The following is a 288,358-nucleotide window of genomic DNA, read 5'->3' as shown; positions in this document are numbered from 1 at the left end:
CAATGCCTTGGTGTGTACCTTTTTAGTAGATAAAAAAGGGTTTTTTGATGATAGAAATAGTCTTTTTCTTTTCGTAAGAGAGGTGTCACTTTATTCCACTCTTCAAGTGGAAGGAACTGGCACTCGGATTTGACAAGATCCAGAAAAGATTGAGTAACCCCTATGATCTACTGGACTCAATGATGTGTGGAGAGGAGGTATTGGCGATGTCAGGGTATCGACGGGATAATGCATCTGCTAAGAGATTCTGGGACACAGGTATATAAGTTATCACAAAATCATATTGGCTAAAAAAGAAAGCCCATCTTGCTTGCCGACTACTACGACACTGGAAGCTTCGAAGACATTGTAAATTGCGGTGGTCAGTCCTGGCTTCAAAAGGCTCTCTAGTGCCCATAAAGAAAAGTCTCTATTCTTTACATGCTACTTTGAGAGCAAGTAATTCCTGTTCCAGGACTGAGTAATTGCGTTCTGCTTCTGACAAAATGTGAGACAGACAGAAGATAGGGTGTTCTAATACATCATCATCTTGTTTTTAAAGTAGAACCGCTCCTATGGTTCTTTCAGATGCATCAGTCACTACTATACATTTTTTAGTAGTATCAAGATGTCACAAAATGGGTGCTTGGGTGAAGGGTCTTTAGCTCCTGAAAATCCCGCTCAGCACCTCTGGCCCAGACAAACCCCCTTCTTCAGATTTTCTGTTTTAATAGTCTGGGTGATGAAACTTTGTTGGTGGGCAAAATCCTGAATGAATTGTTGGTAGAAGTTCAAAAGCCCAAGAAAACATTGAGTTTCCTTTATAGAAGAGGGAGAAGGCCAGTCAAGGATGGCTCTTACTTTGTCTGGGTCCATGGATATTCCTGTCTGATTAATACTGAATCCCAAATACTTTACTTCGGTCTTGTGGAATTCACATTTCTCTGGTTTGCAATATAATTGGTTCTTTTTGAGTCTTTCCAAAACCTGTAGTACATGTTCAGTATGTTGCTCAGGATTACAGCAGTATATCAATATGTCATCCAGATAGATTACTACATTGTGGTTTAACAAGTCAGAAAACACAGAATCCATGAATCGTTGGAAAACAGAAGGTGCATTCATTAATCCAAAAGGCATAACATGATACTCATAATGTCCGAATGGAGTACGGAAGGCTGTTTTCTACTCATCTCCTTCCTTGATACTCAAAAGATGACAGGCACCTCTTAAATCTATTTAAGTGAACATCTTGGCTCCTTGTATGGCATCCAGTATATCCCGAATTAAAGGTAAGGGATAACGATCTTTAATTGTTAACGATCTTTAATTGTTATTTTATTGAGTCCATGAAAGTCAACACATGGACGCAGATCTTTTGTCTTAGAAACAAAGAAAAGAGGAGCCCCAGCAGGAGAAGAAGAAGGAGTAATTAACCCATTCTTTAAGTTGTCATCCAGGTATTCTTTGAGTACCTTTTTTTCTTGATCTGTAAAGGAATACATTCGACCAAATGGAACTCGTTCGGAACCAAAGGAACAGCACAATCATAGATTCACTGAGGAGGTAAGATGGGATGACTAGGTTTCTGAAATATGTCAAAATATTCCTGGTAACAATCTGGCACTCCTGGAATCATATGTATAGTGTTATCGGAATTCTGAGAGGACTGATAGAATCTTTTGGGAGACCAATATGAGTTGGTAGAATGGCAATTTTTCTGACAAAACTGAGAGTTTAACGATATTGTTCTTGTTTCCCAATTGATATAGGGGTTGTGCCGGATTAACCAAGGTATTCCTAAAATCATTGTGTGATTAGGCAAGGATATAAGATCAAAAGCAACATGTTCTTGGTGCCTTCCAAATTCAAACAGAGTGTAGGAGTAGAAGCAACCACAGGCCCAAAGGTTAAAGGGGAGCCATCTACCATGTGTACTTGCTCTGGGGTTTCTTTAGGAATACATGGAACCCCCTTATTCTTAGCCCAGGTCTCATCTAAATAGATATTACTAGCTCCACAGTGTACAAGAGCAAAGAATTGTTCTTCCTGACCTTGTGAACATTGTAATGTGACCGAAAGAATAAACAAGGTGGACATACTTTCTCTGGAGGAACATATTATTGGTACCTCAGCTCCTCCCGTCTCCTTCCTCCTTACAGGGGACAGGAGTTGGCGTTTCCTGAAGGTCTGGAAGGGCGAACAGGGCAATAATGAATCAGATGACCAGCCTTGCCACAGTAAAGGCAAAGATCCTTTAGTCTTCTATCCTCCTTTTCAGACTCAGATACCAGACCATGGATGAGATCAATCTGCATGGGTTCTTCTGTAGAGGGTGGAGAAGCTTCAGAATGGACTTCATCAGTTTGCCGACTAATGGTACGGTTAACTCCAGGCTGATATGGTACTCGCATTCTTCTTCTTTCCATCTTACGCTCTTGTAATCTGTATTCAATGTTCATGGCTTGGTCAATTAATTCCTTTAAGGAATGGGTTGGAGTAGAATGTACTAATTCATCCTTGATTTCTTCACACAGTCCTCTGTGGAACAAAGTTACAAAGGTGCGTTCCACCCAGGTGGTTTCGGTTGCCGTCTGTTTAAAGCGGGTTATATACTGCAAAACATCCTGATTGCCCTGTTGTATATCACATAAGGCCTCCTCTGCCGCTGCTTCTAACCCAGGCCTTTCAAACATCTGCTTGAAAAGTTTCAAGAAGGCAGGATAAATATTTAGGACGGGATCTTCCGTGGAAACCAAGGGAGTTGCCCAGGCTAGTACAGGGCCAGACAAGGCACTGATCAGATAACCCACCTTACCCTTATCAGAAGAAAATTGTAGTGGACGGAAAGCAAAGAAGGCTGTTGGGGCATCCAGAAACTCCTTTATCTTCTGAGGAACCCCAGTATATCGAGTTGTAGTAGCAGATACAGGTGGTACATCCATTGACCGGAAGGACAGAACTTGTCTTAGTGTGGTATTTTCAGCCCGCAATTGCTGTAACTCTTGAGCTTGTTGTTGGACAGTCTGCAGCATGGCTTGTGCATTTTCTACTACATCTCCCTATGGTCCTTTCATGGTCTTGCAACAGGTATTCTTTGGGCATTCAATCTGTCACGAAAAAAAACCCCAAAAATTGGAAAAACTCAAAAACAGGAACTCCTGAAAAAGAGGAAAAAACAGGAATGGAAACTGGAAAAAAGAGGAAAAATTCACAATCAGAGGAACAGGAACTGGAAAATAAATGACAAACAGGGGCAAAGATTACCATGAAGAGGAAGTGTTTGCAGCGCAAGGGAGATCAGGATTGAGTGACTTATATACTGAAAGACTGGAACTGACAACACAGGAAAAAGAAACAACACAATCTTGGAATGGGAAAAGGCCCATAGAAGAGAATGAGAAAAAAGTAGCAGTATAAGAGAAAAAGGGCATGCTGGGAAAAAGGAACAGAAGAAGACAACATGGAAACATACAAGAAGATAGCATGGAGACCAGAAAGAAGAAAAAGTCAAGAGCACAGAAAAACAGAAGAAATGAAGAAAAAGAAAAAGGAAAGGAGTCCACCACCAACAGAAAATAAAAAAATATTACAAAGACAGTTTGTAGGAGGCTGGCCTGGTTTATAGTGGATACCTTGTGGTACTTACACCTTGTGCCAGGTCCAGTTATCCCTTATTAGTAGATTATAGGGGTTCTAGCAGCTTAGGCTGACAGAGGTAGCCATAGCAGAACAGCTTAGGCTGAACTAGGAGACATGCAAAGCTCATAATATACCACTTATATCACTTAGTACTATATCATAAGAAAACACAATGCTCAGAGTTACTAAACATAAAGATACTTTATTTTAGTGACAATATGCCAAAAGTATCTCAGAGGATATACTCCCTTAGGAGGTAAGTAAAATACACAAAATATACACACACAAACCAAAATCAGGTAAGTAACAGTTAGAAAAGTAGTGCAAACAGTGTAGAACACAATAGAATACAATAGGGAAAAATAGGCCTAGGGGCAGCACAAACTATATACTCTAAAAGTGGAATGCGAACCACGAATGGACCCCAGGCCTAGTGTAGTGTGTAGAGGGTAACTGGGAGTGTAAGAAAACACTAAGGGTGTCCAAGATACCCCAGCCCAAGACCCTGAAAAGTAGGAGTAAAGTTACCCTACAATCCCAGAAAGACAGTAAAGTCGAGATAGGGGATTCTGCAAGGACAACAACTGAATGCACAGCACTGAAGACGGATTCCTGGACCTGAGGACCTGTAAAGGAAGGGGACCAAGTCCAAGAGTCACGCAAGTGTCCGGTGGGGGGCAGGAGCCCACTAAACCCCAGATGAAGGTGCAAAAGGGCTACCTTCGGGTGGAAGAAGCCGAAGATTCTGCAACAACGGAAGGTGCCAGGAACTTCTCCTTTGGCCAGAAAATGTCCCATGGCGTGCTGGAGGATGCAGAGTTGTTTCCACGCAGAAAGACCACAAACAAGCCTTGCTAGCTGCAAGAGTTGCGTTGAGGTTTTTGGGTGCTGCCATGGCCTGGGAAGGACCAGGAGGTCGCCCCTTGGAGGAGGAGACAGAGGGGGCGCTCAGCAACACAGAGAGCCCACGCAGAAGCAGGCAGCACCCGCAGAAGCACCTGAACAGGCGTTCAGAAGATCTGAGGACGATGGTCGACTCAGAACAACAAAAGAGGATCCCGCGACGTCGGAGTCCAACTCAGCGAGTTGGGCAATGCAGGACGGAGTGCTGGGGATGTCGTCAGGATGAGAGGGGACCCATAGGACCGGTGATGCAGAAGTTTGGTGCCTGCATTGGCAGGGGGAAGATTCAGTCGACCCACGGGAGGTTTCTTCTTGGCTTCCAGTGCAGGCTGAAGGCAGCCAGCCTTCAGAGCATGCACCACCTGGAACAGTTGAGAAAGCCGGCAGGATGAGGCTCTACAATGTTGCTGGTAGTCTTCTTGCTACTTTGTTGTGGTTTTGCAGGCGTCCTGAAGCAGTCAGCAGTTGATCCTTGGCAGAAGTCGAAGAGGGAATTGCAGAGGAACTCTTGCTCTCTCTACTTTTAAAATTGTCACTGCAGGCTAGTGACTAATTTTACCAATTCTGATTGGCACACTGGAACACCCTTATAATTACCTAGTATATGGTACCTAGGTACCCAGGATATTGGGGTTCCAGGAGATCCCTATGGGCTGCAGCATTTCTTTTGCCACCCATAGGGAGCTCAGACAATTCTTACACAGGACTGCCACTGCAGCCTGAGTGAAATAACATCCACGTTATTTCACAGCCATTGTAAACTGCACTTAAGTAAGTTATAGGTCACCTATATGTCTAACCCTCACTTGGTGAAGGTTAGGTGCAAAGTTACTTAGTGTGTGGGCACCTGGGCACTAGCCAAGGTGGCCCCACATTGTTCAGGGCAAATTCCCCAGACTTTGTGAGTGGGGGGACACCATTACACGTGTGCACTACATATAGGTCAATACCTATATGTAGCGTCACCATGGTAACTCCGAACATGGCCATGTAACATTTCTAGGATCATGGAATTGTCACCCCAATACCATTCTGGTATTGGGGGGACAATTCCATGCATCCCGTGCCTCCAGCATAGAGCCTGGGTACTGCCAAACTAACTTTCCGGGCTACCGCTGCTGTCAACCCTCAGACAGGTTTCTGCCCCCCTGGGGCCTGGGCAGCTCAGTCCCAGGAAGGCAGAACAAAGGATTTCCTCTTAGAGAGGGTGTTACACCCTCTCCCTTTGGAAATAGGTGTGAAGGGCCTGAGAGGAGTAGCCTCTCCTGGCCTCTGGAAATGCTTTGAAGGGCACAGATGGTGCCCTCCTTGCATAAGCCAGTCTCCACTGGTTCAGGGATCCCCCCAGCCCTGCTATGGTGCAAGACTAGACCAGGGGAGGTGCCCAGAGCGCCTCCAGTGTGTCCCAGACCTCTGCCAGTTTGAATGCAGAGGTGTGAGGGCACAATGGACACCTCTGAGTGGCCAGTGCCAGCAGGGGATGTCAGAGACCCCTCCTGATAGGTGCTTACATTTCTCTGTAGCCTATCCTCCTCTCAAGAGCACATAAACACTGAGGTTTTAATTAGCAGAGCCTCAGTGATACAGTTAGGCACCGCACAGGGAACACATACGGGGCACAAACTTATGAGCACTGGGGTCCTGGCTAGCAGGATCCCAGTGACACATATCAAACACACTGACAACATAGGGTTTTCACTATGAGCACTGGGCCCTGGCTAGCAGGATCCCATTGAGACAGTAAAAACAGCCTGACATATACTCACAAACAGGCCAAAAGTGGGGGTAACAAGGCTAGAAAGAGGCTACCTTCCTACACAGATAAGGCCAACGCAACCAGGAGCATGAAAAAAGCTTCCTGGCACACGTCGCAAGAACTGGGCAAGAACGGTGAGAAGGGCGCTCCGATAATTGGAGTCGCGGTCCGACTGTGGTTGTACACAAAGACGTCGCGGTTAAGCACGGCGTCACATAACCTAAGTTAGGAGCTTTACTTAAAATGTAAAAAAAAAACTAGCTTTGTCTGAGCCCATGCAGCGTTTGATTAAACTTATTTGCTCTGGTCCAATTAATTGAGGTACAAAAGATTTGACACGCGAAACAAGAAGTTTGGCAAAAATGTTATAGTCAACATTGAACAATTAAATCAGTCTATAGTTTTTGCATAATGTGGGATCTTTGTCAGACTTAGGGATGACATATTATAGCCAGGTGTTTTATCCTTTCTTAAAGAACATAAAGATGTATTGATTTCAGAAGTGAAATATTCTGATCTAGACTGATAAAGTCCAAATTGGTGTCATGGTGTTTGGTAAGTGAAGAAAGGATGGGATCAATTGCATGTATATCTAGGTCATTCTCAGGAGCATAAGGTGAGTGCTAACATTGTACTAACTCATCAAAGATATTTGAGTCTTGACACAGTGAGATACCTGTGGAGGACTGTAAAGAATGAATTCTACTATGGGCCTTCCTAACTTTAAGATAGTTAGCGAGACTGAGCTTAGGCAGAACCTTGCTCATTTTATCACAATCTACGTAAGATCTAGAACTGCTTTTTAACAAATAATTAGAGGTACTGTCAGAAGACATTTTGTTAAAATGCATTTTGACAGCTATTACATTTGTTAAAACATCTTCAGAATTTTAAGAATAACATTTGTGTTCTAATTTCTTAATATCAGATAACACTGTGTAGTGATGGGCAAGGAAGTTTTTTTTAGCAATATAATCAATAAAAAAGCATTGAACCGATGACATGTTTTATGAAGCTCAGTCCAGAACAAAAAATAATTTTGGGTTGGAGCATAAATATTGAAGACAGTAATAGATATCTTATTAAGGGTTAATTTAGTGACATGCCATCTACCAGAAGTCCATTTCCTGTGAAAGAACATCAATATAAAGATGCTTTTTACAAGGGATGACAACATATTTTTTCATTTTGCGTGGGAGAGGCAAGAGCCTTACCAACCCGGGAAGGTTTCAGTTTCTGCCCCTCCAAGTCTTAAAAAGGGGTTTCCTGGAGGAGTAATAAATCCAGTATATATTTTGCCAAGTGAGAAAGAACAGTCTGTATCTTGATGGGGTGGTTTAAAGCTCTAACATTCCAAGTCAATAACTCTGAAAGGAAAAAACAATATAATATAAAACAATCAACTGACCAACAATGTAACATTTTTAAAAACTGTATATACCAAAGGACATTAAAGGCAAAGATAGTTGGAAAGAAGTGGAAGAGGAGGAGAAATAACACTCCACACCCACACCTAAGAGAAATATCCATGGACGTCATTTAGGGGTCAACAGAGGGCTCAGCTGTGACCCTCAGCTTACCCCTTGTGACCCCTGACACTTCCACTGCGACCCCTAGCCTCAAAATTGGCAAAATGAGTACCAAGAACACAACAGCAGCTTGCCCTTATGGATGTTGCTTGGGGCTCCACTTCCTTGCTTTCAGTTACTTTTTTTATTACACTATTAGTAAATAAAATATTTTTCACTATTAGTGAGAGTGTGTTTATGTAAAAGTCAGTGTGTGCATGAGTGAATGTGTGTTGTGTAAGCATATCTGTGTGAGTAAAAGTAAAGATGAAATGGCATGTGATGTCACTTCTGCTACTCCTGGCATTTTGGTGAATTGCATCCATGGAAATATCTGCAGGAATTTGACCCTGAAGGTAGGGGTGGGTACAGCACATCATGAGTATGACAGAGACAAAGCACTACGCAGCACATCAGTCCAGAAAGCAGCAGAAGACAGTGATGAAAAAGGATGAGAAAAGGCAAACATCACCTGAAATGAGAGGAAAATAAAAAACATAATACTTCAGAAGAGAAAAGGGGCAATTTAAATGATGTAAAATTAGAACATTTCAAGTGGAAGAACTAGCAATTTCCATGGCAAAGGAAGAATTTGCCCTTAAACTTTCCTTAGTTCGGAATGAGTGTTATTTATAAGTACGTGTTAAAGTGCATGAATGGAGTAAACCAAAGCGTGTACCCAAGGCATGCACCACCAGTCGAAGAGAGAGAGAAATTACTTCTGTCTGCTGTGGGTTTAGCAACATCCTACACGATGAAGAGCTTGGAACCAGACCAGATTAGTTGTTTCATTAATTTGGCTGAATGTAGAACCTTGAAGTCAGTGTATTCCAGAAAAAGGATAATAATGCCTCTTGGTTTAATAGAAGGAGTAGATATAGGTGATATACGACCTAACCTATGAGGCCTTTAAATATTAAGGGGTATACATAGGAGCCCCTTCCGACGTCAGAGTGTCACTTTTCATGAAGCTCCAGTGGTGCAATTCCCTGCACCATATTTACAAGGTGGCGTTAAGCCACTTTTAGTGACTTAACGCCACCTTGTATATACGGCCCCTTTATATGCAGACCTTTGTGTGGAAAGGGCGTGCAATTGGTGTTGCTGTAGGTGTGCAACAGCAACACCCATTGCATGTTTTCATAAACCTGAGGCAGTGCCAACATCTAACGCCACCCCAGTGGTGGTGTTAGCAAGGCACAACGAGGAGGAATACTTTTATTCCCCCTCTTTTTTTCTCTTTCTATGTGTGCTGCATTCTGAAGCACACGTTAAAAGAGAAAAATGCCCAACATGATTGTTTATTTGTAGGAAGGTGGCCCTTCATGCAATTTTTCTGAAAGTTTGCATTATTACATAAAAGCAAATTTCGCACAACCCCAGGCCTGACCTGGGGCAGCTACTTGCTTTGCCAAAAGGTATGAATTACAAACCACTGAGAAGGCCTAACAAAGCAGAAAAACACAGGGATGTGTTCTCCATTTCCCGCTGGACTTTTCCTTTTTGGGAACATGGATTGATGACTTGTACTGGTGGATCCTCTTCTGAAAAAGAAAACAACAAGCTAAAGGCAATCATTGACAAAGCCAGTAAGTCTCGCTTTTGGGACTTATTGTTTTTTCTACTGGTTGTTTGCCTTCCTGTACAGCATCCTCTATGCAGCCCAGCATGGCTAACAAGAAGCAAAAAAATGCTATGGTGCAATGGTCGGATCATTTTGTACCCGGGTGCAGCACACATGCATGCACCTACAAAATTATATGAACAATGTTATTTTTCATTTTTCAATTTGGATCAGTAATAATTAAAAACAAAAGTGCTCCTTTTTTTTAAGCTCAGGTGGGGAGCAACATGGAGGGCCGGGGTAGGCGGAAGCTACATAGGAGATCAGGCTCTGAGAAAGCAATGTGGAAGGCCAAAATGGGGGCAATAAGGATAAAATGTAAGATTGGGTAAGAGATGCTATGGGTCAAAAAGAAGAGGACATGGAGGGGTGCGATGGGGAGGAGAAGAAATTGGTAAGAGAGGAAGGTGATGGGAAGCACATGGAGGCCGGTAGTGTGGAAAAGAAACAACATGTGAGAGAGAAGGAGGGCATTGGTGCAGAAGCAAAACTGATGTGGGGTGCAGAAGCAACACTGATGTGGGGAGCAGAAGCAACTGATGGGAGAGCAACGTGGAGCAAACGAAAGAGAAGCACATGGGTGAGAAAACCATGGTGGAAGTATACAAGGGTGAGTGCAACATGGAGAGAGTAGAGAGAAGCACACAGGTGATAGACGGCAACATGGAATAAAGTGGGAGAAAGGTACACAACGGAGACAGATTGAAAACACATGAAGTTCCATGGACTGCATAACCTTAAAGAAAAAAGAGGTGCTTGAAAACAAGCAACAAAAGCATAGAAGCCAACCCCGCAAATGAGAAGTGAAAAGGCTATGCTCCATTAAAGGGATAAACACATAATTGACAATCTGGAGCATGAATAAAAAGTAGAGAAATGAGAGCGGCAGGAAGGCCAACCAATGGTAAGCAATAGGTAGGCTTCAAGTCCCTATATGATTGTGGTAAACCCTCAGTATCTCTTGTGACAGACAGCTAGCGAGCTGTCTAGTTGGCAATACCAATATGTCCGGCATCTGATAAGTGTATGTGCCCTTTGTCGTAATGGCTTTATCTTGTTATGTGATATTTTTGGCTGTAGTAAAAGAAAACACATCCAAGATACCTGAATACGTGTCATGTGAGATTTTTGTATCAAGCTCAAGATTCTAGGTCACATGTTTTAAGCTACACTGATAATTAAATGGCCAAATATCTTTTAAAGGGTTTATAGTCAGGGTTCTTTCAACACTCCAGTTTCATCCCACCTAAAGCACTGAGGCCCAGATTAATAGTTTTTTGTGCAACACTGCACTAGCGCAGTTTTGAGTCAAAAACATTACAGCTGGCTTGCGTCATTCTCAGACGCATGCTGGGCGTCATATTTATAGAATGGTGCAAGCCAGCGGTAAGGCCCTGCTAGCATCCTGAAAAACAATGCTAGCCGGGTGGGGGTGGCAGTAGGAAAGGAGGAGGCTGTGCTTCAAAAAATGACGCTGGCCTGGTCAGAGGCTAAAAAATACCCCTAAACAGACCAGCGGCATTTCCTGGTGCACAACCACCAAAAACATGACTACTGTCTTACAAAAGACAGAAGTCATGACCACCACCCCAAAGGCCAGCACAGGGGACAAGTGTCCCCTGGGCATGGCACCCTGTGCCATGCAGGGGGCCCCAAGTTAGGGCCTGATTGCACTTTAAAAAATAATGAAAGCATACTTACCTATACTTACCCTACTTACCTGGGATAGGGTCCCCCATTTTGTGGTGTCCCTCTGATGTGGGTGGGGGGTTCCTGGGGCTTGGGGTGGGCACCTGTGGACTCATTCAATGGTGGCTGACCATGGAAGTGGCTCTACCGTTCCCCTAACACCTGGTCTGACCGAGGCGTTAAATAATGGTGCTCAGCACACTTAGCACCATTATTTAGCCCCGCCTCCCACCTGTGCATCAATTTATCATGGGGAATTAATACAGAGCTATGGGGATGACACCTTTTTTTGTATGGGAACGCATAGGTGGCATCTCATTGAGGCAAGGTAGGTTCACACATCCAAAAAATGGTGCAAACTCCTATTTTTTTACATTAGACGTGTTTAACGTCAAAATATAAATGTGGAGTTCAGTTTGTTCCGAATTTGTGTAAATTAAATGACGCAAATTCGGCTCAATCAGAGTATAAATAAGCCCCTGAGTTTGGCTGTAACATCCCAACCTATGTCCTGTGTCTAGTAATGTGGCAGGATTAGACCCCACATCTGCATAGGGTCTCCTCAATTACGCTGCGCTTTGCATTGTCTGTCACTCATGCTCACATTCTTAGATTGCTGCTCAAACAGGATCGAAGTAGCTTTCATGCATGCTCTCTAGAAGGACAGCACGTACATAGAAAGAATAATTACAGTATCCTATGACAAAAGATTTGGTTTTATTTTTGATTATAAAAAGGCTTCTGCTAATATCTGTTGAAAGACAGTTTGATTTGGTCTAGCTTGGACAGATTCGTTTGTAACAAAGACTAGTACTCTGACATTGATAGCACTGTTGTACACCTGAAACTGATGTACTGATGCAGTTACCAATCACAGAAGTGAGCTATTTCTACAGGCTTCTAGGTTGTTCCTTTACACATCGTGAGAATGTGGAATGTACGCTTAGTTATTTTACCATCAAAAAAGCTTTGAACTCTTGCTTGTCTTTCTACAAATAATGCACATTTTGGTACATTTTAACATTAAAGTGGCAATTTCCTTATGAATGTCGTTGATTAACAGTCTAAGAACGCAAAGCATATATGTGAATGCATGGAAATAAGTTAAATTTAGCTTCCTTTTGAGCCATTCAGAAGTCGAACCTGGAATTTTGTGATTCGTAGTCGGACCAGATAACCATTCAGCTCCTTCTCCTCTTCTGGCCATTGTTTATGAGGAAGGGTTGCGGACCTTTAAGAGTTGAATAAGGGCATCGTGGGAGATAAAAACTCAGTTGGTCGGAGGTACCACGAGACTCAGACCTTAGACTCTCTTAATGAGCGATAGAAGACAAATCCCCAGGAGTCAAATTGTAACTTAATGAGCACCAAGGGAATTCTGCAGCAACAAAGACCTTTAAAGTTGTGCTTCCTCTGTGCAGCTCAGCCGTGACAGAGCACATTGGGGTAGGGTCGAGGGGGCTAGGGGGAGTGTGCCTCTGTTGCTGCAATTAATATGGTAGGACACGGAGGTCCTGTGCTTTCTTCTATGACGGGATCAAAATAATGGAAGTGCATATCAGGGTGCTTTGTAGCTGTCAGTTAACTTTGTTACAACACGCTGTGATGAAATTAATTTTTACAGAAGTGAGTTTTGTAGTATTCTTCCCCTCTCTTTTTTTTTTTTTTTGAAAGAGCAGTTTCAAATATACATATTTGCGGATCCTTTCAAACATTACGAATAAGAAAAAGGTTGCTGCTGTGAAAAATCTAAGGTGAAAATGGATTGTTTTCTTGTAAAATGCATATAAAACAAATAATTAAGGAGCGTATTTACAAGCCCCTTGCGCCACCGGTGCGTCACTTTTTCCCATAGAAAAAGTGACGCACCGTCGGTGCAAGGAGAGAGCAGAATACTCCTCTTGGAGGAGCTTAGGCAACTCTGTGTATACTATGTAATGTGGGCATGGCCTAACAAGATGGCCTATAGACGTGCCCAGCTACTGCTCCCAAAGTGAAGCGAAAAAGCTTGTCTCATCCCGAGTCCTGCACAGTTTTTGGGATCTAAAAATGAAGGATATGCACACTATAATATGCTGCGAGGTGCTGGAAGGTGATAAATCACTTCTGTGATGGCCCCGAGCCTGGGCCAGGCTGGGTTGGAGATGCGGACAGTGCTGTGGCCTTTAAACCAGACGGAGCATGACGGAGGGCCTGGAGCAGCCACCTGACACAGTGAGAATGCCCAAATGGACTGTGAGAAAGCCCCCCCTCCCTGATGGCAACTCCCCCACTTTCCCTGGCAGTAAGAAAGTATAGGGAGCGCTGATAGAAACAGATCGGTGACCGCTGACTCCACTCAACATGGCGGCCAGCAGCGGGGAAACACAAACTGGCGTGAAGGCATTTGCAACACAGAGACTTACCTGGCCCTGGACCCTCGATGGGACTGACAGCTAATGCTCATGGCAAGGGAGACACAATGTGCCGCAGCACCTAGGACTCATATTGGTGGCTGACTCGGCCAAACCCTTAGGAGCCCTTGATGACAATTCCAATTAAATCAGGTGACAGGACCTTGGGTGGGTTCCAACTTACTGTAAATGACTATAGAGAGCATAAAGGCATAGACCTGCCAGATGCTGGATGCCAGATGCCAAAACCATGTGAGAGTGCTGAGGGCCTTGGGGTACTTCAGTTTCTTCTACAAGTTAATTTGATCCCTATGGGAGTGTTCTGTCAAAATGGCCAAAACTAAACAAGCCAACAATATCGATCAGTACACTGTCCAGGGCCTGGGGCAGCAGGAGCCATCATAGGCGAGGAAGTCCTCTGCCAGACTGATAACCAATTCAGGGCCACATCAGAAATGCTGCTGGCCATTCAGGGCACCTGAGCAGTGCTAAAGTCAAACATAGATGCAATTGCAATAGATATCAACCACCTCCACCTGGATCTGAGAAAAGTGTCTGAAAGGGTAACAACCACAGAAGGTGATATTACAGCCTTCAAAACTGAAGTTAAGTCACTACAGGCTAACATGGTGGGATTCAGGTGTAGTGTGTCACAGATGGAGAAGCACATGGAAGACACACAAGGGTGATCACACTGAAATAATATACGCCTGGTGGGCCTCATGGAAGGGGTGGAAGGGCTCTCAGCAGAACTGTTTTTGGAAGACTGGACTGTCAATACACTACAGCCAAAAGGTCTCTCCATATGTGTGATAGAACATGTCCACCTGGCTTTGCTTAGTGGCTCCCTGTGACTGGGTGCCCCCATGCCTTAATAGCACACCTGTTCAACTTCAGAGATAGAGGTGCCATACTCAAACATGTAGGTGTACACAGGCCACTGTAGTTTGAGGATCAACAAGTCCTTATATTTCCTGATGACACGTGTTGGGTGCAGGAACTTCGAAAAAATGCTATGCCAATAAAAAGCTGCTGCAAGAACACCAAATGCACTATAGTTTTATATTCCAGGCTAAACTCAGAATCCAGTGTGATGGTAAAGTTATCTTTCACAACACCCCCACAAGCAGTGATGGAATAGTATGGGCATCTGGGTATAACTAGCAGTGGTCGGACCCAGGAGTGGCAAGAAACATCAAGACGAGCAGGGCATCGGTCCAACAGAAGAGAAGAGAACCTTTCCAAAAGAGATGAACTCTCCACAGAGACTGATCAGGGTGCATCCTGGTACACCCAGATGGCACGTTACAGGCAAAACATTGACTGTGCCCCTACAGAATTCATTCACACACTTACGAAAGATGCCACACACTTTAAGTGGTAGCACTGATGTGGCCTGACTGCCTAGCTGAAAGATGTGGTTGGTGAGAATTCTCAATAATGGAAATCAGGAGAAATCGCTATAATGTAATAATATTGAATAGATCTGAGGATACGATGGAGTGGGGTGCTGGATCCATAATTACCCCTGGATTGTAGTCCTCAGCATACCTGAATTGATATAAAGTATAGGAAACTGGGCTACAGCATTTTAAGGCTTCATAGACAGGAGGTGCCACAGAGCAAACCTCTTGAGGATTGCTGAGGTCCCTTCTGGGGCTTTGCAATTCATGGAGGACTTGGTATCCAAGGCTGTAACCACAACTGTTTTGGCTTCTTTGTACTAATTGTTAATTCATTTTTCATTTTTCTTGTCTTTGTTCAGTTAAATTAAAAGTATCAGGAGAGCAGGGGTGGGTGATTGGGGCAGGATTTGCTACCCAGTGACTGTGGGTTGAGTCTCAGTGTCTTCCTAATACTGCCTGGGGGAGGGCTAGGGGAGGGTGTCATGGGGAAATATTTGCACCTAACAGGGTTGTTTTCTGAAATAGCCTCTGGCACTTATTGGTGGTGTCAAGGATTGCAACAGTTGAAAGGTGGTTTTACTTTAGGCAAATTACTGGACCCGTGTTTACCAGGAATGTTTCAGGGACACACTATAAATTCCTCACATGAAACGTGAGCGGACTTAGTCAACCTGCGTACCTTAAAAGATGCAGGGGTGTTTATAGCATTGCTTTAGGATACATATGCCTGGTGGGCCTTTATAAAACATTTAAAGTGGAGATGGAGAGACAGTTACATGTCACACCTTACTCAGGATACGCCCAAGTCACTCTAATATGGATAGCCTAAGGAGTTCTATTCTTAAAGACACATGTCCAAGTAGACTCAGAAGGGATATATATCATATTGGCAGGCACGCTAGATGGTCATGGGCTCTACATGATAATTGTGTATGTGCCGAATCACAACAATGGTGCATTCTTTGGTAAGGAAATGCTGGCGGCCTGTGACTATTTGGATGCAGAGGTGACAGTGGCAGGTGATTTCAATTGTGTAATAGATGGCGAGATAGATAGATCTCCCCACATCAGGAAATCAAGCCAAATCTGAAGTCAGCCCTTAAGCAGCTACAGCCATACACAGATCTGGTAGACACAGTGCTTGTATTACCCACATGGATGGACATACTCATGTTACACGTCGGCGGTTGGCACTCATAGCCAATTGGATTATTTTCTTGTCCAGTCAATAGTGCTGCACAGTGCACTAGACACATCCTATCTGGGGCGTTATATCTCAGATCACTCACCCCTCCTGCTCACCTATTCACTAGCACGCATACATACTGCAGTGCCCCTATAATGACTTAGAATGGAAGCTTTGACAGATCGAGTTTTCCATGACACACTATCCGATGTAGTGACCCATTACGTGGATAATAACTTGGAGGCTGTGAGCGATCGGGCAAAAAAATTGGATACTTTCACGGTAGTGGTTCAGTTTAGTGACTGGCTGTGACAATAGGCATTCAAGAAATGTTGAAGAAATAATTAACTCAGGGTGAGAATACACTAGCAATACTTGAACAGGCACAGAATGATACCTCAGAGGTGTTAGCCGCATGGAACAGACAGGGTCATTGTGTTTGTGGGATGTGGGACCAACTGATCAAAGATGTCCGGTACACTGGTCATAGATGACTACATGTGGAGGGGGGACAAGGTGGGTTGATTATTGGCGCAATTAATTCAATTGGATTCTAGGCTGCACTCAGTCTTCACACTGCATGATGAAAGAAGATGGATCGTTACTGCACAAAAGATCATTAATGAAGTCTTCACAGCCCACCTTCATCATATATATGAGACACCACACAGAACAGACCTTCACACTCTTTTGGACTTCTTAGCTATGTTACAGCGTCCCTATCTGGAATCCGAAGAGAGGAAAACAGTGGGAGCCCCTTTGACTAAGCGGGAACTAATGAGCACCATCAAAGCACTGAGGATGGCTAGGTTGCTGGGGGAGATGGGATACTGGCAGAATTTTATTAGACTTTATCGGGCCACTGACAGATAAATTGGTACTAGTGTATAATGAGGCATTAGAGAGAAAGGTGCTTCCTGATTCTATGTGAGCAGCACTCATAATGCTGATCCCAAACCCAGGGAAAGATCCACTAGAGGCGAGACCTTATCACCCGCTGTTTATGCTGAATGTGGATCCAAAAATTCTTAGCTATGGGCTGGCATCAAGATTATTGCCATACCTGTCCCGACTGGTTCACACAGATCAGTCAGGATTTATCCCCGTAGAAAAACTCTATGTAACATTTGAAGCTTAACGCATGTTCTTCATGACCCAGAGTTGGCGGGCAATATTTATGCGCTGGCCGTTTTGGATATTGAGCAAGCGTTCAATTCAGCTGGGATGAAAATACATTTGGCAGGTCCTAGAAAACATGGGGTTGGGTGCAGATTTCATACAGTGGGTGCAATTGCTGTGCACATGCCGAGTTGCGAGAGTCAGGGCGGGGCGCTACATGTCAGCAACCATACTCCTACAGCGTAGAACGCTACAAGGATGCCCTTTGGCACTATGACAGCCATTCACAGCATCCCGTCCAGGGGCACTGAAGACTCCGCTTGGCTTCACCTAGAAGCCCTTGCGGAGCAGACCAAAGAGGAACACCTTCCGGAGCACTCTGGTCTCCATAGTACGCACGGGGACGCATTCTGGCGTCCGGGCGTAGCAGAGGAGGACAAGGAAGACCGATGGGACCCCTTTTCGGCAGCGGACGACTCCTGTGGATGCAGCCACCAGCAGCGGCCCAAAGGAGACGATACCTGGGGGATCTCCGCGACCCCAGGATCAGAGGACCAGGAGGTGGAGACAGCACCAGCCCGACCATGCTCTGGGAAGAGCGTGGCCTTCGCAGGTACGGTCCCACAGAGGACAGTGCTACCGAGTAAAAGGGATTAGGCAGGAGGCAGGAGGTGAAGAAGGGAGAAAAAGAAAAGGGCAGAAAGTAACCGACAGGAGATTGCAGCATGCGCAAGACAGTACTGAGTATTTGTTTCTTTTTCTTTTCCTTTTCCCTTCTAAAAACAACAAGCAAAGGCATTGCTAAGGCGATAGAAGGCCTTGGGTTTTGTTTATTTGTATTTATTTTTTTCTTTTTCCCCGTTAGTTCTGGATTGGCTGAAGATTATTTTTCAAGTATGTGACCATTTTGAGAAAATTTTCAAGTATTGAAAGAAAAGATCGGCAATCAAGGAAGGGGTAGGGACAGAGAAAAGGGGACAATTTAGCCGAAAAGAAAAGAGAGCCAGAACAACAACCACAGATAATAGAGAAGGAAGAACAAGGAGAGAAAAGTCATGGAATAGCAGAAGCTAGCTGCAAACAAAAACATCAAGTATAATAAGATCTAGAGCAGAGGAACAAGGGCCAGGGGATTAAAAAACAGAGAGAGGCAAAGGAAAAGAGAAACCAATAGAGAGAATAAAACAAAAGAAAAAAAAAACGCTTACCTGTACTCCAAAAACTGTGTTTTTTTCTTCATATTCCCACATGTGCCTCCTGAGACTCCACCTGGAAAGAAGAAAAGGAGAGACAAGAAAAACCCTCTAAATATCAAATATCAAACCAAGGAAACCCATAAAGACTGCTTCCTATGCTTCATTGATACCATACAATAAAGAGACATTTGTATAGTACTGCTGCTTACATGTCCTCCTTACGGTAGCCCTACCACAGGCACCTTTTATATTTGCTCTTGCAATGGAGCCTCTGACCTGTAACATCAGACGGGTGATGAGGGGGCGGAGCATTCAAGTGGGTCATACCGAACACATCGTTTTGTTATATGCATACAACGCTATGGTGTACCTTCGCCAGCCAGTATACTCAGCTTCTATCCTCCTAAATGTCATGGTGGAATTCGGTGAGCTTTCTGGATTGCATGTACACAACACGAAGTCAGCCCTATTTCCCATAGGGCGGTTTCAAACTGTGCGCCCTAAACTGACTACCAGAGGTGGGATTACCTTGGAAAACAGACAGTGTTAAATATTTAGTTATCCTTGTCACTTGTCATAAATAACAGTCCCCCGAGATGAATATTGGCCATGTCATTCGTAACTGAGAGAGCGTAACTTATATAATCTATATTAACATGAAATGTTTATGAATTAATGTGTGATAATGATGCATAGAAACTGTAATAGTATTTTGCTTAAACGTGCACTTGAAATGTGACCACTGGGAGTGGCCCCCAATGTATACGTAGACTAATAATAATGACCAAAATGTTTACATTATGTTTAAATAAGTTTGTATTAATGACTGCGTTATTGAATCTGTGCTGAAATCTTCATAGGCCTTAAGTTAGCATGAGCCGAAGCTTAGCAGCTTGGCTCTCATATTAAATGTAATTTTCTATCTTGCAGTGTGTTGACTCATAAAAGGACATGACCCTCCATGTTCTTTTTCTTCAAACTAGAAGATGAATGTAACCATGTTAGATCCGTTCTCACTGATTTTGCCGAACAGTCTTCTGTCACAATTTGCAAGGCTTTACCATTGACAGGCACATCTTGGGAGAGATGCAATGATCAGGTCATTCAAGATTGACTGGTTTAACCCAAAATTCAGACATGCCGCAGAGGTTACTTGTCACAGGTGCATCATCTGTCAACAGATGAATGCCGGAAAAGGGACTGTGGTAACTTTGAGCCACATAGGGGGAGCTGGTGGTCCATTTAGCAAGATGCAAATGGATTTCATTGAGATGCCTGTTTGTGGAGGATTGAAGTACGTGCTGGTGATTGTGTGTGTTTTCAGCCACTGGATTGAAGCCTACCCCACACGTAGAAACGACAGTCTCACAGTTGCAAAGCTGCTGCTTAGGGAACTAATACTCAGGTTCGGGTTTCCGGTCTCTATAGAATCAGATAGGGGCAGACACTTTGACAATCAGGTGATTAAGCTCTTGTGTGCCGCATTAGACATTGAACAGAAGCTGCATTGTAGCTACCGTCCTGAAGCATCAGGACTAGTAGAACAAATGAATGGTACCTTGAAATCAAGAATGGCGAAGATGTGCGTAGCTACCAATATGAAATGGCCAGATGCATTGCCCTTAGTGCTGATGTCGATGAGGAACACCCCTGATCAGAAGACAGGATTATCACCCCATGTGATCCTTATGGGTAGAGCTATGACTCTGCCTGCAGTACCTGCAAATGCTCTTGTGAATATCACAGATGATATGGTGTTGGACTACTGTAAAGGTTTGGCTGATGTGGTTCGCTCTTTTTCTCACCAGGTGGAAGCTAACACATTGCCACCGATCAGTGATCCAGGTCACACCCTGCAAGCTGTGACTGGGTGGTTGTCAAGAAGCACGTGAGAAAGTTGTGTTTGGAGCCGCGCTGGAAGGGGCCATATCAAGTAATATTGACAACAACCTCTGCTGTGAAATGTTCAGGCGTTCCAAACTGGATACATGCCAGTCACACAAAGAAGGTAACTTGTCCAACTGATGAGGAACTTGAAGTTTATGACTCAACAGTTCCAGAGAGGGAAGTCTCAGGGCCCGAAAATAGCCAAGAGGGAACTGAGACTCCAGGAGAGCCCACTGAGAAGATCCTAGTCCCACAAACAGTAAACGAGTTCGACAGAGGTGACAATGTGCCTATCTCAGTAAAGGCAGCCGGAGAAGTAAATCAAGGAGAGGTTCTCCCAGAAGCAGATGGATACGGGTTAGAGTTTGAGCCCGTTACAGATCCAGAAGAAGAAGAAGAAAGGGAAATAGTAGGAAGAGATCAGAGTACACCGACATCCCCTGAGCCAGTTGCAGGTCCATCAAGAGAAAACACCATAGCACAATAAGAGGGTGCTGTTCAGCATCCTGAAAGGACAAGCAGGAAAAAGACGCATAAGGGAGATAACTGGCCAGAGAAGCAGGCTGCGAAAGAAAGGATCATACCAGGTGAAACAAGAATAGAAGAAACCGACACCACAAGAACAGAAGATCTGAGTGAAGGAGAATTGCAAGGCGAACGCAGACTGAAAAGGAAAAGAACCGCAAATAGAAGGTATGCAGGTCCTGAATGGACGTATGCAACAACATCTGAATGGCAACAAGAATTCTTAGCGTTCTGTTTTGATCGAGAAGTACCAGGTCAATACTACGGTACCTGAAAATCAATTAAAAGAAAGAGACTTTGTTAAAATAAAAATTTCGAAATTGAAAACTGAGAAGCTAAGAAAGAGACTTATAAATTACTGGATGTGACACTAATAACCTGAATTGACTTTGAAAACCTGATTATGACAAGCTGCTCACCTGATTTAACAAAAGGGTTCTGGAGTGAGTGAAACGCTGTAAATACATGCAGAGAGAAAGAGACTTTTGCATCAAGGAAAAAAAAAAAAGAATTTTTATATCATCCTCAAGTTGATTATTGTTCTACTATCTGATTCTTTACAGACATGGCTTATAATAGAGGTAGTAACAAAATGGGTAAAGTGTGTGGTTGGTTGAGTCTTATATTAGGTATTGTGTGTGCAATAATAATGGTAGGTGTGATTGTGGGAATGCCGTGGTTAGATAAGAGAGCGACTAACAATGCTTCAAAACCTGAGACTGCAACATTAACATCGTGGGAAAAGTTTGAGCAGGATGCAAAACACTTGCATGAGGGAACTAACTCAAAGGGGGAACTTTCCATTAATGTCTTCTATCGCTTGCTGAATGAATACGTTGAGACCATGGATGCGAAAAACTGTTATGTGTGCACAAAGATTCCTTCATCAGTGCAAGAAGGGGTTACCTATCATAGCCTTCCATTAACGTATGGGATAAGTTGTAGCTTGCTATTAACAAGATTCTATAATCAGGAGCATTTGCAATACTTCTATTCAAATTTGAATGTAGTGTTTGCTTTTGTGCCTGTATTTGTGTTTTTGAACAAGTTAGCTAAGGAGCATAGTATAAAATTAGTCAGAGGTTTCTTTGAACCGACACTTACATTTGGGACAGCTTATGCACATCGCAATAATCTGACTTGCTTATTGACACCTGTAGAGAAAATCTTTTTAGATCACACTGATGATAAACGCAAAGCATTAAAAGAAAGATTAGAGAAAGGGTTAGAGAAACGCACATATGCAAATGATTATACTTACACTGCAATAAAGACGCAAGGCAAACTAGCTGTAGATGCATTACATGTAGGAAGGCTTTGTATATATAGGCCGAAATCTGAGCATGACACTTTATTTGTGGGGACAAGTGAATGCAGGCATGTGTTCTTGTTTCAGAGTAAATGGACATTCATGTTAAATTGACAGGACCCAGCGATCCCTGGGATCTATTATATCTGTGGACTTAATGCTTATTACCGTCTTCCTAAGGGATGGTATGGGACGTGTTATTTGGGAATAGTTTTCCCAAAGATTTACCAGATTGATGACTTAAAGCAAATATCTAAAACGTCTGAATTACAACATTCTAGATAAAAACGAGAGACAGCGGCTGCTGTCCTTGCTGACATATTTGGAGCCATAATTCCTTCAATAGAGGTTATTTTAAACTCTATAAAGATTCGAAAGTTGTCTACTATTGTGGATAACATGCTGACAAATTTTACAAGGGCTATACTCCTGATGGATACTGAACTTGCTGCAGAAAGAGCTATGCCTCTTCAAAATAGGCTTGCTTTAGACATTCTTTTAGCAAAAAGCGGCGGAGTCTGCAAGATGCTCAACGAGCGTCATTGTTGCTCATATATACCTGACAATAGTAAAAAGATTAGAGGTATGCTTACTAACCTAACTAAAGATAGTGCAGATTTGAAGGATTTGAAGGAACCCGTAGTGTGGGAAAAATTAGGAAAGGGAATTGACAGAGTAGGGAGCTGGTTTAGCAACATTTGGAAGGGGTACTTGCAAAAATATTAGGGGGTCTGTTAATCGTTCTGGCCTGTCTATTAGGATTATGGGGAGCTTGCAAAATTAATGACAAAATTAAAAGAAATTGGACAAAGAGGAGTAAAAAGCATAAAGAAAATGAAAGGGAGAAAATGTTTAATGAAATTTGGGAGAGTTCACACAAGGGACAAGATGTTGAAATGCGCATTATGCGTAAAGTGAAAAATTAGAGCGAAAGATCAAAAGGGAAAGGTTTGTGTGATGACGAACGTCATCAGAGGAGGGACTGAGAGAGCGTAGCTTATATAATCTATATTAACATGAAATGTTTATGAATTAATGTGTGATAATAATGCATAGAAACTATAATAGTAATTTTGATTAAACGTGCACTTGAAATGTGACCACAGGGAGTGGCCACCAATGTATACATAGACTAAATAATAATGACCAAAATTTTACGTTATGTTTAAATAAGTTTGTATTAAGGACTGCGCTATTGAATCTGTGCTGAAATCTTCATAGGCCTTAAGTTTGCATGAGCCGAAGCTTAGCTGTTTGGCTCTCATATTAAATGTATTTTTCTATCTTGCAGTGTGTTGACTCATAAAAGGACATGACCCTGCATGTTCTTTTTCTTCAAACTAGAAGACGAATGTAACCATGTTAGATCCGTTATCATGCATATTTTTTCTGCTTGTGGAATAAATGTTGAAAACAAATTGAAACAGTGTAGATTACTATAATCTACAAGGTCATTCAAACCGGTGAGGACAATGGAACTGCTGACCAAAAGATGTGCAAATAATTACAGAAAGATGAAATCATACCGGACGTGCCACCTCGGAAGACGTCAATTATGAAGACCAATCAAAGACTTGTAAAATAATATGGGGTGAAGAGTTAAGTTACCTAATGTATTTTCTGATAGGTTAAAGATAGTGGGGTATAACAAATGTCCAATAGAATTTTGGGGGAATGTACATTGGAAAAGGGATAAAAACCCATGTCACAGGGAGTCATTAGGTGGGTTAGGGAATGCTATTGATTTTATCCAGAAACCTTGTCACTCTGCTTGGTGACTTATTGCTTTACTTAAAACCATCCTCGCCCTTAGATTTGTCCATGTTACACTTTACCTCCTTATGAGGGAAATGCCCTTTGCCCCAGAGCTGAGTTCTGACTGATGGCGAATTAACTGATGTCCTGAAAACGAAGACTGAACCTGTGCGCTGACCTAAACTTTGGAGGGTAATTATGACAATGCATTTGTGATTTGTCTGTTTGCTTTTCCTTTCTAGGTACCAACTGCTTACTTTTGACAGCGACCATAGTTAGATGTTTTCCAAATTGGTGTTCTAAATTGTTTTGCATGAAGCCCAACATGCGAATGCTAATCAGTGGTTAGGACAGGTGTTCACCAAAACTGATGCAAATAGACAAACGACCAAGACTATGCTTTGTTGAACTGACGCATTATTGACTCTCTGTTGAATTTGATCTATGTTTACGCCGTGTTATGTTCTGATGTTTGTGATTCTCGCTTTAATGAAATCTTATCAAAGTTGCCATATCGTGACTATGCTATTATGTTTCTTGGTGTTGAGACAAACGCATCTGCTTTTAGATTGTAATTAATAGGGAATAAAACTTATGAAATTCTATTAAACTGGTGTGGTTATTCATGGCTGCAAGGTCATGGTAGAGTTTTGAATTGATTAATGACTTTGACTAAAGTGAAATGTATTGTTGTGCTAAATATTGATGGCATTATTGATGTATTGATTGACATATTGATTAGCTATATCATCCTAAGGTGTCTCTCAACTGGGTCAAAAGAATCATTGGCCTAAAACGAGTCCTGATGTGTAATAAAATATCATAAAGGGACGCGTTAACATAACCTTTGCCCATGAATAGAATTTTGGAACTCATAATAATTGTCTTTTATGGATAAGATAGCCTTGATAACAATGGTTATCTTGCCCAGGTGTCTGTATGCTCTCCAGTGCTCCATGTATGAAATACCCTACTGGGTATTTAAGATCTTAGATAAGCTTCTGGTAAACTTGCCGTGGGCACATAAGTGATGTAAAATTGGGCTGGCAGCAGTACGGAGAGCACGGGACAAGGTCGGTATGGAGGTCCCGGATGTTGAGTTGTATTATCTGATTGCTCAGAACCAACACGTGGCTGGACACTGACAATAGCTGGGAGATGTCGCTGCTTGCTGATATACATGAAGGGCACCAATTAGGGGAATTGCTGATGTGAGGTTTGCGTGTTCCTGATACACTCCCCCATATAATCTGACTATTATGTAGATTGTGGAAACGAGTTGTGAGATGGATATTACAGCGGAAACCATTTGCCCTAGAATTAGACCTATGGATCATATCCCCTTTCACGCAAATTGCCTAAGCAATGACCATTGGCAAATGGAAAGAGTGAGGATGTTTAATGCTCTTTGTCCTACACCCGGGATGGGGGGGTGCTTTATAAAAATTTAAGATGCTATTGACAACTTCATACTGGGCAGACAACAGTATTTCCAATAGGAAAAGATTGCCGCCACCGCAAGAGAATTGTGGCCTTCATTTCAAGAGGCTCCCAAACTCTCACCAATGATACAAACGCTGATGGCCATGGCGGGTGGTCGCAAACTAATCATGCCTATATATTGCATCCTGCGTGCAGATAGGCAACTACCGCCACTCCGCCCGGAAGAGGTCTGGCAGCAAGCCAGTGGGGAGCCCATTACCACTAAGGAGAGGAATAAAATATACCAGGCAGTGCAAAAAGTAGCACTCAATACAAGGTTGAAATTGGTTCAATACAATTATGTCCACATGACATAACTTTCTCTGAAACGGTTGCACAATATTTATCCAACCAGGTCTTCTGACTGCGCTAGGTGCAGACAGCTGAATGCGGACTTTCTTCATGTGACATGGAACTGTTCAGCAACTAAAATATTTTAAACAGAAGTACTGGCTCACATCAAAACAATTGTTGGCTGGGAGATCACACACACACACTAGAACAATGTCTTTTGGCATTGCTGCCAGATAAAACCAAAAAGAAGTTAAGCAGGAATTTTGCACAATTAGACCTTACAGCAGCAAAAGGGCGCATTGTAATCCATTGGTACAGTACTCGACCACCTGAGATAAAAACCTGGAGAACAGATTTACTAGAATGGGAAGTGGTAGAAGAGGCACAAATGAGAAGAGCAGGGAGAGACAAGAAGGTAACAGAAGACTTTCTCTCTTGGGGCTTAATGACGCAGGGGCTGGCAGTCCTCGGGGAGGATGACCCACAATAGAAATACAAAAACTATAGAATATGGGGAAAGACAGGTTTGTTGTAAGGCTGAAAACACTCCACCTAGATTGGATGATCAATGGTTATGGGCATGCTGGAGCAATGTAGATGAGCCTCTTGTTACACCTTCAAAGATTGTGCTGAAGAGAAACAATTAAAATATTTTTTTAATAAACTAAAAAGCACCACGCTAACTAAACAGGACAGGCGTATGGGAGGGGTTCTCTTTTCTGTTTATTTAAAAATGGTTCGAAGTGTTCTATGGATGTGTTTGAAACTAACTATACTATACTGACTTTTATGCGTATGGAGATGTTCTACTTACAATGTGCAATTACCTGATTATTCCTGCTGCCATGCACTCAGTTACATCCCGCTGTTCTGAAGGCTCAGATGAAAAGCATTATAAATGTAAATGAGATATCTAGTCATACAGTCTTAATATATATATTTTTTTTGTGAAAGTCATCAGCAGGCAACCTGACAGGAAATACTCAGGCCCATATTTATACTTTTTGACGCAAAACTGCGCTAACGCAGTTTTGCGTCAAAAAAATTAGCGCCGGCTAACGCCATTCTGAAGCGCCATGCGGGCGCCGTATTTATTGAATGACGTTAGCCGGCCTTAGCCGCCGGCGCCATCTGGTGTGCGTTAAAAAAAATGACGTACACCAGGTAGCGCCGGCGTAGGGGGATATGGGGCTTGGGCGTCAAGAAATGGGGCAAGTCAGGTTGAGGCAATTTTTTCGCCTCAACCCGATTTGCGCCATTTTTTTTTCACTCCCAACCCCCATAGAAATGACTCCTGTCTTAGCAAAGACAGGAGTCATGCCCCCTTGCCCAATGGCCATGCCCAGGGGACTTCTGTCCCCTGGGCATGGTCATTGGGCATAGTGGCATGTAGGGGGGCACAAATCAGGCCCCCCTATGCCACAATTTTTTTTTTTTTTTTAACTTACCTGAACTTACCTTAATGTCCCTGGGATGGGCCCCTCCAGCCTTGGGTGTCCTCCTGGGGTGGGCAAGGGTGACAGGGGGGTCCCTGGGGGCATGGGAGGGCACCTCTGGGCTCCTTCAGAGCCCACAGGTCCCTTAACGCCTGCCTTTTGCAGGTGCTAAAAAACGGCGCAAAAGCGGCCGTACGTCATTTTTTTTGACCCGCCCACTCCCGGGCGTGAATTTTGCCCAGGAGTATAAATCCGACGCACATGCCTCGGAGTCAATTTTTTAGACGGGAACGCCTACCTTGCATATAATTAACGCAAAGTAGGTGTCCACGCTAAAAAATGACGCTAACTCCATGGACTTTGGCGCTAGACGCGTCTAACGCCAAAGTATAAATATGGAGTTAGTTTTGCGTCGGAATTGCGTCCAAAAAAATGACGCAATTCCGGCGCAAACGGAGTATAAATATGCCCCTCACTTGTTATCCAGGTGCCAGTGTTTAAGTTACTCCACCGTAGCTACATTTACATCTCACAGATGGGTCGTGCAATTTGGCATAGAGACACATTCTAGTAGGAGGAATTCCTCCTTTACATACTGAGTTCCCTGTACAAATTAGGGTATCCTCATCACTGCAGCAAAGAGTCCAATCCGAAACTGGTGTGGACCAACTGACTTCCTTAGAGAAGCTCAGATTCCATTGCACATTTGTTTTATTTGTATGTATAGGTCCCTCTCCACACTCTGGGGAAGCGGCTATAAATTGCAGCTCCCCTGAAGGGTAGGAAGAGGTCCAGGGCCTATTTGCAAACATTAGATAGGGGCTGTGGAGGAAGGTGGTGAGCTTGGTCTGTGCACCCTGGCAATACACTATGATGTACATGCCTTGTGATCCTAATTTGAGTTGACCTTAGGTGGTCCACAGATTAATTCTTAACTTCTGTGATCCTGTGACAGTTTCAGAGAGTGGTGGTTAATATATCTCACTCTGCAGGAAAGGCACAAAGTACAGTGTTTTCAAGGCCAGACTGTGAAACAAAACCAGTCCTGTAACAAACAACAAAGTGATGAAAGGGAAGACCACAGTCATCGTTTAGGGGTCACCAGGGGTCACAGCTGCTACCCCTGGCTTGCCCCTTGCCACCCCTGGTACTTTTCTTGTGACTCCTAGCCTCAGACGTCCCAGGAGCAGTGCAGGGAGTAGAGGAAAAACAGGGCTGCAAGAGCTGTTTACTGCTGTTCCACTCAGCCCCTTACTTGTGGATCACAGAAAGGCACTCTCCTGCTCATGTTAAGCAAGAGCAGAATTGTTTTGACTTGGAGAGCTAGGAGGAACCTATGGAACAGAAACAAACTAAAAAGGGTAGGCCCCAGCCGTGGCCTTGTCATGCTTTTCATGTGAAAGGAAGTAAACAAGTTTTCCAGGGTCCAGGTGGGATGAGGTTTAGATATGTTTCTTACATCGTTTAGCATTTCTGATTTAAAAGACACAAGCACCCCCAAGCCTTCCTACACTTAACACCTGAAACTTTGTAATTAATTCCAGGGATTTTTTGTTTGTAAAAATTTGAATGGGATCTACATCGAAATACAATTTTTGTAAGACCCCTGGCCACTGCTATCCAAAGCTATAACCCACTGAGTTAACAGCAAATAAAACACACCCACTGTAATCAATAACAGAAATACAATTACAGTACTAGTGATACCATTCCTGGATAGGAGAAGACTCCAGTCTTTGGTAGAATCTCCAAAGTCCAAACCATGGCTGGATGGCACCAGACCCAGCTGGTGTGGCATTACCCTGCTGTCAAGCATAGATTTTGTATGGGAAGTGTTAGACCTGACAGCTCTTGGTGCGGTTTCCGCTGTATTTTTGCTTCTGACCTCCTGTTTTTGACCCTGTGCTGAATTTAGTTTTTGCTGCCTTTAGGACTCTGGGCACTCTACCTCTGCTAGTCAGAGATTGAGTGGAAGTGCTCTCCGACTAAATTTTATTGGTGATTGGTTTATCCATGATTGGCATACTTGATTTCCTTGTAACTCCCTAGTATAATGCATCATGTGTACCCAGGGCCTGTAAATAAAACGCTACTAGTGGGCCAGCAGCACTGATTGTGCCACCCACATGAATGGCCCTGTAAACATGTCTCAGACCTGCCACTGCAGTGTTTGTATGGGCAGTATTAAACTGCCATTTCGACCTGGCAAGTGCACCCACTTGCTAGGACCAAACTATACCTTTTTCTACATGTAAGTCACCCCTAAAGCAGGCCACAGTGTTTTGAAAATGTAAGGCATGTACTAGTGTTTTTTACTTGTCCTGATAGTGAAATACCGCTTACTTTGGTTTTCACTATTGCAAGACCTGTCTCTCCCGTGGGGTTACATGGGGATTGCCTTAAAATAACTTTCAAGTGTACTTTCCCGATAGGAACAGATAGAAATTTGGAGTTTGGGGTCTCAGAGCTCACAATTTGAAAATGCATCTTTTGGTGAAGTTCTTTTTTGAACAGTAGGTTTGAAAATGCCCCTTTTAGAAAGAGGGTGTTTTCTTGCTTAACCATTCTGTGCCTCTGCCTGTCTATGAAATATATGTCTGGGTCAGGATGACAAATGCAAAAACAACAGATGATGGACGGAATGCAGAGCAAATCAAACATTCACTCCTAGTCACAGATCTGAGTGTAATCCATCAGTTTTTTTGCTTGCCATGCCATTTCAGTTTGGACCCAGCCAAACACAAATCAGTTTTGACCCTGTTCCCTCTGGGAACAGTCTAGCCTGAACTGCCAGGCCAGGTCTTCCCTGAACCAGAATCAAGCATCCTGGGACAGGTTTCACAGTATCACCCTTCATCAGCCAGGCTAGCTTGAATCTCGTAGCATAGCAAGCACAGGACCCACGTCTGGGTATACCCTTCCCATTTGGGGCAACAAATGCAAAAACAACAGATGATGGACGGAATGCAGAGCAAATCAAACATTCACCCCAGTCACAGATCTGGGTTTAATCCATCAGTTTTTTTGCTTGCCATTCCGTTTCAGTTTGGACCCAGCCATATGCAAATCAGTCTTGACCCTGTTCCCTCTGGGAACAATCCAGCCCGAACTGTCAGGCCAGGTCTTCCCTGAATCAGCAACAAGCATCCTGGGACCAGTTTCAGGGTATCCCCCTTCATCAGCCAGGCTAGCTTGACTCTGGTGGCATAGCAAGCATGGGATCTACGTCTGGGTATACCCTTCCCACATGGGGCGACAAATGCAAAAACAACAGATGATGGACGGAATGCAGAGCAAATCAAACATTCACCACCAGTCACAGATCTGGGTTTAATTCATCAGTTTCTTTGCTTGCCATGCCATTTCAGTTTGGACCCAGCCATATGCAAATCAGTCTTGACCCTGTTTCCTCTGGGAACAGTGCAGCCCGAACTGCCAGGCCAGGATTTAATATTTGAAAATGCATATCTGTACGTGTGCATGTTGGATCTGGGACATGAAAATACTATTCATGATATTAAAAAACCAGCCAAATGGCAACCCTCCCAGGAGAAGATGTATTTTGAAATCTAATTCAGCAAAACACAAAGAAACAGCACTCATTAAAAGGTACTATCCAGTGAGGGGTACACAGTACAGGTCTTTTTACATTAACTTGTAGAAAAGCTAAATTAAATATGGACCTATTGACTGATGGTGTGGGAATACAAATCCAAACAATTTAATAGTGCTTAGGCAGCAAGGAGCTACAGTTCCAAATAGCTTGGACAGTTGTTGGTGTTATTTTATGTAGGAAAGATTTTGAAGTACATTATTAAAGCTATTTGGACATGTGAGTCAGACTTTGTGGGGTCAATAACATGAGTACCATTTACTTAGCTAGTAAAGTATGAGGTGTTTATATTTTCTAAACTGTTATTTTGCTGCTTTGGCAATCCATTTTCTATTTGCTTATGAATGTATTTGCTTCCCCCAGGCAATGGCTACTCCAAAACATATAATGGTAGCTCCCTAGTTAATATACGGGTGGTAATTAAATTAAGTAGATTAACTAAATTACTAAACTAGATTGCATCTGTATTAGTAACTTTCTTGCTATTTTGTTAATCTTCAACTTATTGTCTTGTATATTTTTTAAATAACATTAGTGTTGTCACTTCCTGTGATGTCATCCTTGTCAAAGGTCATGTGGCATTACCTCCACTTATGTCATCGAAGTCAAAGAGTATGTGATGTCACTCTTTGCTATTCCTGGCATTTTGGTGAATTGACATCTATGGAAAAGGTTAGACTGATATTACTAGTGCAAGATCAAGGCTGATTTGCATGATGCTTGACTTTGTCCACAATGGCCTAGTGAGAAAAAGTCAAATGGACTGAAATGTGGACTAAGAATTTACAGAGGCTGAGTGCCACATTTATACTTTCTTTGCACTGACTTAGTGTCATTTTGTGTGCAAATTCAGCTCAAACCGTAACTCCATATTTACATTTTGACAGCAGACCCTTCTAGCATCACAATATTGGAGATAAAGTCATTTTTTGGATGTGTGAAACCACTATGCGTCAATGAGATGCAAGGTAGGCGTTCCCGTCCAAAAAATGACTCAAAGCCCCTGGCAACTCATTTATTCTCCCGTTCAAAAGAGGTGCACGGGGGAGGTGGGCCTAAATATTGGCATTAAGCCTGCGTAGTGCAATTATTTAAACCCTTGGTCAGGGCAGGCATTAGGGGACCCACCAGGGGTCCCCTAACACCATGGAAAGAGCCCACAGGTGCCCACTCCAAGCCACCAGAACACCCACACCAAAGGGACACCAGGGGATGGGTGAACCCCCTCCAAGGTAAGTAGAGTAAGTAGAGGTCAGTAATTTTTTTAAAAAAATAATGCCATTGGGGGCCCTGAAGTAGGCCCCCTTCATGGCACTGGGTGCAATGGCCAAGCCCAGGGGACCCTTGTCCCTTGTGCTGTCCATTCAGGTGGTGGGCATGAGTCCTGTCTTTTATAAGACAGGAGTCATTGGGTATGGATGGTTTTGTGTCAGGAAATGATGCTAGGCTGGTTAAAGGTATTATTTTTTTACTCTAACCAGCCTAGCATCATGTCTAGCAGAGGCCCATATTCCTTTGTCACTTGGACATAATATTGCACTATACTCATTTAATAATTCCAATCCGGTTAATCCAGGTGGGTAAACGTGAATCTAAGTATTGAGTTGCAGGGCATTTGAGCACCCTTTCAATACTTCTTTCTGCTACAACACAAAGAGGCACTAAGAAAAAAGCTTCAGATTTCAATTTTTCATAATAAAACTAAAGCAAGACAGCTCGCTAAGCAGGAGAAGAAAAAAAGGCTTCATAAACAGAACTGAGTTTTCATATGGTTAACATTTGGGAGAGTTGTGTGTTTTTTAACTTTTTGGAGCAACCACTAACAGGAAAATTATGACAACGTTTCCCATGTAAAAAAGCAGAAAGATCTCTGGCTGAGGGGATGGCCTAACATCTGCAGAATGTGTTTACAGCATTCAACTGCATGTCAAATTTAACAAGAAACATACTTCCTGTGTGTGTGCTGCGTCCAACAAGGCATATGAAACTAACAAAGGAAAGTAAAGGCTCTCAGTTTAATTGAATCGAAGAACAGCTATCAACATGTATATTTCAAGTGTTGCAGGAGGATAGATTTTGAAAACATGTCATTAGCCGTGTTAATCTTCTTTGAGAAAATGATGTGTAGGGGAAAACTATCAAGCATTGAGATTGCCAGCGTTTTTTTCTGCTCCCGAATGTCAATAAACACCTACAGTACAGTAAGTAGAACAGTAATTGATGCATGATCTTACAACCTCAGCTTCGAGTATTTCTGAAAATATCTTTGGTAGCATTTTGTGACTAGTGAGAAGTACTGATCAGTTAAAACATTGTTTCAGTTGGTTATTTCCAAACTTTCTTACCCGAGTTCTAAATTTGGCAGGAAAGGCTGGTTGCTATTGAATGTGTTAACACAACCTGTCTATCAATGCCATACTATCTCTGATGAGCATGTGAACACATGGCATGCACGGACATTGGAATGCAAGCATTAAGGCAGGGGTGTATCAGAGGTCCCTGTAGCCCCAGAGGTGCGCGGGTTGCACATTCAGCCTAACGCCTGTGAATATCAGAGAGATACAGGAGTCTCTGGGGCCCCTTACCATATTCCTCAGTGGTGCCACAAGATTTGGTGATACACCTCTGTATGAAAGACCTCTTCTAGCCAACACTATAGCAAGGAAACCAGAAAATACACTTTTCCCAAATAGTCTAAGATTGATATCAGGATAGTGATTGAGTTTGTACTCTAATATTTGAGTGTGTTTCCATGCATTCTATCAGCCCAGATGGTAAGCATTAAAATAGTACTACCTCCAGGAAGCTTGGACATCATATTGGGTAGCTCAAATGGTTCAAATGTCTGCTCAACCCTATTTAATATGATCTGTGCAATGGTTTGTGGTTTTATTATAGGGCTACAGTTACCCCCTCCTGTCTTGAAATGTCACTTAAAAACTTCCTGAGAGGGAAACATTCTGGTCATTTAGTTAATAAAGATTATTTGTTTTTTCACTAGAGCTTTGGGAAAATATCCTGGGACTGATTTAAGAGCCCCTTGCGCCATCTAACAACACATTAGCATCATTTCTTTTTACACTAATGTGGCGTTAGATGGCTAAAAATGCTGCGCCAGATTTACAAAGTTATGCATTGCACCACTTTGTAACCCTTGGCGCTATATCATGCATGCGCCATGCATAATGTATGCAAAGCAGGTGTTCCCCATTAGAGTGGCCAAAAAAATGGAGCAAAGAAATCTAGAGATTTCTTTGCATAATTTTTTCAGCACTTTTAACGCCTGCTTAGAGCACGGATTAGAAGCAGGCACACCATTATTCATAATGGGCCTCAATGGGCTTTGCAGGATTTGTGTCAACATTTTTTAAGTTAATACTGCAAAGCTCTGAACTAGCATCAAAAATTGTGACGCAAGTTCTCTAACTGCGCTCACACATGATGACGTTAGAGGGGCACTAAGGGGTGCAAGAAAAGAGGCACTGCACTGGGTGCAGTGCCACTTTTCTTCAATCTGGCCCCCTGTATCTACAATGCGCCGCACTTCTCATACCGGAAGGTGTCTCCTTAGTGCTGTACATCTCTAGCTAACCATCGGAAATGTTTTGACTGTCAGATGAGGCCGACGGTAATTTGAGGCAGAAATAATGTTTTTGCTGGTTAATCTTCTATATTTACCAACTTTTTCAAAATGGCTACAATAATTATAATACAGGCTCGGACATTTTTTTCTTTGGCAATATTGCAGAATGTGCTCTGCCTTTGTCCTTTTTTTATTAGTGTTCTTTAGATTACCAAACTTGCCTCATGCCATCAGCCCACACTGCATCTATGAGAAATAACTGCTGCCTTGAAAAGGTACCTTAACACTTACGGGATGTATTTCATACGTGATCCCTTCAAGAAACCATAAGAGATTGAATTCATTTCCCCATCAGTACACCTCCAAAGGTAGCCCCTCAGGGAAAAAGCTGGAAAACCAACTGGGGCGTCACAAAGGAAGCACTTTTAAATTTTCACTAGCTTCAGATGATGCCTGCATGCAGCAGCCAGAGAAGGACAAATTCCCTCGGGGTATATGCCTTGCCTGTTCCTTTCAAATAAACATTGCCGTTAATGCATCTTTTTCTAACGCTTGATCCGTGTTCAACAGGACATTGTGCAGCAATGTCTTCCGAAGATGCTGTCCTGGGCTGTAAAGTATTTCTTGCGACGACAGATAAGCCGATAAGAGAATGCTAAATGTGTCATTACAGGAGAAGGCACTTTGAGCAGATTAGAAAGAGTAAGCAGGCTTAGCCGCGGTTTATAAGTTTGGAAGAATACATCATTTTTCCCGCTTATAGCAATGCTTTCTGACTGACAGATCCATCTACTTCGCGCGCTATCCGATCTCATCTCGAAGTTCTCTGCTCCTTCTGTCGTAAGCAGCGAAATGACCACAATTTGTTAATTATTTATGTGAATGGCATCACATAAGAGAGGGGTACATGGGGACGCATGGTCTGTCACCGAGGCAGATGCTTCTTCAGAGATTGCCTTCCTGTTTTGTACAGCCTCTTGCAGGAGAAGGGATGGCGGGAAACGCTGGGGACTCCAGCCAATCAAGGGAAGTCTAGACAACCGTCTGGAGCCAAACTTTCTAACAGCAAGGCAGCGCTTGACATTTAAGGCACATTTCCAGTGCTTTTCAGAATCTAAAATCTGTTCTGCTGGAAGGGATAATTGTCTGCCTCTAGGCCCTTTTGCGAATAGCTACCGTCCATTCTGTGATAATTCCAGCTTGCCTAGGTTGACACAGACAAAAAGCTTAGAAAAGTTTGGGCCCATCGAGGTTGAAATTTATGTGTCATTTTATTGAGGGAATGTAAATGGGGGTTTTAATTGTTAAAAGAGATTGGGGTATTTAACAAAAGCACAATTACATGGGTATTCTGCAGTCACCGAAAGCATGTACAGGCATGTTTCGGTTGAATACTGGCATCTAAATCCAAATACTCACTTATTTGAGCAGTAGAATTGGCATAACCCAATAGGACCCTGGCAGAGCTAGCAGTAATATTTCAGCAGAATGAAGGCACATTCAGCACGGTACCCTGGCATATCTGAGCACTGTTCCTCTGACATCCAACAATGCTCCCAGCACACATCAACATAATGGTGATTTTAAGTGTAACCCAACACTAAAAAACAGGCATACATGCCTGAACAGTGTCACTAGCATATCTAGGGCATATTTTCAGAGCCTGAAGCACTTGAAGTATTGAGAAGGATAGTCCACCAAATCACTCTTCTGATCATGCGTGCATACCATGGCTTGTACACAGTTCCAGAAAAGTAGGGGTGTATAGCTACTTTGGCAAGGCATGCTGGCTCAGGCTTGCAATTAATCAAACAAACAATGCTCCAGCACTGCAAGTGGCGATATAAGTCAGTTTTACAAATGACAAGTAATGAAAAAAGAATTTAATTGAAACATATAATGCCTTGCTTAGCAGATCTCTTATAAATGTGACCTACAAGGCTGACAATAAGGGTCATATTTATAATGCCCTAGAGCCACCTTGCGCCACATTAATGTCATTATTTTTTACCTTAATGTAGCCCAACGAGGCCGAAATCACTGCACCTTATTTAGAGGGTGGCGCAATGCATGCATTGCGCCACTCTGTAACCCTTTGCGCTACATTATGCCTGCACCAGCCATAATGTATGCAAAGGGGGCGTTCCTTCGTTATGGGAGCCGGAAAAATGGCATCAGAAAATCTATGAGATTTCTTTGTGCCATTTTTTATGGCACTTTTAATGCCTGCTCAAGAGCACGTGTTAAAAGGAGACTTCCATTCTTTAAAATGGAATCCTTTGTACTCTGCAGGAGTAGTGCCAATATTTTGGCACTACTCCTGCACAGTACATCTATAGCATCATGAAAAATGATGCTATTGCCCCCTACCCTGTGCCATGGTGCACTGTATTTTAAATACGGCTCACACATGGTGGCAGTAGAAGGGTGATCAAGGGCGCCGGGAAAGTGGGGTTGCACTTGGTGCAGCACCACTTTCCATAAATCTGCCCCTAAGAACATCATTCAGTGAAGAAAATCTGATTACAATTTTTCCAGTCCAGCATTTTCTAATTTAATCCACCTTTAAACAACGTTGCTTATCTGTGTCAGTTATCGCAGAGAAGAATGTAATATCTTGGAATGGGACACTGAGCACAGGGCTGTCTCTGTTCGATGTTCATGATGTGCGTTTGCATGTGTGTGTGTGTGCGTGAGAAACCCAATCAAACCCCGCGCCAAGTTTACAAGAAAGTTGCGCAGCAGTATTGATGCCCCCTTTTCTTGCTTCGCCCTTGCCTCACCTAATGACACCATGGCCCAGATGGGGGTTCTGGTCCCCCATCCTCTGGTGTCCCTCTGGTGTGGGTGAGGGTGTTCCTGGGGCTTGCAGAGGGCACCTGTGGACCCATTCCATTGTGTTTAACCATGAAAATGAGACCAGAGGTCTCCAAGCCCTGGTCTGACCCAGGCGTTAAATAATGGTGCAACGCTATTTAGCCCCTCCTCCCATCTGTGCATCATTTTAGCATGGGGGATAAATATAGGGCTATTGGGATAACACCATTTTTTAGATGGGAATGCCTACCTTGCATCTCATGGACGCAAGGTAGGGGCACGCATCCTAAAAATGGTGCAAACTCCTATATTTTGACATTAGACATGTCTAATGTCAAAATATAAATATGAAGTTAGGTTTAGGCCGAATTTACGTAAAAAAAATGACACAAATTAGGCTCAAACAGAGTATAAATGTGCCCCTAAGTTCCCCCTATGATTGCACAAAATAAAATATGGGGGCAGATTTATGGAAAGTGGAGCTGCACCGAGTGCAGCGACACTTTCCCTATGCCCCTTATCACCCCTCTGCCGCCACCATGTGTGAGACATATTTAAAATATGACACACCATGGCAGAGGGTAGTGGGCAATAGTGTTATTTTCATGACACTATTGATGAACTCTGCAGGAGTAACGCCAAAATATTGGCGCTACTCCTGCAGAGCACATAGAGACCCATTCTAAACAATGGAAGCCCCCTTTTAACGTCTGCTCTTGAGCAGGCATAAAAGTACCGTAAAAAAAGATGCAAGGAAATCTCATAGATTTCCTTATGCCATTTTCCCGGCTCCCCTAACAGTGGAACGCCCCCTTTGCATACATTATGTCTGGCACAGGCATAATGTAGCGCAAAGGGTTACAGTGTGGCCCTGTAAATAAGGCATAGGGATTTCAGCCTTGTTGGGCCACATTAAAATAAAAAATAATTACATTAATGTGGCGAAAGGTGGCACAAGGGCATTATAAATATGACCCTTTATCTTATGACTAAGAATAGAATAAATGCCCTTCCTGGTTCACTCACAACAATACTCCCAAATTAGCCCACAGCAGCTAGAGCCCCGACACCCCTTTTCACTGCCCTGGTTGGAATCATAACCCCAAGCAGCATAAGAAATAGCATTACACTTTCTTGGACTCCCTAAAGGTTAAAAATGCACTCTCTCACTTGTTTCCTGCATCTGTTCTTCTTTGTTGTTGTGGCCATGCCTCCTTGCTGGTTGTTGTTTGATCATGTGGCTGGTGGCCCTTTTGTGTAGGAAGACAGTGGCCCTCATTCCGACCCTGGTGGTCTAAGACCGCCAGGGCCGTGGGCAACGAAAGCACCGCCAACAGGCTGGCGGCGCTTCAGTGCCCTGCAAGCAGCGCCCCCATGGGGATTCCGACCCCCTTCCCGCCAGCCTGTTTCTGGCGGTTTTGACCGCCAGGAACAAGATGGCGGGAACGGGTGTCGTGGGCCCCCTGGGGGCCCCTGCACTGCCCATGCCACTGGCATGGGCAGTGCAGGGGCCCCCTAACAGGGCCCCAGCATGATTTTCACTGTCTGCATAGCAGACAGTGAAAATCGCTTCGGGTGCAACTGCACCCATCGCACCCCTGCAACACCGCCGGCTCCATTCGGAGCCGGCCTCTGTGTTGCAGGGCCTTTCCCGCTGGGCCGGCGGGCGCTCCCTTGGCGGGCGCCCGCCGGCCCAGCGGGAAAGTCAGAATGGTCTCCGCGGTCTTCTGACCGCGGAGCGGCCATTTGGCGGTTCCCGCCAGGCGGAACGACCCCCAGTGTGTCTTATGCCTGCATGTGTTCTTCTTTGTTGTGGTGGCCATGCCTCCTTGCTGGTTGTTGTTTCACCATGTGGCTGGTGGCCATTTTATGTATGCAGCCAGTGTGCTTTAGGGCTGCATGTGTTCTTCTTTGTTGAGGTGGCCATGCCTCCTTGCTGGTTCTTGTTTTACCATGTGGCTGGCGACCATTTTTTGTGTTTATTCAGGCCTAGTAGGTCAATGCTTATTACTAAATGTACTGTATGAGCAGTTTTAAAAATATTTTATTATATACTTTTTTTTGCATTTTTCACCTCCACCTCTCCTCGCCTCCCAAATTCCTGTGGCTTTTCATGCTAGTCTCCTTCCCAGGTACATCAGCAATTGCAATCTATTTTAATTTTTTTTTATCCTTATCTTCTAATTTTTTTACAACCTTGTATTTAATGTTATAATATCAATCGATTAATAATAATTTATTAAATATTTTTTAAACTTTTGTTCTTGCTTTTTGATTTTTTTAAACATTTTTTTTCCTGTTTTCCCCTTTAACTCAAAGTAGGCGTACAGTTGCACTATATTAAATAACATTACATTATTCAAGGATTATTATTGTTCAATTTGTTACCAGCACCTCCCTGAGTGGCACATGCCAACTTGATGCAGACATTCTATATGTTGTAGTTGTTGCTTTTTCTTATCTTTCATGACTTTACATGTTCATGAAAGTTAATGTTGGCGTCTTGTTTTTACAAATGGATACACTGTATTTCATAATTATTTATTTGTTTATTTAAGTAACCATTCTACGATTTTTTTTGTTTCTAGTACTAACGCAACTGCAACAACTCCACATTTCAATGATCCTTCTTGCATGTTTGCTTTTAGGGGCACAAAGAGAAAGAGACATCAGCCATAGTGCTGCAAGACAGAAGGCCTGTGCTCGACGTGACGCGTGACCACACTCACGACCACACCGACATCTCTCCAGCTGGTGAAGCTAAATGCTACTACAAGCTGCCAGTGATAAGAAGGAGCTTCCCACCACTGGTATGTCACCCAAGGCCTTTTTTGGGCAAAAATGTGTACCTGCCGCATCCGTCTCTGGGGAGCAAGCTGGGAGTACCACTCCCGCATCAGCGTCCCCATTCCAAAGTAGGCCCAAGCCCATGTCTGGCACAGAGACAGCCTCTCTAATCACAGGAATTCCGACGAGCAGTGATATTGAATTGGACTTATCTCTTTCTCAAAATAGTACCCAATCATTGTTAGGAACTCAGGCCAGTGAACAACAACAGCCACAGCCAACAGTAGCAGTTCCTCCCAAAGTAGGAGCACATCAGGATGTTGAGCTCCAAGCAGAGGAAGCAGAAGAAGCCCCTCTTTCACAAGATCCACTGTCTTCCAGATCAACGCCATCTTCTTCCCTAAGCTCCCTTTCTGATGACCAATACTCCACCTGGATGCCTCCTCAGTCTGAGACACGCCAGGAGAGTCAAAGAGTGAAACAGAAGGTTCCTGAAAGCCTCACAGTTATGGATGAGAAAGAGGAGGATGATGAGTCTGATGATGAGCCAGTCATCATGGATGTTAGCCCTGTCCCAGTGTAGACAAACAGTACAGTGACATTTTTGCTACACAAATCAGCCCTGTACCCAGCAGTGCAGTAGTATCATCGCCCACATCAGCAACATCGCAATGACCCAAGAAGACTCAGAGTCAGGTCGAAATACCAAGGCAAGAACCTCAGTGGCTGGCCCCCAGAGATGCACATTGAGCCTACCAAAACCTTTCAAGTCGCCTGCATCAGTGGCACCAAGGCTACTAATACTGCCATGTTTAGGCAGGAAGGGGCAGTACGAACTCAACCACACAACTGCACATTTGTACAACGTGAAGCTGGCAAAAATATTACTGTTGGACCTCTTCCCTTTTTATTTTGTGGAAGGAGTGGGTTTTCTAGAATTTTCAGCAGCTATCTGCCCAAAATTAAAGGTTCCCAGCCAGACCTATTTCACCAGAGTTGCTGTTCCAGCGCTATATCATAATGTGCTGGAATTGGTTGGATAAGCTTTGCAGCAGAATGCTGTCCACACAATCCACCTGATGACAGACATGCTGACCAGTTGCCAAGCCACTGATTACATGTGTATCACTGCACATTGGATCTGTTTTGTGGGGGTTAGAGAAATGATATCTGCAGGTGTTGACACAGCTGACATTTTTAATGGTGCTTGGTAGCTATGTTCGCCATAGAGAAATCTCATACAACTGCAAACATCTTGGATGACTTTAACAAGGTCTTTTAATGGCTGCACCCCAGAGGGCTTAAATTGGAATTTGTTGCCATGGATAATGGCAGTAACATAGCTAAGGCCATGACAGAAGGTGGCTATTTCAGGGTCCTGTGTTTTGTGCACTACATAAGCATCATTGTACAGAACTTCATCAAAAAAGAAGCTTGAGTCAAAAACTTATTGTCTACATGCAGAAGAACTTGCACTCATTTTAGCCCTTCTTTTAAAGCCCTAAAGATGTTGGGGATTATCTGGCATGATAAAAGAATGCCAGTTAAATCCTCATACAGGAGGTGCCAACACGTTGGAATTCTACTTATTACATGTTACAATGGTCCTCATTATGACATTGGTGGTAAGTCCCGCTTACCGCCATGCTGACTGCCGCCAACATACCACTGCCGCAGCGGATTACCGCTACCAATATTATGACACACACATAGCATTCCGTCAATATACAGACACACACACAAGTCTGCCAGCCCAAAGGTCAGTGATAAACTGGCTGTGCCACAATCCACACAGTTACGCCAACAGAACTAAGCCCACAGCATTATGACCCACGAATCACCACGGTGGACATTCAATGGTGGTAAACCATTGGCGGTACATTCCGCTGTGCTCAAAATACACACACACATACAAAACAACACTACATTGGATAGTTCAAACTACACACACCTGACATCCATACACACACCACAACCACACACCCACACCACTATAAAACACACACTCACATTACCCACAACCCCTTACGACTACAAACAATTGGCACAAGACTGACACCACGACCACAGACAAGACCACAGCCACACACCAAAATCAACTATCCACTATCCACGCACCTTACAGCACACACCCCAACACATCACCCCACACACCCTCACACACACCACTCACACTACACCCATGGCACCACAAAGACACCCCAGGTTCTCAGAGGAGGAGCTAAGGGTCATGGTGGAGGAAATAATCCGGGTAGAGTCACAGCTATTCCGATCACAGGTGCAGCAGACATCAATTGCTAGGAAGATGGAGCTATGGCGAAGAATAGTGACAGGGTCAACGCCATGGGACAGCACCCAGGAACAAGGGATGACATCAGGAAGAGATGGAATGACCTACGGGGGAAGGTGCGTTCTGTGGTAGCAAGACACCAAATAGCTGTACAGAGGACTGGCGTTAGGCCCCCACCTCCTCCCCTACAACTAACAACATGGGAGGAGCAAGTCTTGGCAATCATGCATCCTGAGGGCCTGGTAGGAGTAGCAGGAGGACTGGACTCTGGTAAGACAAATCTCTATTGCTAACACCCCCCTACCTGCATGCCATCACAAACCCCCACCCATAACCTCACTCCCATCACTCCACCACCTCACACACACCCCACCATCACAACCTACCCATACCAATACCAAGCCCTGCATGTAACACCAATGTGCCGACCCCCATCACAGACCTGCATGGACACCCATCACTAAAGCATGCACACTAGAGACAATCACCAAGCACACCAAATAACTACTCACACAAGGCAAAGCTGCCAGGGCAATAACAACCATAGAGGGCAACACACCCATGCACAAAATGTCACATGCAGAAACAATAACACTGCATTTAAATCACCAAAGGTCCCCCACCCAACATGACTGGAGAGGAGGTGCCAGCAACATCCAGTTTCCCCCCACCAGAAGAGGCCCACAGTAATGACAGCAGCTCTGGACGCCTGAATCTGGATGACCAACCTGGTCCATCAGAGACCTCCAGACAGCCGGTTACCCAGGCACAGTCCCATACTACCACAGAGCCTACCACCTCAGGAAACACCAGAACAGTACCCCCCCAGCGGTCCCATCCCTCTGTCCCCAGGACATGTCAATCAGCAGTGTGTCCACCACTACAGGGACCTCAGGGCACACCACAAACACAGGACAATCAGGGACCTGGGGTCAGTGGCAGTGGGTACACGGTTCAGGGGACAGAGGCACAGGACAACAGGGAAGCTGTGAGGACTGTTGTGCGACAGGGGGAGGACAGAACCAGGGAACCGACTCTCCAGGAGGCACTTTCAGGGATCCTGGGAGCATACTACCATTCCCAGGAGACGATGGGCCAGATACTGGACAAGTTTCAGGAAACCCAGCGGCTGCAGGAGGGACAGTACCTGGGGATTAGGGAGGTCTTGAAGGACATCAACACCACCCTGGTCACCATTGCAGGGGTGATGGCAGACATGACCAACACCATGAAGGAGGCAGTGGCACACTACCGGGCCCCTACCACTAGCCAAACTGATGAACAGCCCTCCACCTCTGCTGCCGCTAGTGGACAGGAGGCCCTGCCACAGGAAAAACAGGCCACCAGCACCCCTCCCCCTGCAGAAGGAGAAGGACCCTATAAACGGTCCCTGCGATCCAGGCAGATGCCAGAGACTATTGCCAAGACTCCAGCCAGGAAATAAGACTCTCCTGATTGTTACCCTTGTGTCCCACTCTGTCAACCTATCCACCTTGAACTGCCATTGCTCCACTTCCTATGTCCCCTTGGAAAATGCACCTGTCATCCATATAGACTGGACTCTATCATGGACATTCCTCCATCATCACCCCAGCCCATTGCACATCCCCCTCTATTTTTTGGCACCTAATTAAACACCATTTGAAAAAATAGAAGTATTGAGTATGTCACATGATTGAACTGTGTATTAGTTTAACACACTTTAAACACTGTAATTCAACTGTACATTAATGTATACATAGGAATGACCTGTAATTAGCTGCATTCAACACACCAGGAGTGATAGTGGGGAACAAATATCTGAAAATAGAGATGCCAAAGGGTACAGTGAGTGGCCATAAAAGTGGGAAAATCAGCCTACCAGTGACAATGTCAAACACAAAACTGTCTCTGTAAAGTGAAGTTACAGTCTCTTACTTGTGTGTCATTGGAAATATTGTCGTATTATTGTACTTCTGTTGTCCTCATCCTCTGCCTCTTCATCTTCACTGTCCACAGGGCCCAATGCTGCCACACGGCCATCTCTAGCCGCCTCCTCCTGCAGAAAAGGCTCCTGGTGATGCAAGGCAAGGTTGTGCAACATACAGCATGCCACGATGATCTGGCAGACCTTCTTGGGTGAGTAGTACAGGGATCCACCTGTTAGATGGAGACAATGAAACCTGGCCTTCAGGAGGCCAAAGGTCCTCTCTATAATTCTTCATGTTCGCCCATGTGCCTCATTGTAACGTTCCTCCGCCCTTGTCCTGAGATTCCTCACAGGGGTCAATAGCCATGAGAGGTTGGGGTAACCAGAGTCACCTGCAAATATTGAGGGACAACTGTTAGACACACATTAACCATTAGGGCCCACACCATACCCATACACAGACACCTATTGGGTGTGAACCAGGGCTCATCTATTAGCCATACCCTGTGCCTCTGAAGTTAAGCCATCACATATGGCAATCTGCTATTCTTCAGGATAAAGGCATCTTGCATTGACAAGGGAGATGTTCTGGTGCGCCAGACACACTATCTGCACATCCATTGAGTGAAAGCTGTTTCGATTCCTGAACACCTGTTCATTTCACTGGGGGGGACAAATGCAATATGTGTACCATCAATAGTCCCAATAATGTTGGGGATATGTCCCATTGCATAGAATCAGCTTTCACTGTGGCCAAATCCTCCACCTGGGGGAAAAAGATGTAGCTGTACATGTGTTTAATCAGAGCAGACAACACTGTGGTCAGCACTATTGAGAACATTGGCTGTGATATTCCTGCTGCCAAGCCCACTGTCACTTGGAAGGAGCCAGTTGCCAGGAAATGGAGCACAGATAGGATTTGCACAAGAGGGGGGATCCCGGTGGGCTGACAGATAGCAGATATCAGGTCAGGCTCCAATTGGGCACACAGCTCTGTGATTGTGGCCCTGTCCAGTCTATAGGTGAGGATGATGTGCCTGTCCTTTATTGTTGCAAAGTCCACCAGGGGGCTGTACACGGGGGATGTCTCCATCCCCTGTTCATCCGCAGCGGTTGCAATCTATGGGGAAAAACTGTGAGCAGCTGTTCAGTATTCCATATTTCCAAACACTACACTGCATTGCATGTTGTGACTGTAACAGTATATTGTTGTATAGGCCCAAATGGTGCCTATGTGTACTGTGACACAGTTAGGTGCCATGGTCTGCCCACTCCCTGAAATGGCGTCCGCCTATCCTGTATGGAGAGGCATGCGTAAATGAGGTAATTCCGCAGACGTTGTGCTCCGTTGCGGGAGGCGGTCGAGTACCGCATGCAACTCCTCATTGGTTAACATTGGGACCTATGGGTTACAGTGGCCAATAGTGATACGCCGGCGGTGACGGTACAAACTGCTGCGGATATGACTGCCATTTTCTATCTGTTCACTCACTTGCTACGTGACCTTCAACAGGAGAGGACCTACACTGCAAGTGCTGCTGTGACCTGTGTCTGGAACGGACCATGGCTTGTGTCACTGGGGAAAGGGCCCCTACCTTCAGCGCTGCAGTGTTGGAGAGACTGGTGGATGGGGTCCTACCCGTATGCTGTATGAGCCTCCAGACCAACAGGTGAGTACACTATGAGGACGATGCATGGGGCATGAATGTATGGAGTGCTGTGTGTGAGGGCCTCTTGTGGGGGGGGTTGGTAGAAGGGCCCTGGGCAGTGTGATGTTTGTATGGTGGGCAATGTCTGTGCATGAGGGGATGTGAGGGCTATGGTGGGACATGAGTGTAACAAGCAGGACGGTCTGACTGATACCTTTTCCTATGTGTATTTCTCTGCAGGTCAGCGCCCATCAGAAAAAGGGTATATGGCATGCCATCGCCAAGGACGTGTGGACCCTGGGGGTCTACGGCAGGTGGAGCACCCACTGTCGCAAACGGTGGGAGGACCTGAGACGCTGGGCATGGAAGACGGTGGAGGCCCAGCTGGGGATGGCTTCCCAATGAGGAAGGGGTGCGCGTCGAATCGTGACCCCCCCTGAGGGCCCACATACTGGCGGTAGCCTATCCAGAGCTGATTGGCACTTGGGGGCATCACAGCAGCCACAGGGGGTGAGTACAGTTCCCCAATATAGTACTTCTGCGTGGTGGGGTGGCATCCGGGTGGGGGATATGGGCCTGTGGGTGCCCCTCTAGGCCAGGCCGGACTTTACAGGAGAGGTCCCATGTTGGGAAGGGTGTGATGTAAACCTCCTCTAACCAAGCTAGTAGGCATCCACTACTGGCAGGGGTCTGTGGGTCTCAGGTAGGCTGCAATTGGTGTTAGGTATTCCTGTCCATGGCCTGGTGACTAGCATTGTGACTGTTAGTGCATTGCCTAGTGAGTAGGGCTGTTCTCTGTGTGTGTGTGTGTGTCGTCTACGGCAATGGTGGTGTTGTTGACGCCATTGACCAAGTGTATCCTTTGTCTCTCCCCCCTTTTTGTTTTGTCACCCTGTCCTTCTGTGCATTAGCATCATCTGGTGGAGGAGCAGAGGCACCGGCGATGGAGGGAGATGCATCTCACAGGTCCCAGGAGGCCGAATCCCCCGATGTTGAAGGCACTAGTGGGACGGAGGGCGAGAGGAGCACCACGTTGGAGACTGGAGGGGACAGTTCTGACAGGAATGCCTCTTCTGATGGAAGTCTGATGGAAGCTCCCTGGTGGTGGCAGACACCTCTGTGCCCACCCCAACTACAGGTACCGCCACCATCCCTGTGCCAGCACCGCCCTCCCAGCAGCCCCTCAGCGTGTTTCCCATGCCCTCTCACCCAGGAGGGTGGGCATCTCCTTTGCCCCAGGCACCTCAGGCCTGCCCAGTTATTCCTGCTGCCCTGAGTGAGAAGGCTATTGACCTCCTGCGATCCATCTCTGTTTGGCAGTCAACCATTGTGAATGCCATCCAGGGGATGGCAGCCCATTTGCAACAAACAAATGCATTCCTGGAGGTCATTCACTCTGGCATGGCCGCCCAACAGAGATCAATCCAGGCTCTGGCCTCCTCTCTGATGGTAGCCATTGTCCCTGTTTCTAGCCTCCCCCCTCCAACTTCCTCTACTCACTCCCATTCCCCTCAACCCCAAACTATCCCAAGCACACAGGCAGACCAGCATGCACCCAGGACAACACATAGGAGTGGTTTAAGCAAACACAAGCACCACACATCATCCAACAGGCACTAACACAAACACCATCCAGATGCAGACATACCAACATACACTGCCTCCACTGTGTCCCCCTCTTCCTTGTCATTTACCTCCCTCCCAGTACTGTCTAGACTCACACCTGCATGCACTACATCCTCATCCACTACCACCATCACGCCTATCACTACATGCCCCACACTGGCAGACACCACTCCCACATCCATGCACACGTCCCCTGTGTCCTCTACCTCTGTGTCTGTGCCCCCTCCTCCTAAAGTACACAAACGCAAGCACTCAGACACCCAACAGCCATCCACCTCACAACAGCATGCAGCCCATGCACCTGCACTCAAACACAGCAGACATACACCTCCTACAACCACTTCCTCTTCCTCCACTCCCAAACCTTCACCCTCTTCCCGCCCCAATTTCCCTAAGAAGCTTTTCCTCTCCACCGTTGACCTCTTCCCTATCAGCCCCCCGTCCTTCACGTCAGGCCAGGGAGGTCAGTACCCAGGAGAGCACTTCATCCCCCCAGTTCACGGCCACAGTAGTGTCGACAGCTACTGCAGGTGGGAGAGGATCCTGAGCACCAGCAGCTGCGACAGGGAAGGGGAAGGAGGCACCACCACCAGCATCTAGAAAGGGTAAGGAGGCACCACCAGCTGCAACAGTGAAGGGCAAGGAGGCACCACCATCTGTGACAGGGAAGGGCAAGAGGCAATCCCTGTCTGCTGACAGGAAGGGCAAGGGGCCTGCACCAGCAGGCAAGAAGGACAGGAGGCCTGGTGCTGGGAATCATTCAGAGCCCCCACCACCAACCATGGCAGTTCAGCCATCAGAGGCTGCAAGGGAAGGGCTGGAGCCTCCCCTCACCACTGCCAGCACTGCCACCAGCACCACTGCCAGCAGCAGCAGCAGCCCCAGTGGGCAGCCGTCCAAGGCTGCAGGTGATGGGCTGGAGCCTCCCCCCACCACTGCCAGGACCACTACCAGCACCACTGCCAGTAGCAGCAGCCCCAGTGGACAGCTGTCCGATGCTGCAGGGGATGGGCTAAAGCCTCCCCCCACCACTACCAGCACTGACACCAGCATGACCACTGCCACCACTGAGCAGCCGTCACCGCCGGTGGACAGTGTGTAGTCCTGCCTCCATGGACTGTTGTGCGTCCTGTCCCCTGTAAATCCTGTGCATCTAACACCCAGGTGAGAGACTGTGACCTTACACTCCCCAAGATCTGCATCACAGGGCACAAAGCCCCCTCCAGAACCAGTAGAATAAGCCATCCACTCACCCTTCCGTCCCAGAATGAAGAACACTGGGCACAAAGCTCCTTCCAGAACCAGTGGAAAAAGCCATCCACTCACCCCATCCTTCCCAGGATGAAAAACACTGGGCACAAAGCCCCCTCCAGAACCAGTGGAAGAAGCCATCCACTCACCCCATCCTTCCCAGGATGAAGAACACTGGGCACAAAGCCCCCTCCAGAACCAGTGGAAGAAGCCATCCCCTAGAGAGACTGTGGCCTTGCACTCCCCAGTACCAAGCAGTGGCAAACCACCCACTTGAGAGACTGTGGCCTTGCTCTCCCCAGGACCAAGTGGCAAACCACCCACTTGTGAGACTGTGGCTTTGCACTCCCCAGGCCCAAGCAGTGGGCAAACCACCCACTTGTGAGACTGTGGCCTTGCATTCCCCAGGACCAGGCAGTGGGCAAACCACCCACTTGTGAGATTGTGGCTTTCCACTCCCCAGGACCAAGCAGTGGGCAAACCACCCACTTGGGTAACTGTGGCTTTGCACTCACCAGGACCAAGCAGTGGGAAAACCACCCACTTGAGAGACTGTGGCTTTGCACTCCCCAGGACCAAGCAGTGTGCAAACCACCCACTTGAGAGACTGTGGCCTTGCACTCCTCAGAACCAACCAGTAGGCAAACCACCCACTTGTGAGACTGTGGCTTTGCACTCCCCAGGACCAGACAGTGGGCAAACCACCCACTTGTGAGACTGTGGCCTTGCATTCCCCAGGACAGCGCACAGGACATGTAGCCCCCTCCAGAACTAGTGGTGTTGCACCATCTTCCGACTGAGGTGCCCCCCATTCCCTGCCCCCCTGAGGTACATGTGTATTTTTGACCTGATGACCCTACAGTGTTCTCACTTTGTTGCTGCAGGAGTGAGGTGGGGCCTTGGGCTATGTGTTTTGGCCCTGTGGCCCACGGACATTAAGGACTGGGCAGTGTCCCAACATTTGTAAATATGTAGATATGTTTGGATTGTGATGCACTTATTCATGTTATGTTATCGTATTACACTCACTTTCTTGAATTCCTTTTGTCCTTGCATTATATCTGAGGGGTACGGGGAGTGTATTTAATGTTACTGCATCTGGTTGGGTGTATGGTGTTGGGGTGGGGGTGTTGCGTGTTGCGTGTGTGTGTCACTCTCTTTTTCCACCCCCCTCCCTTGTGTGCTACGCGGCAGTACTCACCGTGGTCGTCTTTGCCGGCGTTGATGTTCATAATGCAGCAGAAGGTAGACGATCATGGGAAATGTGTGCAACTTGGGCTACTTGGCGTTGTGGTTGTTCCCTGGGTCTCCACAGGTAGCGCTTTTGCCTTCTGTGCAGTGTTTCCACCAGACTTTTGATATGGTTGGTACCGCCCCGGAAAAGGGTGCAGATAGGCCGGTCATCATAGTGTGGGCAGTACATTGTCTTCCGCCTGGCAGTTGGCGATTACCTCCTTGGTGCTTGTTGATTCCGCCATTGCGGTCGGTGTGTTAAAGTGGCTGTCTGTCTGAGCAGATTCCGCCGTGGTCATAATTTCATTTTTTTTTACTGCCAGCCTGTTGGAGGTATTACCACCGCTTTATCACCGACTGCCAGGGTTGTAATAAGGGCCACTATCTGTTTGAGCAGTACAGACCGATCAATGAATATGTTATGTAAAGAGGGGATGAAATTGTGAAATGCATAGTCATTGAGATGGATGAAGGGGGCCTGGTCAAATGCCTGACAGAGATGCTGCTTCCCTTTGAAATTTTCACATGGGAAGTCAGCAAGGAGGACTGTACCAGGGGTTAAGCTATCCCATTGGTGCATGTGCTGAAGAAGCAGCTAAAGGAGGTGTCTGAAACGTACGCAGGAGTGGATGAAAAAACAGATGCGCAGGAGTTGGTGGAAAGTTTAATCCTTCACTTATCCGATAACACAAGGCTTCAGAGAGACATTGGGGGTGATTCTAACTTCGGCGGGCGGCGGAGGCCGCCCGCCAAAGTTCCCCCACCAAAATACCGCTCCGCGGTCGAAAGACCGCTGAGGGTATTTTGGGATTTGCCCTGGGCTGGCGGGCGGCCGCCAAAAGGCCGCCCGCCAGCCCAGGGCAAATCAACCTTCCCACGAGGACGCCGGCTCAGAATTGAGCCGGCGTAGTGGGAAGGTGCGACGGGTGCAGTGGCACCCGTCGCGTATTTCAGTGTCTGCACTGAAATACTTTGTGGGGCCCTCTTACGGGGGCCCCTGCAGTGCCCATGCCATTGGCATGGGCACTGCAGGGGCCCCCAGGGGCCCCGCGGCACCCCCTACCGCCATCCTGTTCCTGGCGGGAGACCCGCCAGGAACAGGATGGCGGTAGGGGGTGTCAGAATCCCCATGGCTGCGGAGCACGCTCCGCCGCCATGGAGGATTCTGCAGGGCAGCGGGAAACCGGCGGGAGACCGCCGGTTTCCCGCATCTGACCGCGGCCGAACCGCTGCGGTCAGAATGCCCTGCGGGGCACCGCCGGTCTGTCGGCGGTGCTCCCGCCGACCCTGGCCCCGGCGGTCTCTGACAGCCGGGGTCAGAATGACCCCCATTGTGTCATCCAAACATTACATCTGTGCCACAATTCTTGACCTACGGTACAAACAATTGCTGGCCACTTTCATTCCTTTTTGAGATAGGGACGTTTCAATCTACAAAACATGGATTGCTGAGCAAGTGAGAGACCTAGGAAAAGAACGGCTGAAAATTAGAGACCCATTCACGGGCAGAAGTTCTGGTATGCAGCCTACAACTTCCATAGAGCCTGCAGGCAGTGCTGTTGGCTCACAACAGCCAAAATCAAAACCAGAAACAACAACAGGAACAGGAGCAGCAGCCCCAAAATCTTCATTTGATTGGTTTCTAAAGGCTGGGCTTAAGTCCACTGCAGAAGCGAAGGCAAAAGAGCACGAGCAAGGTGGAGCACCACTGACTATTGAGCGGATGGTCACAGCCTACTTGGATGACCCAACAGAGGTCTATCTGGATCAAAACCCATGGGTGTATTTGTATGGCAAGAGGCACCAATGGACAGTGCTCAGGAGGCTGGTAATGAAATATCTGGCTTGCCCTGTAGCCAGTGTGTCTGCTGAGCATGTGTTCAGTGCAGCTGGTGCAGTTGTGACAGTGAGTAGGACCAGTCTCTCACCCCAAAATGTTGAGAGATTGACCACAATCAAAATTAATCAGCAATTTATCCCACCAAATTACAGCATACCTGAAGTACAACAAGAGGTGGATGAGGGTGATGATTGGTCAGAGTCTGGTCATGGTAGTGTGTTAGCTGAACAACTTCTGGGTGAATCACCTGAGTTTGAGGACAAACTCTACTTCCCTGAATAGACCTGGGGCACCATAGAGCTTTCTACTTTATACTATGAACAACTTTGAGAAAAAGAATAGTTAGTTGTGGGTACCTTATTATTGTATATTGTTTGTTTAGTTAGTTGTGGGTACCTTATTATTGTATATTGTTTGTTTCTGTCTAAATGACTAATAAACCACAATTGTTTTAGGCACATGTATGGGCAAATTGTAGATGGACCAGTGTGCATTGAAGAAGCCCCCAAACCCACCAAAATCATTTCAAGGAGATTTGAGAGACAATGCCTGCCTTCCTTCTGTGCCTGTCCTTTCTTTTGTCCCCTAGCAGGACTTACCCAGATATGTGATTTATAACTTAGTGGATGTTAGAAATGGGGTCCTTGGTTAGCAGTCAGGTTACCCCCTGTCCAAGCAAGGACCCTCACTCTAGTAGGGGTAAAGGAGAATTACCCTCAGCTAACCCCCGTTCTCCCCTTCGGTAGCTTGGCACGTGCAGGCAGGCTTTACTTCAGAGTCTAGGTCTAAAGTATTTGTGCCAGCACACACAGTAACTCAGTGAAAACACTACAAAATGACACAACACAGGTTTAGAAAAATAGGAAATATTTATCTAAACAAAACAAGACCAAAACGACAAAAATCCGGCATACACAAGTCAATTTATTGACTTTAAAAGCAAAAGAGTCTTAAATCATTTTGGAAACAGTAAAAACACTGTTAGTATTGAAAAATACCTGTGTAGTGTCTAAATAACATGCACAGGTGAGTGTGCGTCGAAAAAGGTTAGCAATGCGTCGATTTCTCACCAGCAAGCGAGACTGTGCGTCCCAGAGGTTACGTTGGAAATTTCCCCGCACGCCGATCTGTGCATGGATTTTCAGTCTTGGTCTGCCAGCTTCACCTGTCAAGGCCCCAGGAACTGGATAGGGCACCACTTGGCAGGGCAGGAGTCACAGCAGAGAGGCCAGGTGCTGTCAGGGGAAGCCTTTGATGGCCCTGAGATCTCAACAACAGGAGGCAAGCTCAGGACAAGCCCTCAGAGATTTCTTAACAAGCAGGAATGCACAACAAAGTCCAGTCTTTGTCTCCTTGCACAGGCAGAAGCAGCAACTGCAGGATATCTCCACAAAGCACAGTCACAGGCAGGGCAGCACTTCGCCTGAGATCTTCAGCTCTTCTCCAGGCAGAGGTTCCTCTCGATGTCCAGAAGTGATCTAATGTCTGTGGTTTTTGGTGCCCTTCTTATTCCCATTTTGGCCTTTGAAGTAGGCTTACTTCAAAGGAAAGTCTTTCTTGTTTGTGAAATCCTGCCTCACCCAGGCCAGGCCCCAGGCACATACCAGGAGGTTGGAGACTACATTGTGTGAGGGCAGTTACAGCCCTTTCAGGTATAAGTGACCACTTCTCCCCTCCCACCTAGCAGAGATGGTTCATCAGGATATGCAGGCTACACCCCAGCTCCCTTTGTGTCACTGCCTAGAGAGGGGTGCAAACAGCCCAACTGTCAAACTGACCTATACAGAGAATCCACAAACAGGCAGAGTCACAGAATGGTTTAAGCAAGAAAATGCCCACTTTCTAAAAGTGGCATTTTCAAACATACAATCTTAAAAAAACTTTACTAAAATATGTATTTTTAAATTGTGAGCTCAGAGACCCCAAACTCCACATGTCTACCTGCTCCCAAAGGGAATCTACGCTTGAATCAATTTTAAAGGTAGCCCCCATGTTAACCTATGGAAGAGATAGACCGTGCAACAGTGAAAAATGAATTTGGCAGTATTTTACAGTCAAGACATATAAAACACTTTAGTATATGTCCTATCTTAAACATACAATACACCTTGCCCATGTGGCTACCTAGGGCCTACCTTAAGGGTGTCTCTCATGTAAGAAAAGGGAAGGTTTAGGCCTGGCAAGTGGATACACTTGCCAAGTCGAATTGGCAGTTAAAATCTGCAGACACTGCAGTGGCAGGTCTGAGTCATGTTTAGAGGGCTACTAATGTGGGTGTCACAATCAGTGCTGCAGGCCCAGTAGTAGCATTTGATTTACAGGCTCTGGGCACCTCTAGTGCACTGTACTAGGGACTTACCAGTAAATCAAATATGCCAATCGTGGAAAGCCAATTACATACACATTTTATACAGGAGCACTTGCACCTTAGCACTGGATAGCAGTGGTAAAGTTCCCAGAGTAACAAAAACAGCAAAACAGAGTCTAACACACATCAACAACCTGGGAAACACAGGCAAAACGTTAGGGGAGACCACACCAAGGATGAAAGGTCTAACACGTGTCTCCCCAGCTGAAATTGGGTAGCAACTACCCAACCTCATGGGAGTTCTCATCACTAAGGCGGAAGAATCTGGACAGATCATCAGTATTGGCGTGTTCTGTGCCAGGACGGTGCTCCACCGTAAAGTTTATCCCCTGTAGGGAAATTAACCACCTCAACAGTTCTGGATTCTCACCCCTCATCTACATTAGCCATCTGAGGGGCCTGGTCTGTGGTCGGTCTGAACCCGGAAGTGAGTCCCAAACAAGTAGGGTCTTAGCTTCTTCAGCGCCCAGACCACAGCAAAAGATTCACGCTCTATGGCATTTCACCTACGTTCCCTGGGAAGTAACCTCCTGCTAATGAAAGCTACCAGTTGATCTAGGCCCTCTTCATTAAGCTTTGAGGGTACTGCTCTAATACCAAGCTCTGAGGTGTCTGTTTGCACAACAAACTCTTTGGAGTAGTCAGGTGCCTTCAGCACAGCTGCTGTACACATGGCAGCCTTCAAGACATCACAAGCCTTCTGGCAAGACTCAATCCACATCACCTTTCTGGGCTGCCTTTTCGAGGTCAACTCAGTCAAGGGAGCAACAATCATGCAATACCCCTTGACAAACCTCCTATAGTATCCTGTAAGAGATAAAACTGCTCTCACTTCAGTTTATGTCTTGAGAGGCTCCCAAGCCAGAATGGTATCAATCTTTGGCTGTAGGGGTGCCACCTGGCCACTCCCCACCTGGTGTCCCAAGGACACCACAGAACCCTGCCCTATTTGGCATGTGCTTGCCTTAATAGTGAGGCCTGCCTTTTGCAGGGCCTCGAACACTTTGCAAAGGTGTTGCAAATGTTCCTCCCATGTGGAACTGAAGACAGCAATGTCATCCACGTAGGCGGAACTGAACTCATCCAGCCCAGCCAAAACCTGGTTGACCAACCTCTGAAAGGTGGCAGGGGAATTTTTCAACCCATATGGCATCACCTTAAACTGAAAGTGCCGATCTAGGGTAGAAAATGCAGATCTCTCCTTGGCCCCCTCAGTCAAGGCAATCTGGCAGTACCCACACGTTAAATCAAACGTGCTGAGGTATTTGGCAGCTCCAAATCGATCTATGAGCTCATCAGCTTTGGGGATGGGGTGAGCGTCAGTTTTAGTGACCGCATTGAGACCCCGGTAGTCCACGCAGAACCGGAGTTCTGGGATGGCACCAGGAGCAGCAGCCTTTGGGACCAAAACCACAGGGCTGGCCCAAGAACTGCTGGAATGCTCAATAACCCCTAGGGTTAACATCTTGGATAACTCATCCTTGATGCTAGCCCTGACCTTGTCAGTCACCCTGTATACCTTAATGTTTAATGGGTGTACTGTCCCCAGTGTCATCATGTATTCACAAGTGTGTGACCCCTTGATCAAGGAAAACAGGGAGGCAAACTGTCCCAACACCTGGTGACAGTACCTCTGCTGCTCTGCAGTCAGGGAGGGGGAGAGGTTCACTCCCTACACAGACCCATCTTTCTCTCCTGTAGACAGGAGATCAGGAAGACACTCACTCTCCTCCTCTACCCTGTCATCTGTCGCTAGGAGCATCAACAACTCTGTCCGCTCAAAGTGTGGCTTGAGCCGGTTAACATGCAGGACCCTTAAAGGGTTCTTGGGAGTCTGCAAGTCCACCAGGTAGGTGACTTCACCCTTGCACTCCACCGCCTCAAATGGCCCAGTCCACTTGTCCTGGAGTGCCCTAGGCTCCACTGGTGCCATCACCCACACTTTTTGACCAGGTTGAAGCTCAACCAGAGTGGCATTCTGGTCATACCAGCGTTTCATATCCTCCTGGCTTGCTTCTAGGTTCTCCTGTGCGAGACTCCTGAAGGGGGTAGTCTGGTTTCTCAAGGAGGCCATAGATCATCTCAAAGGGACTAAAGGCAAGTCCCTTTTGAGGCACCTCCCTGTAAGCGACCAGAAGGCATGGCAAGAGGACTTCCCACTTCCACCTCAAGGGCTCTGACAGGCCCATGTTCATGCCCTTCAAGGTGCTGTTGAGTCTCTCAACCAGACCATTGCTTTAGGGGTAGTAAGTTGTGGTGAACTTGTTGGTTACCCCACACACCTTCCACAGAGACTTCATATATGTTGATTTGAAGTTGGTACCCCTATCGGACACCACTTCTTTGGGGAACCCCATGCAGGTAAAACCTCCCATCAAGGCATGGCCCACCACAGGGGCAGTGATTGATCTTAAAGGAATGGCTTCTGTGTACCGGGTGGCATGTTCCACCAAGCCCAGGATAAACCTGTTAACCATGGCTGTTTTGGGATCCAGAGGCCCCACAATGTTAATGCCAACCCTTTAAAAGGGAGTACTGACAACAGGAAAAGGTTGGACTGGAGCCTTACATTTCCCCCCACTCTTGCCACTTGCCTCACAAGTTGGGCAAGACCTACAATGAGCATCAGAGTGTCTCCGCACTTGGGGCCAATAGAAGTGGGTGACCAGCCACTCAAAGGTCTTGTCCTGCCTCAAATGACCAGCTAAAGCCACTTCATGAGCCATACCCAGTAGGAAGGCTCTGAAGCACTGGGGTACCAGCAGCACATGGGCTGACCCAAGCTCAGGAACATTAGGCTTGCAATATAGAAGGCCATCCTTCCAGTAAATCAAATGTGATCCAGGCTCCTTGCCAGACGCATGGTCTGCATCCTGCTGCGGCAAACCCTCCAGAGTAGGGCATGACTTCTGTGCCTCACAGAATGCTTCCCTGGTGGGTCCCCCTTCCTGCTGCCACTTTGACAACTCAGGGACCTCACCCAGTTCAGCCACCTGTTGCTCTGTAGGCTCCAGGGCCTCACCCTCAGGTTCTGCCTCCTCCTGGACCGCAGAATCTTCCGGGACCGGTTTCCTGTGCCCCTTGCCCTTCCTCCTTCTGGCAGACACCTGTGCCACTCTTTTAGGCTCCAGGGTCTCCTGATCACCAGGATGGGCTGCCATAGACCTGGTGGATACACATACCCACCCAGGCAGACCTAACATCTCCAAGTGTGACCTGTGTTCCACTTCCTTCCAAGGGGAATCCTCCAGGTCATTGCCAAGCAAACAAAATACAGGCATGGTTGGACTCAGCTACCTTCAAGGAACCTGAGACTCCCCCCATTCAAAGAGAACCTACGCCACTCTACACAGGTGTTCTGAGTTGTCTACCGCAACTACTTGGTGAACTACCCAGGGATCTATCGGCTCTTCAGACACCTGGTGACTCCTCACTGTAGTCACACTGGTTCATGTGTCTCTCAGAGCCTCCACCCTCTGTCTATTGATGGTCACCCACTGCCTGTACTACTTAGTGTTCTCAGGCACTAGGGTTCTCTGAACCATCTCACTGTCCCCTAGTGAGATAAGGGTCATCTCAGCTGGCTCCCACCCACCTGGAACAAACCCCTCCCTAGGCGCTACACTTGCCCAAACTCTGTGACTGAGCACCAGTGGGTGCCAGTGTCCACTTGGAACATTTGGTGTTTCCCCTCTTGTGAGCCTCCTGATCACATGCAAAGCAATTGCGGGACCCTTTCTCTGCAGGTTTCCCTGTAGAGGCCCATGTTTTTTTTCTACTGGGAGCTGGGATTATTTACCCTGGGAACTAGGTTTTGGGGCCTTTAGAGAACTCCCCCTGTTTACCCTTAATACCCACTTCTTCTGATGGGGACCTTGCCCACCCTTGACATGGTCTCCCCATCCCTCTTCTGGACCCTGGTGCTCTCCCAACAATATGTTTCCTGTGCAAGCATGCTGGGGTCAGTCACCTTGCTGTTAATTAGGTACTGGCACAGCTCTGGAAACTATAAACTGTACAAGTTATCCCAAGCAATCAAACTGTAAAGCCCCTCATATGTTGTCACCTTACTGCCCTTCTCCCAACCATCCGGTGACCTGCAAAAAGAATCAACACATTCCAACCATGTTTGGAATTCCTTCTTCTTATAGGACCTAAGCGTGTCCTTATACTGATCCGGGGTGAGACCATACTTTGTGATCAGGGCGTCCTTCATGATAGGGTAGGTGAGCCCCTGGGCATCCCCTAAGTTTGTCTCAGTATCCCTTCCCTCTACCTCGAAGTGCTTCCACAGACCCACATTCCCTATGAGCTTCAGGGAACAGATTCATATAGAGAGCAGACTCATACCCCTTTAATCACAGCAGTATGTCATCCTCCCTCTTGGAATCCTTAGGAATGTGCACACTCCTCTCAGGATTCACTGTGTTATTGCGGCCACCATCTAGACTGGCTCCTCTGATCCAGCTCCCTCAGGCTGAGCTCTTGAGCCAACAATAACTTTTTCTCTTCTATGGCCATCCTCATTTTCTCCAACTCCAACTGGTGAGCCCTTTCTGCTAGTCTGTCCTGCAACTCTTCAGGAGTCAGACACTGCTACCTGTCCCGGAGACCCTCTCCTGGACATAACAGGCCAACCCACTACACCATTGTGGATGGATTGCTCTTTCTCCTCCTCTGTGTGCCCCTCAGCTTCCTTGGCTGTTACCCAGGCCCTCAGTGCCTTGTGAAGCTCCTCCTTCCTGGTGGAGCCCTTAATGGGACAAGCAAGGTGTAACGGTACGAATAGTATAAAGGAAACTGAGAGGCACTGAAAGTACTCAGGTAATTGTTTATTTTTAATTGTAAGGGTTTAAATGCTGGTTTTCTGTGGTTGGGTGATCTTTCTTTAAGAGTCGGTAAGTATCTCCTTCTATGGCTGATGGTTTCTTCTGTTTCTTTTTATTTCTTTTTTTTCAGGTTAACGTTCCAGTGGTCTCCCGGGTGTTTTCCAGACTCGAGTACCGGAAACAGAAAAGGACAGAAAATACCACGGTAAGTGGGGTGGACAACCTCCTGTCCTTCACTATAAACTGGGACGGACTGGGAATTGTATAGGGAAAAACAAAAGGTTTGGATTGTGCCCGTGAGGAGTGGATGGGGACCAAGTGCTTACGATATGGGATTTACTCTGTGTCGTCAAGTGATTCACACGTGCAATCCCCTTGTCACAAGCCTTCTTTTCCCTTCCCTCCCCTCAGCCCTTGTTACCATCCCTCCCCAGTCCTTTTCCCAGTGGTGTCCCACTTGTGTGCCCACAGGGACCGTACCTTGCTAAGCCACGACCCTCCAGGGTCGTGGCTGGCTTCCTCGTGTTCCTTAGCTGATCTCCTTCGTTGAGGTGACTCGGCTCCGACACTTCTGTGGTCACAGGTTCTCTTCTAGTGGAAGTCTCTGGCCAGCCACCTCGGGGAAACACTTCCTTGTTCGTCGGTTTTCTTTGTTCTTGTGCCGCTCCTCCCGAATCCTCCGTCTTCTCCAAAGTCGCCGCCCTCTCCTCTGAACTCCTGTCCCTCTTCAAGCGCTCTGGGCGGAAGTCGACCGAGGTTGCCTCGGCAACCTCCGGACGCCTGCCTCCGTCTGGTCGCGTTTCCTTGGAGATGCCGGGACGCGGAAATGACGTGTCGGAAGATCCCGACACGTCATTTTCATGCCGTTCTGCCGTCGTGACCGGGAACGCCCGGTCACACACCTCTTCCCATGAACGGTCCTGTTCGAGGACCGTGGTCGAGCCCGGAAAACGAGACAGATAATCAGTAGGGGCCTGCTGGGATCCTGGTAGGTGGCGTACCTGAAAGGAAAATGGCTGCAGTTCAAGGAACCATCTCAGAATCCGGGAATTCGTGTCTTTATGTGCAGCCAACCATGTGAGGGGAGCATGATCCGTAAAAAGAACAAACGGTCGACCCAACAGATAATACTGTAAAGCGTCCACGGCCCACTTGATGGCTAAGCACTCCCTTTCAATTATGGGAAAATGGCGTTCTTGTGGAAACAGTTTCCTACTGATGTATATTATCGGGTGATCATGTCCTTCCCCGTCAGGTTGTGCTAGAACCCCGCCCAGTCCTACGTCGGAAGCATCCGTGTATAGATGGAAGGGTTTCGAGAAGTCGGGACATCGCAATATGGGTTCCTTGGTCAGATAGGATTGTAATTGTTCAAACCTAGCCTTCTGGGAATCAGTAAAAGGTGCCAACTGGTTGGGGGGTGCTTTAGACAATAGGTCCGTGAGGGGAGCTGCAAGGGTGGAATAATCTGGTATGAACCTTCGATAGTATCCAACTAACCCTAAAAACGATCGTAAGTCTTTTTTAGTTCTGGGGCTAGAGGAGTGGAGAATGGCTTCTACCTTCTTGTATTGAGGTTGTAGTGTTCCCTGGCTGATTTTATATCCTAGATATGAGATGTCTGGTTTTCCGATAACACATTTTTTTGGGTTAGCAGTTAGCCCTGCTTTCGAGAGAGTGTGGAATATGTGATGTAAGTGAGTTAGATGATCAGGTTTCACTAAATATAACTACATCGTCTAGGTAAGCCGCTGTAAAGGTCTGAAAGGGTTTTAATAGTTTATCCATTAACCTTTGAAACGTGGCAGGTGCTCCATGTAGTCCAAACGGTAGAACTGTGAAGTGATACAGTCCGGACTGTGTCGCAAAAGCCGTTTTTTCTTTGTCATCTGGGTCTAAAGGGATCTGCCAATATCCTTTTGTTAGATCTAGTGTGGACATATATTTGGCTTTTCCCAGTTTTTCTAAGACATCGTCTACTCTCGGGATGGGATATGTGTCAAACAAGGAATTTTCGTTAAGCTTCCAGAAATCGATACAGAATCTGATAGTACCGTCCGGCTTTGGTACCAGAACGACTGGTGAACACCAGGGACTATTCGAGGGTTCCACTACTCCTAGTTCTAACATTTTCTGTATTTCCTCTTCCATCACCTGTTTCCGTGCCTCTGGGATACGATATGGACGTATCCTAACTATTTTACCTGGGGTGGTTTTTATCTTGTGGTGTATTAAGGTGGTTTTACCCAGTGTTTCCGAAAAGAAGGGTTGGAACTGTTTCAGTAAGCTATATATCTGTCCCTTCTCTCGCCTTGTTAAATCTTCATTTATCAAGGGTAGACCCTTTTCCTTAGGGGAGTCGGTGGGACAAAACTCAATAGTTAGCTCTTTACTGGGACATAGGAACCTATTCACTCTTGTGGGACTGGTAGGGTTATTGGGTTCTTCCCATTTTTTAAAGAGATTTATGTGATAAATCTGGGTTTTCTTAGGATTGGACGAGATTTCAATTAAGTACGTAACAGGAGAAACTGATTGGACTACCCTATGAGGGCCCTGCCACCGTGCTAGGAGTTTGTGTTCTGATGTGGGACGCATTATTAATACCTGATCTTCAGGTTGTAAAACCCTCAGCTTACTTCCTCTGTCGTAATACTGCTTTTGGGTTCTTTGGGCCTGTTCCATATTCACTCGGACCTCTTCCCATATGGTTTGTAGATGGGACCGTAGGTTGTGGGCATATTCTAATAGGGGTCTTCCCTCTCCTTCTGCCTCCTCTTCCCATGTTTCTACTGCCATATCTATAAGGGAACGGGGTTGTCGACCGAACACTAATTCAAAGGGGCTATAGCCGGTTGAGGCCTGCTCATGGGTTCGGATAGCGTACAAGACCAGGGGTAATTTCTGATCCCAGTCTCTCCCTGAGTCCTGTACTACTTTTCTCAGTAAGGTTTTTATGGTTCGGTTGTATCGTTCTACCAATCCATCTGTCTGAGGATGATAAACCGAGGTTCTGATTTGTGCAACCCCTAACGTTTTACAGACCTGTCTCATTAAATTAGACATAAAAGGGGTCCCCTGGTCGGTAAGTATTTCATGGGGAAATCCAATTCGAGAGAAGACAGCTATCATCGCTTCGGCTACTGATTTGGTAGTTATACTTGTCAGTGGGATAGCCTCGGAGTATCGGGTGGCGTAATCAACCATAACTAGAATATATGTATGGCCCTTGGATGAAGGTACTAGGGGTCCAATCAGATCCATTCCTATTCTGCTAAAGGGAATGTCAATGATGGGAAGGGGCATCAGTGGGGCTTTTTTCGGTTTCCCAGGTTCCGTAAGCTGACACCTGGGACACTGCGAACAATATTTTCTTATGTGTGCAAACACCCCCGGCCAGAAAAACCGCCTGAGGAGATATTCCTCGGTTTTCTCTCTCCCATAATGACCCCCACCTGGTTGATTATGGGCCAGGGTCAGGACATAATCCCTAAACTGTGCTGGTACCAATAGTTGTTGTTTACGTTCCCCCATACGACTAGTGGTTATTCTGTATAAGAGGTTTTTCTTAATCAGGAAGTAAGGACCCACCTCATCGGTTTCTTCTGACTTTGCGGACCCCCAGGCCTGAGTGAGGGAGGGATCTTCCCTTTGGGTTTGTTGGAAACTGATAGGTGCTTCATGTATTTCTGCTACAGTTCTGTGGGCTTTTTCGGGGCCCTTCTGACCCCGAAACTGTCCTTTGCCTTCCCTTTTCTCTCGACGTGAAAGTTTCCTACGTATGTCAGGGCCCTCAATATCATCGTTCGAGAATGGTGCTTCCCTCCACCAGCCCTCTGTCACCTCGGGTTTTCTAACCTGATCCAGGAGTTCTTGGAAATGTTCATAGTCAGTTCCGATGATACATTCCTCAATCAATTGTGTCATGATTCCCATAGGCAGGAAGTCCCGGTAGTTACCCCACACTATTGTCAGTATTTGCAACGGATACTGCTCCCTGTCTCCGTGAATACAGCAAATATTCACCCACTGTTTTGGTTCCTTGTCAACGGGTCCTATCAGATCTCTCCTCACCACTGACTGGCTGCAGCCCGAGTCCACTAGAGCACATACTGATCGTCCGTTAATGCACATTACTTGCTTAAACTTCATGTTACCTCTTCCGGTACACAGTACCCGTCGTCGGGTTACTCCGATCTCCATTGGCTCACTACTGTCCTGTTTCCTTGGACACATACGGGCTATGTGTCTCCATTCCCACAGTTATAGCACTGGGGTCCCGGTACCGACGGGATTTCTACTGGTCTACGGGGAACGGTCTCGTCAGGAAGGGCTCTTGGAGTACTTTTTGGACTGGACACACCCATTCTTATACCAGGCTTGGGTGGTACACACCTCACATCCACGGAACGATGATATGCACAAGCTAAATCGATTGCCATTTCTGTATTGACTTTTGGATGCTGGCGAATCCAATGTTTGGTGGATGTAGGTAAGGCATCTAGGTACTGTTCAAGGACAATGGTTTGTATCACCTCCTCGCGGCTATTCCCGATAGGGCCTAACCATTTCAGAGCCAAATCCTTTACTCGATAATAGAAGGTGCGGGGATCCTCACTTGGTCCCCATTTGATTTTCTGGAATTTGACTCTGTAATATTCTGCATCATGTCCCACCCGTTCCAGGATGCTAGTTTTTATCTCTTGGTATGGTGTGGTGCCCCCGGGGTTGGCAGCTTGATAGGCAGCTTGTAACAGACCGGTGAGCAAGGGGGCGACGTACTGGCCCCATCTATCTTCAGGCCACTGGGCGGAGGAGGCCACTCTCTCGAAGTTAGTAAAAAATGCCTCTGGGTCTTCTCCTTCCTGGTATTTCTGTAACACAGAGCTGGGTACATTGGGGTGGACCTTACTGATGGCAATGGTCTCGGTTAATTTCTTCATAGCGGTCTCATGTACCAGCTGGTTATTTGCAAGGATGGTTGCCTGGCTCTTCAAGGCCGACTGTAAGGCTTCCCAGTCTTCTTTTGCTTCACGTTGGTGGGCCTCCCATACCAGCTGTAAATGTCGCTGGCCTTCTGCCAGTTGTTTGATCATATCTTCCAAACATGGGTTCTCACTCATGGCTCTATACTGTTCGTACCTGGAGTGGGTACTTCCTAAAATCCCACTTCTGACACCACTGTAACGGTACGAATAGTATAAAGGCAACTGAGAGGCACTGAAAGTACTCAGGTAATTGTTTATTTTTAATTGTAAGGGTTTAAATGCTGGTTTTCTGTGGTTGGGTGATCTTTCTTTAAGAGTCGGTAAGTATCTCCTTCTATGGCTGATGGTTTCTTCTGTTTCTTTTTATTTCTTTTTTTTCAGGTTAACGTTCCAGTGGTCTCCCTGGTGTTTTCCAGACTCGAGTACCGGAAACAGAAAAGGACAGACAATACCACGGTAAGTGGGGTGGACAACCTCCTCTCCTTCACTATAAACTGGGACGGACTGGGAATTGTATAGGGAAAAACAAAAGGTTGGGATTGTGGCCGTGAGGAGTGGATGGGGACCAAGTGCTTACGATATGGGATTTACTCTGTGTCGTCAAGTGATTCACACGTGCAATCCCCTTGTCACAAGCCTTCTTTTCCCTTCCCTCCCCTCAGCCCTTGTTACCATCCCTCCCCAGTCCTTTTCCCAGTGGTGTCCCACTTGTGTGCCCACAGGGACCGTACCTTGCTAAGCCACGACCCTCCAGGGTCGTGGCTGGCTTCCTCGTGCAAAAATCACAAAGACAAGTAGTATGTGGTCACGTAATGGTTGCTACTGAAAAAGTTAGTGTACACTTAATCACTGTATGTCAAGTACAAAAGCAAGTCCAATCCCAACTGCTTATCACCAATGTTAGGAATCGGTCTTTGGTCGGCAGTTACGTTACCCCTTATCCAAGCAAGAACCCTCACTCCAGTCGGGGTAAAGGAGAATCACCTTCAGTTAACCCCCGCTCACCCCCTTGGTAGCTTGGCATGTGCAGGCAGGCTTAACTTCAGAAACAATGTGTAAAGTATTTGTACCAACACTCACAGTAACTCAGTGAAAACACAACAAAATGACAGAACATGGGATTAGAAAAATAGGTAATATTTATCTATAGAAAACAAGACCAAAATGAAAAAATCCAACATACACAAGACAAGATATGAATTTTAAAAAGAATACGGCCCTCATTACAACCCTGGCGGTTATTCTCGCTTACCGCCGTGCTGAAGGCCACCAACATACCGTGGCTGCGGCGGAAATCCACTACAGGTATTACGACCCACATCTCGTAATCTGCCACAATACAGACAGCCACACAAGTCTGCCACACCAAAAGTCAGTGATAAACAGGCGATACCAAAACCTACACCGTCACGCCAACAGTAATCACGGCCACACCATCACGACCCACGAATCAACGCGGCGGTCATTCAACCGTGGTAATCCATTGGCGGTACACCGCTGCGCTCAAAATACACACACATTTACAAAACACAACCACATTGGACAATTCCAAATACACACACCTGATACACATACACACACCACACACTCACATTACCCACAACCCCTTACAACTAAATTGTTTTGAAGACGCACAGAGAGAGAGAATAGCAAAGACAACACCAGCATCCACAGGCACACAACACCATCATTCATACAACATCCACGCACCTCAAACAACACACACCAACACAACATATGACACAGCACAACAAACAGCACCTTACACATCACCCACACCACATTATGGCACCTCAAAGACACCCCAGGTTTCCTGATGAGGAGCTCAGGGTCATGGTGGAGGAAATCATCCGGGTAGAGCCACAGCTTTTCGGATCACAGGTGCAGCAGACCTCCATTGCTATGAAGATGGAGCTATGACGGAGAATCGTCGACAGGGTCAACGCAGTACGACAGCACCCCAGAACACTGGATGACATCAGGAAGAGGTGGAACGACCTACGGGGTAATGTGCGTTCCGTGGTATCCAGGCACCAGGTAGGAGTACAGAGGGCTGGCGGTGGACCCCCACCTCCTCCCCCACAACTAACAACATGGGAGAAGCAAGTCTTGGCAATCATGCATCCTGAGGGCCTGGCAGGAGTAGCAGGAGGACTGGACTCTGGTAAGTCAAACTTTACTACTACATCCCCCACCCCACCTGCATGCCATCACATACCCCCACCCTCACCCTCACCCCCATCGCTCCAACACTTCACATATGCCCCACCATCACAACCCACCCATCCCAATACCAAGCCATGTATGCAACACCTGTGCATGGACCCCCATCACCAAAGCATGTCCAGTACAGACACCCACCCAGACCCCGAAACCACTAATCACACAAGGGCAAACACATTAATGCAAGCACAGGAGTAGAGGGTAACTCACCCATTGCACAAGATGGCACACACAAACACAATGACTATGCATTTACACCCCAAAAGGACCCATATCCAACGTCAACCAGACTTGCGGTGCCAGACATATCCAGTCCCCCCACAGAAGAGGCCACAATGATGACAGCAGCTCTGCACGCCTGGATCAAGATGAACAGCCCGGTCCATCAGGGACATCTGGACAGTTGGTTCCCCTGCCACAGTCACAAACCAACACTGAACCTCCCCACTCAGGAAACACCACCACAGCACCCACCCAGCGGGCCCATCCCTCTGTTCCCAGGACATGTCAATTAGCAGTGTGTCCACCACTACAGGAACCCCAGGCAAACCCACCAACCTAAGACAATCAGGGACCTGGGGTCAGTGGCAGTGGGCACACGGTTCAGGGGACAGAGGCACAGGATAACAGGGAAACTGGGAGGACTGCTGTGTGACAGGGGGAGGACAGGCCCAGGGAACCCACTCTCCACGAGGCACTCTCAAACATCATTGGAGCATACCATCATTCCCAGGAGACCAGGGGCACAGTACTGGCCAGGTTTCAGGAGACCCAGCGGCTGTAGGAGGAACAGCAACTGGGGATCAGGGAGGACTTGAAACTATCAACACCACCGTGGTCACCATTGCAGGGGTGCGGGCAGACATGGCCAACACCATGAGGGACACAGTGGCACACAAACGGGCCCCTGACACTAGCCTGAATGATGAACAGCCCTCCACCTCTGCCGGCGCTAGTGGACAGGATGTCCCGCCACTGGACCAACAGGCCACCAGCACCCCACCCCCTGCAGAAGAAGAACCAGGCCGCAAACAGTCCCTGAGATCCAGGAACAAGACAGAGAACATTGCCAAGACCCCCACCAGGAAATAACACTCTCCTGTTTGTCACCCTTTTGTCCCACTTTGTCACCCTGACAACTTTGATCTGCCATTATTCCACTTCCTATGCCCCTTTGGACAATACACCTGTGATACCAAGAGACTGGACTCTACCATGGACATTCCTCCACCATCACCCCAGCCCATTGCACAGCCCCTCCACTTATTAGCACAGAAATAAACACCCATGAATCACAAATCAATCTGGAGTCAGTCTGTTCTTTCACAAATGTCTAATTGCAACCTCTCAGAAATATAGCAATGTCAATGTTCATGTTCACATACCAATGTTCGACAGTTGTTTGGCATCAGTAAACATAGCAGAAGGCAGAAAGTGTGACCCAGATCTGTGAAATGGAATGCCAAAGTGACATGTCAGGGTCCATACACAGAGGTAAAAAGGCAGATTCAGGCAATGTCCAACAGTAGCCTGATATGAGAGGAGCAGTGCCAGTCTCTTACCTGTGTCTCACTGGAAGTATTGCATGATGATGTTGTTTCGGTTGTCTATATCTACTACTTCTGCTCCTTCTTCTTCACTGTCCACAGGCTCCACAGCTGCCACAAGACCAACATCAGGCAGATGCCTCCTGCAGAAAAGGCACCTGGCATCGCAAAGCCAGGTTGTGCAACATACAGCATGCCACGATGATCTGGCACACCTTCTTCGGTGAGTAGTATAGGGAGCCACCTGTCAGATGGAGGCACCGGAATCTGGCCTTCAGGAGGTCGAAGGTGCGCTCTGTTATCCTCCTAGTTCGCCAATGTGCCTCATTGTAGTGTTCCTCTACCCTTGTCCTGGGATTCCTCACTAGGGTCAGTAACCATGTCAGGTTGGGGTGACCAGAGTCACCTGCAAATATCGATTGACAACTGTTAGATAGCACATTTATAGAATGGTAGCTTTTCTGGTTTCTGTACACCTGTTCATTCCTTTGGGTGAGGGGGTGGGGACAAAAGCCACATGTGTAGCATCAATGGCACCAATGATGTTGGGGATATATACCAGAGCATAGAAGTCACCTTTCACTGTGGGCAAATCCTCCACCTGAGGGAAAATGATGTAGCTGCGCATGTGTTTCAGCAGGGCAGACAACACTCTGGACAACACATTAGAGAACATTGGCTGTGACATCCCTGATGCCACAGCCACTGTTGTTTGAAAGGACCCACTGGCCAGGAAATGGAGTACTGACAGGACCTGCACTAGAGGAGGGATTCCTGTGGGATGGCGGATAGCTGACATCAGGTCTGGCTCCAACTGGGCACACAGTTCATGGATTGTGGCACGATCAAGTCTGTAGGTGATAATGATGTGTCTTTCTTCCATTGTTGACAGGTCCTCCAGGGGTCTGTATACCGGAGGATGACACCATCTCATCACCTGCCCCAGCAGAAGTGCCCTATGGAGGAGAAGGGTGAGCAGAGGGTCATACACCACATAGGTTTCACAAGGCTGTTTAGAACAATCGTGATGTAATTGGTGTGTGGCGCTGTCTGTCCGTATTCCTAGCTAAAAGTGCTGTGACGCAGTTAGTTCTCCTACCATGTGCCCCCCTGAAATGGTGGCTGCCTGACCTGTAAGGAGGGACAAGGGGAAATGATGTAACTGGGCTGGCGTTGCACAGCATCACGGTAGGCGGTCGAAGACAGCAGCGCTAATCAGCATTGGTTATGTACTATTTTGCAAACATAGCTGACCGAACATTTTTAGATATATACAAATTGGGTCTCACTAGGTCTGACAGAATGTAAAGTTATCTGTGTCATACATATTCATGTTTTTCTATCCCTCCCACCACAGGTTGCTGATCATTTCTCAGATGAATATTGTGTTTGTGTTGTGTTTGTCTTTTTGTCATACCTTTCCCAAAATCCCTTTCCCATCCATTCCTCCAATCCCTAACCCTCTTCACCTGGGCTGTGTAATTGTTTGAGGTGTTACTTAATAATTTACACCATTGATTAATCTCACACTTGGTGAGGCAGATGTGGTGGAGTGGGACCTTGCTTCCAATGTCTTCACTGATAGTGCGCTAGCATGCTACTACACCACCATGGTACCTTGAGAAACCATGCAGCCCTCACGTCATCCATTCAGGTAAAAGAATTATGGAGCATTGTTCTACCTTTAGTTTAGGCAATATAATTGGCAATGGCAAATCTCTCTGCCCCACTCCTATCGATCACATTTTTCAGAATGCACTGCAGAAACTAGAAGAGTATTGGTACAAGGTTACCTAACTGCACAAATATTTGTTATACACTATCAGCATATTTGTAAAACATGTTGCGCTAAAAAGGAATACACTATCAGCAGATTTTGAAAATACGCTGCATGAAGGCAGCAGTGCGAAGTAAAACACCCCACAAAATGTTAAAGAACTATAAATAACTATTTATTTCTGCCTTAGCAATTGCCAGACAATGCAAGACTTCTTGAGCGTTATCACCTGATACAGTAGCCAATTCTCAATTGGTCTCAGCAGTAGAAAGGGCCTCATATAATTCAAGTAGTTTGAGTTTTTCCTTCCTGTGTTGATTCAAGCTAAATCGGAGGGTCTCACCCCAGAAAAACAGCCTTAAAAGAATCCTGGACTACCCAGAGGGGAGCACTCCCAATATTATCCTCTATAAAAATCGGTAACCAATTGTTAATATGTTTTATATAATCTTCATCCCATAATAAGGCAGGTTCAAAGCTCCACTCCGGGGTTTGCCTAACCCATCCTTCGACCTCCACTTCTATCACTAATGAACTAAGATCCAACATTACCCTGGGAAATTTCTCAATTCCAGAGTGTTAAAAGAGAGAATGTGAAACAAAAAAAAATCCAAATGGGCATGTGTCTGATGTGGAACAGAGAAATGGGCAAACCCAGGATCAGCTGTCCTTTTTTCCTAACCACACTTCCACTAATCCATGACCCCGGACCATGCTACACACTGCCAAATACCCTTGTTTCTTACCAGAATACTTTCTAAGAGACTCACCGGACCAATCACCAGCAGCGTTTATATTAAAGTCACCACCGGCAATTACAGGGGAGGGCTTAAAGCCAATTCATTGTTAAGCCAGGCAAGCAGCCTGGGATCATTCACCACTGTGCAATACACAGAACAGAGTATAAATACCCCATTTAACGAATGGCATTCTGAGATCATCCGCTGCCCCTGATTAGCCACCTGTGTGCATTTGAAATTCGAGGCCTGATGCCTGATAAGAATTCTAACTCCTTGGGTCTTAACCCCTTGCTAAGTCCCCCCAACTAATTTTAAACCAAAAGGATGTCCCACTTATCACCTTTGATGTATGTCTCTTGAAAGCATAGAATATCCACTTTGAACATCTGAAGCTCAAAGGCAATCCTTTGCCTTTTTTCTGATCACTAAACCCACATTTACCCAAAAACCACTCAAGCATTCTTTCAGCTATTCACCCAAACAAGAGATGTAACCCACCCGAGGAGTCTGTTCACCCAGCCAGGCATGAAAACTTTTCACCCATACCCTTTCAAACACCTGGGTGGCATCCTTAACCTGCATACTGTTTCATCCATCCTTCACCCACACATGCATACTATCATGCTCCTCATCACCCACCTACATATATTATTATGCATCCTTTAATCCACACACACATCCTTTCACTCATATATTTCACCAATCCATTCTATTTCCATCCTTCTTTCAATTTTCCAAAACACATCTTAGTTCAAGTTCATTTTATAACCCTTAGTCTGCTGAGTTGCAGATAAAAGAGCCCAATACTTACTTAACTCCCATTGCATCTGCAAAAGCAGGGTGTTGACAAGTGAGTCAACAACACTAGTGCACCCTTGTAGTGACTATATTACTAATTGTCACGACTCACGTGCTGCTGGCGCCTGGAAACCGCAGATCTAGTGGCGTAGGTCTTGAGGGTTCGGCTTTGGCCCAGAAAGGGGCGACTCTTTCTAGTAGCCACGGTGCTGCAGGCAGTGGAAACGCCAAGAACAGACCGTGCCCTTTAGAATTAGTGCCAGAGGGAAAAAACCCCAATAAAGAGGAAAAAACCTCCAAAAATGGATTCCTGAAACGAAAACAAAACCAGGAATCAAACAGGAACAAAATGCAGGTAAATGCAAAATTGAAAAGATTCAGAACCGAAGGCTAAGAATCAGGAGCGAAGACACAATCTGAGCAGAAAGTGATGCAGCGCAAGGAAAGGGAGAAAACAGAGCCCTTATATACCAAGAAACAGGAAGTGACCAACAGGAAGTAAAAAGACACCATTTTAGATAGGGAAAAAGTACATAGGATAGAATAGAACAGGAACCATAGAAAATAGGGACCAAGGAATGCTGGGAAGAAAAAGGTAACATGGGAAGGGGGAAAGACATAAAGAAAGGACAGAAAATGCCTCGAAAAAGTAAAGAAGAAAAAGAAGAAGAAGAAAGAAAAAGAAACAGGTAGGGAGGGGTCAGGGGAGAACAGGGACACCACAGAAGGCAGAGCGAGGCCCAAAATAATAACTGGGGCCTCGCGCTGTACAAAGAAGACTCTGGGCGCGCCGCGTCCTGAGAACGCGCTGCGCGGCGCGAGCCGAATGCTCGGCTCGCGCCGCACCACGCGGCGCAACAGTAGGTCCCCCCCCCCGAAGGTCCAGGTTTGAAGGGAAACAAACGATGAAAACGAGAAATCAAAAGAGGGGCGTGAACAGAAGAAGCATCTTCCCAAGAGCATTCACTAAGAGGATAACCCTTCCAGTGAATCAAATACTGAAGACGCCGGTGAAAAAGGCGAGAGTCACAAATTTCTTGAACCTCATATTCAGGGACATCATTCACCAACACAGGAGGAGGACAAGGAAACTGACGAGAGAAAGGATCAGGGACATAAGGTTTGAGTTGGGATACATGAAAGACCGGATGAATTTTCCAAGTATGAGGCAAGCGAAGACGAACAGTGACAGGATTGAGCAACTGAAGAATACGAAAAGGCCCATAATAGCGAGGCGTGAACTTATTCAGAGAAAGACGAGAGGGCAAGAATTTGGAAGAAAGCCAGACTTTATCCTGAGGGTGATAATCAGGAGTGGGTCCATGTTTCTTATCAGCGATCTTCTTCATATACCTCTTAGTGTGCAATAAATTAGATCTAATGAGCTTATGGAGTTGCAGGAGACGTTTGGAAAAAGATGTAATGGCAGGCAGAGGAGAGGTAGATTGAGGAGCAGTAGGAAAAGAGGTCGGATGATAGCCATAGGAACAGAAAAAGGGAGTGACCTTGGAGGCACTATGGACAGAATTGTTGTAGGAATATTCAGCAATAGGAAGATAAGTGTTCCAGTTGCTTTGGATTGGAATTACAAAAACAACGAAGGTATTGTTCTAGTCCTTGATTCAAACGCTCAGTTTGTCCATTGGTCTTAGGATGGAAACCGGATGATAGTGCTATATTGATATTCAGTGTCTTGCAAAAATGTTTCCAAAACCGGGAAATATACTGGGGACCCCTGTCAGACACAATGGTATGTGGAAGTCCATGGAGACGGAAAATATGGTCGATAAATATCTGGCTCAATTCTTGGGATGTTGGTAATTTCTTTAGAGCAGTAAAGTGGGCCATCTTAGTGAAAGAATCAACAGTGACCATGATAACCTGGTTTCCAGCTGATGGCGGAAGTGAACACATAAAGTCAGTGGAAATAGTATGCCATGGCGTTGGTGGAACTGGCAAAGGCTGTAGTAATCCTGCAGGTCTGCTACGGGGAATCTTGACTTGGGCACATATGGGACAAGCCTGAACATATCTTTCGACATCTGATTTCCAGGTAGGCCACCAGAAAGATCGCGAAAGAAGTTCTTGTGTGGCCTTAATACCTCTATGTCCAGCAACCGGTGAATCATGGCACATCTGTAATGCTTTGTCTCGCACTCTGTTAGTAGGGAGGAATAACAGCTTCTGATGAAAAAATAATCCTTCTTTCTTGCATAAAAAGGTTCTTAATTTCTCTATTTCGCTATTAGACAGGCTGGAATACTCCAGTTGTACCTTATCCAGAAAAGATTGAGCAACTCCAATGATCTTACTAGGCTCCAGTAGAAACTGAGATGGGGAAGGAGTACAATCTGGATAGCGTCGAGACAGAGCATCAGCCAGAATATTTTGAGATCCAGGAATATAGGTGATGTAAAAGTCATACTGACTAAAGAAAAAGGCCCAACGCGCCTGGCGACTATTTTGGCATACAAAATTACGTAGACATTGCAGATTACGGTGATCTGTTCTCGCCTCGAAAGGCTCCTTGGATCCCATCAGAAACTGTCTCCATTCGATGCAGGCTGTCTTCAGAGCTAACAACTCTCTTTCTAGTACAGAGTAATGTTGTTCAGCTGAAGAGAGAATATGGGACAAATAGAAAACAGGATGTTCAAGACCATCATCTTCTTGAAGTTGAAGCAAGACTGCTCCAATAGCTTTTTCGGAAGCATCAGTAACTACGATAAACTGTTTATTGGTATCTGGATGTCTCAAGATGGGAGCTTGAGTGAACGCCTTCTTTAATTCTTGAAAAGCTGTTTCAGCCGCCTTGGTCCAGACAAACCCCTGTTTTAGATTTTCCTTCTTTAAGGTATGGGTTATATGGCTGGTCTGTTTAGCAAAGTCTTGAATGAACTGTCGGTAAAAATTTGCTAATCCTAGGAAACATTGTGTTTCTTTGATAGAAGAGGGAGAAGGCCACTCTAGAATTGCTTGTACCTTTTCTAGGTCCATAGCTATGCCGGTGGAACTTAAATGATAACCCAGATATTTGACTTCCGTCTTATCGAACTCACACTTTTCGGGTTTACAGAATAGTTGATGTGCTCGGAGTCTGTGAAGGACTTGTTTCACATGAGAAGAATGGAGTTCGGGGTGTCTGGAAAAAATAAGGATGTCGTCCAAGTAGATTACGAGTGTCTGGTTCAAGAGATCGGAAAATGTTGAGTCCATAAACCTTTGAAATATAGCAGGAGCGTTCGTAAGACCAAAGGGCATGACTTTATATTCAAAATGACCGAACGGTGTCCTGAATGCTGTTTTCCACTCGTCTCCTTCTTTTATACGTAAAAGGTGGTAAGCTCCCCGAAGATCCAACTTGGTAAAACGTTGAGCCCCTCTGACTGCCTCTAAAATATCCTTAATGAGGGGCAAAGGATAACGATCCTTTATAGTTATTTTGTTTAGGCCTCGAAAGTCTATGCAAGGACGAAGATCTTTGGTCTTCTTAGGTACAAAAAAGAGAGGAGCCCCTGCTGGAGAAGATGATGGAACAATGAGACCACCCTGTACATTTTCCTCCAGATACTCCTTAAGAACTTCCTTTTCAGGTTCCGTGAGAGAATACATCCTCCCAAAGGGAACGACTGTTCCAGGTTCCAAAGGAATAGCACAATCGTACTCTCGATGTGGAGGTAATACAGGTCTGGATGGTTTTTGAAACACGTCTTGGAACTCTAAATAATGTTCAGGAACCCCTTGGACAGTGTTGATGGAATACTCCGTAGTACTCTTCATTGGTGTTAATCTGTTTGGTGACCAATATTTATCGGAAGCAAAGCAATTTTCTTGACAAAACTGTGAGGATAAAGAAATTGTCCGGGTTACCCAGTTCACATATGGGTTATGTCTAGTAAACCATGGAATTCCGAGAATAATGGTATGGTTGGGAGATGAAATGAGATCAAAAGAGAGGTGTTCTTGATGATTACCAAACTGTAAATTTAACATCAAGGTCGTAGTATCGACTGGACCTGAGGATATTAAAGATCCATCCACGGTGTGTACTTGTTCAGGAATGTCTTTGGGTTGAGTGGGAATTTGCAGATTAGTGGCCCATGTCTTATCCATGTACAGTATATACCACTAGCACCACAATCCAATAATGCCATAGTTCTTTCTTGGCGGCCATCAGGTAGTTGTAATATGACTGGTAACACGAAGTAAGTTGTATTGTCGTTGAATGAGCTGATAGAAGGTATAGCCGATGATCCCGTCCCCTCCCTTCTTACAGAGGTCGGGAGGTGGCGTTTCCCAAGGGTCTAGGTGGACGTACAGGACATGTACGAAGCAGGTGACCAGCAGAACCACAGTAGAGGCACAATCCCTTCTTCCGTCTGTCTTCCTTCTCACTAGCAGAGAGTGGCCCTCGAGCAGTATCCACTTGCATGGGTTCCCCTTCTATATCTTTAGCAGGAGGACGAGATTCCTCAGGATGAGGTGGATACATCCGTGAAGAGCTTGGCTGAGACGCTCCTCTACTCCTTCTCTTCTCCATTCGTCGTTCTTGAAGACGATACTCGATGGAAAGTGCTTGATCCATGAGGCCACGAAGATCTTCAACTCTGGTGGAATGTACTAATTCATCCTTAATTTCTTCCTTAAGTCCTCTGCGAAACAAAGTTACCAGGGTACGCTCCACCCAAGTGGTCTCTGCCGCTAATTGACGGAAACGTGTAATATATCGGAGGACATCCTGGGAACCTTGCTGGATATCACATAATGCTTCCTCTGCCGAGGCTTCCAATCCTGGGCGACTAAACATTTGTTTGAAGCGGGTCACGAAGGCAGAATAGTCCGACAATACTGGATCGTTGGATGACACCATCGGGGTTGCCCAGGCCAAGGCAGGACCGGATAATGCACTAATAAGATATCCCACCTTTGTCCTGTCATGAGAGAATTGGCTAGGTCTGAAGGCGAAGTAAACCGTTAATGCATCCAGGAATTCACGCAGTTTAGTTGGTTCACCAGAGAAGCGAGGCGTTGAGGCGGAGATAGTCAGAACATCGCCACTGCGGAGGGCCAAAGCCTGTCGTAAGACCGCATTCTCGTTGCGCAATTGTTGCAATTCCTGAGCTTGTTGTTGAATAGTAGTCAAAAAAGATGAATCAGGATCTGCAGCCGCCGCCACTGTGTCATCCATAGTATCAGAGGATGTCGGAATGGTTTGGCGCTGCATTCTGTCACGACTCACGTGCTGCTGGCGCCTGGAAACCGCAGATCTAGTGGCGTAGGTCTTGAGGGTTCGGCTTTGGCCCAGAAAGGGGCGACTCTTTCTAGTAGCCACGGTGCTGCAGGCAGTGGAAACGCCAAGAACAGACCGTGCCCTTTAGAATTAGTGCCATAGGGAAAAAACCCCAATAAAGGGGAAAAAACCTCCAAAAATGGATTCCTGAAACGAAAACAAAACCAGGAATCAAACAGGAACAAAATGCAGGTAAATGCAAAATTGAAAAGATTCAGAACCGAAGGCTAAGAATCAGGAGCGAAGACACAATCTGAGCAGAAAGTGATGCAGCGCAAGGAAAGGGAGAAAACAGAGCCCTTATATACCAAGAAACAGGAAGTGACCAACAGGAAGTAAAAAGACACCATTTTAGATAGGGAAAAAGTACATAGGATAGAATAGAACAGGAACCATAGAAAATAGGGACCAAGGAATGCTGGGAAGAAAAAGGTAACATGGGAAGGGGGAAAGACATAAAGAAAGGACAGAAAATGCCTCGAAAAAGTAAAGAAGAAAAAGAAGAAGAAGAAAGAAAAAGAAACAGGTAGGGAGGGGTCAGGGGAGAACAGGGACACCACAGAAGGCAGAGCGAGGCCCAAAATAATAACTGGGGCCTCGCGCTGTACAAAGAAGACTCGGGGCGCGCCGCGTCCTGAGAACGCGCTGCGCGGCGCAAGCCGAATGCTCGGCTCGCGCCGCACCATGCGGCGCAACACTAATTGTCAATGAGCAGGCAATAGGAATTACTACCCCCCGCCACTGCAGAGACACCCCTGTCATCCGCTCCTAACGTCACATAACAACGTCACTTCCCTTTGTTTTGCACCATTTATGCGGTTCTGGAGCTCGCTCTCTTTAAGGAATTTTCCTCTCACAAAAATTTTAACCACTGCAGTACCATCTCCCTTCCTAAAAAAATTGGAATTCAAAACCCTGTTGTGATTGTGAGGAACAGATGGCAATAACGGACCCCCATATGATTTGTCTTTGCTGCCTGGGGTCAGACTCCCAGACCTGTGCTTCTGGTTAAAGTATGCCCCCAAGGCCATAAAAGAGCCAGAAGTGCCGAAAGTAAACCTTTTTATGGCCAAGGCAAGGGATAGGCATTGATGCCACAAGTGCTAGAGGCATTACTCAAGGTCCCTATGTTCTGGTGGCAAAAAATAACAAGCAGAAAAAGGTTAAGAAACGCTCCAAAGGTAGATCACCTCGTCACTCTCCATCTCCCACATGACCCTTGTCCTTGGTCTCCCACCAAAGCGGCCCCTACGGTGACTCCAGTGGACTCTGCCCATGATCAGCCTCAGGCTTTCCCACTTACCTCTACTCTGGGGCCTTCACTCCCCGAGTTTTGTGCACCAGACGTTTCCCAATTTCTGGCACCAGGTTTGGATTTCATAGTGTTCTTCCTTCATGCTATCTATTTTGAAGTTTTCTGAACCAGTCTGATGCCTAGGATTGTTCTACTGGTGAGGAATCTTCTGGTAGAAGTATCCATCAAAATATCATTGTAGAAGGAAGGGGTATTTGGGTTGTACATATTTAAGAAGATATAGTGCTCATAGCCTATTTGTTCCTTGAAGTGACAGTCTTCTGGGCCTGTGATAGCTGATTCATGACTAAAATGTATCAAAACACGCATTAGTAAAGAAACACCTCTGGATGGAAAGTAACAAAATATTTGTGGGAACTACATGATTTGGCAATGGTTTTTAAGAACTTGAAGGTGGAATATATCTTACTAACAATCAGAACAAAACTGCATTGTTAGAGTATACTTGTGAATAATGCAAATCAGGACAGTGGTGCGTTGTAAAAGCTCTGAGAATATTTCTGTACTGAAATATAAGCTCTTGTTATTGATAAGCATGAACAAGTTACTACCTTCTGTAATGCCACTTCTGATGAGAGACTCTACCTAACTGCAGATTTCTCATCTTATGAATACCCCTAGATGACAGACTGGATCAGGAGAATTTATAACCGCAATTCCCCTATGCGTCGGTAAGTGGTGTTGTGCTGCTCTGCTAGGCCCTAGCACCAGTGTTCCTTCCCTAAAACTGTACCATTGTTTCCACAATTGGCACAGCCCTGGCACACAGTTAACCCCCTTGTAAAAGGTACCCATGGTACCAAGTGGCCTGTGTCTAGGGAAGGTCTCTAAAGGGCTGCAGCATGTATTATGCCACTCTAGGGGACCCCTGACTCCGCACATACACATTGCCTTGTCCACAAACATGCCCATAAACCGCTGCCTCTGGCATAGGTAAGTCACCCTCTAGCAGGTCTATTATATAGATGACATACATTATAAGAGTGTAGTGGCTCCTGGAAAAACAAAGGCCCATATTTATACTTTTTTTGCGCCGCATTTTCGTCATTTTTTGTAAGTTTGAACCACTTTTGTGTCAAAAAATGACGCAAATGCGGCACAAAAAAAGTATCAGTATGGGCCTACGTGACATATTTATGAGAGGCTTGTACCAGCATTGTGCCAAAACGTTTGATACAACAGTGGTGCAAGCACTTTTCCAAGACTATGAGAAGACTCATTTGTCCAAACACATAGTTTTTTTAAGGCTTGCATCGAGCAAAAGCTGAGCCTAAACTAGCCGACCCACGCACAAATTAAACATTGCAATGTGGACATTACCCTGTAAAGTATCACACAAACCTAATGCAGTGATATTTATGGGTTTAATAATGTGCAACGCATCGTATGGATGCGGCACACAAAGTTTGAAATGTGGCAAAAAATCTGAGCATCAATAACCCAAGCATAGGAGATAATGCAGAGGATGTGGAATAAAAACCTGAACATCCAAAAGCTGTTTGGCAAGCTCAACTACACCATGGAGGTTGTAGTCCTTGCAAGAAGACTACCACCACTACGCAGGCAGTTAAGGAGGAGGGAGTGTGTATTCCTGCAGTGCACCTCCCTCCTCAACCTGAGAGAGGATGAGGTGATAGAATTCAATTGGCTCAGGAGGGAGTCCATAATAGAATTGCTTCCGAAGATGTTGCCACATTTGCTGCCACCGACTGCCAAGTCGAAAAACATTCCTCCTCAGGTAAAACTAATGGCTGTGCTACACATACTGGCCTCTGGGTCATCCCAGGTCATAACAGCAAGAGTGGCAGTAATATTCAAGGCATCCTTTTCTGCCTTCTTACCCACTGTCCTTGATGCCATAATTTGCCACACACCCTAGTACCTCCTCTTCCCCAAGACCCACCAACAGCAGCTAGTGATTAAGCAACATTTCTCTGCCATTGCAAGGATTCCACATGTCTTGCATGCTATGGATTGCACACATGTGCAATTGGTTCCCCCAGCAGAAACAGCACACCTGTTCCGTAATAGAAAACATGTGTACTCAATCAACATCCAGGCCATCGTGGACCATCTCGGGATGTACTCCAATGTGCTGGCCAAGTACCCTGAAAGTGCTCATGATGCTTATATCTTCCAGCAGAGTATTATCAATGAGTACTTCCAGAATGGCTGATATGGGAATGGACTACTTGTTGGTAAGTAAGTTCGAAGTATGCAAAATACTAACAAACATGTTCAAACCTATGTCATAAAAGCCATCTCTGTGTCTGTTGGTGGAGCTTAGGGCATGAATATGAGTGGTGTGCCTCATACTTGCATCTTGCATTGTGTTACAAGTGGGATCAAACTCATAACTCAGATATTTTAGGTCCTGCCAAGCCACTTTGTGTTTTGGAATTTCATACTAAATCTGGAATCATGCAACATAGAGACAGATGCTGTTTTGCATTACTGTGTATAAGGTGGGTGTTGCATGTGGGTTTTGTGGGTGTATCTCACGTATTTAATGACACGTCATGTATACCAAACATGGAAAACCTGAGAATGCATAAAATAAATATGCCATCTCAGGTGATGCGTAACAAGGATAAATTACGTAAGTTGTCCAAGTCACTTCGGATTCCTATGTGTGCTGCATCCTGTGGCCCACATAGATAGATGAACATGCCTCTAAAGATTATGGGGGTTATTCCAACTTTGGAGGAGGTTGTAATCCGTCCCAAATGTGACGGATTTACCACCAGCCGTATTACGAGTTCCATAGGATATAATGGACTTGTAATACGGCTGGTGGTATATCCGTCACTTTACCGTCACTTTTGGGACGGATTACCACTTCCTCCAAAGTTGGAATAACCCCCTATGCGTTGGAAGGTGCCACTAAACAATCATGCATGCAACACAGGCACAATTAGACCGTGGTGCAAGGGTGCCTGTGTTTTTGCTACATAGACCATTGTGTGTCACTGCACAGTGAAAGGGCAGGAATGTATTGTGTGGCTTGCATACTGTGCATTCCTGCCCTTTCCCAGTGATGCAGTGCAACACAGCAGTCGCTTGCTGTGCTGCACTGTGCAACTTTGTCGAATATCTGGCCCCTAGTGTCATGTACACATAGTGGGAACAATTTACAGCAATGCATAGACAATTATTTCTAATTCTGTCATGCCCTCACTAATCCCGTAATGGCAGTAGCAAACAGAACATCTGTGTGTAGTAATGCCCCATCTCACACTGTCTGACTGGACTAAACCACATCATCTGCACTGGTTAGTAAAAACAATGTAATAACACATGTGATACACAAGACAACTTAATATCAGTACAAATTGCACATAATTTCAGATTCTAGGATGAGAGTTTGTTCAGTGGTGTACCTTGTCTCAGTATCAGTTAAACATCCAAAAAATTAAATGATGTGTGAACCATTCCTGTGTTCATAAGTAAGTGTGTCAACCATAGCTGAAGACTTGTATGTTGGCCATAGGTCCGGGAGGAACTCTGGAAGAACTAGTTTTAAATTACAATTGTGGAATGCAATGAAAGAGTAAGCCACAGTCATATGTAAAAGTGAATTTAGGGTACCAATGTGAGAGTCAACTTGAAAAAACACACATGTGTCTCTGCATACTGACAGTCTAGGTATACACACACACATATATATATCAAGCCACATTGACATAAGTAACCAATGTGACACATCATCAATAACCAGTGTTTTTTATAACTAGACCAAATTACCAGCACATGAATCCTTCTATGTTCAACTCACAAATTCAAACACAATGCTGTCAAACATGTCCTACACCAAATGATGATGATGATGATGATGAAGCTACCTGTCTCACACACACCCACTCCACAGAGTGTCCTGTCGCATAGTCACCAGTAACTGAAATAGAAAAGAATCCAACCAGGGCAAGGTATCCCAATGTACCCAGCATCCCAATCTCAGCATACTCAAGCCACATCAATGATGACAGAATCAAGGCATAGAAGTACAGATTCCCCTAGAGGTAGAACCATATACATACATGGTAAAAAATAAATAAAGTAGTGTGTCCTGGTCTGTAGTAGAAAGCTATTTGTATCTACATCATTGTGTCCTACATACTAATGGGCCACCTTGCCAGACCTTTGTGTCCATCTAAGTTCAGCATTACTTGTCTGACAACAAGCATTAGTTGAAGGTTGACAACAAACGGTATAACTAACCATGCCATGTTGCAAAATAAAAACATGATGGCTGCAATTTGCAACATTAAAGTAAGTGAGTAAATCAAAGTCTGGGTCAAAGTCATGTAGCCAAGCAACAGCATTCAGAAATTTCAAAAGGACATATGTATGTGTGAGTGTCAAACAGGTTGCCACTGTCCAAACCCACCTACCACTGAATATATTAGACACACTTGGATCACTTCTTTGTCTCTGTGCACATGTAGTGAGTGTACAGAACATAGAGTTGTCCACAACGTTAAAAAAAAACAATCACAGTAATCTACTGCCTCAACATGAAAGTTAGCATGTGGAAAATTCCAAAGTATCAAGACATGGACAACATTAGCACTGACACGGATAACTGGAAGAGGCTTGTGACAAAACATGGTCAAGTGTGTTTATATCCCTCACATTTCTATACTGCAAGAAATATCTATAAATTTGTCAGTATACATAATCCACATGTACAGGTATGTCTCTGTAACAATGTGCATAACAACTAACATATATTTATTTCCACTTTTAGCTGACCAGGGATATGGTCTTCAGTCGTGGGTCATAACGCAATTCCCCTATCCTGAGACGAAGGCCAAAAAAAGGTACAGCCAGGCACTGACCAGGACTCAGAAGCTGTGGAATGCATGTTTTGCATTTTGAAGACAAGGTTTCAGTGCCTGGATATGTCTGAGGGAAGATTGCTTGACTCAACCCCTATGATGTGCAAGATCATCTTGGTATGTACTATATTATACAACATTTGTGTCTGGACAAATATACCATAGGACTTTGATCCAGAGGAGAGTGAGCCAGTGTAGGAGGACAATGTTGGTGATCTCTAACCTAAAGATGGCAGGACGTCAGTGATGCAAAACTATTGAGTTAAATGTCTTCTAATAATTTCCCACCATGAACAAAATGTCTGAAGAAATCTTCAATATTCAACATGAAAATAAATATTTGAACTTCATTGTGTTGTCTGTATGTCACAGTCAAAGTAAACATCAAGTCCATCACATCTTCTCAACTATATGTAGGCCTAAACATGTATCAATCATGTTGTGAGACCTGTTATGCAAAATGGGGCTATGGCTCCAAATATTCAGTCAGCAACCCAGCAATACAATGTGATGCAGTGCGCTGCAGGTAAGGGACAGGCCAGGCCTGCCACGTAGCCACATCTAAAAAATACATTTCTGTCTTAACGCTCTTCAGTAGAGTAGTGCTGCACAGCCAGTAGTCTTGCTGTGTCCTGCAGCAGCAAAGTGTGTCTCTTCTGATACTCAATGAATGTTTCAACACTTATCACCCAATATGTCCATACCTGAGACAAATCATTCAGAATAGTATGTCTCACCTATGTGGTAACTTGCAGAATGGCGCCACTTGCAGGAAGAAATGTTGTAGCACATACCTTAACAGATCATGATTGTAATTTATCATGGACAAAGGCGAAGTATGATGTGTACAAGTTCATATTTTGTTTGTACAGAATGCATACGCAGCAATATGATGAGACCCGTAATCCTCTAACACAACAACATGAGTAGATGACATTTCAATTTGAATAATGTCCCTGAGAATATTGGCAATGGAGATGGTTTTTGCAAATATCACAAAACCTGAAGAATACAGAGATGTGAAGAGTGCATACACACACAAACTCTTTGAACATGGTGTGATGTAGGAAGTTGGATATGAAATTAACCCTGCAAGGCAAAAGTAGTTTACCTCTGACTTGAGTGTACAAGTGCATAGTTGAGGGGATCACAAATCTTGTATCTTCCCAAAGGGGAAGTGTGGGCTGAGTGTGTGCCATTACATATGCCTGTGTCAGGGAATGCAGTCTTCTTGGACTAGGGGGCCACACAAAGACCTGTCCTCTGAGTAGATGCACTGCTACTAACTTTGACAGGAATGAGACAGGGATCATGTGTGTTTGGCAGCATTATGTTAATTAACTATTAGTAGTGAAAATTACTATGTGAACCTGGTTCACTGCAGTGAGGACTAGTGGCTCACTCACCTATTCTAAAGGTCTGTTCCTTATGTCACTCTAATCCCTGCTCAACATCATGTTGTTAGAAATATGTGAGCATGATAACACCATATGCAAAACACATGTGCCTGTGCAAAACATACACAACAGAATTATTGTAATATGGAACAGTCTGCACATGCAGAGAGTGTGAATGATGCAAGAGTGGTTTCACCTTTAGTCACTCTAGCACAGTCCAAAGGGAGTATAGTTCCAAACAGTGTGCGATGATTCAGCATGTGTGCTGCACATCATGATGTTCGTTTTTGTACTGCATATATGAATTACAATACAGTTCCTATAATGTCCTGTGACCGTAAACAAAGGGTCATATAATGAGCATGGCCACACAATGCAGCACTGATAGTCTCCCTACTGCATAGCTATGTGTGAAAGCAAATTGCAAATAATGTTCTGTATCTAACTTAAAACAAAACAAACATACCTTTTCGGCTGTGTCAGAGCTGTTTTGGCTGCCTAGGCCCAATGCAGGCACACTTGCGGCAATGATGCAACTATCACATGCAGGAATGTATGTGTGCATGAATGTGAGCCTTCCTGCTAACCAATATATTTGCTGAGCCATATTCCACCAACTATGTGTGGTGCATAATGCAGCACACATAGAAAAATGAAGCAAGCCGGATAATTTAATGTCTACTGTATTTCCATGTAATGCCACTTCTGGGAAGGTGGTACTTACTTGCGTGTTTCCAGGTTTACCTGATGTTGTAGGTTTGATAATGCATATATAACCATCAGATGTGAATGGCTACCCACAAGCAATGGTCAAGGAGACTCTGTCTGGTTCAGAGTAAGGCAATGCATTGATTTGCAATATATTGTGTCACCCATAATTAATGACACCTGTCTGGCCTTCTGAAGTTGGCTTTGTTAGGCTCAAATAAATTTGCGTAGCACATTTACCATGGTGCATTGTGCATGCCTCACACATATTAGTTCAGACATATAGTTGTGAGTGCAGATGTGTCTTTACCAGCACATTTCATGTTGGAACTTGCCTAACTTTGTGTGCAATACATGGCTGCCTGAAAAACACATGTGCCATATTGGAATTACACTATATATTTTTGAAAAATCCAGTAAATCTGTATGCTGGCTGCCACATACACTGTAGAATGGGTGATCCAGCTTGTCTCTGTGCATCCCTAAGTGTGTGATGCATCACTAATACATCTCATGGTAGGAATCCTGACAGTTTGACTGATTAAAGATATTGGGCACAATACAGGATACAATAGCGTTGCACATAGGCATATTAACGCACATATATGACATACTTTCCCCATCACTGCAGCCACCTACTTCCACCCAAACCTATTACAATCCACAAAAGGTAGATAAACTTGAAAATGTCTCAATACATTACATTATTTACTTGGTTTACCTCACTGTAAATTTTCATTCAATGTGTCACACCTAAGAAGGTAAAATGTCACACATAAGCACACCATGACCAGTGAAAAGTCACATCCCGGGGAATTTTTTGCTTGTCTGGTAAAAATCCAGGACCGATAAAAAGTGTGCCCAAGGTGTGTTTTTCTGCATTGTACAATCCTTTACTGTGGATTCCAAATATTAGGCCTGTTGCATTAGTCAGAACTCATGCATCAAACCTCTTGTGCTGCACATTGCTCTAGTTGCACCTGTCATAACCCTTGCATCGAAGCCAATGCATGGAAGTGACTGCAGAAGTGCTCTAATGAGCTGGGCGTTTATCACACATTGGACATTTCAGTAGCGATGCTTCCAAAAAACTGACACAAATACCAGAAATGGGTGGGATACACTCTCGAAATGACACAATGGGTGTAGCAGAGTGCATACTAGGAAGTATGAATTTACTTGTACTTTCTCTTACTCTCTGTTGGTCTGTGATAAGTGTAGGATGTGTTTCTGGAGAGAGCCTGTTTTTTTGTGCAAACATTGTCATTGTTGGTGTGTGATCTGTCCCTGTATAGTGCAATGATTGTGTCTTTAGTGTCTTTTTTTTAAATGTATTTGTTTTTTCATCGTTTTCTCAGGTGTCTGTCTATTTAGGGGTTAAATATTTTAGTGGCAATGTTTAGGTTCATAGGTGTTTATTTGGGTTATAGGTAATTTTGCTTCTTTGCCCATGTCAGGAAAGGGTAGAATCAGAAGATTGTCTGAGGATACGTTAGGGGGCCTGCTATGGCTCCTGAGGCATTACCTTCTGAATATGCTGGCATCAGGGGGCAGGCTCAGCCTGGGCCACCCTTCCAAGGAGCAGAAGGAGCGCTGGGAGAAGGTGCGTTGGCACATGTCAAGAGTGCTTGGGACAGAGCGCACCATCCACAAGGTAAAATATTGCAGGGCCGTTGTGGTGTCCAGAGAGGGTGATCTGGTCGACCACATTGGATTGGAGATTGGTGAACCCATAGGTATGTATGTATGTACCATCTCCATGAAGATATGTTAGTATCACATTTACAACAATGAAAGATGTAAGGGGCAGATCATTTATTGCACTGGTTAAAAGATTCCATTGTAATGCTATGCCCCAGGTGCCTGTTCAATAGGTTGTGTATGTATTTCTTGGATTTAACATGCATGTCCTTGGCAACATTACCTGAATTCACAGATGTGCTTGTGCAGGGTATAAACCAAATTTTCTGCAACCCAAATTAGCTGATCTGAAATGAGAAATGTCATGTTTATTCTCCTCTAATGTGAACCTTTTCATGTGTGCTGCATTATTCAGCACACATAGATGAAAATGCTTCTGGCAATTGTATTTGTTAATGTAGGTGGAACTTTCATGAGAAAACATTTACACATTCTTCCAAGGCACACACCTCTGAACCATGTTGCAAGGTAGCATCATTTTCTACTAGTTAGCACTCTGTTAACCAGGGCCATGAATAGCCTGATATGGTCCCTAAAATGCTACATATGGTATAAACCTGTCCTTTTCCAATGCTTCACGATTTTGGCCTGCCTAGAGCAGATACTTTTCCCGTGTCATGGTGCAAGTGGGCCTGAGGTGATGCTGCCCACAAGTATCCATAACATCACATGTCTGAGACATTCTTCAGGCATGTGAAGTTAGCTATATCTGAGCCTCAACATCCAGCTACCTCTGCCAATCAAGGTGACTAGCTGTATCCTCTATTAATACATATACATATGTGTGTTCAACGTTTTGAATTTCCCAATTCACTGGAATGCCATTGTACTGTTGATGCAATTCACACTTTGGGGGTCATTACAACATTGGCAGTAAAAGCCATTTACCGCCGAGGAGAAGACCGCAACACACTGCCACGGCCGAGGAATTCCACCACGGTCATTATGACCCACAGCCCGGAATCCGCCAAAATCCAGACACCCACACAAGTCCGCCACACCAAAGGTCCCACACTATCACTACCCACGAATCCACACAGCGGTCTTTCAACCGCGGTATTCCATTGGCGATACACACCACCGCGCTCAAAATACACACACATTTACAAAACACAGCCACATTGGACAATTCCAAATACACACACCTGATACACATACACACAGCACTCCCACACATCCAATACAATATAAAACACACACCCACATCCCCCACAAACTCCTACGACCAAAAATTGAGAACGAAGCACAGAGAGAGACACTACAATCTACAAACAAGCATCCACAGGCACACAACACCATCACCCACATAACATCCACGCACCCCACACAACACACCACTAAATATCACCCCACATATCACAACACACACTACCCCACACATCACCCACACCACCCCATGGCACGGCAGAGACACCTCTGGTTCTCTGAGGAGGAGCTCAGGGTCATGGTGGAGGAAATCATCTGGATAGAGCCACAGCTATTCGGATCACAGGTGCAGCACACCTCCATAGCTAGGAAGATGGAGCTATGGCGAAGAATAGTGGACAGGGTCAACGCAGTGGGACAGCACCCAAGAAATAGGGATGACATCGGGAAGAGGTGGAACGACCTACGGGGAAGGTGCGTTCCGTGGTATCCAGATACCACCTTGCGGTACAGAGGACTGGCGGTGGACCCCCACCTCCTTCCCCACAACTAACAACATGGGAGGAGCAAGTCTTGGCGATTCTGCACCCTGAGGTCCTCGAAGGGGTAGCTGGAGGAATGGACTCTGGTAAGTAAAACTGTAACTACTATATCCCCCACCCTACCTGCATGCCATCACATACCCCCACCCTCTCCCTCACCCCATCACTCCTACTCCTCACAAATGTCCCAATATCACAAACCACACATCCCAACACCAAGCCCTGCATGCGACACCAAAGCATGGACACACATCACCAATGCATGGCCACTGCACATACCCATACACCTCCCTAACCCATCATCACACAAGGTCCCACACAGGAATGCAAGCACTGGGGTACACTTCACCCACCCATTGCACACCATGGCACATACAGATGCAATAATCGTGCTTTTACACCCCTGCAGGACCCCTACCCAACGTCACCGCACAGGAGGGTCCAGACATGTCCACACCACCAACAGAAGAGGCCCACAGTGATGACAGCATCTCTGTCCAACTGGATCTAGATGACCAGCCCAGCCCATCTGGGACCTCAGGACATTCAGTTCCCCTCACACAGTCACAGGCCACCACAGAGCTTTCCTCCTCTGGAAACACCAGCACAGCACCCACCCAGTGGGCCCATACCTCTGTCCCCAGGACACATCAATCAACAGGCCCAGGGAACCCACTCTCCACGAGGCCCTCTCCAACATCATTGGAGCATACCACCAGTCCCAGGAGACGATGGCAACGGTACTGGGCAAGTTTCAGGAGACCCAGCGGCTGCAGGAGGAACAGTATTTGGGTTTCAGGGTGGAACTCAGATCCATCAATACCACCCTGGGCACCATCGTAGGGGTGCTGGAGGAAGTCCTCAACACCAGGAGGGACATTGTGGTACAAAAAGGGGTTCCCTGACACTAGCCTGGACGATGAACTGCCCACCACCTCCGCCGGCGCTAGCGGGCAGGAGGCACTGCCACAGGACCACCACACAAGCACCCCACCCCCTGCAGAGGGAGAACCACCTCGCAATCGGTCCCTGAGATCCAGGACAAAGACAGAGAACGATGCCAAGACCCACCAAGAAATGAGACCACCCTGAATGTCATCCTTTTGTCCCACCTTGTCACCCTGTCCATCCATCAACTGCCCCAGCTCCACTTCCTATGCCCCTTTGGACAATGCACCTGTGAAACAAATAGACTGGACTCTGCCATGGACATTCCTCCACCATCACCCCTCACCATTTTACAGCATTCTCCAATATTGAGAACTAAAATAAAAACCCTTAAAGTACAAAACAATCTGAAGTCTGTCTGTGATTTCCAAAAGTGTATTAGCAATTACAGTGACAAAATGCTCTTTCAATTGTAATATAAACATACCTATGTCACACAGCTCTATTCCATGAGGAAACAAAGCAGATGTCACACAGTGGCACCCACATCTGTGAAATCGTAAGGGAAAGTGAAAACTCAGTGACCATACACTGGGTGAAAAGGACAGACAGAGGAAGTAGTGTTAAATTACATGTAGTAGGCAGGTTTGTCTTCTTACCTGTGTCTCACTGGAAGTATTGCAGGATAACCGAGTTCCTGTTGTCAATGTCCTCTTCTTCTGCTTCCTCGTCTTCACTGTCCACAGGCTCCACAGCTGCCACAACACCTCCATCTGGACCATCCTCCTGCAGAAAAGGCGCCTGTCGTCGCAAAGCTAAGTTGTGAAGCATACAGCAGGCCACGATGATCTGGCACACCTTCTTTGGTGAGTAGAATAGGGAACCACCTGTCATATGGAGGCACCAGAATCTGGCCTTCAGGAGGCCTAAGGTCCGCTCTATAATCCTCCTAGTTCGCCCATGGGCCTCATTGTAGCGTTCCTCTGCCCTTGTCCTGGGATTCCTCACTGAGGTCAGTAGCCATGACAGGTTAGGGTAACCAGAGTCACCAGAAAAAGGTGAGGGACAACTGTTAGACACACACTAACCTGTAGGGATATCCCCAGACCCAGACAACTATTCCCACTGATTTGGTTCCAGGTGGTCACCTAATAGCCACACGGTGCCTCTGGAGTTGCCCTATCACATAAGGGATGCTGCTATTCCGCAGGATGTAAGCGTCATGCACTGAGCCAGGGAATTTGGCAATGACATGGGAGATGTACTGGTCTGCCAAACACACCATCTGCACATTCATTGAATGATAACTCTTCCGGTTTCTGTACACCTGTTCACTCCTGCGGGGGGGACCAAGGCCACATGTGTCCCATCAATGGCACCTATGATGTTGGGGATATGTCCCAGGGCATAGAAGTCAGCTTTCACTGTAGGTAAATCCTCCACCTGAGGGAAAATGATATAGGTCCGCATGTGTTTCAGCAGGGCAGACAACACTCTGGACAACACGTTGGAAAACATAGGCTGGGACATCCCTGATGCTATGGCCACTGTTGTATGAAAAGTCCCGCTTGCAAGGAAATGGAGTACTGACAGCACCTGCACTTGAGGGGGGATTCCTGTGGGATGGCAGATAGCTGACATCAGGTCTGGATTCAACTGGGCACACAGTTCCAGGATTGTGGTACGATCAAGCCTGTAGGTGATGATTACATGTCTTTCCTCCATTGTCAACAGGTCCACCAGCGGTCTGTACACCGGAGGATGCCGCCATCTCCTCACATGTCCCAGCGTACGGTGCCTATGAAGGACAACAGCGAGCACAGAGTCAACCAACTCAGAGGTATGTACACACAGTTTACACAGAACACAATTCATAATACGAAATTAGCATGTATGAGTGTTGAGGCAAGGCCTAAGTATGTGTGATGCAGTTAAAAATAGAGCCATGTGGGCCCCTGAAATAGCGGCTGCCTGACCTGTATAGTGGGACAGGGGGATATAAGGGAACTGCGCTGGCGTTGTACACTGTCGCGGTAGGCAGTCAAAGACCACGGCGCAATACTGCATTGGTTAACCCTATGGGTCCCAGGAGCCAATGACGATGTATGCTGGCCGTGACGGTACGCACCGCCACGGACGTGACCACCATTTTCTATCTGTTCAATCACTTGATACCTGATCTTCAACAGGAGAGGACCTACACTGCAAGTGCTGCTGTGACCTCAGTCTGGAAGAGACAATGGCTCGTGCGTCTGGGGAAAGGGCCCCTGCCTTCACATCGGAGGAGTTGGATAAACTCGTGGATGGGGTCCTCCCCAGTACACGCTACTCTACGGTCCTCCAGACAAACAGGTAAGTACACTGGGAGCATGCTGTATGGGCTATGCCTGCGTGGAGTGGGGTGGCTGAAAGATAGGGGGGGGGGAGAATGAGGCGTGCATGAAACGTTGGTGAGTGCACGTGCCACATGGCAAGGGTAGGGATACGGGCCAATGGCTGTGACAGTGCAGTTGGTAATAACTCCTCTTTTGCCCCTGTACAATTCCTGTAGGTCAGCGGCCACCAGAAGAAGGATATTTGGCGTGCCATCGCCAAGGACGTCCGGACCCTGGGGGTCTATCACAGATGGAGCACCCACTGCCGTAAGAGATGGGAGGACATTCGCCGCTGGAGCAAGAAGTCGGCGGAGGCCCAGCTGAGGATGGCCTCCCAATGTGGGAGGGGTGCCCGTCGCACCATGACCCCCCTGATGTTCAGGATCCTGGCGGTGGTGTACCCGGAGTTGGATGGGTGCTTGAGGGCATCACAGCAGCAACAAGGGGGTGAGTACACTCTCATTCTGCTGATTCAGCACGCAGTAGAGGTGTCTGGGTGGGGGAGGTGGGCTGTGGGTTCCAATAGGCCAGGGCGAGTGTGCTAGTTAGGTCCCCTTTTTCAGACAGGCCCTGTGGCACCCCACCTGGGTACAGTGCCAACTACACCTTGCCAGGCTCCTGTGACATCCATGTGTGCAGATGTCGGCCATAGCCTTGTAGGCCATGTCAAGGGATTGCATAGTGGACCCCAAGTGCGCGGCGTAGTGCTGGGGGCTCCTGTGTCTGTTGTGTCCGCCAATGGTAGCAGTAATGCATGCACTCAACATGTCTTTCTTCTGTCATCCCCCCCTTTTTGTGGTCTCCCTGTTTTTGTGTGCATTAGCATCATCAGGTGGAGGAGCAGTGGCACCGAAGCAGGAGGGAGCTGCATCCCACATGGCCCTGGAGGGGGACACTACGGAGCCTGATTTCACCAGTGGGACGGAGGGCGAGGGGAGCTCCACAGCGGGGACAGGAGCTGACACCAGTGACACAGACTCGTCCTCTGATGGGAGCTCCCTTGTGGTGGTGGGCCCATTTCTCCCCCTCCATCTACAGGTACAGCTGCCACCACCCCTTCCAGCACCGCCCTTCCAGCAGCCCCTCAGCCTTTGCCCCTTGCCCACTCACCCAGGATGTTGGGCATCTCCTTCGCCCCAGGCACCTCAGGCCCTGCCCCAGTCACCCCTGCTGCCCTCAGTGGGGAGGCCATTGACCTCCTCAGGTCCCTCACTGTTGGGCAGTCTACCATTTTGAATGCCATCCAGGGTGTAGAGAGGCAGTTGCAACAAACCAATGCATTCCTGGAGGGCATTCATTCTGGTCAGGCAGCCCTTCAGTGAGCTTTTCTGCCTCAGCACTGATGGCAGCCATTGTCCCTGTCTCTAGCCTCCCCCCTCCAACTTCCTCCACCCAGACCCATACCCCTGTACCTCAGCCTACCCCAAGCACACCATCAGACCAGCATGCACACACCCCAACACACAAAGGAAGCTCAGGCAAACATAAGCACCACACATCCCACAGGCACTCACGCAAACATGCAGACATACCAACATCCACTGCCTCCACTGTGTCCCCCTCCTCCTCGTCTCCCTCCTCCCTCCCAGTCTCGTCTACACTCACACCTGCATGCACTACATCTACAGCCACTACTTCCATCACCAGCACACACACCACCACACCCCGCTCACGTGCAGTCACCACCCCTACTACCATTCACACATCCCCTGTGCCACCTCCCAAGGTACACAAACGCAGGCACACACCCACCCAACAGCCATCCACCTCACAACAGCCTCCAGCGCATGCACCTTCACCCAAAGTCACCAAACGTACACCTCCTACAACCACAACCTCTTCCTCCACTCCCAAACCCTCTCCAGCTACCCGTCCCAGTGTTCACAAGAAACTTTTCAGGTCCACCCTTGACCTCTTTCACTAACCTCCTCCACCCGGTCACTCTCTTGGGGCCGACTATCCAGGTCCCAACCTAGCACCTCAGCCACGACATCGGCGGGATGAGTGGTGCCAGTAGTCACAGGATTCTGGAGTGCACCAGGCAACAGGGCAGCCAGTGTGGCAAGGAGCCACAGCTCGGACAGTCCCCCACCTGTCAAGCATCAAAAGTTGGCCAGTGCCCAGCGGGAGAGGGGGAAGACACCAGCCACCAAGGCCGCTCCCAGGGGTACAGGTGAGAGTGTGGAGTCAGCTGCGACACCTTCGAAGGTGGGGAAGGGGCACAAGAAACCCGGCAAGTCTGTGAAGATCGGCACGGCGGAGAAGACCACCATCAGCCCCACTGGCCAGGAGGCGACTGCCATCAGCCCCGCTGGCCAGGAGGCGACCGCCATCAGCCCCGCTGCACAGGAGGCGACCGCCATCAGCCCCGCTGGCCAGGAGGTGACCACCTCAGCTCCGCTGCCCAGGAGGCGACCGCCAGCACCAGCCCCACAGGCTCAGACAGGACTGCAACTGCCAGCACCAGCCCGGCAGGCCCGACAGGACAGCCATCAGCCCCGCTGGCCCAGACAGGACCACCAGCACCACAGGTCCAGACAGGACCGCCAGCACAAGCCCCTCAGGCCCAGTCAGGACCACCAGCAGCTGAGTCGCTGCCAGGGACACCGCCGCCACAAGCACCGCTACAAAGGACACCGCCGCCACAAGCACCGCTGGCCCATGAGCGCCAAGAGCACTGACGCTATTGACTCCGCCACGAGCAGGATGAAGCACTCTGGGCACCACGCCCCCTCCGGAACAAGTGGAGTATCACATCCACTACCTCTGTCCTTGGCAGGATGAAGCACTCTGGGCACAAAGCCTCCTCCAGAACCAGTGGAGTATCACATCCACTACCTCTGTCCTTGGCAGGATGAAGCACTCTGGGCACAAAGCCCCCTCCAGAACCAGTGGAGTATCACATCCACTATCTCTGTCCTTGGCAGGATGAAGCACTCTGGGCACAAAGCCCCCTCCAGAACCAGTGGAGACTGTTATCCACTTAAAAGACTGTGGCTTTGCACTCCCCAGGATTGAACAGTGGGCAAACCACCCACTGTAGAGACTTGAGAGACTGTGGCTTTGCACTCCCCAGGATTGAACAGTGGGCAACCCACCCACTGTAGAGACTTGAGAGACTGTGGCTTTGCACTCCCTAGGATTGAACAGTGGGTATGGGGCCCCCTCGTGGATTTGGCATGGTGCCCTCAACCAGCTGAGGTGCCCCCCTTTCCCTTCCCCCTGAAGGGCCTGTTTTATTTCTATCTGATGCCCCTGCAGTGTTCTCTCTATCATGTTCGGGTACCTTGTGTGGGCCTCGACCATGCAGTGTGGGCCCAGTGTTCCACGGACTTAAATGGAGCAATACCTGGACTTCTATTCTTGGTGTACATATTTGTTAATAGTGTATATATATTTTTGCGTACTGCATTTTAATAGATTACAATGGTTACACTCATTTCCTTTTGTCTTTGCATTCTTCTGGGGGGTTTGGGGGGTGTAACTGTAATGTATCAACATGTACTTGTGTGTGTGTTGTAGTGGGTGAGGGTGGGGGTGGGGGTGTTGTGTGTTGCGTGTCCCTGTTTTTTCCCTCCCCCCTCCCATGTGTCGTAGGTGCAGTACTCATCGTGGTCTTCGCCGCCGGCGTTCGTGCTCCTGGTAGAGGAGCAAGAATATAATGGCTGGGAAAATGTGAAGCTCTGGCTCCATGGCATCCTGGTTCCTCGTGGGGTGTGTAGAGGTGAGCGTTTCCCTATGAAGTCCTGTTTCCACCGTGTTTTTGTTCGCGGTGAATCCACCCCGGAAAAGGTGGTGGATTGGTAGGTTGTGATACTGTGGCGGTACATTGTCCTCCGCCTGTCTGTTGGCGGTGACCGCCAAGCTGTTTGTTTGTACCGCCGTGGCGGTCAGAGCGTTAAAGTGGCTGTCTTTGTTGGCGGTTTCCGCCACGGTCGTAATTCCAATTGTTTTACCGCTGGCCTGTTGGCGGTCTTATCGCCGCTTTAACACCGACCGCGAGGGTTGTAATGACCACCTACGTTTAATTGCACTATTTATAATGCAATATTCCAATTTTTGTCTTGTAGGTGGACCTGTCCCATACACCAGGGACGAGGTAGACACCTCCTGGCATCCCAAAGCTACCAGTAACTGTGAGCAGTGAATGGTTGTAGCTCCGTAAAGTTTATGTGTGATCCATGATAGTAGTAAGATTGTGATGTGGATGTGGATGTATCAATCACCTGCCAACAAATTACACTCAGTGTACCAATACAACTGATCTTGTACCCAGAATAATGTTAAAAGGCCAAGGTCATATGTCTATGTGCATGAAGGGCCAATATATAAGGCATACAGGTAGCATGCATCTTTCACAGCTGTGGCGATACTTGCTCAACTACTGTTTTGATGCTTACGGCACATGTCCCATCATCTGACGCTTAATCAGAAAATGGTCAACACAATCTAAATTTAACATCAAACATGTGGCATTGTCATTACATACAATGTTTCAACAGTTGTTGCATAAAAGTGGAATGAGCCAGGCTAAGCTTGCCTGAGCACAGTTTGGCAGCCTACATCCATATTTTAGTATGACACTGGTACTGATGAGGTATAACACATTACCCAGACGGTGTTACCAAGTGTAAACAAAATATTGCCTCATTATATAGGATTTAGAGTAAGTGTGTGCCCAAATGCCCATATATTGCAGCATTTTCCATCATACTATGCACATACATGCTGCATACATTAATCTATCCTGCATTGTTGATTAATTTAAAGACATTCATGCAGACAAAAATTGAAAATGTCTAGTGATACAGACATGTTTGTTTAATTTGTTTGATCTTGTATGACCATGTCAGCAGGTTTGCCATTGCAAACAAATCATTATTCCTATAATAGATGCTGCAACTATTGTTGTGATAGGCCAAACTTGTTCATAATCATGGATTTGAATTGAGACAGAAGACATAGGATATCTCAAAACATGTCCGTACAAGATTGAGTACATTATCAGTAGTATATTGGTCACATCATTTACTTAACTCCACCTGAGGTATGGCTGCTGAAATCCAGCTTTAAGGTAACTTGAGCATCCCTTATAGTCGTACATTTCATTGTTATGTAAATAGGAGTGACAGAGGAACATTAACACAGACATCCTGGAGGCTGTAAGGACATGGGTCTGCGGATGTTATTAACCATGGTATTGGACAAAACATTACCATACTGCGTGACTCATGCACATTGTAAGGGTAGATGACCAGATGGCAGGACTATAGACATGGCGTGGCAGTTCAAATGACGATGTCAGAAATCCTAGTTCAGTGCAACCAGAATGATGTGGAACAAATTGGGCAAAGATCACTGGCTTGCGCATGGATTTCCATTGAAATGGCAAACTCATTGCCTTATATACCCTATGACCCATTTCTCTTAGGCATTTGTCCAATGCAAGGTATGTAGTAGTGTTGCTGCTCTATGTAAAATTCACATTCAGGGATGCACTGTGTCAGCAGCACACAGCCCATTACACTGCTTACCTACTAGTGGGGCAATTTGTACAGGCTAGCAACAATGTAGTCACCTTTGCCTTATTGTGCACCATTCTGTGCTTCATACCCCACATAGTTCCTGTACAGATGGGCACTCCATCATACATACATTCACTCCTGAGATGCACTGGCAAATTAAATATGTTTTGGATGGAAGCCAGGAGAATGTGTGTTCAGACATTTGGAAATGTTTAGCTCACTATGGTATTGCTACAACTGCATATCAAACGCTATTTGTCGGATTCCCTGGAATTTGTCTGAGGCTCAGTTATTGTGATGTACTACAGTCATGTCTTGCAGGAGGTAGTCAACCTCCCCCATCTATGTATTCGCTATCTGTCACTGAGTAAATCAAGACAGCACTGTATGTTGCCTTATGTCACTCCAGATGAGTAATGCAATGCAAAAGAACACCACCTTGCCATTGGAAGACAACTTGGGGGTCCTTGGAGTCCACAGCTAGACTTGGACTAGAAGATGGGGACTTTTCTGTGGGTGTCAGTTCTTCTAAAAGACCTGTAACACTGTCTTCCCTTGCCATGTCAGGAGAAGGATTTTGTATGGCGTTCAGGAAATTCTGGAAGGTGTCATCATCCTTTGGGGGGCAGGATGTTTTCACTAACATGTTGATTATCCAGATTAGGCTGCTAGACACAAGGTCTTGTTTGTCCATCTGCAATGGAATGTTGATATTTTAATGGTGATCTACGAAAGATGTTGCCAATAGTAATGTTGCTGACAGACTTTATTATCATTCACATAGATGTGCTGAACATGTGTTATTATCAGTAACTGAAGCAAAGTTGCACTATTTTTGCTTTCCCAGTGGCCATATCTGTACATTGTTCACACACACACTGTGAGACAATGGGTCATTTTTATGTCATAGCACAAATTGCAAGGCAGTTATGCTGCTTGCTGCTCTGTCCTGGCTGAAAGGGTGAGTGCATATAAGGGCCCCATTTTGCATGTTGCTGGACTTATTTTCATATCATGGCTACATTGATGTATGGTTCCCTTATTCCCACTAATACGGAGAACATTACACCATGTCATCAGGGTGCCTGCATTCCCTTTAGCCATTACTTAGCCCACAGCTCTGACAAAGTGCCTGATTTTCCAGATGGGTTACTCATCACAATGGTGACAGATATCCTGTCTGTCGAAATCTAAATCTCATCAGATATAATTGGATTTAGAATTCGGCTGACAGGATTCCTTCACCATTGTGACAGAGTAACCCCTCCATCAAACTCCAAATCAGGCCAACTGTGATGTTAGTTTGGTCATCTCTTAGTTTTGGTCTATCACTCTGCCTTTCACACAGTGCACCATGGCAATCTGCCTTGCAGTACTGTAGTGGCCAAGAGCTCATACGTGACACACATCTACACAACTCTGCACAGTGAGCAGCCTTGCTACACTGCAGGGATGGGTAAGGGCATATACTTACTTTGATTTACTTATTTGTGTGTACTCCTATGATTTCCTAGCACAGTCATGGCCAGAGTTCAGACCAATGGGCAATGTAAAGCATAACTGAAGGGGATAAGCACCATCACACTTGCAAATATGCAACCACTGAAGCTCACCCCTTTTTGTCGTTACCCAAGTGGCACCTGTACATGACTCTTCTGTCAATCATCATTTTGGCCCGGGGCCAGGACTTACTCTAACACTGATGACACCCGGATCATACATTGATTTTCAGGAGACACGTACACAACCTACAATAATTACAATATGCAATTGCCCAACATGTCTGCCTGTATGTCAGAGTTATAGCTCATGCTGAACCTCACAAGAGAGTAGTGATGATGAGCTGTAATTTTTACCTCCCCAGGTTGCCAGCACGACTAGGCCCAGACACCTCACCCTCCAAACATCCCCAAAACCTGACCATCATCCTGTACACCTGGCTCATCCTGTCACTTCACAATTCCCTGTTTAACATCCTCCTCTTGGTCATATGTAGCATAAACAGACTTTATGCTTACGCCTCCCTCCTGACACCTAATACACCTTCTGCCAGGCCTACATCACATGTCAAGTGTAGTGCAATTATTCTTATACGCCATCTCTTCACAGCTACTACACAAATACAAAACTATAAAAAAGCATCAGTGCATGAACGTCACTCAAGCTACCATGTGGAATAAACATCACCCCTCTCCTCCTTGAGATCCACTGGCTCCCCATTCAGAAACACTGCTAGTTAAATGCTCTGAGACACACCTACATGACACTACATTACTGGGGAAGCACTAAGTTCACACCTCATCCATGCTTCTCATGGACCTCTGGTGTGCATCATGTGCATTCACCTCCACCCCCGATATTCATTTGTACAAGACAGGAGGTAGTGTGGTCTCTAACATGGCAGACAACACCTGTGAGATCTGACCTAGCACGTCTAAACTTAGACTTTTGATCTAAACTTAGACCAAAAAGTCTAAATTTACTACGACTAAAGTTAGACTTTTGGTCTAAATTTAGACTTTCAGTCTAAGTTTACCTTTGTGAATCAGTCCCCAGGTCTTTTGCTTTGTATTGTGGGACTTGTAGTCCTGGTCACTCACGTTAAATATGAGACCACAGGTTGCAGTATTCAAAGGACAACCTGGACTGGGGCAGCACAACACACATGAACATGAGAAACCTCGCAGAGTTGAGCAAAAACTAGAAATTTATGTGATGTATGGGTTAGACATTCCTCCCCATTCCCTTGCAAACAGTGCAGTGCAGCACAGCATAATGTGTTACAGGACTGCACTGCATGACATGTTTAACCGCATTGTTCCTTGATGACACTTACCCTGTAGATCAACCTGGTCCTTAACTGCAGCACTGTCCTTTCAAGCAACTTCTGACACCAACACAGGGCCTGATTTAGAACTTGGAGGCAGAGTTATAATGGTGATGGATATCCCACCACTGAAATTGAAATCACATAAGATATAATGGGATTAATATTTCAGCAGATGGGAAATCTGTCATCATTGTGAAAGAATAACTCAGCCACCAAGTTCTAAATCAGGCCTTAAGTTGGGATGAATGATGCCACTTGTTTCTCCCGTGGGTTCAACACCTCCTGGTCCTCTGGTCTTCCTCGGTCCGCATGGCTGCCCTCAGGTTCTTAGAAAGTTTCTCCTTAGTCCACTGCCTATGGTCATGTCTCATTTGTGTCATCTTCAACAGTGTCCTTTTTGCTTTGGCCTACACATTTTATCTCATCCACTATGCGCTGCCAAATTGCGAACTTCTTCTCTAATGACAATTTAGAGGTGACAAAGAGAAGGTGTTCATTTTTATCACCTCAACTATAAATATTCGGTTCTCCTCACTGACATTGCTCTTCTTCTTCCTCCTTCCTGGCCTGCTGTCTGGTCATCATGGCTGGGGTTGTGGTTGTTGGCTTCCTGACTTTTAGATGTTGTTGCCTCCATTTTCGGTATTTGTGTGGTTTGCTGTTCAGATTCTTGAAATGTGTCATTCTTTTTACACATCCCACAACGCAACACATTCTTACATTTTGCAATGATGATTTGCAGCACTTCCAAGTGCATTATAATATGCAATTCGGCTTTGGGTCATTTAAGGGCCTGTTGCCTTATGGCAAGTTGTTTAATTTTTTTTTTTTTGTATCAAAATGTTTTACGAAGCGTCAGATCTTATGATGTGGTGCCCAGTTCCATCGATATGGCTCATCCATGTCGCAAAGAAATGGTGCACCAAAATAGAAGTTTTTTTGATGCAATGCAGCGTTGCATCACTTTTCATAAAGTTGCCGCTAAGTGTAGTTCTTCATAACTAGTAGGAGATATATTTGGAGCCATGACATCTTCTGTAGGTGTAGTTTTAAACGATTTGAAGATTAATACACTGTTTACTTTGGTAGATCATTTAGCTACTAACAAGGCTCATGCTTTAATTGCAGTAAACAGAGAGCTTATGATCACAAGAGCTATGGTTTTGCATAATAGGCTTGATTCAGACATGTTATTATCAAAAGAAGGAAGAGTTTGTTGCATGCCTCGTGTCCAGCAGTGCTGCACTTATATGCCTGATGCTACTAATTTGATTAATAAATTCCTGACTAACATGACAGATACTTCTTGTGTGGTGAAGGATTTAGAGAGCCAGGTGCTTGGGAAGCAAAAGGGAAAGGACTTTCAAAATTGACAAGTGGGTTAGAGGCATTGGAGGAGGAATTATTGGGACTGTATTAACCCTGTTGCTAATTATTTTGGTTTGGGTGGTGCACATCTTTCTTTTTATAAGACGGATCAAAATGATTTCAGCAAAGTGTGGGTCAATTTTTAAGGGAGAAAAGAAGCTGTCAGCCGCAAGCGGAAGAAAGAGGAAAAGGGAAGAATTCGAGATAAACGGCATCCAGGGGAAGAGGTTCTGCAAGCTCAAGGGTTTGGAGCTGTTCAGATGCAAGCCACGAAAATCAACAACTTATTTTAATGGGAGAATTTAGTTAGTGAAAGTGTGGTTTGCAGTGATTCCCAGCATCACCAGCGGCAGAAGTTTTTTTTATACTAAATATTTTGCATTACCATGACGTTAACACATAGACACACAATTGCTATATGGAGAGAGAAATTAAGGCACATATTTAAGAGCCCCTTGCGCGGCCTTAGCACCACCTTAGCGTCATTGTTTTTACTCTAAGGTAGCCTTTTCCCCATGCCATACCTACAAATTGGCACATTGCATGCATTGCGCCACTTTGCAACCCCATGCACCAGATTATGGGCCTGATTACAACTTTGGAGGAGGTGTTAATTCGTCCCAAAAGTGACGGTAAAGTGAAGGATATACCACCAGCCGTATTACGAGTCCATTATATCCTATGGAACTCGTAATACGGCTGGTGGTATATCCATCACATTTGGGACGGATTAACACCTCCTCCAAAGTTGTAATCAGGCCCTATGTCTGCTCTAGTTATGATGTCTGCAAAGGGGGGCGTTCCAGCATCAGGAGGTCAGAAAAAACGGTGCAGTGAAATTTAAAAGATTTCACTGGAGCATTTTGTATGTCATTTTTAATGCCTGCTCAGAGCAGGCGTTAAAATGATGCACCCATTGAAACCTATGGGCCACCTAGCACTTTGCTACACTAGCTTCAACATTTTTGACGCTAGTGTAGCAAAGCCCCACAATGGAGCAAAAAATTTTGACGCTATAGTGCTGACGACCGCCATTGTGCACCGTATCATAAATATGGTGCAACCATGGTGTTGTTAGGTGCTGGTAGCGGGGTTCAGAAAAAGTGGTGCATCAGCTCTGATGCACCACTTTTTCATAAATATGGGCCTAAGTTAATTCGTGTTCAGATTGACCATAGCTAATGTAGGCCTGAAATAAAAAATGGCTAATGTTGTTTGCCATCTTGTTTTGCGACAAGTAAACATGTTTTTCCATGCTCACTGCAGTTCTAATTGTTCCTAATTGTTGTAGTTCCTTCTTTCGCATGTGAAGAAATGTGTTATTTTCTTTGTGATTATCATGTAATGTTTTAATGTAGGACACATTCAACAAGACACATGCAGTGTGCAAACTAATCAATGTAACCTATCTTAGTGCATATAGTGTAAGTTCGGAGAACACAGAAGAAAGCTTGTTTTGAGAGAAATCTTGAGGACCTAACAAGCACATAACTGTATAATTTAACTTCAATTTGATTGACAGTCTAATGAGAACTGTGTGTAAGTGTGTAAAATTTTAGAGTAATGTGTCTTCAGTTCATAATAGGGTTCAGATGATGATGAATATAGATCATTGTGATTTTGGGGACTCTTTTAGAGAGAGAACTGACCAAATGTATCAGTCGATTGAAGCGACCCCATGCTGGTTCATCCACTGATTTAGAAGATTTTGATTTGATTTGAATTGCATATTAAAGCGTACACAAGTTGATTGTTAATTGAAACTGACCTGATTTTTGCCTTCTGTAAACAGCTAACTTTTAATAATCCTTCATAGTGTGAAACTAAATTATACTCTTTCCTTTTTGTGAAACCGAATGTGCTTCATATATTATTGAATGCATTGATTTGTTGACCAGGTTCACGAGTTGGAACACCAAAGGGGATTAACACCAATCTTGGTCCATCGAGACTAGCGCTCTATTGTTCCTGAATTTATCACACAGAAAAGTGCCAACAAATCCAAAGGTGACAGTGTGCGATGAATGTCTGTGGGGCCAAGGCACTGTGGGAGAAGTCATTATATGGCAGGGAGAGTGCACAGTATAGGAGCTGAATGGGACTCCCCCTGAAAGCCCTCTTACTAGAGGTGTGGCATATAACCTCAACAAAATACTATTTCTACCACGTACTGTGTGCAGATTTTTGTCATTTCTCGTCTTTTAGCTAATGCCTGCATGCTGAACCTGCAGCCGCAGGCAGATGTGATAGGTGCTTGTGGTGTGAACCAATAGTGAACCCCCATCTCCCCATTAAAAGTGGCTTTATTGTGATCATGTCTTATGACATAGTTAGAAATAATGTGCAGGTTACCTAGAAAGTTTTTTTTAGGCAGTTCCAGGAATTCATCCTTGGAAAAGTCTATGTGCATGCCTTGTGTTTTAGCTTGCTGTGCAGCATGTCCAAAGCGGGCCCAATACAGCTATGCTGATGGCATGACACCACCACTAACTTAAAAAAAACAAAAAACAATGCCGAACAATGTCTTGGTAGTTGCAGCAACCACCAGACGGCTCATTCGAACGGGGCCAGCAAGTTTACCAAACATCTGGAAAATTTAAGTCTGACTTTACTACAGAGAAATATATATCCTGAACAGACTCCTTTGCATGTCTAAGCTCCTCTCTTCCCAATGCATACTCAACCAAAGCTTGTTGTGAGAGGCTGCTCCTAGCCAGTGCTTGGAATAAAAGTGCAGGTATCCTGTATCAGAGTACCTGATTGTTTCTGAGAAGTGCCGGTACTCTCCAATAAAATGTATTACGTTTTTCTTGAGAAGTGCAGGTACTCTCCATCTCAAAATAAATAAGTTCCAGTACTCAGTGCCGGACAGTACCAGCCAATTTAATGCACTGCGCCTAGAGCTGGCGACCTTGGAATTGGGAGCCATGTTCAAATCCGGCTTCAGCTCAACATTCTGTGACTCCGGACAAATCACTTAGGCCCTCATTACAACCCTGGTGGTAAATCCCGCTTTCTGCCGTGCTGAAGGCTGCCAACATACCGTTGGCAGTGGTGTCAGAATTCCACTACAGGTATTACGACACACAACTCGGAATCCGCCACAATGCAGACACCCACACAAGTCTGCCACACCAAAGGTCAGTGAAAAACTGCTGATACCAAAACCTACACCGTCACGCCAACAAGAATACACCCACACTATCACGACCCATGAATCAATGCGGCGGTCTTTCAACCGCAATAATCCATTGATGGTACACACCGCTGCGCTCAAAATACACACACATTTACAAAACACAACCACATTGGACAATTCTAAATACACACACCTGATACATATACACACACCATACCCACATACCCACAACACTATAAAACACACACCCACATTACCCACAAACCCTTACAACAATTTTTATGGAAGATGCCCAGAAAGAGAGATTAGCAAACACAACACCATCAGACACACAACATCATCACCCATACAACATCCACGCACCTCAAACAACACCCACCAACACATCCCCCCACACATCACAACAGACAGCACCTCACACATTACCCACACCACATCATGTCACCTCAAAGACACCCCACGTTTTCAGAGGAGGAGCACAGGGTCATGGTGGAGGAAATCATCTGGGTAGAGTCACAGCTTTTCGGATCACAGGTGCAGCACACCTCCATTGCAAGGAAGATGGAGCTATGGCGGAGAATCATCGACAGGGTCAACACAGTGGGACAGCATCCAAGAACTAGGGATGACATCAGGAAGAGGTGGAACGACCTACGGGGGAATGTGCGTTCCGTGGTATCAAGACACCAGATTGCTGTTCAGAGGATTGGCGGTGGACCCCCAACTCCTCCCCCACAACTAACAACATGAAAGAAGCAAGTCTTGGCAATACTGCATCCTGAGGGCCTCGCAGGAGTAGCAGGAGGACTGGACTCTGGTAAGTCATATCTTTATTACCATATCCCCCCACCTCACCTGCATGTCATCACAAACCCCCACCCTTACCCTCACTCTCATCACTCCATCATCTCACATGTGTCCCACTATCACAACCCACACATCTCAATACCAAGCCCTGCATGCAACACCTATGCATGTACCACCATCACCAAAGCATGTCCAGTACAGATACCCACACAAACCCCAAACCAACTACCACAAAAGGGCAAACACAATGATGCAAGCAGAGGAGTAGAGGGTACCTCACCCAATGCAGAAGATGGCACACAAATATACTAAAACTATGCATGTACACCCCAACAGGACCCATACCCAACGTCACTGGACAGGAGGTGCCAGACATATCCAGTCCCCCCACAGAAGAGGCCCACAGTGATGATAGCAGCTCTGCATGCCTGGATCAAGATGACCAGCCAGGCCCATCAGGGACCTCTGGACAGTAGGTTCCCCTGCCACTGTCACAAGCCACCACAGACCCTCCCTCCTCAGGAAACACCAGCACAGCACCAACCCAGTGGGCCCATCCCTCTGTCCCCAGGACACGTCAATCAGCAGTGTGTGCACCACTACATGGAACCCAGGCAAACCCACAAACCCAAGAAACTCAGGGACCTGTGGTCAGTGGCAGTGGGCACACTGTTCAGGGGGACAGAGGCACAGTATAACAGGGAAGCTGGGAGCAGTGCTGTGCGACAGAGGGAGGACAGGCCCAGGGAACCGACACTCCGCGAGGCACTCACCAACATCATGGGAGCATACCACCATTCCCAGGAGACCATGGGCACAGTTCTGGCCAAGTTTCAGGAGACCCAGCGGCTGCAGGAGGAACACTACCTAGGGATCAGGGAGGACTTAAAGTCCATTAACAACACCCTAGTCACCATTGCAGGGGTTCTGGCAGACCTTGTCAACATGATGAGGGACACAGTGGGACACAAACAGACCCCTGACAGTAGCCTGGATGATGAACAGCCCTCCACCTTTGCCAGCGCTAGTGGACAGGAGGCACCGCCACAGGACCAACAGGCCAGCAGCACCCCACCCCCTGCAGAAGGAGAACCACCCCGCAAACGGTCCCTGAGATACAGAAACAAGACAGAGAACATTGGCAAGACCCCCGCCAGGAAATAAGACCCTCCTGAATGTCACCCTTCTGTCCCACTTTGTCACCCTGTCCACCTTAAACTGCCATTGCTCCCCTTCCTATGCCCCATTGGACAATGCACCTGTGAGACCAAGAGACTGGACTCTACCATGGACATTCCTCCACCATCACCCCAGCCCACTGCACACCCCCTCCACTTATTAGCACAGAAATAAACACCCTTGAATCATAAAACAATCTAGAGTCAGTCTGTGCTTTCACAGATGTGTAATTGCAACATCTCTGAAATATAGCAATCTCAATGTACTTATTCACATACCAATGTTACACAGTTGTTGGCCAGCAGTAAACATAGCAGAGGACACAAATTGGGACCCAGATCTGTGAAATGGAAAGCCAAAGTGAAGTCAGGGTCCATTCACAAAGGTAAAAAGGCAGATTTATGCTAGGTCTTACAACAGTATGAGATGTGGGAAGCAGTTCCATCCTCCTACCTGTGTCTCACTGGAAGTATTGCATGATGATGTTGTTCCGGTTGCTTGCATCTTCTTCTTCTGCCTCCTCTTCTTCACTGTCAACAGGCTCCACAGCTGCCACAAGACCAGCATCAAACCCATCCTCATGCAGAAAAGGCACCTGGCGTCGCAATGCCAGGTTGTGCAACATACAGCAGGCCACAATGATCTGGTACACCTTCTTCGGTGAGCAGTATAGGGATCCACCTGTCAGATGGAGGCACTGGAATCTGGCCTTCAGGAGGCCGAAGGCGCACTCTAATATCCTCCTAGTTCACCCATGTGCCTCATTGTAGCGTTCCTCTGCCCTTGTCCTGGGATTCCTCACTGGGGTGAGTGGCCATGACAGGTTGGGGTAACCACAGTCACCTGTAAATATTGAGGGACAACTGTTAAACATCCTACAAACATTAGGGAATCTCCCATACCCAGACAGCAAATGAAACTGTGCGGGTACTTTAGGCTCACCTATTAGCCACACTCTGTGCCCCTGGAATTGCCCCATTACATAAGGGATGCTGCTGTTCCTCAGAATGTAGCCATCATGCACTGAGCCAGGATACTTGGCATTCACATGGGAGATGTACTGGTCTGCCAAACACACCATCTGCACATTCATAGAATGGCAGCTTTTCCGGTTTCTGTACACCTGTTCATTCCTGCGGGGGACAAATGCCACATGTGTACCATCAATGGAACCAATGATGTTGAGGATATGTCCCAGGGCATAAAGGTCACCTTTCACTGTGGTTTATTTAATGAATTTATACAATGTTAAAACACGTAAAAACCAATTACAAAGAAAACAATCAACAATATACCTAAGTCAGACATACCGCAATCATACTGGGTTAGAGATAGCCTAAGGAATAAAACAAACGAAGTTACAAAAAAAAGGGACTCAAATGGTCCTGATATAACAAGGGTAGTACAGTAACAATGATAAACAAATACGACAATCAATTACCTATCAATGAAAAAGAAGGAAGAAATGCAAATCTGACAGGGTTAAGATAACAGTCTGTGCTCTGATACTAACTGGATCTATGGTAGAAAAATAGGAAGACAAATAATAGTGATGGAGTTATTCGATCGATGGAATACAGTAGGAACAGAGGGCCTACGCACGTTTCTGTGTTCCTCTATTATTGAGGTCACCTTCATCAGGGCCATTCCAAATATTACAGTTTAATGTTAGTATAGTCCTTACTTAATGTCTGCTGACAGTGAAATCAAGCCTTACTGTCCAAGAGCTTTTTTAACCCTGGGTCTTCCTGTCTCTGCTTGTCAGAGTGGGAGTGGGATTTACACTCCTCCTTCTTAGGGTTGTGGGGTACAGAGGGAGTCTCTGTCGTGGGCTTACCACCTCCCTCCTTAGGGTTTTGGGGACCTGACGCCCCCTTCTTGGAGTCTCCCCCCTCGGACGTGACAACCACCCTGGTTCTCAACCACTCATCAGCTGTCTCCCATAGCTTTCTAGGGTTGGTCAGCTTAGAGTCCACTAGATGCTGGCGTAACCTTTCTTGGCTACAATTGGTCAAGATGTACTCTCTCATGATCAGATTGTATAACCCCTCATAAGTATTTACTTTTTTTCCATTAATCCAGCCCTCTAGGGCCTTAAGTGAGGTGCTTACAAAGTCAACCCAAGACTGGGTAATGACCTTCTGGGTGTCCCTGAACTTCATCCTATACTGCTCTGGGGTCAGACCAAACTTCTTGGTTAAGCACCTCTTCATACTAGGGTATGAATCTGCCTCCTCCCCACTTAGGGTCAGAAGCCTATACCTCCCTGAGTTGGGGACCAACTCCCACAAAAGTGAACCCTAGTGTTGAGGCCTAACCCTTCTCATTTGGAGTGCCCTCTCAAAGGCCTCCAACCACTTGTCTATGTCCCCCACTACATTGGGAAACACCCCCTTGGGTAAACTGGGGCAAAACCCCCCACCCATAGACACCTCCGCTTCTCTTTCCCTGAGGGACAGGTTCTCTCCTCCTGAAGGGACCCCTTTCCCACAACTAGCTTTGGGTATGACCCTAGTGACTGTTTGCAGAGAGGACCGGTCTTCCTCATCCTCACTTAGGCTCAGTTGCCCTCCCACCCCTGAGTGGTTGGAGCTAGCATTCTCCCCTGCTTCTTCCTCCACTAGAGCTTCCTCTGGGCCTACTTCTTGGGCCTCAGCCCATGCTATCAGGAATTTAATCAGGAGATGCTTCCTGAGGTCAGTGGTTGCAGGCAACCCCCCTGCAGTACACAACCCTCTAAGCTTGACTACTGTCAGTGTGGGTAGGCTAGCCAGATCAAGCTCCATGGTTCCCTAGTTTTGTGTCAACAAAAACGTTTTGCAAAAATTGGAAACAAGAATTTAGAAAATTCACAAAAATTCAATAATTGAAATTAATCCAAATTAAAAATTAAAAACAATTTTTGCACTAGGACAATTTAAATGATTTGTAATTTGCTTTACTTAAACTGTAATGTGATACTGAGCACAAGTACAGCATCCCACCACTGTGCACCAAAAAATTTCCAAAAATTATTTATTGGTTAGGGCAGGTAAGTACCTACACTTACAATAGGCCACTAACCTCCACTTAGGTCCAGTTAGGTCTCAGTAAATTAAACCCAGCTCAACCCTTGGTAGCTTGGCAACGAGCGACAAGGCTTAACTTAGGAGACAGAGCGTAAAGCATTCAAATATCACAAAACAGTAATTCAAATAAAACACAGGAAACAGTTGAAAAATCCAAAACCAATTTATACAAATAGAGTATATTTTTATCTTTGAAATGACACAAAAATAAATAAAATCGGATAAGGGGAACAGGAGTTATGATCTTTTAAAGAATTATTGTTTTCTAGCGCCTAGAAACAAAAAGCGCCAATCTGGTCATCTGGTCGCACCTCGACCGGGGCAAAGTCAAAGATTCAGGCCAACCGCGATGGAGCCCGGCTCGGCTACAGGCCGCAGGAAGCCTTGGTTAAAAGTTTACCTTTGCACTTAGTCGTTTTTCTGAAGATTTTCTTCAGCGGGACGAACCTGCCAGTCCAATCTGACCTCCTGGAACTCTTCTCCGGATACGCTTCGCGGGAACCCTCGGTGGAGATTTTTACCTTCCGACGTAGTAATTTTTTTGAGGTGAAAATCCTTTGACTGGGGTAAACCTGGATCTTGATCCGACGTCCTTGGAGCCCTCCTCGGATACGCTGGCTTGGAGGTCCCGGTCAACTTTGTACATTCGGACTTAGTCTCTTTTTTGGAGATTATCTACACCGGGACGAACCCGCAAATCAGGCCGGGTCACGGTCGAGGCAAGCTGGCTAGAGTTGCCGTGGCAGGTCAGTACCTCTATGCAGCTTTTTTTCAAAAGTTCTCCAAAGTTCTCCAAACTTCTGGGTCTTCTCCCAGATGTTCTTCTAAAGTTATTTTGGGGTCCACAGCTCACCCCAAGGGTCCAGAAGCTCTGAGATGATCCTTAGGGGTGTGGACTACAACTCCCAGAATGCACCTGGTGCAAACTCCTTTTTGGCCACTGGGCAGTGGTCAGCTGGTTGATTACTTCAGGAGCTGGTGCAGGGGACTCTGGTTAGCATAGCAATTTTTCACCTGTAGCAAACAGGGAGTCCCACCTTGAACCAGTTGAAGCCAGGCAAAGTCCTTCTTTTGGTGAAGCCCAAGTGTGCAGCTGGTGCCGTCCTTCAGAGTGCAGGGTCCAGGTGCAGGCCAGGGGTCCAGCAGGGCAGTCCTTCTTCTTCTGTAGTTCTTCCTGGTAGGGATGTGGTAGGGAACTAAGGTGTGGATGCAGGTCTGCCAGTTTTATCCTTGCTCCTGGGTGAAAAACATTGGGTTCTGGTTCTCCAATCAGGGGCAGGGTCCTTCCCCCTGTGATGACCACTTTCTGGGAAGAGTGGCAAAAATCAATCCCAGGAGGCAACATTCCTCAAAAATCCATCATGGCTGAAAGTGATTTTTGGAGGTTACATCTGGTTGAGCCCACCCACTGGTGTGGCTAAAAATCATAAACACACAACTCTCCTGCCCTCTCCTAATCTAACCAAGGGGGCTCCAAGTTGTCTGGGGTTGCAGAATGTGGGGGTGTTGCTGGGTTGCTCCAAATGTCCTTCTCTGCCTTTGAATACCAGTTTGGCAGCCCTCCCCCTTCCTGCCTCACCATCTGCTGAGGGGAGATTCCCTCCCACAGGCACATCTCTTTGTGTGAAGCCAGGCCACTTCACACTTCATCAAGCAGCCTGGCCAGGCTGCCAGAGTCTGGCCAATCAGGGCACAGCAGCAAAAACAATGCAGGGCTGAAATTGGCAACTTTTCAGGTAAAGTTTAAAACTCTATACCTGAACAAGTTATATTAAATCCAACAACTGGAAGTTGTGGGATTTATTATAACAATTAATTTGATACCAAACTCTTGTATTTGTCATTTCAGGGGACTTTAAAAATTTAAATAAAGTCTCCCCATTCTAGCCTATGAAGGCCATTCTCTACAATAAGGGAAAAACAAATTTGGCTGTTTTTACCTCACCAGGGCATATAAAGCTACTTTTATAAGGTCCCTGCTTATAGTTACATGGCACCCAGCCCTAGCGGCACATAGGGCACATCTTAGGGGTGACTTATATGTAAAAATAAGGCAGTTTAAGACTTTGGAACTACTTTTAATTCAAAAGTCAAATTTGCATATAACTTTAATTTAAAAGCAGCAAGCAAGGCAGGCCTGCCTTTAAAATGACACTGGGCACCTCAGCTGTGCACTACCTATGCTGTGGTCCCTAAACCTACATGCCCTACCATATACTAGGGACTTATAGGTAGGTTGACTTAGCCAATTATAATTAGCCTAATTTGCATATTGATTTTACACAGAGCACAGGCCCTGGGACTGGTTAGCAGTACCCAGGGCACCATCAGAGTCAGGAAAACACCAGCCAAAAGTGGAAAATGGGGGCAAAAAGTTAGGGGGCCTCTGCAATCAGCCCTGTTTTCACACACGCGGTGCTTGTTTCTACCACCGTGGTGGTCGGATTGTTGAAGTGGCTTTCTATGTTGGCGGTTTCTGCCACGGTCGAGATTCTATTTTTTTCCCGCCGGCCTGTTGGCTGTATTACTGCTGCTTTAACACCGGCCGCAGGGTTGTAATGAGGGCCTTAATCTCCCCGTGGCGTTCATAAAAATGTGTAACATATTGTGATGTTCTTGTGAAGTGCTCTTAAAAGAAAAAAAAAACTACACGGACTCTCCCAGCAGAGTAGTGGCTCAATAGGGACGGGCTCATTGCCCCACTCTGTGTGCTGTCCAGCCTGGAAATAGCTCTTCAAGCAGGTATGGCTGATGGTTACTAGCCACCTTTTTAGGGTTGAGCCTGCGTTGCATGCGCTCGCGCATGTGTATCGCAGTGAGACGCTTTTGTATTTAGAAAAGGGCTCGGAGCCCTGTCAACTTCACGTCAGTGTTTTTTATTGGTTTGTGGGCTTGCCTAATAAAATCTGCTTGCTTTCATTAGTCGAAGGCATGGATACGTCATGCCTTTTCCGGTGGCTGGCCCTCCTCGAGCGCAGCAACCAAGTACAGAAAACATGGGAGGCTCGCTGTTTCCATCGGGCTCGTGGACTTCTTTTTCTCTAATTTACGAGCACGATCTCGCTTGGCAGAAGTCGAGCGTTTTACATAGTTAATTTCACTTTTTCGGGTTATGTACATAAATGCACTTTTGCCCGATAGGTGAAAAGTCGGGTTAGGAGTTTACAACGCGATCAGCTCTAACATGAGCAAACGCGAGACCCGTTGCATTGTAAATGCCTGTTCTGTATGTTGTTGTGCTCTCTATGTATGTATTAATATTTTTTAGTTTTTTTACACGGAACTGAAGAGAGAGCTAAAGTTGTCCCTGTCTGAAACCTAAAAGTATCGGAGTATTGATCAGGAGTGGCTAAACAGCAGGGATTGCTTGAAGGCAGCCTAGGATTGGGTGATTCCTAACTTGGCTAGAGGAGTCTCACGGGAAATGAAAACACAGTTAGGAGTAAAGAACCGAAATGAAAAACACTCTTCATAAAATGTTCATGGGCAAGCACCAGAATAGAGGGCAATATTTTTTTTTAAACTGCATTCCACTGGCACTATCTTGTTTACTGTAGGCATTTCTGCTCAGCCCCTCCCTTCAGCTGCGGCTGATTTCAGCGTGTCTTTTAAGAATGACTCTGTCCCTGAACATACACTGGCCTGTGGAAAATCAGTTCAAAGCTGCAAGTGAAAGCTGCTTTGCGAGTAGGCAAGTGGGGAGAACGAAATTCCATTTCTAAAGGCACAAAAACTTTTTTTTTATTTATTTTCACGGTGGTGTACAAAATCCACAGGGCGCGAACTGGCCTGATTTTAGTGTATAGTATTTCAGCAAAAACTACATTTATACACATCTCTGACATGTAACCAATCCCTTCAAGTTAAAAAGATCCCTGTGGACATTTTTTCTTGCCAACAAAAGACCACATTTGCTTTTTTTAATGTATATAATATACACGTCCCTTTAACAGTAAGTAACATAAATTAGCGTTTGAAATAAGAAAAATAATTTGATATGATCACAGACAAGTCGGAAGATCAGGACAGTTTTTACAATTGCCCAAAGGCACGCACTCTGTATGTACAAATGAAACAGTTCCTGTGGTGTGCTGTACGGTTGTTAGCTACATAATTAAATGGTAAGTGCTGTGACATTTTGGAAACTATATATATTGCAGAGAGTGGGAAAATGACATGTTAGATCAGGAGCAGCTATTGTATCATAACTTTCTGTGACATTTCACTTTCTCATGAGGATTATTCACTTGAACGATGTCAATTTGTGACATATGGACCATCATAACAGACTTATCATCTTGACACCAGGATTCCACAGAGCACTGACTGATCTTTTCTTTCTAAAGTGCATCATTATAACACACCTCCTGCTATAATATTTAGAATATTAAATCCAAAGAATCTATTCTCGAAAAGGTCACCGAGTGCAGTAGTTACTGAGACTGCATCCCACACATGGGGCCAGGATCGCAAAACTACCAGGGAAAAAGAGCAGCTATTTGTTCTTGTAGTATTATGCTTGGGGTAAATTAACTTTCCACTTTTTAGGAATCAGCAAATAAATCATAGAATATTTCAGGGAATCTGCAACTTTCCTAGATGCTCAGGAGTACCCACATACAAGGCCATGTGCCAGTTGCGGCTGGCGACTGGGCAAAGTGGTGAGGCGGGGGGACTAACACAAAAATGAATAAATACTAAAAATAACTTAACTGAAGCTCACCGCCGCTCTTTGCTGCACTGCAGGCTCCCAGCTTGCCCTGCGGCCAATAATGGTAGTACTCAGAGCAGCATTATGATTGGCTGGAGTGCCGTGGCTGGGTGCTCCAATGCAGACTGGAAGCCTGGGCTTGCTCTCTCCAACACAGCCTAGTGTACAAGTGTGTTTGGCAGGCCCGAGATGGCTGGTCAAGCATACATACGCACTGAGGGGAGTGCTCTGTGCACTTCCCCCACTGCTCGTCACCCCCATGGCCCTGCCTCTTTGATCCCTCCTATGCCAGGGACGAGCTGGTCTCGTCCAGGCACACGGTTGCTGTGTGCTCTGGACGAGACCAACTCGTCCTGCACCCGGCCCACACCCTCCAGTCGAAGATGGAAGGGAAATCTCTTCCCCTTCCACCCTGACCCCCCCCCCGGCAATCTGATGACGTCAGCGTGCTCACAACGCGCCAACATCATGAGAAGCTGCCGATGACACACTGGAATCCATTTGCTTCCAGCGTGAGTGGAGAGAGGATGCAGCAGAGGTGAGTCCTTCTCCTGGGGGGTGGTTGGGGGTGGAAAACAGACACAGGGAGCAAAGGAAGAGTTTTTCCTTTCCCCCTGTGCCTGTTTTCAGTTTATTCCTGCTCCACCGCCCGCGATCGGGAAGCAGGAATCCCCAATAGGCACCTCGATTTTCATTTCATTTTATTTTGGGGAGCAACCCCTTGGGCAAGGGTCGCTCTGCTGGGGGGGCAATTTCAAATCATGTTTGGCCCCCGGGGGAGGTCAAAAACCACTAGACCACCAGGGATTGTATTTTCCTTTTGTTTTTGGGCATACACGTTTTTTAGATGTTTCGCCCCCCCCTCCCGGGCTAGATCAGCCATGTTTTTGGCCGATCTTGCCCCCGGGAGGGTCAAAACCCAATAGGTGTCAGGGATTGTGTGGTGTGTGTTTTGTATGTTTGGGAGCACCCTTTGGGCAAGGGTCGCCCCCGAAGAGGGCACAGAGCTGCAGGCCATTTCGGACCCCCTTGGGGGAAGACTGTCTTATTTTGTTTAGGCCCACCTTCCCCCAAGGGGGACAGAATCCACTTAGGCACCAGGGATCTTGTGTGTGTGTATGTTTTGTGTTTGTGTGTGGGGGGGCAGCCCCTTTGGCAAGTGTCGCTCCCCAAAGGTGGGCACATTACTGATGGCCATTTCTACTCCCCTTGGGGGCATATTCGGCTATTTTTTTTAGGCCTATCTGCCCCCAAGGGGGCAGAAGCCACCAAGACCTTTTTTTTTTTTTTTTTTTGTTCCCCTTAGTTTTTTTGTGCTGGGTGCACCCCCTTTGGCAAAGGTCGACCTGCCCAAACAGGGTACAGAGCTGTTGGCCATTTCTGCCCCTCTTGGGGGCAGATTGGCCTTTTTTATTTTAGGCCCATCTGCCCCCACGGGGGCAGAAGCCACTTAGGCACCAGGGACAATTTCTAAGTTCATGGTGGCGGGGTGTTTGTCAACTGGCGAAGTATTTGTATTTGTGATTAGAACAGTTTATTTCTTCTTTTTGGTCTAGTTCAAAGCTTTTGCTTCCTTTGCTGTGGATCCTTGTCGTTTTGGCAGTAGTTGTCCTGCGGTTTGCATAGTTGCATGTTTTAGGTAAGTAAAAGCAATTTACCCCAAAGGAGTATTGTTGACATGCATGAATGACATGTTTGTAGGTGAAAGTTTCATTAGATTTGAGCACAATGATATTTGTGTTGCCATATTTTCTTTTTTCTTTTTAGTAGAATATCATTGGTGATTGCTGTGTCTGTGCAGAGTAGTTGCTGGAGAATAGCTTTTTAAGGCAAGTGAGTGGTACAATTTTGTTAGCACTTAACTCTTTGTGATAAAGCTACACTTTGTTTATTACTTATTTTAGTGCTTGTTGTTGTTGGCAATCCATTTGTTGTTAGAAAGGATCATGGCTAGCCACAGAGTGACTGCTCAGCAGGTTGTTGGCATGCTTTTTGAGTCGCCTTCAGACCATGATTATGAGACTGACTCTGCATCTGAGGCAGAGGTGGAAGTGAGAGACTCTGGCAGTGAGTTTTCTGTCCGAGAGGATTCTTCTGATGAGGAAGCCACTCTCAGTGCAGATGAAGGGCCTGTTTTAGAGGAGGACGTTGATGTGCCAAGAGTGCAGCAGCCTGGGCCTGAAGGGTTTCCCATTAGGATTCCTGACACCTGGATTGCCCCAAAAATGGAGCAGCCACAGTTACCTGCATTTACTGGTCTCCCAGGGTGTAGAGTCAATACGGAAAACATTTTGACTGTCAATTACTTTCACTTGTTTATGGACGATGTATTTTTGGAAGAGATTGTGGAGCAGACTAATTTGTATGTGGAACAATATTTGAGGGACAAAGCTGCCAGACTTAGGCCTCAGTCTAGAGCTACTTAGTGGGTTCCCACATATCTGGAAGAGATGAAAAAGTTTTTAGGTTTGACTTTTTTGATGGGGTTGATAAGGAAGCCATCACTGGCTTCTTATTGGTCTGGTAGCCCCATGATGGCAACGGCCATATTTCCTGCAACTATGACACGTAATTACTATTTGCTCCTTCTTCGTATGCTGCATTTTGTAGACAATGCTTTAGCCTTGCCACGGGATCACCCTGATTGTGACTGTCATTTTAAGATTAGGCCTGTCCTTGATCATTTTGTAGATCGGTTTTCAGAGGTCTATTGTCCAGGCAAAGAGATAAGTGTGGACGAGTCTTTGGTCCTTTTCAAGGGGCGTTTAGTTTTTAAGCAGTACATTCCTAGTAAGAGTCCACGGTATGAAATTAAATTGTATATGCTGCCAGAAAGTAGTACAGGATGCACGTATAATTTCCGGGTCTACGCTGGTAGGGATTCCAGTATTGACCCTTCTGGTTGTCCGCCCACTTTTGGAGTTAGCGAAAACATTAAATTGTGTGGGAACTTGGTAGATGACTGTTTAACAAAGGTCACCTTTTGTACATAGATCATTTCTACACTGGAGTGCAGTTGTTCAAGGAGTTGTTTAGAGTGGACACTGTTGCTTGAGGCACAATCCGTTCTAACCTGAAAGGCTATCCAAGGGAGCTTGTCTGTAAAAAACTTGAGAGGGGACAGTGCAGGGCCTTGCGGAATAATGAGCTGCTAGCTCTGAAATTTTCAGACAGGAGGGATGTGTACATGCTATCTAACATCCATGATGAGAGTACTTCCCCTGTGACTGTTTGGGGTCAGGTTGCAGAAGTGCTCAAACCTGCGTGCATTTTGGACTACAATAGGCACATGGGTGGTGTTGATAGAGTAGATAAGAGGTTGGAACCTTACACTGCTCTTCGTAAGTCTTACTTGTGGTATAAAAAGTTGGTCCTCCATTTATTTCATTTGGCAACTTTTAATGCTTTTATTGTGTTCAAGGATTGTTCACCTGAGTCAAGGATGAAATGTGTTAAATTTCAGGAGTGAGTGATAGAGAGCCTTATTGTGGTGGAACATGCAAGAGTTCCTAGAGCAGCAGTAGTGGAGGATGTGGCTAGATTCAAAGATCGCCACTTCCAGATCACATTCCTCCCACTCCCAAAAAAGACTTGCCCACTAAGAAATGTAGAGTATGTGGTCGAAGAGGTATCCGGAGGGAGAGCCGGATGTACTGTTCCGATTGCCCTTCAAAGCCTGGGCTGTGTGTGGCCGGCTGTTTCAGAAGTTACCACACGTAGAACATTTTTTGGGAAATACCATGAGTGTAAACTGCCTATTTTATATTTTCATATGTTCAGTTTCACGGTTGGCATTACTGTCATGTATTTAGTTAGAGCTTTTGTGTTTGTAGTTTTGTACTTATTTGATACTTAGTTAGTGGTTTCTTTGTTGTTTAGAAACAACGAAAAAAGTGATGGCAGTGTGCGTGGGGTAGTGCTTGGCTGGCGGTGTGCGTCGGGTGGGGCTTGGCTTGCATCTTGCGTGGGGTGGCGCTTGGCTGGTGGTGAGCATGGGGTGGCGCTTGGCTGTTGGTGTGCGTGGGGTGGCGCTTGGCTGGTGGTGTGCTTGGGGTGGCACTTGGCTGGAGATGTGCGTGGGGTGGCGCTTGGCTGGCGGTGTGCTTGGGGTGGAGCTTGGCTGGCGGTGTGCGTGGTGTGGCACTTAGCTGGCGGTGTGCGTGTGGTGGCACTTGGCTGGCGGTGTGCTTGGGGTAGAGCTTGGCTGGCAGTGTGCGTGGGGTGGCGCTTGGCTGGTGGTGCCAGCCAAACGTCAGTCCACACACTCCCATCAGCTAGTGTGACTGCTGTATCAGGCATGTGGACGTATGTAAGTGATGGGCCCTTGAGTGGTGCTGTCTGTCGATTCGAGTGTCGATTCGAGTGTTGCAATGTGCTAGACCCGTAGCTGGCGGCGTGAATGGTCTTATGCATGTCATGTATGAAAGGTGTGTGAATGGACTGTAAAACTGTTGGTGCATTGACGCAGCTTTACAGCTCATGAGCTGTGAATCATTGGTTCATTTTTTTGGCCTTTCGGTTATTAACCGTGCATTTCACTTTTGTGAAATCTCTTGTTAATAAAATTTGATCTACTGATCCATCACTCACCCTCGTGCCAAATCCAACCAGTATGTGTGGTAAAAATGACAAAACCTGCTCTGCTGTAATCAGGTGTAGCAGCACACTTGTGATATGCTAGGTGTCTCAGGTGGGACCCCGATGATGAAGCATGCCACCAACTTGGTTGGTGGGTGAGGGGTCTTTTTCACATAACCTAAGTGCGTTTCATTTCACAATTTTAGTGTTTGGCACATCACAGACGTACGTGGACACATCAACATGATATATTACAAAAATACCTGTGTTTGGGGGGGAGGGGGCATCTATGTCTTTGGTCCTGGGTGCGGCTCTCTTCTAGGGAAACCTACCAAACAAAGACATTTGTTAAAACTACACACCCCAAGGAGTCCAGGGAGGTGTGGCTTGCATGGATTCCCCCAACATTTTCTTACCTAGACTCCTCTGCAAACCTCAAAATTTGGTTAAAAAAAACATATTTTCCTGACTTTTGTAAGATCACTGCTTCAGCACAAAATTCTTACTCCCCAGCATTCCCCTCAGCCTCCCAAGTAAAATGACACCTCACTTGTGTGGGTCCCCAAAGCAGAGCCAGCCTAAAGATGTATAAAAGAAGAATATGTGCCCCTCAATCTTTTTGGCATTTTTCTGTTGCAGCACCTGGCCCACCTATACAAGTGAGGTATCATTTTTATCGGGAAACTTGGGGGAACGCTGGGTGGAAGGAAATTTGTGGCTCCTCTCAGATTCCAGAACTTTCTGTCACCGAAATGTGATGAAAAAGTGTTTCTTTAGCCAAATTTTGAGGTTTACAAAGGATTCTGGGTAATAGAACCTGGTGAGAGCCCTACAAGTCACCCCATCTTGGATTCCCCTAGGTCTCTAGTTTTTAAAAATGCACAGGTTTGGTAGGTTTCCCTAGGTGCTGGCTGAGCTAGAGGCCAAAATCCACATAAAGGCACTTTGCAAAAAACACCTCTGTTTTCTGTGGAAAAATGTGATGTATCCACGTTGTGTTTTAGGGCATTTCCTGTTGCGGGCACTAGGCCTACCCACACAAGTGAGGTATAATTTTTATCGGGAGACTTGGGGGAGCGCTGGGTGGAAGGAAATTTGTGGCTCCCCTCAGATTCCAAAACGTTCTGTCGCCGAAATGTGAGAAAAAAGTGTTTTTTACACAAATTTAGAGGTTTGCAAAGGATTCCGGGTAACAGAACCTGGTGAGAGCCCCACACATCACCCCATCTTGGATTCCCCTAGGTCTCTAGGTTTAAAAAATGCACAGTTTTAGAAGGTTTCCCTAGGTGCCGACTGAGCTGGAGGCCAAAATCCACAGGTAGGCACTTTGCAAAAAACACCTCTGTTTTCTGTGGAAAAATGTGATGTGTCCACGTTGTGTTTTGGGGCATTTCCTGTCACAGGCACTAGGCCTACCCACACAAGTGCGGTATCATTTTTATAGAGAGCCTTGGGGAATGCTGGGTGGAAGGCAATGTGCGGATCCTCTCAGATTCCAGAACTTTCTGACACCGAAATTTGAGGAAAAATAGTTTTTTAGCCAAATTTTGAGGTTTGCAAAGGATTTGAGGTAACAGACCATGGTGAGAGCCCCACAAGTCACCCCATCTTGGATTCCCCTAGGTATCTAGTTTACAAAAATGCACAGGTTTGGTAGGTTTCCCTAGGTGCCGGCTGAGCTAGAGGCCAAAATCCACAGGTAGGCACTTTGCAAAAAACACCTCTGTTTTCTTTGGGAAAATGTGATGTGTCCACGTTGTGTTTTCGGGCATTTCCTGTCGCAGGCGCTAGGCCTATCCACACAAGGGAGGTACCATTTTTATCGGGAGACTTGGGGGACCATAGAATATCAAAACAAATGTTATTGCCCCCTCCCTTTCTCTACATTTTTCCTTCCAAATATAAGAGTGTGTGTGAAAAAGACGTCTATTTCAGAAATGCCCTGTAATTCACATGCTAGTATGGGCACCCCGGAAATCAGAGATGTGAAAATAACCACTGCTCCTCAACACCTTATCTGGTGCCCATTTTGGAAATACAAAGGTTTTCTTGATACTTATTTTCCACTCTTTATATTTCAGCAAATGAATTGCTGTATACCCGGTATGGAATGAAAACCCACTGCAGGGTGCAGCTCATTTATTGACTCTGGGTACCTAGGGTTCTTGATGAACTTACAAGCCCCATATATCCCCACAACCAGAAGAGTCCAGCAGATATAGTGGTATATTGCTTTCAAAAATCTGTCATCGCAGGAAAAAGTTACAGAGTAAAACGCAAAGAAAAAAGGCTGTTTTTTTTCACCTCAATTTCAATATTTTCTTATTTCAGTTGTTATTTTCTGTAGGAAACCCTTGTAGGATCTACACAAATTACCCATTGCTGAATTCAGAATTTTATCTACTTTTTAGAAATGTTTAGTTTTCTGGGATCCAGCTTTGGTTAAACACCCATTTCTGTCACTGACTAGTATCTCCCAGTAAAATGCCAAAATTGTGTTGAAAAATTGGGTTTTCTGATTCAGGTCTGCCTGTTCCTGAAATCTGGGAAGCTGGTGATGTTAGCACCGCAAACCCTTTGTTGATGCCATTTTCAGGGAAAAAACACAAGCCTTCTTCTGAAACCCTATTTTCCCATTTTTTTGGCTAATTTCTTGGCCTCCTTCAGGGGAACCCACAAAGTCTGGGTACCTCTAGAATCCCTAGGATGTTGTAAAAAAAGGACGCAAATTTGCCTCGGGTAGCTTATGTGGACAAAAAGATATGAGGGCCTAAGCGCGCCCTGCCCCAAAAAGCCAAAAAAAGGCCTGGGACCTGAGGGGGAAAGGCCAGGCAGTGAAGGGGTTAAAAATAAAACAATAACAAACATTGTTTATTATTGTTTTATTTTTAAAGGTTTGCAGCTCCTGCTGCTGGCTGGGGGGTCAACTGGTGAAGAGTGGAGTGGACTAGAACAGAGTAGCATAGAGTAGAATGGAGTGGCATACAATAGATTGGAGTGGTGTTGAGTAGAGTGACGTAAAGAGCATGGATAGGATGGAGTGGCGTAGAGTGCCATGGAGTCAAATAGAGTGGCATGATATAGAGTGGAATGGCATAAAGTGGAGAGGCATGGAGTAGAGTGGTGTAGAGAAAAATGGCATAGAGTAGAGTAGCCTAGTGTATAGTGTGTAGAGTATAGAGTGACATTGAGTGAAGTGGCATAGAGCATATTGGCATGCAGTAGATTAGAGTGGATTGTCATAGAGTGGCATGCAGTGAAGTAGAGTTGTGTTACAGAATGGCGTGGAGTGGCATAGAGTGTAGAATGGAGTGACAGAGTGAAAGTTGTGTATAGTGCAGTGCTATAAAGTGGACTGACATGGAGTAGAGAGACATACAGTAGAGTGCATGTAATGGAGTAGAGTGGAGTGGAGTGGCATCGTGTAGAGTAGTGTAGAGTGGAGTTGTGAAGAGCTGTGAAGAGTGTTATAGCATGGATCGGCGTAGCATGGAATGGCAAGGAGTAGATAGCATGGAGTGAAATAGAATGGAATGCCATACAGTAGAGTGTCATAGAGCATGGTGGTGTAAAGTGGTGCAGAGTAGAGTAAACTAGAGTGGAGTGGTGGGGAGTAGAGCACATAACATGATGTAGTGTTGAGTAGAGTGACGTAAAGAGCATGGATAGGATGGAGTGGCGTAGAGTGCCATGGAGTCAAATAGAGTGGCATGATATAGAGTGGAATGGCATAAAGTGGAGTGGCATGGAGTAGAGTGGTGTAGAGAAAAATGGCATAGAGTAGAGTAGCCTAGTGTATAGTGTGTAGAGTATAGAGTGACATTGAGTGAAGTGGCATAGAGCATATTGGCATGCAGTAGATTAGAGTGGATTGTCATAGAGTGGCATGCAGTGAAGTAGAGTTGTGTTACAGAATGGCGTGGAGTGGCATAGAGTGTAGAATGGAGTGACAGAGTGAAAGTTGTGTATAGTGCAGTGCTATAAAGTGGACTTTGTAGATTAGAGTTGCATAAAGTGTAGTTGCGGGGCACAGAGTGGAATGAAATGGTGTACAGTGTTGTGCCATGGTGTGGAGGGTAGTGGATTAGAGTGATGTGGAATAGAATGGTGTGGAGTGGCATAGAGTGTAGCAATGTAGAACGGAGAGACATAGAATAGAGTAATGTAGGGTGAAGTACCTTGGAGTGGAGTGAAGTGAGGCACAGTGGCCTAGAACAGATAGGAGTGGAGTGGCATATAGTGGAGTGAAGTGGTGTCGAGTAGAGTGGTTAGAGTTGAATGGAGTAACATGGAATGCATAGAGTATAGTGGTGTGGAGTGGTGTAAAGTGGTGTAGAGTAGCATAGAGTAGAGTGACTTGGAGTGGAATTAGAGTATAGTGTGTAGAGTGGTGTGGAGTGGATTAAAGTGACCTAAAGTGAGGTGGAGCAGCATAGAGGGTGTACAGTGGTGTAGAGTTGCATAGAGTGGAGAGGCATATGGTAGTGTAGATTAACATGGGATGGTGTAAAGTATAGTGTGTGAAGTGGTGTATAGTGAGCAGAATGGTGTAGAGAAGAGTGGAGTAAAGTGGCAAAGAGTGGATTGGCATAGGGTGAAGTGGCATTCAGTGAAGTAACGTATAGTAGTGTGAAGTGAAGAAGAGTATTATAGAGTTGCAAAAAGTTGCAAAGGGTGCTGCAGAGTGGCATAGAGTGGTGTGGAGAACCAAGAGTAGTGTTGCAGAATGGAGTGGAGTGGTGTAGAGCAGAGTGGAGTGGCATAGAGTGGAGTGGCATTGAGTGAAGCAGAGTATAGAGGCACTGAGTGGCATAGAGTGGAGTAGAATGACGTAGACTGGAGTGGAGTGGCATTAGACTGGAGTAGAATAGAATGGCCTAGTGTGGTGAAGAGTAGAGTGGCAAATAATATAGTGGAGTGGCATAGAGAAGAGTGGCATAGAGTAAGTGCCAGAGAGTAGAGTGTTATAGAGTGGAGTGGCATGGAGTGGCTTTGAGTAGTGTAGAGTTTCATGGAGTAGAGTGATGTAGGGTGGCGTGAAGTGGTGCAGAAAAGTGTGGAGTGGCATGGAGTGGAGTAGAATAGAGTGGCATAGAGATGAGTGGCATTGAGTGGTATGGAGGGACATAGAGAGAAAGCAGTTGTTAGAAATGGGGTTTCTGGTTGGCTAGGGTGTTACCTCAGCCAGGCATAACCTACCCACTCTAGTCAGGGTTAGGGAGTTACACGTCCAAGATAACCCTTGCTCACCCCCTTGGTAGCTTGGCATGAGCAGTCAGGCTTAACCTGGAGGCAATGTGTAAAGCGTTTGCACAACACACAACACACGTGACGCAAAATGTACACCACAAAGTAAACACAACACTGAACTATGTAAAAATAATCTGTATTACAGAAAACATAAATAGACCAACATTACACATGAATATAACCCTGCTACTTTAGCAGTTGTCAGAAGGTTACACAACTTACTAATACTCTGCAGGAATATGCAGTTGTCACATTAAAACACCTAAGTACTCAGGTTTCTGCAACATAAGCAGTAGTCAGGAATTATAGTAAAAGGTATATGCACTTGTCATGTACAATTCCTAAACACCCATAAAAGGAACATTAGAGAATATACCATAAGTCTTATAAATACATATTAGCTAGACATTCCCATAAAAGGAACATTAGCACACATATGTATCAACAGTAAACAAGGAGGAAAGCTAAAACATTTATAAGACTGTATTAGGCTCCTAGAGCCTAGATTTCCTACAGAGTACCTGTTTCCAGTTGATTTGGGCACTTCCAGCGCCTAAAGGTGGGTGTAGAGGGCCCCCGGCGCTCCAGCGCGCAAAACGGGGGCCGCTCGATGTTTTGGAGGGAAGAGGGGCAGTTGGCACCCTCTCCTCATGAACGGGCCACTCCGCGGGCCTCCGTTGTGGGTGGGGGCCTGCCTCGGCCTCCGCACACCCTGCCCGTGGGGTGGCGGGCCGGGCGCGGCCCACTAATCAATTCTGGGGGCCAAAGTGGGAAGGGACCTCCGTCGAGGTCTCCCTTCTTGATTTTGACCAAAATAAATGCCCCGGAAAAAGGAAAGGAGCGTCCCGCTCCTGGCGCAGCGACCAGGGAAGGGGGGCGCTCCCTGCGCCTTCCCCGAGTCCTACTTGTGGAATGAGACTCGGACCCCTCCGGGGGCCCGAGGAAACACTCGCCCGCACTCGATGTGGTGCGCGAGTGAGGGAAGCGTCTCCCGAGCCGCCGGGAGGCTTCCTGTAGAATTGAAGGTGGCTGGTGCCCCAGGGGTGCTCCCGGAAGCGGGAGGTGCCTTGGGGGTGCCAAGAGGAGCACGCTTGCTCCGATTCCTTTGTTGATGTGCCCCGGGGGCACTAGAAACAGCGCAGACCCGGCGCTGAAGAAGAATCAAAAGCCTGGGTTGCGGCGGTGATCTCGGGGAGCAGAGCACAGCGTTTTTTACAGCGCTAAAGCCAAACTTGCAGCCATGCACTTTAGCACTGGTTAGCAGTGAAAAAGAGCTCAGAGTCAAAACGTCAGCCAACAAAGGTCAGAAAAATAAGGAGGCAAAAAGCAAAAAGTCTGAGGAATGACCCTGTAAAAGAGCCAGGTCCAACAGGAGTCAAATGGATTGGAGTGGAGTACAGTGGTGTGGTGCAGACCACAGTTGCGTAGAGTTGTATTAATTAGAGTGGTGCAACATAGAATGGCATATAGGAGAATGGGGCAGGGTATCATAAAATATTATGGCAAAGAAACGAGATGTAGAATAGAGTGGCATAGAGTTGCATGGAGTGGTATGGAGCAGAGTGAAGTGGTGTAGTGTGGTGTGACATGGAATGGAGTTGAGTGGTGCAGAGTGGCGTAGAGTAGAGTGGTATGGAGTACATTATGTAGAGCAGAGTGGAGTGGCTAAGCAGAGTGGTAAGGAGTGGAGTATAATAAAGTGGTATAGAGTGGTGTGGATTGACATAGAACCAAGAGTAGTGTTGTAGAATGGAGTGGAGTGGTGTAGAGAAGAGTGGAGTGGCGTAGAGTGGAGAGGCATTGAGTTGAGTAAAGTGGCATAGAATGGCATAGAGTAAAGTAGAGTGGCATAAAGTGGAGGAGAATACAGTGGAGTGGTGTAGAGTGGAGTGACATGGAGTGAAGCAGAGTATAGAGGCACTGAGAGGCATAGAGTGGAGTAGAATGACGTTGACTGGAGTGGAGTGGCATTAGACTGGAGTAGAATAGAATAGCCTAGTGTGGTGAAGAGTAGAGTGGCAAATAATATAGTGGAGTGGCATAGAGTGGAGTGGCATAGAGAAAAGAGTGGCATAGAGTAAGTGCCAGAGAGTAGAGTGTTATAGAGTGGAGTGGGATAGAGTGGCTTTGAGTAGTTAGAGTTTTATGGAGTAGAGTGACGTAGGGTGGGGTGAAGTGGTTCAGAAAAGTGTGGAGTGGCATGGACTGGAGTAGAATAGAGTGGCATAGAGATGAGTGGCATTGAGTGGTATGGAGGGGCATAGAGAGAATGGAGTCAAATGGAATGGAGTGGAGTACAGTGGTGTGGTGCAGACCACAGTTGCGTAGAGTTGTACTAATTAGAGTGGTGCAATGTAGAATGGCATATAGGAAAATGGGGCAGGGTATCATAAAATAGAATGGCAAAGAAAAGTGATGTAGAGTAGAGTGGCATAGAGTTGCATGGAGTGGTATAGAGCAGAGTGAAGTGGTGTAGAGTGGTATGACATGGAATGGAGTTGAGTGGTGCAGAGTGGCGTAGAGTAGAGTGGTATGGAGTAAATTATGTAGAGCAGAGTGGAGTGGCTAAGCAGGGTGGTATGGAGTGGAGTATAATAAAGTGGCATAGAGTGAAGTGTCATAGAGAGAGTGGAGTGCCATGGAGTGGTACAAAGTCTCATAGAGTAGAGTGGCATATAAAAGAGTTGCATAGAGTACAGTGGCGTAGAGTAGAGTGGTACAGAGCAGAATGGCAAAGGAGTGGCATAGCGTAGAGTGTAGTGGAATGGAGTTTAATGGTGTAGGGTGGTGTGGGAGTGGTACAGATTTGAGTCGCATAAAATAGAGTGAAGTGGCATAGAGTAGATTGGAGTACATTACAGTGGCGTAGAGTAGCTCAGAGTAGAGTAAAGTGATGTAGCATAGAGTACAGTGGTATAAAGTAGATTGGAGTGGTGTGGAGTGTCATAGAGTAGGCTGGAGTTGCGTGGAGTGGAGTGAGGGCAAACAGTAGAGGGGAATAGTGTAGATTGGTGCAGGTTAGAGTGGTATAAAACGAAGACCTAGAATGGTATGGAGTGGCACAGAGTGGAGTGCTGTAGAGTTGTGTGGAGTAGTGCAGAGTGGCGTGGAGCATCATAGAGTGGCTTAGCATACGGTGGCATAGAGTAGAGTGGTGTAAAGTAAAGTGGTATAGAGTAAATTAGCACAGAATGGATTATTAGAGTGGTGTAGAGTGGAGTGGTGCAGAGTGACATAGAGTAGAATGGCATGGAGTGCCATAGAGTGCCATAGAGTGATATAGAGTTAAGTGGTGTAGAATGGAGTGGTATAGAGCACAGTGGCATAGTGTAAGTGGCATGGAGTGCTGTAGAGTAGGATGGCATAAAGTAGATTGGCATAGACTAGAATGGCATACAGGAGAATGGTGCAGGATATCATAAAGTAGAGTGGTATAGAGTAGAGTGATGAAGAGTAGAGTGGCATAGAGTGGCGTGAAGTACAAAGAGCAGAGTGGAGTGACATAGAATGGTGTGGTATGGAATGGAGTTGAGTGGCGAAGAGTTGTGTAGAATAGAGTGGAATGGTGCAGAGAAGAGTGGCATGGAGTAGAGTATAGTGGAGTGTCATAGAGAGAGTGAGTGGCATGGAGTGGTGTAGAGTGGAATAGAAAGGAGTTGCATAGATTAAAGTGGCATAAAGTAGAATTGAGTGGAGTGGTGTAGAGTAGAGTGGAGTGGAATCAAGTAGAGTGCCATAGAGTGGTGTGGGAGAGGTACAGAATGGAGTTGTATGGAGTAGATTGGAGAGGGGTAGAGTAGATTGGAGTGGAATAGAGTGGCATAGAGTAGAATAGAATAAAGTAGAGTGGAGTGGAGTTGAGGAGCATAGATTGGAGTGTTGTAGTGTAGATTGGTGCAGAGTGTAGTGGTGTAGAGTTGAGAGACAGTGAGTAGAGGAGCACAGAGTAGAATGGCATGGAGTGTAAGCATAGAGTGTAATGCATGACAGAGTGGCATAGAGTAGAGTGAAGTTGTGTAGAGTAGAGTGGAGTGGCATAGTTGAGAATGGGTAGAGTAGAGTGGCATAGAGTAGGTGGTGTAGAGTGGAGTGGAGTGGAATGGCATAGAGTAGAGTGGTGTACAGTAGAGTAGCATGGACCAGACTGTGTGGAATGACATAGAGTGATGTGGAGTGAAGATGTACAGCGAAGAGGAGTGGCACAGTTTAGAGAGCTGTAAAGTACAGTGGTACGGAGTGGTATAGAATACAGTGGCACAGAGTGGCGTAGAATAGAGTGAAGTGGCGTAGACTAGATTGGAGTGGTGTAGAGTGGAGCAGAGTGGCTTAAAGTGAAGTAGAGTGGGGTAACGTAGAGTAGCACAGAGTAGAGTGGCATGGAGTGCAGTAACATCGTTTAGGGTGGAGTGGCATAGTGTGGAGTGGCAAGGAGTGGCATAAAGTGTAGTGGCACAGAGTGGCATAGAGTGAAGTAGAGTAGCATAAACTGGATTGGAGTGGTGTAGAGTGAAATAGAGTGGTGTAGAGTGGAATGGCATAGAGTGGAGAGGAGTGATATACTGTAGGATGGAGTGGTGTAGTGTGGAGTGGCACAGAGTGGCATGAAGTGTCCTATAGTGATGAATGACATATAGGATAACTACTCAGGTTACTGTAAAGTAGAGTGTCATACAATGGAGTCACATAGAGTAGAGTGGTATATGGTGGTGTGGAGCAGCATAGAGTAGAGTGAGGGGCATAGAGTGGAATGACATGTAGTGGATTTCAGTGGCACAGAGTGGAGTTGAGTAACACAGATTGAAGTAGAGTGGCATAGAGTAGTGAAGAAGAGAGTGGAGTGGTGTAGAGTAGAGTGGCTTGGAGTGGAGTACAGTGGAGAGAGAAAGAGTGGAGTAGCATAGAGTCAGTGGAGTGGCGTAAAGTGGCTTAATGTGGAGTAGCATAGAAAAGAGTGACACAGAGAAAAGTGGTGATGACTAGATTAGAATGGCATAGAGTGCTATAGAGTGGAGCAGCATGGAGTGAAGTGGCATAGGAGTGGTATAGATTAGAGTAGTGTAGAGTAGATTGGAGTGGCCTGGAGCATAATGTAGTGGAGTAGAGGGGCATAGAGTGGCATAGAGTAGTGCAGAGTAGAGTGAAGTGGTGTAGAGTGGAGTGGCATACTGTAGAGTGGCATAGAGTGGAGTGGTGTAGAGTAGAGGGGAGTGGTGTCGAGTGGCAGACAGTAGCTTGGAGTGACATGAAAAGGAGGGGCAAAGGATGGAGTGGTGTAGTATAGAGTGATGTCAAGTGGAATGGTGCGGAGTGGTGTACAGTAGTGTGGAGTAGATTAGTATAAAGTGGAATGGCATGATGTATAGTGGTGTAGAGCAGAGTGCAGTGAACTAGAGTAGAGTAGGGTACCAAAGAGTAGAATGGTGTAGAGTAGAGTGACATACAATGGAGTGGTTTGCTTTAGAGTGGTGTAGAATGATGTGTAGTGTCAAGGAGTGGTATAGAGAGGGGCAGAGTAAAGTGGAGGTGTGTAGAGTAGAGTGGAGTGGAGTGGCATAGAGAAAAGTGACATGTAGTAGAGGGGAGTGGCATTGAGTGGAGTGGGGTAGAGTGGTGTGGGATAGAGTGGAGTGCAGTGGCATAAAGTGGTGTAACATTGTGTAGATTGGTGTAGAGTAGAGTGCGATAGAGAAGAGTGGCATAGAGTAGAGAGGCATAGAGTAGAGTGGTGTGGGGTGGAGGAAAATAGAGTGGAATGGAGTTGAGAATACCGTTCGTATGGTGGCATAGAGTGGAGTTGCATGGAGTGGCATTGAGTCGCTTGAAGTGGTGTGGAGAGGAGGGGCATAGAGTGGAGTGGCCTAGTGTAGAGTGGTGTAGAATGGAGTAGAGTGGAGTGGAATGGAGTGGCATTCAGCAGATTTACATAGGTTGGTGTAGAGTTGAGTAGTGTGCAGTGGAGAACCATAGAGTAAAGGGGCATAGAGTGGAGTGGCTTAGAGTGGAGTGACAGTGTAGGGTGATGTTGGGTGATGTGGTGTAGAGTGGAGTGGGGCAGAGTGGTGTGGAGTGGAGTAGAGTGGATCAGCATAGAGTAGAGTGGCATAAAGACAGTGGAATGGTGTGGAATGGCATAGAGTGGTGTAGAGTGTTGTGGCATAGAAAATAGTGACAGAGTGGAGTGGTGATGAGTGGAGTAGAGTAGAATAGTGTGGGATGACGTGGGGTAGAGTGGAGCAGAATGGAGTAGAGGGACATAGAGGAACATGGGAGTGGTATAGAATGGAGTAGTGTAGAGTAGATTGGAGTGGCATGGAGTAGATTGAGTAGAGTACAGTGGCATAAAGTGGCATAGAGTAATAAAGAGCAGAGTAGAGTGAGGAGGTGCAGAGTGAAGTGGCATAGGGTAAAGTGGCATAGATCAGAGTGGCATAGAGTGGAGTGGTGTGGAGTAGAGGGGAGTGGTGTGGAGTGGCGTAGAGTAGCTTGGGGTGGCCTGGAGAGGAGTAGCATGGAGTGGAGTGGCATACAGCAGTCACATAGATTGCCTTAGAGTGAAACGACATACAGTGGAGAGGCATAGATTAGAAGGACATAGAGTTGAGTGGTGTGCAGTAGAGTGGCATGGAGTGGGATGGCATGACGTATAGTGGTGTAGAGTACAGTGAGGTGGGGTAGATTAGAATAGAGTTGCATAGAGTAGAATGGTGTAGAGTGGAGTGGCATAGATTGGGGTGGTTTGTTGTAGAGTGACATAGCATAATGTGGAGGGGAGTGTTGAGGAGTGGTATAGAGTGGGGCAGAGTAGAGTGGAATGGTGTAGAGTGGAGTGGGTAAAGTGGGGTGGCGTGGAGTAGAGAGGACTGACATAGAGTGGAATGGGGTAGAGTGGGGTGTAGTGGCATAAGGTGATGTGGAGTGATATAGAGTGGTGTAGTGTACAGTGCAATAGAGAAGAGTGGCATATAGTAGAGTGGTGTGGAGTGACATAAAGTAGAGTGGAATAAAGTTACGTTGAGTGGCATACAGAGGCATAGAGTAAAGTGGTGTAAAGTGGCATGGAGTGGTGCAGTGTACGGCAGAGTGGTGTACAGTAGAGTAGAGTAGATTGACATGGAGTGGAGTAGCATGACGGAGAGCGGTGAAGAGTGAAGTGGAGAAGTGCAGAGCACAGTGGAGCAGCACAGAATAGAATGGAAAGGAGTAGAATGGCATAAAATGGAGTGGCGTGCTGTGTAGTGGCATACAGTGGCAGAGAGTGGTGCAGAGTAGAGTGTAATGATGTAGAGTAGAGTGGCATGGTGTGGCATGATGTGGAATTAAGTGGCACCCAAAATATTATAACAATTATCTCGACCTTAGCTTTACGTAAATTCTGACTCCTTTGATCTCATTCAGGTGCTTGTTAGCATGTACAAAACCTTTGCAAGAACAGGTTTGTTTACAAATACATGTGTTTTAGTCTGGGAGGAGCTAGTGGATGAGGGAACATCATATATCGTGCTGGTTAGGGATAAAGGAGATAGAGCCAGGTGACAGGAGTAAAGAAATAGTACCTCAATCATGTCACAAGCAGTGAATGGAACTTAATTAAGTTGAATCAATCTGTGCTTGATCCATGCTCCACAAAAAGAAAAGGAAGTGATGCCCAGCAGATATTGAGACATTAGGAGGCAGCATGGAGGGGTGACAATGAAACCAACAAATGATAAGCAATGGACGGGATCCAAGCTCTTTATTGTAAACAATACCCTTTGCAAGCACAATGCATGTGCTGTGCAGGCTAGGCCTATACATTAGCCATTTCTAAGATATGGTGCATTTTTCCTCTCCCACAGGGCTGGCACACTTTTGGCAGCCAAGCACCAATGCACACACTCTTGTGTCATAGTGCGTTCTCTGAAGCAAAGGTTTTGCACTGGAGAGTACGCCTTCCAGTGTCAAAAAATATGCTTGGAGGCTTTTCCCACTTTGTGTGCTGTACAATGTAGCACACATGTGAAGTTGAAAAATGAGAAAAAATGAAAACTTTCTCCCTATTACGCCTGCCTCAAGGAGCTGTAACATTTTGAGGCAAAACCCTATCTATCATTGTTTGTAGATAGTAATTTGCATCACAACACATGGGAGGTTGCATGGTAATGGCGATGTTTCACCCAAGGAACGCACCCTTGATGCAAAGTAAGCCAAAAAAGCACAAAGATCAGCTTTGTGTTACTTTGGGACCAGACATGTTTGGTGACATATTTAAATGTAGGGGCACAAAACAAACATTAAATATATAAAAAAAAGTTCAACTTACCTTCGACTGCCGGCAGCATGTCCTTGAGTTCAGCAACACGTCCTCCCTGTTGTTGGCTCCGGACTCCAGTCTGAGGACAAGGTCCCACAGCACCTCCTTTAGCCAATCAAGATGCTGCATTCATGCTGGTAAGCAGCATGAGTGAACCATCTTGATTGGCTGGAGCGTGCTGCCTCAGCTCTCTGAAAAGCAATGGAAGTCTGTGCCGACTCTCCAACCCAACTGTCTAAGACAGATGGGTTGGACTAGTTCGAATTGCACATTTTGGTTTGGGCATAGCAATGTAGCTAGCCAAACCAACATGCGCCCCGCAAACTGAAGTGGCCACTCCTCACTGCTGCCAATCATCAGTAGCAGTGACACACTGGCCCCGTCTTGTCCTCGCAGTCCAAATAAAATGGCAATAAAATAATTTTATTGTAACTTTATTTTTCACACATTCTGCTCAGGTGTGTGTGTGTGTGTGCGCGTGCATGCGTGTGTCTATTTTGGAGAGGGAACATCCAACGTAAATTCTGATTTGTGTTGGATAGTAAATATCACCTTAACACTTTGCACCGGAGCAAAGCATTAGTTAATCTGGGCCTCAATTGTAATATTTTCATAAATGTTACTCTTGGTAACCCCTAAGAAGTCGTACAAATTTTGAATACTGCAATGGTCAATTAATAAAAAAGGTGTAGCTTGTCATGAAATGAACAATGTAATACCTATGTACAACTCCTTAATAGATTGCACACATAAGTTATAACTGGAAAAAGCAAAAAACACCACTTAAATATCTTAGCCATGCAAAATATTCCAGCTCTAATTACCAGAGGCAAAGTTTGTGATACGCCAGATCCAGTAGACAAAACTGCACTAGTGCAAATCCGTACACTGCTCACCTCTCATCGAATTGGCGGTAAAACCGGATATTGCTCAGTTTTCAGGCAGTGTTTTACAAAAACATTTCTATGGCCTTCATCGGAATTTCGCCTTGTCAAAAGCGGAGCATTTAGGGCGAATTAGAAACCCCGGCGCTTTCCGTTGTTATGACTTGATTGATTGCAGATCCTGAATGTGTTTATATTCAATAAATACAAGTGACAACTGCTGGAGTTCACTATCCTGCAAGTCTTTCATACTTAATTCCACAATCCGGGGAAAGGGAAACTGAGTCAGCCCAAAGTTCAACATGTTGGAATGGTCTGGATCAAGTCATCTTTTTGGATGAAGACAATCTTGGATGTAATGGAAAATATCTGTGTGGACAAGATAAATTGTAATATTTAGAAACATAGGATATGTGACGCATTTCAGCAGTTTTCTACGTTCAAGGTGTCAATGTCGAAAGCAACTTTGCAATCTTCTCTTGGTATGTATTATTTCAGCAGTGTTGTATGTCCGACACTTGCTCTGCGGATGCTTTAAAGCGCTACAGAAGCGTTAATAGGTTTAATCATCCTGCACCTGAACTCTAACACGCTGTCAGATGATATTCCGCAGACTGTGCCCTTGCCTTTGTTGTAGGACCTCAAGGGAAGAAGTGCCTACATGTTTTCCTTTCACTACTTCCCAAAGTTCTGAGATTTTTCCCTCAAGGCACCTTGCCTTAATATCTTAATATGTTGTTGGTCGCCTGTAAATCTACCTGAATTGTCCAGTGAAACTCTAGAGAGTGAGAGCCTACAAAGAGAATGCTGGAAAATCTATACCAGAACACATACTCCTAAACATAGGTGTTGATATGCACGTTTTGGAAATTGCCATTTGGCCAGAAATTGACAAGTTCGTGTGTGTTCACAAACTCTTAAGACAAATAGCAGTTTGATCTGTCCAGTCCGCCACCCAAACGAGGAAATTATTGTTCCATAATGGTTAACAGTCATTACGTGCAATTTATTCAATAGTAAAATCATTTGTGTCCGTATTATTTTTGTGGATAGCCTGGAGGTGTAAACAGAGCTGTTTTTAGCCATAAACCAACGTCTACAACCGAAAATGGGTTTGTGAATCAGGCCTTCGTTTGATGAATGGTCAGAAAATGTGGTGCACTTCACAGCACAATTCTACTGGTCGAAGCATCTATAGATGGCGAAGAGAGCTGGGCCAGCATCTAGGACAAACCCATAGATGGGTTAAAAGCGATTGTGAACAGATTTACTAGGTATATAAAAAGAGGCAGATTTAAGAAAAGTGGCACTGCATCTATTGCAGTGCCACTTTTCATGCGTCCCTTAGTGCCCCCCTAATGCCACCATGTGTGTGTCGTATTTAAGATATGGCGCACCAAGGTGGTAGTTAGGGAACTAGCGTCAAAATGTTTGACTCTAGTTTGGTGCTTTGCAGGATTGGCATCAAAAGTGATGCTAATTTTGCAAAGCACATTGAGACCCATAATGAATAATGGTGTGCTTCCTTTTAACCCCATGCACACCCTCCCTGGTGCGTGTCATGACCAGTTGCCAACAGCAGGGAGGGGTTTGCAAAATCCTCTGGTGCGTCGCACTGGAGGATTTGTTTAATTTAGCCCCATCATCAGGAGACACAGAAGAGCTTCGGTGTCTCCCCACGCACCCCCACCCTCCCCTTTGTAATGTTGCCACACTGACATCATACTTGTTTTCCCCATCAGAGCAGGAAGCAGAAGGTAAGGCCTCTTCCTACTCTGGTGGGGAAAACGGGCCCAAATGGGCCTCCCACACAGATTGGGAAGGCCTTGTTGCTATCCAGGGCCAGGAAACCCCACTAGACACTAGTCCCCTCTGAAAACAGGCCCACCGCCCCAGTGGCATATTGTTATTTTTTTTTTTAAATGTTCGTTTACAACCGGGGGTTAAAATAAAAAATGAAAAATTAAACAGTAATAATAATTTAAAAAAAACAATAAAATTGGCAGGGGGTTGCCCCTGAGCAGGGCTGATCCGCTCTGGGGACAATTACTTCAATAGCTGTATGGTTTCCCTGGGGGGCACTATGGCCCCCCCAGGGAAACCATACAGCTATTAAAATATATATATAGATCTATATATAGATATATCTATGTAGAGATATAGATATCTAACTAGGTAGATATTTGTATATATTTATATATATATATCTTAACCACAAAATTGTTGTAAAACAGCAGCACTCTCAGGAGGTCAAAAGAGAAGTAAGTTTATTCAGCACAACGCGTGCACGTGACCTAGGCTGCTAGTCAGCCGAAACGCTTTGTGCTGAATAAACTTACTTCTCTTTTGACCTCCTGAGAGTGCTGCTGTTTTACAACAATTTTGTGGTTAAGAAGAAATTAACCGGAGTGATCTGCCGGTCTTTTTGCTGCACCACCCCTCTTGGGCCACTTGGAGCTCTTGTGTGAGCATTTGTATGGAAGAAATATATATATATATAGATATATATAGATATATATATATAAATAGATAGATATGTATATCTGTATATATATATATATATATATATATATATAGATAGATATAGCTATATGTACATGTATATATATCTATAGAGGAAAATATAACTATATATATGCATGTGTGGTTTCCCTGGTGGCTGCGATCGGCCCCAGGGAAACCACACCCATACCCACATATAAAAGTGATCTCTTTACATATATATATATATTCACCACCAGTTCTCTTGCAGCTTGCGTCTTCAAAGCAATGTAGATACTTCAACTGATGCGTTTCAACTGTAGCTTTTAGGCAGCAATAAAAAATTCAAGTAACTCTTGTGATTATGTTTCTGCTAGAAAAGGATCTGACTCTTGTCTAGTGGCAGTCGTGATACAATAAAGTAGCGCATAAGGTTTATATGAATAGATCAAAACTGTATTAAATGTGAATAGCTGAGTGGATTATTAATGCCAGCCATCACCTGCGCAAAAATACAAATAAAATGTATGTGCAAGGGGGGCTCTGGAGGGATGAAGGGCACTTTTGCTGGGTGGTAGTGAGGAACACTGAAAAGGAGGTCATGGGCGTGGGAGCACCAATAATGATTGTTGGAATAGGCACTAGAGGCACTAAGGACTGTGAGGATTGGTATGTGACAAGGTGGAGCAATAGTGCGCCTTTTTTGTGCTTTGAGTGTCTTGAGAGAACATGCTGATTGGGGGAAGAAGAGAAGGTAAGATGACTTTACTGTTGCAGGCATCACACACCCACCAGCAATTTTGTGACTGTCTACGTAGGCTAGTGTTTTAGAGCGACAGTTTAGCCAGTAGCAGAGATGGCATCTCATTGGATGACTGAGACAGCAGATACTGAGACAGCAGCTGAGGGATAGGACAATGGTGCAGACTCTGGGAGTGATTTTTCAGTCAGAGAAGTCACATCCGATAACTCCTCTTCCAGTGATTCTGAGGGAGTTGATGCAGCGGGACAATAGTGGGTTAGCCCAACCCAGACAGCAGGTGCATGTGGAAGCACGCACAGAGAAAGTGCTCTCTTGGGAGCTCCCCAATTTAGTCCAGCCCCAAATTTCACCACCCAAATCATATTGTGGAGACATCAAAATTATCTATCACAAAACGGGCAGGCACCTGAGTTTTTGGTCCTGCGCTCGTCGGCCATTTAGGGAAACCTACTAAACTCAGACATTTCTGGAAACTAGACTCCCGGGGGAGTCCACAGAGGTGTGGCTTGTGTGGATTCAACACAGTTTTCTTGCCCAGAATACCCTTCAAAGCTGAACTGTTGAATAAAAACTCTATATTTTCTTGCATTTCTGTCACTCAAACTACAGGAATATGCTGGGATATACAAAATTCCTACCACCCGTTGTTTCACCACCTGTCCTGATAAAAACGCTACCCCACTTGAGTGCCTGTACCTAGTGCATGCATCAGGAATGGATCACCCCAGGGCCAAAAGTTGCCCTCATATAAGGACTAACATTGACCGTTGTGTGATCTATTCCTGACACGGGCACTAGGCCTACCGACACAAGTGAGGTACCATTTTTGTCAGGAGACTTGGGGGAATCCTGGGTGGAAAAACATTTGTGGCTCTTTTCAGATTCCAGAACTTCCTATCACCAAAATGTGAGGAAAAAGTGATTTTGTTTTGCCACATTTTGAGGTTTGCAAACGATTCCAGGTAACACAACCTGGTGAGAGCCCCACAAGTCACCCCATTCTGAATTCCCCTAGGTGTCTAGTTTTAAGAAATGTATAGGTTTGCTAGGTTTCCTGAGGTGCTGGCTGAGCTAGAGGCCAAAATCCACAGCTAGGCACTTTACAAAAAACAGGTCAGTTTTCTTTGGGAAAATGTGATTTGTCCATGTTGTGTTTTAGGGCATTTCCTGTCGCGGGCACTAGGCAGACCCACATTTTTATCAGGAGACTTGGGGAAATGCTGTGTGGAAGGAAGTATGTGGTTCCTCTCAGATTCCAGAACTTTGCAGCACCGACATGTAAGGGAAAAGTTTTTGTTGTTGTCATATTTTGAGGTTTGCAAAGGATTCTGAGTAACAGAACCTGGTGAGAGCCCCACAAGTCACCCCATCCTGGATTCCCCTAGGTGTCTAATTTAAAAAAAAGGACAGGTTTGGTGGGTTTTTCTAGGTGCCGGCTGAGCTAGAAGCCAAAATCCACAGCTAGGCACTTTCCAAAAAACATGTCAGATTTCAATGTAAAAATGTGATGTGTCCATGTTGCATTTGCTATCGTGGTCATTAGCCCTACCCACATAAGTGAGGTACCATTTTTATGGGGAGATTTGGGGGGACACAGAATAGAAGAACAAGTGTTTTTGCCCCTTGTCTTTATCTACATTTTTACCTTCCAAATGTAAGACTGTGTGTAAAAAAGAAGGCTCTTTGTGAAATGCCCTGTAATTCACATGCTAGTATTGGGACTCCGGAATTCAGAGATGTGCAAATAGCCACTGCTTCTCAACACCTATTTTGTGCCCATTTTGGAAATACAAAGGTTTCCTTGATACCACTTTTACACTTTTTATATTTCACCAAATGAATTGCTAAATACCCGGTATACAATCAAAATCCATTGCAAGGTGCAGCTCATTTATTGTCTCTGGGTACCTAGGGTTCTTACAAGCCCTATATATGCCCACAACCAGAAGAGTCCAGCAGATGTAATGGTATAGTCTTTAAAAAATCTGCCATAGCTAAAAAAAGTTATAGAAGAAAACGTGTCCGGAAATGGCTTTTTTTTCACCTCAATTTCAATATATTTTTATTTTAGCTGTTACTTTCTGTAGGAAACCCTGAAGGATCTACACAAATAAACTCTTGCTGAATTTAGAATTTTATTTACTTTTCAGAAATGTTTAGCTGTCTTGGATGCAGCATTGGTTTCACAACCATTTCTGTCACTAACTGGAAGGAGGCTGAAAGTACAAGAAATAGTAACAGTAGGGTATGTCCCAGTTAAATGCCAAAATTGTGTTAAAAATGTGGTTTTCTGATTCAAGTCTACGTGTTCCTGAAAGCTGGGATAATGGTGATTTTAGCACCGTGAATCATTTGCTGATGCCATTTTCAGGAAAAAACACATGTGTTCTTCTGCAGCCCTCTTTTCCAATTTTTCTGAAACAGAACCAAAATGTTATCTGTATTTTGGTTATTTTCTTGGTCTCCTCAAGGGGAACCCACAAACTCTGGGTAGCTTTAGAATCCCTAGGATGTTGGAAAAAATGATGCAAATTTGGCATGGATAGCTTTTGTGGACAAAAAGTTATGAGGGCCTAAACGCAAACTACCCCAGATAGCCAAAGGAGGGCTCAGCACTGGGGGGAAAGCCCGGCAGCTAAGGGGTTAAAGCCTGCTCCGTGCAGGCAATACAAATGGTGCAAAAAATTGATTATTTTGTCGCCCCCACCAATGGGGAAATGCCCCCCATGCATACTTTTTGCCTGGCAAAGGCATAATGTGGTGCAAGAGGTTACAAAGTGCGCAATGCATGAGCCACATTAGAATAAAAAAAATGACAATGTGGCGCAAGGAGGCGCTAGGCCCTCTTAAATCTGGGCCTTGATTTTGTAGAGACAATAGTTTGTGAACACTATTACAAGTTATCAAGCAGAGTGTCTCTTCTCTGATTCACATAGAGAAAGCATGTCCCTGAGACCGATATCTGCACATATCTGACTCCGAAAGTTGTCAAACACGTAACCTAGTTGTTGGAAGTAGTATCAAAGTCCAGTAGCTCAACCTAGCTCACTAGTCTGTGTCGAGTGAGAACCTTTGATTACAGGACAGTTCTCTTTGGATAAATGGAACAAGTATGATGCACTTTGTCATTCATCCATCAAGGCTAACAGACTAAGGGGTAGATTTAAGAAAAGTGATGCTACATCCAATGCAGCACCACTTTTCTAGCAGCCCTTAGCACCCCCTACCACCACCATGTGTGCTCTGTCTTTAATATACAGCACACCATGTGGCGGGGTAGGGGCAATAACTTAAATATTGTTGACGCTACTGATGTACTGTTCAGGGTTAGCGCCAAAGTGTTGGTTGGCACAAGTAGAATGTGGCGCAAGGGTTTACAAACTGGTGCAGTGGTCTCATTGCACCAGTTTGTAAATTGGCTGCCGGTTGGAGGACTATTCTGCCCCTCCGAAGCATCAAAAAAAATGGTGCTGTGTTGGTGCAAGGGGCTTGCAAATGAGCCTCTACCTTTTAAACAGAGCCTAAGAGCAGCAGTCATCAAACATAAGGATTCTTAAATTAATCTTAAGCCGGGTACTGCCTGGTAAAGGTACAAATATTCACCATCTGCATGGTACGTACCTGCGTCGTAAAGGTATGCATCGTAAAGGATCCATGATAAATGCCTTTTCCCCACACAGGAGGAAAACTTTAAAAGTGCACTATAATTTAGATGGGCATAAAATAGTAGCTGGAGTGATGCAAAGGGTCAAAGGGACAGAGCAAAAAACTGTGTTTTGAACTTAATTCAGATGAATACTGACAGAATATCAAAACCACCAATATCGTGTACCACAAATATCAAGTCAAAAATACCATATACAAAAATATTGTGTCCTTATCCTTATAACAGTAAGTACAAATATATTGAAAGACAAATATAATTTCCCACTAATATTGGTAAATTGTTTCTTAACACATACATAGTTAAAGGAAATAAATCTTAACTATTCTAATATATACTTGTTGGAAATGGCCTTTCTTCAGGGTCACCCCCAAACTTTTTGCCTTCCTTCGTCTCTTTTTCTGACCTTATTTTTGCTGGCTTTATGACTCTGCTCACTTTACCACTGCTAATCAGTGCTAGAGTGCATATGCTCTCTCACTAAAACATAGTGACATTGGCTCATACCCAATTGGCATATTTAATTTACCTGTAAGTCCCTAGTAAAATGCACTATATGTGCCCAGGGCCTGTAAATTAAATACTACTAGTGGGCCTGCAGCACTGGTTGTACCACCCACATAAGTAGCTTCTAACGATGTCTCAGGCCTGCCATTGCAGGGCCTGTGTGCGCAGTTTCACTGCCACTTCGACTTGGCATTTCAAAGTAATTGGCAAGCCTTTTTCTACATATAAGTCACTCCTAAGGTAGGTCTTAGGTAGCTCATAGGGCAGGGTGCTATGTAGGTAAAAGGTAGGACATGAGCATGTGTGTTCTATATGTCCTGGTAGTGTAAAACTCCTAAATTCGTTTTACACTGCTGTGAGGCCTGCTCCTCTCATTGGATAGCAATAGGGCTACCCTCACATACTGTTTGAGTGGTAGATTCTGATCTGAAAGGAGTAGCCAGGTCATATTTAGTATGGCCAGAATGGTAATAGAAAATCCTGCTTATTGGTGACGTTGGATTTAATATTACTATTCTAGAAATGCCACTTTTCGAAAGTGAGCATTTCTCTACACTTAAATCCTTCTGTGCATTCCAATCCACGTCTGGCTAGGTTAGTTGACAGCTCCCTTGTGCATTTCTCTCAGACAACCCCAAACACAGGATGCTCAGTCCCACCTGCACACATCTGCATACTGAATGGGTCTTCCTGGGCTGCGAGGGTGGAGGGCCCGACACTTACATGTCAAAGGAGAGAGGCCTGCCTTCACACAATGGACTGCCAAACCCCTTACTGGGACCCTGGCAGAAAGGATGGAACTAAAAGGGAACCTTGTGTACTTCTATGCCACTCTTTGAAGTCTCCCACACTTCAAAGGCACATTTGGGTATTTAAACAGGCCTTCTGACCCTACCAAATCAGACACTTTTACAGACACTTCTATAGACACTTCTGAAGTCAAACACTTCTGGACAAGATACCACTGGGGAAGAAACTCTGAACCAGAACCTGCAACCTGCTAAGAGAAGCTGCCTGGCTGCCCAAAGGACTCACCTGACTGCTTTGCTGAAAAGGACTGCTGCCTTGCTGTTGCCCTGCTGCCTTGCAGCCCTCTGCTGAGAAAAGCCCTCCAAGGGCTTGGATTGAGCTTGCCGCCTGTTTTCTGAAGTCACAGGGCCAAAAAGACTTCATCTCTGCAAAGAACATCGACGCACAGCCTACCGGAATCGACACACAGCCTGCATCGCAGTGAGAAAATCACTACACGCCGAACTGTAACAATGCAGCTTGGCTCCCCGAGTGGAGATTGACGCAGCACCAGCGTTGTGACTGGAACTTTGATGCACGGAACACTGGACCGACGTATAGCCGAGCTGGAACGACGCAGCCTGATTTCCTGAGAGAAGAATCGATGTAGCGTCTGCCATGCAACAGAAATTTCCCCGCATCGTCCACCGGATCGATGCAGCCCCCTGTGACTTTGTCCTGCATGCCCAGGATTTCTCTACATCGTCCCCAGGTGTCCAAACACCACGCAACCCAAAATGGATCCAAGTCCGTGCACCGGAAAATGACGCAGGGCCCTTATTGCTGCATGGAAAATATCAACGCATCGTCTGTGTGAACCTGAAGAAACCAAAGCACACCTCTCAGTTTTCTATGCATCTCCAGCTCTGCGGTCCCTTGCAGATAATTTAGACACAAACCAGGTACTTTGTGCTTGCAAGATACGCTTATTGCTTTTAAGAACTTAAGACTCTTTTCCTAATTTCCTAAAGTGATATTTCAATGTGTACTAATAAAATCTTAATTGTTTTGACCTTAATTTATCCAGATAAATATTCTATATTTTTCTAAACCTGTGTGGTGTATTTTTGTGGTGTTTATACTGTGTCATTGCATGATTTATTGCACAAATACTTTACACTTTGCCTTCTAAATTAAGCCTGACTGCTCAGTGCCAAGCTACCAGAGGGTGGGCACAGAATAATTGGATTGTGTGTGACTTTCCCTCAACTAGAGAGAGGGTCCTTGCTTGTACAGGGGGTAACCTGCCTGCCAACAAAAGACCTCATTTCTAATAATACCATTAATATCATGTTATTTAAATATATCTCACTAATAGTTATTATTATGTATAAATAAATATTTATATGAACACACATACATATTTGTATGTTTGGCTATAGATATATATTTACATATCTATACATATAAAATGTAACACAATTATTAAAAATAAAATTTTACATTATAATATTTTATGAATACTTTAAATTGACTATATGTATATACATATATTACATGAAATATAATAAATCAACAATTAAATTCCAAAACATTAAATAAATCACTAACCAAAAAAAAATACATAAAATAAAAAAGGAATTTACAAAAAAAGAAAATAATGTAAAAAAAATATGAACTACAACTACTATCACATTAAAATTATAAACAAATTATATTTAATAAATATATTTAACCAATATTAGTAAATGTATTGGATTCTGGGAATAATATATATGCTGTTCCCACTCCAGTTTATGCAACAGTAGAGTCAATGTAGGACTTTGCAGTGGTTAAATATATTATTCTCACTCAAAACAGTGCAACAGTTGGAAAAGCGTTGGCCTTTGGAGGGGTACGATTGTCTATACCCACTCCAGTATGTGCAACAGTAGGGAAAGTGTTGGACTTCAGAGAGGTAAATTTACTATTCCCACTCCAGTCTAAGAGCCTGATTATGAGTTTGGCGGTCAGACCTCCAGTCTGCCACAGCAGCGGTCCCTAAAAAGACGCTGGGCCGGCGGTCTCCCGTCTGCCATATTATAATGTATGCAGGATGAACCTCTGACCGCATCGAAGGAGAGCTACCTGCCAGTGGCGCAGTGGGCTGCAATGTTGGTGGTGAGCGCTCTGTGGACATCACGGCCGTGGCTATCCACCAAGCTGGTTACAAAGACAGAGTTATACTGGCAGTCCCCTTGTGGCGGTTAGCAGACAGTGGGAGGCTTTTGCGGGATGCACTCAGCAAAGCACCAGAACATTGCCCATCAGATGGATTAAAAAACAACACAGTTGACATCCATTGGCCAAGTGGACCACCCTGCTAATCACACCATAAGACATACGCCATCCCAGACCATAATCCTTTGACTCTCCAGCAAGACAGAGATCCCACATCCTTGTTTCATTTTTGTGATATAAAGCAGCCCTGTTTTCCAATCCCATTTAACACTTTCCGCATACTTCTAATTTTTTCCCAATATCACTTTTCTTGATTTTTTCGTCCTTGTCACTCACTTTATTTTGCAGTGATGTCTTATTCTGAAAATCCACATTTTGCTGAGGATGAGTCAAGGGTCAAGGTGGATGAAATCATAAAAGTAGAGACACAATTGTTTGGAGCCTAAAAGTCTAACATACCCCTCTCAGTAGGAAAATGGAAATGTGGCAATGGATAGTTGACAGTGAATGTTGTAGGTGCCACCTTGTGCACAAATGAGGTGGAACGACCTGAGGGGGAAAGTGTGTTCCCTGTCCTCCAAGCAACACATGAAGTCCCAGGAGACTTGTGGTGGTTCCCCAGTGTCCCATTACACCTCTTTCCCTGGGAGGAGAAGGACTTGGCCATCTGCCATCCCAAGGGATTGAAAGGAATAGCTGGGGGAGCAGAATCTGGTAAGTTACACCACAGTAACTGTCACAAAACTTCAATGTCCTATGTGTTTCACGTCTCTACTTTTGCCATTATGTTGTTCATCTACTTTCCTAACACGCAACACCCAAAGTATCGGAGACGTGAGATTGTCAGTGTGTATTGTCATACATAGTACCACATGTATCAATCTCCATTACATGCCCTATGTTGGAATGGGGTTTGTAAGTGTTTTAACAACAAACTATTATCCCAGGACCCAAGGTATGTGTCAATATGCAAATGTATGGTCCACCCTAACTGCAGTGTGGCAACAGGTAGTTAAGACCAACCATTTGTCAAGTGTTATGCAGTAGAGAGGGTGCCATGACTACAACTACCACAAAGCACTGTTTCAATAACTCAAAACTAGAGGCCATTGTTCTTTTGCCCATGTTCACTTTTTTGCCATGTCACAACTGATGTTCACTCATCATGGAGTTTACCATTTGTTTAGTGTTGGGAGTTAGAAAGTGACATGGGTACAACTACCATGAGGTCCTGTATCTGGAACTCAAAACAAGAGGCCTTGTGCTCTTGCCTATATTCACTTGTTTGCCCTGTCAGAACTGATGTTCATGGACTAAATAGTCTACCTATAATGCTCAACTCAGAGACGTTTCTGCCAACCTAGCTAGGTTATGTCCTGGTATCCACAAATTAAACTATTGATGGCAGCATGAATGACACCTTACCAAGTTTGTACATCAATTATTTGTAAGGCATGAAGCTGCTTCAGCTGATTGGAAGTGGCAGGTAACCCATTGACTCTGCACTGGTCACATGATGACCACTGCTACATATACATTCAAGTTATGTGTTTGCCTGTATCGTACACAACTATGGGGGTCATTCTGACCCTGGCGGTCATGGACCGTCAGGGCCAACGACCGCGGGAGCACCGCCAACAGGCTGGCGGTGCTCCCATGGGCATTCTGACCGCGGCGGTACAGCCGTGGTCAGAAACGGAAAACCGGCGGTGTCCCGCCGGTTTCCCGCTGCCCTGGGGAATCCTCCATGGCGGCGCTGCAGGCAGCGCCGCCATGGGGATTCCGACCCCCTTACCGCCAGCCTGGCTCTGGCGGTTTTGACCGCCAGAACTTGTTAGGGTTTGTACACAGCAAAGAGCATGTCCCCTCTCACTGCACTAGTGGGTTCTGTAATAGCTCCCTTTTAAACTTACTATTGAAAGCCTTTCTTGTTATCTCACCTTCCCCCCCCCCCTAGGCTTCTGCGTATGTTGTTTAATGTGCTGTTTTGTTTACACATTGGGCCTTGCTTTTACCAAGGCTTCTTTAAAACACTCCTCCCTAGGCCATGTGTTAATCCAACTCATTTGCATAATAACTGAAACTCTGCACACCTTTCAAGAACATGTGCAGCATGTGAGGACCACACCCAGCTCTTCAAACCACACCCAGCTCTGCACACCTTCCAAGAACATGTGCAGCATGTGAGGACCACACCCAGCCCTTCAAACCACACCCAGCCCTGTCTATAAAAGGCATCCCCCGAGCCTCACCCAGTGCTTGTGCTCGTCTACCTCCCGCTTACCTGAGAACAGATCCCTCGGCGCTGGAACTCCTGCTCTTTACAGACTTTCATTGACTTCAATGGGCGCAGCTTCTGGCTCTTCCTTCTTCCGGTTTCCGGTTCCTCCTTGCTTCAGCCTCTCTCCTCTGAGTAACCTGCAAAAGAGAAAGAAGACAAGGTTAGACTGATCAGTATCTCTTGCCAGCAACAAGTAAGTGCAAAACCTTTTATTACCTGAAAGAACTTTGACAACAATTTCTGGATTCGTGTATAGACAATTTGAAACGAAATACCTTCCACGAACATTGTGATTCAAACTCTTTGTTACAAGAATATTTTGCAGAACTTTGTGAAGCAAACATTGTTTTTTCTCATGGAACTTTTAAGAATCGAACAGTGGAAACCATTAACAGCAAGGCAAACAGTAAATCAAGGACTTGCACAAATTACATGCTGTATTTTGATGTAAAAGTACAGTATTTGTTTTATAAAAGATTCTGGAAATATGGGAAAAAAGTTTTACAGTAATAGAAAACACATCCCAGAGCAGTAACACATTCCAAACCTGGAAACTAGAGACCAGGATCCAAGAGGTACTTTTAGAAAATAATTTCTAATAAATAAAGGGATAGTCAGGAATCCATTTAGGAATAGGTTGCACTTATCTGTTCTTTGTTTATGTTTCATTAGGCACCAGTTTCTACAGAAGTCAGAAAGGGCCGCAGATTTGTGCAGCACTTCAACAGTGGAAACGCAAGAACGGTGTTGTCTCTCTTTTTTTTATTTTATCCACTTCCCCCCTTCCCTTGAGCTTCTGTTCTTAGTGCACTGTTTTAAAAACTAGTTTGCTGGAACAAGCAGTTTCAGGGTGGGGTCGGATTGTCTTCAACCTCCATCAGAACTGAACAAGAACTCAGGTGAGCTGGGCTTTGACAGAAGCACAAGCCTTTAAAAAATTTCAGTTCTGGTGGACGATGAATACCGGGGAAGAAATAGAGGGCATTGTCGTCACGGATATGGCGCAGGCCCTAAATGAGGACTTGGCTCATAATGAATCAGTGTCTGGCATCTTGCAACATATGCAAGAGGAAATAGAGAGATTAAAGATGGAGAATACCTCTTTAAAACAGGATTTAAGCAGGTATAAATTTAGGGGATCTCAGTGGAACACAGCTTCTACGCCTTTGTTTAAAACCTCCTCAGAGACAGGGGCGCCATCAAAACATACAACTTTGCCTTCCCCAGTTGAGGTTACTGTTAATGTTCCTAATGTTGTGCCCTTAGCAGCACCTGAACGTTTTCATGGAGATAGTAACAAATTCCATGTTGTTATCAATCAATGTCAATTACACTTCATTTGTAAGCCACAACAGTTCCCTACTGATGATACGAAAGTGGCATTCGTCTTGTCTTATTTGGGTGGCACAGCAGCCAATTGGTCAATTCCTTTCGTGGATAGAGATGATCCCATCCTCCATAATTGGAATCAATTTAAACGTACCATGACCAGCCTTTTTGCAAAACACACTTTCATGCAGGCAAGTGATAATGAGCTTTTAAATCTTAAACAAGGTAACAAGGATTTATTGACCTATCTCACTAGTTTTAATCGTTTACTCACCGAGACACAGTGGCCAGAAGAAAAGCGTGTCTCCCTTTTTTATAAAGGTTTGAGAGACGAGTTAAAAGACGCGCTGGCTCATATCGTTGATTTGCCAAAAGACTATTCAGACTTTGTAGATTTAGTTGTGAAATTAGAACATAGACTAGGAGAAAGAAAGGGAGATAAATACAAACTGGAATCACGGTTAACTTTTATTAGACACGAGAAGAAAGACACAGATAATAAACTCCCTGAACCAGAGCCTATGCAAATAGGGACACTCAGAGGTCCACTCACATCAGAGGAAAAAGAAAGAAGGAGAAAATTTCAATTATGTTTATATTGTGGCAGGGCAGGTCACTTTGCCAGAGAATGTCCAGTAAAGCCTAAAACTCCACGAAAGGGTGCTGTTTCCTCCACCTCCTCAACTGAATCGGGAAACGATTAAGCTCGACAAGGGGAGAGGTTACTTGTTCGAGAAAACATCTTAATCAAACCTCTAATGCTGCAGCCTTCAGGGTACCGCACATACCTAGACATTTCATAATTCAGGTTGTTTTAATTGTTACTACCCAAGTGAGGCATTCTCTCCCTGTCCTACTGGACTCAGGCACGACAGGAAATTTTGTGGATAATAAGTTAGCTGAAATCTTAGGACTTCCTATGTGCCTAAAGCCTTGTCCAGAAGCAGTATGTGCAGTGGATGGGTCAGAATTGACCTCTGGATTAATCACAAAACAAACAAGTCCACTTGTTATGGTCTGTCAGAACGGGCACACAGAGGTGATTAGCTTTGATCTGATAGATACTCCTAATTTTGGTTTGATTCTCGGGGTACCCTGGTTAACAACTCATAACCCAAAAATTGATTGGGTGAATAGAACTGTTACTTTGGATTCCTCTTTCTGTAGAACCAATTGCTATCAAGAAGCAGGTACAGAACAGAGCACAGTATTACACTGTGCTAGTGTTACACAAGATGAACCAAGTCTCCCTCCTGAATATTCTGACTTTAAAGACGTCTTTGATCCAGTAAAGGCTAGTGTGCTGCCCCCACATCGGTCTTATGACTGCCGTATAGATCTTATCCCAGGGGCCCCTTTACCTAATAACAGAGTATATGCTTTGACTGACGAAGAAACCAAATACTTAAGAACCTACCTAGATGACCTACTACAGTCTGGGTTCATCCGTCATTCCACATCTCCGGTGTCATCTCCACTCTTTTTTATCCCGAAGCCGGATAAATCCCTGCGCGCGTGTATCGATTATAGAGGACTAAATAAGGCTACAATAAAGAATAAATATCCTCTTCCTCTAATACCTGTGTTGTTGGATCAATTAAGACATTCTACTGTATACACTAAACTAGATCTGCGGGGAGCTTACCACCTGGTCCGAGTTAAAGAGGGGGATGAGTGTAAGACAGCTTTCAAGACAAAGTTTGGTTTATTTGAGTACACAGTAATGCCCTTTGGGTTATGTAATGCCCCTGCGGCCTTTCAGTTCTTTATAAATGAGGTCCTACACGAATTCCTGGACGTTTGTGTCATAGTATACATAGACGACATCCTCATTTACTCTAAGAACTCAGAAGAACATACCCAACATGTTCGTGCAGTATTATCAAAGTTAAAAGAAAATCATCTTTTTGCTAAGTTAGAAAAGTGTACTTTTAATGTCAACAAGGTGGACTTTTTAGGATACTGCCTGTCACCTCAAGGAATAACTATGGATGTAAAGAAAATCAGTGCTATTGCTGATTGGCCAGAACCATCCTCTGTAAAAGATATTCAGAAATTTCTGGGTTTCGCCAATTTTTATAGGAGGTTTATTGCACATTTTGCAGACATTGCGGCCCCAATAACTACCTTGTTGCGAAAAGGGCAACGATTTCTTTGGACTGATGAGGCGGCACACGCCTTTCAACTCCTAAAACAAAAGTTCACTTCAGCCCCAATTCTGAAACATCCTGATCCTGACTTGCCCTTTTTTGTTGAAGCGGATGCTTCACAAGTAGCTTTAGGAGGAGTTCTCTCTCAACGAGATGCAGTAGATGGCCAGTTACATCCTATAGCCTTCTATTCCAAAAAGTTATTGCCAGCTGAACAAAATTACACTGTGGCTGAAAGGGAACTACTAGCTATCAAAGTAGCCTTTTCAGAATGGAGGCACCATTTAATGGGAGCCAAGTACCCAGTTACAATCTTTTCTGACCATAAGAACCTACAGTTTTTTGGATCACTTAAAGCACTAACACCACGTCAGATGCGCTGGTTAAATTGTTTTAGCACATTTGACTTTGTTATAACCTATAGACCAGGTGCACAACAAATTCAATCTGATGTGTTATCTAGATACGGACATACCTCAGACATGAAACAAGATAAAATAGGAGAACCCATTATTCCTCCCCAAACGTTGTTGGCACCAGTACAACAGAAGGATTTCATCACAGATCTATATAATGCACACATGCAAATAGCACCTCAGGATTGGTTAAAGGATTCCCATAACACAATACAACGAGGTTTATTGTATCACGACAACATGCTGTTAGTGCCCACCTCTGAATTACAAACACAGGTGATAATTTGGCATCACGCCTCACCCTTGGCAGGTCATCCTGGTTGGGTAAAAACCCTGGAAAATGTGCAAAAACACTTTTGGTGGGACACTATAAGAAAGGACATTAAGCAATTTGTCACTACCTGTCCAATTTGTGCAAGACATAAATCTTCTCATAAGGCTCCTGACGGCTTGTTAATACCAATGCCAACACCCAAACAACCTTGGCACACTGTGAGCGTAGACTTTATTGTAGGTTTACCACCTGTAAAATCCTTCACAACAGTGTTGGTTATAGTGGATTTTTTATCTAAAATGGCACATTTTGTACCATTACGGAAATTACCCACGGCGGCAGAATTTGCCGATATTTTTATAAGGGAAATTGTGCGTTTACATGGTTTGCCAAGCAAAGTGGTTTCAGACCGAGGGAGCCAGTTCAACTCCAGATTTTGGAAAAAATTATGTGAAAAACTGAAAATAGATGTGGCCTTATCCACTGCTTTCCACCCAGAGACAGATGGACAGACTGAACGACTGAACCAAACCTTACTTCAAACGCTACGTTGTTTATTGGCTGATTATTCTAGTGAATGGTTGGAAGCTCTCCCTGTAGCAGAGTTTGTTTATAATAATACTGAGCATTCAGCTCTACTTTGCTCACCATTCTATTTCTTGCAGGGGTATCATCCAAGAGCTATACCCATTTTGTTAGAAGATTCCCTGTTGCCTACAGTAATGGATAGACTAACGAGGTTAGGTGACATACAAGACAAAGCCAGGAAACATTTATTAAAGTACAAGGAAAGCATGAAAAGACAAGCAGACAAACACAGGTCTGAGGCCCCAATGTATAAAATTGGTGACAAGGTATGGCTCTCCACAAAGAACCTAAACATAGAGGGATCCCGAAAGCTGCAACCACGTTTCATTGGACCCTTTAGTATAACTGCCATAGTAAACCCGGTAACAGTAAAATTAGATTTACCAAAAGAATATCCAGTACATACTACATTCCATGTGTCCTTGCTTAAGCCGTACAACTCAAAAACCCGACCTGAACCACCACCTCCACCCATACCAATTAAGGGAAATCTGGAATATGAAGTGAAAAGCATAAAAGACTCAAAAAGAATTAGTGGACGTCTGTTTTATTTAGTAGAATGGAAAGGATATGATGAATCTGAGAATTCATGGGAACCAGCATCATATGTACATGCCCCACAGCTGATTAGACGGTTTTATTTAAAAAATCCAGGAAAACCCCGTCCTGTAGGAGGGCCTTTGAGGGGGGCAACTGTTAGGGTTTGTACACAGCAAAGAGCATGTCCCCTCTCACTGCACTAGTGGGTTCTGTAATAGCTCCCTTTTAAACTTACTATTGAAAGCCTTTCTTGTTATCTCACCTTCCCCCCCCCCTAGGCTTCTGTGTATGTTGTTTAATGTGCTGTTTTGTTTACACATTGGGCCTTGCATTTACCAAGGCTTCTTTAAAACACTCCTCCCTAGGCCATGTGTTAATCCAACTCATTTGCATAATAACTGAAACTCTGCACACCTTTCAAGAACATGTGCAGCATGTGAGGACCACACCCAGCTCTTCAAACCACACCCAGCTCTGCACACCTTCCAAGAACATGTGCAGCATGTGAGGACCACACCCAGCCCTTCAAACCACACCCAGCCCTGTCTATAAAAGGCATCCCCCGAGCCTCACCCAGTGCTTGTGCTCGTCTACCTCCCGCTTACCTGAGAACAGATCCCTCGGCGCTGGAACTCCTGCTCTTTACAGACTTTCATTGACTTCAATGGGCGCAGCTTCTGGCTCTTCCTTCTTCCGGTTTCCGGTTCCTCCTTGCTTCAGCCTCTCTCCTATGAGTAACCTGCAAAAGAGAAAGAAGACAAGGTTAGACTGATCAGTATCTCTTGCCAGCAACAAGTAAGTGCAAAACCTTTTATTACCTGAAAGAACTTTGACAACAATTTCTGGATTCGTGTATAGACAATTTGAAACGAAATACCTTCCACGAACATTGTGATTCAAACTCTTTGTTACAAGAATATTTTGCAGAACTTTATGAAGCAAACATTGTTTTTTCTCATGGAACTTTTAAGAATCGAACAGTGGAAACCATTAACAGCAAGGCAAACAGTAAATCAAGGACTTGCACAAATTACATGCTGTATTTTGATGTAAAAGTACAGTATTTGTTTTATAAAAGATTCTGGAAATATGGGAAAAAAGTTTTACAGTAATAGAAAACACATCCCAGAGCAGTAACACATTCCAAACCTGGAAACTAGAGACCAGGATCCAAGAGGTACTTTTAGAAGAGAATTTCTAATAAATAAAGGGATAGTCAGGAACCCATTTAGGAATAGGTTGCACTTATCTGTTCTTTGTTTATGTTTCATTAGGCACCAGTTTCTACAGAAGTCAGAAAGGGCCGCAGATTTGTGCAGCACTTCAACAGTGGAAACGCAAGAACGGTGTTGTCTCTCTTTTTTTTATTTTATCCACTTCCCCCCTTCCCTTGAGCTTCTGTTCTTAGTGCACTGTTTTAAAAACTAGTGTGCTGGAACAAGCAGTTTCAGGGTGGGGTCGGATTGTCTTCAACCTCCATCAGAACTGAACAAGAATTCAGGTGAGCTGGGCTTTGACAGAACTTGGCTGGCGGTAACGGGTGTCGCGGGGCCCCTGGGGGCCACTGCAGTGCCCATGCCACTGGCCACTGGCATGGGCACTGCAGGGCCCCCCTAACAGGGCCCCACCAAGATTTTCAGTGTCTGCCAAGCAGACACTGAAAATCGCGACGGGTGCAACTGCACCCGTCGCACCCCTTCCACTCCGCCGGCTCCATTCAGAGCCGGCATCCTCATGGAACGGGGTTTCCCACTGGGCTGGCGGGCGGCCTTCTGGCGGTCGCCCGCCAGCCCAGCGGGAAACTCAGAATTACCGCGGCGGTCTTCTGACCGCGCAGCGGTATTCTGACGGCGGGACTTTGGCGGGCGGCCTCCGCCGCCCGCCAAAGTCAGAATGACCTTCATCTAAAATGCAACTTATCAGCACATCTAATGAGCTGCTCAGTTCTAATACAGTTTTTGAAACGTCTACAAATGTCTTGTCTACAAGTTCAATACCATGGAGATATATCACAATAGAAAACACTATCTATTAACATTTTCCTAGGTCTCCACTTACTGGGACGCAAAACATTTGGATGTAGATTCCACATTCTCACCAATAACAATGTACTTTATTTTAGGTTGATCAGGCACATCACTTAGACAGAGATTGTCCAGCAAACAGACTCCCAAAACACCCCCGGATGAAGCCCTCAGTGATGACAACACTCCTGGATATATGGACGTGGATGATGGTCAGTCCTGGTCAGATGGGAACAGTGAGTCTCACTGTGCCTACACCAACGCCTCTCACCCCAGCCGCAACAACATCTCAGCCAACAATATTCCTCCTAACCTGTGTACCTAGCACAGTTAGTAGAATCTTGTGCACCTAGTCCTGGATCCAGAAGTGTAAACCACCAGCCCTGACACACAGGGACCAGGACCCAGTTGGAGAGAGAACCCTTGGCCAAGGGCACAGGCTTGTTGGGGTAGGGTCAGTGGGAGGGATGCTATGGAACACCAGAGAAAGGTCACTGAGGCCACTCACTTCCAGGACACCATCAGCCAAGTCTTGGGGGTCTATCAGGAGTCCCAAGGCGTGATTGGCTAGGTAGTTACAGAACGCTGGGAAATTAAGCAGCTGCAGTGGGACATGTACCAACAGATGGAGGCCCACAACTCCAACATGGGCTCTCTAACAGGCGTGCTGAGGGACATCCATATAACTCTGAGCAGGGCTTTTCCTCCACCATCTACCCATTCCTGTAATGCAACTACATCAAGCCTATCTACACCTGCATCAGCCACAGGAAGAGAGGCCCTACCAGAGGAAGAAACACCTTCAGACACCTATGTCTCTGTAGCAGCTGAAACTCCTCTCCCTCGCAAGCAGGGACGTGCATGTAAATATTCAGGAGGTACAAATGGCAAGACACCCACCACTGCCAGCAAGAAACCTCAACCTTAATTTCCTCCATTGTGTGTCACACATTCACTCTGTGGACTAATTCTGGACCCTGTTCCATTTCTGATGGGAGGAGTAATCTGGACTTTGGTTTTCAGATGATTTGGCATCTACATCTATGGTTTCATTTACCCTGACTGGCTACTTCACTTCATTTTTCTTTAATGTTTGTTTTTGCACTAAGTATGTCTTCACCTTTACCGCTTTAATAAATACACAAGCCACAAGCTCATTGTCTGCTGTAGTAAATTTCACAGTTAGCAATGTAGATATGTAATACCATGTGACCTATACAATGACAAAACAAGCTACTTGTGTAAGCATGGATATGTTGCATGTACACAATGTTTAGCTCAGAATCACAACCAGGCCACACAAACACATACATAAAAGTGTCTTGTCTAATAACATTTGTATTACATTGTTCAGATCATAGACTGGCAAGATGTCAGAAACATAGCAAATCATATATGATTGAATCATACTGTGTAAGTGATCACATTTACAGGTACAGACCTCCAGAACATGGAAGTAATGGATATATTAGATACTGTCCTGTAGAATAGTCAGATATGAAATTGGTTGATGTGATCAGCTGGAGCCACATCGACTAAACCACAAAAGGAATCCAACATCATGTAAAGCAAGACTCAGACAGATGGCAGTACAACAGTTTTTATCACAGGGTCATTACAATCCAGTGCTTCTGCATCTGGTGGTATGACACAAACAAATGTCAGTGATGTGCCACAGGCACTGTGGCCTACAATGACGAAACACATCAACAGTTACATACAGTTCATATAAAAAGAGTATTTACCCAATGTGAAGGGAAACTAACTTAAATTTGGCCTGTAGCTACATAGGCCCTCATTCTGACCCTGGCGGTCGGCGGAGAGACGGCGGTCGGACCGCGAACAGACCGGCGGTATTAAAAATGGCATTCTGACCGCGGCGGTCCCCGCCGCGACCGCCCGCTACTTCTCCACTCCGACCGCCGCGGCGGTCATGACCGCGGGGCTGGAGTTTGCGCACTCCGGCCCGGCGGTCGTCCCAAGACCGCCAAGGGTATTATGACCCTGCCTACCGCCGCGGTTTCTTGCGGGCGGGAACCGCCGTGCGAACCATGGCGGTAAGCACTATCGGGGCCAGGGAATTCCTTCCCTGGCACTGATAGGGGTCTCCCCCACCCCCCACTACCCACCCGAGTCCTCCCCCCACACCCTCCACCCCCCTGCCACCCCCCAGAGGTGGTACGAACCCCCTCCCCACCCCCACCCCGACATGCACATACATGTACCCCGACATGCACACACCCCCAACATGCACATATACACGCCCCCTACACACACATACACAACGGGGACACATACCCGCACACATACATGCCGACATGCGCACCTGCCGAACAGCACACATTACCCATAGACACAGCAGCACCCCCCGCCCGCATACACGCACTCACACACCCCCTCTACACACCCCCATGCACACCCCCATGCACGCCCACATCACACAACACCCCCCCACCCCCTCCCCTCACGGACGATCAACTTACCTTGTGCGTTGGTCCTCCGGGAGGCGACGGGAGCCATAGGGACGTGACCGCCAACAGAAGACCGCCAACAGAAGACCACCACACAGAAATGTGGGTCGTAATTCTGTGGGCGGTGTTCTGCTGGCGTGGCGGTGGAGGTTGACCAGTCTCCACTTTCCCGCCGACCGCCAGTGTGGCTGCTGGCGGTTTTCCGGCGGAACGCTCCCAGCGGTCAGAATGCGCACAGCGGCACACCGCCGCGGTCGGCGGTCTTCACCGCGGCGGTAACTCAGCGGTCTTGCGAAAAGACCGCCAAGGTCAGAATGAGGGCCATAGTGTCTGAGCACATGATGACACACATTATGCATTATGGCCACCACACCACAAAGAACAAGTCCAATGGAGTCTCCTTAACTTCCATCCTATCACTGTGCAAGCTGTCTTGGAACAATCCATGTCCACTTCGTATGTCCCAACAGCTTCATATACCTGATAATGTCACATATCTGAAATGTCCAAATGAAGATGCCATGGTAAAGATCCCTTAACAAACCCAAAAGCAAAGAGCTTAGCTATGAAACCATAAATATGACACAATTCATATAGCAAACGTCTGGAGAACGCAGTCAGTGACAAATATCTAATCGAACCAAAGCAACATTAACCACATGAGAATGTCTCTAAACCTTCCTTATCAAACACCCTTTGCCAGATTTTGTCAGAGCTTCAGCTTCTTGTCATTTTCAGCAAACATACTCCTTACATCATCACAACAAGAGTTAATTATACAGTCAAAGTCATTACATCTCATGATATACTTACACTCATGAGAAGAAGCTATTGATGAGACCTTGTCGCAAGTCATCTTCTTCCTCTTCACCACTATCATCATCATTTGGCATTTCAGGATTCTCACCCGGTGGCACCTTAGGCTCTCCCTCCTCTACGATGTAAGGAATATTCCATGTTATTGAGCATGTAGCAGGCCACAGTGATTTGACACACCTTCCCTGGTGATTAGAGGAGGGCTCCCCCAGTGTTGTCCAGACACTTCGAAATCTGGCCTTCAGGAGCCCAAAAGCCCACTCTATGGGCAGCCGTGTTCTTCCATAGGCCTCATTGAAGCAGACTTACCCTGGCGTAGTTGATTCCTCAGCGGTATTAAATCTGTTTTGTAATAAGAAATAAGTGCTACAATGAGTCACATGCTCCCTGGTTATAGCACCTGACATTGCACTCACAAAGGTAGGGCATATATTACTTACCAACAAACCAGGCCCTCTCCTGTTGTGACATTAGCTGGGGTATGATACTGTTCCACATTACAAAAGGAATCATGGGCTGAACCTGGGAGCTGGGCACAGAAGCCTGAAATATACAAATCTGGCAAACAGGCAACTTGTGCATTGATAGAATGGAAGTGCTTCATGAATCAATAGACTTGTTCACTGGCCTGTAGTGGCACTAATGCAATATGGGTGCTATAAATGGCTCCCACCACATGTGGGAGGTGACCAAATCCATAGAAGCCAACCTTCATATTGGCTAAGTCTGGGGAGCCTAATATAGCAATGTGTTTAATCATTGCTGACAGGAGATCTTTTAAAATACCACTGAACATAGGTTGTAACATACCACCAGATATATCTACTGTATATTGAAAGGTTCCTGTGGCCAGAAAGAGTAATTCTTCCATGAGTCTCACAATAGGTGGTACACTTGTTGAATTATTGTTTTGAGGCATGAGAGCAGGCTACAACTGATGACATAAATCTTTCAATGTATGCCTATTAAGACAAATCTTCTTAATAAGATCCCTTTCTTCCATGATCTGAAGGTCTCGAAATGGATGGTACACTGGAGGTTGTCATCTCCTCCTTCTCCCAGCACACCTATATGTGGAATCAATTAAATTGTAGCATTAGCCAAAGTGTCCAGAGTAACATATATAATGAGTAAGCCAAAAGTTTTGTGACAAAACATTAGTGACTGAAAGACCATCACACTTGTTTCACATTACATTTGTCTACTACCCAAAATCCAACTATAATCCCCATTATGGTCTAGACATGTGTCTACAACATATATGTGCATATTATATACCTAAATGTTTCTCATGTGCACCTTGATATTGAAAAGTATGTTTAGTTCTCCCAAAATACCGTCACAGGCGGTGTACAGCTCACTGCGGTTATATTGCATTTATGACCAGTAACGCACTACACTGATGATTGTGTAGAAGACATAACAGATCAATGGAGTACTACATATGTAAATGTGTTACAATACATTTGTAGTGGTGGTGACACATTTACCAGTCACCAATACTGTAGTTTCAACCACTACAATAGCGGATGGCTGACCTCTTATATTGGACTTTTGGAAGCTGCCGCCTCCGGCAGACACAGCCACAGGCTAATGTTACTGACTGTGATGGTTGTGGACCAATGGCTGTGCCTGTGTATGCTGATGACTACGTATGTGGCGTACATGTATGCTGTGGTTTAAAAAATAACTAACTTGCTTCCTGACACTGCTGCCATCAATACCTCTTCCATTTTAGCCGCTGTCTAACGCCTCTGGGAGCAATCATGCCAGGCCTAGTAGGTGAGAGGGAGCCTGCTTTCTCTTCAGAGTAGCTGGAGAAACTTGTTGTTCCCCTGTATGGTCACCTTTATGGCTCACCAGAGGAACACATACCTACCTCATTTACATATTTGACTGCTCAACACCATCCTTTCCTCTTACACAGCTACAATGTGCCTCTGACTCCCGGAGAGTTTTTTTTTTTTATGACTATAGTTACATTTTGTAGTTCATACATAGGATAAAAATGTTACGGACTGTGGAACCCTGTACTTTGTGTATTTCACATCACCATTGTGTTGTGTGATGTGTGATAAGCTCTGGATCCTCCTTCTGTTGCATTCACATATCTATGCAAGTAAATGTTTCACGGTACAAATAATATATTTGATGATCAGATGATGATAAAGTAAATGTGTTGGCTTTACAACATGAGCTTTGTATGTATATTGTTAGAAGCAGTTGAGGAGGATGTTAGCAATGTGTACAGTCCAACATAACACTCCGCCCACATCAGGCCTTGGCAAACTGTTGTCTGAGAGCTAGCCAAACCTCACTGACACCTTCAGAGCACCAAACAACCTTGAGCTCATATACATGATGGCCACAAGATGTACTGTTATGTATTGAAGTGATCAGTTGCCGTTGCAGTGGGCACACCGTTTAGGTGACAGGGGCACAGGGCAACAGGGACACTGGGTGGACCGCCATGCGCCTGGGGGAGCACAGGCCCAGGGAACCGACTCGCCAGGAGGCACTCACTGATATCCTGGGGCCAACCAACAGTTTCCAGGACATGATGGGCCTGATCCTGAACAACATCCAGCAGAACAAGCGGCTGCAGGAGGAACACCATCAGGAGATGAGGGAGGACTTGCAGGCCCTCAACACCACATGATTTCGGATGATCTCCATGGCACGGGTGCTGACAGATATGGCAAACATCATGAGGGATGGACTGCACAGCAGCGGGCACCTACAAAAAGCCAGTTTATTGACCAGCCCTCCACATCCCCTGCAGCTAGTGGACAGGAGGTCCCACCAAAGGACCCACAGGCTTCCAGCACCCCTCCCCCTGCATAAGGTGAACCACCCTGCAAACGTTCCCTGCGACCCAGACAGAAACCAGAGACACTTGCCTAGACCAAGACCACCGCCAGGTAATGAGACTCTCCTGATTGTCCCCCTTGTGTCCCACCCTGTCATCTTGTCCACTTTGAACTGCCTTTGCTCTCCTTCCAATGGCCCCTTGGACACTGGACCTGTGGTACACATAGACTGGAACAATACCCTGGACTTTCCTCTACCATCAACCCATTCCATTGCACTTTTCAGTCACTTATTTGCACTACAATAAACACCCTTGAACACAATTTGAGTGACACTGTTTTATGTGTTGAAAATGTGCATTTATGGGAACAGTCACATCTAGTGCAAATGATCTGAACACCGTGATAGCATACAAATAATGACCTGTAACTGTCTGTAGTGATCACATCAGGACATTGTTGTCATATCACCAACATCTGGAAAATGAGAAGCCTTAGGTGACAGTAATTTGAGATGCAAAGGAAGTGAATGCCATCATGCTACAACCACACAGAAAACATCAATAGTCAGAGTAATGATCAGTTCTACTGTGTCACTTGTGTGTCATTGGAAGTATTGACGTATAAGTGATGTTCTGTTGTCCTCATCTTCTACCTCCTCATCCTCACTGTCCTCAGGGTCCACTGCTGCAGGGTCATCTCCAGTCCCCTCCTCCTGCAGAAAAGGCACATGTCGTCTGAGGGCAGGGTTATGCAACATGCAGCATGCCACAACTATCTGGCAGACCTTTCGGGGTGAGTAGCACAGGGATCCACCTGTCATATGGAGGCACCTGTACCTGGCCTTCAGGAGGCCGAAGATCTGCTTGATTATTGTTCTGGTTCACTCATGTGCCTCATTATAACAGTCCTCAGCCCCTGTCCTGGCATTCCTCACAGGGGTCAGGAGCCACAATAGGTTTGGGTAGCCACAGTCACCTGCAAGTATTGAGGTATTGAGGGACAACACTTAGCCTTACACAATCCTATGGGGATAACACCTGAATGCATACACTGACATGCAATAGGTAGGGACTCTGGCTTACCTATTAGCCACACACTGTGCCTCTGTAGTTGGGCCATCACATTTGGGATACTGTTATTTCTCAGGACAATGGTGTCATGCACTGACCCAGGGTCTTTGTCAGTGACGTGGGAGATGTACTGGTCCACCAGGCACACCATTTTCACATTCAGTGAGTGGAAACTTTTACGATTCCTGAATACCTATTCATTCTGGCGGGGGGACAAATGCAATATGTGTTCCGTCAATCGCTCCATTAATATTGGGGATATTCCCCACTGCACAGAATCCTGTCTTCACAGTGGCCAAATCTTCCACCTGGGGGAAAGCAATGTAGCTGCACATGTGTTTCATCAGGGCAGACAAAACCCTTGCCAGCACAATTGAAAATATTGGCTGTGACATTCCAGCTGCCAAGCCCACTGTCACTTGGAAAGAACCAGTTGCCAGGAAATGGAGCACTGATTGCACTGACACAAGAGGGGGGATCCCAGTGGGATGATGGATAGCTGATAACAGGTCAGGCTCCAATTGGGCACACAGCTCTGTGATTGCGGCCCTGTCCAGTCTATAAGTCAGTATAATTTGCCTGTCCTCCAGTGTAGCCAAGTCCACAAGGGATCTGTACACATGGGGTCGTCTTTTCCTCCCATTCATCCACAGCGGTGTGAGTAGGCTGTCAAAATTTGAACAATGGAACCACAACCTCAGTGTACATAGTGCATTTATGTGAATGACAAGGTATGTGTAAATCTAGGCAGTGATGCAGTCAAGGGTAATCTGATTGTTGTCCACCACCATGAAATGGCAACCGCCTGTCCTGTATGTAGGGACAGGTAGAAGCGAGGTAACTCGGCCAACGTTAAAAGTTGTGGCAGAAGGCAGTCCGGGGAGAGGGCCCCTTCCTTCACAGGGGAGGAGTTGGAGCAATTGGTGGATGGGTCCTACCCCAGTACGGACTGCTATATGGGCCTCCAGACAAACAGGTGAGTACACCTTGGGCACGATGCATGTGGGAAGGATGCATGTAGATGTGTCTGCAAGCATTGTGTCATCGGGTGGGGGAATGTCATGTGGTGGTGTACATGGTGTGTGCCTGGCGATGTGTGTGCCAACGGTAATGGAAACGGGATTGGTGGGCCATATGTGTGACAGGCTGGATTGTATGTGTAATGGTGTCCTCCCGTGTGTATCACCTCTGCAGGTCAGCACCCATCAAAAGAAGGGATTATGGCGTACCATCGCTAAGGATGTGCATACCCTAGGGGTCTATGGCAGGCGGAGCACCCACTGTCAGAAATGGTGGGAGGACCTCACATGCTGGGCACAGAAGATCGCAGAGGCCCAGCTGGGGATGGCCTCCCAACAAGGAAGGGGTGCCCATCGGAACCTGACCCCCCTGATGGCCCGCATACTAGAGGTGGCCTACCTAGAGCTGGATGGGCGCTTGAAGGCATCACAGCAGCCACAAGGGGGTGAGTACAGAGGCCGTTACAACAATAATTTGTAGATGGCCTGGGATTTGGGTGGTGGGTGTCAGTTAGTGGGTTCCCCTTTAAGCCAGGCCAGACATTGCAGCGTGATCCAGCTCCAGGGTAATGGTTGAAAGGGAAAACATAGTAACCTAGATAGGTTGCATTCCATGTCAGACAGGTCTTAGTGGGTCCCAGGAGGGGTGCAGTTGGAGGTGGTTGGCCCACATCTTGCTGTGGCATATAGGGGGTCATTCTAAGTTTGGCGGGCGGCGGTGGCCGCCCGCCAAACGGGAACCGCCAATTGGCCGCTCCGCGGTCAGAAGACCGCTGGGGCCATTCAGACTTTCCCGCTGGGCCGGCGGGCGCCCGCCAAGGGAGCGCCCGCCGGCCCAGCGGGAAAGGGCCTGCAACACTGAAGCTGGCTCCGAATGGAGCCGGCGGTGTTGCAGGTGTGCGACGGGTGCAGTAGCACCCGTCGCGCTTTTCACTGTCTGGTATGCAGACAGTGAAAAGCTTAATTGGGCCCTGTTAGGGGGCCCCTGCACTGCCCATGCCAGTGGCATGGGCAGTGCAGGGGCCCCCAGGGGCCCCAGAACACCCGTTCCCGCCATCCTGTTCCTGGCGGTGAAAACCGCCAGAAACAGGCTGGCGGGAAGGGGGTCGTAATCCCCATGGCGGCGCTGCTTGCAGCGCCGCCATGGAGGATTGGGCCAACCGGGGTTAATCCGGCGGGAAACCGCCGGACCCGGTTTTCTGACCGCGGCTTTACCGCCGCGGTCAGAATGGCCCAGGAAGCACCGCCAGCCTGTTGGCGGTGCTTTCCGTGGTCCGCGGCCCTGGCGGTTTTTACCGCCAGGGTCGGAATGAGGCCCATAGTCAATTGTTTGGCAGTGCAATGCATAGTGCTAAATCCTGATCCCGGTGTGTGACAATACCATGTATGCCTTCTGTGGTGTTAGTGCAGTAATTGACCATGTGCTCCCTTTCTCTGTCCCTCCTTTTTTAATCTGTCATCCAGTCCATGTGTGCATTACCATCATCTGGCAGAGGAGCAGGGGCACCAACGACAGAGGGAGCTGCATACCACAGGACCCAGGAGGCAGAGTCCACCGACGCCAAGGGAACCAGTGGGATGGAGGGCGAGGGAAGCACCACGGCGGGGACAGGAGGTGACAACACTGACTCAGATACCTCCTCTGATGGAAGCTCCCTGGTATACCAGCACTGCCCTCCCAGTAGCCCCTCAGCGAGTTGCCAGTGCCTGCTCACCCAGGAGGGTGGGCATTTCCTTCGTCCCAGGCACCTCAGGCCCTGTCCCAGTGAGCCCTGCTGCACTGAGTGAGGAGGCTATTGACCTCGTGAGATCCATCTCTGTACAGCAGTCATCCATTGTGAATGCCATCCAGGGGCTGGCATCCCAGATGCAGCAATGCAATGCATTCCTGGAGGGCACCCATGGTGAATTGGCAGCCCAACAGAGATCGATTCAGGCTTTGGCCTCCTCTCTGATGGCAGCCATTGTCTCTGATCCTACCGTCCCCCCTCCAACTACCACTTCCCAGTCCCAGTTTCCTCAACCCGACCCATCCCGTGCACACATACAGACAAGCATGCACACAAGACATCACACAAGAGTAGCACAGTCAAACACAAGCACCACACTTCAGCCCACAAGCACTCACGCAAACACCATACAGTAGCACACACAACCACATCCACTGCCTCCACTGTCTCCTCCTCCTCCTCCTTCTCCTCTACCTCCCTCACAGTCACTTCCACACTCAAATTTGCATGCACTGCATCAACCTCCACCACCAGCATCACCACACCAAGCTGCACACACACCTAACTATCAGACACCTCCACAACATCCATGCACACATCCCCTGTGTCTTCTCCCACCCTCTCTGTGCCCCTTTAAAGGACACAATCACAAGCACTCAGACACCCAACAGCCATCCACCTCAAACATGCACACTGACACCACCACCAGCAGTGGTCACAGAACCCTCACCTCCAGCATAGGTAGTGCAGCCCACTCCTCCTCCAGAGGCTGCACCTTCACCTGCTGACACAGTGCAGCCCTCACCTCCAGCAGAGGCTGGCAGGGTGACACAACGACCACCACCACCACCACCACCAGTGGTCACGGAGTCCTCACCTCCAGCTGAGGCAGTGGAGCCCACTCCTCCTGCAGAGGCTGCACCTTCACCTGTTGACACAGTGCAGTGTTGTTTCCCCCCCAGAAATCATGGCGGTGTACTGTGTCGTGATTTGGTGGGCAGTATTTTGTCTCCCGTCTGGCTGTTAATGGCGACCACCGGCGTGCATGGTGTTAATGCCCTGACGGATGGAGTGGTACATTGGCTCTCTATGGGAGTTCTCACTGCCATGGTAATAATTCGGCAGTAATTGCTGCTGGCCTGTTGGTGGTATTTCCATCACTTTATCACTCACCGCTAATGTCAGGTTTAGGGCCATACTCTCTTGAGCAAACACTTGGCTGAGTACAGTGATCAATCAGCTTATTTTGTTTGATGTTATGGGTGACATTTGTACCCAACAGGCCACTTGTCTTCAATGTGTCACCCACAACATCAAACAACATTAACTTCCATGCCTTCCAGGGCTCCCTCTGATAGAGGCATATCTATTCTGCAGGGATTCTTGACATTGTGACTTTGAATCTTTCTTACACTGATTATTTTGCATCCCATTTACCTAACATTACTTTGAAATGCGGGTTATATGTCGAAGTCTATTACAGAGATGTAGCAGAGATGGTGTATTTCAGTTCAATGACACATCCATACAGATGGATCTTTTACATCACAACGTGCCATGGCATGTGAGCAATATGAGTGTATCACTTAGATTAATAGGTGTGATATAGAAGAGGAGCTGCTGTTGCGTGACACAATTTAATAGACACATCACTATCCCTATTATGGGATGGGCACACATATCCTCTTTTGTAGAGTGTGGCTGTACAGTGTCAATTACCTAGCCAAAGAGAGCATCATAGAGCTGTGATTGGGTTATACATTGTGACCAACTCCAAACAGAGACCCACAACATATGTTTGGCCCAGGGACCACAAGCCTCTTGCCAGGTCCAAGAAGGGGCATCCATTTGCTGTGGAGTTAATGGAAATAGGTAAGTGTTTTGCATCCACGAAGGTGTCGGTTTGGGGCGTCATCGAGCAGCACAAACAGCGGAAGTACGTGTACGATCAGCTCCATAGCAGCACAGGATGTGTGAAGCTGAGTACATGTGAGTTTCAGCCTTATATCCCTCCATCTCTGCCAGCTCAGATGTGGTGGTTGCCCCAAACACATCTGCAGGAAGTCATTTTCTAATTGGTCCAGTGTTAACAGTGCCAGTCCACCCTCCAACAGATGCATTGGCCTATCATGCCATTGCTGGGGTCTAGATTTTCTGGTGGTGTGAGTAGGACCGCGGCAGTCTTTTGTCTATGTAACTGCATGCATTGTAATAGGGCAGTCAAACTGCCAACGCTGCAGTGGGGTAAGTGTTGCCACCACCACGGAGGTACCAAGACCACCAAACCTGTAATCAGGCCCTAAGGAACAATAGGGAAACCACTTCACTTCAATCAGATTACATAGTTGAAAAACCCTATTAATTTAGAAAACATAGAAAACTCCTAATATAAACAATATTACTTAATATAAAATATATATAATTTCCCAATTTAAAAAAATCATAAACAATGTAATACTTATGGTTATTTACTTATTAACCTTAGATACCTAGCAACCCACACCAAAAGTATAAGTAAAATAAATAAGTATAACACAATTTACATAATTGATAATCAATTACATTATTAATAATCAATTAATAATTAATTGTAAATTAATTATTACATAATTACCTTCCCAGCCTATAGCTCTACAAACCTTGCAATCCACAACTAAATTATAACTAAAATTAATCAGTATTACATGATGCACATGCTCAATAATCAATTTAATTTTATTAAGAAACTAATAATTTATTGTTAATTAATTATTACTTAATTACCTTCCCACACTATACACTATAGACCCAGCAGCCTGCACCTAAACTATAACTAAAATAATCAGAAAATTAATAATAAATTAAAAAATAATTGTTAATTAGTTATTAACTAATTAACTTTCCAACGTGTACCCCTACAAACCTAGCAACCCAAACCTAAATTAAATCAGCATTACATAATATACATAATTATTATCAATCACATTTGTACTTAAAAATTATTAATTCATTAATAATTATTTATGGCTTAATTAACTTCCAACCCTATCCCCCTATTTACCCAACAACATATTCTGGCACTATAAATTACTATTAGCTATTAAATTAAACATTGCGAGTCACTTAAAATTACAAAATATTTTTTTTTAAATGAATAACAATTATACAAACAATAGCAACATAAAATTAATTTAAAAACTAAAATACATTAAAACAATTTAAAAAATGATATTATATACACCTATACAATTGAAAACAATATTAAAAACAACATTATTACAGCAATATCACTTAACTGATAATGATATTTCTGCATCATAATGGCCCTCATTACAACATTGGCGGTAAATGCCGCTTACAGCCGTGCAGAAGACCGCCAACACACCGTCGCGGCTGCAGAATTCGGCCACAGCTATTACGACCCACAGCTCAGAAACCGCCAAAATCTAGACACCCACACAAGTCCGCCACACCAAAGGTCAGTGATCAACTGCCGATGACAAAAACCTCCACAGTCACACCAACAGGAATACTCCCACACTATCACGACCCACGAATCCACGCAGCGGTCTTTCAACCGCAGTATTCCATTGGCGATACACACTGCTGCACTCAAAATACACACACATTTACAAAACACTACCACATTGGACAAATCGAAATACACAAACCTGATACACATACACACACCACTCCCACACACTCAATACAATATAAAACACACACCCACATTACCCACAAACCCTTACTACCCAAACATTTGAAGAAGGCCAGAGAGACAGCAAAGCAAAGACAACACCAGCATACTGAGGCACACAACACCATCATACATACACATCCACGCACAAAACACCACACACCCCTAAACATCACCCCACACATCACAACACACACCACCACACACATCACCCACACCACCCCATGGCACCGCAAAGACACCCCAGGTTTTCTGAGGAGGAGCTCAGGGTCATGGTGGAGGAAATTATCTGGGTAGAGCCACAGCTATTCAGATCACAGGTGCAGCACACCACCATAGCTAGGAAGATGGAGCTATGGGGCAGAATCGTGGACAGGGTCTACGCAGTGCTATGTGCATAGTAGACAGTGAAAAGCGCGACGGGTGCAACTGCACCCGTCGCACGGCCGCAACACCGCCGGCTCCATTAGGAGCCGGCTCCTATGTTGCGGCCTCATCCCTGCTGGGCCGGCGGGAATGTCATAATGGGGGCCGCGTGAGTGCGGCCACATTGGCGGCCGCATGGCGGTTACCGCCTGGCGGGCGGCGGTAGCCGCCCGCCAAGTTTGTAATGACCCCCAAAGTGTTTATTGTAGAGCATAAAGAGCCAAAGTAGGTATCTCTGTGAAGTGTCTCTCTTACCCCTAAAAGAGCCTATCTATGGCAGCCATGCTGTGTTGTGACATGCTCTAGCGCTCCTCTCGTCTATTCTTTTTCATTGTCTTCCTGCTTTACCTAATTAATTAATTAATTAAACCTCCAAAAATAAAACATACATGTATCAATCCCTTAGGATGATGATTGCTTAGCATTACGATTTCATCACCTGCATCATGGAAACCTACAATAACATTTTTTTTGTATTTAATTTAAACTTTAGTAATGAATGGCAAGAAATAGGGTGACAAATCCAAGCTAAGAGGAGACTAGCATGGCATGAGCTCTAGGGTAAAAGGAAAAATATGCCTGGTTCCTCTCAATTTGTCAAACAGGTAATATAGTATGGAGGACACTGAGGCAGTGGAGGCTCAACATAGAAACACTCACATGGGTTTTCAGATGGCATTATGGTCAATCCAGTCAGACAAGGTACAAGGTCTTGGTGGATCTTGGACATCTCATTTCCTTGAAGCACCCTCCAAGCAAATCTTTGCCAGTTACAGATTGTTCTTAAGATTTGATTTGCATCTTTCCTAAATGGACAGCACAGCTGTACTTCTTTGACCAACAAGGTGATCTCTTTGTCCTGGGATTTGTCCCACACTTGATGGGGAAGCAAAAAGTTTTTTGTTTGCACACCTACTTAGGATCCATGCTAACATGTTCCTTTTGAATCCTAAACACATTTAAGAATTGTCTCTCTTAAGCCAGTTCTTCTCAAATTCTGGGGAGCTGTGAGAGAAAGTCAGCATCTTTGAAAATGTTTATCACTTACAAAAAATGATAATTCTGGCCATTATGCACTAAATGGTTATATGTATTTTAGGTAAACAAGAAACATTAAGAAAATCATTCTGACAAATATATTTCCTCGGCTATCAAACAAAAATGTTCTCTTCTCCATTTTCCTTTCCTCAAGCGTTCTCCAGTCATCATCTATGCCATGGAAACCATCTGTGCCATTGTCATTCACCCACAAGGACAAATTTTAGCATTACATCTCCTATTCCTAAACAGCTCAAATGGAGTGGCCCCTGAGAAAGAATGCAGAGTTACTTTTTAGATTTTCACCTTGTCCAACAATTCCTTCTGACAACGCACAATATTGCCACTCTAGGAATTATTTCCTTAACACTTTGTTTAACTTCTGTACCATTTCACTTGCCTCTGGATGATTTATTACAGTGGTTTGTGTTTAATCTCTCTTTCCGACAAAAATGTTTCCATCTCCCTAGACACCAGCTGAACACCATTGTCATTGAAAATAGTTTTTGAGAATCTTTCTTTTAAAACACAATCCTCTAACAACTTGATGACATCTCTAGACTCAATACAAACTTGGACATGTAACTTGAGTACTTAAGAGGTTGAGCACTTGAAAGGTTGAGCACTACCAGTAAAACCATATCCTTGCCAAATCATTGCCAAACTCAAGTCCATTATCACAAGTTTTCACAATAATGATGCATCAACAACAATCAGCAAGACATTTTTTTGTATTCCGTACATAGGGGGTCATTACGACCCTGGCGGTCATGGACTGCCAGGGCCGGGGACCGCGAATGCACCGCCAACAGGCTGGCGGTGCATCCAGGCCAATTCTGACCGCGGCGGTAAAGCCGCGGTCAGAAAAGGGAAAACAGCGGTTTCCCGCCGGTTTTCCCCTGGCCTGAGGAATCCTCCATGGCGGCGCTGCAGGCAGCGCCGCCATGGGGATTCCGACCCCCTTACCGCCAGCCTGGTTCTGGCGGCTTTGACCGCCAGAACCTGGTTGGCGGTAACGGGTGTCGTGGGGCCCTGCAGGGGCCCCCTAACAGGGCCCCACCAAGATTTTCAGTGTCTCCGCCGCCCGCCAAAGGTCAGAATGAAGCCCATAGTCTACAACAAATTAAAAACTCTAGCAAGGTGGTGACTGGAAAACCTATAACTCTCTCTCTGTACCTGGCTTGATAATCTAAGACCACCATCAAAGATATCCAAGGATGTAAGAAACCTTAGAAATGCAGTGAATGCACCACTGGACAAGGTAGCCAAACTAAGCTTTCTCACACTGAAAACACTGCAACGCATCTTCCTGCACCTATTACTCTTTGACAAGGTTCAACCTACCATCTTGCTTGTACTATCTAAACTGTATTAAACTACCGCTCTGTATCACAAATCACCTCTGTTAGCTAAGAGAATTTAGAACGCTGCCACTAGACTACTCAAACAAGCAAAGCTGCAAGCATTCATCTCCCCAGCCTTGAGAACCCTACACTGGCCACCAGTTGCCAGAAGATCCACCTTCAAACTGCATTGTATCACACACAGAGCAATACATAGCAAAGAACTACTCTTTAATAGGAAGAATCAACAAATACTTACAGCAAAGGAACCTCAACCTCACCGCCTTAACATTCCAACATACAGGAAAATCTTTCTCCACTGTGGAATTCACTACCCACACGCATACGATCCACTGAGAGCCATCTTAGCTTCAGAGATTACTCAAGAGCTGGCTCTTCCCCACATGACCATTATAATCACAACACTAGAGTGTACCACTACTAAACTTAGACATGACCAACTATGTCTCTCGCAGTACATAGATAAAGTTGTTATACATGTGTCATTGCACATTGAACTGTACTTCATGTTAGCACATGCATTCATATAAGTAGAAAACAGGTATATTATGCCACAAGAGACAAGTGCACATCAGAAGATGTCATAATTGCTGCTTTTAAGTATATATAGATATCTATATAGAAGAGTTTATGCCTGCCACTAAAATCTTAAGAAACAACATGAAACATTCATACCCACAAACTAACTGTAGACTTCAGACCATGTAAAATATTACACATTCTTTTAAAATATGGGTATTTATATAGAGCATTTGTCTCTAGCTAATTCAACCTAAGCATGTGTCATGTTCTTATGTGTATGTCTAAGTCAATTTCAGTTTTTGAATACAAACAAATCCTCCTTTCAACCTTTGTCCCCTCCTTCTTAATCCCATATCTGTATATCCACTATGAAGCTCATGAACACCCAAATATCCCTATCAAACTCTCCAATCCTTTTCTACCTATGTCACCCAACTAACAGGCCCACACCACCTCTCCTTACAAAAAACACCTGTATACTTCCCCTTTCAAATCTACTTCCATTATTTTATCTGTACTCTAAACTCTACAAAAAACAAGAAAGACAACTAATATATATAGAAATAAATATGAACCTGCTAACTATTAGTAGCTTATCTTGGGCCCGGAGTAGCATGTTACTCGCCACAAAGTGCTTCAAAGCCTCAACAGGGGTAATAAAGGATACATTAATGCATCTTACAATTACAAGGATAACACCCATTTTCATATTCTCCCTGAGATAACTTTAATGCTTTTCTTCTTGAAAATGTATTTGAGAGGCTTGTGATCAGTCTTAATGTAAAATTTACTCCCCTATCATGGCCCAACGTAGTCAACACGTCTTTTTCAATTACTGAGTAATTTAACCCTACATCTCCCAGGCTTCTTGAAATGAACAGTATGTTACGTTCAACCCAACTGAAGTTTTGTTTCAGAACTGCACCAATAACTTTGGATCATGCATCAGTCTTTATCACAATATCATTCACTGGACTTGAAACTTTGAAGGCTAGGTGCTTTACTCAAAATTTGCATAAGGGCATTAAACAGACTTTCACACTCTGTACTGCATTTAGACAATAACAGCTTTTTCAATGGACTCCTTATGTGATTTCACTTCATCTTTGTCACTCAGAATACGCATGTCATTTATATCCCTGATCAAATCACCTTTAGATTCAACACCTATTGTAGTGATTTTATGTCCAAAATACACAATTTCAGGCAGATGGAATTTACTGTTTTTAGCTTATGACGAAAGCCTCTATATCTCAGACATGTTAATGTGTCACACACTCTGTGATCATATGCATTTAGATTCCATTCTGATGAGAATTATTGCTCATATCCTTTCTCATTTCCTCCAAACAGGTTCGACTGTGTCACATGACTCAGCTATGGCAACGATCTAAGTAAATGAGTTTTTTTTTTTTGCCAAATAATTTCCTTCTTTCTCAAAACTACAACCAAATGTAAACTGGTCTCTCAGATGTTCCTCAATGCAATTACCAAATCATAAGTTGAGGCAAGTTTCTTTAACTACATTGTTAGACCTGACAGCCTTAGTGTGGTCATCCCCCAACGTTTTGCCTGCTTCCCTCCATTGCTCTGAACCTGTTTTTGCTGGTTAAAGTGCATGTGCTCTCTCCCCTAAACATGGTAACATTGTCTCCTACCCATTGGACATATTTTATTTACCTGTAAGTCCCTAGTAAAGTGCACTAGACGTGCCTCGGGCCTATAAATTAAATGCTACTAGTGGACCTGCAGCACTGATTCTGCCACCCACATAAGTAACCCCTTAGCCATGTCTCAAGCCTGCCATTTCATGGTCTGTGTGTGTGGTTCACTGCCAATTCGACTTAGCATTTAAAACTAATTGCCAAGCCTTAAACTCCCCTTTTTCTACATATGTCACCCCTAAGGTAGGTCATAGGTAACCCATAGGGCAGGGTGCTGTGTAAGTAAAAGGCAGCACATGTACTTATGTGTTTTACATGTCCTGGTAGTGGAAAACTCACAAATTGGTTTTCAACTGTGAGGCCTGCTCCCCTCATAGGCCAGCATTACAATTGTCTGTGTCTACTTTTAAGTGGTAGATTCTGACTTGAAAGGAATAAGCCTGTCATGTTTAGAATGGCCAGAATGGCAATAGAACATTCTGCTCACTTGTGAAGTTGGATTTAATATTACTATTTTAAAAATGCCACTTTTAGAAAGTGGCCATTTCTCTTCTCTTACTACCATCTGTGCCTTACCTCCTGTCTCTAATCCACATCTGGGCTGGGCTGTTTGACAGCTCCCCTTGTGCATTCCACCCAGACAGCTGTAAACAAAGGACACTCACTCACATCTACAGTCATCTGCAAACTGAATGGGTCTCCCTTAGCAGGAAGGGTGGATGGGCTCTCCCTTATACTTCAAAGGCCAGTGGCCTGCCCTCACACAAAGGACTGATAACCCCACAGGGATCCTAGCAGGCAGGACTGGGCTGAAAGTGGAAACTGTGCACTTCAAAACCACTCTTTGAAGTTTCTCCCACTTCAAAGGTATTTTTGGGTAAATGTACTGGGTCTCTGACCCCACCAAATCAGATTCTTCTGGATATGAGGGACTGACTGACTGCTCAAAGGACAAATCTGGACTTCTCAGCTGAGAAGGACTGCAGCGCTGCTTGTTGCCCTGCTGCCTTCTGGCCCCGACTCTGCTGGAAGGACTCTGCCTTTTCTACAAGTGCTCTCAAAGGGCTTGGATTGAGCTTGCCTCCTGTTCTGAAGTCTCAGGGCCACAAAGACGTCACCAAACAGAAGAAGTTCCCTGTTCAATGGAAAATCGGTGCAAAGCATGCAGAAATTGACGCGGTGCCTTTTTCGTGGCTGAAAAACCACTGCGTTGCCTACCAGATCGGTGCAGCAACTGCTCCTTCTCACCAGCTTATCAAGAATTTTCAATGCATCATCCCTGGACATCAAAATATCCCGACATTGCAGTGAGAAATCAAGGCTGCCTTCCTGGAAATCAATACATTCCCTTGCAGCATGAAAAGATATGATGCATCATCTGTGCAGCGCCGCAAAATCCATCACAGTGCCTTATTTTTCAATGCATCTCCTTAGAACCAAGGCTGCGCTCCCATAAATCGATGCGTCACTTTGTAGCGTGGAAAAAAACAACGCATAGTCTGTGCCTCGTCGGTCAATCTGATGCAACACCTTATTTTTCAATGCATCTCCTCCTCTGAGACCCTGTACATCATTATTTTTTACAGATCCCAGATACTGTGAGTTACAAGGATACATCCACAGATTCTCATGGAATAAGACTCATTAAAACCCTTAAAAACTGATATCTTGACTTGTGCATATTAATTTTTTCTCATTTTGGTCTTATTTTATTCAGATAAATATTATTTATTTTCCTAAACTAGTGTGAAGTGCTTTTTGTGGTGTTTTCACTGTGTTACTGTGTGAGCTATTGTACAAATACTTCACAAATTGCCTTCTAAGTTAAGCCTTCCTGCTCTGTGCCAAGCTACCAGACGGTTAGCACAGGATAATTTGGACTGTGTTGTGACTTACCATGACTAGGATTGTGGTCATTACCTGGACAAGGGTTTATACCTCTGCAAACTAGAGACCCAATTTCTAACATCCGTTATGTACTCTTCCAAAGATTCACTTTTCTCAGTTTTTTCAAAAATGGTATTTCTCTAGAGCAATCATAACTCTAAGAAGAAAATGTAAATCTCTTTTTTTCAGACCACTTTGACACTCATTCAACCCAACCGCTTCTTCTGGTGACAATTCAAGTAAGTGTTCAAATATTTCTTGTCCTTCCGATTTTAGACAATTCAAAAATGTTTTTTTTTTTCTGGCACTCAAAGACATCCCTCAAACCATGGTGTAATGTGAGAAAACCTTTTTCCATTTTCCCCATTGCAACACCAGTTCACCAGGGGTTGCCAAAAGAAAGGTGGAGGTTTGACATTCTGTTTTCCGATAGCAAGTAATATGTAAGAGGTACAGAGTTTTAATAAATAAGGCTCATGCTCCGTTATCCGATTAGATACCTGAAATACTCTATCTGTCTTGACATCAGAGATAGCCAAACCAAAAGAGAAAATATCACACATGCAAACCATGCATACAAATTTCAGTTCAACTTTGGAATGACAGCATTGTTGCGAGACAATCAGCAATGTTTTGTGTATCATATATAAATGCACTGTAATGTCTCTAAAATGCTAAGTATTAGTCATATTCTACCAACTGTGAATATGTCCTCCTGATGACCTCAAGTAAACAAGCTTGTTTACCACAATCCTGCCCAATCCAAAATGGTGGATATGACATTTTCCTCAGTATAGCCATATAGCAGGTCTCTTCATTTACCTAATTAACCCCTTCTGTGCCGCGGACGTAGTGGTTACGTCCTGCGGCACAGTGCTGCTGTGCCGAGGACGTAACCACTACGTCCTCGGCACACAGCCCAGAGGGAGCGCTCTCGCTCCCTCTGTGTGCTTCCCCCCACCCCCCAAAGTCAGGGATGGAAGGGGAAGCCCTTCCCCTTCCACCTCCGACCCCCCCCAACCCCCCATAATGACATCAGCGCGCTGACTTCATTATGGGGATTTCGCCGCACAGGAAGCCATTTGCTTCCTGTGCGGCGTGGAGAGAAGAGGTGAGTTCCTCTTCCCGGTGGGTGGGGGGTTTGGGCTAAAGAGGCACCGGGGGAAAGGAAAGGCTTTTCCTTTCCCCCGGTGTCTCTTTGAGCATTCCTGCTGCCCGATCGCATTGCGATCGGGCAGCAGGAATGCCCACTAGACACCAGGGATTTTTTTTTTTTGTTGTTCTTCACCCTTTCTTGTTTGCGGGGAGCGGCCCCTTGGGCAAGGGTCGCTCCCCTTGTGGGGGCAATTAGTTACGGCCATTTCTGCCCCCCTTGGGGGCAGATTGGCCTACTTTTTAGGCGGATCTGCCCCCAAGGGGGGCAGAAACCACTGGATCACCAGGGATTTATATTTTCTGTGCATTTATGTTGGGGGGGGTGCCCCCTTGGGCAAGGGGCGCCCCCCCCAAGGGGGCAGAGAACTGTTGGCCTTTTCTGCCCCCCTTGGGGGCAGATCGGCCTATTTTTTTTAGGTCCATCTGCCCCCAAGGGGGGCAGAAGCCACTTAGGCACCAGGGATTGTGTGTGTAGTGAATGGGGGGGCGCCCCCTTGGGCAAGGGTCGCTCCCCTTTGGGGGGCATGTCTTTTAGGGCCATTTCTGCCCCCCTTGAGGGCAGATCAGCCTATTATTTTTAGGCTGATCTGCCCCCAAAGGGGGCAGAAACCACTAGAACGCCAGGGATGTTTTTTTATGTGTTTATTTTTGTGGGGGGGCGTCCCCTTGGGCACGGGGCGCCCCCCCAAGGGGGGCATTGACCTGTTGGCCATTTCTGCCCCCCCTGGGGGCAGATGGGCCTATTTTTCTAGACCCACCTGCCCCCAAGGGGGGCAGAAGCCACGTAGACACCAGGGATAGTGTGTGTGTGTGTGTGTGTTAGTGGATGGGGGGGGGCTTGGGCAAGGGTCGCCCCCCACTTTGGGGGCACATGTACCCAGGCCATTTCTGCACCCCTTGGAGACAGATCAGCCTATTATTTTTAGGCTGATCTGCCCCCAAGGGGGGCAGAAACCACTAGAACGCCAGGGATTTTTTTTTATGTGTTTATTTTTGTGGGGGGGCGTCCCCTTGGGCACGGGGCGCCCTCCCAAGGGGGGCATTGACCTGTTGGCCATTTCTGCCCCCCCTGGGGGCAGATGGGCCTATTTTTCTAGACCCACCTGCCCCCAAGGGGGGCAGAAGCCACGTAGACACCAGGGATAGTGTGTGTGTGTGTGTGTGTTAGTGGATGGGGGGGGCTTGGGCAAGGGTCGCCCCCCACTTTGGGGGCACATGTACCCAGGCCATTTCTGCACCCCTTGGAGACAGATCAGCCTATTATTTTTAGGCTGATCTGCCCCCAAGGGGGGCAGAAACCACTAGAACGCCAGGGTTTTTTTTTAATGTGTTTATTTTTATGGGGGGGCGTCCCCTTGGGCACGGGGCGCCCCCCCAAGGGGGGCATTGACCTGTTGGCCATTTCTGCCCCCCCTGGGGGCAGATGGGCCTATTTTTCTAGACGCACCTGCCCCCAAGGGGGGCAGAAGCCACGTAGACACCAGGGATAGTGTGTGTGTGTGTGTGTGTTAGTGGATGGGGGGGGCTTGGGCAAGGGTCGCCCCCCACTTTGGGGGCACATGTACCCAGGCCATTTCTGCACCCCTTGGAGACAGATCAGCCTATTATTTTTAGGCTGATCTGCCCCCAAGGGGGGCAGAAACCACTAGAACGCCAGGGATTTTTTTTTATGTGTTTATTTTTGTGGGGGGGCGTCCCCTTGGGCACGGGGCGCCCTCCCAAGGGGGGCATTGACCTGTTGGCCATTTCTGCCCCCCCTGGGGGCAGATGGGCCTATTTTTCTAGACCCACCTGCCCCCAAGGGGGGCAGAAGCCACGTAGACACCAGGGATAGTGTGTGTGTGTGTGTGTGTTAGTGGATGGGGGGGGGCTTGGGCAAGGGTCGCCCCCCACTTTGGGGGCACATGTACCCAGGCCATTTCTGCACCCCTTGGAGACAGATCAGCCTATTATTTTTAGGCTGATCTGCCCCCAAGGGGGGCAGAAACCACTAGAACGCCAGGGTTTTTTTTTTATGTGTTTATTTTTGTAGGGGGGCGTCCCCTTGGGCACGGAGCGCCCCCCCAAGGGGGGCATTGACCTGTTGGCCATTTCTGCCCCCCCCTGGGGGCAGATGGGCCTATTTTTCTAGACGCACCTGCCCCCAAGGGGGGCAGAAGCCACGTAGACACCAGGGATAGTGTGTGTGTGTGTGTGTGTTAGTGGATGGGGGGGGCTTGGGCAAGGGTCGCCCCCCACTTTGGGGGCACATGTACCCAGGCCATTTCTGCACCCCTTGGAGACAGATCAGCCTATTATTTTTAGGCTGATCTGCCCCCAAGGGGGGCAGAAACCACTAGAACGCCAGGGTTTTTTTTTTATGTGTTTATTTTTGTGGGGGGGCGTCCCCTTGGGCACGGGGCGCCCCCCCAAGGGGGGCATTGACCTGTTGGCCATTTCTGCCCCCCCTGGGGGCAGATGGGCCTATTTTTCTAGACGCACCTGCCCCCAAGGGGGGCAGAAGCCACGTAGACACCAGGGATAGTGTGTGTGTGTGTGTGTGTTAGTGGATGGGGGGGGGGCTTGGGCAAGGGTCGCCCCCCACTTTGGGGGCACATGTACCCAGGCCATTTCTGCACCCCTTGGAGACAGATCAGCCTATTATTTTTAGGCTGATCTGCCCCCAAGGGGGGCAGAAACCACTAGAACGCCAGGGATTTTTTTTTATTTGTTTATTTTTGTGGGGGGGGGCGTCCCCTTGGTCACGGGGCGCCCCCCCAAGGGGGGCATTGACCTGTTGGCCATTTCTACACCCCCTGGGGGCAGATGGGCCTATTTTCTTAGGCCCACCTGCCCCCAAGGGGGCAGAAGCCACTTAGGCACCAGGGATAGTGTTGTGTGTGTTTTTTTTGTTTTTTTTTGTTTGAGGGCTGTCCCCTTTGGCAAGGGTCGCTCTCCATGGGGACACAGTACTAAAGGTATTTTTTGGCTTCCTTGGGGCAGACAGGCCTATTTTTTTAGTAGGCCCATCTGCCCCTATGGCAGAATCCACTTAGGCACCAATTTCTAAAATGTTTGATGGTGGGGTGTTTGTCAACTGAAGAAGTCTTTGCATTTGTGATAATAAATGTTTTCCTCCTTTTTGTTCTAGTTCAAAGCTTTTGCTTTATTTGCTGTGGCTCCTTGCGGTTTTGGCGGTGGTTGACCTGCAGTTTGCACAGTTGCATGTTTTAGGTAAGTAAATACAATTTACTCCAAAGGAGTATTGTTGCCATGCATGAATGACATGTTTGTAGGGGGTGTACTAAATGCAGGATTGTGTGTGAAATTGTCCTTAGGTTTGTGCACAATGATATTTGTTTTGTCTTATTTCTAATTTGCCTTTCTTTCGTTCTTTTTAGTGGGATATCATTGGTGATTGCTGTGTAGTTGCTGGTGAATCAAGCTTTTTCAGGCAAGTGAGCGGTATAGTTTTTGAGTTTGTAACTCTTACTAACAAAGCTACACTTTGTTACTTGTCTTACACAGTGCTGGTTGTTGGTGGTGAATTTGTCCAGTTAATTTTAGCAGGAGAGATCATGGCTAGCCGTAGGATGACCGCTCAGCAGGTGGTTGGTATGCTTTTTGAGTCACAGTCTGATCATGACTATGAGACGGACTCTGCATCTGAGGCAGAGGAGGAAGTCAGAGATTCTGGCAGTGATGTTTCTGTTGGAGGGGAATCTTCTGATGATGAAGCCACACTCAGTGCAGATGAAGGTTCTGTTTTAGAGGAGGACATTGATGTGCCAATAGTGCAGCAACCTGGGGCTGAAAGGTTTCCCGTTAGAAGACCTGATGTCTGGGTTGCCCCAAACATGGAGCAGCCAGAGTTGCCTGCCTTTACTGGTCTCCCGGGGTGTAACGCCAATACAGAGAACGTTATGCCTATCAATTTCTTTGAGTTATTCATGGATGATGTGTTTTTGGAAGAGATTGTTGAGCAGACTAATTTGTATGCGGAGCAGCATTTGAGGGACAACGCTGCTAGACTTAGGCCACACTCTAGAGCTGCCCAGTGGATTCCCACAAATTTGGAGGAGATAAAACAGTTTTTGGGTTTGACTTTTTTGATGGGGTTGATAAGGAAGCCGTCACTGGCTTCTTATTGGTCTACTAGTCCCTTGATGGCAACAGCTATATTTCCAGCTACCATGAGTCGTAATCGGTATTTGCTTCTTCTTAGGATGCTGCATTTTGTTGACAATGCATTAGCCTTGCCACGAGATCACCCAGATTCTGACCGTCTTTTTAAGATTAGGCCTGTCCTTGATCATTTTGTAGATCGGTTTTCGGAGGTCTATGTTCCAGGCAAAGAGATAAGTGTGGACGAGTCTTTGGTCCTCTTCAAGGGTCGTTTGGTTTTTAGGCAGTACATTCCTAGCAAAAGGGCACGATATGGAATTAAATTGTATATGCTGTCTGAAAGTAGGACAGGATATGTGTATAGTTTCCGTGTGTACACTGGTAGGGATTCCAATATTGACCCCCCTGGTTGTCCTCCCACTTTTGGAGTTACTGAGAAAATAGTGTGGGATCTTGGTAGACGACTGTTCAACAAAGGTCACCATTTGTATGTAGATAACTTCTACACTGGTGTGCAGTTGTTCAAGGAATTGTTTAGAGTGGACACAGTTGCTTGTGGCACAATCCGTTCTAACCGGAAAGGCTATCCAAGGGAGCTTGTCTGTAAAAAACTTGAGAGGGGACAGTGCTGTGCCTTGCGGAACGAGGAGCTGCTAGCTTTGAAATTTTCAGACAAGAGGGATGTCTACATGCTAAGTACCATCCATGATGAGAGTACTTCCCCTGTGACTGTTTGGGGCCAGGTTGCTGAAGTGCGCAAACCTGTGTGCATTTTAGATTATAATAAGCACATGGGAGGTGTAGATAGAGTTGACCAGAGGTTGGAACCTTATACTGCTATTCGTAAGTCTTATGTTTGGTATAAGAAGTTAGCACTTCACCTCTTCCACTTAGCAACCTTCAATGCTTTTATTGTGTTTAGGGATAGGTCTCCAGACTCAAAGATGACATTTGTGAAATTTCAGGAGTCAGTGATAGAGAGCCTTATTGTGGTGGAACAGGCCAGAGTTCCTAGAGAAGCAGTGGTGGAGGATGTGGCTAGATTGAAAGATCGCCACTTTGCTGAGCACATTCCTCCCACACCCAAAAAAGACTTTCCAGCTAAGAAATGTAGAGTGTGTTTTCGAAGAGGTATCCGGAGGGAGTCTCGAATGTACTGCCCAGATTGTCCTTCAAAGCCTGGGCTGTGTGTCGGTGCTTGTTTTAAGAATTACCACACCCAGAAGAATTTCTGAGAACAACCATGAGTGTAAACTCATGTCTGTTTTGTATTTTCATGTGTTTAGTTTCATGGTTAGCATTTCTGTCATGTTCTTAGTTAGAGCTTTTGTGTTTGTTGTTTTGTAATTCTTTCTACTTAGTTAGGGGTTCCTCTGTTTAAAAAAAAAATATATATATGATGCCATTGTGTGTGGAGTGGGGCTTGGCTGAGACTGTACATATTGACTTGATGTTGGCTACTGCAACACACTGCCAGCCAAACACCAGTCCACACACTCCCATCAGCTGGTGTGATTGTTGTATCAGGCATGTGGGCGTATGTAAGTGATGGGCCCTTGAGTGGCGCTGTCTGTCGATGCGAGTGTTGTAATGTGCTGGGCCCGTGGCTGGCGGTGTGAATGGCCTTGTGTGTGTCATGTATGAAAGTTGTGTGAATGGACTGTAAAGCGGTTGGTGCCTTGTCGCGGCTTTACAGCTCACGAGCTGTGAGTCATTGGTTCAGTTTTTTGCCTTTCAGTTACTAACAGTGCTTTTCATTTTTGTGAAAGCTCTTGTTAGTAAAATTTGATCCACTGAACCATCACTCACCCTCGTGCCAAATCCAACCAGTATGTGTGGTAAAAATGACCAAACCTGCTCCGCTGTAATCAGGCGTCGCAGCACACCTATGACACGCTAGGTGCCTCAGGTGGGACCCCGATGATGAAGCATGCCACCAACTTGGTTGGTGGGTGAGGGGTCTTTTTCACATAACCTAAGTGTGTTTCTTTTCAAAATTTTAGTGTTTGGCACATCACGGACGTATGTGGGCACATCAAAATGATATATTACAAAACTACCTGTGTTTGGGGGGGGAGAGGGCACCTATGTTTTTGGTCCTGTGTGCGGCCTTCATCTAGGGAAACCTACCAAACCCAGACATTTTTTAAAACTAGACACCCCAAGGAGTCCAGGGAGGAGTGGCTTGCGTGGATCCCCCAACATTTTCTTACCCAGACTCCTCTGTAAACCTCAAAATGTGCTTAAAAAAAGCATATTTTCCTGACTTTTCTTCGTACGATCACCACTCCAGCACAAAATTCCTACTCCCCAGTGTTCCCCTCAGTCTCCCAAATAAAATGACACCTCACGTATGTGCGTCCCCAAAGCAGAGTCAGTCTAAAGATGTATAAAAGAATATGTCCTTATAAACTCGCAGTACTATCCACTGTATCTCTACAAGTTTTGGGCCTTATTCTGTTGGAGGCACCTGGCCCACCCACACAAGTGAGGTATCATTTTTATCGGGAGACTTGGGGGAACGCTGGGTGGAAGGAAATTTGTGGCTCCACTCAGATTCCAGAACTTTCTGTCACCGAAATGTGTGAAAAATGCGTTTTTTTAGCCAAAATTTGAGGTTTGGAAAGGATTCTGGGTAACAGAACCTGGTCAGAGCCCCTCAAGTCACCCCATCTTGGATTCCCCTAGGTCTCTAGTTTTCAGAAATGCACAGGTTTGGTAGGTTTCCCTAGGTGCTGGCTGAGCTACAGGCCAAAAACTACAGGTAGGCCCTGTTTTCAATGAAAAAATGTGATGTGTCCACGCTGCGCTTTGGGGCGTTTCCTGTCGCGGGCGCTAGGCCTACCCCCACAAGTGAGGTATCATTTTTATCGGGAGACGTGGGGGAACGCTGGGTGGAAGGAAATTTGTGGCCCCTCTCAGATTCCAGAACTTTCTGCCACAGAAATGTGAGGAACATGTGTTTTTTTAGCCAAATTTTGAGCTTTGCAAAGGATTCTGGGTAACAGAACCTGGTACGAGCCACACAAATCACCCCATCTTGGATTCCCCTAGGTCTCAAGTTTTCAGAAATGCACAGGTTTGGTAGGTTTCCCTAGGTGGCGGCTGAGCTAGAGGCCAAAATCTACAGGTAGGCACTTTGCTAAAAACAGGTCTATTTTCTGTGATGTGTCCACGTTGCGCTTTGGGGCGTTTCCTGTCGCGGGCGCTAGGCCTACCCACACAAGTGAGGTATCATTTTTATCGGGAGACGTGGGGGAACGCTGGGTGGAAGGAAATTTGTGGCCCCTCTCAGATTCCAGAACTTTCTGCCACAGAAATGTGAGGAACATGTGTTTTTTTAGCCAAATTTTGAGCTTTGCAAAGGATTCTGGGTAACAGAACCTGGTCCGAGCCACACAAATCACCCCATCTTGGATTCCCCTAGGTCTCTAGTTTTCAGAAATGCACAGGTTTGGTAGGTTTCCCTAGGTGGCGGCTGAGCTAGAGGCCAAAATCTACAGGTAGGCACTTTGCTAAAAACAGGTCTATTTTCTGTGATGTGTCCACGTTGCGCTTTGGGGCGTTTCCTGTCGCGGGCGCTAGGCCTACCCACACAAGTGAGGTATCATTTTTATCGGGAGACGTGGGGGAACCCTGGGTGGAAGGAAATTTGTGGCTCCTCTCAGATTCCAGAACTTTCTGCCACAGAAATGTGAGGAACATGTGTTTTTTTAGCCAAATTTTGAGCTTTGCAAAGGATTCTGGGTAACAGAACCTGGTCCGAGCCCCGCCAGTCACCCCTCCTTGGATTCCCCTAGGTCTCTAGTTTTCAGAAATGTACAGGTTTGGTAGGTTTCCCTAGGTGCCGGCTGAGCTAGAGGCCAAAATCTACAGGTAGTCACTTCGCAAAAAACACCTCTGTTTTCTTCCTAAATTTTGGTGGTGTCCACGTTGCGCTTTGGGGCGTTTCCTGTCGCGGGCGCTAGGCCTACCCACACAAGTGAGGTATCATTTTTATCGGGAGACGTGGGGGAACGCTGGGTGAAAGGAAATTTGTGGCCCCTCTCAGATTCCAGAACTTTCTGCCACAGAAATGTGAGGAACATGTGTTTTTCTAGCCAAATTTTGAGCTTTGCAAAGGATTCTGGGTAACAGAACCTGGTCCGAGCCACACAAATCACCCCATCTTGGATTCCCCTAGGTCTCTAGTTTTCAGAAATGCACAGGTTTGGTAGGTTTCCCTAGGTGGCGGCTGAGCTAGAGGCCAAAATCTACAGGTAGGCACTTTGCTAAAAACAGGTCTATTTTCTGTGATGTGTCCACGTTGCGCTTTGGGGCGATTCCTGTCGCGGGCGCTAGGCCTACCCACACAAGTGAGGTATCATTTTTATCGGGAGACGTGGGGGAACGCTGGGTGGAAGGAAATTTGTGGCTCCTCTCAGATTCCAGAACTTTCTGCCACAGAAATGTGAGGAACATGTGTTTTTTTAGCTAAATTTTGAGCTTTGCAAAGGATTCTGGGTAACAGAACCTGGTCCGAGCCCCGCCAGTCACCCCTCCTTGGATTCCCCTAGGTCTCTAGTTTTCAGAAATGTACAGGTTTGGTAGGTTTCCCTAGGTGCCGGCTGAGCTAGAGGCCAAAATCTACAGGTAGTCACTTCGCAAAAAACACCTCTGTTTTCTTCCAAAATTTTGGTGGTGTCCACGTTGCGCTTTGGGGCGTTTCCTGTCGCGGGCGCTAGGCCTACCCACACAAGTGAGGTATCATTTTTATCGGGAGACGTGGGGGAACGCTGGGTGGAAGGAAATTTGTGGCCCCTGTCAGATTCCAGAACTTTCTGCCACAGAAATGTGAGGAACATGTGTTTTTTTAGCCAAATTTTGAGCTTTGCAAAGGATTCTGGGTAACAGAACCTGGTCCGAGCCACACAAATCACCCCATCTTGGATTCCCCTAGGTCTCTAGTTTTCAGAAATGCACAGGTTTGGTAGGTTTCCCTAGGTGGCGGCTGAGCTAGAGGCCAAAATCTACAGGTAGGCACTTTGCTAAAAACAGGTCTATTTTCTGTGATGTGTCCACGTTGCGCTTTGGGGCGTTTCCTGTCGCGGGCGCTAGGCCTACCCACACAAGTGAGGTATCATTTTTATCGGGAGACGTGGGGGAACGCTGGGTGGAAGGAAATTTGTGGCTCCTCTCAGATTCCAGAACTTTCTGCCACAGAAATGTGAGGAACATGTGTTTTTTTAGCCAAATTTTGAGCTTTGCAAAGGATTCTGGGTAACAGAACCTGGTCCGAGCCCCGCCAGTCACCCCTCCTTGGATTCCCCTAGGTCTCTAGTTTTCAGAAATGTACAGGTTTGGTAGGTTTCCCTAGGTGCCGGCTGAGCTAGAGGCCAAAATCTACAGGTAGTCACTTCGCAAAAAACACCTCTGTTTTCTTCCAAAATTTTGGTGGTGTCCACGTTGCGCTTTGGGGCGTTTCCTGTCGCGGGCGCTAGGCCTACCCACGCAAGTGAGGTATCATTTTTATCGGGAGACTTGGGGGAACGCTGGGTGCAAGGAAATTTGTGGCTCCTCCCAGATTCCACCACTTTCTGCCACAGAAATGTGAGGAACATGTGTTTTTTTTAGCCAATTTTTGAGCTTTACAAAGGATTCTGGGTAACAGAACCTGGTCCGAGCCCCGCCAGTCACCCCTCCTTGGATTCCCCTAGGTCTCTAGTTTTCAGAAATGCACAGGTTTGGTAGGTTTCCCTAGGTGGCGGCTGAGCTAGAGGCCAAAATCTACAGGTAGGCACTTTGCTAAAAACAGGTCTGTTTTCTGTGATGTGTCCACGTTGCGCTTTGGTGCGTTTCCTGTCGCGGGCGCTAGGCCTACCCACACAAGTGAGGTATCATTTTTATCGGGAGACGTGGGGAAACGCTGGGTGGAAGGAAATTTGTGGCTCCTCTCAGATTCCAGAACTTTCTGCCACAGAAATGTGAGGAACATGTGTTTTTTTAGCCAATTTTTGAGCTTTGCAAAGGATTCTGGGTAACAGAACCTGGTCCGAGCCCCGCCAGTCACCCCTCCTTGGATTCCCCTAGGTCTCTAGTTTTCAGAAATGTACAGGTTTGGTAGGTTTCCCTAGGTGCCGGCTGAGCTAGAGGCCATAATCTACAGGTAGTCACTTCGCAAAAAACACCTCTGTTTTCTTCCAAAATTTTGGTGGTGTCCACGTTGCGCTTTGGGGCGTTTCCTGTCGCGGGCGCTAGGCCTACCCACGCAAGTGAGGTATCATTTTTATCGGGAGACTTGGGGGAACGCTGGGTGGAAGGAAATTTGTGGCTCCTCCCAGATTCCAGAACTTTCTGCCACAGAAATGAGAGGAACATGTGTTTTTTTTAGCCAATTTTTGAGCTTTGCAAAGGATTCTGGGTAACAGAACCTGGTCCGAGCCCCGCCAGTCACCCCTCCTTGGATTCCCCTAGGTCTCTAGTTTTCAGAAATGCACAGGTTTGGTAGGTTTCCCTAGGTGGCGGCTGAGCTAGAGGCCAAAATCTACAGGTAGGCACTTTGCTAAAAACAGGTCTGTTTTCTGTGATGTGTCCACGTTGCGCTTTGGGGCATTTCCTGTTGCGGGCGCTAGGCCTACCCACACAAGTGAGGTATCATTTTTATCGGGAGACGTGGGGGAACGCTGGGTGGAAGGAAATTTGTGGCTCCTCTCAGATTCCAGAACTTTCTGCCACAGAAATGTGAGGAACATGTGTTTTTTTAGCCAATTTTTGAGCTTTGCAAAGGATTCTGGGTAACAGAACCTGGTCCGAGCCCCGCCAGTCACCCCTCCTTGGATTCCCCTAGGTCTCTAGTTTTCAGAAATGTACAAGTTTGGTAGGTTTCCCTAGGTGCCGGCTGAGCTAGAGGCCAAAATCTACAGGTAGTCACTTCGCAAAAAACACCTCTGTTTTCTTCCAAAATTTTGGTGGTGTCCACGTTGCGCTTTGGGGCGTTTCCTGTTGCGGGCGCTAGGCCTACCCACGCAAGTGAGGTATCATTTTTATCGGGAGACTTGGTGGAACGCTGGGTGGAAGGAAATTTGTGGCTCCTCCCAGATTCCAGCACTTTCTGCCACAGAAATGTGAGGAACATGTGTTTTTTTTAGCCAATTTTTGAGCTTTGCAAAGGATTCTGGGTAACAGAACCTGGTCCGAGCCCCGCCAGTCACCCCTCCTTGGATTCCCCTAGGTCTCTAGTTTTCAGAAATGCACAGGTTTGGTAGGTTTCCCTAGGTGGCGGCTGAGCTAGAGGCCAAAATCTACAGGTAGGCACTTTGCTAAAAACAGGTCTGTTTTCTGTGATGTGTCCACGTTGCGCTTTGGGGCGTTTCCCGTCGCGGGCGCTAGGCCTACCCACACAAGTGAGGTATCATTTTTATCGGGAGACGTGGGGGAACGCTGGGTGGAAGGAAATTTGTGGCTCCTCTCAGATTCCAGAACTTTCTGCCACAGAAATGTGAGGAACATGTGTTTTTTTAGCCAAATTTTGAGGTTTGCAAAGGATTCTGGGTAACAGAACCTGGTCCAAGCCACACAAATCACCCCATCTTGGATTCCCCTAGGTCTCTAGTTTTCAGAAATGCACAGGTTTGGTAGGTTTCCCTAGGTGGCGGCTGAGCTAGAGGCCAAAATCTACAGGTAGGCACTTTGCTAAAAACAGGTCTGTTTTCTGTGATGTATCCACGTTGCGCTTTGGGGCGTTTCCTGTTGCGGGCGCTAGGCCTACCCACACAAGTGAGGTATCATTTGTATCGGGAGACGTGGGGGAACGCTGGGTGGAAGGAAATTTGTGGCTCCTCTCAGATTCCAGAACTTTCTGCCACAGAAATATGAGGAACATGTGTTTTTTTAGACAATTTTTGAGCTTTGCAAAGGATTCTGGGTAACAGAACCTGGTCCGAGCCCCGCCAGTCACCCCTCCTTGGATTCTCCTAGGTCTCTAGTTTTCAGAAATGTACAGGTTTGGTAGGTTTCCCTAGGTGGCGGCTGAGCTAGAGGCCAAAATCTACAGGTAGGCACTTTGCTAAAAACAGGTCTGTTTTCTGTGATGTGTCCACGTTGCGCTTTGGGGCGTTTCCTGTCGCGGGCGCTAGGCCTACCCACACAAGTGAGGTATCATTTTTATCGGGAGACGTGGGGGAACGCTGGGTGGAAGGAAATTTGTGGCTCCTCTCAGATTCCAGAACTTTCTGCCACAGAAATGTGAGGAACATGTGTTTTTTTAGCCAAATTTTGAGGTTTGCAAAGGATTCTGGGTAACAGAACCTGGTCCGAGCCACACAAATCACCCCATCTTGGATTCCCCTAGGTCTCTAGTTTTCAGAAATGCACAGGTTTGGTAGGTTTCCCTAGGTGGCGGCTGAGCTAGAGGCCAAAATCTACAGGTAGGCACTTTGCTAAAAACAGGTCTATTTTCTGTGATGTGTCCACGTTGCGCTTTGGGGCGTTTTCTGTCGCGGGCGCTAGGCCTACCCACACAAGTGAGGTATCATTTTTATCGGGAGACGTGGGGGAACGCTGGGTGGAAGGAAATTTGTGGCTCCTCTCAGATTCCAGAACTTTCTGCCACAGAAATGTGAGGAACATGTGTTTTTTTAGCCGAATTTTGAGGTTTGCAAAGGATTCTGGGTAACAGAACCTGGTCCGAGCCACACAAATCACCCCATCTTGGATTCCCCCAGGTCTCTAGTTTTCAGAAATGCACAGGTTTGGTAGGTTTCCCTAGGTGGCGGCTGAGCTAGAGGCCAAAATCTACAGGTAGGCACTTTGCTAAAAACAGGTCTGTTTTCTGTGATGTGTCCACGTTGCGCTTTGGGGCGTTTCCTGTCGCGGGCGCTAGGCCTACCCACACAAGTGAGGTATCATTTTTATCGGGAGACTTGGGGGAACATAGAATAGCAAAACAAGTGTTATTGCCCCTTGTCTTTCTCTACATTTTTCCCTTCCAAATATTAGACAGTGTGTAAAAAAGACGTCTATTTGAGAAATGCCCTGTAATTCACATGCTAGTATGGGCACCCCGGAATTCAGAGATGTGCAAATAACCACTGCTTCTCAACACCTTATCTTGTGCCCATTTTGGAAATACAAAGGTTTTCTTGATAGCTATTTTTTACTCTTTATATTTCAGCAAATGAATTGCTGTATACCCGGCATAGAATGAAAACCCACTGCAGGGTGCAGGTCATTTATTGGCTCTGGGTACCTAGAGTTCTTGATGAACCTACAAGCCCTATATATCCCCGCAACCAGAAGAGTCCAGCAGACGTAACGGTATATTGCTTTCGAAAATCTGACATTGCAGGAAAAAGTTACAGAGTAAAACTTAGAGAAAAATTGATGTTTTTTTCACCTCAATTTCAATATTTTTCTTTTTCAGTTGTTATTTTCTGTAGGAAACCCTTGTAGGATCTACACAAATTACCCCTTGCTGAATTCAGAATTTTGTCTACTTTTCAGAAATGTTGCGGTTTATGGGATCCAGCATTGGTTTCATGCCCATTTCTGTCACTGACTGGAAGGAGGCTGAAAGCACAAAAAATCGTAAAAATGGGGTATGTCCCAGTAAAATGCCAAAATTGGGTTGAAAAATTGGGTTTTCTGATTCAAGTCTGCCTGTTCCTGAAAGCTGGGAAGCTGGTGATTTTATCACCGCAAACCCTTTGTTGATGCCCTTTTCAGGGAAAAAACCACAAGCCTTCTTCTGCAGCCCATTTTTCCCATTTTTTTAAAAAAAACACAATTTTCACTGTTTTTTGGCTAATTTCTTGGCCTCCTTCTGGGGAACCCACAAAGTCTGGGTACCTCTAGAATCCCTAGGATGTTGGAAAAAAAGGACGCAAATTTGGCGTGGGTAGCTTATGTGAACAAAAAGTTATGAGGGCCTAAGCGCGAACTGCTCCAAATAGCCAAAAAAAGGCTCGGCACAGGAGGGGGAAAAGGCCTGGCAGCGAAGGGGTTAAAAGTGGCCAGTACTTTTTCATTTGAAAAACTCTTGCAATCCCAATGTTGGTTCCCAGTTGCATTTGTAGTAAACAGTCGCAACGTAGAAAGGAGACTTAGGAGATTCAAGGTCAGTCACACCACCAACATTGGGACGCAAAACCATCATGTCAACAATGAATTATACAACAGATGTAGGCTTTAATATTATGAGGACACTCCAAATGAGTATGGTGGTGAAAAGATGGAGAGTTTCTGATGCAGGAATGTTCTCAAAGCGTGGTGATGAGATTGTGTTCATAAGCAGAATAGTCATGAGCAACAAGCTGGTCCTATAGGAAAACCTCAAGCCACCGCTGTTGCCACACAGTAGGATTGCAACAAATGCATAGGTTAGTAAATGTTTCTTTTTTTAATTTCAAACATCATGACTATGGGACATCATGATGATGGTGCCAGTTAAAACAGCAGAAATCCACCTGACAATAACAGAATGCACACAGAAGAAGTCCCACATTTGAAGATCCATTTCTTATAGTGGGGAACCAAGGAGTCATGTTAGAGAAATACTTGAGTTTTCCAAAGCTGGAACTACAGTGCTCCAGCCAAAGTCATTTTCTTTTAGGAGGGAGGGGAGTTCATTTGTCACTCAGTCACCAAACCACTTGTACTTCCTCTTAAAGCGCACTTCACTTCTTGATGTTGACAGACCCTTGGCTCTGTTCTCCCTGGTAATTTGTTGACTCACTTGCTATTACTAGGGCTGCTTCACTAGGGCATCTCTCCACTTGTTAAACACAAATACTTGCTCATACACATGCTCAGACACAGCCATGAACATGAACACCATAGACAAGAGCAAGGCCAGGGGCATTTTTAACCACTTTAAGTCACAGAGCAGTGTCACCCTGGCATCATGATCTGCATGCAATAGGTAGGAAAATGGCCTGCCTTGCCACAGATTGATCGAGGGCTTACTGGAGCATAATCATACAGCCAATCAAAGCATGGTGCAGCCACCTAGTTCAAAATGTTCTGTGAACCCCACACCAAGGGTAAAAAAAGAGCACATACATCGCAAGACTCAAAACGCTCACTAGCAGCGCTTGAGGATCCAGCAGTTTAAGGATTAATTTATACCACAACACATGCACCACAGCAATACCAGAACAACAGAGTGGCAGTGACTCCTCCCAAACCCCTTGAGCATCCAACCAGTGTCAAATTTATAATAATGGGAGGCCACGGTGAATGCTACCAAATACTTTTACTCTGCTGATCCACCCTCGCACCAGCTCGCTATACACCACAGTACTCTATGTGCAAAAGCCCCTGGGAGATTGAGCCCTACCCCTAGAGGTGCCTACCAAGTCCTGGACCCTAGGCTGGTGTACTCTTTCCACTGGAAAAAAGGCAGTTTGTGTGCCTGATGCTTAAACATAATAGTTTTTGGAAAAGATGAAAAGGCTACCAAACAACCGCTCCCCATCGTCGATCAATCAATCAATCATTCGCATTTATAAAGCGCGCTACTCACCCATAAAGGGTCTCAAGGCACTTGGGGTGGGGGTGGGGGGGTGTCAGTGCTCGAAGAGCCAGGTCTTGAGCTGCCTTCTGAAGGTGAGGTGATCAGGTGTGGCGCAAAGGTGGCTGGGCAGAGAGTTCCAGGTCTTCGCTGCCAGGAAAGAGAAGGATCTTCCTCCGGCGGTGGCTTCGCGGATGCGGGGTACGGCTGCCAGGGCCTGTCCGGTAGAGCGTAGAGTGCGCGGAGGAGTGTAGAAGGAGACGCGGTTGTTGATGAGTTTGGGTCCGAGGTTGTGGAGGGCTTTGTGTGCGTGGGTGAGGAGTCGGAAGGTGATCCTCTTGCTGACTGGGAGCCAATGAAGTTTCTTCAGGTGTCCGGAGATGTGGTGGTGGAGGGGTATGTCCAGGATGAGACGTGCGGCAGCGTTCTGGATCCGTTGAAGTTTCCTCTGCAGCTTGGTGGTGATGCCAGCGTACAGAGTGTTCCCGTAGTCCAAGCGGCTGGTGACGAGGGCGTGGGTGACGGTCTTCCTGGTGTCGGTGGGGATCCAGCGGAAGATCTTGCGGAGCATGCGGAGGGTGTTGAAGCATGCCGAGGTCACCGAGTTAACCTGTCTGGTCATGGAGAGGGATGAGTCCAGGATGAAGCCGAGGTTGCGTGCGTGGTCGGTGGGTTGGGGAGTGCTGCCTAGGGCGGGTGGCCACCAGGAGTCGTCCCATGCGGTGGGAGTAGGGCCGAGGATGAGGACCTCCGTCTTATCTGTGTTCAGTTTCAGCCGGTTGTCTGTCATCCAGTTTGCTACTTCCTTCATTCCTTCATGTAGTCTGGTCCTAGCTGAGGTGGGGTTGTTGGTGAGGGATAAGATGAACTGGGTGTCGTCAGCGTAGGATATGAGGTCGAGTCCGTATTTGCGTGCAATGTTCTCCAGGGGGGTCATGTAGACGTTGAAAAGAGTGGGGCTGAGGGAGGATCCTTGGGGTACGCCGCAGATGATCTCCGTGGCTGTGGATCTGAAGGGGGGTAGGCGGACTCTCTGGGTCCTTCCGGAGAAGAAGGAGATGAGCCATTCCAGGGCCTTGCCTCTGATGCCGGCGTTGCTGAGGCGGCGTATCAGGGTGTGGTGGCAGACCGTGTCGAAGGCTGCAGAGAGGTCCAGGAGTATGAGGGCCACGGTTTCTCCCTTGTCGTTCAGGGCTCGGATGTCGTCCGTGGCTGCGATGAGAGCGGTTTTGGTGCTGTGGTTGGCCCTGAAACCGAACTGTGTGGGGTCGAGGGAGTCGTTGGTTTCCAGGGCGGTGGTGAGTTGAGCGTTGACGATTTTCTCAATCACTTTGGCGGGGAACGGTAGGAGAGAGATGGGTCGGAAGTTTTTGAGTTCGGTGGGGTCTGCTGTAGGTTTCTTTGAGAGGGCGTTGAGCTCTGCGTGTTTCCAGCTATCCGGGAAGGTGGCGGTGGTGAGGGAGGCGTTGATGACGTCTCGGAGGTGCGGTGCGATGATGTTGTCGGCCTTGTTGTAGATGTGGTGCGGGCAGGGGTCCGATGGGGATCCGGAGTGGATCGAGTTCATGATGCGGGTGGTCTCCTCGGTGGTGGTTGGGCTCCAGGTGAGGATGGTGGTGATGTCGGTGGCGGGTTCCGGGGGGGGGTTCGCGTTGGCGGTCGTGAAGCTGTTGTATATATCGGTGATCTTGTGGTGGAAGAAGGTTGCGAGGGAGTCGCAGAGGTCCTGTGAGGGAGGGATGGAGTTGTTTTCTGCATCCGGGTTGGAGAGCTCTTTGATGATGCCAAATAGTTCCTTGCTGTTGTGGGCGTTGTTGCCAAGTCTGTTCCGGTAGGCTGTTTTTCGTGCGGCGCGGAGGTGTTGGTGGTGTTGGCGGGTGGCGTCCTTGAGAGCTGACATGTTCTCTTCGGTCTGGTTGAGGCGCCACGTCTTCTCGCGGGCGCGGCATTCTTTCTTGGAGTCCTTGAGGTCGGGGGTGAACCAGGAGTTTTTCTTGTGGTTGTTGGTGATAGCTTGAGTCTTCAGGGGGGCCAGGAGGTTGGCGCAGTCGGAGATCCGGCTTGTGAGGTTGTTGGCGGCTTCGTTGGGGTCGTTGGTGCTGGTGGGTTGGTTCTGGGAGAGGGTAGATGCGAGCTGTTCTGTGGTGATTCGATTCCAGTGTCTTCTTGGTGGTTGCTGGGTGTGGTGATGCACGGTGGTCTTCTTGAAGCTGAAGTGGACACAGCTGTGGTCCGACCAGGTGAGTTTGGTGGCGTGGTTGAAGGTGATGTGTTTGCTGGAGGAGAAGATGGGGTCGAGCGTGTGTCCGGCGAAGTGGGTGGGGGTGTTGACTAGCTGTTTCAGTCCCAGGTTGGCGAGGTTGTCCAGTAAGGCGGTGGTGTTGTTGTCGGTGAGGTTCTCCAGGTGAAAGTTGAGGTCTCCTAGGAGGATGTAGTCGGTGGACGAGAGTGCGTGAGGGTTGACGAAGTCTGCGATGTCTTCGCTGAACTTGGTGCGAGGTCCTGGTGGTCTGTACATGAGGGTGCCTCTGAGGGTGGTCTTGGGGTCGCTGTGGATCGTGAAGTGGAGATGTTCGGCGTCGGGGAGTGAGTCGTCGGTGTGGGTCGAGATGCGGATGGAGTTCTTGTGTGCGATGGCGATGCCTCCTCCGGTGCGGTTGGTGCGGTCTTTCCGGATGATTTTGTAGCCGTCGGGGATGGCTATGGCGGTGTCGGGTGCCGAGGAGGGGTTCATCCAGGTCTCGGTGAGGAAGGCGATGTCCGGGTTTGTTGAGGTGATGAGGTTCCACAGTTCGATGGTGTGCCTGTGGACGGATCGGGTGTTGACCAGGATGCAGTGGAGATTGCTTCCGGGGGAGTTGTTCTTGGCGAGAGCGGTGGGGGTCCGAAGGCAGGTGAGGCGGCAGTTGCTGCAGGTGAAGGGTCCGTGGGTTCGATTCGAGGTGGCGCGGTAGCAGCCTGGTGTGCGGCCGGGGTTGAGGTTGGCGAGGGCGGCGGAGTCGTAGGTAAGGCGGGAGGCGCGGGGGCCAGGGGTTCGGCCGCTGGGCGCGGTCCAGGCGCGGTCCAGGCGCGGACGGGCTTGCCTTAGGCGCGCCTTCGGCGCGCCAGCGGCGCGCCCACTGCGCGCGTCCGCTGCGCGGCCTCGCAGCGGCCGCCATTTAAGGGTAGCCGGGGAGGCGGGGACAGCTGGGAGGCGGGAGGAGGGCGGGTAGGGGGAAAAAGAGCGGGAAAAAGCGGCGATTGGCCTCGGGAAGGCGAGGAGGCCCAGAAAAACGAAGAGTACCTAGAAGGGTACAAAAAGGCCAGAAAAACGAGTAAAAACGACAAAAAGCGGCGGAAGGACGGAGGGGGAGGGCGGGGGCAAGAGGGACAGCAGGCACTCGGGATACACGGGAGAGAGAAGGGGAGCGCGAATACACGGGAAGCAGGCGCTCAGGGGTACAGAATGCAAGGGGGAGCGCGATCACACAACACTCAGACAACGGGGAAGCAGGCACTCAGGGGTACAGAATGCAAGGGGGAGCGCGATCACACAACAATCAGACAATCAGACAGCACTCAGGGGGACAAGCAGCACAATAGAGAGGCCGGCACAGAGGACCTGGTGGCGCTGTGGAGGCAGGGGAGCGACCTACCCTGGGGTCAAGGGTCGCTACCACTGCCTCGCAGCGGCCGCCATTTAAGGGTAGCCGGGGAGGCGGGGACAGCTGGGAGGCGGGAGGAGGGCGGGTAGGGGGAAAAAGAGCGGGAAAAAGCGGCGATTGGCCTCGGGAAGGCGAGGAGGCCCAGAAAAACAAAGAGTACCTAGAAGGGTACAAAAAGGCCAGAAAAACGAGTAAAAACGACAAAAAGCGGCGGAAGGACAGAGGGGGAGGGCGGGGGAAAGAGGGACAGCAGGCACTCGGGATACACAGGAGAGAGAAGGGGAGCGCGAATACACGGGAAGCAGGCGCTCAGGGGTACAGAATGCAAGGGGGAGCGTGATCACACAACACTCAGACAACGGGGAAGCAGGCACTCAGGGGTACAGAATGCAAGGGGGAGCGCGATCACACAACAATCAGACAATCAGACAGCACTCAGGGGGACAAGCAGCACAATAGAGAGGCCGGCACAGAGGACCTGGTGGCGCTGTGGAGGCAGGGGAGCGACCTACCCTGGGGTCAAGGGTCGCTACCACTGCCTCGCAGCGGCCGCCATTTAAGGCCCGCTAGGCAGCCGACTTCAGATTGCACTACTGAGATGTTTTTCTGGTCTGTGGATAGCCTCAGACTCTCTTGAGAACCGAGGTTCCCTCCAGATCACTGGACCTCACCTGTCCGCTGACATCCAGCCCAATGCGAGATCTAAGCTGCAAAGGACCCCACCAATGAACCCCGTCAGTGAGAACCAAAACCAGAAATGTTTCTAAGTTCAGAAGTAAAAAACCTTACCATGACCTACCAAGCCCCTGTATGCGAGTCTGGTCAGCCTGAATCTTTGTCTTAGACCTACACTCGAGTTCAAAGCCCATAGACTACTACCACAAGTGAAAAGCAGTCATTCATAAAACCTTTGAAGTGAACAGCTGTGATTTATGGAAACGTTTGAAAAATAATAACTCTGGTTCCCTTCATCAGATTTTTGTTGTTTTGATCTCTATTTAAAGATAAAAATGAATGCTAGTTTTTTATTGTGTTGTGCTTTTGACTTATTAACTGTAATTTGTGGACTGATGCTTTACACTCATTTCCTTTGAGTTAAGCCTGACTGCTCTGTCACACAGCTACCTCAGACTGAGCTTAGGTTTAAATTAAAGTAACCAAACTTTTCCTGATACATAGTACTGACATTATTACTTGGTGAGGCCTCGCAACTGCCCCCACTAATAATCCACATTCTCACAATATAGTTCTATTTATGGCTGCCTTAAGGAAGAAGACACTGGCCTGTCAATGGATATGTGATTTGGAAAATGACACAGGTCAACACTATAATGGTGGTTTCAATTTTCCCTTTCTTAATATTCATTGCCCTTTCCTTTGTGTGGAAGTAAGGTATCTGCAACTTTTTTTTAGAGGATATGCACTTCTTGAGTTTCCGCAGGTGTTCTAGGACTTTATCAAGTTGCAAATATCCAGAATATTGACTACCACAACCATGAAGGTAAGTAACTTACACACATAGAAGATATAAGAGTTAATAATAGTAAATCTGTGGTTACATTTATATACTTACACTACAATCAAATCTTTGTCATTATTCTGGATTCAGGGTGGCATTATTTACCTTGATATCGTGATATGAAACACTTTATATACTTTATCAGATTTCACCAAATTAATTGGCAATACTATGCCACTTTATGGTAACCCACCGAATTTACATCTCTATTTATCTTGTTTTTACCATATTAATGCACAAGCCACTTTGGGCGTTATTTATGATGTCCTGGCCGCACACTGCACCACTGGACCATCATTTTTGGTTTTCCTCTGTTGGCGTAGTGTACGGGTCCATATTTACAAGGCCACAAAAAGAAAATTTAAGTGGCTTTTTATGTCTTTGCGAATATGGAACCCTTTCATGCATAACACTGCCTGAAAGGGGTGTTCTGTGGGTGTTGCTGTGAGTGTGCCCAAAGCAACACCCATGGAATTCAACGGAATCTGACGCATACCCAGATTTACAAGTCTGAGAATTCGTCAGATTCCTCTGCCACCTCCGGGGTGGCATTAAGTGGTGCAACAGGGAGAAATAACATGATTTCTCCCCGTTTTTTCATCTTTCTATGTCAGCTGCATCCTGCAGCACACATAGAAAGAGGAACATACTATTAATGATTGCTTACATAAACAATCATCCCTGGAACAGAGGCACCATTGCCCAATGTGCAAGGGTTCCTGCGTTGGTGCTAGGCAGCAATTTGTGCACCATTGCAGGGGACAAGGACAGGAATGTGCTGCATCTTACAGATACAGTGAAATCCTATAATTTTGTTTTGATGCAGGGCGGCACAGCAAAAAGGCTTGCAGTGCTGCCCTTTGTTTTTAGCCTTTTACTCGGTTCTATGCAATCCACTTTAATTGTGAGCACTTCACTATATTTCTTTTCACTTTATGGCAGGGTGCACCACTAACAGAGCATTTTCTGCGTCTTAATGGACAGGAAAAATCAGTGTAGTTTAATGTAGAACTGTGGAGGTGATCAAAGTTTATAACTTTGGGACAATCCTGGGCTGGTGATTATATTGAACAAATAATTCCCAGAGGCAGCAGTTTCTACAGACAATTTAGAATTAGTTTAATGGTCTCAGGCAATTTTACAAATGTCAACTAAGTCACTATAAAGGTTGCTGGGTCAGCCTTCTTTAGCCCTTGGTTTGTTTTACTTTGGAAACTTAATTTATTGGTTTGAGCCCTGCTCAGTTGTATCTTGAATCAACTCACAGAAGTCTTTTTGTGTCACTTTTTTCTGTTGGCTATTTGGTTGTGTATTTCGGACTCCATTAGATTTAATGACGGGCAATTTTACATTAGAAATCACAATCGGAAGTTAAGAATAACAAAAACATCCGAAAAATGGATTATATAAAAAAAAGAGTTGCTCTAGCATCCATTTTCAGTTGTTTTTGTTCACACAGCTCACCAGTGCTGCAGCATGTATTGCTGACTGATTATAAGCATGACGTCCATCCTGGAAAAGTTTTCTACATTCTTAGAAATGGGGCCCAGATTTATGGGGCTATGGTACAGGGCAGCCCAGCAAGTCATTTTGCTGTCTTGCACTGCATCAAAACCAAAGGGCAGAAATGAGCTGTATCTATGGCACACAGCACATTCCTGTCCTTTGCCTCTGTGCTGGTGCCATTTTGGCAGTCTAGCCCAATGCAGGCACACTTGCACCTTGGTGCAAGGGTGCCTGTGTTGTATGCAGTATTGTTTTTGTGCAGGAAGAGACACCTTCCTGCACAAAAGCATCCTGTTTTTTTGCTCTTTCTACATGTGCAACAGAATGCCCTTGAAGTCACTTTGAATATGGGGATGTAGAGATGCAGGTCCAGTCCTCTTCACTCCCAGGCAAGGAGGGCAGCAGGAAGCAGGGCAGGGACATCAAAACAGGAGTCCAGGAAAGTCCAGCAGAGTTCCAGCACAGTGGCGTCTCTTTGGCAGCACAGCGCACAAAGTCCCTGCCCTTCCTCCCTTGGCGCTTGGCCCACTACAGGGGGTAATGTAGCACTTTGTGAGGGCTCAGGACCCAACCCATTCAGGTGTAAGTGTCAGCTCCTCCCTCCCATCCTGCCCAGGATGGCCGTCAACATGAAGATGGCCACTGAGTCACACCTAAGCTCCTTTTATGTGTGGCTGTCCGGAGGGAAAAAGCCCTGCTGGCACCCCTCCAATAGTAGCATTTAATTTACTGGCCCGGGTCACAAATATTACACTTTACTAGGGACTTATAGGTAGGTCTGGGTGGAGTTCCCTTGGTCCGACTCCGCAGAATTCCACGGAGTTGAATAAAAACTATGTCGAATTCCATGGAGACAGAGTTTCGTGACCTGTGGAGTCCTGAATGTGCTCCATCTCAGAAGCCGTAAGCAGGGTCGAACCTGCTTAGTGCTTCCAAGATTGGGTGCGTTCTGGAGAGCCATAGGCAGTGAAAGCTGCTGTTTCAGGCCTCTGGTGCACCGGCCTGTTCCGTGTGCACTGCTTATATTGGCAGGCCGGTGCACAACAGGCCTGAAACAACAGCTTTCTTTTGCTGCCTACGACCTTGGACTGAATTCAGGCCACATGGGACAGGCCAGTGCAAAAGAGGCCTGAAATGGCTGGTAAAGCCTGGCTATACTAAGCCACTCAGCTAGCCACATAAAATACAGATCTGTTATTTGCAGTAGGCATACTGACTATCTGTGCTACTTTATGGCAAGTCAAAAGTGCCACTAGAAAAAACGAGTTATCTTGGCATTTTTATTGCTGCCTGAATGCTGGATGTTCAAGGGAACTCTGTATCAGGTGCTTTTAAATCATAAGTTGCTGCTAAATAGAGTGCCCCCTTCCAGGTCAGTGCCCAGTGTTGCCACACCGGTCACACTTCCCTAAAGCCTGCCCTGAAGTAATTAATCTGTTTAGTCCAATCAAAGGGTTCAGTAATTTAAACCTGAGCTCAACCCTCCCCCTGTATATATGAAAGCCTGCAATAAAAAAGTCACACTTCAGACAATGACTTTGTTGCATTTTTGAAGTAGAGTGTTGTAATTTCTTCCAAATCCCAAAGCAGACTTAGACTGTGTCACTTTTTGAGAAGAATAATCCTTGTTTAGAGGGTCACTGCGAAGAATGTTATAGCTGTCGTAGAACCAAAAGAGGGATTCCTGAAGCAAATCGGTCCCACTGGAGCTTGAGAGCTTTGGAGATCACTTGCTGAAAATTGTCAAAGTCCCAAAGCAGAATGAGACAGAGTAATTTTTTTGGATGTGCAAAGATCTTTGAGCAGGACAAAGGTAGAGTCCAATCCAATGGTGAGTGTAGTGTCTTACATGGTTTAGAACAGAACCTTTCTGGCTCCCAGCAGACTCCTTAATAGCGTGACGTAATCACTGCAATGTAATATAATGAATGCTTGCTTTAGTATGTTGTAGTTCACAAGTACATGCAGAGGAATAAAGATGTGTGATTTACACCTCTGTGTGTTGACTGTTCATGGCGGGCACCCAAGCTGGGGAAGACGCAATAGTGTGGAACTGTAGGACGGATACATTTTCCGATAGGTCCCCTGAAGCTTTGCATCTCTGTTTTCAAACATTTCCAAGCTTTCTTCTGGTGCCCAATCAGCCACATACTACAATTCTGATGCCCCCAGGACCTCAGTGGAAACACTTAGACATTCTCAGTGTATCAGACAGAGGCTGTTAGAAACCAGGGCCCGTATTTATACTTTTTGACGCTAAACTGCGCTAACGCAGTTTAGCGTCAAAAAAATTTGCGCCGGCTAACGCCATTCTGAAGCGCCATGCGGGCGCCGTATTTATTGAATGGCGTTAGCCGGCGCAAGCAGACCGGCGCTGCCTGGTGTGCGTGGAAAAAAACCACGTACACCAGGCAGCGCCGGCGTAGGGAAAAATGGCGTTAGGGCGTCTTAAAAATGGTGCAAGTCAGGTTGACGAAAAAAATCGCCTCCACCCGATTTGCGCCATTTTTAACGACGCCCAGACGCCATTTACATGACTCATGCCCCCTTGCCCAATGGCCATGCCCAGGGGACTTATGTCCCCTGGGCATGGTCATTGGGCATTGTGGCATGTAGGGGGGCACAAATCAGGCCCCCCTATGCCACAAAAAAAATATAAAAATAAAAATATTTATACTTACCTGAACTTACCTGAATGTCCCTGGGGTGGGTCCCTCCATCCTTGGGTGTCCTCCTGGGGTGGGCAAGGGTGGCAGGGGGGGTCCCTGGGGGCATGGGAGGGCAGCTGTGGGCTCATTTTGAGCCCACAGGTCCCTTAACGCCTGCCCTGACCCAGGCGTTAAAAAGCGGCGCAAATGCGGGTTTTTTTGACCCGCCCACTCCCGGGCGTGATTTTTGCCCGGGAGTATAAATACGACGCATTAGCGTCGCAGTCATTTTTTTGGACGGGAACGCCTACCTTGCATCTCATTAACGCAAGGAAGGCGTTCACGCAAAAAAATGACGCTCTTTACTCCTACTTTGGCGCTAGACGCGTCTAACGCCAAAGTATAAATATGGCGTTAATTTTGCGCCGAATTTGCGTCGAAATAAACGACGCAAATTTGGCGCAAACGGAGTATAAATATGCCCCCAGGTCTCCTGTTGGCAGCGGTAAGCACCTTGTCCAAGTAGGGACTGAAGTTTTAATCAGGGTGAGTCAGTGATAAATCATAATTTAGCCTGTGTTTATCCTCTGGTAGGTTGGCACAAACCAAGCAGGCCTTCTAAGAGCAGAAGAGAGGATTTATTATTACCATTCCACTGGCACTAAATACAGATTAAAGGTAACTACAACTTAAAGGTATTATAAGAAATTCCCAATGCTGGCCTATGAGAGGGGCAGGCCTCACAGTAATGAAAAACAACTTTGGGAGTTTTTCATTACCAGAACATGAGAACTAAAAGGTATATGTCCTACCTTTTGATTACATGACACCCTGCCCTGTGGGCTACCTAGGGCTTGTCTTAGGGGTGGCTTAAATGTAAGAAAAGGGGAGATTGAGGCTTGGAAGATGTTTTAAATGCCAAGACAGGTTAGCAGTTAGACTGCGCTCACAGGGTCTGCGGTAGCAGGCCTGAGGCATGTTTACAGAGCTACTTGAGGGGTGGCACAATTAGTGCTGCAGGTCCACCAGTAGCATTTAACTTACCTGTCCTGGGTATAGGGTATACCACTCTACAAGGGACTTACAGGTAAATTAAATATGCCAATTGTGGATATACCAGTGTTATCATTTCTTTTAGCTGCAAGCATGTGCATTTTAGCACTGATCAGCAGTGGCAAAGTGCTCAGAGTCCCCAGACCAACAGAAAGATACAGCAACAAACCAGGAAGTAAAGGTGAACATCCCATGGATAGGCTACCCCTAAGATGCCAGGTCTAACAGAAGCCAACAGCAAAATACAGCCCATTTCCAGTTGCTACTGGTTAGCTGGCTACTTCAGGAAAATGCCTCTTGCATCATTTTGAGTCCCTATACCCACACAGGAGCTTAGTCAATTGACCTTTGAGTTCTCCTCTTTGTTTTGGTTGCAAGTGGCATGTCCAACCGGTCTTCGTGCTAGGAGAAGAAAACACCTTGCCATTTTGAGGTCATTGTCCCAACTCTAGAAGCATTTGTTACACCTATTTCACACCTCATTCAAGCAAAGTACAGGTTGGGCAGTGGTTGGAGTGCTAATACAAATTAACTTCCAAAAGCTTCCGGCAGGGTAACTGTAACTTTATAAAAGTTACATTTCCCATGTAGTTAATAAGTGTCCAACTTCATCAATAGATTTTTTTTAAATAAAAATAAAAATAAGTATTTGAATGGTGTATGTAGCTTGTACATGTCAAAAGCTATGGATTAAGTTGTATAAACTATACATTGACTTTTCCTATGTGTCAGTTATCAGTGACAATCTCGATTTGGGCCTAGACACTTGGTGATGTGACATTTTAAATGTTACAAATGTTCCACTCTATTTTGCTGTATAACGTGCAGGTATCCAGATGTCCTTAGGGATGACATATAAAATATTTAAAGTCGGGTTTCTTACCTGTCAATATTGTGATTTTTACAAGTGTATGCTGCAGAGTTGAAGCTGCTGCTCTCAGGCTACATCAGCTAGGCCTGAAGCCATGTTTTCACTTGCATGCTTGTGGATTGCGCAATAAGTGTTGTAGTCCACAGGTGACCACCCTAAAAGGGGCATTTCCTCACAATTAGATTTGATGTATGCATGGCTTGCGCAGTCCAATCTCAACGCTACACAAATGATAAACCTGCTGACTTTGGAAGTGCTTGCTCTTTGAGTAGAAGCCAACTCTAAGAAAGCACAATCAAAAATTGCCAGAATTTTAAAAAATTTTGGTATCAAAGCTTTCATCCTGAGTCTCTAAGGAAACATATTCCAAATTTGCAATTTCTATGTTGGAAAAGATGCACATCTGATATTCAAATATGAGGAAAGGGGAAGGAAACACACAATGTGGTTCAGTATACACTGTAAACATAAAAACAGAAGCAATTTAAAACGATCAAAACAAAACAAGATCTGAACTATTAAAAAAATCATCAAAGAATATTAAAATAAGATTCATCCTTGGTTCCCAGTATTCCACATGCAACTGGCCAATAAAAAAATCATCAAAAAGATAGGATTTTTATTAGCTGAAAAATGTTTTAGTACTTACATGAGGAACAACCATTATATGTATTTCAGCAGTCATCAAATATATAAAAATAGTTACCAAAATGTGCACATCTTCCTTTTGAGAAAAAAGTACTATAACTATCCCCTTTCTTTCACAACTGTGTACATTGTAACAATGTCATTGCAGGAAGCTGTGCTCTACATCCTTAAAAAAGGCAACATATTGCATGGAGACTTCACGTCAATTGTATTAGTAAAAATTACATTTATTATTTTAAATATTCCGTTGCGAGGAAAATGGAACAGAATTTTATACCATGGATATCTGAACATATCTACAGCATGTGGTCTAATATAGCTGTTTAAGAAATAAATCAATGACAGAAGCATAAGAAGAAGCTGTGTTTCTGAAGAATAAGCAGCAGGTAGTTCGAGCACTTTAAAAGGATTGATAGAAATAAACAAAATATACGAACAAGAATAATGCCTGATGCTTGTATGAAGGATCCAACGATTATGTCTACCAATCTTGGAGCAAATGAAAAATAATAAGGGAAGCAAAAAACTTGGAGGGTACATAGCCAACTACAAGGTATCAGCGATTGTGTTTTGGTAATATGATGCTCCTATTCAAGACATTGTTGTAGAGACTTGGAGCCCAATTCATAGTTTGGCAGGGAGGGTACTCAGTCACAAAGCCAACAGAGTATCGTCTCCACCAAACTGAAGGGATGTTTTCCTCATTTAGAGTCAGACAGACCTTCAGTATGTCAGTTGCAGAGACCACTCCGTCTCCACCGCCAAACTTACAGAGTAAGGGCTGTCATAGCTTTGGCCATTTGTCCGCCTACCGTATTTGGAGTGGGTGGAGAAATGGGCAGGTAAAACCGGGCCAGAAGAGAAAGTGAAAACTGTAAAATTTCCTCCACACCATGGGAGGAAGTCTCAAGGAGGGGGGAGGTCATTTGTTTAATTTTAATATAAAAGATTTGGGGTTTTCTTTTTAAAAATAAAAAAATGAAAGATTGGCACACAGCTCCATCATGTTTGTTGACAGAGCTGTCTGTCAAAGTTCCAAAGCATTTACAGGAACCGTTGTCACAGTGGTTCCAGCAAATGCAAGAGATATCTGCTGGGTTGGTGGACATTTCAAAATTTGGAAGGGGTGTACCCCCTCATGGCGGCAGAGTGTTGATATTGGATTAATCAATAATGATGTGCACAACAAGAAAGTTTATATGCCAACTATACATTTTCATACATGAACAAAGTCGCATCAGCATTGTTAGATAGCCCAGTTGTGAGTTCTCCATCAACCCCAGCACGTAGGTAAGTGGTCAGGTAGGCTCTGAGACCCAGGCCTGAACATTAATGACTGACAGGTCACAGGTGGGGTAACAATTAGCCGGCAATCAAAGGTACAAACATGGAAACGTGGATCATATCTCACAGATAGGCAGCAACACTACAATGGTCCACGGAGACTGGCCCGAACAAAGCACAGATGGTCAGAGGGATGTGTGCATTCCCAAAACAACATAAAGTTAGATGTCACATGTAATCAGGACACAGCTCACACAATGACCACACGCCCTTCAGACAGGTAATCTGGAAACGTACTCCCTGGCCCACATTGTGTCCATGCCAGCTCAAGGCCCATCTGCATTCCCTAGCTGGAATTGTATCTATGACCTTGTGACAACTGTTTGTATTTTATGATTTATTGCTCTCAGAGAATTGTAGAAAAGTTGCTTCAATTTGATGTACAATGAGAGACAGTCCTCAGACCCCGGTTCTGTAACTCCTCTCCCGGCCGTAATGTTTAAGTAAACAAAAATGTCCCTGTTTGCCTTGTTTTTATTTGTTTGAGGTAAATTCTCACTACTGTGTCACACTGATGGAAAATACCCCCCCACCAAACTCTAAATCAGACCCTTGGTTTTCTCCATGAGGTATTGGTTTATAGCATGAAAAAAGTATTTCTACATGGTGAAATGGTTTCTTGCAATTTCTGCTTTGTTTCTTGATGTGTGTGGTAGTAGAAAGTGATAAATTTGTTTTTAATTTCAGTGATGTAAATCACATGGACAATCAACCCCAGTTGAAGGACTGAATGGTCCGAAATGCACCAGGGCTGTTTTGAACTGTAGTGAATTTCTAACCTTGATGAATATATTCAGAAATGAGTCAAGCACTTTGATTCAGAAATCAAATCATATTTGAGAACATAAATGAAACAGAAATAATGAAGAAAGCTATAGAAAGAGCTATTATAAAAACATTTTTGAAAATAATCCAAATGGTTGTGCATTAACTTTAGCATTAATTTGTAAGGAGCGGTGGTACACTGGTGGACTTCTCTCAATATTGGAGATAGTACAATATGTGAAATTATTGGTCACACTAAACTGACACAAAATCATTGAGATTAAAATCTAAATTATATTCTCTCATTCCTGTTATATAATCATCAAGAGGTAACATGTTTCCAGAGAAACGTGGGGTGGCTTACATAACCATGTGTGCTGCCTCTCATCTGCAGAGTTGCAAATGCCGCTGCACAAAAGTACTCTGTTTTCAGTACATGACAAATAATGTAGAAACAATTTTAGCTTCTTGTTCCTTCCTGCAGCAACTGAAACAAGATTATAACCCATTCAAAAATAAAAAACAATCATCTTTCTTCACATGTCTAAAAACTCCAAACTTGCTGTACAGCAATGATCCACAGACTACATTTCATGTAATGCTGAAATGCTAACCTGATCCCCTAGATATGTATTATTCAAAGGGCCCTCATGTACTTGCAAAGGGTGCAATCAATAATACAGAGTTCTCTCAGAGATTCAGAATGTCTGGTTACTGTGAAGAACTTCTAAAAGCATTTTTACTTAATATAGCAAATATATTAGCCTGCAGTATTTGGGGAGACATTATAAGGTCACATTGAAACATTAAACATTTCTGCTGGTAACTTTTCCTCAAGGTTTCTCCCTAATGACAAATATTTACACCACTGATGGGTGTGTAATAGTAATCAAGGTTCTTACGACATACTACCAATACCTGGTGGGATGCAATCGAGTCAGTTGCTTTGATATCTTGCAGCCTTGAAAGCACTTAGCCAATAACTTTAAAAAAGCTCCTTGTAATTTGCCCTGTTTGAGCTGTTTAAACAACTTACCCGGTCTCCCAAACCCAAGAAATAAGCTAGTTATTCTCAATATGATTACCCACACTGTGCCACTGAGGACTAATTATAAACCATTTTGACAGATGGTTTTATTTCCCAGTCTAGTCCTGACTATTATTTAAGGAGGATGAATCTTATGAAGATGATACTGTGTAGAAATATATAAAATGTTCAGACTGTATCACAGCTAATCCAACCTGTCTTTTTAGCCAAGACTGCCACGCCCTTTCTCTCTTTGGGCCTGATTCACAAAGTTAGCTTACACTTTTGAGTAACTTTATATATTTGAGTAAATCTACTTATTTTTAGTCGTCACAAACTGGAGGGCTGATTCACAAAGGTAACTTTAGGCCAAAACTCTAAGCTTAGAACAAAAATTACTCTTAGACAAAAAGTCTAACTTTATTCATAGTAAAGTTAGACTTTTGGTCTAAGTTTTGAACAAAAGTCTAAACTCAGGCTTTTGTTCTAAGTTCACCTTTGTGAATTGGGCCCTCTCAATGTAAGTTACATAAAATCACTAGTAAGTAAAGCACTTCAAATGGCCAAATGCTGGTACTGCAACAGCATTCCCTAGAAAAAATGGAAGTTGCAGTAGCAGTGATTGGCCATGTGCAGTTCTGGACTTACTACAAAGTGTAAGGGGCATATTTATTTATGAGATAATTATGCTGCCGTTGTGTCACTTTTAGTGATGCAGCAGCCGTGCATACCTCTCAACCATATCTATGAGGCCATGCAAAGCCACTTTACATATGGAGTAAGGCAAGGCAGCGCAAATCACTGAGTTGCCTTACTCTGTGCCAGGTAGGCATTCAGTGGGCATTGCAGTAGGTTTCCGCACACAACACTCATGGATTTTGGTGCTTCTCCAGATTTACAAGAGTCTGTAAAGCTGGGGATGCTCCAAAACCTCACACCTCCCCATGGGAGGCTCAACCAGGAGAAATAATATCTTTATTTCTCCTCATTTGTAACTCTTTGTAACTCTTTGAATGTGTGCTGCATCAACAAATGCAATAAAACAATTCTCCCTGTCATCCTTAACCTGATATTATCGTACACCATTCAGTAGACATCTGGAGAGAACATCAGCTGCAACATTACCTTTACCAGGTACATGCTTGACATAAAGATTATACTTAAATAACTTTGTGGTCAGCCTTGCTGTACGTGGTGTAGCAGTCCTAACATTTTCTCCATGTAGAACAAACACAAAATGTTTGTGGTCTGTTTAAAAAGTAAATTAGTCATCTCACTTTTCACGCATAAAAACATAGCTTGACAATTAAAATCCCCCACAAAAGGTACAGATTTCTTTAACAGATTTGAGAGCCTTTCATGTTTGTGGTATCTTCTGGAATAAATTTTGAAGAAAATTTGCAATGTCAAATGAGCAAAGGTAGTTCATCCTTGTTCTTCGGTACAGGCCAATCCATTTATTTCACCCTTATACCATTCCCTGAGATTACGTGACCCAATAATGTAATGGATGTCTTCCAAAATTCACAATTCCACTCAGTGAGAGTGTTAAGAACTTTACACAATGTTGCATCATGCTGTTTCAGATTCTTTTGAAACACTAACACATCATCTTGGTACACAACCACCCACACAATATGAACAAGAACATGATTCTTTGAAACATTGATGTGTCTGACGCCACCCCAAAAGACCTGCATCAATACTGAAAGGTACCTTCATATGAGTTAAGTGTAGTGAAATGTATAGAAGATTATTATTTTTCCACTTCTTGGGAAGCGTCTGCCTGGTCTATCTTATAAAACCACACAGCACCTCTAAGTCTTTCTAATAACTCATTGATTTTTGGAAAAGGATATGAATCTACCCAGATCTCTTTCTTTAAACTGTGCAAATCCACACATACCCTCAAGTCCACATTACACTTGCAAGCCACCACCAGAGGAGACAACCACAGGGAGGACTCAAGAGGTTCAGTTACTCCTTTCTCCTGTAACATTTTTAGGTCCTTTTATAAATCATCCCTCAAACTAATTGGAACTGTTTTGTAGTAGTTTGTGTTCCACAGCCAAAACCTGCTGTTCAATCTTTAAGTTTGTGTTTAAGATCTGAGATCTTACCCAATACATCTTTGAAAACTTTGGGAAATTCTTAAGACAGTGTATCCAAAGCAGTTTGTTCTTCAACAACCAAAATCTGTTCTTTCATTTCTGGTCCAAACAACATATCGAACAAACCTTGGTGAAACCTCTCCAGAATACTGAGATCCTTCTTGACTACATATATTATTCCCGGTATTCTACATCCTCTGAACTCAAGAATGTCCTCTATGTATCCTTCTAAAAATATCCTCCTACCTTCATATGAAACCGGAGATCTATCAGGAAGAAAGAGTTTTCTGTAAACCTGCTTTTTATAAAAACAAGCATTTGCAATGAAACAGGTCTCACATTTACGTGAGTTGGAGCTATTAGCATTATAAATGCATAACTGGACTTTTTTGCCACATTAATTGGTCGACCCCGCTGAACATCCTTTCTGCTAAATAACTGCTGTAATAATACAAGTGGCCTTGCATATATCTAAAGGTCTAGTAGGCCTAATGGAATATTTTTTTACAAGGCTCTTAAAACACAAATATCTCCCAGGTGCAAAACATATTTACTTGACAGTTGGTACAGGCAACATTGCCTGCAGGCAACAAATAAATAATTGTACTCCAAGAATGCGTGCTTACTGGATCACTGTCCTTTTCCTTCTTTCTGGGGAGTCAAACAAAATGACCATGATTTTTCACACGCTTGAGGAAAGTCACCTCACATGATATTAATGATCCTCAGTCCGTCTTGAACTGAAATATTAGTTATAAAATATTGACCATTGCAACGGCATAATCAACTGCTCTCCTTGAGGTTAGTTTTATAAATACATGCACATACAGCTCACGTTTCACAGACTCAAATGTGTATAGTTCATCTAGTCAGGTTTCTGCTTTGTATTCACAGGTTGTATCAAGTAATAAATATAAAACTACAAGTCCCAGAATGCAGAGCTGAAACAAACTAAATGAGCGAATCATGCATCAAACCAGGGAGCTGGACAACTTTACAAATACTTCTCCAACGGCTGATTTCCAGCTTGCATCACGTTATAAAAATAAAACTACAAGTCCCAGAATAAATATGTGTGCTGCAAAGAACATGTACTAAGCAGATCAGAGTGCATATAATGTAAAAACGATACAGCTGACCGAGTTCACACTCTGAGCACTGTAAGCGCCATGGTAGCCAAGAGAACATACTTTTGTCTAGTAGAAACTTTGAGTCATCATACGGTAGCACACAGGGTTCATGTGCCTGCTGTAAAGAATGTGTTCTAAGCAGTTCAGAGTGCATATGCAATACCACCAATTGAGTTTGACCTACGAACATTGTGACCGCCATGGCGGCCATGTAGCGCAGACAAAAGAAAAAAAGTAGTTTGCCCATGCTGAAGTATATTGAAGTATATTGTCAATATAGCATTATCTCAGTAAGAGGGTCGGTGCCTAAGGCGGTAATCAAACTGCCCCAAGGTGTGACAAACATAAAGCATTTACCAATCACATCAAATGATTTTTGAAAGGCAAGCCCATGAACAAATGAAAGTGATGGCCATGAGGTGGGCATAGTTAAAAGCCCACAATAATTACAACAGGTCAAAGTGCTTGTGAGCTTGACTTAGTAATCCCCCAACATCTTTGTTTTCCTTGCACCTGAATCAACTCACAAGTGTAGTGTATTATCACTGACCCCACTGTCCACATATGGGTCAATGCACTCTAAGGAATCCCCTTTCATCACATCAGAAACTGCTAAGCCCATATCCTTGAAGTCCTGGACAACATGTTCTACGTATGGCACTTGAATTTCATTATCCTCTACCCAAGCTAACTTTGAAGGCTTCTGTCAACCGCTCTCACATACCTTTGTGAAATGGTCTACTTTAGAACATACTCTGCTTGTTGCAGTTCTGAAAGGACACAGCCTACCACCTTTTCTGTGAGAAAAGCTGCACCATCCAAAACAAATGTTTTGCAATTTGAAAAACTCTTTGTCACTTAGTTCAACCTCTTTCTTATCAGACCCCCTTATATTAACAGATCCTACGACCACCTTTGGGAATCATTCAGTTCTTCTATGGAAATTTGAGAGAGTTTTATGCTCTTAGCAACTTTGATAACAACATCCAGGAACGCATTACCCATTGTGAGAAGTTTTTGTTGGCCACATCTATCTTAGCTATGGCCAATAAATTGATCCATGATGAATTAGTCATTATATCTTTTCAATTTAGACCGAGAACTGAGTCTGTGTAACTCACTCACAAAAGTATCCACATTCTCACTTTGTGTTTTTGGCCTCTTAAAAAATGTTTAGCACAACACCACCAAACTACGCTGGACATCAAGCCTTTGTCACAATTTTTTTTAACTATTTGCCTGTCACCGCAAGCACTGAAGAATTTGGACTCGATACAGCATAAGGTTAACTCCTATATTGGTGAATGACAGTCTGCCCAAGCTCCTAAAATGGCCGCCATGTATACCAACCAACATGGTTTCTGTAGTTAGTGGAACCTCTTTTGCATTTAAAGGTTTGAGTCAAATAACAGAGCTGTCAGGGAAGGCACAACCGTCTATTTCTATAACTGATCAGGCTCCCAAGGGGCAGGTCAACAACCAGCGACCACCCTTCTCAAAGCAGTCTCCTCCTGACATCCACATTGTGTGTGGAGAACTCACAGTCAAGTGGATGTGCTGAAATCCTTGATCAGCGAACACCCATTCTTCAGGATCCTAGAGAGCCAATGGTCACCCTGGACACTAGTGCAGCACAACAAATGGGTCAGAAGAGGGGAAGACTGACTCCAGCTTGTCACCAAACTATGGTGGTCATTATGACATTGGCAGTGAGTGATAAAGTGGCAGTAATACCGCCAACAGGCTGGCGGTAATTACCACCAAATTATGACCATGGCGGTGATAACTCCCATAGACAGCCAATGTACCACACCAACCGCCAGGGTGTAAACACCAATAACTACGGCGGTAGCCATCAACAGCCAGGCCTAAGTTAAGGTACTGCCCACCACATTGTGACGCAGCACACCTCCACGATTTTCAGGGCGGTGCCAACGCCATCAAAAGCCTGACGGAAACACAAAACAGAAGACCAAAGACTGACCATTAGAAACAGAGAGAAGATCAACGCTGTCTTGGAATCGGAACTGCAGGTCTTCCCTATGCTTTTCTACACCATGCTCCACCTGGAACACCAAAGCCGACGAAGACGATGCCAGTGAGTACAGCCGCCTAGCACACAAGGGAGGGAGGGAGGAAAAGGAGAGTGACACGCACACACGCACAACACACACCATTAACACACACACCACACACACAACCAGCTGCAGAAGAAAAACAATGTCACAGGACACAAGTCAGAATAATGCAAGGACAACAGTAAGGCAGAATTGAAAATGTATTTGCATGACAACAACCACCATTAGTACCGAATTGACAAATATTATACATGAACCATTGTCCAGAAAGGGCCAATGCCCAGTCCAAAGTACAAAAGGCCCACATGGCCACAGGGCAGCGTCCAATCCCCAACTTGATCCTGACATTCACTGCACCAAACTGTGCAGAGGCAGCCTCCCAAGAGGAGGTGAGGGCTGCTGTGTCTCAGCTGGAGGTGAGGGCTTCTTGCTTTTCAGTGGTGGTTGAGTGGGAAACATTACTGTCATTGGTGGTTGAGTGGGAACCATTACTGTCATTGGTGGTTGAGTGGGAACCTCTGCTGTCATTGGTGGTTGAGTGGGAACCCTATCCCTCCTGGCTGTTGGAGTGGGTTCCATTCCTTTCCTGGCTGGTGAAGTGGGATCCTTCCCTTTCCTGGCTGGTGGAGTGGGATCCTTATCCCTTCTGGCTGGTGGAGTGGGATCCATTCCTTTCCTGGATGGTGGAGCGGGATCCTTCCCTTTCCTGGCTGGTGGAGTGGGATCCTTCCCTTTACTGGCAGGTGGAGTGGGATCTTCCCTTTACTGGCTGGTGGAGTGGGATCCTTCCATTTCCCAGCTGGTGGAATGGGATCCTTCACTTTCTTGCCTCCACTGTCCCGTGGACTGTTTGGCTGAGGAGCTTGCCTGGGTCGTTGAGACCCTGCTCATATGGGCAGGATGGGGCGGGGGGAAGAGGTCAAGTTGGGCAAGGAAAAGCTTTTTAGGGACGGTGGGGTGGGATGAGGGAGGAGGTGTGGGAGTGGATGTTGAGGGAGTGGTTGTTGGAGGTGTATGTCTGCTGGACTTGGGTGCAGGTGTATGGGCAGTGTGCGTGTGTGAGGTGGATGGCTGTTGGGTGTCCGAGTGCCTGCGTTTGTGTCCCTTAGGAGGGGTGGAACAAACAGGGCGGAGAGGACACAGGGACGCATGGATGGATGTTGTGGAGGTGTCTGCTAGTGAAATGTGTGTGCTGCTTGGTGTGGTGATGGTGGTGCTGGCTGTTGAAGCAGTGCATGCAGGTGTGAGTGTGGATGTGACTGTGAGGGAAGAGGAGGAGGGGGAGACAGTGGAGGCAGTGGATGTGGTTGTGTCTCCAACTGACTGGTGTCTGTGTGAGTGCTTGTGGCCTAAAGTGTGCTGCCTGTGTTTGGCTGTGCTAATCTTGTCTGATATTTTGTGTGCATGCTTTTCTGTATGTGTGCATGGGATGGGTTGGAGTTGAGCATACTGTGACTGGGAAGTGGTAGTTGGAGGGGGGATGTTAGGAACAGGGACAATGATTGCCATCAGAGAGGAGGCCAGAGCCTGGAACAATCACTGTTGGGCCGCCAATCCACCCTGGATGCCCACCAGGAATGCATTGCATTGATGCATCTGGGATGTAAGCCCCTGGATGGCATTCACTATGGTTGACTCACCCACAGAAATGGTTCTCAGGAGGTCAATAGCCTCCTCACTCAGGGCAGCAGGGCTCACTGGGGCAGGGCCTGAGGTGCCTGTGGCGAAGGAGATGCCCACCCTCCTGGGTGAACGGGCACGGGCAATTCGGTGAGGGGCTACTGGGAGGGCAGTACTGGTATGGAGTGGCAGCTGTACCTGGAGCTGAGGTGGTCCCAGAGGTGTCCGCAACCACCAGGGAGCTCCAATCAGAGGAGGAATCACAGTCAGTGTTGTGACCTCCTATCTCTGCTGTGGCGCTCCCCTCGCCTTCCGTCTCACTGGTTCCCTCGGTGTCAGTGGACTCTGCCTCCTGGGTCCTGTGGGATACAGCTCCCTCAGTCGCTGGTACCCTTGCCACTTCACCAGATGATGCTAATGCACAAATGGACAGGATGACAGAAGAAAAAAGGGAGTGAGAGCGAGAAAGGGAACACTGGGTCAATTACAGCACCAATACCACAGTTTGCATACACACTACCATCACGCCATCACACACAGGGTTCAGGATTGAGCACTATGCACCACACTGGCAATCAATTGGCTAGGTGCCACAGCAAGATGAGAGCAGAACACCACTAAGCCTTTCTGACATGGAATACAACATAGCTAGGTTTCCTGAATTTGCTATACACCCATTACCCTTGAGCTGGGTCACGCTGCACTGTCTGACCAGGCAATAAGGGGCACCCACTGACTCACAAGCACCGCCCGGATCCCATAACACCTACCAATCATTGTAGTTACTCCCACTGTGCTCACCCCCTTGTGGCTGCTGTGATGCCCTCAAGCGCCCATCCAGATCTTGGGAGGCCACTGCCAGTATGTGGGCCATCAGGGGGTCTGGTTCCGATGGGCACCCCTTCCTCGCTGGGAGGCTATCCCCAGCTGGGCCTCCACGGTCTTCCGTTCCCAGCGTCTCAGGTCCTCCTACCTTTTCCGACAGTGGTGGCTCCTTCTGCTGTAGACCCCCAGGGTCTGCACGTCCTTGGCAATGGCACACCAAAATTCCTTCTTCTGATGGGCGCTGACCTGCAATGGTTATACAGGTGGAAGGACACCATTATACATACAATCCAGCCTATCACACATATGGCCCACAAATCCCATTCCCATCTCAATTGGCACACACATCGCCTGGAGCCCACCATGTATTCTGCCAACAGAACATACCACCCCCCCAAACGACACAATGCTTGCAAACATATCTCTATGCAACCTTGGCACATGCATCATGCCCAAGGTGTACTCACCTGTTGGTCCTCACCTGTTGGTCTGGAGGCCCATACAGCTGTCCATACTGGGGTAGGACCCCTTCCACCAAACACTCCAACTCCTCTAAAGTGAAGGCAGGGGACCTTTTCCCGGTCACACAGGCCAAGGTAGGTTTCAGACACAGGTCACAGCAGCACACGCAGTGTAGGTGTTGTCCTCTGGAAAGTCAGGAATCAAGTGAGGATTTAGATAGAAAATGACAGTCATATCTGTGGTGGTGTACACAGTCACCGGTGCCGCTGATTCCCACTGGCCACTGTACTCCATTGAGCCCCATATTAGCATATGAGGAATTGCACGGCAGTGCAAGACCACCTTCTGCTATGACACCCAACATTGGCGAAGTTACCTCACTTCCACCTGTCTCTAGATATAGGACAGGCAGTTGCCATTTAATGGTGGTGGACAACATTCAGATAATCCATAACTGAGTCATTGCTGATGATTGCACGTGCATTGCCATTCTCACTGTCCCATTACATTAATGCTCTATGTACACTGAGGTGGTGGTTCCATTGTTCAAATTGTGACAACCTACTCACTCTTGTGTCCTCTACATATCTACCACTGCGGATGAATAGGAGGAGGAGACAAGCCCCTGTGTACAGACCCCTTATGGACTTGGCTACACTGGAGGACAGGCACATAAAACTCACCTATACACTGGACAGGGCCACAATCACAAAGTTGTGTGCCCAATTGGAGCCTGATCTGATATCAGCTATCCATCATCCCACTGGGATCCCCCCTCTTGTGCAAGTCCTATCAGTGCTCCATTTCCTGGCAACTGGTGCTTTCCAAGTGACAGTGGGCTTGGCAGCAGGAATGTCACGGCCAATGTTCTCAATCATGTTGGCAAGGGTTCTGTCTGCCTTGGTCACACACACATGTGCAGCTACATCGCTTTCTCCTCAGTGGAAGATTTGGCCACTGTGAAGGCAGTATTCTATGCAATGGGACATATACCAAATATTGTTGGGGCGATTGACGGAACACATATTGCATTTGTCCCCACCCGCCAGAATGAACAGGTGTTCAGGAATCGAAAGAATTTCCACTCACTCAATGTGCAAATGGTGTGCCTGGTGGACCAGTACATCTCCCACGTCACTGCCAAGTATCCTGGGTTAGTGCATGACATCTTTGTTATGAGGAAAAGCAGCATCCCACAGCTGATGGCACAACTACAGAGGTACAGAGTGTGGCTAATACAGTAGGTGAGCCTGAGTGCTCACCCAATGTATGTCAGTGTATGCCTTCTGGTGTAAACCCCATATCATTGTGTAAGGATAAAGTTTGTCCCTCAATACTTGCAGGTGACTCAGGCTACCCAAACCTACTGTGGCTCCTGACCCCTGTGAGGAATGCCAGGACAAGGGATGAGAATCGTTACAATGATGCACAAAGGCGAATCAGGAGAATTATCAAAAGGACCATCGGCCTCCTGAAGGCCAGGTTCAGATGCCTGCATCTGACAGGTGGATCCCTGTGCTACTCACCTGAGAAGGTCTGCCAGATAGTAGTGGCATGCTGCATGTTGCACAACCTGGTCCTCAGACAACATGTGCCTTATCTGCAGGAGGAGGAGACTGGAAATGCCCATGTGGCAGCAGTGGCCCCTGAGGACAGTGAGGTTGAGGAGGCAGAGGATGAGGATGTGGACAACAGAACATCAGTTATACTTCAAATCTTCCAATGACACACAGGTGAGACAGTGTAACTGACCATTCCTGTGACTATTGTTTCATCTGTTTGGCTGTAGCAGGATGGCATTCACTTCCTTTGCATCTCTACTTACTGTCACCAATGGCTTCTCATTTTGCAGATGTTGGCTGATATTACAACCGTGTGCTTATGTGATGACTACAGACAGCTACTGTTCATTATCTGTATGCTATCACAGTTTTCAGATCATTTTCACATGATGTGACTGTTTCCATAAATGCAAATTTTCATCACATTGAACACTATCCGTCAAGTTGTGTTCATGGGTGCTTATTGTAGTGCAAATAGTTGACGGGAAAGTGCAATGGAATCGGGTGATGGTTGGAAAGTCCAGGGTGTGGTTCCATTCTGTTTGTAGCACAGGTCCAGTGTCCAATGGCCAAAGGAAGGGGAGCTAAGGCAGTTCAAAGTGGACAAGGTGACAGGGTGGGACACAAAGGGGACATTCAGGAGGGTCTTATTTCCTGGCAGTGGTCTTGGCAAGTGCCTCTGGCTTCCATGTGGGTCACAGGGAACGTTTGTGGGGTGGTTCACCTTCTGCAGGGGGAGGGTTGCTGGTGACCTGTGGATCCTGTGTCAGGGCCTCCTGACCACTAGCTGCAGTAGAAGTGGAGGGATGGTCAGTAGGCTGGCCTAGTGGTAAGGGCCCACTGGTGTGCTGCCATTCCCTCATGATGTTGGTCATGTCTGCCAGCACCCCTGCTATAGAGATCATAGTGGTGTTGAGGGCCTGCAAATCCTCCCTTATCTCCTAATGGTGTTCCTCCTCCTGCAGCCGCTTGTTCTCCTGCATGTTGGTTAGGATCTGGCCCTTCTTTTTCTGGGATTGTAAGTAAGCCCCAGGACATTAGTGAGTGCTTCCTGGAGAGTCGGTTCCCTGGGCCTCTCCCTGGCGCACAGCCGTCCACCCAGTGTCCATGTAGCCCTGTTCCTCTGTCCTCTGAATGGTGTGCCCACTGCCACTGACCCCAGGACCCTGATTGTCTTGGGGTGAGGTGTGGACTGGGGTCCCTGTACAGGTGCGCACACTGCTGATTGACGTGTCCTGGGGACAGAGGTGTGGGAACGTTGGGTGGGTGCTTTGGTATTGGATACTGATGGAGAAGGCTCTGTAGTGGACTGTGAGTGGGCTGGGGTGTTCGACTGACCAGTGGTCCCTGATGGGCCAGGTAGTTCATCCAGATCCTGAAGTCCAGAGTTACTGTCATCACTCGGGGAAACTTCTGTTGGGGGCTGGTTAGATGTGGCATCTCCTCTCCCCTGAGATCGGCTGGGGCACTTGTGAGGATGTAAGTGATGTATTATGCCTCATGTCTGTGACAAATTGTACATCCCTGGCTTCCCCTCTTTCGTTGCTGTTGCCCTGATGCCTTTGTTTGTGTATGGTGATGTATTGTGGACTTATTAGTTCTCCATGCTGTGCATGCTTTTGTGATGGGTGTCCGTGAAGGGCTGGGAGGGCTGTCCATGCATTAGTATAGCATGCAAGGCTAGGCATTGGGGTTAGTCATATGTGTAGGTGCAGTGTGTGGGATGTGGTGGAGTGATGGGAGTGCGGGTGAGGAGTTGTGATGGCATGCAGGTATGCGGGGTGATAAGCAGTCAATTTTCACTCAGCAGTGTCCAGTCCTCCGGAAACTCCAGTGAGTCCCTCAGGATGCAGTAGTGCCAAGACTTGCTCCTCCCATGCTGTGAGTTGTGGGGGAGGAGTTGGAGGTCCACCTCCAGTCCTCTGTATGGCGAGCTGGTGCCTTGCTGCCACGGAACGCACCTTCCCCCGTAGGTTGTTGCACCTCTTCCTGATGTCGTCCCTTGTTCTTGGATGCTGTCCCACGGCGTTCCCCCTGTCCACAATTCTCCGTCATAGCTCCATCTTCCTGGCAATGGATAGTTGCTGTACCTGTGCTCCAAACAGCTGTGGCTCTACCCTGACTATTTCCTCCACCATGACCCACAACTCCTCATCAGTGAAACGGTGGTGCCTTACTGGGGACATGGGTGTTGTGTGTGTGTTGGTGGGAGGGTGTTGAGTGATGTGGTGGGGTGTGGGATGTGGGGTGCGTGACGGATGTGTGGGTGTTTGTGGTGTGTGTGTGTAGTTGTCTCAGTGGTCTTGGTTTCAGTCTGGTGGCAATAATTGTTGTTCGTAAAGGGTTGCGGGTAATGTGGGTGTGTGTTTTATGGTGCTGTAGTGGGTGTGTGTGGTGTGTGTATGAGTGTCAGGAGTGTGATTTCGGTTTTTGCCAATGTAGTGTTGTTTTGTATTTGGGTGTCCATTCTGAGTGCTCCGGTGTGCACCGCCAATGGTTTACCACCGTTGAATGTCCACTGTGGTGATTTGTGGGTCATAATGTGGTGGGTGTTGTTTTGTTGGCGTAACGGTATGGGTGTTGGTACCGCCACTTTCGCACTGACCTTTGGGCTGGCAGATTTGTGCATGTGGCAGTATTCTGTCGGATTGGTGTGTGTGTGTCATAATATGGCGAACTGATATCTGCCACTGCGGGGGTATGTTGGCGGCCATCACTGCGCCGATAAGCAACATTTACTGCCAATGTCATAATGAGGGCCTATGTCACAGCAACTGAAGGCATTGGAGAGGAAAAGGTTGGCCAGTTTATTTTCCAAGAAAACAAGTACAAAGTCACAGCCAGACAAGAGTAAACCTTTGCCCTCAGCCCTGAGTCCAACTATGAACATTCCTCCACTAGCAACGGAACCATCTTTTCCCAACATTCTAATAACATCAAGGTACACAAAGGGCCTGATTTATACTTTTTTTAGTGCTGCATTTGCGTCATTTTTTACGTAAAAGTGGCACAAACTTACAAAATTCAATTATATTTTGTAACTTTGCACTGCTTTTGCATCAAAAAATGACGCAAATGTGGCGCTAAAAAAGTATAAATCAGGCCCAACGTGTTCCTTGGGATAATGAGATGCTGGTTGTTTGCATGTTCAAATCAATACTTTCTGAGCAGAAATATCCTTACCAATTGATACATGTTTGTAAATAGATTCACACAGAACAAATTCATAGAATATTATCAAAAATATGGTTTACTTTTCCAATAAAATTGGTTGTTTTACATGTTTGTGTTCAAGTACAAATCATTAATATTATACGTAGCATCTTCCACTGAATAAAGACTAACTTGTGAAAGAAATGAATTAATACAAAATTCCTCAAACCCTTAATTGCAGTCCGCCAAGCCAAACCACATGATTTGTTGTCGTGAACACCACTCCTTAACGCGATAAAATCCAGTATAGTCAGTTGATTAAATCTTAGATGAATGAACCACCTACAAAAGGAGAGTTGAAGGGAACAAACCAAAACATTTTGGTTTGTCCTTTGAACTATATTCTTCAGGTGTACCTTTCAAGCAGATTTCATCGCAAGTAAAGAGTAGCTTAATTCACAAGACCATCACTTGACTCCTAATTTCACTGGCTGTTTTAATATACTTATCTGTGTTTTAGTTTGTTCTAACTGCCTAGAGACCTTGCATGAGTGTATTGTATGTTGGGGGTACTGAAGACTGATCCTAGCCAACAATGCACGATATTTTTCTAGTATAGAAAATAGCAATAAGGATGTGAAATGTTTTCATAGTCCTCCTTGTGCTATTGCTGAATTAATATGCCAAGCTTCTGTGATAAAAATCTCTGTCATTAATTGTAAAGGTGCAGCTAAATATGTGTGTAATAGTCTATTCCTGCAAGCAGCGCTGCCCTACTGTTGTGAGAGGGGAACTGCCTTCTGTGAAGAATGCCTATAGTTTTGGTCACAGACAACACATGCACCTTGAGCACTGTGTATGGATGTTCCTGATTTCCTCAGTCACAGTAGAGGCTCTTTGTGGTTACTGAATCATTCAAGGATTGAGTAGTGCATTCTCTGCTTAATCACTTATTTTGCAATCAGAATTCACGACTTGTAATTGTGTTTAGATCACAAAGCATTTTGCATTTTCGAAGCCAGAGAAACTACTTTTGTGAATACTAGGTACCACTTCATAAAACAAAAATAAACATTGCAATTTTCAATCAAATTTGCATATCGAAATACAAACTTTGCGAACCCTTGAATATCGCAGATGTTGGGCAGCAGAATAGAGACATTTCTCAATCCTTGTGACTCTCAGGTGATAGACAAGTGCTTTGTGACCACTGCTGCAGTTGAAGAGCATGGAATGATTACTGAGTGTTGAGTGCTGGCAGTATCATTTTGAGAATGTGTGTAGTACATTTCTGACATTTACAACTCTTGGGGGCTATTCACCATGGTAAACTAACCATGAATAAATCTACTTTGATAAGCTTACTCCTTTTGGGCTATTTTGGAGTATATTTTCAACTTTAGGGTGTTGTAACTTTTCACACATAAGTGGAGATCCCTGACACTGGGGTTGAAATCTCCCTACTGGAACATACAGTTAAAGGTTTAAATGTTTTTTTATATATTTCTTTAATAATAGTGAAAATATTTTTTCCCAAAAATATTGATGTAATTCAATTTCTAATATTTATTTTAACTGTAGAACAAAATAAAAACTCAACAACATTATTAACTTCATTTTGAATTGAATGTTTAATAATTTCCAATTTATTAAATTAAATTAAAAATATTTTCTTAACATTTAAACAAATGCAACCTGAAGTATAACTTTTATATGTATTTATTATGTTGTAAAAATAATACAAACTATCTTCAGAACTAATTTAAATGAATTTAATTATTTAGAAAAAATAATGTTGCATTCATTTTTAAATATAAAATGTTTAACATATTTTATAATAAATGAATATTGTGTTTTATTTGTATAACCTAAAATGTATTTTTATTTTCTAAAGGTAAATTTTGTTCCTATGGGCTTTTATTTTGATGTCTTACCTCTGTTATTTTCTATGAGAGGGTGTTTCAATACCTGTGGCTGGTCAAGTGTGGTGCTGGGCTTACCAACTCTGAATTGGGATACATTTATAATTCTTGAAAGGCCATTTTTGGGTGTAATAAGAATGAAAGCACAAAGCATAATTGTTGGTCTAGCCCCAGATTTACTAAGGCTATGTGTCAGGTTCACTTTTTTGGCGCAGCCGCAATACAAAACCAATTTTGGATTTTACAAAGACACAAATTCGTGGCTTTTCCTGGCTTGTGTTACCTTCCTTATGGCAGGCATTACATGGGTAGTGCATAGGTGTTTCTGTACATTCTGTACATCCACTAAAGTATTTTGACACAAATCTATATTTACAAAGACTTGTAAACACAGGTTTGTGCCAAAATGATGCACCTACTTGAGGTTGCCATAATGAGGAGAAATAGTATTATTTCTCACTTTATTTCCTCTTTGCAGGTGTGCTACATCCTGCAGCACTCATACAGAGAGGATATAGCCTTGAAAGATATTTTCTGTGCAGCAAAGCATCCCTTCCTGCACAAAAACTAGCCTGACCACAATGAAGGCACTCTTGTGCCATGATGCAAGGATGCCTGCTTTGGCAGACTGATGCACCACTTTCTTGTAAATATTCCCCTTAAATGATTATAGCAACAAGAAGAATAAAAGTAGAACCTGTACTGGGCAATTAAACACACCTAAAACAGTTATTAATCTTTGTAGAAAAAGATATTAAACTCAGTTAATGTAAATCAGATTAAAAAATGCTGTTGCTCGGAATGTGCAGAAGCTTGCCAAAATTATTTACATGGAATGGCCAATAGTGTGAAAAAACTAGACAGGTTGCCATAATTTTCTCCTTTCTGCTGGTCACTCTATCTGTTTAGGAAAAGATAGTAAACGAAAGGCAAGCCAATCTTTGTTTCCGAGGTTTAAACAAACTGTAAATGATTGTAAATATGCTCTGTAATCTGCCTCTGAACTTGACTGCTGTGTTGTCTGTTTGCTCTGACAGCAAGCATTGTGAACGCAAAACTCAACTGTAATAACTTATTACAGATGATCAGTTAAGCTAATTCTTAATTACAGGTGACTAGAGATGTCATACATGTAATTAAATCATAGATGGGCTTTTATACTGCAATCGAAGTCTCCCACAGAGGCGTAGCTTCAGGTGGGGTATGGTGTCACATCTCCTATAAATAAATGCATTTCTGGCTTGATTGTTGGGTCTGGAGGCCCGAGTCAAGCCTGCTATGTCTGTGTCATTTTTCTTGCTGTGCACCAAGAATAACACACAAAACGCTCACCTTTGATGTACAACAGTGTAGAGAGAGATTGAGAGATAGACATCTGGTGGATGTATTTCAAATTGTAAAACTAGATGAACTGTAATCAATACTGACTTCCCTGCTTGTTCAAATTGTCTGATGCTAGGCAAACATTGTATTTCACAAGGCCTAATTTTCTTTATCATCACATAAAAGAACATACTTAAATACAGGATGTGTGCTGGGCAAGTACCTCTTATGTTTGATTTACTAAACTGCTAGACCCGGCATCCTTGGCGTAGTCTCCCCTATCTTTTTGCCTCTACTTCTTATGTTGTGACTGTGTGCTAGACTTTGTTTTTGCTGGTTTTTGGTACTCTGGGCACTTTACCACTGCTGACCAGCGCTAAAGTGCAACTACTCTCTGTGTAAGCTGGCTTTTTTCATGACTGGCATATTTGATTTACTAGTAAGTCCCTAGTAAAGTGCACTAGAGGTCCCAGGGCCTGTAAATCAAAAGCTTCTAGTGGGCTTGCAGCACTGATTGTGCCACCCACATGAGTAGCCCCGTAAATATGTCTCAGACCTGCCACTGCAGTGTCCTTGTATGCAGTTTTAAACTGCCTATTTAATCTGGCAAGTGTACCCACTTGCCATGCCCAAATCTTCCCTTTTCGTACATGTAAGACACCCCTAAGGTAGGCTCTGGATATCCCCATGGGCAGGGTGCAGTGTATGTCAAAGGCAGGACATTTACTGATGTGTTTTACATGTCCTGACAGTGAAATACTGCCAACGTTGGTTTTCACTGTTGCAAGGCCCATCTCTCATAGGTTAACATGGGGACTGTCTTTAAGTATCTTTTAAGTGCAGCTTCCCATTGGGAGCAAATAGAGATATGGAGCTCGGGGTCTCCGAACTCACAATTTTAAAATACACCTTTCGGTAAAGTTGGTTTTAAGATTGTCTGTTTGAAAATGCCACCTTTAGAAACTGGGCATTTTCTTGCTTAATCTCTTCTGTGCCTCTGCCTGCTTGTGTATTCCACATCTGGGTCAAACTGACAGTTGGGCTGGCGTGAATTCTCTCTAGATAGTGGCACAAAGGGAGCTGGGGTGTAGCCTGCATATCCTGATGAGTCTCCTGAGATAGAGTGGGGAGGGCGGATCTGACACTTACACCAGAAAGGGCTGTGCCTGTTCTCACACAATGCAGTCTTCAACCCCCTGGTGTGTGTCCGGGGCCAAGCCTGGGCAAGGCAGGATCTTGTCAACAACAGAGACTCTCCTTTGAAGTGTGCCTACTTCGAAGGCAGAAAGGGGTATAAGTAGTTGACCCAAACCCCAGACTTTTAGAACACTTCTGGATCAAGAGGAACCTCTGCCAAGGAGAAGAGCTGAAGAACTGGAGGAGGATTACTGCTGCTTCGCTGTGTGGGTTTTGACTGGTTGGCCTGCAGTTGCTGCTTCTGCCTTTCAAGAGGTCAACGACTGGACTTTGCTCTGTATGCTGCTTATGATGTTCCTCCAGGGGCTTGAACTGAGCTTGCCTCCTGTTAAGAAGTCTCAGGGACACCAAAGACTTCACCTACCAGCCTCTAGACTCTCCTGCTGAGACTCCTAACCTGCCAAGTGGTGCCTAATCCAGTCCCTGGGCCCTTGCAAGGAGAATCAGGTGAAAAATGAATAAACACCAAGCGCACTGACTTCAAACAACGCCCGGACTGATGCTGCTGCCGGATCCCGCAACACCACCTGCAACTGAAGCCGTGGTCCCTACTGGAGTGCGAAGACCTCGACCTCGCAGGCCCGAAGCTGCTGCAGCCTCTCCGAAGTCCATGACTCCATGAGTTTCGAAGTGCCTTGCACCAACGTCAGTGACACCACGCTCTGCTGCGGCACCTGCAGCCTCGTGGCATGACCCCGACCATGTAAGGTTGCCTAACCACGTTGTGACCGCCGAATATCAACCCCACTGGAAGTGCGAATATCCGATGTTTCGCACCGATGCTGCCACACCTCCACAGCTCCGCAGCAAGGACCCGATGCCTTGCACCGACTTCTCAGCTCCTTCGCTCTGCAGCACCAGAACTGAAGCCACACCGGATGGAGCAACACTTCAATCCCTGACTCTGTGCCCCGCCTTGTTCCCTCATTTTCACAAGGTACTGTACTTGGAGGTCCATGCGACTCCGTGACCAGCGCCCTTGGCATCGAATTTTTGGGAATGACTCCATTATAATGCTGTGATATCACCAATTCAAATCATTTGTGTTTTTATGCGCTGCACTGAAGTTTAATCTTTTAAAAAATCATAAATTTGCTTGTGTATGTTGGATGTTTGTCATTTTGGTCTTGTTTTACTCAGATGAATATTGGCTATTTGTCTAAACTGGTGTTCAGTCCTTTTGTGTTGTTTTCACTGAGTGTTACTCTGTGTGATTGTACAAATACTTGACACATTGCCTATGAGAGAAGCCTGACTGCTTGTGCCAAGCTATTAAGGGGTTGAGCAGGGCTTATCCTAGGTGTGTATCTCCCTTATCCTATCTAGAGTGAGGGTCCCTCCATGGACAGTGTGCATACTGACTGTCAACCAGAGACCCAATTTCTAACATAGACCATAATGAAGCTCCATCTAAAATAAGAGTCTAGGTTCCATTTAGGGTTTACATGACAACTGACATGACTTGTAGGTCATAATGGCATTGTCGTTGTGGGTTGAGCTATGAATGTTTCTAAGTTCATGTTAAAAAACTATCACTTTTACTAAATGTCTGTCTGTGCCCTGATTTGTTCTGCTGTACTAAGGCGAAACACTTCCTTGTGTTAAAGAAATTCACTTTTTTTTAATTTTGAAGACATTGCATCATATTTTTACATTTTGTTTGCTGCACGATATACATGTCAAATTTTTTCAGGGCTTGCCCTGTGCATTGACTCTTAGTGCCAAGAAAGACCCTTGACTCAGCTTGCTGTATTAATATGCTGGCTTGCCATCTCTATTTGCAATTCCGGTTTAGTACATGGGGTCATCAGTCATGTTAGAAATGGGGTCTTCGGTTGGCAGTCAGGTTACCCCCTGTACATGCAAGGACCCTAACTCTAGTCAGGGTAAGTCACTCACAATCCAAATTATCCTGTCCCCACCCTTTGGTAGGTTGGCACTGAGCAGTCAGGCTTAAATTATAAGGCAATGTGTAACGTATTTGTGCAATAAATCATACAATAACACAATATAGCACCTCAAAAATACTCCACACAGTGTTTAGAAAAATATTTAATATTTATCTGGATAAATGCAGGTCAAAATGATTAAAGGTGCAATAAGTAAATGTTGAGATATCACTGAAAAGTGATATAAAGGCCCTCATTATGACTTCAGCGGTCTTGCAAAAAGACCGCCGAAGCTGCTGGCGCCACAATACCGCCAGTGCTGGCGGTATTGGTGGCTCCCTATTATGACATTTCCACTGGCCCGGCGGAAAAGTCACATCAACATTGCCGCCGGCTCATAATAGAGCCGCCAGCAATGTTGATGTGCAGCGGGTGCAGCAGCACCCGTGGCGCATTTCACTGCCTAAAATGCACGATGGGGCTGTGCCCAGGGGGCCCCTGCATTGCCCATGCCAAGTGCATGGGCAGTGCAGGGGCACCCAGAGACCCCCTTACCTTGTTTACTGCGATGGACAGGCTGGCAGTTGGAGACTCATAATCCGTAGGGCAGCGCTGCTTGCAGCGCTGCCCTGGGGATTCTGACCGACTTGCGGAAGCCTGGCGGTCAAGTGGAGGGGCCGGCGGTATGGCCGTGGCTAATGTGCCACGGTCATAATACACTGCCGGAACACCACCAGCCTGTTGGCGGTGTTACCGCCAGCTTACTGCCGGCCGCCAAGGTCGTAATGACCCCCAAAGTGTCTTAAGTCTTTAAAAAGCAAACAAAGTCTCTTTCAAGCACAAAGTACCTGGTTCGTGTGAAAAATCTCTGCAAAGGGCCGCAGAGGAGGAGATGCATGGAAACAAAGGGGTGTGTGTTGATTTCTTGGACCGCACACGGCGATGCGTCATTTGGTTTTCACGCAGGAATGGCTGTGTGTCAATTTCCTGCGCTCGGTCATGGATCCCCTGCAGGTTGCGGGGTATGCACAATGCACAAGGAGCTGTCCACTAAACCCAGCCAGACGTGGATTGTAAGGCACAAGAAGACTTAAGTGTAGAGAAATGCTCACTTTCTAAAAGTGGCATTTCTAAAATAGTAATATTAAATCCAACTTCACCAGTCAGCAGGAGTTTGTATCACCATTCTGGCCATACTAAATATGACCTTCCTACTCCTTTCAGATCAGCAGCTACTACTCAAGCAATGTATGAGGGCAGCCCCAATGTTAGCATATGAAGGGAGCAGGCCTCACAGCAGTGTAAAAACGAATTTAGGGGTTTTACACTACCAGGATATGTAAACTACATAGGTACATGTCCTGCCTTTTACCTACACAGCACCCTGCCCTATGGGTTACCCAGGTCACACCATAGGGGTGACTTATATGTAGAAAAAGGGGGGTTTTAGGCTTGGCAAGTATGTTTAAATGCCAAGTCGAATTGGCAGTGAAACTGCACACACAGGCCTTGCAATGGCAGGCCTGAGACTAGGTTAAGGGGCTACTTAAGTGGGTGGCACATTCATTGCTGCAGGCCTACTAATAGCATTTATTCTACAGGCCCTGGGCACATATAGTGCACTCTACTAGGGACTTATAAGTAAATTAAATAGTCCAATTGGGTATGATCCATTGTTATCATGTTTAAAGGGAGAGATCACATGCACTTTAGCACTGGTTGGCAGTGGTAAAGTGTGCAGAGTCTTAAAACCAGCAAAAAAAGCATCTAAAACGTGGAGGGAGGCAGGCATAAATTTAGGGGTGACCACTCTAAAGCTGTCACGTCTAATAAGTCATTTGTCAAAATTATCTGTAGAAAGCATGGACTGAAAACATGGAGCCTTGCGTGTACTGATTAGACAGCTCTCCCATCAAGGATTCTCTTAGTAGGGACAAAAGTGTGTGGAGTGAAAATATTTAATTATCTCAGGCCATTGTGTTGTATGTAACCATAGTAAGTAGTTCCAGGCGAGAGCTATCAGACCCATGTGGGATGGACACTGGCACAGCTTTGGGTAGAGGGGCGTTTGGGGTGTGACATTACCCAAATGTATTCTTGGCTTGAGGGTGGGTGTCCTCAGTCGGGTCTGCTATGTCTGCGTGAGTTTTTCTCATCGTTCTCATCTCACCAAGAGATTTTTAATTTGCTTGTTTTTTTGGAAGAGAAATATATTATGACTGGTTAACCAAAAAAACTAGTAAATCTGCACTCATTCCGTTTCTCCTTGAATGGGAGTAAATGTACTACCCTTCGCAAATATTCACAATCATTGACAGTAGTAAGCTTGGAAAGCTGCAGCAGGCTCAGGTTTACAGACACACTACTGGCAATCAAGCACCTAAAGGAGGTGGGATGAATGCTTGCAAATAATCTAACCAGTGGCAATCTCTCAGGGTCGCATTTCAACCCATTCTTCTCACCCACTGTGCCACTCTAGACATAGATTCACCTAATGTAAATCAGTACTGTCCTTGGTCCTCATTGAAACAGTCCATGCTGAACCTTGGTCATCTCACCTCTCCACACTGCAGCCCACTGCTTTTTTAGCTGGGAAATTTGAAATTCACCCCCCAGAATCTCACTAAGGCCAGATGTAGTAAACTCCGATTTTGCTAATCGGAAATTGCGAGTCGTGCGACTCGCAATTTCCGATTTGCTGAATCGGATGCAGAACGGTGTCTCCGGCACCGTCTGCGAATCTCAATGGGGTCGCAATGATCCACCTCCTTATTATTAATGAGGTGGGTCGCATTTTGTGACCCGATTGAGATTCCCTGCAATCACAGGGATGGTGGCCTGCTGGAGACAGCAGACCTCCATGTCTGTGACTGTTTTTTAAATAAATCAGTTTTTTGTTGTTGTATTGCAGCCCGTTTTTCTTAAAGGAAAACGAGTTGCAATACAAAAAAATAACTAAACCATTTGGTTTCGGTTTTTCAGAGTAGGCAGTGGTCCATTGGACCACTGCCTGCTCTGAAAAAACATTAATGGCGACATTCACAAAGGGGAAGGGGTCCCATGGGAACCCCTTCCCTTTTGCGAATGGGTTACCTCCAGTGTGAAACTGGTGGTAACTGCGAATTGCTTTGCGACCGCGTTTGCGATCACAAAGCAATTCTGCATTGCGGTGCGAGTCACAAATAGGAAGGGAACACCCCTTCCTATTTGCGAGTCGCATTCCCATTTTGCGAGTTGGTACCAACTCGCAAAATGGGAATGTGCATAGCGATGTGCGTTTTGCATGGCGCAAACTGCGATGTTCGCAGTTTGTGCCATGCAAAACACTTCCTACATCTGGCCCTAAGTTACAGTCCTGGGCTCCCATGTATTATAGTTCATTAAATCATTTTTTACTATGCCTTTTTTCAGTGTTTTGCAATAACCTCATTCTCTCCATCCAGTTCTCTGAGTAGGTTTCACTTTCCCTCTCTTCTCTCACGTGCCAGCATAAAGGAGGCCAGAAAGGGGTATTTCCAGGGGCGTACCTTCAGGGGGTGGTTTGGGGTGTTACACCCCCTAATAAATGTATTTTCCAGAAAGCAGTTGGACGGAGGTGCCTTCAGTGGGGTATGGTGAGGTGTCTGTCGGATTTCACAAAGAATGTTTACATACACACAGACAAGAACGCACTTGCACACTCCCTCTCTGCTCCCAAAGTCTTAAAAAAATGTTGGTTATTTTACTAAATGTGTTTTCTCTCCCTTAATACTACCTTCAATCCGCATTGGTCTCCCTTTCCATTGCCCCTTTTCCTCCACTCATATGCCCTGCTTGTCCTATAATGCATTTTGAAATTTAACGTCAGCGTAATTGTTTGAAAATCTGAAGTTCACCCCCACCTCCGACCCTGACCAAGCTACGCCTCTGGATATCTCTGATGTATGGTTTTGAATATACAGGCTCTCCTCATTTCGCATTTGCATGCCACACGTAACACCATGTGTGATTATTTGCATGCCAATATGCATTTGGCTGGTTCGATATTGTGACTGTTGGCTGCTCAATCTCCGGGAGTTTGTGTTATGCAAATTTCTATTTAGCTTTTTGGCAGGGCGTACCTCAAGACTCCACTCACAGCGACAGCTGCATCCACGCGCATCGCCTGTCGCAGCAGTCATTTGTATCTGATTGTTTGTTCTGATGGGACAAGCTATCTCTGAGTGACAGACCGTGACAGATGAGTCTAGAACAAGTACACATTGTTCGCCATTTAAAAAAAGAGTTGGCTTTGAGAGGCTTGCCTTCACTTATAAAACAATTTTAAGAAGACCCAAGGTTGAAGTGGTTTTTAAGTACTTACATTTCTATAATAATTAAAAGGAACGCCAATATACCTAACAGTATGTTTATTTACCACTTTACAAGTAGGACATTTCAGTAAGCGTGTCTCCTATCACTGTACGTGAAGTGAATAGTTATATAAGCTTAAGCGTTTCTCCTGTCACTATACGGTGAAGTGAATTGTTATATATGCTTTTCATGTACCTTCCTGGCATTGCAGTGAAATCAGCATTTCTTTTGTCTCTCGAGCTCTAGAAGAACTCCCAGTAAAGCAGTCATCCCTCTATGTAATTATTTTATTTACTTAAGGAGTTACTTATATAGTGCAAACTCCACCGACCTGTAAATCATGGCACTTGACATTATAAGACGCTAGTTAGAACAAATGTCATTACTATGGTGTGACATATTTCCTGAGTGTAGTAAATGCTTGGTGTTCCAAATTGTTTTCCCTTAAAATTAAGGCATAACTTTGAAAATCTGTATTTAAAGCACCACGTTCCGCTGAAGCATGTTTTTCTTTTTTTGGGGCGTTTTTCCCTCTAAATGTTGCAGGTTTGACTGCCAAAGTCTGCAGGGGAAACCAGTGGATTGCGCAATAATTAATCGCAAAGCTCTAAACTTCAATCCCTCCACAAACTCCTTTTGCAGAGAGATCACAATATAAATCTCAGTTTGTACTCACAGACTAAAAAGACAATAAGCAACAGTTCAGTTTGTACTCACAGACTAAAAAGACAATAAGCAACAGTTCAATTACTTTGTAAAACACCGTACATCAAGACATTCAGGGAGTAGCCACTAATTAAACAGGTGATGTGGCTTAATGGCCCGAGTTGCCAACTTTGGTAATGGGAATCCAGATTTGAGCATTGATGTTCATTCAACATCCTGTGATTTTGGGCAAAACACTCACTTGCCCGTGACTCACAAACAAAAATAAAAATAAGCTAGCCCTTCTGTAATGTAATCTGGTAGTCATTGAAATGCTCTAATATTCTTTGGCTAAATTCGTGCTACATTAAAAAAACTGCAAATAGCTAAAATATTTTGCAAGTTAGGACACGTAGAACGTCTCGCAGGGCTTTACTGTACAGTAGTTTGAAAACATAAGGAACTTAAGGAAAAAGATATCAAAGGGATATCAAAAATGCAGATCAAAGTGGAGATTGAGTTTAGCATACAGTATATGTAATAAGAAATCTAGAACAGTCTGCTGAGATTCAGGGTTAAAAAGAAAGGATTTTGTGAGTAAATGACTAGAATTACATTTAAAATGTCAAGAGAAAATACATATTAGCGGACACTATTATCATGTTCAACAATTCCTGTAATAGGAGAGATGACATCTGCAGTGTTTACAGTGACTGCCTACAATAAACATTGTTATTCAGTGCCAATATGCCCCAAAGGAGAGATTGTGAGCTTTATATACATAAGTTATCCAGTAAGATAAGGAGCTGAGAAAGAAACAGAAAATAAGTAGATAACATAGGTTACATCGGATTTTAGAGTTTGTCAATCTTGGGAGGTATCTTAATGGAAAGAGGAATACTGAGAAGATGACATGAAGTCAGCCAAAAAAAGTGTTTCAGTAGAAGTATACTTTAGGACGTTTAAAAAAAAGGGAAAGAGGGAGTCTTTTTACAGTAGAACAGAATAATTTTCAGATTCAATGTGAATAAACTGTGAAAGATCTGCATTCTAATTTTTAAACACAGAATGCTAGAGTTTTCTGACAAAGCCTGCTTTTTCGTGAGATAGCTCTGAGTGCTGAGGATTAGTGCTACTTGGCAACATCTATTACCATGCACATATTTGGAAAGGGTTAAATGCATAAAAAAAACAATTGCAACCGGTGTCAATATGGTTACCTTACATAGCTCTGTCATGCCTTCAATTTAAATTTGAGGATGGAAAATATATACAATATAAAATTATAGCAAGTGCGGTGACATTCTTGTATTGTGAAGAGAGTGAGAAAGAGACTTTTCTAAGATTAAAAGCATTATATCAATTAACTTGTATGAATGGTTTTGTATACCTTAACTAAACATTGCATTTAAATTGTGGGTTTTACAATGACATGTATTTGTCTGACCTGCTAGCAAGGACAAATTCCTATTTGTTTTTTACTGGTTCTTTCCTTTTTGTTAGTTTTGACCTGTATCATGACCATAAGTATAATATTTCATGACACAAATTTCCTACAGTAAGAAACAAATGAATAGAGAAAATATTAGTGCTTTATTTCATTATCATTTAACCCATGAAAAGAATCATTGCAATGTTAGATAAATATTAAAACTGTTTCTTTCTGAATAAGGCTTTACTAGAACCATGTGCTAGAATGGAAATTAAGTCACCTTAAAATTGTATTGTGCCTACTAAACTGTTCTTTATTCGATAGACACTCACCCATGGGAAGAAACTCAAGTGTTCCGTTGCTGATTAGAAAATAGTTAAATGTGGTACATATTTAGAATGTTCTTTGTTAAAACCTTCCATATTAACAGAACCTGTCCTGTTCACAAGAAGACTCCAAGAAATGATTGGCTAGAGCCGAAGATTAGCAACAAATGCTTTGGAACTTGTTTCTTTGTAAAACATTATTAAAAAGTGTTCCCAGACTAGAACAGAGGATTTGGATAATCCCACATATACACATACGACTTCTCTTGCGGTCTCACTCTTTTCAGATTCTATGCACATTGCAGACATTTCTTAGAGACTCTTTGAAAGCTCACTGATTCTGAAATGTTTTGCTCTGACCTCTTTGTTGATGTCTTGGATTCGTTCTGAGACTCACTTTTCTTGCTTGAACCTATTACTGAGAGACTCTACTGAAACTCTCAGTGAGATATTTGACTACAGATTATATGCTTTCACATCTGAGACAAGAACTCTTTAAGGGTTCTACTGAACTCCATTTTTGCTTATATTGAGTAGAATAGGGATTATATCTTCATGGAACACGTTATATGCATTATTCTATAAATTGTGTTGAATAATTTATTTACTAATACAAATATTGATGAACAAATGATATTAGAAAAAGATTAAAATAGAATCCAAAACTCTCATCATTGACTCTTAAAAGGAAATGTCACTGACGATTTGATCATTTTTGATGTTTTGATTTGCAGCTCTTTCCCTTCTCACTTGCCTAGAAGATTCATTTTATTTAGTCAAGTAGTAAGCGAAGATTTTATATTAGACCGATTAATCAATTATTTATTCCAAGTCTCCTCTTCTTCAAAGTTTGTAGCAGAGGAATGGTTTAGGTAATGAGAAAAGGATCTGCAAAAATTAAAAAGTGACCAAGGTAGAAAAATGACCAAATTGCTCAAAGCCTGAGTTTGATGATTAATGGAGTGCGGTTCCTGAAGTGATTGCTTGTAGTTGTTGCAGAGTGGTGAATTACAGTTCTGGGTTGAATATCAATTCTTTTATGTGTTGCAAGTGTGGTGATTATCATTATTTGTGAATTGTATATTGATTTGAGCATTGCTTATTCATTGATGTTTTGAATTGTTTTACTAATGCTTTTGCACTTGTGTCAAAGCAGATAAAGAGGTTATCCGACTAAGAAGTAGTTCAAGATCCCAGGATGGATAAATATGAGTTGATTTATGGTATTATTGTCTGCTAATGATCTGAAGCGCAGGTCGTGCAATGTCATTGACAGCATAATTGACATAGGGACAGTAACAACGTGTGTTGTGGTTGTACTAATATTGATCAGTGCTGGTGAGGCCTGATGTTCAAAGGGGACACTACATTGATGAGGTCATTTCCCCGCTGGTCGAGATCTCATCATTTTGGATGTAACACTCTTTTTGATTGACACATTGGAAGGTATCAAAAACTTAACATTCAGGTTGTTGATTGATCTATGGTTTTATTTTAGAAGAAGTAGACAAAGACTATTATTTTATGTATGTTGCTTAGAGAAATGAAGCTTTGTGTGTAAACAAAATCATAAAGGAAGGTGAGCTGCAGCAAGGACGAGTTGTTGCTTCATGTTGTGCTGTGCTGGTATTGGAAGGTTGGTGAAAATTCTGTGCTGAGATTGCTTGAGATGTGCAGACAGCCACACAATCATTGGTTGATTGGATTACTGAGCCTCCATAACATTGAAAGAAGGGGCTTTTCTGAATTTGACATTCATGGAACAGAATAAAAACATTGAACCTTTGTATTTTGTTTCTTTAACAATTGTTGAATTTAATTGAAAATCATGACATTTTTTAAGGCTACTAGAAATTTGGTAAGAGTTAATGTGACTATTGCTGTTCAGGAGGGTGATGAGGTACCTAATGAGAGTATGCCTGCATTTCATACGATGATTGAGATAGGACTACATACAAGTGTATGGCTTCGTCAGTGGTGCAAGATCACTGAATGAGGGTCCATTAAGCTTTCCTGGATGGGGGTCATTTAATTTAAGGATTATAGTCAGAAATTCTTTGTGAAATGAAGTCACCTTCCAGACCCACACAATTTGAAGCCTTAGGCTCTTGGGAGAAGATGGCAAGAGAAAGGTATAAGACAGATATCAAAGACGACCAGGAAGAGCTTTGCAAAATTATGTAGATGCAGTTTAGGGTGAATATAAGCAGAGATGGAGGAAATGCATAATAGAGGAAACTAGATTATACCCTGCCATTACAAAAGGGAAAAACGAGTATTCAGAAAATCATGAGAAACCTAAAAGGAAAAGGATTAAAAGGGACCCAGAAGTAAAGGCTGAACCAAAAATAGATTCTGAAACAGATTCGGAGATTACATTTTGGAACAATCATTAGCTGGACATTCACTTCCATATGTGGTACATGAAACAAGTGCTAATACAACAGTAAATAATATTTTAACAGTAGCTGCAGTTCATGTTGATCCACATTCATATCAGATCACTGGATAATTGCAAGCAATGCAACCTGTTGTTACAAAACTAGTGTTGACACAAACAACAATAGCACAGCCAGTTATAGCCCAGCTGATTGTGGCACAGCCTGTTACAACACAGCATGTTTTTCAATAAGTGATTCCAAATAATGTACAACCTCAAGTAAGAACTGCCCAAACTGTGATGCCTACACGTCACTGCTCCTGTAATAATGACCCCACACAAACTACTGGAATGATACACAACTCAGCCAGTACCTGCCGAGATTGCTTGCACTCTAAGTACAGTTGCTCAAGGAGCTGTTGGAGGTGCACCAGTGAACAGTAATGTTCCTACTTCACATAGTTCCCACACTGTGGTGTGAACACCTCCACAAACTAGTCAAACATGAGGAGAAGGGAGATTAATTGTTTTCATGACACAAACAACACCAGATGAAATTAATCTGTTAGAAGATGGGATGGTGTAAAGAAGCTGAGAGGAATTGTATAAACGTGGAAGATGCAGAGAGACCCAGTACTAGTTAGGATTCAAGTACTAGTTCGAGTTCAGAAACAGAAAGACCATTAAAAGTCCCAAGATTCAAAATTGAACTACAATAAATAATTAGAGGATTTTTTAACCTTGATCCTGTCAATTATTATCAAGAAAAATAATTGATTTACTTTTGCAAAGAAATTACAAGGAAAGCAGCAACAGTACATGATAAATTAACGGAATTGGGTAATAAATATGATGTCAACATTTCAAAAAGCATCCCATTGTACAAAAGTTGCAGAAAACAAAAACATGTGCTCTTCAGGAATGCAATTACACATTATTGAATTAGTGAAATGTATCCGCAGATGGAGTGAATTTGATAAATTAGAAAATAAACGGGCAAGAAAACACAATAAAAAGAAAAATTCAACTAGAATTGGGACAAAACAAACCCCCCCTCCAGATCCTCCAGCTTATGAAGGAGCTACAGCTTACCCTTTAATAGAAATACTAGGTGGAGGGTATGTGCATGTGCCTTGGAGTAGGGGAGACACTGGATCATTTACAAACAATTTCTCAAAATGTAGAGATACCCCTATGCAGTGGTATACACAAATTGAAAGGTTTGATAAGATTTCAAAGGGATTGTGGACTGATTTGCATACGTTCTTTGGCATTGTTGTTCCAAATGATTTGTGGGCTGAATGCACAATTGCTGTTTAGTGGCCAGATGCAAAAGCAATGAGAGAGCCTCATACAAATGCACCCTCACCTATTGTAATGACTAAGGGCCAGATGTAGCACACAGTTTGCACATAGCAAACAGCAAATTTGCTGAGTCCCCTTCCTAATTGCGAGTCGCAGTGCAATGACAGATTGCTTTGTAACCGCGAAAGCAATCGCAGTTAGCACCCATTTCAAATGGGTGCTAACCCATTCGCAAAAGGGAAGGGGTCCTCATGGGACCCCTTCCCCTTTGTGAATGGCATTAAAAACATTTTTCCAGATGGACCACTGCCTGCTCTGAAAAAATGAAACAGAAACGTTTCATTTTTTAGTTTTGTAATGCATCTCGTTTTCCTTTAAGGAAAACGGGCTGCATTACAAAAAAAAAACTGCTTTATTTAAAAGCAGTCACAGACATGGTGGTCTCCAGCAGGCCACCATCCCTGTGAGTGCCGCGAGTCTCAAGGGGGTCACAAATTGCGACCCATTTCATTAATATTAATGAGGTGGGCCTTTGCAACCCCCTTGCAAGTCACAGATGGTGTCAGGGACACCATCCCACACTCTGACTCGCAATTTGCAGGTCGAAATTCAGAATCTACTTACATCTGGCCCAAAGTATAATGAGGTGATGACTTTTCTGAAAGGCAGAGTTCCTCTGAAGGATTTGAATTATGTGAGGTTGAATCAATTTCAGCAGAAAGTAAAAGAGACAGTGCATGAGTATTATGAGAGGTTGTTGAAAGCATTTCAGCAGCAGATGGGTCAAACACATCCTGAACCAACAAAGATGGGATTCTTTATTTCACAGTTCGTGCTTGGTTTGAGACTTGAGATTAGCCAGCACGTACAGCAGAATATGAAGAAGAACTTTATTCGGTATGAAATATTTCAACCCTTGAATTACATAGACAACAATAAATAACCATGATATCAATAAAACAATAAAATCAGCATAATCATAATTTAAAAGCAGGTCAGACGTCATTTTCAGGAAAATAATCTAAAACATCCCTTAAAAAAACTCTAGGTTACTACGCCAGGTAATGGCTCCCCTCAGAAACAATCCCAAACCCCTCCATACCAATGCATCTGAGTCCATTTGCAGCCACATAAAAGCAGGGCGAAATTGCACAAATCCCTTTGTCCTCAGCAGGGGGTAATAAAAAACGTCTTCTAAAAGGTGCATAAAAAACACAGAATAATGTAAAATGGGACAAGGTCTGCAGGGACACCCAGTCACAGGGACACGGTCTGGTAGATTTTACACCATACTGACCTAACAGGAAAGAGAGATTATTCCTAATGACCCCCAAAAGGAATCGAGTAATAAAAGTCCTTTCCCTCAGGTCATTTATTGCTAGGAGATAGGGCTCTGGACCCACCCCCATCTTTACATTATAAAATCCCTGACCGATTGTTTCCCTAATTCCTTTCCCTCTCTTTCGGCCCTCCGCATTCTTAAAAAATTCTCCTTCACCCAATTCTTATCCTGGCTGGTCAGACCCTCAGGAGAGTAAAACAAATCCAGCCGCCCCAACTCCTGTGCTACATTTCTTATGTACATCAGCCAGGGAATGCATTTTTACATTTTCACAGGCCAAACAATCCCTTAAAATCTCTCTATTAAAAATAGCAACATCATTTCTCCAAATCGAAATCCATAACAAAAGGGGAGCCAACTGAATAATGTCTTGCACACAATCAAGATCTAGTTCTAGATGTAGGCAGAAACCAGTGGTATTTTGACCAACGCCAAACAGTCTTCTGCAAAAACGATTTTCTTCAATAATGGGCACTCGGGTATCCATGTACCCCCAAAGTGCTGCACCATACAACAGAACAGGGAGACATTTTTGTCTATAGATTTCAAGCAGGGGCTTAATGGGTTTGCTTCCTACTCTTACAGCAAAATAAAAAGTAGCACCAATAGAGGCATGGAAGAGCATACTCCTTCTAGCAATAGAAGGTTTCCATGAGCCTTTATCGTCAAAGATTACCACTAAATATGGGAATTCATTGACCCTGCTGATAGTTTGATCAACAACCTTTATCTCCCCAACCCTGCTCAGAGATTTACCATATACCATAAAATGTGATTTCTTATAATTTATCTCTAGGCCCAATCCTGACATATAAGATGCATAGGCTCTAACAGCTTTTCGGAGACTGTTCATTGTGTGGGCCTTAAGGACTGCATCGTCCTCATATGTCAGTACTGGGACACTAGTACCATTCACCTTTGGGACATCCCTACAGTGCTCCACCAAGAAATCAGACAGTCCATTAGTATATAAGAGAAACAGAGTGGGGGCCAACACACACCCCTGGCGAACACCCTTGGTGAGCCCAAAAGTCTCTGAACATTCCCAATTTGCCCCCACCCTTACGTTGCCAACCGATCCTGAGTGGAGGTATTGAAGCAGCTCCACAATATCAGGATCCATCCCTAACTGACTTAGCCTTTCCCACAATAAGGACCGATTTACCTTATCGAAGGCACAGCTGAGGTCCATAAAGGCAAGATAGAGGGTGCCCTTCCTAGCTTGTGTATATTTTCCAATCATCATCAGAAGATTGAGGCACTGCTCACGTGTGCCAAGACCTTCCCTAAAGCCATACTGATCCCGGCTCAGAATATCCTTTTCCACCATCCAAGCCTCAATACGCCTTCAGATGATCCGCCCAAAATCTTCCCAGATGAGTCAGCAGAATATGATTGATGGCAGACTGGTGGACATAGTAATGACCTGGTTTGCATCGCTCTTAAGCTGTGCAACGTGGTGCAAAAGTCACATTTTTTAAGCCATGCAAACCACTTTGCGTAGCTTTCAGTGGCTTCAAAAATCTGGAGTAAGGCAACGCAGAGCAAATCCCTGTGTTGCCTTACTCTGCACTAGGGAGTCATCCCATTGGTGTTGTGTGGGTGTTCCCATGCAACTCCCATTGATTTTGATGCATCCCCAGATGCTATAAACCTGCATATGTGCCAAAACCTTACACCTCCCCAGAAGAGGAATAACGAGGAGAAATATTTCTATTTCTCCTTTTTTCTTCCTCTTTTTGTATTCTGCAGCACAAATTGTAAGAGGAATATGCCTCCCAGGATTGTTATTGTGCAGGAAGGTGCCCCTTCCTGCACAAAAACAATCCTGCATACAATGTAGGCACCCTTGCACCACAGTGCAAGAGTGCCTGCATTGGCACTAAGAATCCCACTGTGCGCCAGCACCATAATACGACACACGCACACACCAAACCGGGAAAATACTGCCACAAACACAAATACGCCATACCATAGGTGAGTGGAAAACTGTCAGTACAAACACCCATACCGTTACGCCAATAAAACAACGCCCTCCATGTTATGACCCACAAATCACCACAGCGGACATTCAATGGCGTAAAACCATTGGCGGTACACACCGTCGCGGTCAGAATGGCCACCCAAATACAAAACAACACAACATTGGCTAATACCAAAAACACACACCTGACACTAATACACACATCCCACACCCACCCACCAACAGCACTACAAAACACACAGCCACATTTCCCACAACCGTTTGTAACACAAAGAGACCCCAATAGCTAGCCACACAAATCACAGGGGCAAATAAACACACACACCACAAACACCCATTCATCCATCATGCACCCCACACCTCACCACATTACCCAACATGCTCTGCACAACACACACCACACAACATCCATGTCCCCACAAAGATACCCCCATTTCACTGATGAGGAGTTGCGGGTCATGGTGGGAGAAAATAGGCAGGGTAGAGACCCAGCTATTTTGAGCCCAGGTACAGCAAATCTCCATTGCAAGGAAGATGGAGCTATGGCGGAGAATTGTGGACTGGGTGAATGCCGTGGGACAGCATCCACGAACAAGGGACGACATCAGGAAGAGGTGGAACGACTTATGAGGAAAGGTACGTTCCAAAGCAGCCAGGCACCAGCTCACTATCCAGAGGACTGGCGGTGGATCCCCACCTCCTCCCCCACAGCTGACAGCATGGGAAGTGCAAGTCTTGGCCATACTGCATCCTGAGGGACTCGCTGGAGATGCCGGAGGACTGGACACTGGTGAGTCAATATTTACAACCTATCCCCCATACCTCCATGCCACCACCACCCCTCAAACTGACACCCATCACTCCACTCCATTCCTCCCACAGTGCACCTCCACAATATACCAAACTGAATGCCAAGCCCTGCATGCCATACTCACTGCATGCACATCACTTCCAGCCCTGCATGTAGAACCCACCAACAATGCATGCACAGCATGGAGAATAACAATCCAACAATACATCAACATACACAAACAAAGGTGGCAGGGCAGCAGCAACAATGTAGGGGAAGCTAGGGTTACAGAATATGTCATAGACATGTAGCACTTATATCCGCACAGGTGCCCCAGCCAATCTCAGCTGCGAGAAGGTGCCACAGCTGCCCAGTCCCCCACCAGAAGATGCCCCCAGTGATGACAGCAACTCTGGACTTCTAGATCTGGATGAACTCCCTGGACCATCAGGGACCACTGGTCAGTCGGATACCCCAGCCCACACCCAGTCCACCACAGAGCCTCCCCCCTCAGTATCCAACACAACAGCAGTCACCCACCATCCTCAGATCTCTGTCCCCAGGACACGTCAATTAGCAGTGTGCTGACCTGTACAGGGACCCCAGTCCACACCTCGCCCCCAGAACAATCAGGGATCTGGGGTCAGTGGCAGTGGGCACACGGTTCGGGGACAGAGGCACAGGCCAACAGGGAAACTGGGAGGAGTGCTGTGAGGCAGGGGGAGGGCAGGACCAGGGAACCAACTCTTCAGAAGGCGCTCTCAGAGATCTTAGGAGCCTATCAACATTCTCAGGACACGATGGGCCAGATCCTAGACAACGTGCAGGAGAACAGGCAGCTGCAGGAGGGACCGTATCAGGGGACTAGGGAGGACTTGTAGGCCATTAACAACACCCTGAGCTCCATAGCAGGGGTGCTGGCAGACATGTCCAACATTATGAGGGAGGCAGTGTCACACCAGCGGGACCCTACCACTAGCCATTCATCTGAACAGCCTTCCACTTCTGCTGCCGCTAGTGGCCACGAGGCCCCACCACAGGACGACCAACTGGCCACCAGCACCCCTCCCCTTGCAGAAGGTGAACCACCCTGCAAACATTCTGTGTGACCAAGACAGACGCCAGAGAGACTTGCCAAGACCAAGACCACCGCCAGAAAATGAGCCCCTCCTGAATGTCCCCTTTGTGTTCCACTGTGTCACCTTTTCCACTTTGAACTGCCATTGCTTCCCTTTCCTATGGCCCCTTGGACACTGGACCTGTGCTACAAACTGACTGGACCAATACCCTGGATTTTCCTCTACCATCACCCCATTCCATTGCACTATTCCTTCATAATTTTCACTTCAATAAACACCCTTGAATACAACTGGAGTAATAGTGCTCAATCTGACAGAAATGTGCAATGTATTGAACTGTATAATCCTGTACAATTGTCCAGTACTTTGTGTTTCCATCCAAAAAATGGCCTGTAGTAGTTTGTGGTCATCATATCAGTACACAATTGTAACCACACTAACATCAGTCAGTTGGGAGGCTAAGGAAGTTACTGCCATCAAGCTACAGCCACAAAGAAAAATTATAAATTAGAGGAATGGCCAGTTCTACTGTCTTACCTGTGTGTCATTGGAAGTACTGCTGTATAACTGATGTCCTGTTGTCCACTTTCTTATCCTCTTCCTTCTCATCCTCATGGTCCTCAGGGTCCACTGCTGCTATAGCTGCATTTTCACCCTCCTCCTCCTGCAGACAGGGCACATGTCGTCTGATGGCCAGGTTGTGCAACATGCAGCATACAACAACTATCTGGCAGACCTTCTCAGGGGAGTAGCACAGGGATCCACCTGGCAGATGGAGGCACCTGAACCTGGCCTTCAGGAGACCAAAGGTCCTTTCAATAACCCTCCTGGTATGCACATCTGCATCATTATACCTTTATACCTATTCTCAGCCCCTGTCCTCGTATTCCTTGCAGGGGCCAGGAGCCAGGACAGGTTTGGGTAGCCAGAGTCACCTGCAAGAAGTGAGGGACAGACATTAGCCATGCACAATGGCAAGGGCGATGACTCCTGAAGGCATACACTGACATACATTGGGTATAGACTCTTGCTCACCTATAAGCCACACTCTGTGCCTCTGTAGTTGTGCCATCACTTGTGGGACGCTGCTTTTCCTCAGGATGAAGGCGTCATGGACTGACCCAGAATACTTGGAAGTGATGTGGGAGATGTACTGGTCAGCCAGGCTCACCATTTGGACATTGGGGGAGTGGAAACTCTTCCTATTCCTGAACATCTGTTCATTGGCCCAGGTGGGGGGGGGACAAATGCTATATGTGTTCTGTCAAAGGCCCCAATAACGTTTGGAATATGTCCCATTGCATAGAGTCCTGCCTTCACAGTGGCCAAATCTTCCACTTTGGGGAAAGCAAAGTAGCTGCACATGTGCTTGACCAGGGCAGACAAAACCTTTGCCAGCACTATTAAGAACATTGGCTGTGACATTCCTGCAGCCAAGACCACTGTCACTTGGAAAGAGCCTGTTGCCAGGAAATGGAGCACTGATAGGACCTGCACAAGAGGGAGGATCCCAGTGGGAAGACGGACATCAGATGTCAGATCAGGCTCCAATTGAGCACACAGTTCTGTGATTGTGGTCCTGTCCAGTCTATAGGTGAGTATTATGTGCCTGTCCTCCAGTGTAGCGTAGTCCACAAGGGGTCTGTAGACTGGTGCTTGCTTCCTCCTCCTTATCCTCCGCAGTGTTAGGTACCTAAGGGGCACAAGAGTGAGAAGGGAGTGACAAAATGCAAAATGGGCTCACCACTTCAGTGTATATGGAGCATGTCTGTAACTGGACAATGTAAATGGCTATGTATGTACAATCGACAACAATGATGCAGTTTTCAATCTAATATTGTGTGCCAACACTAGAACACGACGACCGCCTGTCCTGTATGTAGGGACAGGTGGAAGTGATGTCACTCCGCCAGCGTTTTGCGTCATGGTGGAAGGCAGTCTGCACTGCCGTGCAATTCCTCATTGGCTAAAATGGGTCTCTATGGGCTACAATATCTAATGAGGATCACCGGCGGCGGTGATGATGTACACCGCCGTGGACATGACTGCCATTTTCTGACTATACCCTCAATTGATTCCTGACTTTCCACAGGACACCACCTCAACTACGTGTGCTGCTGTGATCTGTTTCTGGAATCTGCCATGGCCCGTGTGACAGGAGAAAGGGCCTCTTCCTTCACTTCGGAGGAGTTAGAGCGCCTGGTGGATGGGGTCCTACCCCTGTATGAACAGCTGTATGGGCCTCCAGACCAGCAGGTGATTACACCATGGAGATCTTGCATACAATAAGGCTGCATGGAGATGTGTGTGGGTGCTGGCAGTGTGTCATTTGGGTGGGGGGTACGGCTGGTGGTAATGTACATGCAAGGCTCCGGGTAATGTTTGTGCCATTTGAGGGGAAAATAATGCCTGAACGCCATATGTGTGACAGGCTGGATATTCGGATTCATGGTACCCCTCTCTTTGTGTTTTCCCTACAGGTCAGCGCCCATTAGAAGAAGGGCTTGTGGAATGCCATTGCCAAGGAGGTGCGAACCCTGGGGGTTTACAGCCGGCAGAGCATCCACTGCAGGAAATGGTGGGAGGACCTGTGACGCTGAGCCCGGAAGACCACAGAGGCCCAGCTGAGGACGGCCTCCCAACGAGGATGGGGTACCAGTAGGAACCTATCCCCCCTGATGGCCTACTGTTGGTGGCCTGTCCAGAGCTGGATGGACGCTTGAGGGCATCACAGCAGCCACAAAGGGGTAAATCTATAATGTGTGACAACCATATTTGTTGCCTGCCGTGGGATTCTGGTGGTGGGTTTTAGTCAGTGGATGCCCCTTTATGCCCGCTCATACATCACTGTGTGGTACAGCTCAGGGTTAATGGGTGAATAGGAAAATCTGGATAGCTAGTTAGGTTGCATTCCATGTCAGACAGGGCTTAGTAGGTCCCAGCAGGTGTGCAGATGGCAGTGTTTGGCTGTTATCCTGCTATGCCTCCTAGCCTATGGAATGCCAGTATGATGCATACTACTCAATCCTGGTCCTTGTGTGAGATGGTGATGTGTATACCATCTGTGGTGTTCGTGCTGTATTTGTCTCAGTGCTCCATTTCTTTCTCCTCCACCCCTATTTTCTTCTGTCATCCTGTCCATGTGTGCATTAGCATCACCTGACAAAGGAGCAGGAGCACAGGTGAATGAGGGAGCTGCTGCCAGGAGGCAGAGTCCACCGATGCCGAGGGGACCAGTGGGATGGAGGGCGAGGGAGCACCACGGCGGGGACAGGAGGTGACAACACTGAGTCTGATACCTCCTCCAATTGGTGCTCCCTGGTGGTGGCAAACACCTCTGGACCCACCCCAGCTACAGGTACAGCCACCACCCTGTACCAGCACCATCCTCCCAGTAGCCCCCCACCCAGTTGCCCGTGCCCACTTACTCAGGAGTGCGGGCATCTCCTTCACCCCAGGCACCTCAGGCCCTACCCTTAGTGAGGAGGCTATGGACCTCCTGAGATCCATCTCTGTAGGGCAGTCAACCATATTGAATGCCATCCAGGGGCTGGCAACCCAGATGCAGCAGTGCAATGCCTTCGTGGAGGGCATTCACAGTGGCTTGGCTGCCCTATAGAGACTGCATCAGGCTCTGGCCTCCTCTCTGATGGCAGCCAGTGTCCCTAGTCCTATCGTCCTCCCTCCAACTACCACTTCCCAGTCCCAGTCTCCTCAGCCCCAACCCATCTCATGCACACGTATAGACAAGCATGCACACAAAACATCACACAAGAGTGGCACAGACAAACACAGGCACAAAACTTCAAGCCATAAGCACTCACACAAACAACAGACAGTTGCACACTCAAACAACATCCACTGCCTCCACTGTCTCCCCCTCCTCCTTCTCGTCACAGTCACATCTGCTCTCACACCTGCATGCACTGCATCAACAGTCCCAGACTCTGCCACCTGTACACCCTTGACCACAGACACCACAAGAGCAGGCCGGTAGACATGTACCCCACACCGTACCACTTCATGCAGCACACCCATCTCACTTGCACACACTAAGACAACATCCATCTATTCGTCCTGTTTGTCCACTCCCACCTTGTCAGCCCCACTAAAGAAACATAAATGCTTGCACTCTGACACACAACAGCCATCCACCTCTCGCACACACACACTGTCCATGCACCTGCACCCAAGTCCATCAGATGTACACCTCTTACAACCACTTCCTCTACCTCCACTCCCATCCCTCCTCCCACATCCCACTCCATTGCCCCTAACAAGTTTTTCCTTGCCCACCTTGACCTCTTCCCTCCCCCTACCCCCATCCTGTCCATAAGTGCAAGGTCCCAACTACCCAGCCCAGCACCTCAGCCAACCAGTCTGCCACTGCTCCTACCGAGAAATCTGCTGCTGGCACTAAGGGGCCCTGAGTGGGATGGCAGCCACTACCAGCAAGGACACATCTTCACCTCAAAAATGGAGGTCTAGGGTGGCAAAACCTAAGGGACAGAGGACAGGGTCATTGGAGGCACCTCCTAGGCCTGGAGGCAAGGACACAAGACACATGACAAAGGCCAAGGGGGCCGTCACAGGGAAGAACCCAGGGATCCTCCTCCACCACCTGAGGGGAAGGGTCCCCATCCACCACCTGAGGGGAAGGATACCTCTCCACCACTGGCTCTTGAGGGGGCTCATTGGGTACTGATTCTGGAGGGGGCACCTTGCCCACTGGTTCTGGAGGGGGCTCTTTGCCCACTGGTTCTGGAGGGGAGTCTTAGGCCACAGTCTCTGGAGTGGGTTTTAGGCTGAGTGCCCCTGGAGGGGAATCTTAGTCCACAGTCCCTGGAGGTTGGGCTACAAGGCCTCAGGTAGCGGATGGGATCCTTCCCCTCAGGTTGTGGAGGGATATTCTTCACCTCAGCCAGATTATGCTAATGCACATAAGGATGACAAAACAAGAAAGGGGGTAAGAGAGACAAAGGATGAACTGGGACAGTGACTGCAACAACAGCACCGTTGGTGTACACAGCACCCTCACACACAGAGAACAGGCCTACGCACTATGCGTTGCACTACCAGTGAAATAGATACTCAACAAGGAATGAGGAGGGGTACACACCGCCAACTGCAGCACACCTGGGACCCACACAGCCCTGACCAGTAGTGAATGCTAACAAGCTAGGTAAGCAGTATTTCTCCTTCAGACCGTTAGCCACCAGAGGACCTACGCTGTTATGTCTGGCCTGGCCTAGGGGCATCCACTGACACACAACCACCACCCTGATACCACCCCCCAGCAGTGAGCTTCAATGATGGGCACTGTACTCACCCCCTTGTGGCTGATTGTGATGCCCTCAAGCGCCCATCCAGCTCAGGAAAGGCCACCACCAGTATGCGGGCCATCAGGGGGGTCAGGGTCCGATAGCCACCCCTTCCTCGTTGGGAGGCCATCCCCAGCTGGGCTCTGCTGTCTTCCGTGCCCAGCATCTCAGGTCCTGCCACCGTTGCGACAGTGGGTGCTCCACCTGCCATAGACCCCCAGGGTCTGCACCTCCATGGCGATGGCATGCCATATACCCTTCTTTTGATGGTGCTGACCTGCAGAGGCAATACAGACAAGAGAACACCATTAGACAAACAGTCCAGCCAGTAACTCAAATGGCCCACCATACCCGTTTGCATCACCATTGGCACACACATAGCCCAGCACCCAACATGTACACTGCCAAGAGGACATCCACCCACCCCCTTACACGATGCCTTCATGCACAATTCCATGCATTTATGCCACATGCATCTTGCCCACAGTGTACTCACCTGTTGGTCTGGAGGCCCATACAGCAGTCTGTACTGGGGTAGGATCTCATCCACCAGTCGCTCCAACTCCTCGGAAGTGAAGGCTGGGGCCCTTTTTCCGGTCACACAGGCCATGGTAGGTTCCAGACACAGGTCACAGCAGCACATGTAGTGTAGGTCCTCTCCTATGGAAGGTCAGGAAACAAGTGAGGAATATGATAGAAAAGGGTGGTCATGTCCAAAGCAGTTCATACCATCATCGCCAACGTAGATCACCATTGGCCATTGTACCCCATAGGGCCCAATAATAACCAATGAGAAGTTGGATGGCGGTTCCCGACCGCCTACCGCCACGGCACACAACGCCAGCGGCAACACCTCACTTCCAACTGTCCCTCTACACAGGACAGGCAGACGCCATTTCGGGGGGGACAGGCCTATGGAATAATGCTGCATCATAGGATAAATAGGCACATACATGACAAATTGCACTGTCCCATTACATGTTTACAGATTGCGGACTACAGTTGTGGCTCCATTGTTCGGTTTGTGACAGACTCCTCACTCTTTTGTCCCTTCGATACCTACCGCTGCGGATGAATAGGAGATGGAGACATACCCCTGTGTACAGACCTCTGGTGGACTTGGCTACACTGGAGGACAGACACATTATCCTCACCTATAGAATGGACAGGGCCCTCATCACAGAGCTGTGTGCCCAACTGGAGCCTGACCTGACATCTTCTATCCGTCATCCCACTGGAATCCACCCTCTCGTGCAAGTGCTATCAGTTCTCCATTTCCTGGCAACTGGTTCATTCCGAGTGACAGTGGGCTTGGCAGCAGGAATGCCAAAGCCAATGTTCTCAATAGTGCTGAGAAGAGTCTACCCTGATAAAACACATGTGTAGCTACATTGCATTCCCCCAGGTTGAGGATTTGGCCACTGTGAAGGCCGGGTTTTATGCAATGGGACATATCCCCAATATAATTTTGGCGATTGACGAAACACGTATAGCATTTGCCCCCCCGCCAGAATGAACAGGTGTTCAGGAATCATAAAAGTTTCCATTCCATGAATGTGCAGATGTTGTGGTTGGCGGAGCAGTACACATCCCAAGTCAATGCTAAGTATCCTGGGTCGGTGCATGATTCCTTTATGATAAGGAATAGCAGCATCCCAAATGTGATGGCCCAACTACAGAGGCACAGAGTGTGGCTAATAGGTGAGCCCTGGTTCCCACCCAGTATATGTTGGTGTGTGCCCATAGTGTAGGCCATATAGGATAGTGTGTGGCTAAATGTTGTCCCTCCATATTTGCAGGTGACCCTGGTTACCCAAACCTATCGTTTCTGCCGACCCCTGTGAGGAATGCCAGTACAAGGGCAGAAGCACTTTATAATGAGGCACATGGGCGAACCAGAAGGATCATTGAAAGGACATTTGGCCTTCTGAAGGCCAGGGTCCGGTGCCTCCATCTAACAGGTGAATCCCTGTGCTACTCACCCAAGAAGGTCTGCCAGATATTAGTGGCATGCTGCATGTTGCACAACCTGGCCCTCAGACAACATGTGCTTTTTCTGCAGGAAGAGGACACTGGAGATGCCCCTGTGGCAGCAGTGGACTCTGTGGACAGTGAAGATGAGGAGGCAGAGTATGAGGATGTGGACATCAGAACATCTGTGATCCATCATTACTTCCAATGACACACAGGTGAGACAGTGCAACTTTACATTTCTATTGCTTTGGTTGTATTCTGTATGGCATTGGTATGCTGGTATTTCCCACTTCTATGCCCACTTACTGTTACCTCTGGCTATTTATTTTGCAGATGCTGGTGATTTGACAAATACTCCTGGTGTTATCACAACAGCCAGCTACAGGTCATTGATTCTATGCTCATTCTATGTACAGTCCATTTGCAATGGTTGTACCTGTTTCAATCAATACATATTTGAAATACATGACATACTCGAAATCGATTATTATCAAAGGGTGTTTCTTGTAGTGCTAATATATAGAGGGGAAAGTGCAATGGGATGGGGTGATGATGGAGGAAAGTCCATGGTATTGTTCCAGTCTGTTCATAGCACAGGTGCATTGTCCAAGGGGACATAGGAAGGGCAGCAATAGCAGTTCAAGGTGGACAGGGTGACTGAGTGGGACACAAGGGAGACAAACAGGAGAGTCTCATTTCCTGGCGGGGGTCTTGGCAAGTGTCTCTATCTTCTGTCTGGATCACAGGGAAGGTTTGCGGGGTGGTTCGCCTTCTGCAGGGGGAGGGGTGCAGGTGGCCTGTTGGACCTTTGGTGGGGCCTCGTGGCCACTATCGGCAGCAGAAGTGGAAGGCTGTTCAGATGACTGGCTAGTGGTAGGGGCCCGCTGGTGTGACACTGCCTCCCTCATAATGATGACCATGTGTGCCAGCATCCCTGCTATGGAGATGAGGGTGTTGTTAATGGCCTTCAAGTCCTCCCTGATCCCCTGATACTGTCCCACCTGCAGCTGACTGCTCTCCTGCATGTTGTCTAGGATCTGGCCCATCTTGACCTGGGAATGTTGATAGGCTCCCAAGATCTCTGAGGGCGCCTTCTGAAGAGTCGTCTCCATGGTCCTGTCCTCCCCCTGGTGCACAGCACTCCTCCCAGTTTCCCTGTTGGCATGTGCCTCTGACCCTGAACCGTTTGCCCACTGCTACTGACCCCAGGTCCCTGATTGTCTTGGGGGCAAGGTGTAGCCTAGGGTCCCTGTACAGGTAGGAACACTGATGATTGATGTGTCCTGGAGAGAGAGGTTTGAGTACGCTGGGTGGGTGCTGTGGTGTTGTTTCCTGATGGGTGAGACTCTGTGGTGCTCTGTGACTGGACTTGGGTAACTGGCTGTCCAGTGGTCCCTGATAGGCCAGGTAGATCGTCCAGATCCTGAAGACCAGATTTACTGTCATCACTGTGGGCCTCTTCTGTTGGCGGACTGGATAATGCTGGCACCTCCTCTCCAGTGGCATTGGCTGGGGTACCTGTGGGGATGTAAATGATGTGTTATGGTTCATGTGTATGACATATTGTACATCCCAGGCTTCCCCTCTATGGTTGGTGTTGCCCTGGCAGCTTTATATATGGTGTATATGGTGGGATTGTTAGTTTCCCTATGCTGTGCATGCTTTAGTGATGAGTGTCCATGCATGGCTATGAGGGGTGTCCATGCATGCATTGGTACAGCATGCAGGGCTTGGCATTGGGATTAGTAGGATGTGATGGTGGAGTGTGTGGGATGGAGTGGAGTGATGGAGTGAGGGTGAGGGTATGTGATGGCATGCAGGTATGGGGGTAATAATTGATGGAATTTGACTTACCAGAGTCCAGTCCTCCTCCAACTCCAGCCAGGCCCTTGGGATGCAGTATTGCCAAGACTTATTCCTCACATGCTGTGAGTTGTGGGGGAGGAGGTGGGGGTCCGCCGCCAGTCCTCTGGATAGCAAGATGGTGTCTTGCTGCCATGGAACGTACCTTTCCCCGTAGGTCGTTCCACCTCTTCCTGATGTTGTCCCTTGTTCTTGGGTGCTGTCCCAAGGCATTGACCCTGTCCACAATTCTCTTCCATAGCTCGTCTTCCTAGCTATTGATATTTGCTGCACCTGTGCTCCAAATAGCTGTGGCTCTACCCTGACAATTTCCTCCACCATGACCCTTAACTCCTCCTCAGTTAAATGGGGGTGCCTTTGTGGTGCCATGGGTGTCCTGTGATGTGTGTTGGTGAGGGTGTGTTGGGTAATGTGTTGGAATGTTTGAAGTGTGGTGCGTGAGGAATGTATGGGTGTGAGTGGTGTGTGGCTCTAGTTGTTGCAGTGGTCTTGGTGTCAGTCTCATGCCAATGATTTGTATTCGTAAGGGGTTCTGGGTAATGTCGGTGTATGTTTTATAGTGGTGTGGGTGTGGTGTGTGTATGGAAGTCAGGTGTGTGTTATTTGAATTGTCCAATGTGGTGTTGCTTTGTTTGTGGGTGTCCCTTGTGAGCGTGGCTGTATATACCACCAATGGTTTACCGCCATTGAATGTCTGCTGTGGTGATTTGAGGGTCATAATGTGATGGGCGTTGTTCAGTTGGCGTAATGGTGTGGGTTTTGATACCAGCAGTTTGTCACTGATCTTAGGTCTGTCAGACTGGTGCATGTGTGTGTCACAATATGGTGAGCGGATATCCGCCACTGCGGCAGTAAGTTGGCGGCCATCAGATTGGTGATAAGCGGGATTTACCGGCAGTGTCATAATGAGGGACTTGGATCTCTCCGGATGGAATAGTCTCTCACAAACGTGACAGATTACCCATCTGCCGTATTACGATCTCCATAGGATATAATAAGGCAAATGGGATATCCGGGGATGCGCTTGCTGGTAACTTGAACTGGGGCCTTGAACCTGAGGTAGGACTACATGCCACAGGCTCCCTGCTGTCATTGTGTGCTTTAAAGGGCTTCCAGCCCACCGCTGCACGGGACGCGCTTGCTGGTAATTTGAACTGGGGCCTGAACCTGGGGTGGGACTATGTCCCCCAGGCTCCCTGATGTCATCGCGCGCTTTAAAGCGCTTCCAGCCCACCGCTGCGCGGGACGCGCTAGCTGGTAACTTGAACTGTGACCTTGAACCTGGGGTGGGACTACGTCCCCCAGGCTCCCTGCTGTTATCGCGCACTTTAAAGCGCTTCCAGCCCATCGATGCGCAGGACGCGCTAGCTGGTAACTTGAACTGTGGCCTTGAACCTGGGGTGGGACTACGTCCCCCAGGCTCCCTGCTTTATCGCGTGCTTTAAAGTGCTTGCAGCCCATCGATACGCAGGACGCGCTTGCTGGTAACTTGAACTGTGACCTTGAACCTGGGGTGGGACTACGTCCCCCAGGCTCCCTGCTGTTATCGCGCACTTTAAAGCGCTTCCAGCCCATCGATGCGCAGGACGCGCTAGCTGGTAACTTGAACTGTGGCCTTGAACCTGGGGTGGGACTATGTCCCCCAGGCTCCCTGCTGTCATCGCGCGCTTTAAAGCTCTTCCATCCCAACGCTACGCAGGACGGGACGCGCCCGGGCGTGTGCCCAGGTGAAGACCGGGCGAAGATGGGCCCGTCTTCGCCCGTCATCACCTGACAGAGGCTGGGCTGGGTGGTACCATTTGTCTTTAGAGAAGTAAGTTTTACCCCATTTGTTTTGCATACTCTTAGGGCCAGATGTAGCAAAGCGTTTGCGACTCGCAAGCGTCAAAAAACGCCGTTTGCGAGTCACAAAAGCCTCACCGGAATGCAGAAATGCATTTTGCGAGTCGGATCCGACTCGCAAAATGCATTTCCGACTCGCAAATAGGAAGGGGTGTTCCCTTTGCGACTCGCAATGCTATTACGCGGTCGCAAATGGACTCGCAGTTACCATCCACTTGAAGTGGATGGTAACCAAGTCGCAAACGGGAATGGGTCCCCATGGGACCCCTTCCCCTTTGTGAATGGACATGAAAATATTTTTTCAGAGCAGGCAGTGGTCCAAGGGACCACTAACTGCCCTGAAAAAATCCGAAACAAAATGTTTCGTTTTTTTTTCAAAGTGTAGCTCGTTTTCCTTTAAGGAAAACGTGCTACACTTTGAAAAAAAAAGACTGCTTTATTTAAAAGCAGTCACGGAAATGGTGGTCTGCTGTCTCCAGCAGGCCACCATCCCCGTGAGTGCCCAGACTCGCTAATATTAATGAGGTGGGTATTTGCGACCCCATTGCGAGTCACAGAAGGTGTCTGAGACACCTTTCTGCATTCCAAATTGCGAGTTGCAATTTGCGAGTCGCTGGGACTCGCAAATTGCAAGTCGCAATTCGGAGTTTTGCTACATCTGGCCCTTATTGTCTATTATTTGTTACTTAGAGAGGGGAAACACAAAGCTGTGGATGCCCTTGCTCATACTTGTGGACCAAAAAAATCAAGGAACCGATCCAAAAACAAAGTGAGTCTCACAGCTGATCAAGGAAGTCACTCACTAGAAGACATAGATACCCTAATTGATGAAGTGGAGGCCATTTTAAGGAATAATTCAAATCTACCTCCTCTAAAACAGGGCCCTTTCACTTTAAAAAATTCAGATATATTTAAGAAAAAGCAGTTGCAGCCCAATCCACCCAGTGAGACTGAATTAAAGCCGACATTTGAAGCATCAAGGTCGGAACTGTACCCATTGTCGTGTAACGGGTTGGATGCAGCGCCTTGTACCATTGGTGGCCTTCCTGTTGGCGATGAGGCCCTCCCACCCCCCAAGCCCTGAGGTTGTGGTGATGCCCAATATCCCATGTTTTAATCGGTATGGGCCTCTGGGGGAGGAAAAGGGACCCTGCGGCATTGCAACTCATGCATGTAATAGGACAACTGCTGACGTTCAAGTTGCTGCCAATCCTCCCCCGGGAACGGACAGATTGCCGATGTTGTGTGGCAATCTTGATTTGTCCTTTGTTCACCCTAAATTGGACAAAGTGAAGAACTTGGTGTTGACATTGATGAACAAGCTAATGTGGGGCTGCGGGTGTCCTCGGTCAAGTTTGGATATGCCCCATTCTGTCTTGGGGAGCACACTTACTGCTCAAAATTCATCTGAACCTAGGACCTTAGTAGGCAACCAACATTCACAGCCTAGTCCTAATCCCCTTCCCATATCTCCATCTGTTTCCCATACAGAAGGACCACAGCCCCCTCTTGAGGCCACTAGGCACAAGTGCGCCATTGGCACCAAGGGCTGGAACCCAACCAGGTCTGATAGATCTGGTAAAAACAAATCTGCTGATTTTATTGGGGATGCAGGGGGGGTGGTTGGTCCCCGGACGTTGACTGGAGTAGCCATCTCTCCAACTTATTGACCTAAGCCATCTGATGGTGCTTCACACCAGGAAGGAACGAGATGGCCAGCACCAAAGAGGCAGGCCCAATCTCTTGGGACAAAGGAGGTACTTTATTTATGGTTGAAGTACCCAAGCTGCCCACGGAGACTGTGGAAACTCATGATTTCTTGCTAAATAAGGTTTTTTACTCGTTGAGAGTCTCTGTCGTTTGAGCAGATATCCTAGAGGTGGGGAGACACTGCCAGCCCAGCTCTAAATTTGACTTTATCTCTATTTGTTTTGTGGATAGGCTGCTAGCGGATAATCTTATTAATTTTGAGCAGCGCACCTGCTATTTTAGGGAGCCTAGTGGGGTTGGTATTAGACTCAAGTCCTCTCCGCCCTCAGCTAGGTTGCCTATAAACTCCGGATATTTAACTGGTGGGAAGTCTGATACTAGTTATAAGGGTGCCTTTCCCTCAGCAGCAAACAATTGGCATTGATTATCAGATATTGATTGACTATCCTCTGACTCTAATTTAACAACTCCCATTCTGGGATCTGTGGGTACGCCTGGGGCGTCTGATGAGTTTGTTCATCATGGGGAAACTCAGTGCCCTGAACCCAGAGATTTGGGAATTAGTGCTGAACTTTCTATTACGTCCCGGAATTTGGCTGGGATGGGCAGGAAATTATTGGATCCTGAATGGGTTAATTATGTAAAGAAGCAGGATATATGTTTATTTCAGGACACCTGGGCTGTGGACCCTGTGTTCTTAGATGGTTTCTTATCATACCAGGAGATGGCCCAACCGGTAGACTGTGATACCGGTCGTGCCATGGGAGGTCTATTGATACATCTCAGTAAGAAGCTACAGTGTGAACATCTTGTACTAAAAATATATTCCCCGGACCTTTGAGGGGTACAGCTTGCATTTAACAGAGGCTTTAAGGTAGTTATAATCAATGCATACGCAAGATCAGTAACGCGGGGACTGGAGTCTCAGACCTTGACCCAGTTGTTCGAATATTTAGATACCTTGTCTCCTGATACCTATGTAGTGGTCACAGGAGATACGAATTGCACATTCAAACCCTCATATCTAACTAATGACTTATCAGTCGAAGAGGGTGAACACTGGGGTATCCCACATTTGGCGAATGAACAATTTTGTAGTCGCTCCTTCCCCGCCCTACAGTTGAATTCACTGTGCCTCAAGTATGGGCTTAGGGCTTGCAATGGTCGTACGCATTCTGACCCAAATATTGCCCCTACTTTTAAACGAGGCCAGTCGTCCAGTGTCATTGATTATTTTCTGTTGGATGTTAGGTTATGGCCAATGCTGGAGGATATGAAGGTGGACTTTCGCCATGACAGTGACCATAACTCCCTGCTCCTCACTCTACAGAGTGTTGAATTTATGAGGTCATTGAATACTGGTCACACTGTTGTTCTGGAGCCACTTTTGGATAGCAGTCACATTCATGTCAGCTGGCCAAAAGTGTTGTCTAATCCATATAAGATTAGGGAGATTTATAAATTGTTTATTGACGTTATGGCTGATTATGAGGGAAAGGAGGTTGCCAATATACCAATTCTTACCATCCATGAGACAATGACATATAAGCTACAGAATATTTTCTATAAGGAAATTCCTTTTAAGAAATTTGACCACCCACATAAAACCAGGGAGTGGTTTAACAAGGATTGCTTGAAGGCAAAACCTGCATTAAAGCTACCCATAGTGTCGCGCTCTCAGGGGGCGATTGGAACAGCTAGATTTGCCTATTACCAAGCTATAGCACAGGCAAAGAAAAGCTGGGATGAGTTAATGTTGCAAAATCTGTTGGATGCCGCCAGATACAATAATAATATTTTATTTTGGAAACAATTGTCTGGGAGACACAGAGAGGGTAACTACACAATTTGTTCTTACATCCAACCTGAGAGTTGGGTAGATCATTTTTCTAATCTTTATGCTTTGCCCTGTAACTTCTCTATTTATGATTCTCAATCCCAACAATCGGCTACAGTGTGCTTACCTTCTGGTGACCTGGGAACGGATGTGTGCAATCAGGATGATTATATTGTCTTTACTCTGGAGGAAACACTTGCCGCAATTTATTTCCTTAAATCTTCTAAAGCCCCGGGCCGGAGATAAGATACCGGGTGATTTATATAAGTCTGAGCCAGTGATCTGGTCCAGTTTTACAAACATGATCTCTAATGCAATAGCAGCTAGAGGTCCAATACCTGGCACCTGAAGTATTTCCTATATATAAAAAGGGAGTGGTGAGTTCTCCTGTTAATTACAGACCCATTAGCCTCATTGACAACCTCCAAAAAATCTTTGCCAAACAACTTTTGAATAGGCTTTTCGATTGGGTTGACACTCATCCTGTGATTTCTTCACTCCAGGTGGGTTTTCACCCTAAAACTAGTACCGTGGACCAGGTTTTCAGGCTGGCACTGTTATATTGGAAATATGTAACACTTGCTAAACAAAATCTGTATGTTGCCTTTGTGGACCTTCGCTCCGTGTTTGATATGGTTCCTAGAGGGAAATTTTGGGATGTTCTATATCAAATAGGCACTCCACCAAACATAATCCATCTCCTACAGCGGTTACACGAGGGCACATATGTTCAGGTGAGGTGGGGTAATCAGGGAGAATTGACAGACCATATTGCCATTCAGCGGGGGGTCCATCAGGAATGTGTTCTGGCACCAATCTTATTTACTCTATACATCAATGAGGTGGTACAACCTGTATCTTCTTGTCAAAATGATGCCCCCTCCCTACATGCACAAAAGATTCTCATTCTGCGTTTTGCAGATGATCATCTCCTCATCTCTAAGACCCCAATGGGTATCCAGACCCTTGTGGATAAGTTTATAACTTTTTGTACTGACAATGGCTGGAACTGAATTCTAGTAAAACCAAACTAATGGTGTTCAGCCCAGGACCGGTTAGGAGATGTACTATCACTTTAGCTGGGGCTCCTTTGGGGAAAGTTAGTTCAATAGATTATTTGGGGGTGAGGATCTCCAACAAATTGCATTGGGAAGAACAGATTAATTAGATTATGTCTCTTCTCCAACATAGATCTGGGGCCATTTTGCGCTTTTACAAAGTATTGTTACGAAAGCTGTTTCTCCAGCAATAAAAATCTATTTAGCTAAAGCACAAAATGCTGCTACTCATGGCGCTGAGGTGCGGGGCTTCTGAAAAAAACACTAAACTATCTGTGGGTGAGAATCATTTTGCCAGAGCTCTGCTTGCGTGCCCAGGTGGTACTCCCCTGATCCCTATTTTTCTGGACCTTGGTTTTAATTGCATCTCTGATACAATAGCTTTAAGACCACTACTCTTTTGGGTAAGAATATTGACGACTCCCCAGCTTGTGATTTACAGGGACTCTCTGTAGGAAAGTACCATCTTGCCTGGCATGTTACCCCCATATTTCACTGTATATATGTTGTTATAGTGTATGTGTCACTGAGAGCCTGCCAGCCAGGGCCCCAGTGCTCATAAGTGTGCCCTGTATGTGTTCCCTGTGTGATGACTAACTGTCTCACTGAGGCTCTGCTAACCAGAACCTCAGTGGTTATGCTCTCTCTGCTTTCCAAATTGTCACTAACAGGCTAGTGACCAATTTCACCAATTCACATTGGCATACTGGAACACCCTTATAATTCCCTAGTATATGGTACTGAGGTACCCAGGGTATTGGGGTTCCAGGAGATCCCTAGGGGCTGCAGCATTTCTTTTGCCACCCATAGGGAGATCTGACTATTCTTACACAGGCCTGCCAGTGCAGCCTGAGTGAAATAACGTCCACGTTATTTCACGGCCATTTACCACTGCACATAAGTAACTTATAAGTCACCTATATGTCTAACCTTCACCTGATGAAGATTGGGTGCAAAGTTACTTAGGGTGTGGCACCCTGGCACTAGCCAAGGTGCCTCCACATTGCTCAGGGCAAATTCCCCGGACTTTGTGAGTGCGGGGACACCATTACACAAGTGCAACAATATACATAGGTCACTACCTATGTATAGCGTCACAATGGTAACTCCGAACATGGCCATGTAACATGTCTAAGATCATGGAATTGTCACCCCAATGCCATTCTGGCATTGGGAAGACAATTCCATGATCTCCCGGGTCTCTAGCACAGAACCCAGGTACTGCCAAACTGCCTTTCCCGGGGTTTCACTGCAGCTGCTGCTGCTGCCAACCCCTCAGACAGGTTTCTGCCCTCCTGGGGTCCAGCCAGGCCTGGCCCAGGAAGGCAGAACAAAGGACTTCCTCAGAGAGAGGGTGTTACACCCTCTCCCTTTGGAAATAGGTGTCAGGGCTGGGGAGGAGTAGCCTCCCACAGCCTCTGGAAATGCTTTGATGGGCACAGATGGTGCCCATCTCTGCATAAGCCAGTCTACACCGGTTCAGGGATCCCCCAGCCCTGCTCTGGCACGAAACTGGACAAAGGAAAGGGGAGTGACCACTCCCCTGACCTGCACCTCCCAGGGGAGGTGCCCAGAGCTCCTCCAACGTGCCCCAGACCTCTGCCATCTTGGATTCAGAGGTGTGCTGGCACACTGGACTGCTCTGAGTGGCCAGGGCCAGCAGGTGACATCAGAGACTCCTTCTGATAGGCTCTTACCTTTCTTACTAGCCAATCCTCCTTCCTAGGTAGCCAAATCTCCTTTTCTGGCTATTTAGGGTCTCGGCTTTGGGGAATTCTTCAGATACCGAATGCAAGAGCTCACCAGAGTTCCTCTGCATCTCCCTCTTCACCTTCTGCCAAAGGATCGACCGCTGACTGCTCAGGGCGCCTGCAAAACCGCAACAAAGTAGCAAAGACAACTACTGCAACCTTGTATCGCTTTCTCCTGCCGGCTTTCTCGACTGTTTCCTGGTGGTGCATGCTCTGGGAGTAGCCTGCCTCCTTCTTGCACCAGGAGCTCTGAATAAATCTCCTGTGGGTCAACGGAATCTTCCCCTGCAACCGCTGGCAACAAAGGACTCTATCACCGGTCCTCTGGGTCCCCTCTCAGCATGACGAGCGTGGTCCCTGGAACTCAGCAACTCTGTCCAAGTGACTCCCACAGTCCATTGACTCTTCAGTCCAAGTTTGGTGGAGGTAAGTCCTTGCCTCCCCACGCTAGAATGCATTGCTGGGTACCACGTGATTTGCAGCTGCTCCGGCTCCTGTGCACTCTTCCTGGATTTCCTTCGTGCACAGCCAAGCCTGGGTCCCCGAAACTCTAACCTGCAGTGCACAACCTTCTGAGTTGTCCTCCGGCGTCGTGGGACTCCCTTTTCTGACTTCGGGTGGACTCCGGTTCACTCCTCTTCTAAGTGCCTGATCCAGTACTTCTGCAGGTGCTGCCTGCTTCTGTGAGGGCTCCCTGACTTGCTAGGCACCCCCTCTGTCTCCTCATCCAAGTGGCGACATCCTGGTCCCTCCTGGGCCACAGCAGCATCCAAAAACCCTAACCACGACCCTTGCAGCTAGCAAGGCTTGTTTGCGGTCTTTCTGCGTGGGGACACCTCTGCAAGCTTCATCACGACATGGGACATACATCGTCCAAAGGGGAAGTTCCTAGTCCTCTTCGTTCTTGCAGAACACAAAGCTTCTTCCATCCGGTGGCGGCTTCCTTGCACCCTCAGCTGGCATTTCCTGGGCATCTGCCCACTCTCTACACTGTCGCGACTCTTGGACTTGGTCCCCTTCTCTTACAGGTACTCAGGTCCGGAAATCCACTGTTGTTGCTTTGCTGGTGTTGGTTTTCCTTGCAGAATCCCCCTATCACGACTTCTGTGCTCTCTGGGGGTTGTAGGTGCACTTTACACCTACCTTACAGGGTCTTGGGGTGGGCTATTTTTCTAACCCTCACTGTTTTCATACAGTCCCAGCGACCCTCTACAAGCTCACATAGGTTTGGGGTCCATTCGTGGTTTGCATTCCACTTTAGCAGTATATGGTTTGTGTTGCCCCCCTACCTATGTGCTCCTATTGAAATCTACTGTAACTTTACACTGTTTGCATTACTTCCTTTTGCTATTACTGCATATTTTTGGTATTGTGTACATATATCTTGTGTATATTTGGCATCCTCATACTGAGGGTACTCAATGAGATACTTTTGGCATATTGTTATAAAAATAGAGTACCTTTATTTTTAGTATATCTAAGTATTGTGTTTTCTTATGATATTGTGCATATGACACCAGTGGTATAGTAGGAGCTTTGCATGTCTCCTAGTTCAGCCTAAGCTGCTCTGCTATAGCTACCTTCTATCAGCCTAAGCTGCTAGAAACACCTCTTCTACACTAATCAGGGATAACTGGACCTGGTACTGAGTGTAAGTACCCCTTGGTACCCACTGCAAGCCAGGCCAGCCTCCTACACTCTCTTCTTGATCTTTTAAAAAGACCTAATGTATCCTCTGCACCACGTTTTAGGCATGTGTCAAGCTGGTTTCGTACCCTGGGACTTGGGAATTACTGGGAGAATCCACAGGATTTAGGGAAGGCTCATAAATTGCCTCTGAAAATAGCTTATTGGTCTCATGTCAGGAATAACAATCATCTTGATACACGCACGGACGATTGACCAATGCATTTCTTGATTTTAAATGGTATCCCCAGTATGAGCCCTATTTAGATCTTATGCCTGATTCCTTAGGGAAGAGTTTGTATGCTATTTTTCATTATGGGTGTCTACCACTATTGTCTTTTGTTGGCAGCTGGGTGACACCTTTGGTGTCCAACTTATGTCCATGTTGTAATTCTGTTCCAGAAACAGTTGAACATTTTATATCCTTTTGTCCAGTGTATGTCGTTCCTCGACGTAAGTGGATCCGCCCAGTATGTCAGATGTTGGGCCTTAAACAATTTGCTATTGCTCTCAGGATTTTAAAGAGTAATACTTCTGCTATCTTGATCTACTGAGTTAGCAAGTTCCTTGTGGCTGCATGGTATACACAGACTTGTCTCCTAAACACATTGTAACTTGTAAATGTGTACGTTTTAGGGCATGTATTGAGTGATCGTTAATGGATTTGTATTGTTAATAATGGAAGGTGTTTTTACATTTTAATGTATTTCTTTTTTTAAACTTTTTCTTGTAACTTGTAATTAGATAGGAGTACTGTTTTCTGCTTTGATGGTTGCCATGACCGAATAAAGCCTGTTGACTAATATCCGTCATGTTTATGATGGAATATTCCCCTCAGGAATCTAAATCAGGCCCAAAGACACTTTCAATACTATTTCTCTAATTTTTACATGATTCTTTCAAAGTTCCACTAATGAAGACCATAAATCCACCTCCCCAAGCTAAGGAAATGGAGATAGCTTTGTATTATTTCAGACCTTGTCTTCCTGTAAGTGCTGTTAAAGCTCATGAAAATAATTTAACCTGTTTAATGAACCCATTAGAAGAAGCTTTCATTTGAATGTTAGAGGAGAGAAGTGCACAGTTTAAAAGAAATGCATTTAAAAATGAAGATGTTTTGAAGAAGGTATGGAAAAGAAAATGAGTTTAGAAAGAAAATCCCTTTTCTGAAATTAACATTATATGAGACACAAATAGAGAGTATATGTGTTTAAAAGAAGAACTCGTGGGAAAAGGGCACAAGTTGGGAATAGCAATTGTGAGCATGTTTTTGAGTTATGAGGAGGAGCATGGCAAATTTTGCAAGAGGATGATCCAACTATACCTGGAGTATATTTTATCTGTGAAGGGAATGTTTATCTTAGATTGTCAGCTGATTGGGAGGGAATTTACTACTTAACTTTGCTTTTTCCAAAGATGTATGCACAGAGTTTAGATGCTTTGACAATGACACCTCATGCAGTGTAAATGAGGAAACAATTCTTGGGATACATATTTGGAGCTATTATACCAGCAGTAGGAGTAGTATTAATTGATGAAAAGATTATAAATCTTTCAACAGTAGTAGACAAACCAGCAACTAGTACATCTCGAGCTTTATTAGTTGAAAACACTGAGTTAGCAGCGATTTGAGTGTCACTTAGGATCTCATTATGCTAATGAGATTACTGGATTTGAGTGGCAGAATCACCTGCGGTGTAGGAGACTGAGGGGGTCATTCTGACCCTGGCGGTCGGTGATAAAGCGAAGGCAAACCCGCCAACAGGCAGGCGGTCAAAAAAATGGAATTCTGACCCTGGCGGGAACCGCCAACAGAGCCCGCCGCTTTAACACTCCGACCGCCACGGCGGGACAGACAAACAGCGCGGCGGTCACCGCCAACAGGCAGGCGGCAGACAATGTACCGCCCACCCTATCACAACTCACCAATCCGCCACCTTTTCCGGGGCGGGAGCCCCGCCGATAAAAACACGGCGGAAACAGACTACGAACGGGAAAACGCTCACCTATACACACTCCACGAGGAAGGAGGACAGCATGGAACCCGAATTACACATCCTACCAGCTATTGTCTACCTGCTCATCTACCAGGAGTACGAACGCCGGCGCAGACGACAACGGTGAGTACTGCTCCTACGACACAGGCGAGGGGGGAGGAGGAAAGCTTACGGGCACACACATGCGCCATACACCCACCCCCCCACCACAAATACCTACACCCCAATGCCGAGCAACAAGTCAGAGTGACACCACACAAACCCCCCGGAATAATGCAAAGACACAATTAAAATGATCTATAAAATATATGTATAAATAGCTCCATTGAATGTATGGGAAATATGCCATATAAAAGATACAAAAATAAGGAATGAACATATTCAACAATATATACATAGGCAAAAAGTCCTGCACATTCCGTCAAAGTTCCATAGTCCGTGGGCCAATGTGCACAAACACATGGGCAAAGCCCACACAGGAGACCAGATACCATTAGAGAGAACACTGCTGGGGCATCAGATGATAAAACTACAGGCACCTCAGGGGGAAGGGAAGGGGGGGCACCTCAGCCACATGAGTCCACGACGCCAGATCCACGAGGGGCCTCCAAGCCCACTGTCCCATCCTGGGGAGTGCAAAGCCACAGTCTCACAAGTCTCTACACTGGGTGGCTTGCCCACTGTTCCATCCTGGGAAGTGCCAAGCCACAGTCCATCAGATGGATTACCGACTCCACTGTTAATGGAGGAGGCATGGTGCCCAGAGTGCTTCGTGAAGCCCTGCTCGACACAGAACCGGCACTGTCAATGGGCCAGCGGTGCTTGAGACGGCGTTGCCCAGCGGAGCGGTGCTTGACAGGAAGGGCCCAGCGGAGCGGTGCTTGAGATGAAGGGCCCAGCGGAGCGGTGCTTGACAGGAAGGGCCCAGCGGAGCGGTGCTTGAGATGAAGGGCCCAGCGGAGCGGTGCTTGAGATGAAGGGCCCAGCGGAGGGGTGCTTGAGATGAAGGCCCAGCGGAGCGGTGCTTGAGATGGAGGGCCCAGCGGAGCGGTGCTTGACAGGAAGGGCCTAGCGGAGCGGTGCTTGAGATGAAGGGCCCAGCGGAGTGGTGCTTGATAGGAAGGGCCCAGCGGAGCGGTGCTTGACAGGAAGGGCCCAGCGGAGCGGTGCTTGACAGGAAGGGCCCAGCAGAGCGGTGCTTGAGATGAAGGGCCCAGCGGAGCGGTGCTTGAGAGGAAGGGCCCAGCGGAGCGGTGCTTGACAGGAAGCGCCCAGCGGAGCGGTGCTTGACAGGAAGGGCCCAGCGGAGCGGTGCTTGAGATGAAGGGCCCAGCGGAGCGGTGCTTGACAGGAAGGGCCCAGCGGAGCGGTGCTTGAGATGAAGGGCCCAGCGGAGCAGTGCTTGAGATGAAGGGCCCAGCGGAGCGGTGCTTGAGATGAAGGGCCCAGCGGAGCGGTGCTTGACAGGAAGGGCCCAGCGGAGCGGTGCCCCTCCCGGCGGGGCCCTGTTCAGCGGTGCTCGTCCCGGTGGGGCCCGTTCAGCGGTGCTTGTCCCGGCGGGGCCCGTTCAGCGGTGCTCCTCCCGGCGGGGCCCTGTTCAGCGGTGCTCGTCCCGGCGGAGCCCATTCAGCGGTGCTCCTCCTGGCGGGGCCCGTTCAGCGGTTCTTGTCCCGGCGGGGCCCTGTTCAGCGGTGCTCGTCCCGGCGGGGCCCGTTCAGCGGTGCTCCTCCCGGCGGGGCCCGTTCAGCGGTTCTTGTCCCGGCGGGGCCCTGTTCAGCGGTGCTCCTCCCGGCGGTGCCCGTTCAGCGGTTCTTGTCCCGGTGGGGCCCGTTCAACGGTTCTTGTCCCGGCAGGGCCCTGTTCAGCGGTGCTCCTCCCGGCGGGGCCCTGTTCAGCGGTGCTCCTCCCGGCGGGGCCCTGTTCAGCGGTGCTCCTCCCGGCAGGGCCCGTTCAGCGGTTCTTGTCCCGGCGGGGCCCGTTCAGCGGTTCTTGTCCCGGCAGGGCCCTGTTCATCGGTGCTCCTCCCGGCGGGGCCCTGTTCAGCGGTGCTCCTCCCGGCGGGGCCCTGTTCAGCGGTGCTCCTCCCGGCGGGGCCCTGTTCAGCGGTGCTCCCCCGGCGGGGCCCTGTTCAGCGGTGCTTGTCCTGTGTGTCTAGGGAGCCAGACCTGGGCAAGACTTCCCGCTCATTCACCATCCGAACTTGCGGTCGCGGCGCCCTCCTGTGATGGAGTCCTGGGCCTGTGGGTGTCGTCCGTCACACCCGGAATGGGGCTGGTGGGGCGCTCCTGGGCAGCTCGCCTGCTGCCTGACTTCTCCGCCCTGCTGCCCTTGCCCTCCTTCGCTGAAGCTCTGTGGCCCTTGCCTCCCTTGGATGATGTGGCAGGTGACGGGGCAAGGCTACTGTACTTGGTGGCAGCCGTCTCAGTCTTGTCGCGCCGGGCCTTTTTCTTTTTTGTCCTCTTCCCAGGGGGTGGGCTGGCTGTCCCCTTGCTGCTGGCCGATGTTCCTGCCCTAGGATCTGGTGGACTCCAATAGCCCTGCACTTTGGTCACAGTAGATGCAGGGCTGGTGGTGGCTGAGGTGCTTTTTTTACTCTTACCAGATGGAGGGGGTGGGTCAGTGATTGGAACGAGCTCAAGGTTGGAAAGGAAAAGGACTTTGGAAGGACAGGGACGGGTAGGTGTAGTGGGTTTGGGAGTGGAGGAAGAGGATGTGGTTGTAGGAGAGTCAAGTGTGCTGTCTTTGGGTGTAGGTGCCTGTGACGGAGGCTGTCGTGAGGTGGATGGCTGTTGGGTGGGTGGCTGCCTGCGTTTGTGTGCTTTGGAAGAGGGGGTGACAGACACACTGGGAGAGGACACAGGGGACGTGTAACTGGCAGTGGGGGTGGTGACTGCACGTGTGCGGACTGTAATGGAGGGTGTGATGGTGATGGAAGTACTGGCTGATGGTGGTGTGCATGCAGGTGTGAGTGGAGACATCACAGGGAGGGAGGAGGGAGATGAGGAGGTGGGGGACACAGAGGTGGTAGTGACTGTTGGCATGTCTGCATCTGGATGTTGCTTGGGTGAATGCTTGTGTGATCTGTGCTGCTTATGTCTGGATGAGCTGCCCTTGGGTGTAGAGGTGTGTGCAGGCTGGTCTGATGGTGTGGATGGGATAGGCAGAGGAACAGGAGACTGGGACTGGGTGGAGGGAGTCAGAAGAGGGAGGCTGGAGACAGGGACAATGGCTGCCGTCAGGGCTGAGGCCAGAGCGTTGAACGATCGCTGATGGGCAGCCTGACCCGAATGAATGCCCTCCAGGTATGCATTGCTCCGATGCACCTCCCTTTCTACACCCTGGATGGCATTCAAAAGGGTAGACCGCCCAACAATGAGTGTGCTGAGGAGCTCAATGACCTCCTCACTGAGGGCAGCAGGGGTAACTGGGGCAGGGCCTGAGGTGCCTGGGGCGAAGGAGATGCCCGCCTTCCTGGGTGAGCGGGCACGGAGCGAAGGCTGAGGAGCTGCTGGGAGGGCGGGGCTGGTGCGCTGGGTGGCGGCTGTACCTGTTGTGGCGGTGGGCACGGATGTTGCCACCACCGCTAGGGAGCTCCCTTCCGAGGACGTGTCGGTGTCGCTGATGTCTCCACGGGTCCCCGTTGTGGAGCTCCACTCGCCCTCCGTCTCACTGGTGTACTCGGAGTCTGTTGTATGGCCCTCCGGGGCCATGTGAGATGCAGCTCCCTCGTGCGCCGATGCCACTTCTCCTCCGCCTGATGATGCTAATGCACACATGAACAGGAAGACAAAGAAAAGGGGGGGGGGAGAAATGAAGACAGGTTGAGTGCATGCATTGGCAACACCGTTGTCGGAGAGGACAGACACAGAAGCCCCCTGAACTAGGCCGCGCAATGGGGGTACACTACTCAGTTATTGTGACTAGGCCTACAGGTCTATGGACGACAAATGCACACATGGGTGAGGCCGGACCATGGATAGCTGTACTTGGCACCCTACAGAGGTGGGGGGCGGGGGCACAGGGCCGTGTCTAACGGAGGGGCCTAGCCTACAGAATGCACCCTGGCCTGGAGATAGCCACAGCCCTCCTCCCCCACCCAGACACCTTCACTGTGCGCAAAGATAGCAGAATGTGCTGATACTCACCCCCTTGTGTCTGCTGTGTTGTCCTCACGCGCCCATCCAAATCGGGGTAGGCCACCGCCAGGATCCGGGACATCAGGGGGGTCAATTGGCGGCTGGCACCCCTCCTACGTTGGGAGGCCATCCCCAGCAGAGACTCAGCGGTCTTTCTGGTCCCGTGGCGGATGTCCTCCCACCTCTTTCGGCAGTGGGTGCCCCGACTGTTGTGGACCCCCAGGGCCCGGACGTCCTTGGCAATGGCACGCCAAATGTCGATCTTCTGATGGGCGCTGACCTATGTGACATGTACAGGGATCGTAAAGGAAATCGCATCAGTTTTCTGTGAGTGGCCCCCCCTCCCCAACCTTGCCATGTGGCACATGCTCTCATCTTTCGTGCGTTGCACTCCTCATTCGCTCCCCTCCCCACCATCTTACATACACCCCACTCAACACAGGCATAGCCCATTCAACGTGCACCCTGTGTACTAACCTGTTGGTCTGGAGGACCGTAGAGTAGCGCATACTGGGGGAGGACCCCATCAACAAGTTTCTCCAATTCTTCGGAAGTGAAGGCAGGGGCCCTTTCCCCAGTCGCAGCAGCCATTGTATCTTCCAGACCGAGGTCACAGCAGCACTTGCAGTATAGGTCCTCTCCTGTGGATGATAAAGGTCTCGAGTGATTAATCAGATAGAAAATGGCGGTCACACCCGCAGCGGTGCGTACCGTGGCAGTGCGTACCGTGGCAGTGCGTACCGTGGCGGTGCGTACCGCGACCACCGGCGCACATCGTCATTGGCTCCTGAGACCCATAGGGTTCAATGTTAACCAATGCTGCTTTGCGCCGCGGTCTTCGACCGCCTACCGCCACGGTGTACCACGCCAGCGCAGTGACCTCACATCCCACTGTCACACTTCACAGGTCAGGCAGCCGCCATTTCAAGGGCCCATGGCATGATTTCTACTGTGTCACACAGGCCTAGGCCTTGCATTGCCACTCATACAAGCCATTCAATGCATGGCGATTCGTGTACTGTGCAAGCTGTGTGAACGAACCTGTGGGTTGCTTGACTGTGTGCTCCATGTTGTCCTTCCTAGGCACCGTCCGCTGGGACTTGCGAGGAGAAGGCTGAATCCTCCCGTGTACCGACCGCTGGTGGACCTGTCGACAATGGAAGAACGACATATACTTACATACCGGCTTGACAGAGCAACTATACATGAACTATGTGCCCAGCTGGAGCCAGACCTGATGTCCCCCACCCGCCAACCCACAGGGATTCCCCCTCTGGTGCAGGTTCTGTCAGTACTCCATTTTTTGGCAAGTGGGTCTTTTCAGACAACAGTGGCCATATCATCTGGGATGTCTCAGCCTATGTTTTCTAAGGTTTTGTCCAGAGTGTTGTCTGCCCTGATGAAATACATGCGGAGCTACATTATTTTCCCTGAGGTGGGCGATTTGGCTACAGTGAAGGGTGATTTCTATGCCCTTGGACATATCCCCAACATCATTGGTGCCATTGATGGGACCCATGTGGCTTTGGTTCCCCCCTAAGAAAGTGAGCAGGTGTACCGAAACAGAAAAAGTTATCATTCGATGAATGTCCAGGTGGTCTGTTTGGCTGACCAGTACATCTCCCATGTAAATGCCAAGTTCCCTGGGTCAGTGCATGACGCGTATGTCATGCGAAATAGCAGCATCCCTTATGTGATGGAACAGCTACAGAGACACCGTGTGTGGCTAATTGGTGACTCTGGTTACCCCAACCTGTTGTGGCTACTGACCCCAGTGAGGAATCCCCAGACCAGGGCAGAGAAACGGTACAATGAGGCCCATGGGCGAACTAGGAGGATCATAGAAAGGACCTTCGGGCTCCTGAAGGCCAGGTTTAGGTGCCTGCATATGACAGGTGGATCCCTAATGTACTCACCAAAGAAGGTGTGCCATATCATCGTGGCCTGCTGTGTGCTTCACAATCTTGCATTGCAACACCAGGTGCCTTTCCTGCAGGAGGATGGTCCAGATGGCGGTGTTGTGGCAGCTGTGGAGCCTGTGGACCCTGTGGAGAGTGAAGAGGAGGAAGACGACGGGGACGACACGGACAACAGGGAGACGGTCATACAACAATACTTTCAGTAGCACACAGGTAAGAATCACCCACGCCAATTTACATTTACTTAAGGCCTCATGCGTCTCCACTGTCTGTGTTTCCCCCCAGTTCCTGTTATCTGATTTGTGACTTTCCCTTCCCTTTTCAGAGCTGTATGACCCACTGCCTGACTTCAGCTTTGTTTGCCCATGGACTAAAGCTTATTGAAATTGGTATGTTGTCATCACAAAGTAACTGGACATTATAGCACCGTTATGTGTAATACATTTGTTAAGAATACAAGCAGACTCCTGTTTTTTTAAGTGGAATAAGTGATTTATTTTAAGTGCTACATATAGGTACATGATTGGGAAACGGTGATGGGTGGGGGTGGAGTAATGTCCATGGCAGAGTCCAGTTCTCAGTCGCACAGGTGCATTGTCCATATACCTGGGGAAGGATGGAGCAGGGGCAGTTCAAGGTTGGACAGGGAGACAATGTGGGACAGTGGGATGACATCAGGGGGTATCTTAGGCTGGCGGGGGTCTTGCAATCCTACTCTGTCTTCTTGTGAGATCTCAGGTTCCGCTTGTGGGGTGGTTCTTCTTCTGCAGGAGGTGGGGTTCTGGTGGCCTGTCGTTGTGTGGGGGCCTCCTGTCCACTAGCGGAGGTGGTAGGCTGTTCCTGGCCTGGGCTACTGACAGGGGCCCTTTGGGGTGCCACATGGTCCCGCAATGTGGTGACGATCTGGGTAAGGGCCACGACGATGGTCCCCATTGCGGAACCGATGTTCCTCAGTTCCTCCCTGAACCCCATGTACTGTTTCTCCTGCAGTTCCTGGATCTCCTGGAACCGGGCCAGTACCGTCGCCATCGTCTCCTGGGAGCGGTGGTATGCTCCCATGATGGAGGAGAGGGCCTCTTGGAGAGTCGGTTCCCGGGGCCTGTCCCCCCCCTGTCGCACAGCAGCCCTCCCAGTTCCCCTGTGTTCCTGGGCCTCTGTCCCCTGGACGGTGTGCCCACTACCACTGCGCGCAGGTCCCTGTTGATGTTGGGGTGGTGGGTCAACCTGGGTGCCCTGTAGTGGTGGACACACCGCTGATTTACGTGTCCTGGAGACAGAGGCATGGGCCCGCTGGGTGGGAGCTGTGCTGGTGTTCCCAGAGGGGGTTGGGTCTGGTGTAGCCTGTGGCTGTCTGTGGGGAACCGACTGTCCAGAGGTCCCCGATGGGCCGGGCTGGTCGTCTGGCTCCAGGGAGACAGAGCTGCTGTCATCGCTGGGGGCCTCTTCTGGGGGTGGGATGGACATCTCTGGACCCTCCGTGGCGGTGTGGTGGCGTTCGGGTCCTCCAGGGGTATAAAGGTATGGTTATTGCTTCTGTGTGTGGCATTTCGTGTGATGGGTGGGTGTCCGTGTACCCATGTGCAGGCATTTCCTTGTGGGGGCATTTGTGAGGGTGGCTTGTGGGGGTGATGTGTGTGTGCAGTGGGCATGTTTTGGTGATGGGTGTCCATGCTTTGTGGTCGCATGCAGGGCTTGGTGTTGGGATGGGTGGGTTGTGATGGTGAGCCTTTTGCTAGGTGTTGGTGTGATGGAAAAGGGGGTGAGGGTGGGGGTATGATTTGGCATGCAGGTGGGGTGGGGGTGGGAAGCAGTAGTGAAGATTTGCCTTACCAGAGTCCATTCCTCCGTCTACTCCTGTGAGGCCCTCAGGATGCAGGATGTGCAAGACTTCCGCCTCCCACGCGGTAAATTCTGGGGGAGTAGGTGGGGGTCCGCCGCCAGTCTTCTGCACCGCAATGTTGTGCCTTGATACCATGGAACGCACCTTCCTCCGTAGGTCGTTCCATCTCTTCCTGATGTCCTCCCGATTGCGTGGATGCTGTCCCACCGCGTTAACCCTGTCCACTATCCTTTGCATTAGCTCCATCTTCCTGGCAATTGTGGTGTGCTGCAGCTGTGCCCCGAAGAGCTGGGGCTCTACACGGACTATTTCCTCCACCATGACCCTGAGTTCGGCGTCACTGAACCTGGGGTGTCTTTGTGGTGCCATGGGGTGGTGTGGTTGAGGTGTGGGGTGGCGTTTGTGGTGATGAGTGTGGTGCGTGTGGTGGTGTGTGGTGTTTTGTGCGTGGATTCCCTGTGGGTGATGGTGTTGTGTGCCTCTGTGTTGTAGGATTGTCTATTCTGTGCTCTCTCTCTAGCCTTCGTCAATGATTTTGGGTCGTAGGGGCTTGTGGGTGATGTGGGTGTGTGTTTTATATTGTGTTGGGTGTGTGGGAGTGGTGTTAGTATGTGTATCAGGTGTGTGTATTTCAAACTGACCAATGGGGCTGAGTTTTCTATGTGTGTGTGTATTTTGAGCGCGGCGGTGTGTACCGCCAATGGAATACCGCGTTTCAAAGACTGCCACGTGGATTTGTGGGTCGGAATGGTATGGGCGTATTTCTGTTGGCGTGACGGTGGAGGTTTGGTCATCGCCATTTTTTCGCTGACCTTTGGTGTGGCGGACTTTTGTGGATGTCGGGTTTTTGGCAGTTTGCCAGTTGCGGGTCAGAATGACCGTGGCGGTTTACCGCGGCCGCGGCGGTGTTATGGCGGTCTTCTGACCGGCGGTAAGCGCCTTTTACCGCCGAGGTCAGAATGACCCCCTGAGTCTTAAACACCTGTTGCCCTAATCCGGGTTTTGCTCCGGCTAACTAGCAGTGCCTCATCGCTACTCAAGAGCAGGGATGATTGGGCAGCCAAGCGCATGACACAATTGACTTCTCAAGGAAATCGTGATGAATCAGGTCTCATCCGTTTTCTCTCAGTTACATTAGTCTCACACACAGGGTGACAAACAGAGGCAGTATATGTTTCAATAAGGTTTTAATGAAGTGACTGCTTCTTAGATAACAAAGCATGTACTGCAAAAACGAGGATGATACAGCATGACAGAATTAGAATTGTGACAAGGAGAGCAAAGCATAGAAATAACGCTACCATATTGTCACTAGAGTCAATATAATAATTCCTACCTAGGCTGTAATAGAGCACAGCATGTTAAGCTCTAATTCTGCTCTTCAGGTTCCCCCTGGGAAGGCATCATCCTCCATACCTGAGCAAAGGCCTGAAGTCTGCATAAGCATCTGTAGCGAAGCGTTCAGCAATCAGCAGACAGTCATGGTCCTCTGGCTGGAATCTCCCTCTAACGTGTAATGGACAGGAAAGGGTTTATATAATAAAACAGCTGATGTTCTGGGAAAATGTCCCTATGTAAGGGTGTGTGTTTTTCTATGAATACCAGAGACAAAACTTTTACCATGTTCACCGGCAACCTATCTTACTGCAGCCTTGAAAGAAGCACAGAGTGAACAAGAATGTCTTGTTTGAGAACGTAGTGCTGGCCTAAGCAAGAACAGCTAGATTGAAAGAAATAAAACAAGACCGCAAAAGTGGCTATTGTTAAAATAATAAACAAAGCTGAAAAAAATATATCTAGGTTAAAGTTCACAACGGCAGGCCTAGTATGCTAAAATAACATGCATGGACTTATAACTAAAATGGCTGCACAACAAGATCAATGATACTTCAAAACCTTAGGCATTTTACTTGCAGAAAAGGCAGAGTCTGCAAGATGTTGAAAATTGAAAATTGTTGCACATATTTACTGGATGGGAGTAAATAGATGAAAAACTATGCAAAGAATATTTCTGAATTAACACTTGATTTAAAACACTTAGGGGGTCATTCCAAGCTTGGCGGGCGGCGGGAGCCGCCCGCCAAGCGGAAACCGCCAGAAGACCGTACCGCGGTCAAAAGACCGCAGCGGTCATTCTGGGTTTCCCACTGGGCTGGCGGGCGACCGCCAAAAGGCCGCCCGTCAGCCCAGTGGGAAACACCCTTCTACGAGGAAGCCAGCTCCGAATGGAGCCGGCGGAGTGGAAGGTGTGCGACGGGTGCGCAGACACTGAAATTCAAAGTGGGGCCCTCTTACGGGGGCCCCTGCAGTGCCCATGCCATTGGCATGTCACTGCAGGGGCCCCCAGGGGCCCCACGACACCCCTCACCGCCATCCTGTTCCTGGCGGTCGAAACCGCCAGGAACAGGATGGCGGTGAGGGGGTTGGAATCCCCCATGGCGGCGCAGCAAGCTGCGTCACCATGGGGGATTCCTCAGGGCAGCGGAAAACCGGTGGGACACCGCCGGTTTTCTGGTTCTGACCGCGGCTATACCGCCGCGGTCAGAATGCCCTTAGGAGCACCGCCAGCCTGTTGGCGGTGCTCCCGCCGACCCCGGCCCTGGCGGTCAAGGACCGCCGGGGTCAGAATCACCCCCTTAGTAACTACTAGCATAGTACAAAGCTTTACTAAGGAAATTTATTCAATAGGCAACTGAATAAAAGCACCAGGAGGCAGAATCCTTAAAGCTATCTTAGTTCCTGTATAAATAGTAACTGTCTGTTCCCTATTTATGTTAACAATTTACAAGACAATAAAGGTGCTGTTAATAAAGAAAACGAGTTGAGAAATCACTAAAAGAATGAAGAAAGATTTAGAATTAAGTGAGCGTATTAACAAAGAATATAAAGGACTAAAAGAAAGAAAATCTGAAGAGAAAAAGGAGATCTTCAGTGGAAGGTGAGAGTGAACTTTGAATACATAAGTGAATGTGATTTTGTGGTGATTCCAAACCATCAGATGGGGGAATTGAGAGGAAGTTTTTTTCAAATATGCAAACCATTTTTATTAATTAACCTGTACATAAGGGTTTTGAGGCCTTCAATAAATACTACATTTAAATCATGGGTTTTGCAATAGAAGCTTGCATGACAACATGCATTTGGCTGAGCTCCTAGCAGGGACAAATTGCTATTTCTTTCTTATTTGCTCTTTCCTCTTTGTTAGTTTTTGCCTGTGTCACACCATGAATAAAACATTTCATGACACAAATGTCCTGTAGTAACTACTGCAATGTTAGACAAATCTTAAAACTGTTTCTTTTTTAATAAGGCTGTGCTAAAACCATGTGTGAGAATGGATGTAAAGTCACCTTAAAAATGCATCGTGCCTACTAAACTGTTCTTTATCCCATAGCTTCTCATCCATTGGAAGAAACTTGAGTGTTTAATTGCTGATTACAAAATAATTAAATGTATTACATATTCAGAAGGTTCTTTGTTAAAACTTTCCATATTGCCAGAAGCTATCTAAGGGTTCTACTGAACTCCATGTTATAGATCATAATAGGGATTAGATATTTATGGGACACACTATTTGCATTGTTCTCTACTTTGCATTGGTCAATTCATTTGCTAATAAAAATACTGATGAACTAATGATAAAATCAAAAATTGAACTAGAATCCAAAACTCTCATCATTGACTCCTAAGCGGAAAATATCATTGATGATTGAAAATATTTGATGTTTTTGATTTGCAGCTCTTTCTCTTCTCACTTGCCTCTAAGGTTCATTGCCTTGGGTCCAGTAGTAAGGAGAGATGCTAAATGACACAGATTCTTCAATTAATTATTCCATATCTCTACTTCAACAAGAGGTACCTGAAAATCTCATGAACTCAAATTATTATTTCTTCATTTTCAGCAAGGATGCCCAGTATAGGTGTAGGATTGCTAGATTACTGAAATAATTTAAAGAGGCCACACAAAGCAAGACTCTAGAATGCCTATTAATGATGAATGTTAGTGATACAGAGCTATCTGAAGAGAACTGTTTTGTCTTCTACACTTGATGGGCCATGTGGAATTTAAATTGCAGAAGGCTCAAAAATAAAATCTGATCGTTCATTTCTAGAACAATGGAGAAAATATATGGATGAGTCTCCTAAGGCTAGATCTAGTTGACATATAAAGTGTTCTGCTGCAGGACGGGGTCCCAATTATGATCTGGGTGGAGTGGAATTCCCCTGTGGAATTTGACTCTGCTTGATCACAACTAGCTTAGTTTTTGTAGCTGCCAGAACAATGGACCAGATTTTACCAACTACAAATTGCATCCATTAAAACTGCTTGAGGTTTTGCTGAAACAGGAGACAAGGCTTTTTTACCCTTATATAGCATGCAATGCTCCCCTCTGCCAGGGCACTTTTTAGGTCAAGCCTATCACACAGTGCAAGCTGTCTGGTTACAAAAGACATAGGGGCATATTTATACTTTGTTTGCACTGTTTTAGCACCTTATTGTTTGACACTAAAATGTTGTAATTATATATTTATTTATATATATATATTAGATATTTATATTTTGACGCTAGACCTGTCTAGGGACAAAATATTGGAGTTATCGTCATTTTTTGGGATGTGTGAACCCACCTTGCATCAATGAGATGCAAGGTAGGTGTTCTCATCCAAAAAATGACGAAACGCCCCTAGGCCATATTTATCCCCCTATGCAAAAATGAGGCAGACCCAAAATAATGACACTAAGCTTGCTTAACGTTATTATTTAACGGCTGGGTCTGACCAGGCGTTAAGGTACCTGTGGACCCATTTCCATGGCCAAACACCATGGAATGGGCCCACAGGTGCCCACCCCAAGCCCCAGGAACACCCCCACCCACACCAGAGGGAAGCCAAAGGATGAGGGACCCCATCCTGGGAAGTAGGGGTAAGTATACATTTTTTTTTCCTGTGCAATTGGGGACCCCTTACATGGGCCCCCCTACATGGCAATGGGTCTAATGGCCATGCCCAGGGGAAACTGGTCCCCTTGGAATGGCCATTGGGGTGGTGGGCATGACTCTTGTCTTTAATAAGACAGGAGTAATTTTTGGGTGCTATTGCATCAAGATATGACTCTAGCCTGGTTAAAGCCATATATGTTGGCATTAACCAGCCTAGCGTAATTTCTGGCGCTCTAATGCCATATTCCCCTACCACCACCCCTCCAGTTAGAGTCTTTTCTTTTGACGCTAGCCGATCCTTAGCGTCGGCTTGCGCCATTCAATAAATATGGCGCCCGGCTGCCTCTGAGGAATGATGCTAGCTGGCATTAAACTTTTTGACCCAAAACTGCGTTTGAGCATTTTTGTGTCAGAAAGTATAAATATGGGCCCTATTGCCAACTTACTAAAAACATACAGTGGGCTTTAAGCCAGCCTATTGCTTAACATTGGTTCAATTAACTGCCACTCTCATTTGCTTCTTTCTTATTTGATAGCTCGCCTTACTCGGTTTGTGCTTGTCCCTCCCCTGGAACACAGTCTCTTTACATGTATGCACCCACTGCTTACTTTTAGAGAACTACTTTTTTCTTTTTGCGTAACCACTCCATGAGAGTGCAAGTGTTTTCCAGCTGTCTTACTTGTGTGTTTCTTGCACCCCTTTCTCTCCATGATTCCCTCTCTCATCTATTTGTTTTTCTCTATGTGCTGCTCTATCTTCTTTCTTTTTGCATAAGCACTCCACATGCGTATGTGTTTTCCCGCTGTCCTCCTTCTTTTTTCCCTCCTGCACCTTATTGCTGTCCCCTTGCGCAGTTTTCTTTATCTATGTGCTTCTCTCCCCCAACCTTGCAGTCCATGTCTCTCTCTCTCCCCTGTGTGCATCTGTGATGTTTTCTCCCTCTAATGCTCACCTCCCACCCTCATTGTGCTGCTTTTGCTCTTCCTCCCCGACCTGCTCCTCTTCAGCCACCAACACCTGCAGTTCTGTTTTTTAAGTTTGTGCTTTCATTCTAAAAAATGTTAATTTTGTTATTTACCAGTCGAAGTGATGGCTGCCACCTTGGATCAGTAAATAAAAAATTAAAGCAAATGGCATCTGCGTCTTTCCTCTGGCACGTACATGCATTCACACATGTCTGTTTTTGGATAGTCTGTTATTATCCTGATAGGCTAGTACATTCAGGATAGACTTTGTGGTTTGAAAGTCTGGCGGTTTTTCAGGACCGTGTACAATTAGAAACAAAACGGCCCCCAAAACTACTCTGATGCATTGAGATCACTCAATCCAATTTGGATCTCCTGGCTAGTTTCACAGGATCCTCAACACAGGATTACTAACAGTAAGCATGCTATGATGGCTTTATTGGTTTGAGTGAATTTTAATCTCACCTAGAACATTTAATTCATAGATACCGTTGATTTGGAGGAGTAGAATTTTGAGTATCCAATTGCGCAAGACAGTAAACTTTTTTATTACAACTTCATATAATTCTGCTTAATTCTTTCTCCTGGTCTAAAAAAGCTTGACAATATTAGTTGAATTGGTTAACATACTGTACATTTGTAGTGCTCTTCTAATTTTTTTGGTGATCTTCTAGGTAATTGAGATTTTTAGGTGAGTTTCATAAATGGCCTGTGTTCCACCTCACTCCAAGGGGAATCCTCCAGGTCATTGCCTAGCAGAAAATCAAGAGGCATGGTTGGACTCACAGCTACCCTTAAGGAACCTGAATCCCCCCACTCAAAGGAAACCTGCACCACCTTACAGAGGTGCCCGGCGTTGTCTACAGCAACTACTTGGTGAAACACATTGGGAACTACTCCAGACACCATGTAGCACCTCACAATAGTCACACTGGCTCCTGTATCTCTCAGAGCCTCCACCCTCCGTCCTATGATGGTCACCTACTGCCTGTACCTCTTAGTGTTCTCAGGCACGAGAGTCCTCTGGACCATCTCACTGTCCCCTAGTGAGTCAAGGGTCATCCAAGCTAGCTTTCACCCTTCTCCTGGAACCAACTTCTCCCCAAGCGCTATACTTGCCAAACCCTGTGATTGAGCACCTGTGGGTGCCAGTGTCCACTTGAGACATATGGGGTCCCTCCTCATGTGCCCCACCTAATCACATACAAAACATTTGCAGGGACCCCTCTCTGCAAGTTTCCCTGTAGAGATCCATGGTTTCTTCTCACCTGGGGGCTGGGAATCCTTACCCTGGGAACTAGGTTGGGGCCCTTTAGAGAACTCTCCCTGTTTACCCTTACCCCCCCCACTTCTTCCGATGGGGACCCTGCCCACCCTTGGCTGAGTCTCCCCCATACCTCTTTTGGACCCTGGTGCTCTCCCAAGGGTCCGCTTCCTGGGCAAGCTTCCTGGGGTCAGTCAGCTTGCTGTCAATTGGGTGCTGACGCAGCACTTGAGAACAAAGACTATACAAGTGCTCCCACGCAATCAAATTGTACAGCCCCTCATAATTTGTTATGTTACTGCCCTTCACCCAACCATCCAGTGCCCTGCAAGAAGAATCAACACATTCTAACCAAGTTTGAGAATCTCCCTTCTAGAAAGACCTGAACTTCTCCTTGTACTGCTGTGGAGAGAGACCATATTTAATAAGAAGCATGTCCTTCATGACAGAGTAGATGAGTCCCTGAGGATCACCTAGGGCTGTCAAGGTGTCCCTCCCCTCTACCTCAAAGTGCTTCCACAGGCCCGCCCCCAGTGTCCCTTAGGGACCAGGTTCATGTGACGAGCTGACTCATACCCTCTAAACCACAAGTGTATGTCATTCTCCCTCTTGCAATCTTTTACCAGGTCTTTGGGGATGCAAACTTTATTTTCAGGCTGTGCTGGGGTACTGCTGCCACCATCTGTGCTGGACCTGCCCTTCAGATCTAGCTCCTTTAAACTCAATTCTGTTGCAAAGATCAGTTTCTGTCTTCCATGTCAAGGCTGTCTTTTTCCTCTTCCCTTTTGATTCTAGCCAGATGCAGCTCACTCTCATTCTGGAGTCTGAGTTTCTCCATCCACAATTGCTGCCTCCTGATTTCCCTCCTGCCCTCCAGTTCCTTCTGGGTCAGGCCTTTGGATGAAACACTGCTGCCTGCCCTGGAAGCCCTCCCTCCAGGCAGGTCAGAGTTATTTAACACAACATCATGTAAGCTCTGCACCTCCTCATCCACAACAACAACCTCCTCTGCTGTGTGCTCCTCAGCCTCTTTTGGTGGCAACCAGGCCCTCAGTGCCTTTTGCAGCTTCTCCTCCCTAGTGTAGCTTTTGATTGGACATCTTAATTCCATTTAAAACTGCTTGAGCTAAGTCCCTGTGTACTCCTCCAGTTTCTCAAATACCACATTTGTAGCAGCTGCAGATGGCTCCCCAAACTGAGACATGTTTGCGAGTAAGGTTCAACAAAGGTGAAAATTTCCAGAAGGCAAGGAAAATCCAAGAAAAAGGAAAAAAGGAAACAAAAAACTAAAAATCCAAAAGAAACAAACAGATGGTGGTAGCGTAAAGGTCTGCAATAAAACAGTGGAGTACTCTAATCACTGTAAGTCAAGCAAAAAATACAAGTTCTATCCTCACCACTGATCATCAATGTCAGGAATGGGGTCTCTGGTTGGCAGTCAGTCTGCACTCTGTCCAAGAAGGGACCCTCACTTTAGTCAGGGTAAGGGAGATACACAGCTCAGAAAATCCCTGCTCACCCCCTTGGTAGCTTGGCACAAGCCGTCAGACTTATCTCAAAGGAAATGGGTAAAGTATTTGTACCAACACATACAACAACACAGTGAAAACACCACAAAAGCACTCAACAACAGTTTAGAAAATAGCCAATATTTATGTGAGTAAAACAAGACCAAAATGACAAACATCCAACATACACAAGCAAAGTTATGAATTTTCACAGATTAAACTTAAATATAGCTCTTAGAAATACAAATGCTTCAATTTGGTTGTATCACACCACTGGGACGGAGTCGTTCCCAACAATCTGATGCCAATGGCACTGGTCATAGAGTTGCATGGACCCGAGGTACAGTACATTTTGAAAGTGAGAAAACAAGCCTGTTCATGAAGTCAGGGAAGTGAGGCGTCATTGGATCCGGTGCAGCGTCGGTTCTAGTGCTGCGGAGCAATGGAGCAGAGGCGTCGGTGCAAAGCGTTGGGTCCTTGCTGCAGAACAGAGGAAATGAGGCGGCATCAGTATGAAACGTCGGGTCCTTATAGTCCGGCGGGGTCGATATTTGGCAGGTCAAGACACAGTGGTGCGACCTCATAGGTTTGCGGTCATGCTCAGAGGCTGCAGTCACTGCTGCAGAATTGAGTGTCTCAGACTTCGGTGATGCGGCACTCGGGACACACGAAGTCACAGAACATCAGCGGGGCTGCGGCGGCATTATGCCTGCAGTATCAGTTGGGGCCATTGCACTCCAGCAGGGACCACAGCTTCGGTTGTAGGTGGTGTCGTGGGGTCAGGCAGTGGCGTCAGTCCAGGCATCGTCCTGCATCGGTGCACTTGCTTTTTCTTGGTTTTCAACCAGCTTTCACTCCCAATGGCACAGAAACTGGAATAGGCACCACCTGGCGAGTTGTGGTCCACAGCAAGTGAACCCAGAGGCGGGCAGGTGATGTCTTTGAAGTCCCTGAGACTTCTCAACAGGAGTGAAGCTCAGTCCAAGCCCTTGGAGAAACTTCACAAAGAGAATACACAGCAAAGTCCAGTCTTTGTCCTCTCTAAGACAGAAGCAGCAACTGCAGGACAAGCCAGCAAAGAACACACAGCAAAGGGACAGTACTCCTCCTCCATCTCTTCAGCTCTTCACATTAACAAAGGTTCCTCTTGATTCAGACATGTTCTAAGTGTTTGGGGTTTTGGGTCTACTACTTATACACATTTCTGCCTTTGAAGTAGGAAAACCTCAAAGGAAAGTCTTTGTTGTTGACAAGATCCTGCCTAGTCCAGGCCTGGCCCCAGACACACACGAGGGTGTCGGAGACTGTATTTTGTGAGGATAGACATAGCACTTTCAGGTGCAGGTGACAGCTCCTCCCTAGCCCAGGAGACTCATCAAGATATGCAGGGCACTCCCCAGCTTCCTTTGTGTTATTGTCTAGGGGGAACTCATAAACAGCCCAACTGTCAGTCTGACCCCAAGGTGGATTCCACAGGCAGGCAATCTAAAAACTAACTTTGCCAAAAGATGTATTTTTAAATTGTGAATTCAGAGGCGCCAAACTCCACATCTCCATCTGCTCCCAGTGGGCAACTCCACTTAAAGACATTTAAAGGCAGTCCCTGTGTTAACGTTAGGGAGAGATAGGCCGTGCAATAGTGAAAACTGAATTTGGCAGTATTTCAATATCAGGACATGTAAAACCCACCAGTACATGTCCTACCTTTAAAATACACTGCACCCTGCCCATGGGACTACCTAGTGCCTACCTTAGGGGTGACTTACATGTACAAAAAGGTGAGTTTTGGGCCTGGCAAAGGGGGTACATTTGCCAGGTTGAATTGATAGTTAAAAACTGCACCCACAGACACTGCAGTGGCAGGTCTAAGCCATGTTTGCAGGGCTACTCATGGGGTGGCACAATCAATGCTGCAGGCCCACTAGTAAGTAGCATTTGATTTACAGCCACTGGGCACCTATAGTGCACTTTAGTAGGAACTTACTGATAACCAAATATGCCAATCAAGGAAAAGCCAATAATCAATACAAGTTACACAGAAAGCACTTTCACCTTAGCACTGGCCAGCAGTGGTAAAAGTGCCCAGAGTACCAAAACCTGCAAAATCGAAGCCCAGCACACAGTCAAAAATACAGAAAGCATAGGCAAAAAGATTGGGGAAACCATGACAAGGATGCCAGGTCTAACAGTTATATGATAAATTCTCCTAAAGGGTCATATTTCGGTTCAGGTCAGTTACCAAGTTGCACTTAATATCGACATTAGGGATTAATTTATAATAGCATGTTTTAACTATTTACTGACTTAAATGAGCAAGGAAACGTGCCCTTTTGAGAAGTATTTGTTTTAATTTGTATATGTGCGGGATAATTGGCATAAACAGTCTAATGAATTTTGAGTATTTGAATGTTGATCTCTCTTAATCGTATGAACCAAATCAAGTTAATGTCAAATTATAACCTGTGTGTTGATGTTGTGGCTTATCAGGACTTTGTCATCACATTTAGTTTTGAAGATTTAGGAGTGAGTTAAACATGAATTATTGGTATTTTCAATTGTTTGTGTGAATAAAACAGGACGACAAAAGGTTTAGTGATATATAGCCAAAAGGGATTGCATTTTAGTGTAACCTTGTCACATAAAATTAGTTCAATCCATTCACTCCATTTGGGTGTTATTTGTAGTAAATGATAATATGAGGTTGAAAACAACTTAGTGATGTGTAGACAAAAACATTGCATCGTAATGTTACTTTATCACGAAGAAGTGTCTAACCATGGGTTTGTTGTGTGACTTATTGCAGAGAATTCCGCTAATAGGTGGATTTAGTTGTATGTGAATAATGTGTACAATGAATAGTTATATTTTCCATTTTAATTACAGCCTTGAAAACATGTGTTCGCTGTTCGTGAGATTGCATGTAAGATTTCAAATAAAGTATTTACAGCTTTATGAATTTTACCCAAATACCTTGCTGGACTCCCATGGGATACTTAAATGCATATATTAGTAGAATGATGCAACCGCTCTCACACTTTAAAAAAATATTTTTATTTTGACAATGCCGCAGACCATCCCAACGCCATACAGCACCACCAAAAGTAATTGCCAAGGCCAATAGGTCCCAAAGGTGAGACCTATTTGCTTTACCAATACTTCCCTTCCCTTCTGTAAGCTCACAATCCCTCTCTCTCCACCTGACCAGAGAAGCTCCGGCTCATCTACACCACCTGCTTAGACTTGGTATATCTACGTTTGTCTAGTTGTGGGGGTTCTGATGTGTTAGTAAGTAGTACAAAATGATGTGGTCAGAAAACTAAGCCTTGTTTCTTATTTCTGTCCTCCTTCACTGTCAGATGTCTGACACCGAGCACCCTTGTCATCTGACTACCGATTTCACCAAATGATCAGGTGGGAAGTACAACCTGAATCAACACCTGATGGCTTAATCATTGGACTCATTGTTTTGTATTATATTATTTTAGACCTGGGTTTGCGATAATAGATTGCTACACCATAAGTCAAATGTTTTCCTGCTCAAATTAGACTTCAAGTCTTAGTTGCATACTCTGTGACCCAATGGTGATGGAAACCTCTCAACCATATCTATGAGGCCATGCAAAGATACTTTGTATGGCTTTGAATGGCCTCATAGATATGGAGTAAGGCAAGGTAGCGCAAATCGCTGATTTGTCTTTCTCTGCGCCAGGGAGGCATTCCATGGGCATTGCGGTGTGTGTTTTCCCTTGCAACACTCATGGATTTTGATGCATCCTCAGACTTACAAGAGCCTGTAAATCTGGCAATACACCAAAACATTACGCCTCCCCAGGGGTGGTGCAATGAGGAGGAATATCTTAATTTCTTCTAATTTTGCATTCTGCAGCATACATAAAAAGAGGAAGCAGGAAAAAGCCTCCCAGGATTGTTTTTGTGCAGTAAGGTCCCCCCTCCTACACAAAAACAATCCTTCCAACAATGTAGACACCCTTGCACCATGGTGCAAAGGTGCCTTTGTTGGCGCTAGGCAGCAAAAATGGCACCAGAGCAGTTGGAAGGGACAAGAATGTGCTGTATCGCATAGATACAGTGCATTCCTGTCCTTTCCTTTTGAAGCAGGGCAGCACAGCATTGTGACTTGCTGTGCTGCCCTTCGCCAAATTCTCATAAATTTGCCCCCCTGTCTCCAGACTCCAACCAACTCTGCACTGCACCTTGGAGAGTAGGTTTTAGGAAGTTCATGCATATTTCCCTTCTAGCAAGTAGCATTAAGAAGGAAAGAAGGATACTCCGGGACTCTGATAAGCAGTAGTTCCATTGTACATCAGCACCAAAGAGGATCAGGTCAAAAAAAGCTTACCTTGATTCTTGACTCAAGTATTTTCTGACATGACATTCCAATAGCTGTCCAGCACAAATTGGGTGAGAGATACATGCAGATCTTTAGCTGCGTCCTCCCTGCATTTTTGCAACACAATCTTTTGGTTTTGTTGAACTTTACCAGTTTGCCCAGGTCAAGAACATTCTGTGTAGAGTATAGAAAGGATTCTTCTTTAGGGCAGCAAATTTGAACATGGAATAAGTTAAAGGTACTTGCCATAGGTTTGGCTGGTCCAGTGATGGAAGGTGTCTTCCCCACTAATATTTTCGTGCTCTCAGGTTTCTTTTTAAGTGTTTATTATCCCTCAATACCAGGTTGATATCTCCTTTTCTAACTGTTGTGGATCATGTACCTGGTCTTTGTTTTTCCCCTTTAACTCTGTGCTCTATTTCAGTGCCCTCCTCCATGATGTTACCTGGATGTACTTGAACTTAAGATACTACTGTTTGTGCCTGTTTGTGCCTGCAATTAAGTCTTCTCATGAAATTAGGTCAATCCCCTGTTGCAGCTCTCCCCTCAATAGTTCACACCTGCCTTCATTAGTGGGAAACAAAGCTGACCTTCCAAAAAGTCTGAGTTGCCAGGATAACCCCATATGGGAGCATTTGCTGCATAGTATTCAAGACCTAGAATTGTCTTTAGATAGTACCACACCTCTTAAGAGACCCTCAATATGTTTATCTTTACTTTTTTTAAAGAACTTTTGAGAGCCAAACTTGTGAAGAAAATGATCTTGCCCGAACTCCTAAATTAATTTGTGTACTAATACAACTGGACACCTAGCAAGGCCAGGCCACCTTTACCTAGCTTCCTTCCCATTTTTCTCAAGGAAAGTATATTTCCTTTAGAGGCCCAAATAAAACTACCTGTTGTGCCACAAGTTTTTGCAATATACACACTTATAAGGTCTTCGGGGAATGAGAGCGGAATGTTATCAAATAAAAAGAGACGCTGAGGCTGAATTGACATTTTGATTAAGTTGACTCTACCAGATATTGTTAAATGCAGGTTCCCCCATCTCTTAAATAGTCCATTTATTTCTTCAGTGACTTTCATTAGGTTAACTTTAGGTATGTCCTCTATCTCCTTCACGATCATAATGCCCATGTACCTCAACTTGGACTGTCTAGTGTAGCCAATATTTTTTATATTCCAGGTCATTAGCTCTGAAAGGCTTTGCTGAGCCACCTCTGCAAACGTCCTCATTTATTTATCTTTTAGCCACTCTATTAGCTTCATAAGATCTTCTACCATAGCTTCTGAGTATAGTCTTTCAGAGACATTTTATGCAAATACTCAATGTAATCAGGATTGCCTGAGATCTCACTGCTTTCGCCAACTGTGATCATTGATTTGATTTCTTGCTATATTACCTGCAGCTTTCCAGCCTAATAGTCTGCTGCTTCTCTCCCAAAATCCAAAATGTGCTAATTTGCTCGCATACCACTTTTTGTCTCTGTCTATTATCTAGTACTTGTATAAACTCATCCTATTGCTCTCTTAATTGTAGTTTGACCCTCTGTCTCTCCTCATCTGATGTAGGTTATGTCAAGGCCCTCTCTGAAAGCCTAAATTCCACCTCAAACATTCTGTTTTTCTCTCTCATTCTTTGTCTATTCTTGCTCCCTGCTTACAGATAATGAATTGTATAAGTGCCTTATATTGCAACCTAGACAATACCCAGTGTGGCAGTCCCATGATTGAACTCAAAGTATTTTCTGCTCTCTAAGTCCAACTTGCAGATCACATTTGAGTCTAATAGTAAGGTTATATTTACTGGTTATATTTACTGTACACCTTCTTTTTGCCCTCTTGCCATGGAATTGCATTGATAGGTCTGAGCAGTGCATGAGCATGTGTATGACTTCTTTTACCCTATCTTCTATTGTGTTTTTAAGTAAGAAGAAGTCTATCCTTTAGTGGCATTAGCATGTTTTACTATAAAAGGTGTAACCTCTCCTACTCTCTTTTCTACCATGTATCTCACAGACCATGATCCTACATTAGGTTCCTCATCTCCCTCCTCACTTCAGGAGAGCTTATCATCCTGCCACCTCTGAACCTTTCTAGGTCCCCATCTAACAGTGTGTTGAAAGGGGAGGGGAACTATGATAGATTTGATAATCATTTGGGCCATAATACCCACTCATGTGAAAGTTACTGAGCAAGATTCTGACCTGAATCTCCCTGTAATGCATCTACCTGACGAGTCTATCTTGGATTTCAGGGGTTATATACCTGCATTCTTCTTAATTATTAATGCCACCCCCTTTGTGCAAACTGATTTTAACATACTCACCAATGTGCTGATATAGCTCAGTTTGTTGAACAATGCCTTTAATTCTGAGGATGTCAAATGGGTTTCTTGGAGTACCAAAGCTGGGTTCACTCTCCTGAAGATACTGACATATTCAAATTTGCTTTTTTCTAAAGCAGGGACATTGACATTTCATGTTAGTATTTTACCTTCTTTCATCATACACCCTCAATTTTATTTTATTGGTATTCACTTTTTTATTCCCCTCCTCTTTTTTGAATGATTGGCCTCTCTAAGTATAATCTGGAAGTGAAGAAATTGTCATTTTTTATTTTTTACCCACGTGCCCCGACCTTTTACCCTCCCTGGGAACTGCCAAAATCCTGGGGCATGAAGTTATAGATGGGCAAGGGCAAGGGCGGATGTAAGTCCGCAAATTGTATTCTTGCTAGCTCTACATATATGGCATTTCTCAACTCATTCTTCATAATTATGGTGTAGAATAGCAGTAGGTCAACCCCACAGGATGGGCATAATACTGGGGAGACCTTGGTGGCCTCAGAATCAGGGGCAACATCTGTGGAGATGGTCCTGACCCTCTTACACCATAGCATAGAAGTAGGGGGATGGATGCCTAATTATCTCACCAAGGGGGAAAGGCTGTCCTGAAACAAGCCAAGTGCTGACCATCTATAGGTTCGAGCAACTCAGGGGTTTGACAGATGGTGCAAGAGATGATAAGGGAGGAACGAAGCAAGAATGCTGAGCTGAGGTTGAAGATTTTAGCATAACAACAGAAAATCCAGGCAAGACTGAGGATGCAACCTTCCTGCAACATATTCTCCTTGACCTCTGTTCTGAGATACAACAAATATTTGAGAGTTCAGAATCAAATCAGAAGGCTATCAATGGGGCATGCCAGACCCTAGAAACAAAACGTGAGGAAGTCACCCAGATAACTATGACTTTAGAAATTAAACCCCCCTGAAGGGGTGAAGGGCTCTGAGTTAAAAGGTCTTCTGATTAAGCTTTTTAACACTGACATTCTCAAATGCTAGCTAGGAATAGACAGATGAAAACATTCAAAGAATACATAGGGACTCCTTTGGGTTTAAGTAGAACTGGAAGAAGTCAATAAAAGTCCTACTAAACTTCTTGGCCTACAATATGAAACTCTGATTCTGGGACTATCCTTGAAAGCTAAAACGCTGGAGGGGAAAGACTTCTTAAACACCATCAGGTCTTACATTTGCAGGGCCACGGAACAGACACAGTGGGAGTTGGAGCAGGGAATGAAAGAGCTAGAGCAAAAATATTAATTAGAAATTATTAATGGATGTTTATGTATTTTGAATAATGAAAAATGTAGAAAATGATTAATGTAGGAAATTAATGTGCACGTTTGAAAATGTGCCCTCGAAGAGTGGCTGTCACAATTTATGAATTATATTAAAAAAGGACTAAAACATGTGGAATATTGAAAGTGTACAATAACAATGTAGTAATATGTTATATTGAGATTCATAACATATGTTTTGCATTATATTGTAGAGCTTAAATTAGCCGAAGTTGTGGCCTAGTTTTGGCAATATTAATGCTCAATGTAGAAATTCCTGATGTGCTGAACTGACCATGAACTGCTCGTTGTTTAATAAAATCTGCTTAACTAAAATCCTATGCATGAACTGACGAACAGGAGATGAGGGAATTACATTTTGTATCAAGGACTGTGTAAAGCATTCGGAGTGTACCTTCCCAGGACTTGAACAATGGAGACACTGACTGGAGAAGAAGATGCAACATTTTCGATACCTGACGAGCCGGATGATGAGAACATCCTACAATGAACCAATCGACATCCTGAGAACTGTGCAATATTAGAATTCATAGATTTGGAAAATTAAGACTATTGGGTAGAGACTTAACTGGTTATTTATTGACCAATTAGGAATTGGGGGATAGTCTGGGTGACTTTGATATAATGCCATAACAAAAGGGGGATAAACAGCAGAGGGAGAGAGAGGAAACAGATGGATGAGGGAGATGTTAGGTGCAGATGTCTGGAGAGAGACTACGAGATCGAATAGATTTGAGATGCCGTCATTGGGCTCATGCTCTTGAGAGCCTGATGCGATGCTGATCGACTGATGACCTGAAGACGAAGACTGACTTTGTTGCTGATCCATACCGTGGAGAGGTAGCTATGACAATGTGACTGAATTACTTTTGTGCCTTTCCTTTCTAGGGACCAACTGTGCTGTTTAGATCATTTTTTTCTTAGCTAGATGTTTTTCCAAATTTGTGTTCTAAATTGTTTTCACATGAAGTCTCACATGCTAATGCTAATCTGGGTTAGATGAGGTTTTCTATTCTAAAACGTTGACAAATACAGTGACAGATGACTGATGGATTGATTTGCTGAACTCTGCTACTCATGTTGATGTACTCTTCTTTGATTCATATGTGGACTTATGCACATGCTTTAATATGTATTCTATCTCAAGTTCTGATTAGATTATGTTATTAGTGGTTATTAATGAATTAATTTTGATTTGATTTGAATAAAGTTTGATTTAATCCCATGATTTAGGCCCTCATTTGGACCTCGGCCGTCTTTTCTCAAGACCGCCGAGGTACCGCCGTGCTGAAAACCACCAGTGCAGGCGGTTTTCCGCCCAGCGTATTATGACTGCTGGCAGCCCTCTGCCCGTTTCCGGACGGAGAGCCGCCAGCAGCCATACTGGCGGTCGGGGGTGAAGTGGAGGCTGCTCCACCTCCACCGCCACCTCATCAGAACACCGCCCACTGAATCACAACCCAGGATTTGGCGTGGCGGTGTTCTGGTGACAGGGGGCTGGTGGCGGAGCAGCCCCCATGGATCCCATTCCCTCCCGGAGGATCACCGGACCTGGTAAGGTGATCATCCGTTAGGGGAGGGGCTGGGGGTGTTGTGTGCATGCATGGGGGTGTACGTGTGTAGTGGGGGGGTGTGAGTGTGTGTATGCATGCGGGGTGTGTGTTGTGTGTATGGGAAATGTGTGTGTTTATGTCTGTGTTTATGTCTGTGTGTATGTGTGCGTGTATGTGTGCGTGTATGTGTAGTAGTTGAGTGAGTGTGCGTGTAGGGTGTGTGTGTGTGTGTCAATGTTTGGAAGTGTGTGGGGACCTACCACTGTTGGGGGGTGGTAGGGGGGTAGTGGGTTTGGGCGGAGGACTCTGGGGAGGGGTTGTGGGGTGGGGGAGACCCCATCAGTACCAGGGAACGAATTCCCTTCCACTGATAGTGCCTACCGCCATGGATTTCGTGGCAGTACAGAACCCCATGAAATCCATGGCGGAATGCAGGGTCTTGATGCCCCAGTGGGGTAGTGACGGCCGCTGGGCTGGAGACCGAAGTCTTCAGCCCAGCGATCGTTACCACCCTGGCGGTCAGAGTGGAGAAGTGGCGGTTTGGCATGGTGGTCACCGCCATGCTTGTAATTTCATTTTTTTTACCGCCAGCCTGTTTGCAGTATTACCGCCACTTCTCCACCAACCGCCAGGGTTGTAGTGAGGGCCTTAGTATTGTATCAATAGGGAAATAAAATTGCTAAAACGTATACTGAGTTGGGGTTATTCATGTCTGTAAGGTCATGGTATGATGTGTATTAACTGTTGATTAATGATTTGCTAATTGGTTATTGATTTTTCTGAATTGATTACTGAGAAACATTGGTCACACAGTCGGTAAGATACCCCATGTGAATCAAAAGGTTCATCGACCGATACGCGTCCCCTTGTAAGTTTACTTATTAAGGACTGTGCGCGCTAGCAAAAGCATTACAGAAGCTGGGGTTCAAAGTGCAGCAAAGGTTCTCTACAATGCTCAAAGTCATATCGAGAAATGATATACATAATATCAGGAAGGTGGAGAAAGGTGATCATTTGATTAAAAGTATTGAAGCTTCAGACTCCTGGAAGGGCACGGTACAAGGGGGCACTTAACTTATAACTGACTCCGATGGTAAAGTCTCCTCCTAGGGACTGAGATCCGAATAGGCATATCATTTAAAGCACTACTTCCGTACTGGCATTAAGGCTCCTATTGCCGTACTTTATGTTCCCAGGCCCAGGCATTGAGTTACAGAGAGTTGAAACAGTA

This window comes from Pleurodeles waltl, chromosome 11, assembly GCF_031143425.1.
Source record: "Pleurodeles waltl isolate 20211129_DDA chromosome 11, aPleWal1.hap1.20221129, whole genome shotgun sequence".
In the NCBI taxonomy this organism is placed as follows: Eukaryota; Metazoa; Chordata; class Amphibia; order Caudata; family Salamandridae; genus Pleurodeles; species Pleurodeles waltl.
The sequence above is the reverse complement of the archived record's forward strand: the minus strand, read 5'-3'. Positions refer to the sequence as shown.